Below are 288,358 nucleotides of genomic sequence, written 5' to 3' on the forward strand. Positions count from 1 at the left end.
TCTGAAACATCTCCATTGGAAAGGCTCGTGGCCTGGTAAAGGTTCCAAACTCCCAAGGAATATTCACAGCTGACAGCTCTTGACAAAGAAAGTCCTCTCCTCTCCGGTCAGCATTAGGTTCAGGCAAGTGCCTCCTCCTCGCCTGCCCCGCTGGGTTGCCGGGATGTTTCCTGCTCGGTTCCCATAAAGGGAGCATTTCCTCGAAGCGCCGGCGCCGCGGAGCGGGGGGCGCGGGCGGCCGCGCCATTGGCGGCCCGGGAGGTGTTTCCCGCGGCCGCCTCGCGGTTGGCTGCGGCGCAGGGCGGCGGCGCCGCCGGACCTCGGCCGGAGGAGGGACCGGGGTCGCACGGCCGTGCCTGACGCTGCCCCGCTGCCCGAGGTAGGTTCGCGCTGCCCGGCGCTCCGGGCGTCAGCGAGCGCTGCCCGCCGCCCGCTGCCCTCCCGCCGCGGCGCCGCCCGCTCATGCGCTTCTCCCCTTGCCCGCCGCCGCCCCTCTGCCCCTGCGTGCCGCTCTCCGGGGAGTTTTCCCCCTCGGCGCGTCGCCCCTGCCGGCGGCAGGCCCCTCGCTGTGCTGCTGGCGCTGTCCCAGCCGCAGGGATGCTCGCGGGGGTGTGACCTGCTCCCGGCAGGGACCGGCGCGGTGGCGGCCCCGCGGTCACTCGGCGTGCTGGGGGGGCCGGGGAGGGTTCCCAGCACCGCAGGCTTGGAATGCTCAAGTTAGTTTCACTTTTACAACGGGATATGGATATCTCTGTGGCTGAGCCTGAGCGCACTCAGGGAGACATGCAGACGAACTTCTGGCCTGCCAGAGGTCACCCGACTGTTTGCTCCCTGCCCGGACACTCGCGATCCCAGTGCACTCCCGCTGGAAGGCGTCGCTTCTCTCCTTGTGCAAGTCCTCTGTGTAAAGGAAATTTGCTTCACTGCAGGCTTGGGTATGAGGTGCAGTGTTTTAGTACATAACATCGTTATGTTTTAGTGTGCAGAGATAGTGACATGGTGTGACAAGGCTTCCTGGTTTTTGAGAGGGATCATTATGCGCTTTGAGAACCTTCTTAGCATGCTGAAGAAAAGTGTCAAAGTACCTCCAACCTGGTGGATAAACGTAGCTGTGGTAGGAAGACCACACTTGGAGTTGTTGCAGATGACTGTGTGCTTCCCTTCATGCAGTCAGTCCTTCGTGTGCTAGTCCCTCTGTTTCAGCAAGCCTGGAGTTAAACAGGACCTCTGAAGTCTTTAGGTATATAGAGATTTTACAAGTCTGAGGCATGAGGACAAACAGGATTTTCCAAATGATTCAGATACAGAGATTCACGTATATCAGTTAAAATTGTGTTGGAAACAAAGCTCACATTTTTGAAGCCTATCTCTGAGATTCACATCTTTTAATTGCGTAAGTATCTGACAGCCTTAGGCTCCTGGATACTTGAAGCTGGACCTGGCAGTGTCCCTGCAGAAATAAGCAGTGGCATGTAGGGAGTGAAAAGGAGATAGAAGATAAAGGGGTTTTCCTCTGCTGTGGGAATCTGTTCTAGTGAAGCTTTTCCATTTTGCAAAAAAATTCATATTAGGTTGAAAACCTGTTGATCCTGGCCACATATATGCTTACTGCTACTCAGTAGTTAAGGTCTTGACCTTATCTTCCATTCTTGGCCTGTGTAAGCATTAGTTATATACTTAGTGCTGGGCTTTCTCTTTTTATCAACTGCCTGCCATACAGCCTGTGTTCTGCTTTCTTTCTGTGTGTTTGTTAGTTCTGACTGTTCTTGATGCAAGTTTTGATGGTCTTTGCCTGGTTTATGGTGGCAAATGAATATAATTGGAAAATTTAGGTTTCCAGAATTCTTTTTAAGCCCTGTAGTTAAAAACTAGCTGCAAAGAACACATTAAAACCCTTCCTTTACAGTAATCAAAACAATTACTAAAATTGAAAATTTGTCTCTAAGGGCACCTCATCAGACCAAGATGCAACAAAATTCACTGAAATTGGACTCATGTCTCACAACAGTATGAAGAACTAGAGTGTGAAGTGTCTGGCTTGTGTTTTACAGCAGATGCTAAAGGAGACCAGAACTTTTGCACAAACAGTGACTCGTGTATGTACCTGTATTGTTTTATTACTTTGTCTTTGCTGCCATCAGGCTTTACCATGCTCCGAGCCTTTAGTCACACAGATGGTGGGTGTGTGTTCCACCACGCTAAGCGCTGGCATCATCGGAAGTCTGTGCTGGCCATCAGGAGGGAAGATGTCAATGCGTGGGAGAGAAGAGCACCTCTAGCACCAAAGCATGTTAAGGAGTTGACAAAGATGGGATACAAGGTCTTGGTGCAGCCGTCAAACCGGAGAGCCATCCATGAAAAGGTGAGGTCCCATTTTGAGACACAAGCAAAATCATAGTGCAGTTGTTAACCATAGTACAGGAAAAGTGATATTTAAAGGCTATTCATAAGGAAACATATAAAACCCCCAGACACATGTAAATTTTGTTCCTAAATGAGGAGTCGTGCTATTGGAAAAGAAAAGGAGTAGTTTGTTTAGCCTTTTAATGTAATACTGGCACCATGGTGGGCTTTTGGAGTTATTTTATTAATTTTGTGTCCTGTCATCACTCTCCCTAGAAGTTCTAGGTTCTCTTGAAGTAGAAGCTTGGGAATTTCTTTGTCTTCTGTTTGTGAGAAGGCAAGAACTCTAAAAAACCCTCTATTTTTTAAAAGAGCTGGAAAGATGAATCTGGTGAATTCCACTCTTGCTTCAATCCTATTCCTCATGTAAAATGAGGAGAGAGTTTTTTTCTTTAATGTTGTGAGCTTCAGAACAGAGAGCTTTTACCGTTTTTGTAGCAGCAGTAATACTCTGCTGTGAGATAACTGAGAAAACAGATGAAAAATTGAAACAAAAGTAGGGAATTAGTCGTTACTTGCACATACTACCTTTTAATTAAGACACAGTGCTTTTTTCATCAAAAAAGTGCAGATCATACTATCGCATTTCCTTAGAAATGGCTCATCAGCTTGGACTTGCACTTGTACACTTTTATAAAATCACATGTCATCAGTCTTCATATTTTTAACTTTTCATATTTCTCTAAACTTATTTCCAAGTATTTGAACATCTTACAAAGTGTTCATTGTTGCAGTTCTGTAGGATACTTCAAATATAGTAAAATATCCTTTTTGTAGTCTGTAAATGTAAGATGAAGTACTTTACTAACACATAATTATAATTTGGCCTTGTATAATAGGATAATAGCATGGTAATTCAATTTGATACTTGATACCTCTTTATCAAAGAATTTTGTGAATGTATCACATGCAGTAACTTGTTTCTGCTTGGTAGAATTATTTATTTTCCCTCTGTTCTAGCTGCTAATATGCTGAGATCTGAATAAGAAAAACACAGAAAAATTTTCTTTGATTTTTCTCTTTCATAGGAGTACGTCAAAGCTGGTGCCATTATTCAAGAAGATATTTCTGAGGCTTCACTGATAATAGGTGTGAAGAGACCTCCAGAGGACAAATTAATCCCTAAAAAGAACTATGCCTTCTTCTCTCACACTATCAAAGCCCAAGAGGCAAACATGCCCCTTTTGGATGAGATTTTAAGACAGGTAAATTATGTCATATTGAAGATCATTGGCAATTAACATGGGATGGAAAATGAACTTGATGCTTAAGTGCGATCAAGAGCTTGCTGCCTAGTGTGGTTATTTGTTGCACACATACTTGTAAACGAGGCTGACGAGGACAGTTTTCAGTATCCTTTCCTGAAACTGAGTATTTCTTGCTTAGAGGATCTTGTGTTTGCAGTATTACTCTCTTCATGTGCATGAGGCAGATAAGCTGTGAGCATGGTGTGCTCAAGGGAGGCTCTTTCTCTCTGAGTGCAAAGAGTTGTTGGAAAGTTACTAAGTTGGAGAGCATTCTGGCCATTTCAGAGGAAGGCAGCCAGTTCATGCAGAAATGAGCAGCCTCTTGGTAGAGGATGTGAATGGGCCTGCAGTAGCTGGAGTGGCACACTGGGGAGTTCTGTGCAAAGAGGGCAGGGGCAGTGCTGAGACTCCTTGAAACAAAAATTCAGTGCTACTGTTATGTTCTTATTTTTGTACTTTAATCTTGTTAGGGTATAGAAGCCCATCAGGCTCTATCAACGAAGAATGACAAAGGCATATGAAAAGGTAGTTCCTGGGAGAGCAACATGCCGCAGACAGCATTCACTGAAAATTTTAATGCTCAGTTTGCTGTGTATTTTCAGGAAATTCGACTGTTTGACTATGAAAAAATGGTTGATCAAAAAGGAATGCGAGTTGTGGCCTTTGGAAAGTGGGCTGGTGTAGCAGGTATAGTGTATAAAGTAAAGGCAGGCTTGCAATGAGTGACTTCCTGTAATACTTCTGGTTGTCTGTCCTTCCTGAAAGTAGAGGCTTGTGATGTGTTTTTAACTGCATTTTAAATTCTTGCTTTTAACAGCCTTTTTTCATTCTGGTTTGTGCCTCCTATTTTCATGAGACGACATGTCAGATAGTCATGTGGATTCCTGACAAATCTAATATTTATGCTGTTGTCTTGAAGTCCTGTTTGTCCATTGAACTATCTGGAGCAGACTAAATATCAAGAGATCAACTGATTTTTGATTAAAAAAAAGGCTGCTGTCAGTCCCGAGAGCTTGAACAACACCTGTTTGTCACTGTTATGCATTTAATCTGATTCTTGTGAGGCATGGTTCTCATTTCTTTCTACTGAACTTTAACACTCTTTCTTCAGGAGACTCTTTTGTTTCCTTCTTTGGAATCCAGTGATGTGGATACACCTCATAAAAGGATATCTTAATATTAAATGGTGCCTAAATGCACAATGGGCCAAGAGCAAGTTTATGGTCATGGACTGCTATTAATTTTTTCCTTCTCTGGTTTTATGTAGACTTTCTTTAGAAGTAAAGTATTAATAAAAAACATGGGAAAAATACCTGGGATGATTTGAGGCTTCAGTCAGACTCTGCAGTTTCTAACTGTGCATATTTGTAATTAAGACTGATGGTCCAATTTTCTATTTTTTTTTTTTAACAATAGGAATGATCAACATTCTGCATGGATTGGGTTTGCGATTTTTAGCTCTGGGTCATCACACTCCCTTCATGGTAAGAGTATGTGTGTATGCATTTTTCTTTAGCTAAATGACATTTTGGTATCTGCTAGGTATCTGTATTTGAATATGGAGAATATCTTGATTGGTCTGTGCCTTTGATTTCAGCACATTGGGATGGCACATAACTACAGGAATAGCAGTCAGGCCGTGCAGGCAGTACGGGATGCCGGGTATGAAATTTCACTGGGACTGATGCCAAAGTCATTGGGGCCCTTAACATTTGTGTTTACGGGCACTGGTAATGTTTCTAAGGTAAGAATTGTCTTCAAGAAGAAATGCTATGCAATTGTTAATAGAAATTCTTGGCATTTGAGCTCTATCAGGTTAAATGGGTGGATGGGTTCATTTTGTTTGCTCGAACTTCACATTTTCCTTTGCCAGTAACAATTTTTAACTACTGTAAACTGAGATGTTTAATATGAGGTCATGCCTAACCAGGTTGACATGCTAACTTCTTATCAATGAACATGGATTAAATCTTACTGCTTCCGTCTCCTTTCCAACCTGCATGATTTCTCTCCCCCTCTCTCTCTGCTGTTGACTTTGTGCTCACAAGGTAAATTAATCACTCCATTAAAGTATGGGGGAAAGAATTATTTTTTCCAACACCTGCTGAGTTTTTTGTCTGGATATCATTGACTTGGCTTACAAGTGCTTGACTTTAGGGCTATTTTTTTGACACAGGGAAAAGACTTACCCCTGGTTTTGGCAACAAAGATTAGTTAACAAGGCTCCAGCTATTAAGGGAAATCACTGCCTGCATAAATGTGTTCTTTCTAGCCAAAAGGATGGTGTGTCTGAAAATCTTCAGGTTGTGATCACAGCTCGTTGGGGAAATCATCTTGTAGTTCCTGGCCTTTAGAACAGCCTGGTTGATGAGGAGTGGCTTCAAGGATCTTTCATAAAGAGAAACTGCTTCTCAGAGTGGCAGCAAAACCCTCTTGTGGCTGAGTTGAGGCTTCCCAGCTCAACCATTAGAAATAAGAACCAGGCACTGGATTGTGGTTTAGGCATTTTTCAGTAGTGGGGAATGATGAAAATTCCTTGCACATAATGCCCAAGCTGCTTAGTTTTGTGTAAGCAGGAGTATGTGTGAAACAATGTGTACATCTCTGGAGCTGTTCTCTGGCAGTGCTGTCAAATTGTATGTGAAATTTTATATTTGTTTTCAAACACCAGGTGAGCAGTGTTACATTACATTTATGGTCTACTTATTCTAAATCCTAGTTTGTGATTTCAGGGTGCTCAAGAAATGTTCAGTGCTCTCCCATGCGAGTTTGTGGAACCACATGAGTTAAAGGAAGTTTCCAGATCTGGAGGTATGCAGTGACAATAGTGATTAAAAAACACCAAAACCCTTTTTGGCAAGTAAAAGAGCTAATTTTTTATTTTTACTTCAGATCTCAGGAAGGTCTATGGAACAGTGCTAAGTCGTCACCATCATCTTGTGAGGAAACGTGATGGACTATATGATCCAGTGGACTATGATAAACATCCAGAAAATTACATTTCTCGCTTTCACATTGATGTGAGCATCTTTTCTGTTCTTTTATGAAAGGTTTTCTACAGAGTGTTTGTACTTACTACACTTTTGCATATTCCTCATTTGAGAGAGCATTAACTTACAATGCTAGATCAGGTGCTTCTTCTTAAAGTACTAGGTGAAAACATCAGGCATCTGTAACTTCCTTTGCAGATTGCACCCTACACAACTTGTTTAATTAATGGCATATACTGGGAACAAAATAGTCCTCGCTTGCTGAGTCGACGGGACGCTCAGAAGCTGCTGGTGCCAGTTAAATCTGCTACTGGTGCAATGGATGGCTGTCCTGAATTACCACACAGGTAAGACACTCATTTCACTTGTAACAATTTTGCAGCATGATGATTAACTTGTAATGTTAGGCAGTTTCACCACAGTACATAGTAAATTATTCTGTTTATTTTACATTTTTCCTCTGGCATGTTTTACAGTGCCCCGTTGATTTCGCTCTTGTTCTTTTGTGCTTTGCAGTCCTATTTTCACAGTTTGGAGTTTTTGAAAACATCACAATAGAAATGATTAACAGGTATTAGCTGTCTTTCTGCAGAGGTAGTTCTGCCACTGATTTTCATACAGAATCCTAGACAAACAAAAGTGTGGTATTTGGGAATTTACTTGCTGCACCGGTATTGGTAGCAGAGTTTTAGAGAAAGTACTTGCTACCCTGTCACTTGGCATGTACAATTTCAATAACTGTTCCTTAGCACCTCTTATTCCTGCAGCAGGTAGTGGAAATGCTTCACAATCCTGAATAGTTTTAAGGATAGAATGTGGGGTGCAAATCAAGAGTTAGTCTCCTTTCAGTGGGGGTGGTAGCCAGCCTTTCTCCAATAGCCCTGTCATAGATTTGGGGAGGACTCAGCAATAGATCCTGGTGAGGAATCAGGTCTTTGTCTCTTCTCTGCCTTGTCCTGACACCTTTCTTTCTCTCCCAAGACAAATAAAGAGTTGAAGAGTTAACCTTCAGGGGAGCCAGAGGCTGTGCATTAGGCTGATGAATGCTCCACCTGCACCTGCTATCTGTGAACTGGTAGGAGGCAGCTGTTTGTTTAGGCTTCCCTTTAGCCTGGGAAGTTAGTTTAATGTAGGACTGCACAGGCATGACCTGAGGGAGTTGGTAGGTGGAAAATGAATGGGAGGTGTTGGCCGCACAAGGCATAGAGAGAAAATATCATCAGAATGGATTCTGCAGTCTTTCCATGAAATTGGATGCTGTTGATAGGAATGCAAACCTGATGACTACAATAGGGCCAAATTTCCATTAAATTTCTGGATACCATTTTTTGTGCTTTGTTGGCTTCTAAATTGGTTGAGATGAAGAAGGCTACAAGTTGCGTAGATCTTCTCACATTTCTTTTATCTCCTGTTCACTTGTGACCTTTAATACCTGTGTTTCTTAGTAATTTGTATAATGCTCTCTTTGTATAATGCTGCTTTTTTATTTTAATTGCTTTAGACTTCTGGCCATATGTGACATTTCAGCAGATACTGGAGGATCTATAGAATTTATGACTGAGTGTACAACAATTGACAACCCATTTTGTATGTATGATGCTGACCAGCATATTACTCACGACAGGTGGGAGAGCCCTTACTTTGTACTGTTTTCCATTGTAACTCGTAGAGTGAAGCATTATATTGAAAATATCATGTGTTTCTAACACTTCTGAAAGGTGGTGCCTTTCAGGTGCTAAGAAGTAGTTTAGAAGAGCTGTTTTCTCTCTTTCAGTGTTGAAGGCTCAGGGATTCTGATGTGCTCCATTGACAATCTGCCAGCTCAGCTTCCTATAGAAGCAACAGAGTACTTTGGGGATATGCTTTTCCCTTATATTGAAGAGATGGTAAGAGCTTGTATGTGTCCGACAAGAAGGTAAAAGGCTCAGAATTTGGTCTGCTTGTTTGTTGCTTTTCTGATCTCCTGTATACATTCAAAGGGAATCTGCTGTAGAACATAACTGACTTTGTACTTCAAAAAAAAAAGAAAAAAAGCTTTTGAAGTCTTGAGGCAAACCTTTGAAAAGGAAACATATGAATGAGACATGAGTGACCTGGATGTCTTAGGGATTTGTCAAGAACACTTTCTGTAGGAAGAAAACAGGCTCTGGCAGGTAGTTCATTGCTTCTGGACCCCACACCAGATGTAAACATCTGATTTACTTGGGCACTCAACAATCCCTCACAGTCAGACTGCTGTTTGAATTCCTGTATTTTCCTAAAAGTCAAGTGGTGCTGATTGCAGCCAGAAATATTTCAAATATACAAGATATTGGTATTGTTGCATGCATTTAAATGTTGCTCAAAATCTTAATGTTTTACTTTGAGAAATATTTTGTAATAAAATAACCTGATTTGAAATAACTTATCTTCACAGCTGGTATCAGAAAGCTCAGAACCTTTTGAAAAACAGAATTACTCACCTGTTGTTCGAGATGTAAGTTTTGCAATTTTGCACTCTTCTTGTCTTCCCCTGCTTTGAAATATATAGACATATAAAGCCCTCAAAATCTGTTTAATATGTTTCCAGGCAGTGATTGCATCCAATGGCTCACTGACACCTAAGTATCAATATATCCAGAAACTGAGAGAGAGCAGGTAATGTAGGCTCCTAAAGTTTATTTGATTCAGGATTTAAAAAGCCACCCTGTCTGCATTCTGTCTCCCCTTTTACATTCATTTATTCTTGTGTCTTGGTGGAATGCATCTATACTGCACTGTGTCTAAATGTCTTCTAGGTTGATGATCTCCTTATTTCTTCATGCACATTGCCTAAATCATTAACAGGTGTTGTTAGTAACTTATATTGAAGTTCAGAAAGTGGTAATTTTTCTCTGTCTTGCCTGATGAAAACAGAGGCAGAGAACAGCCACATGCTAGATTTCCTGTGTTACTCCTTGCCCTTTTGAAAAGGATGTAACATACAGTCATTTGAAAGGAATGGCTGAAAGCAAAAGGCTCTTGAATATTCCTTGAATCTAGTTCTTGTGTGGCTCAAGTGCTGTGCTGTGCAGCGTTGTTCTGTGACTGGATGTGTTGAGGAGACTCTCAGACTCTCTTACTTTTTGTTATATTAATGCACCTACAGCTTCTGCTACCACTTCATCCACACCCTGTCACAGCAGTTATGTGCCAGTGATAGCCTGGAGTGAATTAAGCTACCAAAAGTATAAATAACCTGTCCAACCCTTCCATTCCCCTTGCCCCCTTACTGTTAACAAATATTTATAGTTTACATATGAAAAATGTTAATTTCACAATAAGTGGGTTCATGTTCATGGTCAGTGACAGCTACACTGTACATCTTACAAAAATTTAAATTGGTCTGACCATAAGCACTGCATGCACTATGCACTAAAAACAGTGTGTTGACTTCTGTATCTCAAACCCCTCCAATTTTCTTTGGGACTTGTGGTTATGAACTTCTGCATGATGAACTATGGATGAATTTTTCACACTAAGTAATGAGCTATTTGCCTCTCAGAGGCTTCAGCTCATATTGATTTTTGTTCTGTGCTCTTTGATAGACCACTTCAAGAGGCTGTCTCAATAATAATTTTTTTTATTCCTCACACTGTGCAAGGATCTGATATTTTTTAGCTTCCTCTATAATCACTTGCATGGTCTTTTGTGACCTACCATGAGAATCTGGAGAAGCAGTGGGAATGTTGATGGATTTGATCATGTTTATGTTAGAGGAAAGGAACTAGAAGTTATGCAGCAGAAGAATGGAAGCAGCACTAGATAGTCCTGGATCAGGTAGCTAGGAACTTGACTCTTGGTCTGAGTAGAGCTCATGGTTTGTAGACTTACTAAAACATACTTCTTCTGTTAACCTTGGCAGCTTACAGTTTCATTCTGTGTGATTTTTAATTCTGCCTGTGCCACCCTCTAGGGAACAGGCTCAGTCACTGAAGATGAGTGATGAGAAGAGGGTTTTATTGCTCGGATCTGGCTATGTTTCTGGCCCTGTACTTGAATATCTCACTAGGGATTCTAACATTGGCATCACAGTTGGTATGTAAGAATTTGTTTTAATTACAGTATTATGTTTTACTGAAGCATGTGGCATAAATAATAAATGGATGTGGTTCTGAGAAGAGATAAAGGAAATCTTTGTTATTATGCACAGCAGAAAAGGATTTTGTAGCTTTGTGAGCATTTCGAATTTAAATAATTGATTTGAAAATGACATAGCCATGTTAAAAGGTAACTGTTTTCATGTGTAACCTGTAAAGAAATTGGACGTGTTTTTCCTTCTAACCTGCTCAGGATTGGTTTTGTAGATAGTCAGTCACTTTGTTGGTCTTTGGCTGTGTTTTCAGCCTCGCACAACAAGAATATAAAAAAGTTTTTGTAGACATCTGTATGAGTTAAGTAACTGCTTTTCTTATAATTAGTGTCTTGATGGTAAAACTTCAGACCCTGACTTTCCCATGAGCACAAAATGCCTACTTGTTTATTCCTCTGGTTTTGTTTTATCTGTAGCATATTTCAGGCTGGGCATCTCAATAATCCTTTTCTGTACCCTTAATGATGACTTTACCCTGATTCTGGGACTTCAGATTTAAAACTCAGGCTCTATTGCCTTATTGCCTGAAAGATACTTTGCTGGGAAGTGGTTTCCCTTAGAACTTACAGTTTTATTACTGTTGATTGTTGTTGTTATTGAATTGATTTTTTTTTTTTCATGCTACTTTCATACTTGGCTCTTGGCTGCTTTTTCTACGCTTCATGGTGATAACCACAGTACTTTTAACCCCTGGGAAAAGATTTACTAGGGGGAAGAGGGGAAATAGGGGAAAGCTGCACCCTTGTTATGAGCACTGCCTGAGGTGGTGAAGAGGGAAGGATTACAGCAATGTGGAGTGCCCAACCTCTCCCATGTCACTACAGAGGCTGCATCCACTCCCTGCAGTGCAGTAGCAGGAAGGGAAACCAGGTGAACTGGAAGATCTGTTTTGCCAGGCACTGAACAAACATAGCCTCTTATCTGGGTAGCTTAAAAACATGTGGTTTCTGCAGCACACATGCACACAAATAGCACAAGGAAAGGGACATGAAGATATTTCTTGTTTAATGTTTTGACAGCAGGTAAGTAGGTGCAGAAAACAAAATGCACATCCAAGTGCCATGTTTGGTTTTGTAGTGTTGGGCTACAGCACTTTAAATCCAGATGATGAAAACTTTAATTGTGAAAACTTCACGTAATCAACTTTTTTTAGTTTGAATTTGTTTATGATTTTACCTAGCTCTTTTCCCTCAGCACAATTTGATTTGTAGGGTATAGAGAAACACCTTCTGGTAATGTTTATTTCCCACTGAGTGTGGAAAGGCCATAAAGGAAAAAGGCCCTAACTCAGAGGCACAGATGCTTTTAATTCTCCATAAGCTTGTGCCCTGCCTGCTGCCTTCTTTGACTGTTCCTTCTTCCTGGCTGTGTTCTCTGGTTTGTGCTGGCAGCATGATGAGCTGGGAAAGGAAATTAGTCAGATGTAGCAAATACTGGTTTTGTTACCATTGTTCTCCTTTTCAGTTCTGCTTTCCTTATAATGGTAAGTGCTGATGCCTTTTGATTCCCCAGAAGCTTGTGCCCCATGTGCTGTCTTCTTTGGCCACTTGTTTTTTGTTCTCTCTGGCTTGTGCTGGCATCATGGCGAGCTGGATGGGAAACCAGTCAGAGGTGGCAAATACTGGTGGTGTTATTGTGGATCTCTTTCAGTTCTGCTTTCTTTAAAATGGTAGTTAAGTGAAGGTAGGCAGAGACTGGGTTTATCCCATTTAGCTATAATATGGTGTTTGGGTTTGGGAGGACTAAGCCATATGTAAATATTAAAAATAATCAGTTTGAACCTTTTGCTCACACTTCACCTAAGCTGAAGCTTATTGTTTCTATCTTTGTTATTTTTAAAATTGTGGTTGATGTGAATTAGTTTTTGCTTTAAGCTATTAAACTGTTCTTGACTGTAAATAGGAATTCTGTTAAAGTGTGTTGAAAGAGAGTTTCAAAATATTTCTTTTTAAACATGTGGAAGGGGGGATCGAGTAAGTTTTTCTGAACATGTTTGTTTACTCAATGCCTGATTTTTCTTCAGCTGTTAGTGAAGGAAGACATGCATGCAAATGTTTCTCTTTGGGAAATATGGCACAATTATACATGGGTGTGCTTTAGACTTAGCTTCATCTATCGGTAATAGTTTATTGTTTTACTTTTAAAACAGTATCTATCATGAAGGAGCAACTTGAGCAACTGACAAAGAAGTACAGAAATGTTACTCCAGTTCATATGGATGTCCTTAAGCATGAGGAAAAGCTGTCCTCTTTGGTGAAAAACCATGACCTTGTGATCAGGTTAGATTTCTGTGTAAAACATGATAGGCTCAACCCTAAGTCAAGCTGCTTCTTTCCCCTAGTTGCTTGACCTAAATCAACACATAAATGTTTTTTAAATGGCAAAGATTTGGGGTCGTATTTGTGCATGTAAGTAGCTGTAGCTGTTTGCTGCCTTCTCATGTAGTGGGGCATCAGAACTTCATAAGCGGTTTTGACTTCTTTAGAAGAGCTCTCCAGTTAGGTGGATTTCCTTGTTAATGTGTAGGACCATTGGCATCCACAAGCTTATGTGTCCCTGGGATCAAATTTTCATGTTCACAAGAGGAGGCAAAATTGTGGCATCTTGGTAATTTCTTCTGAATATCCCATTAAGAAAGAACTCATTCGAGATATTGATACAGGAAAGGACCTTCATAGTCCTTGCCATTTTGTTTGTTTTGCCATGGAGGTCATGAAGTCATGAATGTTGCTTCCATTCCATGTAGAACGTGCTTTTCACGGGTAGTTCACCAAGATCTTTGTAATGCAAGCTTTCTCAAGGACAGTTTTGCATCTTCTAAACCTCCAGCATGCTTGTTTACAAGATGTCTTTGGAAAGAGGTCAGTGGTTTGTAGTTCACAGAGAAGTGTGATGCTCTCTCAAGGATGACTTTCCTATTGTTGAATGCCCTGTTCTGAGTGCTTACAACAGTGCTGTCCTGGGGCAGCATTGTTGGCAGTGTTTCACTTTCAGAGGGCAGTGTTTCACTTTCATAGGTATGGAACTGCTCAGAGCAAGGCAGGTGTGACTGTTTATTGAGCTATTACTTGAGCTCTTTTGAAGGCATTCAAAAAACATTTGAGTGTCTTTCTAGTGACAGGATAAGTAACTGGTTGAATTTTGATGTTGCATGATTCTCCTTCCTTTGTAGTTTGCTGCCTTATTCAGCACATCCTTTTGTTGCTAAGAAATGTATTGACAACAAAGTGAACTTGGTAACAGCCAGCTACTTAACACCAGCCATGAAAGAACTTCAGGAGAGGTAGGTGTGGAAGTAGCATCTCCCTGGTGTTGCTTCCTTCTTAAGTGCATTATTTGGATATTTTGCAGTCTGTTACACCTGCAATTCACACTTATTGTGAATTACTGCTTTCTGATTCTTTCTGCATCTCTTCCTGTGATGGATGACCGAGTAACTTTCCCAAAGGTGCATGTTGCAGAGTGGAGCAATGAGTACATACCCCAGCCTGGTTAGACTAATGCTCTAAATAATGGAATGTATTTTTCTGCCTGCATCATAATATTTCATGTTAATGTGCCTTTTCCTCTTCCCTCAGACCTGTTAAGATGTTTGAGCTGGGCTGATAGTCAAGCTGAGTAGCTGTGCTGTCATATTCTACCAGCAAGCTTGTTTGTCATCCTTTGCCCCCCTGTAATAAAAACTCATTCTTGGCTTATTGTATCTACAGTAATTTCCTCCTTCACACTCTTCTTTTGGGTACACCCACTGTATAATATTCAAACTGGTGACAACTCCAACTAATGTTTCTGTTGTCCTACTTACTGTATGCTTGGAAGTCGTTTTGAGCATGGAGCTTCATCCAGGTGCTCCTCTGAGTCTCAATATTGGAAAATCTGAAGTGCATTCAAGTGAAGAATTGTACATGCTGTGTCTTTACAAAAGATAAAACAGAAAAAACTAGACTGGTAGAGAATCAGTGTTGCAGAAAGTGAGGGATGTTTAGGGGCCTCTCCTACCATTCTTATTGAGAATATAGCATGCTCTCAGGAAAAAAAAATAAAATGGGCACTTCTCATTTGTCAAAAGACAAACTGATTTTGAAAATAAAATAAATCCTCAGTTTGTGGTGATATGTGAACTGCTCGGGGACTGTAGGCAACTATTAGGAAAAAAAAATACTTGTAATTTTGAAAGCAGGCATTTTAGTCTCTCTTCCTTGTAGGAGCTCTTTAGGACAATTATGACTAACTCTGTGCTGCTCTCTGCATTACTACTTTCCTGCAGCATTGTCCAGAAGATTGTGGGATATGGAATAGCTGGTAGAAAATTCTTTTTCCACCAGCACCTAGGTGCAGAGATGTAAGAGAAACAAAGGTTGGAGTGCTCTTAGATGGTTGTCACTTTTCAGGGTTTAATATCTGCTTTTCTTTCTTCCCACGAGCTGCAGACAGAGCCCAGCATTTACTGTGTTGTGGAAGGTTCACTGGGCACATTGGACAGATTTATGGAATAAAAGGCCAGTAATAGTGAATATTCTGATGGCTCTGTGTTTCTGTCATTTTTAGTGTAGAAGCTGCTGGCATTACAGTTGTCAGTGAAATGGGCTTGGATCCTGGTCTTGATCACATGTTGGCGATGGAATGTATTGACAAGGCGAAAGAAGTTGGTGCTACGGTAAGGTTTGTGGTTAGTGTGCAGTTCTGCCAAGATTAGATTGGTAAAGTTGTTCTTTTAACACCATGCAGGTTTTGAGCATGTCACTGATGTGTAACAGACTCTGGACATTTTACTTTTTCTGATGCTTTGAATTTCATAGCTACTAATTCACTTGGTAAATTAGACTTGGTGAGATTAATTCACTTGGTGAGATTATCAACTCAGATGGCCCTGGCCCTGGGTATCATTTCCTCTCCCTTACAGGCAGCGGCTGCAGCCCCTCCCCACTGTAGATCCTTCTCATCTGGCCCATTTGGGGGAAAACAGAAACAGAGATTTTCAGAACTGATGGGCAGACTTCCATGCATCCTGATCTGTTTTCTCTTCACTGTTTTTTTTCCTGTGGATAAATCTGACAGGTTATATCGTACACTTCTTTCTGCGGTGGCCTACCAGCTCCAGAGCACTCTGACAATCCTCTGAGGTACAAGTTCAGCTGGAGTCCACAAGGAGTGTTGCTGAATACAGTTCAGTCTGCTACGTATTTAAAAGATGGAGAGGTGAAGTAGTGGGAAAATTTTCATTTAAAACCAAACAAAACCTGTGGTACTTGGCTAAGGAAGGAACTGGGACTTGTAAGATGCTGTGTTTACTTTCAAGCCAGTGGCAGTCAGTTGTCTAAGCCAGTTGCATAAATCACTTAGTCCTGTCTTTGGAGCAGGATGATACCTAGCTGCTGCCAGCTTAATACTTACTTACTATGTGGAAACTGATTGCCAGGAAGTAATTTATTCTAAAGACTAAAGCACTGGATTGGAGTTGATTTTTCTGGGTTCAACTTCCGTTCCTGTTGGGTGTTGTTTTTGATATTTAATTGCCCTGTCTTTGGTCCTGTGAAACAAAGCTGAGAATGCTTGTCTATCTAGTTGTGTTGATAAATCAAACAGCTTCATTTTGTGCTTGCACAATGCATAGTAGAACTCTTGATTCCGTTCTCTTTTGGTGCCATGTGTAATACCAATAACACACTGAGTGCGTTTTGTGAAATGCTTTTTGGTCAATTTTGTAGAAGCTCTGTTTTGCTGTTTGTGCAGGAGTCATTAGATTTAACCTTACAAATGTCACTGCTTCTGTTTTATGTAAACATTGTAATTGATTTGTGCAAAGCTATTGCAAGCCATTATCACATTTCTGCTTTCCAGCACTATCTATTTCCACTGTCACTTGCTCAGAGTAGTTACTGCAATTGTCAAGGAGACTGCCTTGTATAACCACTGTAAAGTTTAGCTAGTTACCTAAAAGTCTTTCATCTGCAAAACTTAGAAATCTTTTGAAATATAATCTTTTATGTTCTATGACATTTTGGTGTTCTACTGTTTTTTGGAAGTAAGAAAGGAGAAATGCAGGGATTGTATGTTGGATCATTATTTAAAAAGCAATGAAGTATAAGTTTCAGATGAAAAGGGTTCTTGGAAAATGTTGAAATATTTCTATTTCTGATCTGGTTCACCCATTGCTAGGAAAAATTAGAATGAGTCATTATGTTAGCACTAGATGAGCTTGTCAGTAAATTCTGCATTTTTTCCTCCTTGCCTCTAATTACTTATGTCTTTGACCATTGTGTAGGATTCTTTCACACACCTATCTGGCCTGGCAAACACAACAATATCTTTTGGCATTGCTGCAGGCTTCACTGCTTTAGTATTTCTTCTATAAGTAAACCTTGTCCTTTTGCTCAGAAGTCAGAAAATGAGTTTGTATTGATGCTGCATAGCAGGTCTGGGCTTTAGCTGCTTGAAGGAAACAGGACTCAGGGCTGTGGCTGGGAGTGGTAAGAGAACTAGTCACCCATTTGTTTTGGTTTTTTTTTGTTTTCCTTCCATGGTGCTTTGTAGCTTCAAGTAAAGATACACATGGGCAGTAATTTTATTTCCATGTGATATCACTTGCTTTATTTTAATATTTTTTTTAAAAAAAGAACAAACTTCCATAATTTTGTTTATATCTGCTTTCTCTCCCATATTAAAAAAAACACCAAACAAAACCTAAACAAGTTAATAAATTATTTGACCAAAAAGCAGAGAGCTCATGGGTAGAATCTCCCACCACACTGGTGCAGTTAGAGACGTGCTCCAAAATGACATTAATGTGAGTGAAATGGGAACCTGCCATTTTAACATAAGTGCAGCAGGAATTAACTGTGTGTGTGAGAAGAACGTGGCTTGTTTTAGCCCTTTGATGGCTGACACATTGCATGCTCTTCCTGCACCAGATATGATGAAATGGCTTGGGCAACTGCTTTATTTAGGTTGGGCCTTTGTTTTGACCTGAATGCCGAACGTGTTTTTCCTGTTTTTGAGCATACTTTATCTTTTCTGTTCTAAGATAAGTTGAATACAACAGCAAAAAAATAATATTTGCTGTTCTTTCACAAACTTTAGATTATCAATATTCCACCTGGAGGAGCATTACTGGATTCTGTTACTCCAATGGATTTTTTCCCAGGATTAAACCTTGAAGGATTTCCTAACAGAGACAGTACAAAATATGCTGAGCCATATGGTATTCAGACAGCTCGTACTTTACTGAGAGGCACCTTAAGATACAAAGTAAGTTGTTGGTGTTATTAGTAATTATTGTTTTCCTCAAGAGATCAATGTTGTAATTTCAATAAAAATGCATATTTAAGCCTTTTATAGGTTTGCTCTTGCTGTTTATGAGCTCCCCATTATCCCAGTTGAGAGACAACTGAAAGCAGTTATCTTTTTTTTTTTTTAAATGTAGATTTACCTGGTGTATTTAACAGGTAATTGCTGCAAAATGGAAAAATAATTTTATTTGTTTTAAACAGTTGGTCAGTTGTCTTACATAGTCTGTGTTTCCTCTTTTTATTCTGGCTCTGTATCTGGTGTCAGATCAATAGAAGATTTAAAAAAATTAAATAATTCTGTTTTCTTATATTCCCATGAAAAACATAATGTAAAAATCTTACAGAAAATTATGATTTTCCATCAATCTGAGAAGTTTTAATGAAGTAACTAGAAATCTTAAGTTTCAGAAGCTTTATAATTTTGGTCAGCTAAGTAAAATGTTAAGAGATAAATGTGTTTCCCTTCTAACTGATCAAGCCTTTTCCTTTCATTTGTTAGATGTCCAAAGCAGAATCAAAATGTTTTGATGTTTTTCGGTCAGATTTTCTTTTTCTTTATTTTTTTCAGTCAATATACATTAAGAAGGAAAAAACCTAGAACCATATTGAAGGCTTGAAAAAGCTTTTATGGATGTTGTATTATGTCTGTTAAGGTTTATGCTAGGGTTTAAGTTGTTATTTGTCCATAGCCTGAGGAAGTTGTATGTCCTTTTTTTAAATTCCCCTGTTGCAGTACAACAGGATTTTTTCTGTATTTCTGGGAGGGAAGCCTAGATAAAGGCATGGAAGAAGAAGGAAAGCCAATATGGGGGAAAAGGGTTATAAATTGTAATAGCTCTCTTTCTGTCAAGTCTAGATACAATCTCTTTTTCGGAAGAGATTGTAAAAATATGTGGGACATTTCTATCTCATAATGGAGCCCTAATATGACAGTATCTATTCCATTTGGTGCCTGGTTTGTTTGGGCTAGCACAAGGAACTGCAGCAGTGTCAGGGTGACATGCCAAGGGGATGTCAGTGTGCTGCAAGAATGCTGTTCCTGTGCTTGGTGCTGTTTCCTTCACCCCCCCAGCAGGGCCAGCACTTTGGGCTGGGGTGGTGTTGGTGGGGTTGTGGGTATGGTTCCCATACCTCTGCCTGCATGGTGCTGACATGGCAGCACAGAGTGCTGAGCAGGACAGAAGTTAGTGCTGGCCCTTTGCACGTGCTGCTGTGCAGCAGAGCAGAAGCCAGTCTGTTCACTGAGGAGGCAATCATCTCATTAAAGTGCCTTTTACAGATTAATTTAGATAGCTAATGGAGTCAGTTTAAAAAGAGGCGTCACACAGAAGGATCTCACTGCAAGGCCATCTAGCTGATAACCTAGTGCTTCTAATAAGTGACTCCTAATTTAATTAGTCTTCTTTCAGGGTGCTTTATTTCCTCCATTCTGCTTTTTTTGTGTTTCTAGTCACTTGCATGTAAGTGCTCTCAGGTATTCAGCAGCTGTGTGGGAATGTTGATGGGATACAAACAGAAGTAAGCAGAAATCAGTGAGACTTCTTTTATTGTGCACCCTAATGCAACCTTTGCAGTTCCTTTTAAACCATTCCACTGCTTTGTCTGTCTGATACTCCTGAAGATGAGAAATAAGCACACAGGATTCTTACCTCTAAGAGCAGCCCATGTGATGTCCACACAATCCCAGTGGTGTGAGACTGGGTGAGCAGGGTTCAGCATTGTGCTCTGTGTATTCAGGAGTTTGTTTATGGGCCAGCTGGCTGATACAGCCCCACAGTGATGGGCTGGGATTTCAGCTAGTGCTGGCCAGCTGAGCCCTTTGAGCTCAGCCACCAATGGTACTTGCTATAGAAGTATTGATGACAGAATAAGCCATTAAAATAAAGTATTGAAAAGTAGGGAAGGGTGGAGAGGGGCTGGGGAAGACACTGCTCTGTGGCAGTAATCTCACTGGCATCAGGTTATTGTGGCTGGCTTCCCAGGGAATAAGTATGGTTATGTCTATCACTGTATTCAAACCAAGGAGAAATACCTCAGTTTCAAGTGATTTATATATTTAATGATGTTATTCTTTTATTTCAGGGATACTCCAGAACCATGGGGGGCTTTGTAAAACTAGGATTAATTAACCCAGATCCTTATCCTTTGCTAAGCTCAAGTATGCCTCCTCTAACCTGGGTGAGTTACTCTGCTTATTCTGCCTTCTTTCCTCTGGTTTATTGATGGTTTTCTTATTGCTAGACTTGGGTACTTGGCAATGAGAATCTTCTATTGCATCCCAATCTTTGATTTTTTTTCCTGGAAATTAGGAAAACTTTCTTCAGCAGGAATGGAATAAGGTGCTGGATGGAACAGGTTCCCTGATAGATTCTGGAGTGTCTGACATTGGAGGCTTTCAGGCCTCAGCTGGACAAAGCCATGGCCGTATTTTTGTGAATTGTCTTATGTTTTTTGTTAGTCACAGTCTAGTCCTCAGTGCTCTGAGTTTGCAGTGTCCATATTGTTACTGGTTCATGATTGTCAGTGTAAAAGTATTTTTCAGGGCATCAAGAAGTAAGAGATTGTGCATAAAGGACTATATTAATTTTTTTTTTCTATTGAAATACTGTGTAAGCCTTTTTTAGGTCTTCTGTAATGCAGCTTTTCTGTCTTGATTTTGGGTGCCTTACTTCATCTTTATCTCAGCCAAGACATGACTCTGAAGTGCTGCTGTTACATTTGTCAATCAACATTTTTGTTGTCTCTGTGGAGACTGGGTGTTTCATATTTCAGTATGGGATGGAAAGAGTTGAAGAATGTCTTGAGTGTTCTCAGAACCAAGAAAGCAGAAGGTGAAGAGGCCACAGACTTGCTTGTCTCTGACTAACATATAGTATTGGGAAGATGAGTAAACTCCAGGAGTTTTTGGGTGGACATATGGGAATTACTTTTATTTTTTTCTTTCTAATTTTTTTTTAATTTTGAGATAATTTTTTGTCTACTTTCAATTTTATAATTGATATTTTCAAGTTTTCTTTGTAGAGATGGCTGGAATTTCCAGTTCTTCTAGCCTCGATGAATAAGTATACAGTGTTATGTAATTTATAAAAATAGCTATAAACTCATTGTTCTCATTGCAAACATTTAGCAGTGTTTTTACATTTTTGTCTACTCTGTCAGGGAAGTAGAAGAGAAAGGCTAACATGAGCTTGTAGACTCTGCAGTTCTTGCTTATTTCATATCTTGCTCATAGTTTTTTTTATCCACCTTGCTGTGAATGAAGCAAGCAATAATTAGCACCTAGGTGGCTCAAAATGGCCTTCAGATATGCACTGGTATCATGAGAAATCTCTTTGGTAACACTCACAGGATTGCCAGAGCCTTGTTCATCTTATTGGTCTGTTTCCTTCCTTTTGAAAGGGACATTCTCCATTCCTAGGCCAATTGAAAGATATCCTATCTCTAAATCTTCACTCTGTCAGTCTCCAGGTGGCTTCCCTTTCATCCTAATATTCTCCTATTTTCACCTGTTGTGATTAAAATTCTCAAAACTTTCTCACTTTGCCAGTACACATAAGCTGTCTTCTCAAAAGTCCTGAATTTTAACTGATGTTAGTAGAGTAGTTGGTTGTCAAAACCTTGATTGAGATGGAGTGGGAACAGATGTCAGACCTTCATGAACCTTTTTTGTTTTCAAACAGAAAGAGCTCATGTGCAAACTGGTTGGAATTAAGTCACCTGCTGAGCACCATGTTCTTAAAGAAGCTGTATTTAGCAAACTGGAAAAGGACAAAAGTCAGCTGGAAGCCGTGGAATGGTAAAATGTTCCAATGATTTTGAAAGTTTAAAAATTAAAAAAATAAATGTTTGCAATTCTAGCCATTTTGGTTCATGTTAAGACTGTTAAACTGGTATGCTGAACAACTGGAAAATAAAAAGAAGAGATGAAACTGCTGATAGGCAATGATGTAAGACTTCCTCATTTCTTCTGCCAGGTTAGGTTTATTGGGAGATGAACCAGTTCCAGCAGCAGATTCCATTGTAGGGGCTCTTGCAAAGCACATGGAGATGAAGCTGCCCTTTGGTATGTGATTAATTCTTTCTCAATGGTTTGAATGGAACAAGGCAATATCTTTTATAAGCCTTAATTGGATTAGTTTGCTCACCTTCATTAATAAACCTTCATGATAGGTTTTTTAATGTATTTTGATGTTCCCTAGCTCCCCAGTTTATCCTTTTCTTTTCCTGTTACACTTTTAGTTTGATCTTAGTGTTCTGTCCTCCTCTGTTGCCTTCAGTCCCTTCCCTGATATGCATGCTGTGTATGTGTAATGCCTGGCTATTCAGGGACCTCATCTTGATGTGACTGAAATACAAGTAATGAATAGTTTGTGTGCTTTTCTCTTAGGCACTGGAGAGAGAGATATGATTGTTATGAGAAGTGAAATAGGTCTCAGGCATCCTTCTGGCCATTTGGAAGACAAATTTATTGATCTGGTTGTCTATGGGGATAACAAAGGATATTCTGCAATGGCTAAAACAGTAGGATACCCTACAGCTATTGCTGCTAAAATGGTTCTAGATGGTAAGTGGCTATTCCAACTTCAGTAACAGTATTTCAATCCTCTTTATCTTCCTGCCTGTAGAAAGTAAATATATAGTGTCTCTTAAGTACCTTTATGTGTATTTTTTTTTAATTTGTCAGATACTTCCTGTCTTTTTTAAAGGAATTTTCAATCTGCATGTTTGGATGTTCAGACGTTCAGTGACAACTCTTAATTTACTGCTTAATCCACAAAGATTTTTAAGTCATTTAATATTAAATGTTGCACTAGTATAGACAAAACCTTTAGCATGATAAATTATAATTGATGATGTGACAGGGCTGGATGACTCAGCAGTTCCCTGCACCTCAATCTGGCTGTGTTGAGCACAGCAACCCCCACAAAAACCCCACTGTGAAGCTACCAAAGCTTTCTCAAATAACCCTGGTAGAGCACTAACAGTGTTTTTTTTAATGCCTTTATTTCAGGTGAAATAAGTGCCAAAGGCATGGTGATACCTTTGACAAAGAATGTTTATGGGCCAATACTTGAACGTGTTCGGGCAGAAGGCATTATGTACAGTACTCGCAGCATTATCAAGCAGTAACTGATAGCAGTTGATTTAAGCAGGTTTTGGCTTTTTTTTGGTTCCCCTACTTCCCCTTGTAGAATCTCAGTTTGGACCAGCTAAAGGCAGCACCTGCCATTTCACAGGCAAATCTTGCCTTCTGTAAAACCTGCCACCAGGCTTGATGTAGAAACTGTTGATACTCACAGATTGTGATATTTTCCTCTTCAAATTGGTAAGCTTTCATGTACGTGTTTCAGCATCAGTCAGATCTTTCCTTGTATCATTTCTAAAATATCTCAGAAGGTTTTTGTTTTCTGTTATTAAAATTTATCTTCTAAGTATATAGGGGGTTATTATTGTGACAAATTTAGGCTGAAAGAAAAATCTATTAGTGGATTATTTTGTGGTGGAAAAGTCTGGGTAATGAACTCCACTGATGAAGTTTAATTTTTCATGTGGTAAAAATTATTTTTCAGAAAAATGGAGATGGACATTATACTTAAATTTTAAGTCTGGTTGGCCCTTTCACTTTAGCAGTATTCATTAATGTTTTCACAACAACAATATGAAAAAATAGTTTAGAAATTCTGCACTACTAGCAAATAAGATTCTGTTAAATCTTGAAAATTTTCTATTCTTAAATATTTGAAACCTAGGTCTTACTATTTTTGATCACTTTATAATGAATGTAAATTTAAATTAATTGGAGGAGGAAGAAAATTTAAAGCAGGCTTCCCCTCATACCCTTTCTTGTTACAGAGTGGAAGCTGATTGCAATATACTGAAATACCTGCTGTTACGTGTTGCCTTGTGCTGTGGAGAGAGCACATTAATATTTAGCTCTGCAGCTACGAAGGGCAGTCTGAAATACAACACAGTTCCTGTGCTTAGAAGATGCTCCAAATGACATGTTTACTCTTCCCACTTACACTGCCTGCCTCATCCAAGTTAAGCACTGTTACAAAGGGAATACATTGTGTAGTACATGCAGCTTTGAAATGCACTATGTTTAGAGGTTCAAACAGCATGGTTTTGAAGCGTTCACTTGGGAACCTGTGCCTGCTACTCAGTCCCGTGTCACTTCAGCCTGATGGAGTTTGCCAGCTCATTTGCTGCTGAGTGCTCTGCTGTCAGATGGGTCAGCCCTGCTCTAGCTGCAGTTTAGCCACATCAGTCCACGAAAGAACTTTAGCCCAAGTGCAGCTTCTCTGTAACATAGTGCCAATGGCATCCTTTTGTTTCAGGGCTGCTTCTCTGGCTTTTGCTTAGGGATTTCTACACCACCTTGCAACTCTCAGCTCACCAGTCAGGTCTGTGAGGTGTAATGCTGTGGGCAGGTTGTATTTGCACTGGTACCTGTGCACCTAGAGCTTCCCTTTTCTAAAGCTGAATACTGATGCAGGAAGCTGTTTGCTTTCCGCTTTGCTCACAAACGCACTTTGCTGCTAAACGCCTTTTCCTTCCTGAGAGCCAGTGCTGTATTCACAGTTCTGAGAGGCTGGAATTCCAGGTGTTGTTTTGCATGGTAGCAAAAGCAGCCATAACAATAATTGAAGTTTTGGTCTTCAGGTTTTGCTACTCAGGATCTGGGTTTTCTCTGTGCAGATGCAATGAAGTGGCAGCTGCTAGGGAGTTAGGTGAAAGGAGCCAAAGGGAGAAGGGAGGATAAAGGGCAGGTGTTACTGTGAAAGAGAAGGACTTTTTCTACTGAACCAATGCTTTTGTAATGTAATGTCAAATTTGGATTCTGTTACAGTTCCATGCCTATATCACCCAAAATCCTGTCTCCACCAAGTTCTTTTGCTTCCCACTGACCTTAGAGGCTGTTGGTGTGTTTTCTGGCTGGGAGATGCAGCTGGGGTAAGGATGGAGCCTGCAGTGTTCTGGTCTCTGCTGCCTCCTCCTTCTCCAGGCAGAATAATGGCCTACAACTAAGGGTTAAGTTACACTTGTACCTGCTGGTCTCTTCCAGTCCAGTCCTTGGTGTGAGAATTGAGAATTCAAATACACAACCACAGAGTTGTTCTCTGTATATATGCATGCACCATACTTGCTTTTCTGCCTTGGAAATGCAGTATGGGATGAAAATCAGATTTGTTTACAAATATTTAATATTTTTGGAGCACTAAAGAATGAGAACTGCAGTGTTTCCATCAAGAAACCCTGCTACTATTTTTGAAACATTTTATATTGGAATATATTTCTAATTCCCAGTGCAATGCTGCATTTTGTTTTCTATGTTTAGACTCAAATGAATTTACTGCTCAGCTTTTTGTATGAAGATTATACTTCTCAGTTCTCTTTGCAAATTACTGGAAAGACAATTGTATCTTATACATGAGATTGCTTGAAAAATAAATCTGAACTTCTCTGTTTTGCTGTCATGTTGTCTTTACAGTCTAATAATAGGATGCACCTGAATGGGATTTTGTTTTTCACATAGATGGTTACATTGAAAGGATGCCTACACATGGACTTTTCTATGTGCATGAAATACCTCTGCATACTTCTTGCTGGACTCACAGGAGAAGACTCTTTAAGGATTGTTTAAACATGCCCATCTATATATTTATATACAGATATATAGGTGTATCTGTATCTAGATAATTTTCAGCTATAAGGCAAAGAGATCTTTTTTCCAGCACATTTTGATCTTGGGCACAAGGATGGCTACCAAAGTGGTAAGCTGCAGAACAGTAGATGTGTGATATCTCCCTGGGCCCCAGGAAAGCATGGAACCTTGGTGCCTCACAGCCTGTCTCAGCTTGAGAACCGTGCTCAGCTGAACACATTCTTGTGTTGCTTCTGCTATCACTGTCTGTGCTGAAAGGCTTTTAAACTATTTGTTCATATCAGGCTTCAAGGAACAGATTGTTTCACTGTGTGTCTCTCATTTTTTCATTTTGGAATTTATGCTAATGTCAGATCTTCATGACATGTAAATTCACAGTTTCTTTTTGAGATGGAGGTGCTTGAGCCCCATTACACTCAGACTGGCTTCTTTGCCTTTGTGTTTCACATTCTCTCAGCTCCAGATTTTCCAGATGAGAATTTTATCCCTTGGAGGGACTGGAGTAGAAAAGTGACACTACTGGAAAAGGGTGTAAACTCATAGCAAAATAGCTGTTTATGGGAGGGGAAAAAAATGGGCTCTAGTGGTTGTGATTAGGCTGGAGAACTAAGAAGACAGATAGAAAGAGAGAAAAATTTAGCTGTGAGTGTCTGGCAAAATTTATCAAGGCAAATCAGACCATCTCAGATATATTCCTACTAAACTACTGTGCCCAGGTTGTGACTTTCCAGAAACAAAGAAACTAATTCCATAAGTCATAAGAATTCCATTCCATAAGAGGGTTCCACCCCCCCCCCCCGACTTATTTTGGCTTCAGAAAGCAAGAATGCAATTTGAAATGGAGGGGGATCAGACATGATGTGGCCAAGTCTTGTGAGAGACACTTCTCTTCCTTCTTGTGCCTTTGAAATCTGATCCTCCAAAGCACAAACCTGTGAGAAGGGGATGGCCAGACATGGGCCTTGCTGCAGTGAAGTAGTGAAAACTAAGGCTGTAACCTATGATACCTCAGACCTAGGGCAGCAGTGGGGCCTTTGTTTCTGTTTTTAATCCCAACAAGACAATATTGCTGCTTTCCTCCCCAGCTGTGCTTTGTTTATGCTTCAGAATGAGAGAGAAAGGAGTTTAACTTTGCTAAACTCATCTTGAAGTAAGCATTTACCAATTTCAACCTGTCTGAAATTACTCACATTATCCTAGGACACAGCAAGGAATTGTAAAGCCAGAATTGTGATAAAACATTGCTAACAAGTTTTTAAGTCCAATTTGATTTTTGAAGTCCAATGATTTTTTGAAGTCTTTAGCTGATTTGTTGCTGTACTGACATTTCTGTTCACTACTAACTACTGATCCTTGTAAAGCTTTTCCATAGGTATTAAATCTCCATATCACAATCACTAAAAAGTTGGTGATAGTAAATTACTTGTTTTCTTTCTTTTTTTTTGAAATCTCAACTCTTCTATGATTCTTAGGAGAAAGATCACTAATCAAGTTCTCCCTGTCACACATGACTTACAGCTCTGTAGAGAAAAAAGCTGAACCTGCTGTTGTTTATTAATATCTTACTTTTTGCCAGAGATACATAACATCTTCTCCACACTTGACCCAGTTTGAATAGGCAGGCTGTATGTCTTTTGAGTCTGTGGCTTGGATTATAAGAAAAAAATTAATTAGAATATGGCCTTTGTCTGAGAGAGGAACTGACACACATTTATTAAAATCTATAATCCATCACAGTTGAAGATTATAGAAGATTTTTTTATGATTCTTATTTTTTTTTCTAGATCAGAACCAATATGTGTGAGTAAAGAGATTATCCTAAGCACTTATGTTTTAAATAACTTGTCAGCATGCTAAGATGATGAATGTGATTACAAACATCTCTGAAAGAAACTTTGAATGACAGCTGATTCCTTGGATTACAATTTTAAAATGTCTGCAAAAAAATTTAGGTTGAAAGGAACAGTTATGTCAAGATGGGATTTTAGAAAGGAGGATTCCTTTTTTGCTTTTGGTCCATAGATGCTTGAAAAAACATAACAGAATTAATTGGTCAAAAAATTACTTTGTATATACAACTATATGAAACTGTAAATACATTAGCAGAAGGTAACTTCATTCGTGTTATTTGAAATGTGAGGCAACAAGCCAGTTTTCCGGAAGAAAAGGCTGAATAAGTAGCACACGAGATGCTAACGTGGTGAAGTGCAGAAGTATAGTTAAGGTTTTGGAATATGGTTTGCAATTGGCCACAAAATCGCAATTAACCATTCTGGTATGTGCACCCCTAGAGATTGGGATATCAAAATTTTTTTCTATAATTTTTGAATAAGAAGGGGGAAGTACGATATTATTATTGCTGTCCTTATTAGCCTAGATGTGCAAATGGAGTCTGTCAGCAAATCTGAGGGCTTTAGAAGAAATAGTAAGGAACCCTCAGGACACCTGAGAAAGAAAATAATCCTTTTTGCAAAGCACAACCATTACACAACTTAGTATGCACCAAATTTGTGCCTGAACACTGTGAAAAATGTGTACGTGTAATTCTTTAAAAAAGTGCATCATTTGGGGCAATGCACCCATTAATAGACATTTTAAACTCCTGTCAACCCCCAAACTCAGCAATTTAGTTCTAGATCCTATTCCTTCACAGCACTCAACTCCACAAGAGATACATTGCATTTTTGCTTGCACTTAGGAGTCCTATCTCAGTCCTGTTCTTCCTGAACTTCAGAATTACCAATTATGCAACCATGGCAAGAAACACAGGATTAAAAAGAAGAAAAAAAAAAAAAAGAAAAGAAAAGAAGAAGTAAAACCTGAATAAAGATATTTCAGCCCAGAAAAGTAGGTTCCCTCTAAATTATTTAATGTACTAATTATATCTTTGAACTAAAGAAATGAATATTTGTGTCTGCAGGCACGCGGCTGGCACCCCTGGCCCAAGGCTGAGCTACCTGCACAGATCCTGAGAAACTTGCTGGAGTGAGCAAGAATGGGCAGCTGACAGGAGTTAGGGAGAGTGCCATAAAATCTTGTGGTGCTCCACAGGCAGTTCATGGGAAGTTCTGTGAGGGAAGGCCAAGGTCTGGTGGAGACCTTTTGGAAAGAAAAGCTTGTGAGGTAAGAATACCAGGGAACTTGACAACACCATTGTGGCTGAGAAGATCTAAGCAGCAGCATCTGAGGTTTCACATTTGGGAATGGGGTAGCAAAGCTAAGACCCATGGAAGTAATTAGGTAAGAACTTTTTTTACCTGCAAAGGGATAGACAAGGTTGGAGAAACAGAGGCACTAAGGAGAACAGGGAATAGGCACAGGAACATGGAGAGAAGAGGAGTAAAAGGTGCTTGCATGTGCATGTGCTGGCTGCTGGCCAGAGCCTTCACCCATTCATGCCCTGTGTCTGACCATGGCCCTCTGTCCTGCCCCTTCTTAAATGCTCGTCCTGTTCTCTGTGTCATGAATCCTATTTCTGCCATCCTGTGTGTGTATGCACGTGTGTCCCCCTGTGTGGAACACTGCACATTCCCTGGCTGGAGCTGCACAGGACCATTGGGCTGACAGGGGAATCATCCTGCATGCAGCTCTGCTGGATGGGGAAAGGGAATCCTCCAGGGTCCCGAGTCAACTGGATTGAACACTCCATAACCTCTGGGACTGCACTGCTGTGGCTATAAACAGAGGTGCTCAAAGGTAAAAGAGAATTCAAACACACTAATACTTTAAAACAGTTTTATAACCCCCCCTATGTTACGTGGTCTAGATGACCTTCAGTAGTCCCTTCCGACCTTACACCATCCCTGTGATTTGGTGATACATTGTTTTGTCTATATGAATATTTTTCTTGTAATAAAAGAGGGCAAGAGCATAGAAATATCTGCTTCACTGCTAGCTGTGCCAGTCTGTCTCCTCGTCTAGGACCTTCATGCTCATTTCACGTATCAACAGTATGAAGATTCTTTAGAGATTCTGCTGTTTAGATTCCTCTCAACCTAAATTTATTTTGGCTTTGTGGCAGCTCCACCTATCCTCAGTCCCACACTGCTGAGGGGGTCTAGATCTCTCTGCTGACACAATGAATTCCCTTACACATGCCTACTCTAGGAATCAGTCAAATAACATCTCCAAGCTCACATCAGGCCTCTCTTTTCCCATGCTTGGTTTTCATCTCAGAGAGTGTCCACTATTTTCTGTGCATTCTACTCCAGAACAGTAGTTCTGCTCTCAGTATTTCTACATAGCAACTGCATATACTGTATAAAGTGAGAAAATACTTGGTCTTGCTGCCCACGCTAGTTTTAAATGAACATTTTAATTTTAATTTCATTTAAATGAACATCCAGCCCCTTGGAGACTCAGCCTTCAGTACAATGAGTATCTTTTCTTGCCAGTTCTGAATGTTACAGAAAATTATCGAGGTCAATTTGAAACATTTTGGTCTTGCTCTTGCAGAGATTGCTTGCTTTATTGCTCCCAAAGTTTGACTGTTGCCTTGCCAAAGGAGGCAGCAAAGGGCTCAGCAGCTGAGTGAATGTCCTGAAGCCAAGCTGGCACAGAGGTGTCTTGGGAGGGGCCAGCAGAGGCGATTGGGACACCTGGGACAGCCCATTGGGCAACCAGGCTGGGAGACGTGGGAGGGAACGCTAAAAAGGAGCTAATGTGGACACTGCAGGCATGGGTAGGAGCAGAGATAGAAGAACATAAAAGTTTTCTATAAATGTCCCCTGGAGTCATGGATTCCACAGGAAGAGCAGCTGTCTGCAGATCAGCCTTAAGTCTCGTACATAAAAGCTCTCCTGCGTGGCAGTGCAGACTGTTTACGTGGAAGACTACTAAGCACAGACTGGAATATTTATATTTATTTTTGCAATACCAGGGTAAAAACAATTTAACAATGCCAAGTACAGTGTTAGTCTCATAAAAAGTTTTCATTTCAAAACATGATTTCTAGTTCCCACAAAAAGTTAAAATCACATGCAGCTATATGAAGGTAAATTGCTTAAGATGCACAATTATATATCAGAAGACTTTGTTAAAGTAAAAACATACTGACTACATCATTTTAACAAGGCAATTACACAGAACTAGAAAACTGACTCTGTAGTAAAATATAAAAATCTACAATTATAAATATAAATTTGGTCCATGGATCACTACAGAAGTAGCAGTATTTACAGTAAGTATCAGATTACTATTCTAAATGTCTAATTGAAGTCTCAAAATGTTGAATGTTATGTAGAATGGTATCTTATTTACATTCTACTATATTAAAAGTTGCATTTCTAGCAAATGTAAATTGTTATAAATACAGCAAAGAAACCAAATACTAAACCCATGACATGTTTGTAATTGAGGATTCCCTAACATCTATAAATATGGTAATTTTAAGTTAAAAGTAAAGCCAGATAAATCAAAAAACCTAATACTGAAAAAACATACCACAATTCAATTATTAGAAACACTGTAAAAGTCAATCAAGTTAGCCCAAATGTAACAATGTATTACAAGAAATCTTTCAAGAAAAGGCACACATTGTTAATGATAAAAGTTCCACAGTAAAGTTGTAGATAACAAAAATGACTTGGTTTGAGCAACGCTTGGGGTCTGATTACATATATAGTGACTGAGCAGATTTTCCCCACCCAAAGTATAAAACTGAGAATAATAATGATAAACTCCAGGTGTGATTGGTGTGGTGCAGTGATGTGCATGTTTGATTTGATGTGCTAATTAAACTAAGGATTCTAAACTTTCAGCTGCATTTCCATCAGGTAAAGCTGAGCCATTACTGTCCATAGATGCTGAAGGGTTTTCTTCTTGTCTTGTGCTGACAAGGCTGAGAATAGCTTTGTACAGAAACTGGTACTGTTCCTGGGGGAGAAAAGAGGATGATGGCAGAAATAGTTATTTTCTGGCACTGTTGCTCAAAATTAATTAACAGCTGATGTGTCAGCCTGTAAATTTACTGTGCTCCAGAAGTTTTTGTGTTACACAGCACCTTTATTATTTTCTGACTAATGGCTCCCCCTGTACACAATGTAAAGCACAACAACAGGGAGCACAGTAAAGGTAGGGGAGAAAACTGCATTTAAAAAGAAATATATGCTGACTCTGATCCTTGTTAAAGTCAATTGCAAATTTGGGGACAGGATTAGAGTTACTATTTGTCTGTTGGCTTTTTTTCTCAGTTTTTTGTCATCTGAATTCTTTCCAGGAAGATTTCTTTTTCTACAGCACCTCTGGAAGACAGTTTTTATTAATTCCTGCAGAAACTAAGATGACAAATAGTTCAGTAATGTTGCCCTAAGATCTAATGTCACACATAGGGAAAAAAAGTGCACATTTTGCTTATTACTTACAATGTCTGTAAAGATTCCAGGCCTCATCAGATTTATCATCTTTGCTACATGGTAAACATCCACTGAATTCTCATTTTCCAGTTGATGCATCAGAGTTGTTAATGCACAGAATGTGCCTGCTGTCACCCCTCCATGCCTTTGTAAAGTAAAACAAAACAAAACTCTAGAAACTCAGTCAGGTTTTACAGCTGGAAAGAATACAAATTCTGGGGCAAACTGGTAAGATGAATTGGGATATTTACAATATCACAAATGGGTAACATGAAACATGTCTGCCCAGCACTAGCTTAAAAAAGCTTTCACAGCAACTGGCTACAAACTTCTTAAGAGTTATTTCTCTTCAACTCTCTAATAACCAAATGCTTTGGGTCCTTCAGACATTTCAAAACAGTGTTTCAAGATTTTGTTATTTTTGCCATTACTGAACAGCTGGAGTACGGTATGGTGCCTCATCTAAACAGTTAACCCTTTCAGTAAAAGGCACTGAAATCTTAACTGAGTTCCCCTCTAGTGACCTACCTGATAATCACCTAGAGTATCAAAATGATAAAACTGAAATGAAGTATGATAAAATAAAAATGTTTCTCTTGTTGGTACAGCTGGAACAGAAGCATCACCACTACTGTTCAGTGCAGACTTTGTGCCTTGTTTCAGCTGCTTTCATGCAGTGAAAGGATGGTTCTACAGAAAAACATCAAAACAAACAGAAAAGTGCAGTTCTTACTCATCATGTACAATCATGGGCCCATCACGGCTGGAAGCTTCCTCTTTGATGATGCTGATCAGTTCAAAAGTTTTACTAATGGGACTATCAGGATTTGGCCATTTTGGACACTGAAAATGCCTCACTTCAAGTACATAGTCATCCTAAATGATTAAAAAAAAAAAAAAAACAAGCAAAAAACCCCATAAATCAATTTTGTAAAAGATTTGAGTTTCTTATTCTTTTCCTTCACTTTGTTCCAGCTTCAGCCTCCAGATGCAGAACCCCACCACTGTGGAGGTTGGATTCCCCTATTTTCCATGTCATCATATTATCTTCTAGACATTAGTCCTTCCATGATGTTTCTAGGGCAGGGTTTTCAGTGTTGAAATTGAGTTTCTTATTCTTTTCCTTCACTTTGTTCCAGCTTCAGCCTCCAGATGCAGAACCCCACCACTGTGGAGGTTGGATTCCCCTATTTTCCATGTCATCATATTATCTTCTAGACATTAGTCCTTCCATGGATGTTTCTAGGGCATGGATATTTTATCAGTAATTTAGCATTGAAAATGTAAAAAATGTGGGCATTACCTTTAAAAAATCAAGTCCTGAGTTATATGTTTATGACGGTGTTACCTGTGTAGCTTCTAAAATAAAGTCTTGGATTATGAGCTTCTCCTCGTTAGACAGACATTTGTGTTCTTCAGCAATCATAGTGACTTTGAAACTCTCACAGTTTATAGGCTCGTCTTTGTTTGGCCAGTACACAAATTCATCTTCAGCCTCCAGGAAAAAAAAAAAAAAACAATATTGGAGTCATAAAAGTAAATAATGTTAAGCTCTTAAAATACAAAATCACACATAATAAATAATGTGTCACATATATAATCAATCCAGCCATCTAGATTTAAATTGACAAATCAAATTTTGCGTGATATGATGATGGCAAAGTGATGGTTTTCAAACACTTTTGTAGTGATTAATGTACCCTGTGGACCTCCATAGTGATGAACCTGCAGTGCTGCACAGTGCCACACATCCAGCCTGGCCTTTGGGTTGTGCTGTGCTGTGCATGGCCCATGGTCATGTGATACATTTAGCTGGCGTGCTCTAATGTATGTGTGGTCTTGGGATTATCTGAAAGTGCAGAAAGAAGTTCATGGGAGCATCCTTTCTGTCTGACAGTGGAAATGAAGAGAGTTGGTTTTTTTTTTTTTTTTTAAGAAAATCCTGTAATAGTTTGAATAACCAAAATGGTCAGACAGATAGGGAATCCTCCTTGTCATGTGTCCTGCCTGCCTGTTGTGTGTGTTTCAGGGAAGGTGGGCTGGCTTGCAGCTGTGGAGGATGCAGAGCTCAGAGAGGCCATGGCTGTGTGCTGGCTGGGTACCACTGCTGCCTGGTCAAGCTGGCAGGGCTTCAGTGCCCTCCCTGCACACTCCTGCAGGAGCTGAGGCCCCATGCCCTGGGTGCCCACCCTGCTGGCAGTGCTCCTGGCCACTCCTGCTCCCCATGGGCTCCTTTCATACATGAGGGATGCTTGGCCACTGGTGCTCCTGGCCCTGCCCAGGTCCCACCAGCCGCTGCTGGGCAAGAAACAACGTCAGACTTCTGCTCTTACCTAATAATGACAAAGAAGCCATATTGCAACTAAGAAGTCGTGGAGCAAAAACTAACCTTGCATAATGGTTACTTCTGCTGTTTGCCTCCTTGTATAAATTGTAGAGGACTGATTCAATACATTTTCTTTTCAATCACAATCTGCCTGGACAAGGAATTCTAGATTTCTGCTAGATTACTTTGGGATTTTACACTCAGCTTGCTATTATTAATTTTAACTGGGGTTTTTTGCATAATCCAAGACATTTTCTCATATCCTGCATATATCAAAATGGTAATACTAATAACATTCATACATAAACTCATAAAAATCAGCCACAGAACTCACCATATTCTGGCTATCAGGAAGCATGACTATTAACTGGGCATTATGGTCCCATATCATTCTCCAGAAATCCTTGATAGTGTGTAGTAAGGGATGCTGAGTAATAATGAATTCATTACTTTGATAATAACCCTGAAAAAAAAAACCCAAGCAAAAAACAAAAGAAAAGACATATTTGAAATTGCTGCCCAAGTATTAATGCTTAAAGGACGCTTCTAGTGACAGAGCGAGAACCTACAAAATGCATTGCACACTCGTTCCTTTTTTGGCTTCCTGCAAATATTAGAAAAATATAAAACTTCCACTTAAATATTTTCCATGTGAAAAGAATAGATTCAATTACATTGAAAAAATACTAAGACTTAAAAAAAAAGTGATAAAAAAATGGCAAGAGATCAGAGGAGACTCAAACAGCCAGCTCAGAATGAAAATATATTATCCATAATTACAGAGGAGCTGACTACCTGACCAAATAAAAGAATACTTGAAAGATCTGCAAAAGTCCCAAGCAGTTTCTTAATTTGTACAGATATCTCAGATCAATCTCTTACCATGAAAAAGAGTTCCTATGCAGTAACACACCTGAAAGATCAGGTACACATACCACAGCACAGAGATTTTCCATCTCTTTCCTGAATGTCCAGGAGGCATTTACTCCTCCCTCTCATCTATTGAAGGGGGAGAGAGTTGAAGAAAACCCAGAGTGCAAAAAGAAAATGGAAAGCTGGTGAACTATGGCATCTTAGGCTATGCCAGTGGCAAAAGCACTGTAAGATGAGCAGGTAGGAAGACAAACCTCAATACAGCCATGAAATACTAACTTGTTAGTTAACACATTTAGACATTTAGTTCATCTCAAAAAATCTTTCCATATAGCATTTAGCTTTACGAGTTTTTAAAACTATGATGTGGTTTCTGATTCTACAGATTGTTAAAATGCAATGCACTTAACCAAACTTGAAACCAGTAATAATGGTAATAGCACTTCCTGGGGGAAGTAACTCCTTCAGGCAGAGTGAATAATGGGAAAAACCAGCCAAAATCAGGATTGTGCCACCCTAAATCAGCCAAATGGCAGCTCTGAAAACAGCTGTTCATTGTTTTTCACCAATATATTAACTGACTTACCATAATATAGGAAGCATTGATGTAGTCTGTGCCTTCGCCAGATAGTGATGAGATACCCACTCTAGATCTTTCCACTGTAAAAAAAGTTATGAATTCAAAAGCATGTTGCAATGACTCTTATAATATTATACCAATTATCTCACATCTCACAGTAATTATAACACTGGGCTCCATCAACTGGTACAAAGTGCTATCCAGCCATTAATTTTGTTTTTCTATGTGTAATTCATAATTCACTTCTTCACTGTAATGTTCCTTACAGAACTAATGCAGATGTCTACAGTTCTTGTTGAGTATTGAAGAAGCTTACCAGGAATGATAGAGGAGGTTCGGTTCTTTTCTCTGTTACACTGTTTGAGTGCAGTTGAATAATCACACTGCTGTGTGTTAGACTGGCTCAGTAACTGAAACAACAAAGTTAAAAAAAAGTCAGGTAACTGCAGAGAAGCCATTCCTTCATAAGTGTCATTAAACAGAAGGGTGCCTATATTGCAGGTTTGCTGTCTCTCTTAACTTTAGTTATCTAGTTATCTGTCTAAACTACTTAGAATAATTTTTCTTCACTGTTCTTAGCAGTTCAAATTATTCTTGAACCCTAGATCAATACCTGTATGTTTGAAGGTGATGTCTGGCATCTAGCCAGTGCTGTACACTGAGGGGAGTACACTGATTGGTCAATATAGCTCATGACAAATCTGCCAGAACAGTATCTTTCCAGACTGCTGTTTCTTTGAGAGCTTCCTGCAAAGGCATGTAGTTAAATTTTCCAAAATCTACTTACTGTCCTATTTCTCATGATCACTTTTTTGTGTATATTTTGGGTAGATTCCTTAAGAGTATGCAAATAATTCTGTCCCAATTGACTGCATTCATTTGATAAATTTCATCTTAATTTAGGCTCAGCAGTTAAATTTTAGGTAGCGAAAGCTGATGAAAGTTGTGTTGAGATACCTCCTTTTAAGTCATTCAGGTTTACAAACCCAAAGATTTTCCCACTACTATCTCAGAGAGCTCACCTTGAATTGTTTCTCCAGTCTGGTCTTTCCTGTTGGTCCAGGTATCAAGAGAGCATTAACGTAGGCATGAATGTGAGTCTCAGGGACTTCTGTTTCTTTACTGAGTATTGCTTCGACCAAGGCATCATGAATGAAGATGTACTGCTCCTAGGAAAACACAACCAAACACCTGAGCTCTCACGACTTTCAGATTCCCCTGGACTCCCTCTGATTAAGCTGCCACTTCTGATGTGGTCAGTATTTTTTCACAGGGGTTTTCTCAAATGTGATCCTCTATAGTGAAGGCTGTCCCTCTGCAGTGGCAGTACACACATTACAAGCACAACTGACAATTACACTTGCAATACATACATAAATACACATATATATGTATGATTTAATACCAAATCCTCACTACCTGTGATATCTCACGTTAACAGAATAGAGGTAAAAATGCAAGCACAGCCTTGGGTAAAATTTTCAAGCCAGTCCTACCCCTAGTTCCTACTGCTATTCTCTATTTTCTCTCTCACATCCTTTGGAATAAGTACCCTAGCTGTTGATTAACTTTTTTTTCTATTGAAAGGCACCGGGGAATCTAACCACCTGTTCTTGAAACCTGAAATAGACTTTCAAATGCCCTGCTGTTGCCCTTATTGTTTTCTCTTGGTCTTTCAATATTCTATATATAATCTTCAGTTTAAAGCACCTATAAATAATTTTCTGTCTGAAATAGCTTTTTTAGCATATTTTATTGCCTAATATAAACTGTTGGATGAGGTTCAGTGAAGATCTGAATGCCTGACAATGGTGCTTCCTCACAAAGCTCCGTGACAAAAATACAAGTCCTGCCAAGAAAGCACTGCTATAGGAAGCATGATTTATACAGGCTTCCTTCTGAGTCCTCCTTAATAAACAGATAAGAGCCCAAGGAAAGATAATTTCTAATGCATTGCTCTCAGTGTGCCTCAAAGGATGTCTATAAAACAAAGGGAAGCAAAAGGGAAAATCTAGTCTGATGACTGGTTTCTGTCTGTCTGGTGGTGCCAGCAAGAGGATTGCATTATCTCTCCTCTTGCAAACCCAAAGTTTGTAATAGTCTCATGCTATTTATATTGTATTCTTACCTCAGTCTGCACCAAGTAGTTCCTTTGGGTACGTATGTGTTTTAAGAATCCAAATATGTTGACTGTCCCTTCATGCTGAATTTGCTGCAGCATGCTGTCTAACACTATGTATGTGCCTGTCCTTCCAACACCAGCACTATAAAACAAAAAAATGGTCTTGAGCCTGAAATAAAACACTAATGTAAAGAAATTTTCCATACACATAGCTTTTTCAACAAACTGCTGCATACGGAAGATTTTCCTCTACAAAATGATTTTATTATATGATTTACTTTGTTAAAGGTTCAAGGCTGATAGTAATCTTTTTCTTTGTACAAGAGAGACCTAAACATCATTTTCTCAAATGGTTTTTAAATTATTGGCTGAAATAGAACTAAGGGATTTCCTGCAGCTCTGCAATTTTCAGCCTTCTGATATTCCTTAGGATACTTTGCCAAGTATATCTAGATAAGGTGGTGTATGTCAGCACTTGGGCACAGTTAATATATTCAAATTCTTCTATGTTGAAACCTCATTTTAAAGCAAAAGTTGCATTATAAAACCCACGACAGTACAGGAGATTTGAAAGATAAACCCAGGAAATGGCAGAACTGTTGAGATTATATCTGTAAAAGAAAAAAGCTTAGTGCTCTTCAGAAAAAGTTAAGATGGCAAGCAATTTTTGAAAACCTTTTTAAAAATGGGAAATAGAGAAGAAAGAGTTAATCAACTCATTCCTGTTATGAACTCCAATTAATTTAGTATAAAACCAGCTGTATCATAAAATTAGAGAAAAACTTTTTCACTTATAAAATATCTGGGTGGGAAGTACAAGGTCAAGAGGTCAGTTTTTGTTATCTGGTCATATATGGGAAATAGTCTGTTGTAATTCCCCTCCAAGATATGAAGGAACATTATAGTGTACATGTAACTTGAGAGCAGCACTGTGCTGGGTCTGCATGGTCCCCTGTGGGCAGATCCAGCTCAGTCCATACATGCTAATTCAGTCATCTCATTTCTGCCACAGAGGGGGCACAGAGCAGAGGTAGAGTGAGATCAGATTGCTGTAATAAACTGTCTAAATAAGTATGATATGAAACTCAAAGGTCCAGGTTGTTAATACCCTGTTAGACACAAAGAAGTACAAAGATTACCAGACACCATCTGTACTTGTTATGAGAGACAAAACATGAAAAGTACCAAATAAAAATAGCTAAAATAAATTGTATGAACCTCATCATTTGTGTCTTCCATATAGCCTGTAAATATAAATAAAATTCATATTTCAAACATGAGATGATTCCTTTGAAATTCCATAGTGCACGTGGTCATTTTAGCTAAAAACTGTACAACTGTGTTGTACAGCCTACAGACAGAGGTGAGTTATACCTGTGACCCAAGGGAGAGGTCTGACTGAAGCCACACAACTTACCACTGTTCACTTCTTAAAAACTCAGTTTAATTGATTCCAAATGTATTGCCAATATCTCAGCAATATCAGACTTGAAATTTTAAATTTCCCAAGAACAGCCAGGATGCAAATAGCAGCAGAACAACAAGATATGGAATTTTAATTTTCCAAGCTAAAAACAGATGTCAGTCAGATTAGATTGTCCCACAAATAAAATATCTTCATTTGCAGCATTTGTGAGGTGACTTTACCTGTTGGCTTTCTCAGTGTCAGCTCCAGAAGGACAGAATTGATGAGGAGGTTCTCTTTCCAAATGTTCCATCAAAGGTGAGGTACTACAGTGGAAAACCAGAACCTGCTTATATATTTTACAATAACCCAGTCCTTCATGGGCATTGTGAAGTCATTCCAGGTCCTACAAGCCCTTTTTAACCAATTTTCCCTGAGCTGCCAGTTTCAGAGAGCACTGACAGAACACCTGCCTGCACACTGCGGCACATGCAGACCTCAACCGTTCCCCAGAACGCTCCTCCATTGCAAATGACTCCTAGAGCCCAGAGAATGTTAAAAACAGCAGAGTTGTAGTTCAGCCAGGAATAGAGTGAGTCTTCTCTTGTGCACAGAGCTCCTCTTAGGATTACAGAGTATCCCTGCACCAAAGAAAGCACGAGCCAAAAGCATCCTAACAATACATTTGCAGAAATGAAGCAATTATCCCCACACGTGTATCTGGTAAGCTCATAGCATTCAAGATAGCAGTACAGAAATGTGAAAAAAAATAGAAGTAAAAGCAGTTTAGCCAGAAAAAAAAAAAAAAAAAAAAAAGAACAGTGCAGAGCAGCAGCATCATCTTGTTTATGGAGATTTACAGATTTACAGAAGTGGCACAATTGATTAGTTGGCCTTATGAAGGAGAGAAATATCAGATAAGAATATCAGCTAAGAAGTTAATCTTACTCCATCAGGAATCGTTAAATGCAAGAGTGAAATTTTGCTTAACCCACCACTGAAAAACTCTTTTCTTCTGCAAAACAAAAGTGGAGTGAACCTTACAGCACTAGAAAGCACACCTGCAATGAACCACAACAGGCCCGACAGCGTGGCGCTTCGCATGCGATGCCTTCCGCACGAAGGTGAGAACGGGCAGGGAATATTCTGGAACACCCATGTCAGGCCACTGGGTATAATGGTACTGAGTCACTATGCGGCCACTGGACCTCCCTTTCTGGGAGCCCTGCAACAAAAAAATAATTGCACGTGTAAGCAGCCCACATCTTCCTTCATTTTATTTCCATACCTGATAGCTGTTAAACTAGTACTATCCCTATCTAGTTCAAAGCATGCCTGGCTCTGAATATTCCAGCCTTCCAAGAGAAGGGGAAGGACCAGTGGTTCTGTCTTACCAGCTTGCCCACTGAGTGGAAAACTGACCTGACACTGTCTCAGAAAGCAATGGAGAAAGATTAGGAGCACTGGAGAGTAACAAGTTACAGCTGCTCTCAAGAGTCACCAGCTCTTCCTGCTGCTCTGCTCCTCTGTTGAGTGAACAGGAAGAGCAGGATTCATCTCACCCAGCTTCAGTGATCTACAAGGTACCTAGCCTGGTGTAGGCTGCTTTTCTAAGCTCCCTTCCTCCATGGCAACTCAGAGGCAGGGATGCCTTCAGAAAGCAGGTCAACTCATTCAGAGATTGGTTCCTAAAATAGGCAGAATGATTAATTGATAGTAAATGCCAAACATTATGTATTTATTATGCAGGGAGGGGGAGAGTCTAGATGTCCCAGACATCTCTGTGGCTGGAACAAATTGAGTTTTTAGAATTCTCCTGGAAGTAGCTAACATCACCCTGCTGAGCTGAGATCATGTTGGTTCTGGTTACAATAAAACAAAGTGCGTATTCATCTGTCTTTAGAAAGGAAAATGGAGAGATGAGGTGGATAATTTAAACCATACCACATTTTCTTCAAGTTGCTCTCTTTCTGAAAATCAATCATCCTGCTATCCAGGTAGCCAAAGTCCACTTCAGCTCTCCAATGTGGTCACTGCTTTTCCCCTGATGGTCCTACAATTTCCTGAGTTTGTTTATCTGGTCAAATTAACTAAAGTTCACAAGCATCTTGGCTGGCTGAGATCTATAGGATTCAGCTTCACATATACAGCAGAAAAGAGTTAACTGCTTTAAAAATATTCTGAGCATCTTTTAATGCTTCCTTTTGCCTACTTGCGTTTTTAGGATGTCACAAACCTTTTTGATCTTGGTGTTTCTAAGAGTAAAATTCCTCACAGTGTAATAGGCAAGTACATGAACACTCTTCTGAGTAACCAAGAAGTTCCCATATTCTTCACTACCTTCAGCAGGCCAGTACTGGTCACATTTTCTCTGTTAGAAATAAATTTTCTCTGTTAGAAAATTTCTCTATAAATAATAGAAAAAAACCTCATAAAATGTCAAACTAGCAAGCTGAATTTTTCAAATTTAAGAGCAGAGTAAAGCACGAAACTGTATTGGGACTCTCAATATACCTAGTTTATAACAGACATGATCTTCTGTGCAGGACAACAAATAAAAATTATTTTGTGCTGTAGAGGGATAGCTGTTCAAAGATGTTCTTCATTTGGAAAACTCAAAAAAAAGAGGTTTAAATCATACTAACAGAGTTAAAAGGGTCTAATGTTGTGAAATTTTCCATTCTATAGACACTCTAAAACCTAAAGAAAATAACATGATCTATAGGAAATGTAGGAATACATCCAAGTCAGTAGAATGGTATTAGTTTATAGTATGGGCAGGGTATATCTGGTAGAGAGGGCAAGAGTGAGCCTATGTATGGCTAGAATATGCAGGAGAGAGCTGTGATATGTCCAGCCTTTTGGTTGGCTAGTCATCATTTTGGTTGGCTAGTCATACAGCATCTTCTCTAAGAGTATTAGAAGAGTGCTTGTTTATAGCATGGTGTTACAAATGAATGGTACTCCCAGTCAGCCCTCACCTGAAATTACTGTGTCTGTACCATCTGAGAGATGCTTTACAGGTTGTATGATAAGATTTGCATTCATTTTAGGCATTGCTGCCAGTGTGGCAAGTGTGATGCAACGTCTCCTCATGTGGCCCCAGGGTACATCACATAATCAGAGAAACACCCACCCTGTGATGGGATTTGACCCCATTTGGTCTCTCTAGACAAATGTGTGTCCAGTCATGTAGCAGGGAAGGGACTGTGAGTACCTCGGGATGTTAACAGGGAGCAGACAATGAACATTCAGGAAAGTTCACCTGAACTACATTCTTCTCCTTTCCAGGGTCCAAGGCAACCCTGACCAAGTGCATGATGGCAAGGAGACATGCAGATTGTAGCAGAATGTGGGCACAAGGCCCACAGTCTCTCCACTCATATTATATACAAGCAGCCTTTTTTTCAGTTTGTTTTTTATTTTGTGGTTAGAACATGGTATTTTCAAGATTTGTTGAATATTTTCTTTAGTTTCATGCTACAAATCCCCATCTGTATACTTCTGTACCCAGGCCAGGTACAAGCAACTACTACAAACTATTGCTTTTTGCTCAATATTGACTAAACCAAATTTTAAAAAGAAAGATAGGAGCTTGCTACAGGTAGATCTACCAACATCAGAGAAGTAAAAAACGGACAGCAGTACTCATACCCTTCCTTTCTCAATGAGATTAGTTATCATCACAATAACTTCCACGTTATGTTCCCATATCATTCTCCAGAAATCTTCTGCTGTTGATTTTAGAGGCCCTTGAGCTGCAATGTAGGCTTTTGGCTTGTTGTAGCCCTAAGTTGAAATAAAAGAAATGACACTTGTCAAATCACTGTCCATGAGCAAAACGAGTTTGGGAGGTGTACATGACATTTCATGTATTTATTTTTAAAGACTCTGCAAAGGTTTTAGGTGCTTTTCAATTTTTAACTGTTGACATTGTGGAAACCCTGTGGTATCAAATGACATAGGAATACAACTGTTATGCCAATGTTTATCATTCCAACAAATAGGATATGTATGTTCAAATGCCCATTTTTAGGCAGTACATTGACATGATAGTGATTAGGAGACACACAGACATTCATTGCAAAAGTGGTTTAAAAAATGAATTATGATCATTCTCATGTAAATAATTATGGAGTGAAACTGGTAATGGTATCTTGGTGAGGCTCTGAGCCAAATGGCATCTTCCTGTCATGAGATTACCTCAGATGGGAGAATTACCCACTCAGATGAGATATACTTCTAAAATGACTCAGACTTGACAGGACATTTTTTCTTTAAAAATGCCCCTCATTAAGCTGCAGCCGCTACAATATCAAGATGAATTCAAGAAAGAATTGGCATTTTACCTTTGCTTTAACTTTGTAGGCTTACCTTAAATCGCAGAAGTTTTTTTAACAAAATCTGTAATATTGTGATGGTTTTTGGAATTAAATCTATTCATCTCCATACATCATTTTTTTACAGGAAAATTTGACAGATCAATAGGCCAATGGATAAAAAAAGGCACTTACATCAACGTAGTTTGCATTAATGTAATCAGTCAGTTTTCCATCCTTTTCAGCAAGCTGTGCTAATTTAACCCTAGTATGATCATCTGCAGTAAAACAAGGGAGAAAATAAGTAATTTTCAGTAAGAATTATATTCTTTCTCATAAAAATAGTGAAACGTATTTTTACATAGAATAAGGCCAATACAGTAACAATCACTTCTTCTTAGGTATGAAGCAGATAACAAATTCTAAATTGTGGAAAAATAAAGAAATGAACTCAAAGTTTGAAGAGATTCAGAATCTAGTGGCCTGAACAGAAGCACCTGGGGTCATTTTAGCCACTATGACATGCTCCCCCCATGGCCTCTAGCTGCTGCTTGTAAAGGTGTCTAGGTCTTCTGTAAGTCCCGTGTCATGACTGCCAAATCTGCACAGTGGCATGTCTCAAAATGACAGCAGGCACCAGTGTTGAGGAACTTTAATTCCAAGTTAAAAGAGTGGACTCTGGAGAGCAATGGACTTTGAAAATGCTGGTCATCTGAAGAGTCAGCAGTAACTACATCAGGAGGAGCTGAAGTGTTCTGCAGCCTGCACTGACGGTAAGAACTACACTTGAGTCACTTAGAGAGGACAATTCTTGCTACTTCAGCTGCCCTAAGCTGCCTCTGCACTGCTTTTTAATAAAGCAACCCCTGGGCTAGTGCCTTTTGTATGATCAGGTACAAAACACAGTGGCAGAGGAAAATCCCTGAGTTTTTGTCCTTTTAGAGACATCTTTAGCCAGAGAGATTGGCATTTCGTATTGCTGGTTTACATTTTCTTCTGCCTGACAGCTGACTGGGTTCTGACTTTTTTTGTTAAGCTTTAGTGACACTAAATGCTGAAGATATATTTAATTTAGATCTTTCTTGCAATAAGAACAAAGTTGAAATGCTATAGAGAGTTAAAAAGAAAAGTATTCATCCACCAAATGATCAAAACCCCAGAGGAAATAGCTTGAAAAAGAGATTACCAAAACTGAATAGATGTGTTTCAGAGAAGAAAAATCTGGGAGAGTGATGCAATGGGCAAACAAGTGTACTGGCTAATGAAGCTGTTGCATTGCGTTGTTGCCAGGCATAACACAACATAAAACCAGAACATTTATGTTTATATTTGACAGTGAATATATCCAGGGATTTTGAAGCTCATAGAGAAAATAAATCACCATTACTCTATATCAAAGATGGATTAATTTTGACAATCAAAGCTTCTTTGGCCTTCTAATGTCATTATAACGAAATCTCCCGACTCCCTTTGGGTCTTTGCAGAAGCCACAAATGCATCTTGCTGACACTTACTCACCAAAGCAGCAGAATGTCAGAGGACTTACTTGAAGAAATGTGAAATCTGGTAGCTCCTCTACAAGGAGCACTTTGCTGATCAACAGCTGGAGCTTTCAGCATAGAAGTATTTTTGGTCCTGCTAATAACATATAAATCTGTACTTGTTTATAATGATTTCTCACACAAAACAACAAGTGATGCCTTTACTTACAAGCAACAATGTTTATGTATCGATTCTTATTCTTGTTGTCAGGGTGATTAGAGCTGTCTGATGTAATACCTAGATCTACAGTACAGCTCTGGATTTCCTGAAAAAAAAGTATGTCACACTTTAGTAACTATTAAAACACATAAAATGTCTTTAAATACTGTAAGCAAGCATGAAAAGAACCACAACCTTATACCAAATTATCTATGATATTTTACAACTACTTCATTGCTAAAAAAATTGCAGTGAAATAATTCCTTACCTGATAAAACTCTTTCAGTGTCTAATGAGGGAATGAATGCAAAAAAAGTAAAAAAAATCAAATTCCACAGCACAGAACAAATGGATAAGTGTTTATATAAATTACAATTACTATATGGAAAACAGTTATGGTCATGCAATATATCCATAATAGCAACAAAACTGAGTTTTTTGACATAACTCCTAAAGGAAACAAGAGGTAATTTTCCCAGTTAAAATGCTAGCATCTCCTTTCTAATCTTTAATGTTAGACCTTAAGCAGTGAAAGCTTGTACATATGAGCAGCAGCACAGACTTTAGCCAGATTATCTATGTATGTAAGAGTTCACTGGAATTTTTATGTGTCCTTATAAATGCAATAGTTTCTCTGAGGAATGCTTTTGCTCTCTGCATTCAGCTGCAAAGCCTCCACTGAAGCAGGACTGTGAGCAGTTCAGCCTGCCTCACAGCACTCTGGGGAAAGACAGAGCTACAGCCCTCGCTCAGGCTGCCAGCGGTTTCACAGTGAGGCCAACAATTTTATAAAGAGAGAGACAGGCTTGACAAGGCAGGCACAAAGTCTGTAAGACTCACAAAATGAATTCATTTTATTGATTACTTTAGCTGACAGGAAACTCAAGCATTTATAAGGTCCACACTTTGAAACAGCAAATACATTGCCATTACTAAAAGTACAAATGCTGTCGCCCAACTCTTTCGACTTCATTTTAATGCCAATCGCCTTAATCTACTTAAATACCTATATGAAACATTGTTTTCAGTTTAAAAACTATATTTTAAATTATTTATTTTGTAGTAATAGGAAAAAAAATGCTACCCCCCCCCCAAAAATAAAATTCTGAACCAGCCTTGTTCAAATATATGCTAACTCTGCAAAGATAATTACTATATTTCAGTTTTTCCCTATCTTCTAAGTTCTCTATCAGTAGAGAAAAGAACTGAACACTACTTCTGGAGTAGTCCATAAAGCCAAAAAAGATATCCAACAAATGAAGAGGATACAGATTTTGTTTTTGGTAACAGTTAAAACTAGCATGAAATATTTCAGATGGTGCAGCTGTAGCTCAGAGACATACACTATGCACTATATTTGGTCTTTAGATCACTGCTGTAATTTAGGAAAAGTAAAATTGTAGGAAAAGATCAATTTAGAATGAACAATCTGATTTCTGCATTGCTGTAATCTCTAATGCTGAAAGAACTTTGTATCCATTGTATTTACATACAGTCCTTCAACATCTGCTCTTATTAATAGCTAGTCAAGCTGGAGCCCAGTTCCATCAGTGCATATGCACATGTGTAACATATGAATATGTACTGGACATTCTCCAGTATTTACAAATTTGGTCCTACAGTCAAATGGATAGTCTGAATGTTAAATGAATTCAAGAGGAAATGCTGATGAAGAAGGGTATGTGAAGGACATGGAATATTTGGTCCACTGGATCACAATACATCGGCTGGGGAAACAAAAGTAAAACCTGAAGATGCAAAACTCTGAATTTTTACTTTTATTATTGTTTTTGCAACAGGAATCTTACTATCGTATTTTACCTTAATATAGATCTGCTAAAATACTCCTTTCCATCCCAACTGACTGATTTCATTAGAAATCTCTTGTAAAAATTGCTAATGGCACAGCTTTAATTAGGTATTTGGGGCTTTAATGCTTATGTGAATTAAGTTAGAACATGTCCATATTTAAAGTGATTGCAATACACGTGTGAGAAAAACAATGAAGATCATTAATTACATATGGTGATAGTACAATTAGAGCATTTGTTTCAACATTTTGAAATACCTCTTATGAACAATATACTTTAGTAAAGGAACTGTAAAACTTTCACTACCACATATGAAGACTACAATAGCTCCCCTGTTAATCAGAAGTCTTGCCACTTGTACTCATTATTACTTCCATTTTATTTTCTCTGTAAATGGAACAAGCAAATATGAGTAGCTTCTGCAAAATTTCATTAAAATTTCATTAAAATTTCATTAGTATTGGAAAAGCTTTAGACCTATCACTATATCTGATAAACCATATACATTGCACTACCTTTGCACAGTTTACCCACACAGTTATTTGGTATTTTATCCCAATAATAAACATTCCCATTTATATTCCAGTCCTGATTTTAGTAATCTCCCTAGGCTTTATGCATCAACTCCGTACTGCGCTCAAAGCACTCACATTGACATGCATTCATGAAATTGGTGCCCAAATCAGAGTTTAATGCCCCAATTTTTGTTTGCAGGCATTTAAACTTAGCATTATTTGTATGTGCAAATAAAAAGATGACATCATAGAGCCATACCTCAAATTCTTCAGAAAAACCATTACTTGCATGTAAATCTGCAACATGTTTGGGAAAATGCTTTATTGGAATTGCTCCAACATCATCTTAGGAGTGGGAAAAGACAAAAAATATATTTATGTAGAATAAAAAGCCAGTTACATATAATGAAGTTTATATGTAGGCAATCCACAAAACATCCTGAAATAAAATTCTTGGCATGAACTTTGGATATACAACACCCAAAAAATACAACATCCTTTGATGCCATTAACATTTCTAAAATAGTTACCTAACAATTGTACATTTCTAAATTATTATTTGGAAAGAAGATAATGAAAATGCCTTGCTAGGTCTTGTTCTGTCTGTAAGCCCCCAAATCAAGGAGTTGATTCTGCAAGATGCTGAGCTTGTCTGTAAATAGAAGAACACACCAAATTCCCTGTGAATTCAAGGAGACATGGGAGGATTAGCTCATTGCTGCAAGATGTTCAAAAGGAGAGAGCACAGCTCTGAATAATACTGGTAAGTAGGAATGATTAGGCAGAGTTGTCTGGGTGCTCCAGGCTGATCAGTGTTGCACTGGAACTTGGAGCCACATGGTCCCAAGCCTACTGAATTAAAGCAGCATTATGCCAGTATTTTCACATTAACTGACACTTGCATGTTTGCATTGGCATCTGAGAGAAACAGGAATTAATTTTCAGCTTTTACTGCTTTAGTGACTACCTTCCATAGAGAATTTTCTCCTAGCTCTCCTTGTGATTCCATGATTACCTATTAATAATAATCTTATGTCTGACCATGGCAGTACTGACCACAGATTTTCACATCAGGCTTCATACATCAAGTTTTAAATGAAAGATTTATGTTTAAGACTTTTTGGCTACTCACAAAGAAAATATCTACACTCTGAAGGAATAAATATAATTAAAGTAACATCTCCATTTTACTTTAGACAAATACAAAAAACCACTTGTGTAGAATATGCACCAGGAATAACATCAAAAACCTTTGGGACTTTAAATCTTCTCTTTACTGCAAATATGCTGTGTAAACAAAGTCATCTGTTTGCTAATTATCTGCTAAAGGATGATATTATTTCACTGAGATTTTTTTCTGAAGAATGATTGTGTTGGATTTTTTTTTAAAGTATTTCATGGTTTAAAAATATGTTTATTTCACAATCTGTAATTTCATCACCATTTCATATGTGAACAAAACGTCAGAAACACTGAACAAGGACCTGTTATTCACATCAACAGATGTTTTGTATTTAGTCCACCTAATAATTTTAGCTTTCAGTTACCAAGAATTTGTTGATTTGTACTAAGATCCATCTGGTCTCCCACTTATATGACTGAATCTGAACACAAAAAGTGAATTTATCCAGTCAAGCCTAAGAGAAGCTGAACAAATGTGTAACACAATCTTCACACTTTGGAGATGAAACCTGGCATGAAGTGTTTATCCCAATGGTATACAAACACAAAACCAGAAGGGAAGGTAAATTACCCAAAGAGTGAGAACAATAATGGATAAATAAATCTTAGGTTTTGTTTCCTTCCAGGAATGAATTTTATATCTGGACAGCAAGTATCACTCCAAACTACTTAGAGTTTGATAGTGGATCTGAATCCTGCCCGGTAATTCATGACTATTTAAATGCATCTTTGAATTGTGCTGTGAAGGGCCATGGCATTTTCTCTGAATAACTGCAGATCTCCTATCTTTGCCAATGAAAGGAAGGAAAGTTTAATATATAATTCTATGGAAGAGAAACTTAATATATAATGAGATCTGTGGAGTGTGCTTTTGGTCACAACCATAAGAATTAAACTTAGCAGTAGCAAAACACTCTTCCTGCCTTACACTCTTTTCTAGTATTATACTGTAATTAGATGCAATTGTAAAATTACACTGTTAAAACATTTGTGCAATAGAAAACACAATAACTGTTCACTTGACATCTGTTGCATGTAAAATAAAACTATTTCCTTAGTGCTTGCAGCTTTTTCCATAAAATATTTTGTCTATCTTCAGTCACTGAGAAAAAAATTTTCTCTTTAATATTTATCACCATTTCAGAAGGAAAACCTTCAGTTTCAAAACATGCATTTTAGGGACTCAGAATAACTGTAAGTGCAATTATGAAATGGAAAACACTTTCCCCCCAAGGTGAGTTGGTCAGGAAAAACTCTAAGAAAATGATACAGTTGTAGTTCAATACAGTTAATGATGGAGAATTAAAGTAGAGATTTCCTATGATTGCTGCTTATTAATATATAATCATGTTTTCTGAAATCAAGCCACAGCTCTGCTTTTTAACCATTTAGTAATAGGTTATGCATCTCCTAATAGCATCAATCCATACAAGATGCATTTAAAGATGTCTACAATTCAGTTACAATGGAAGACCAATGTTTGGAATTTATTTGTGTTTACTAGTTATTCACACAAGGGCTGATTTTCTTCCTTGAGTCATTCCATGAAAATCCATCTCCTTATATAATAGCATAGCTTGCAAAAACATTACTTGTGGAACAAGATAACCTTGTCTCATAGGTGAAAATGTGGCTTAGGATCTGCTTAGAATGAATTGATTTTGGGTTTAGGTAGATGAATGAAATTAATCTATTTCATTCTAACAGACTGAAAAAACTGTAAGGCTGCATATGCTCCTGTGATACTCTTTGAGAAAAGAAAGGAAATAGTTTCCCCAAATAAATGTGGTGGACGTAGAATCAGAAGATGCTAATAATATTCTGAACTTCTGCATTATTTTAATGAGAGGTTCACACAGCCATACCATAGTAATTATGCTAGTAAAATATGTAAGTATAAGATCATGCTGTAATTGCAAGTGAAATGCAGACAGATGAGGCACATCCTCATCCTGCTGGTAAAAAGAATAGGACATGTTCTATACACAGGTGACAAATCCAATTAGAGGCAGAAATACAACAGGATCTGTTGCTGGTGTAATTCTCTAGAGCTATTTAGTGCAGCTCAGATGGCTACATGAGCAGCCACTCTAGGGAGGCTACACTTAAGATGGCTACAAAGCACAGAGTATCCTTGAGGCAACACTGTAAACTGAAGATATTTCTCTTCTGTGTTACTTATAGAAGAGACTATTAATAACACAAGTCTGCCAATATCAAGTGTACCTGTTTACACAGATTTGTACAAGAGGATACAAATCTCTGGTTTACAGATGTTATAGTATTTGAAGAATTCATATTGACACATATAAAGCAGCATCTTCCAACAGTTAACACCAATCCACAGAACAGTTGCCAGAAATACCTGAGACTGGGAAGATTGGAGCTGGGGGAGCAGAAATCACTCGAGGTGATGTATTATCTTCTAAATAAAAATGAGCAGTCTGGAAGCATTTCCTAGAGAGGAATAAATATACAAAAAAATGAAAAAAAAGAAACCATCAAAACATTATTTGAGATGATTTAGAATTCTGGCATTATTGAGTCAGAAAGAAAAATCATGCTTTTGAAAACCGATTTTCATGGAGTGTCAAATACTACTGCTACAATATAAATATTCCCCCAGCACATCACCAAATTATGTATACAACATGAAGACACTACATTACCTCAGCATAATACATAGTTCATGCATCTTTACCTATACCAGAGGCAGAAGATAGAGCACATATCAGACATAGTGACAGCTGAAAGGAAAACTCTGCATCAGGAGCTACAGTAGATGCTGCGTAACTCCAAGTACAAAAACCAGCACTGTCTTCCTTACTTATTCAAATTCCATTAAATAATTACTGTTCCCTTTCATGTGATGGTGCTAGCCGGAAGATGGAGCAATGTTTGAGATCAGTTCTGGTAATTCATTGATAGATGCTACTGCAGACATGGAAATGCAATAAAAGCAACATGCCCTGTAACTGCCAAACCAGTGGAGTTTTGAACTCTAGAACTGCTGTGACTGGGGCTAAACAACTTATCATAATGTAATTGCAACACCTTAGCCAAGGAGGACTTCCCAAAGTTGACAAACAGAAACAGGGGGATTTCTAACCCCAGGAGATGCTAGCTTTGTTGCAAAAACATTGAAGTATGAATGCAAATGGAACCAACCTTAACTATGACTCACAATGTTATTTGTATCTGTGCTATAATCCAGATGTGAAGATAATAGGAATAGCATCTGTTAAGAATTCAAGCTATTCAAAGGAATGAATAACCAACTGCTGCTGTAAACACTGCAAAGCCTCTTTAATTAAAAAATCTCCATATGATTAGATGTGCTAATAACAATCTTGACTTGGGTCATTTAATCTATCTGAAATATTATTCATAATCATTAAATTTAAAGAGAAATACATGCCTCATGAAAATACTAATCTCATTTTATATTTACAAGATTCTGCTTCTTCAGATCTGTTGGCTGCAGCTATTGTATGATTGTTACTTTGTGTAATCACTGTTATTTTAAATTCTGTATCACTGCAGTCATAAAAACTGCATAATTCTGTTCCTGCAATGCTGCAGTCATAAAACCCCTCATATGATTGTTATAAACAGAAATAAATTTTGAAGATACTTTGAGAAAATGATAGGGAATATGTGGCTGTTGTCATTCTTTCCAGAACCATTAATATAGACAATAAAGACTTTGGTAAGCTTATTTGAAATAGCCCTCTGGGAAACATGCCCATATTATCAGAATGTGTTGAGAATTTTCTATCAGTGTACAAGACAGATTCTCTTAAAACACAAGTAAAATCACACAGCTACCTGAAAGAGAAAACTGAGACATGCAAAGTAGTTTTGGTAACTCACATGACAATGAAATCTGAAGTCCAGCTATAATTCTCTAGAAGTTGTATTTGTGATGTTCACAGAGAAACTTTGACTTTGCATGATATATTTGGAGCAATAGTATCTGTTATGTACGTGGTTTTACTTAGAAATGGCAATTTTGGATGCAGGCCAAGAACCCACTCTAGAGGAACCTGGGAACCCCCTTCTAAATTTTAGTCTCTAGCATCAGAGTTAGTGGCTGCTGAGGTGAAAGAGGCTGTCTCCATGCTAGCATAAAACTCAAGAGTTAGTGTCAGAACTGTGCGTGAAATACCTGTGAGACACAGGCAAGTCTCCAAGTCTCAAATCATGAAACACTTTGGAAAGGCTGGCCCTGTCTGCTGGGCACAGCAAATGCTGTATTGTGTTTGTTAAAAACTGCACCAACCAAACATGCCAAGCAGTCTGATGTGAAAGCTCCAAACCCAAAAACTGTCTTTCCCCAACATGTCTACTGCTTGTGAACAACCATCACGTGTAAGGTTTATGGACTAACGTTGTCACCTATTTGCTTGGGAGAAGATTGAGCTATAAAGAATTTAATTAGCATAATGACTTTCACATCTAAAGCTGTACTTAAAATGTCCTCATATTATGCCATACACTCATTATCCCTCACTGAGCCAATGTATTTTTAATATTTAAAAATTAATTGTGGCTGAAAATAAATTACACCCTTAGCACATTCAGGAGACAAATTCATAGCAGTTGACTTAACCTGTAATAAGACTCATAAATAGGCACTCCATCTGCTTCTGCATCAGCACTGAAAGCCTTCATGACTAAACCTAATGTTAATACTCACATCTCGTTAATTATCACTTGTTGTTAATGAAAAAAGTGATGACTATTTCAAACTTCCAGACAAAGGTCCCATCACTCAATAACCTGATTATTTAATTTACACCTTTCATCACAGCACTTAGATCTCCAACCTAAAACTGTAATTTGTAATTTAGACACTGCGCTTGTTCAAACACACACTTTGTATACGGGGGCAGTGCTAAACCACTGAATTAATTACAGTGTCTGGATCTGTACAGCAGCAGCACTTCAGCCTGACAGCAGGGATGCCAGATCTGAATGAACACTTCAACGGCAACTACGTGAGACTACAAGGCTAAGACTTGGGGGGACACAGACTGTGGGGGACACAGATTTCCATTTGGGCCCCTGGACCCAGATGTGGGCTTGCTTCTGCCCTGGGCAGGGAGGGGGGGGAGCCGGGCTGGCCCTGGCGCTGAGGCTGGCGGGGAGCTCATGGGACTGTGGAGTGCAGAGGGATCCTGCCCGGGACTCGGGACTCGGGAGGGGAGCTGGGCTCTGAGAGTCAGAGGGGCCTGGGAGAGGATGGGCTTGTGCTTCTGCTGCTCATGAAGAATGGTCTTAGAGGCATGATGACTTCTTTCTCTGAAAACTTCAGTGTCTTTTGAGCTCACAGGATTATCTGCCAGTAGGTATTCTTAAAAACACTTACTAGATTTTTTAAAATGTACAGATAATTTAAAGACCTGGTAAAACCAAAGGATCTGTAAGTGGATCCTCCATGGATGCTAATTATTCAGTTTTTAATAGATGTAATTAATTTTTATGTGTTTCTCAAGTGGCATTTTAATTGTCAGATTTTATTAAGACTTTTATTTATGACATGGCACACTGTTGAAAAGTTTTTCCTTTATGGATGGATGAGTGTGGCCTCTGCATATTTAAATTTAGTTTAAGTGTTTCTGCATGTCCAAGCTTAATGATCCTCAGAGAGGGTTCTCAACTCTGTTCCCATAAACTTATCACAGGACTCAAGGCATTAGTTCAAGTCGTGGCTAAGGAAAAGGAACATTCTCTGACAGGTATGATATGATATAATCTGCATCATATAGGGTGGTAGAGGAAATTTAAAATTCAAATTACTACTCAGGGTGTTGTCTGTCATCGGGTTGGTAATTTCTGAAGTGTTGTTATCATGAAATGCTTAACAGGCTGCATGACAGGCAGCTGATACTCAGTATGTCTATAGATGCACATGGACCTGGAAGTGCATTAGCAGTGTGTGGTTCATGTCATCAGAGCTGGTCTTTTACTACAATTCACACATGTTTATTGAACAAGAATTTTGAATGGTGCAAGGTCCACTGATAACTGTTACCTTGTAACTATTCTCCGAGCTCTTCATACAATAAACATTATAAAAGCTGATCTGCACAAATATGAAAAATTAAGCAGAATAGTAATAATGAAGCCATCAAGAAGAGAGCAAGTACATTCAGGAATTCCTGCCACATCTCTGCTGCAATAACTCAGAAAGTAGACAGATACTGAAAGAAATGGATAGACTAGGTTTGGATAGAAAATTCTCTCTAAAAAGTCTAGCTGGACAGCAAGGCCACTAAACAGGGCAAAGAATCTCCTTGTTTATTCCACTGTAATCATAATCATGCTGAAGAAATGAAAGGAAAATTACATTCCTTGAAAATTGCTTGAATTAAAAAAGATACACAAAACCAGAGTAGTTAAAAATTGTGTATTTTCCTACTGGTAATTATTCAATCTTTAGACAATACTGCTATTAGAAGTTTTAATCCCTGTCAGAGAAATAAATATCTATCAAAAAAAGATTTAAATTGTGCCTAATGAGATAGTGAAGAGATTGAGAAATTTCCTCAAGTGCTGATTAACAATTTCATTTTAAAAAAACCCCAAAACCAAAACCCAAACAACAGATGGTACAGAATTATTTTTCTGATTCAAGTCATTAAAGTGAAGAAATAAACAATTTTGCCTTTTTTTAACCTTGAGAGACTGGAACTTGTTGCTCTTGGTAGTTATTTGGTTTTAAACCAAATAACACACCTTTTGAATATTCTAATAAGGAGCTAATAGTGGGAACAACCCAAAGCATTATTCATTCATGTGACCAGCTGAGATAGACCAATGGCTTTTCTGGACTACCATTGCAAAAGAAATATAGAATAACTTCTTGTAAACCCAAATGTTTTTATGAACTGTAATAAGTGAAAATAACTGGCCCAAATTAAGGAAAAAAAAGTGCAAGATAAACATTTACATCTAAGAGCAATTATTTCAAAACAAAATAAATCTATTAGAAAAATCTTACAGAGTTTCTACTAATATTTTCCAGGCTTAATGAAATCTGCATAGAAATGAAGTTAATATTATGATTTTTTTCCAGTCTTGAATAAGAGGTGGGTGTTTGGGCAACTTTGAAAGAGGGCCATAAAGTCCTATCTATGATGCATAGTCTTTATATTCCATTCCCCTGAAATAAGAAATAGTTACTGGTGTTATGATAATGCCAAGAGAATTTTGAGGATTAACAATAAAAGAGCTCCATATTTTATTTTGTAGTACACAAGAAATACAGAAAAGATTAGATTCAAGGCAAGAAGATATTCTTGCTAACGGGATTGCTGTTTCATTTTGAAAGACCTGTTTTACAGAATCGTTCAATCCCAGAGAAAGAACACAAAATGAACACAATGTTATTCCACAAAAACAAGCTTGTAACGTGTAGGATTACTAGAACTGCCTTGTACAATCTGGGTCTTTAAAGGCATGGCCTTCTTTGGCAAATAGAAGAGATTTCAAATACTGCTCAGCAGCAGGGATGAAACCCTTTGGAAGTTGAATATGAACAATCACGTTGCATAACATGAAAGCCAGGAAAAGATTCTTAGAATGTAGGTGGGTAGCTGGAAATCCTGGGATGGAGAACAGAGTTATCCAAATAAGCATAAGCTAAGAAATTACTCTTGAAATTATTATGGCAATTAACTGCTACTTTGAAAAGCAGAAGAAATCTTTCTCAAGGTTCATCAGTTGAGTGTTTTTAATCATGGCAAAGGCTGCCTGACTCACTAGCAAACTTGCCTGGAACAAAGGATGCTTGAACTCAATTTCTCCAGCCTAGTCTGTTCAGGGATGGAATGAGTTCTGTCCCCATGTGGGACACTCCCTGATAGGCCAACAGAAAACACAGTCCCATTGAGGACAATAGATTCTCATTCTAAATTGTTAACTACCTTTTTTAATGGGTAGAGGATTGGAAAGATAGTAAATAGCCCCATGCCATGATGTCTATTTTTCTTCTCCCTCTTGTTTTTCTCAGTGCTCCGTTTAGTCACTTGGTTTCTAGGTATCAATCACGAGTTATTGTTTACTAAGGTCTATTGACATAGGAATAAACTACTTGTAGTGGTTAAACTCTCTGGGAAAAAAAAAAAATTCCATCTGAGTATTTTGTACAGAAACCACTTTATTTTGTCATCTTTATGACACTGAGCAATATGAAGGCAAGGAAAAGAGACAAGATCCAATCTCCCTCCTGTAAACCAGCTCAATAATGCCCATCTCATTTTTCAAATCATACCTCTTTAGAACTGAAAAAAAGATCAACCAAAATACAACTTACCTCCAGTAAATGAGAATACCCACAAGAATCACTAGACAGATAAAAGTCAGGGCTGATACGACCACAAGTGGTATAACTGTCTTCTTCTCTGATTCCAGACTCTCAGCTAGACCAATACGAGACTCATGGCTAATATTACTTGCCTCTGCAGTCAGAGAAAATTGAAACAGTCCAAGTTTAAATTCTGAGAAATGCACAGCACAGGTGAATGTGTCTTATAATGAGCTTACTTAATATCACTTACCTCTATTTTTTACTATGTACCGCAGAAAGTTTATACATTTGCAAACCAGCTTACAGAAGATAAGCAGATAGAAGGTAAAGCAAAGTGCTCAAGCACATGTGACTCAGCCCTCCAGCAGTGGAGACTTCTCTTTGTAAGAATAGCAGACTGTTGTTAAAATTCAGAAGAAAGTTTTTTTTATTTTAATCTGTTTTATTAGCTGAAAGCCAAATGAGTTAAGAGATCTGAATACATAATATTGGAATGTGCATTGGAATTGATATTAAGCTGTCAGTCATATAATGCAAATCACTTCTCTGGAAAATAGGTTAATATAAAAATTATCTTGCAAAAGTCTTTATGTGCTTGCTGTATTGCAGTTTAGCTTTCTATATTTTTATCCATTGCCCATTCTGCCCTTATAGATACATCCTGCTTCCTCTGAATCCAGTTGCCTCTCACAACTATACTGGAGCCACAATTAAATTTCCCACCTCCATCTTTACAGGTACTCAAATTATTATTTAGATATTGCTCTGGTTTCATATTTCTGTGAGCCATATACTGTTGGATGACAGAAATATTTGGACATGGGAATCTGTATGAAGATTAAACCAAAATATTTTATAATTTCATTAAAGAAGGAAACACAATGGTGGACAACACCAATACTTTATTTTTAGCTTTGGTCATACCTCAAGAAGTATTTCAAAGTTGTGACTTTGATGTAAAATAACTGACTTATTTCAATTTGTGCAGTTTACTGTAAGCATTATTTGAGTTAAAATGCAGAAATAGGCACTTTTGTGCTTTCTAGAATTAAACCCCTAGAATGTTTCCTGCTTTTGTGAACAGTCCTAATGCAATGAATTTTTTTGTATAAGTGTAGAATTTTGCTGTACAGAACACATCTGCACTCCATTGGGATTTCAAGAGACCAATTCTACATGAATGAAAAGCTTTTACACAAAGAGAGGAAGGAATAGAGTTGGATCTGGGGAAAAAAAAATAGACAGCAAATTACATGCTCTAAATAGGATGTGAAAAACAAATGGCTTCACACACTACAGATTTCCAAGCAGCTCTATTTTCTTCCATTTTCTTGAGTTTAGAGGCTTTCAGGACTTTATGTGCAAAAAGGTCTACACTCTAATTTTGCAGATGTCTTCTTGGTTTAAATTCAAAACACTCTTTAACACCCATATAAATCACTTCTCTTTAAATTCTGCAGCTCAATGGGCAAAGTAATTGAAGGCACAAAGTTGCTTCTGAAAAATCTCCAGGTTTCTGTTGAGTACATTAAAATTGGTGCTTCCTATTGATTCCAGAGAAAACTATGTGTATGCATGAGAAAGCACAACAGGATTCCTTTGAAACAGTTAGACTTGCCTATGCAACTCTGGACTAATTCACAGCATAACATCCAGTCCTATCTGTGTGATGACAGTGTTCCTTCAGACTTCATGACCATATTCTGACTCCTCCTATGGGGAATGAAGTGCAGGCTTCTCCTGTAACAGAGGGTTTCTTGCCTACTTCATTCACTCCAATGATGGCAGCTGAAAAGGCAGTCTCAGCTACAGCAGATTTCTTTGATTTCTAATAACTGATGTGTTTGGATCTTTTGCATAGTTCTTTCTATTAATTTGTCTTAGTTTTTCAACAGAAGTTGAAAAGTTTGGGTAGGCACAGAGGTCTTATGGAGAAAATCCTAGTTCAGAACAAGCATAATTATGCATCTACAGCTACAAGACTGGGAAATGTTTAAATGACAGTGTTTTTTTGTAATGGTCACAATGAAAAGACATTTCACGAATTTCTGCAAAATCCACTACAATGTATAACTAAGTTCTCAGGTGAGAGATTAATTTTTGTGTTTGCTGCAATTCTTTGTAATTTGATTAAGCAAATATGCCTTTGATTTACAGGAGACCATGTTACACATGCTGAAATTGAATGTTCAGCTTATTTAAAGTCAGTGTGTGTTGGAAAAAAGTAATGAACATGAAACGTATTGTAGAGTGTCTTTCATAATATCTAGAAGACAAACTAAGTCGTTTGTACTCCCCCTCTAGTACTGTATAATCCTTTTTAAGTTACTATTGGTAAAAACTCAAATGAGACCATTATGTAAACTCTAGTATCTCATGGCAACACTCATTCATACCAATAACGTAGGTTTTGAAATATTAATGCTATTTTTGCTTATTTTTGAAGGAGTGTTATGCATTTTACACAGAGTAGTAACTACTTACCAGCCAACTAATTCACTTATTAATTCAGTTTTGTAACACCTACCTTGTTAGGACTCTTAGTAATTTCAAGGTTTTTTATTCTCTTTTAATTTTCATTTTCTATTTTTCATCTTGTTCTATCCCCAACTATATCAAGTGTCAGTTAATCACTTTTTTCATATTGATATTCTGTTGCTCACGAGAAATTCATCCTTATGTAATTCAACTGTGTATTTATTTAGAGGACTGGGCTGAAAACTTCCCATGCTTTGTGAATGCCATTTCTTAATGAGTTTAGTTGAATGATACTGCCCTCTATAGATAATGCAAATACATAACAGAAGTTCAATTTATTTTCTAAAATACCAATTCGACCTTGTTTATTGTTTGGGTTTTTTTCAAAGAGCATAGATTATTTTTGACTTGCTTCTTTGATTTTCAATTCTCTAGCACAAGAAGGAATGAAAATTATGTGCCTGAATACTTCAGATTTTCCACAGTGCATTTTTAAATACAAAGGAATTGTGTTATGAGTTTTGACTTCTGACTTTATCCTTGAAATCATGGGTTACAAATACTGAATTTAAGAGGAATAAATAAGAAAATAGCATTCAATATAAACATCTAGAGGAGAATCTGACTCTACTTTGGGAATATGCAAATCTGGGACAAAAATTCTGCATCTCACTGAAATCTGAAAATAGCACACACAGAATAAAAATGCATGTTTTTATGAGTCAGAATAAAACCAGCATCTTCTTCCTTGTTCAGTCTCTCAGAAAACACAAAAAAAAATGTGCTGCTCTAAGTTTAAAAGAGAGTATCAGAGGCATGTTTCCTCTGGTAGAGGCATGGTTTCCTCTGGTGGTATTTCCGTAAGTGCAGCACTTGTCTTTGTACAAAGAATTCAACAGAGAACCTAATTCCCTCTCAAACCTTTAAAACTAAAATCAACAATTAGCACTGAAACAATTCTGGCTTCAGATTTTGCACAACCCAACTTCTGCTGACAGTTTGCATCTGTCCAAAAGCAGAGCATCAATCATCTTACTGAAGAATATTTCAGGAGCAGTTTTAAGTCGCCAGATAGCCAGCTCAGTATGAGCTCCTGTTCTCCAATGCTTCCTTAATCACACCCATTGGCATTGTTATGTTCTCCCTTTATTAACTGGAGATAAACCTCCTCATTCTCTATGGCACAAAATATCCCCTCTCAGCTTCCCATGGTATTCATTAGACTTATCCAAAACTAACCTGCCTCAGAGATGTTGAACACTGATGAGTTATCACTAGTAACGGATGAGGCTGATGATTGTGATGATCCAGGAGTTAATTCTGAGTTACCTGCTTCAACTGCCCCTTCAGTGTCTCTCTCATTATGGTCAGGAAAACTGAAATCTGTTGACGTTTCATTATCGTTAAGGCTATCTGAGGTACCTTGGCCAGAACCACTTTCTTCATCACTTGTCAAAACAGCCCAAGACTTAGACTTTGATGTGTTTTGCAACTGGACACTAGAAGTCTGAATGTGGTTCTCCAAAAGTTCCAGGTTGTTTTGTTTCTCAGGTATCACATTCTCTGTCAAAGTTGGTATGGATGTATAATTACGTCTGTCCATTGCACGGTTTATCTGACTGTCAGATGCAGCAGTAGAAAACTTCTCTTCTTCAGGTTTCTCAGAATGTGAACTTAAAATTAGGTTACTCTGATCCTTGTTATTATTTACATTTGTATTTTCATCCTCTACTACCATATCCTGATCTTCTCTATGGGAAGTGCATGAGATGCAGTTACTTACAGGGAAGGCATCATCATATTCATCGTAGTCATCCTCAACTACAGAAGACCACAAATCAGTGCTGGACATGATACTGGGAGACAACCCAGAGGATTCTCTAGAAGGAACCAGCAACCTATCCAAAGTTACAGGGATCTCACTTTTGGAAGGAACAGCCGTAACTGAAATAAGTATATTTGGTAAAGGAAGAGTGTGATGAATGGACACATCAGAACCAGAAACAACTGCAGGCATATGAACAGGATCAAAACCAAGTGTGGAACTTGAAGAGACACTGTCAGCCTCAATTCTTTCAAAAACACTTGAAGAGATACGGCTGTCTGTAGGAGTAGCTACATGTGATGATGTGTCACCTGTTAGGAAGGGAGTTGTTGCAGCATTCGCTGCCTGGGACGGAAAGGCAATTGTATTTTCTAAACTGGTCAGCTGGAATGAAGCATCACTACTGTACAATGAAGGCATAACCTTCTGAACATCTTCACTGTTAAATAAACTGGATGAAACGTATCTCTCACTTGCATAAGAAAAAGATAAACCTTGAAGTGACGCTGTGGGCTTACTAAAAGTGTTTGACATCGTATCAGCCACAGAAGGTGCAGATGTAGAATGCAGCTTGCTTTCAGTTGTAGCAGAACCTGGTGCCATTTGATGCAATATTTGGTCAAATGTAGAACTATCTTTTTGAACCCTTGAGCTTTCAGCCAATACAGGATCACTAGGCACAACTGCAGGCGTGTTAAGCAGAGTGCCATCGCCAGAAGATTGGAAGGAGGACTGCAGTAATGCTTCGTTATTTAATGTAGCTGAGGTCTCATAAAAGTACAGCTGAGTCGAGGATAACATTTTGCTATAAGCAGGGACAGAGAGAGCTTGATCTGAGCTTGCACTAAGCATAGGTTTAAGCAAAGTGTCATCAAAGGCTGGAGTTGTAACATGCAAAGGCTGAACAGAAAGGTGCTTTTCTGTAAGTTTACTAATATCATGATCAAATATCTTAGTAGTGGGAAAAGCAAGAGAGACTGGAAGGATTCCCTTTGTGCTAGAAACAGGAAGTGGGCTTTCTTGCAGAGACATATTCTGCTCAATTACAACATTATTAGAAACAGATGTAGAAAGTTCACGTATCACTTTACTTTCAGCACTGGAAGCCATTTCACTTAAAGAAGAGGAAATTTTCAGTTCTCTCTCATCTCCATATATAACATCACCTTTTTGAAGCATCTTATTAACATCACTAAACCCGGATGATTCATATGGAATCTCATCAACAAAATCAGAGGAAGAAGCGTTAAGTACTGTCAGAGCATCTGTATCAGGCAAAAGGGACTCACTACCAGAGTATGCTTCAGACCAATCCGTGTCACTAGATAGAGAGTGCGTAGGCTGCAGCAAAGTATCAGCTTGTGATATTACAGAAGAAGGTTTATGCACCAGTACATTGTTATAGCTGCTAAATAAAGGATCTTGATGAAATACGTCAACAGAATCATGCACAAATTCTGCAGAGTCATAGGAAACAGTAAAGCTTTGGAGGGAGCCCGCATTACCAGACAAAGCATAAGGAAGTTCAGACATTGTAGATAGTACATGCATATTTAAATCACTGCTGGATGGTTCAACTTGAGAAAATATGTGAGTTCTATTATGACCAAACATCAGTGTCTCTGAAGCAGCATGAGTGGTCTGATGTGACACCACATCAGCAAATTGAGCAAGGCTTGGCTGTATTAATGGATCACCCACTGCCAACGTCAAAGAAGCATGCAGGGACACCTTATCGCTTGCAACAGCTGGAGTAGCACTTTGTGGAAACATTTGAGAAACTGTATACAAACGGTGAAACATTTTACTACTGGAGGAAGCAGAGGAAAATGTAAGCAAAGGTACATCATCATAGGAAGACAGGGTGGGTTCAAATGACACATCAACACTGGGAAATACAGGTGTAGCATGCAAGGTCACATCACTATCTGATGTAGCAGGGGTAGTGTCGAGCATCTGAGAGTCAAACAATAAAGGGGTGACTAGAGGAAACACTTCACTACTGTAGGAAGGTTGAAGAGGTATCTCACCATTATAGACTGGCTGAGTTGTCTGAGAGAGTACCTCACTGGCAGCAGAAGCAGAACCATATTCTCCAGAGCTTGAAGAGATAGAGTGAGGTGATAATTCAGCAGAGGAGAAAGCAAAGGTAGAATAATGTGGCAATTCTAAATCCGCATCTGAGGCGTCTTGTAAAACCACTGGGCTGCTTGTATAGGGCGCTGTAGTCGGCTTTAATCCCTCTACATAAGCATCAGTGTAACTGGTCTGAGACAGCTGCCCGCTAGGTGATGTAACAACAGACTGGCTTGTTGCATCTGTAGCATTACGAAACCATACATTTCCATCAGTGGAAGAAGCATGCTTTGGAGGCTCATCGGAGCTTGAGGGTGCTACGACTTCTGAAACATATTTAAGGGAGCCTTGGGAAAGAACATCATGCACACTTGTATCTGGACTTCCTGAAGGAAGGGCATCTTCTTGGGAGGTCTCCTCTGTAACCAGCTGTGATGAAGAAGTGGTAGGAACTGAACTCCAAAAGTCATCAGATTCCTGATGAGGTTTAAAAGGAGACAGTAAGAAATCTTCGTCACTATGGCCAGAGGTGGTTATTCTTGTTGGCTCGGTGCCCGAAGAAAGATATATGAACTCGTCTTCCCTGCCTTTGTTGGAGTCAATGATTTGAGGAGGAATTCCAGTAATTGTTTGAGATTTCAAAAAAGGATCTTCCTCTTCAGAATTTTCACCAATAGGTGGAGAAGTAGCATAATAAACTGCTTTGAAAACATTATCCTTACCATGCAATTCTTCTCTTGTTAGGTATCTATTTGTTTTGGCTTCAATGGGTTTTGTTCCCAATTTTTCTTGACTGTAGCTGGATGTAATCACCTGAAAATCTCTCCTCAATTGGTTCACTGTACTGTCAGTGCTAGGAACCACTGCAGTTTCTTCATCCACCTCTGTTTCCTTTTCATCAACTTCATCCTTTGAAAAAAATATCACAGCCGAAGACAATTAAAAATGTTTATAGACTCTGAACATGAATGAAAACTAAACTGTAATAATACATTTTCCTGGATCAATAAATCAAGAGGGGTAAGGCAAAACAACCTTCGAGAAGACTGCTGGTCTTAAATGAAAGTATTAACTGCAAAAACAGGTATCCTCTCTTATCTTGAAAAATATTACTAATTTGCAATGAAAACAGAAAAATGCTGTGTCCCAACACCTTCTTCAATATTGTGTTACTTAAATTGTGTTTTAGAGGCAAAAATTGCTCACAGTATTTATTTACTTTATTAAGATGGCTCTCTTTCCTAATACAATGCAATTGTATATGCAATATATAGCATAGGTTGTATACACCTCAATGAAAAAATGGTTTTGCTATCAGAATGCCTTAGAGGTTTGCACTAATATTCTCATGGAAATTGAATATTAATAATAACAACAGACTTTGTAAAATATATTTATAACCTCAATTCTGCTGAATTGTCAGAGTATTCTGGAAGAGTTCATGATCCTCATCAAGACTGTCAGAGTTTCACAAGTGTTGTGAGCCATATCCCCTAGTCCTGTTATGACCCTTTGTTTTCTGAATATGAATGAATAACAATACTTTGTGCAAAATCCGTGTTAGAGTTTTGCCTTTTAAGGACATATCCAAAAGAAAAAAAAAAATTATGTGCCTGCATGCAATCAGGATTTAGGCAGTGCTTGAAGATCTAAGGTCAAATTTTTTCATCCCCTCTACAGCCTTCCCTACACCAAATAAAAACCATATCATTGAAGCACCTAACTCGCTCAGCGAGCATTTTTATTTTGACTTAGACACAGCAGTCCTTGCAGTTCTGTGCTGTGGTCCCATCTAGTGCTGCACCAGAATCAAACCTGTCCCAGCCCAACTCTGCCATCCAGACTGAGGTACACTTTCAGTTTCTGAAGGGACCTGATTTGACAGGCACACAAAGCCCTAAGAGACAGAGCAGCACAGGGCCTCTTGCAAAATAGTTTTGGGGTTTTTTTTTTAAAGATCTGGCTTGGTGATGTGGTGGAAATGCCACTGCTGTTATTCAAAAGCAAAATGCTGAGAGAAAACACCCAGTAGACAGGAGATAGGCACAGCCATCAATCTAACAACTCCTCAGTTTCCACTATAGTTTAGGTTGAGTAGATCTCCCACTCCTGCATTGAACAGGGCACAGCAGGGAGAGTAATGTAAAAAACCAACAGCCTTTGAAAGAATGTGCCCAAAACAAAGAGCTGCCAAGTATGTATTTGACTGAGGCACTCAGCAAACAGGAGTTGTGAGCTTTCTCCCAGTCTCACCAGAGCAAGGGCTTTACCCACTAGGCTAGAGCTGGGCTTCACACTGCAGTCCCTCTTTGAACCAGGAACCCCTCATGCACAACATAAGGCACCTCAGATGTCACTCTCAGGTGTGGATTTCATTCTAAGAACTAAATATCCAAAATGTAGGGACAGCAGGACCAAGACTAATTGCCTTTAAACCTAGGCTAGACTAGACAGGCCCATGTTTCTATTTCTGCAAGGCAATGTATGAGCTTCTAAACTTTCTTGGTTCAAGTAAAAAATCAGTTGATGTTCACTGGCACCTAACAGAAGCAATATAATAATCTAGATACATTAGAACAGAGAAATTACTGTACTACTGGTTACTCAGTGTCCACAAATGCAAGGGAAGGTAAATAGAAAGGTAAGCACAGGCTGTGCTATTTAAGTAAAAGGACTTGTCATGCAGTGAGAATGTTGTGGTCATAGACTGAAACTATAAATTAAAAACTCAGAGGGATTATTTGATATTACTTGATAATTGTTCTACTGAAGTAACTGTCTATGTTACACAATTGCTATTATAGAATGTTAAAAACTTAATAATGGCATTTTTACATCTCTCCTTGCTGTGACACCAGAGACCTAGTTACTGAATTTGAAGCCTCCAAAGGTTATCATAAGATCATCAAAAATTTTGTAAAACAGAGCTATACTTTCAAGTCTCACTTGAGTTCAAGAAGCAAATGAACCTCCAAGACTTTGAGTGACAGTTAAACCAACAGCACACTGATAGCAGACACACTTGAATCTCTCTCTTCAGCACAACTATCACCCTCCCTTACTTTAATTTACTACATGATAAAACCATCAAGGACAAATAAAACTTCTCTTTAAATAAAAAGCCTAACACTGGATGGCAGCTTTGATTCTTTGATGAACAATTCTGTCAGACTTTACAGGGGGGTGACTGTAAACAGAGAGCTCAATTTTAAAAATATTTAGGAATATTCTGTGATATCCTTTACTTCACCATGTACCTCAAACCCCAGAGAAATACTGAGGTATCTCCAGAGTTATCTAGGGAGAAATATAGCTCAAAGGCTACATATGCACATACATGCATATATATGTATACATAAATGCAAATAATACACTCATTTGGTGACATAGTTTTGTCAATTTTCACGGAATATAATTTCAATCTAGTTGAAATGTACTTATTTTAAATACACCCTTAAAAAACAAATGAATGCTATACCTCATATTCTTCAGTTTCACTCAGTTCAGGAATGAGGTCAGCCTCTATAAAACAAAAATACACACCGTATTATCCACAATTTTAAATAGACAGAATTCTGAATTCTGCAAGGACTCAACTGCCTAATTAACATGGTTATTGAGATAATGTCAAAGATTATTTGTAGGATTGTCTTTGAAGAAGTGGCCAACCCCCTGGATTAAGGCCTAAGGGTAGCAATGCTCACTTATCTAGACAGGACACATTCATTCAGCCACAACAGTTTTGTCTGGCTCTATTTTGATAGCCAAAATAGAGCTGAAGTGCTCTATTTAGCACTTTTGGAGCAACCACATGTTGTCTAGGGAAAGCCAAGTTTACAAAAAAGTTTTCAATGAGAAATACAGCTTAATGCAGAAATACAGAAGTGAGGAAAACAGTAAGTCTGGGGATCAACTATTTCTCTACATTAAATCTGAAAGCTCTGGAGATATTCTAGTAAAATAATCTGTTCTATCATTTTCATATAAAAAACTCCCTATTTGTGCACCCAGGCTTGGACTTAGGAACTAGAGCAGCAGCAATGCCATCACAGTCAGTATTCAGCAGGCTGCATGCTTCTCCAGCAAGGCAGACCAAAGAGACCCACCCTTCCCAGTGCTTACAGAGTTTTTCAAACTCCCACTTGATTTATTGTACAGACATAAAGCTAGTTCTATCACTTCCAGAAAAAGTCCCTATTAAACAGATACTGTACTCTCTGTCAAGAACTACTCTGGAGGCTTTTGAGGCATTCCCAATTTTCAAAAATAGAAAACCATTTGAAACAGGTTGAAGAAACTAATTTCCTACAACCCAGCTGAAAATCCATCTCTCCAAATTTAGAGGTGGTCTCTAGCCTTCTTTCTCTCTTTTCCGCCAAATCCAGTATTACACTTCTGGTGGTGGTCAGCAAGAGAGGCTCCAAAGCAGGTTGAAAGAAACCTCCACCTCTCTGCTAGGAACTGGCACAGGTCTTCAGGAAGGAAATCTAACACTCCTTCCAGAGCACTAATGCACCTTTTGGCGCCTTTGGTCCACAAAAAGGCCCATATCCATTCGAGTCTTTCCAAGGCTTTCTCCTAAGCCATGTTCTAACATTCTTTCTGCACACAAGTGCTAGCACATATTCTGAGGGCTCATTTACACTAGGTGAAAATGCCACTCTTTTAGCCTGGAGAGCAATTCTAACAATACCATCACACGCAGCTCCACATCTGCATTTCCTCCATAATCCCCAAATATAGCTTGTTCAATACACTAGGATAAAGATTCCATTTCTATATTTCTCTTTTTTGCAAAGTCAGATGGAGATCTATGACTTAATTTGTATTCTCCTTGGTCTATCCATATCTACCTTTCAAAACAAATTAAGATGTGCTATATGCAACATACACGAGATGAAGTTTATCAAACTAATAAGATCAAACAGTATTATTTGTAGGTTATAGCATGCAAACAAATTTTGACTAAGCAATGCTGCACAAAATCTTCACAAACTGTCCTTTAGTAACAAACATCCATAAATTACCAAATCTGGAATTGACCTTTCTTTAGCTAGATAGATAAAAAAATTATCTTACCTCTGACTCCTGAGGCCAAGGAGGCTCTGGGACAGGGTGGGAGGGGGAGTGGAGGGGAGGAAGGGGTGGATGAGATAATGATATTCCCTGGCTTCTCAATGATACAAATCAAATATTGACATTAGTCTGAATGCCTTCCCATAATACACCCACACCATGTACTAGGTATTCAACAGCCTTCTCTGAAACATTTTTAGTACTGAGGAATTCTATCTGTACTTTTCTGTGGTACTATTCTTGAGTTGAGCTACAATCAGACTCAGTCACAGTTTCTTGCTGTTTTCTCAAAGGAGAGGCTTTAACATACATATATACATATACATATATATGCATACATAAATACATACATATATATATATATAAAGAACCTTATTACAAAACCAGTAAATCTCCAGGAACTTTATAAAGAATATTTAAATTTAGATGGTCATAAAAAATTTATTTCTCAAAAGTATTAGAGACACACACTTACAGAAGTTCTGTTAATCCTGCTGCTGAGCTTTTGATTTGACAGGAGATTACAGAAATATAATAACATCCCCCATCCAAGGTAAACAGCCACACCCTCCAAAAGGTTGATGAACAAGCTTGTTTATTTTTTCTGAAACTACATATTGATTATTCTATAGTATACATTTTAAAATAAAATAATTAAATAATTAGTTAGAATTCTGTAGAGGTTTTTTCCTAGTCCATTTCAGTGACAGGTGAAGTAACAGCAGAAAAAATACAGAGAAGTAACTATTTCCCTAGATTTTTTTTCAATGGAAATATAAAAAATATCCCTTTAAACAATGTGATTTATAATCATAGAATAACGTGCACAACAAAAACTCTTTTCATTTCTGTATTGACATGCAATAAATGGCATGGCAAGAACAAATGTAAAGCCTGTTTCTTTTGATTAAATTAGTTTTCAGATTTCTACTTTTATCAGTACAAAATTAGAAAAAAGCCTCCCCTCAATCAGACATTTAACATATGCTTAGTGCTTTTTAGGACAAAATTCACAGAGACGAGTCACAAAGAAGTGGCATAGTTAGACCCCCACAAAGCATTGCTGCAAGCACGAGGTGCCAGGCAGGAGACAGCTTTTGAGAGCTGTGTCCCAGCATGCTGGGGGGTTTTTCTGACAAACACCAACTGAAGTCTACACAAAGGAATAGGAATGGGGAGTTATATTCTTATCTTTCCTTTCCTGTGTCAGCAAAAGCATGTAAGTACCACCAGTATTAGCTACATACACAACAAACTACTGCACAACCTTCAGATGTTCTACACAGATGTTATCCAGAGAGTCGAGGCACATATTTACATGGTTATTCAAAATCCAATTCTAAGAACAAATGAAAAATTTGTAAATAAAGGCTGGATATTTTTCAAAGCTGATTAAAATACATTATACATTATTCCCTAAATTTTCAGTGGAAATTTTTTAGCTACATCAAGTAGTGCATTTGTTGGCTTTTACTACGTAGAAACAAACTGGAAAAATTATAACCTGCACACACACTGTATTACAAGATGAAGGGCTGCAATTCTGAAGAGCTGATGAAAAACCCAGAGAGCAGAGGTCTGCACTGTGGTGGCTTGCCCAGTGTCATTAAATTACAGCTCCTGAGGCTTCCACAAACTGAAGCAGAGACCCAAAGTGGCCCCAAAGAGGTCTCTCATCTTATAAAACATTGCTGAGAACAAGAGCCTTGGATCTGTGGATCACCAGAGCCTGCAGAGCCCTCACTGACCATAGGGGATGCACCAGACTGGGTGGGGAGAAGGCATGAGAAACACTCTCTTGCAAATATCTCAAGAAGGAAAGTCTAAACCAACAGTCTTGAACTTTTTGAATACCAGAGCTCATTAGAGGTGGCCACTCCAAGGACAGAATTTTTCCTGGAAAAGGGCCCATCTAATGGCTCTGCCTGACTCACGCCTTGCTTTAGCTCTTAACAGGAAGACTAATTGATCTGGATGTGACTGTAGTGAATTTCATCTTAATTAAACTGGATTACTCAGAGTAATTCTTGAAAATGAAAGATTTAATTTATGCTTTATGTGTGTCAACTTTATTTCATGTCTTCACGGTGAAGATAACTTTTCTTTCATAAATTCCCAAGCAGGAGCTCCAAGAAATCCCCTTTTGCCTCAAGATCTATAAAGCAGATCACAAAATCAATTTGATGTTATAGTTGTAATCAGCAAGCTGCTCTGAAGAAATCTTTTTTATTAGATATCTACATTTCCATATATCTGTTTTCTAATATTAGATATATTATAATTAAATATGAAAATATTTTAAATATTTGCAACACAGTTAATTCAGGTGTAAATAATTAGTAAAATTAATTATGCAAATAAACATTAATGTTAGAAATTAATGGAAGATTTTTTCCTATTTTAAAATTGTATCCAGAGTTGACACAGCATCTAAGAAACTTACTTATAGAGCAATGTACACTGTTAGAAATCATACTAATTACGTGAGAGGAATTTTTCCCTGAATTTTCTTTATTCAATGCTTTCAGAAGTATCACTGTGGAAGTGCCAAAAGAAAAGAACCAAATTAGTTTTAATAACTTTGTGTCCATTTCAGATAAGAAGCATGTCAGTGAAACTTCTGGATTTTTTTTAAACAGGCAAATATTATTTTCAGTATTTCATTTTTATTTAAAAACTTTGCTCTCTTTTCATTTAAATTTTTTAAAAATTTAAAACATCAAAGTCAAAATTAATTATTATCTGTGTAAAAAGACTTGAGAATATCAAACCTTCAGTCTGATACGTAACATTTATTATAATGAATATAACACAGTCTGAAATATAACCTTTATTGTATCAAATTCTCTGGTCTGTGCATACAGACATCTCAGAGAAATTTCTGCTGATGCTGGAAGGTGAAGTATGTAATTTTCCAGTATGCATTTCCCTCCCTCTTCCTTCTAGTGGAATGACTGCAAAGCCCCTGCTCTGCACGACTTCAGCACAGGTACAGCAGGGGTGCCGCGCTGGCCGGTGGCACCTGCACTGCTGGCCAGCCCCAGGCTGCCCAGTGCCTCGTCCTCCCCTTGCTGGGGCTGCTCCCCAGCAGCACCTGCTCCTGCCACAGGTGCACTGGCAGTGCCTGCCCAGCCCCAGTACCCCTGGCTCTCTCCCTGCCTCTGCACCCACGTCTCCTTCCAAAGGGATTCACGGAGCACAGCGGGGTTGGATGCAGCCCATCCTTACAGCAGGGGTACAGCAGTCGCAAGAGGAGGGTGGTTTATCCTCTGGATATCTCCTCCACTGGACTTTGTGGTGCAGTATGTATTTGCAGAGGTTCTACAGCTGTGATGGCAGCACAGTACTGACTTGGTTTGTTGTTAAATGATGATAACACTGTGCTGCTTATTTGTTTTTCCAAGTAGAAATGGATGTGGGGGATGTAGATGAACTCTCATCTGAGAAAACTCTTCAAACACAAACCCAGCAAATTCTGGAAAGTAAGTGGAAGAATATACTATCTAAGAGATGGATAAAGGTTAGACAATGTCTACCTTTTATGTGAAATGTCAGGCAGAACGTCAGAACCTTGTTGTGGGCTTTTTAGAAAACTAAAGAGAAATAGGAAAATTCTGGTAGGTACTAACTTAAGACCCCAAAATTCATTATTATACACTGTGTTTGAAAGACAAGTGAAATCTTTATTAAAAATGTGTATGTACTATACCTGATGCTGTGTCCTCCTCCTACAAACACCAAATGATTATAAGCCTATTACCCTTATTAGTCCAGAATTCATGTGGTAGAGATTGTTGAGAATCACATTTTCTCTCACTGTAATGGAATGTGGCTCCTTTGAAATGAAAAACTGTCCTGTTTTCCCAAGTTCACCACCACATCACTAATGACTTTGCTGCAGCTAAACAGACATACATAAGTATAAAACTGAATTTACAGAATAAACAAACAACAAAATCCAGGCCCTTAGATTAAAAAAAAAAAAAAAAAGCTCCTAACATGATCAAAAACCATTTGATTTTTTTCTATTATTAATTAAAGTGTTCTTAATTAAAAACACAGCTCTCACTCACTTTCATAGGTACTGAATCTGATGCTAAAAATTACACCAAATTTAAGGAATTATTAAGGATAAGATAAAGCTTCATGCTACAGTTTTAAGTTATTTCATATTTACCAGCAGGCAGAAGAAGCAAATCTGGCTGTGAAATCATTAAGATTTGTTTGTTAGGCCTTTTGATTTTTTTGCGAGGCAGCATTAAGAAGCAAGGGAATTCCATCATCACAAGTCTTTTGAAATCAAACTCCAAGTATTCATAAGAAATCAAATTTCAAAATCATTAATATAGACTTATAAATCATATTGTGGGGTTTTATTGCTTGATGCCTTAATACTTTGGCGCTGTGGATTAATTTTGAGAGGATGCATGAGCCATAGAGAAATAATACCAAACATGGTTTTATTTCCCTATACGTCTAAAAGGTACACTTGTGAGATTTGTGTGAGATTTGAAATCAAGTAGGTGCTTTTCAGAATAATCTTAGAATTAAAAAAATTAACATGCAGTTTTTTTATAGGTAATGTTTACAAGGAATTATGTCATGTAAAATATCATTAGCAAGGGACATGCCGAAGGTTAACTGCAGTGATTTTGAAATTTCATTTTGGCATAATTTGGAAGTCATGCATTTTAACTGGTTTGCAAACAAACTACTTCAGGTTTTTCAGCTAAAAGGGGTCACTAAACTCAAAAGACCACTTACCTGCATCCTCTAAAGGCATATCGACAATGACTTGGTCACTGTATTTTCCATACAGACCATTAGAGCAAACAGCAACTATCTGAAGAACATAACTTGTATTGGGAAGCAGATTGTTTAGAATAGCCCCCTAAAAGAAAAAAAACATATTTAATCATTTACTTGCAAATAAGTATCAAGAATTTGAATTTTTTCTTTTTTTTTGTAACACATTTTTCTTAAGAACCACAAAGCTCCTTTCTTCTAGTATTATAATGTGTGCTCTTTTATTTTATTGTCACAAACGGCTTTCAGTCAAATTAAAAAAAAAAATTGTGACTTTTTACATGGAGGATAACCAACCAAATAAGTATTTAGCATTGAACACAAGTTTAGGTAACATTATGTCTGACAAGTCTTTAAAGAGTGTTAGAGGAACAGACCTCATTAGTAAAATACCATGAAGCTGTAATCAGTAACTTAGTATTTATAGCAATATAATTGAATTGAAGCTCAGTAGTTGTTTGTGTAGGTCATTCTTTCACACCCATGAGCAATGAATTACAGGTTATTATTGACTGACAATTGGGTTTTATGGCTAGGGAGCTCTATGACTGACATGCTCACAGCAAGTACAGGCAAATGAAAGCAGCAGTCTTTAGAGCTTTTCCCTGTTCCAGAAAAGAGAAGTTTTTTCTTTTGTTTTAAATGGTCTTTGTGGCTTTATAGCCAAAAGATGAGATCATTTCTCTTCAATCAGCTCCCAGCTGATTGAAGAGAAATATCCGTCACAATAATTAACAGTGAGTTGTTACACCACCATCCCTTTTTATGAAACTTGAAGAGTTTACAGTTACCAAGTCCTGATACCCATCTGTCAGAAACTCATGCTTAGTCTGGTCTTCTCCATCCAGCTGTTGATAAAAGACAGCAAATCTCTCAATTGTGGTGTCGTATACAACACGAGGTCTTTCCCATGTAACAAGAAGACTAGTGTAATTCTTTGGATCAGATTGAACATTTTCAGGTTCTGAGCTGCAAACTGGAAGAAAGAAAAGAGGAAAAAATATGATATTTATCAAATGGTACAAGTAACTCTACTAAAATCTTGAGATACTTCCTGAGAATACTAATGAAAGTCTTTTTGTGTGCCTAAATTTTAGCTTTCTACTAAAACATCTGAAATACCATGCCATTGTAAACAGCACCAGTATTTAAACACTAGATTTCCAAAAGCAAGTAAAGTTGAGAACTGAGTTTCCTCTCCCTGGCTCTAATAACATATTTTGTGAAATATTAGTATCCAGTTCCTAAGAAATAAAATATAAATGATAAAATATAAAGATTCTTATATCTGTCCTGGGAATCAAAAACTCTCAACAATTCTATTTTTATGGCTCTATGAAAGTAGCACTAGAAGAGCTGCATACTCTCACACTAGCTATAATAGATCAATCTACAGTAGATTGGTTTTAATGGTTAAAGGTAAACCTATCACCTGGATTTCCCCTCAAGGCTGCTTGAATCTTTTCATAGTACTTAAAGAAGAGTGAAAAGGTAAATTAGAAGAAGGTAAGCATTGCATTAGCAGCACTCATTAAATGTTATTATATTTTAAGGCTTGTTATTTTATTTTTATCTTGAATTGGAATAAATGAGGAAAAATTTTTTATATCTCATAATGTACTTAGAGCAATATATGAGTATCTAGAAAAAGAAAGCAAAAAACCCTGTTTAGCTTACTAAGAAAACAGGTGCAGATCCTTTGAAGTTTTCTGCAGAGAAGGGAACACCAAGATGCCCCAAGGCTTTGGGGGACGATGCTGCATTTCGAAAGGGAAGTCCTTCAGCTTTGCATTTCGCCACTTGAACACAAGGGGACACTCGAACCCCGCCAAAAATATTTGTCAAAAGCCTTTCTCCCGTTCCCCAGGGAAGGTGGGAAGTTCTGAGCAGCTTCCGTCTGAGACAGTCAATGGAATACAAGCAGCAAGGCTTTCCTAATTTCTGTGTTTGTGTGCGTAAGCTAATAGCAGAGGCAGCTACAGTCTGTGTAATTTAGGTGAATTCCCTTTCTGCATGTTGAATCTATTTGCGATATAACTGATACATCATTTTATTAATTACACTTAATTATTTTAATTGATGCAAAGAAAGAGCAAGTATTAAAAAAAAAATCTCATGTTGTGTACATTCCATTCCATGCCATTCCATTCCTATAGTTTGTCATTCCTCCCCATTTCCACCAGATGGCAAGGAGAAATCATTAGACTAGCCCTTCTCAGTTTTGAGTATGAACGCATATGATGTAAACTGATTCCATTTTTTTTTTCAATGAATCTAAAGACTCCTCAGCTATTTCTTTTCAAAGGGGTTTAAAATTCTTGTCAAAATGCTTTTTTATAATATAAACACCAAGCTTCTCTGCATTCCAAATTTTTCTCTACAGTCTTTTTTCCTCTCTTCATCTTTTTTGCTTATGAGTGAATTTGGTTCTGAAATCTCTGCATTCAGACACATAGAGCAGTATTATAAAACTTTTAAAGGTATAAGTTTGGTGCTTCTGGTGTTATTTCTTTGTTTTCTTTTTTCCCTTTCCAGATGGTTCTTCTATTTTTTCCCAAGAAAAAAGTCTTCCTTTTTGTTCTCCTCCTTTTGATGCTCATCTCAGCAATGACTGACAATATTACTACACGACAATCATTTATGCATTATTTCACCTCCATTTCTTCCCAAACTGTTTACTCTTGCCCTTCCTCTGATGTCACTTTGTAAATCATCCTGCTGATCCCTTTTCTTTCCTACCAGTCAGTAACACAGAAGTACTTTACTCTGTCTTTTCTCATTTTCCTTCTCCAGAGATTAGAAAGGAGACCACATGACAATTTACCTAATTATGTATTTCTGCTGTCATACCGACTTTTAGAAAAGTTGAGCAAAGAGACTGCAAGAAAGGGAGTTCTTGAGTCTCTTACTAGCCTGAAGGACAAATTCACAGAAAAATTTGCAGAAAATTCACAAAAGTCAGAGGCCTACTCAAACCCCTACTTGGCTAAACTTGAAGCCAAGTCTCTGCTTGCTCCAGGTGAATACTTAGATTCTGGTTTTGCGTATCACATCACGTTGTGGTAATGCATCTATCTTTGCTTATTCTCCTGTGGAATAAAATGCTACCCATGTAACTTAGGAAATTTTCATCTAAACTTAATTGCATCATAGGGAACCACTGGGGTACATCAGCCAAATCACTGCCAAAAGCTGCCTGGGATATGCTTTTGACCAGAAGACCTTTATAACCTGCCCAAATTTGGCTTTTTTGCCTCCACCTTTCTTGGGCTCTTCTACTTTAGTTAAATCTATGTTTGAGGTTATCTTTTCAATCCAACTTTTCAATTGTTGAAGCCATGAAATCACTTCATTTACATTCAGATATTCAGGGGCCCTGCAGTGTGTGGCAAAAAGCAATTTTTTACATTCTAGGTCTGCAATCTCTCTGTAATGGAGGTGGAGCAGCCCAGCAGATGTCTGCTGGGTTGACCTTGGCTGGTCACCAGGTGCCCACCCAGACACTTGCCCACTTGCCCTCCTCAGCAGGGCAGGGCAAGAAAGTAAGAGGATAAAGCTGATGGATCAAGATAAAGACAGAGATTGCTTGCCAGCCACCATCATGGGCAAAACAGATTAGGTTATCACCAAAACAAATTAGATTTATCACCAATAAAAATAGAGTAGGACAGTGAGAAACAAAAACAAAACTATGAAACCTCCCCACCCTTTGCTTCTTCCCAGGCTCAACTTCACTCCTGATTCTTCCACCTCCCCACTCCCAGTAGCACAGGGGAATATGGAATGGGAATTGTGGTCAACTTATAACACTTTGCCGCTCCTTCCTCATGCTGTTCCTCTGCTCCAGTGTGGAGTCCCATCCACAGAATACAGTCCTTCATTAATTTTTCCATCCTCTGGCCAGTCTTTTGGGAACAGACTGCTACACTATGGGTCCTCCCTAGGGTCAGAGACCTGACAGGTAATCTGCTCCGCATGGGCTCCTCCCCACAAGCCACAGCCAGCAGCCTGCTCCCGCATGGAGTCTCCACAGTCTGCCACAGGACAGGCTGCCTCAGCATCATCTTCACCGTGGGCTGCAGGGGAATCTCTGCTCTGCTGCTGGAACACTCCTCCCCTTCTTCCTTCTCTCAACCTGGGTGTGACAGAGCAGTTTCTCACGTCTCCCTCACTCCTCACTGCTGTGCAGCTTGGTTTTTTCCTGGAGGTGCTGCCATGGCTCCCAGTGCCCTGAGATGGGTAGGTTGGAGCCAGCTGGAATTGTCTGGGTTCTGGAATTGTCTGACTCGGGGCAGCCCAGGGCTCTCCCCACAGAGACCCCCCCTGTACCCACCACTGCCAATGCCTGTGTGGGGCACCTGCACCCACAGCACTGTGCCATGGAAGTGTCCCACACACACCTGGGAATCTGGGAATTCATAATAAAGTCATGTGGACTGAGGAACGTGAAAGGGTGAACGCACGAGCCCTGACCCCATGTCTCACAAGAGAATTTAATTGAGACAGCTGCTGAAATTTTGTGGTTGTATTTCTCATGGGAAAACAGGCTGGCTAGTACCTTTTATCAATAGATAGTCAGTCTCGAATTTTGAGAACCCATTGTTTTTTATACCTTACTAAATCCAGGAAAATAAGTAAGAGTTAGGTTTCAGCCCTCATTTCCAAGGCCTTACCAGAAGGGTGGAGTGGATGGAAAGTCACCCAATGTGCCCAGTAGCCATCACAAAGGTTCTCAGGTTTACAGGAATAAACAATGATTTTTATTATAAATGGATTTGCATGCCAGCTGAGGTTGGTGGAGATTAAGCATTACAATTTCAAAACACTTTTTTTTAGGTGAATCCTCAAGCATGGCTTATTAAAATAGCTAAGGATTAGCTATTTTAATCTTCTTAAATTGCTACATACATATTGCATAGGGAAATTTTGTATATCACTAGGCAGGTTTGGGGAATGAAGCATCTCCCATGTCCTTAGTAGGACTGTGCTTGTACACCAAAAATGTTGGGGATATCACTGTGAGAAAATTCCTGAAAACATTTTGAAAATTCCTGAAATTACTTTATAATGGACTAGAAAGTTCCTTCTAGCTTTTCTAAGAAAACTTAGTTCAACTTATGAACTGTCATGTATTAATTACAGCAATAAATCAAGTATTTATTCCTACTGCCTAATGAGAATCTACACTGAATGCAACAGGATAAAATTGGGATTCTAGGTTTCACAACACAAAACAACTTTTCAGTTATCTACCTGAGTAATAATCAGTCTTGGCATTTCTCATACATCCTCTAAAGGGATTAAAAAGATTATTTTTTTCTATTGACTATTATGCAATATTAAACATGAGTAAGCCTATTGACTCTTAGAGACTTTGGCATTTGTGTTACAGCTCTTACATCTGAACATTTAATGATTCCTAGGGTTTTTAAATTTTGTCTAAAAACAGAGGCAAAAATACAAACACTTCTCTAATGTTCTACATGAAATAAATCCCATAGTTGCATTTGTGTGCTTCTATATACATGATTACATAAATATGTAAAAGTACATGTATGAAACCACATTTCTAATCTGGAGAACAGCTATAGCCTGTGCTAAGTCATCTGTTTAAGTCTAATTAAACACAGTTCAGTGAAATTGAGTTAAAGAATCTGCAGGTATTCTCATCCAACTAGTAAAACAGTGCTTCCAGTTTAGAAGTTTCCAGTACATTCTTTTGTGCCTGTATAGGAATCATTGACTTCCATATTTAGGGCCAAATCTTGTTCCCCACTACATAATGTACTATTTTGGTCACACAACCTTCTCAAATCTCCCTGAAGTTTTAGGTAAGACTGAGAACAGAATCTGGTTTCTGGAATTCTCTCCATCTATCACTTTTTAAGTAAACTATGTGAAATTAATTTGGTGACAACCCTTCAGTCTCTATTGAAAAAGCATCCACAGTACACGATAAAGAAGCACATAAGTTTGTAAAACAAAATATTCTTGCAGTTTCTGAAAAGTCAACTTTGTTGAAGTCTGAAACGCATTAAAAGGGCACTGTAAGGAAGCTTGAACTGACATGATTTTCACTGAATTCTTGGTCAAGACAACCATTTAATTTTCCACTCCATTTAATCTGACATGTTTTATGATTGCTGTTTTTTTTCTCTAAGTGATAGATTTATGACTAATAACACAGTGTGCTACTTTCTATACAATTTAAAATGAGTAACTGCATACTTGGATGAATCTTTTACTGAAAATTGTCTTTTAACTTGCAAAGAGAGGAATGACAATTCAGTTAAGTACCTGCTTCATGAATTTCTTCTTGTCCAGTGTAAGAGGAAAACACTTGCCCAAAGAACTTATATTGCTGTTCTCTGAAGTTGTTTTGCAGATAGTCCATCAGCATAACATAGCCAGACTGCTGCATTGTGAGCACTTCACAGAATACAGCTAACTAGAAGACGAGAGGAAAAAAATAAGTTAGAAACCATAAAACTTGACCAGATTCTTCTAATAGGCAAGAAGCTCTGGAAAAACATGTTGGATAAAGTCTCACAGTTGAGTTATCCTGCATGGCACTGAGCTTTTCTTCTGCTCTATCAGCAGATCTAATGTTTTACTCCACAAATATTTTCCAGCCACTCAGCTGTTGGAGCTATGCTCTGCTCAGCATCACAATGTGGCTGGGGGAATATCCAAAAAGTGTTCTGAACTCCCTTTTATCTGAGCTCCAAGTCCAGACAGCCTGGGATATGTTCTTACCCTATTTTAAAACAAGAAATTGCTCAGATTCTAGTACTAAACCATAAAAAATGTCAAAGATAATACAATTAATATAGATGCTTTCTAATTTAACAGCTGATTAAAAACTTCTGACTAGATAAAACAAAAGCTTTGTTGTTGGGCTGGCAACAAATGCCACGAGCTTCTACCATATACATGGCAATTTCTCTTTGGTATTATGTATAATTTTTTGGTTTTACTACATTAAACAAATTACCTGGTTTTCAGAAATACTTATGGTATCTTTAAACACAATCCATTCAACTGTTTCAGAGCACGGAGGAGCTGACAGAGACCCATTGTAAGTGTAATATTTGTCTGTTGCATTCGGCAAGAGATTCAGCAAAATAAATGGTTCTAAGGCAGCCTGTTTTCCTGAAAAAATAAAAAAGAAAAATAGAGTCAGATAGTTAAAATGCTACAGAAGCAATTAATAAATACAAATCATACTCTCCAAAAGAACTACCATTATAGGAACATGCTAATTTAGAGGCTTTTCAAAATTTAATTTCCAGATAGACTTGCATACAAATAAATCATGAAGTCTTCTATTTTGTTTGAAAAAGTATAGCTCAAACCCAACTTTGTTTACTTGGGAATGTGTAGTAAGTTATTCCAGTAACAAAAGGACTAGTTTTAGTATATTAGTCCACAGGAATTTTCTCACTGTAAGCTTACATGCAAGGTGCCAAACCTTTGTCTCACTCCTGAATTTCAAAGAAAAAAAGTTTATTAAATCTTTGTTCTAGGTCTCATGGCATGGCTTCAAACTCTCCCCCAGATTTAATCAAGTTTTTGAGTTTTTTGCAGAAAATGACTGCCTAGGGAACAGTTGCCATGCCAGGCCTGAGGGTTAATATTACCCATGACTGCAGAAGCAGAACTTCTGTGGCTCAGGATTCTTTTTTAAATGGTGATAATATAGTGAAAAACTGTGACAGCTTTACACAAATCAGCAAACAATGCAAAGACCTCCTCCAGGAGAACACATTCTGTGAAAATAATATCACATCTTTCAGGTCAGCATTTACTGGATACCTTGTCAGCTGGGAGTAAGCATGGGGGATTGCTGGAAGTCCACCCACAGAAAGCTGTGTCTGCTGGTATGGCAGCAGGGTCCAGCAACAGCAATTGGCAGAAATGGTAACAACTTCAGCAAGGCAGACTCTTCAGTCTGTGACAATTATCTGCTTTACTGTCTGGTGCATCCAAAATAATGCTGTTTTTCACACCTTGTAATAGTGTAGATCCTTATACAACTTACTTCAATCTAAAGTTACTCATTTCAAGCTTCTCCCTAATTGGTAAGTACTTACTTCTGAATATCTAATGAATTTTCATACTGTGCATTAACTCAGGCTTTTACAGGGATGTTACTTATTCAGCTCATACAGATTTCTGACCTGTCTTTGTCTTCATAATTCCTTATGAATTTGGTGAGAGCAGCAAATTGCATTAACAGTTGACCACAAGGGATTGATGCTCTTCTCCTCTGCAGTGACTTCTCTACTGAGTTAAGGTTTAAGAGCTGACCCGTCCCCTCTCTCTCATTCATGTATGATGAAGAGGGAACATTTAGCAGCGTAGAGCAAAGCACATCCTTCCATTTCTCCTGTCAAAATGCTAATCAGCCTTCAGACAGAAGCTCTCATTGCCACCTGGTATGTGTCTAGTTAACACATTTGTCCCTCAGCAAAAATGAAGTCTATTTTCTGTAGATGGCTGGGGATATGAAACTTCTCATTCATAACAAGAATCTTGCCATCCATTTTGCAACTTTGGATTTTAGAATACCCTTTAATGAGACTCACAGCCTAGATTCTCAAAATCAAATACCTACAAAGAATGATGAAAACCAGAAAGTTTGTCTAGAAGGAAAAGGAGTGCTCCTCTGCAGAGCTTGAGAACTCAGTAACTGTGATTCAAATAAGGACAATAGAGATATGAGTGACAAGGACACAGACAAGGAGAGATTACATGCTTTTCTTCAGAAGAAACAACTTGATTTGGTTATGACCTGAATTTCCTGAGCTCATCTGCATTTTATTCAGGAAAATTGTATTCTAAGCATCGTTGAAGTGCCATGTAGTGGCTGTATCTTGGATCTTGCTCTGATAGTTTTACAGCTCCTTCCAAGGCTGTAGGACAGCATCTATCTTGATGTATTACTAGCTCTCCTGTTTGTTTCACAGAAGATGACACACAAAAGTAATGACTTAACTACTTTATATTTCCACTCCCTATGTCTTTCTAACTTATGAAAGGTGTTCCCTTTTAAATTTGTTGAATTGTGTTAGTTTTCCAGAGGGAAAAAAGAAATCTTGATTTCAATGTCACACTTTTGAAGGCTTTTAAAACAGCTTTTTACATTCAAGCACCAGAACATAAAGGAAAACTGAGACAAGGTTTCCTTAAAGCCATGGACATGATGTAAGAATACATCCCTGTCCAAGACAGTGCTCATTCATATTTATTCATCTGCAAAGACACCTGAAACTGAGTTAGAAACATAGCCCAGATCCCTTTGTGCACACTGAAGTTGGGTCTTGATTAGTAACCATTACCAATACAATATATTTGGACTATTTGGATTTAAAAAGGAGCTACTGAAAAATATTTCTGTCTTCTGAGTCTACTGAACAGTGACAGTCTCACTCTTGTAAGACCCTTCTTAGATAGTCACAACAGTCTCACCTGGCTTCCAACCAAATAGAAAAACCCTGACATGCATGATATGTTACAAATATGTCTTAAAGGTTTCATAATCAGACTGAAGTGGAATTTATTTAATCAGTAATCAATAAAAAATGGAGGCAAACTTACCAAAACGACTAACACTATCTACTCCATTAATGATTGGATTATAATCTGGATTATCTTCTAGTCCAATCTGGTAAAAAGAAATTGCATATTTTAACGGTACAGGCTTCATAAAAAAAGATTGCAAGCTACAATTTACCACCAAAATTATAGACAATTTAAAGCCAAACAAACTTATTTTGCCCATTTTCTTTTCTGCAAGAATAAATTAGAAAGAGAGATGAATTTTTTTAACTCAGTGATCACACACTGGAACCAGTTAAATTCAGTTTGAACATCTGCTGTGTTTCAAGGCATATTAAATGACACAAAGATATATTTTGTTTACCTCAAACAAAATTGATAAAGCTCTTAACTTTCCACTTCCTTTAACTGCCTCTTCAAAATCTGTAAACTGATCTGCATCATAGCAGTAGATTTGCATCTGCAATTAAAAATATATTCAAATGTTATACATTAAAAATTGTAAACATTCAAACAATTGGAAACATTCAGCAATTATTTATATTCTCATTTTGAGGAAAAACACATCCAAACAAAAAATTTTAAATATACGTAGGGATTTTTTACCTCTCTCATTTGTGTTATCTGAGGATGCAGAATGGAATTCATCAATAATTAGCTATGTAAAAACAACCTCTCCTGGAAAACTATTCAGGTTGCAGGAATTACCCTTTCAAGGAGCACAATGCTTTTCATGGATAATACAGAAAGCTGAGATAACTGACCTAGAGTACTTGGTGAAATCAATCTGCACATCAGTGATAAAATATGAATAATATGCCAAGATGTCCCTACTGCACCTGCCTTGCAGTAAGTGTAGAAAAGCACTGGTAATATAAGATTACCTAAGATTACCAGGCACTTTGAACCCACATCTGACTGCTGCCATGGGCATTGGTTTTGTTGCACCCCTTTCTCTCTTTCTCCAGATGCAGCTGGGAAATCTCCTCCAGTGCTGGGTGACCATTGTCTATGGGGGACTGACTGCTCCTCCTGGCTTTCTGCGAGACCATGATGGAAGAGAGTATTCTCTGTGATGCCTTGTCAGGACAGAAGGAGTGTGATTGGGAATTTTTTAGTGGCTAGTGAGGTAAAAGAAATGATACTGTCCAGGGACTGCTCCTGGCTTACCACTCTTCCCCATGTATGGGCCAGCCCTGGCACTATTGCTTTGCTTTCACATAGAAGTTCAAAATGCTTGGAATGAGGAACAGCACAGTTGCCTGCCACAACTGTCTCTTTTCAACTGGAAGATGACACAATGCCATGTTGAGGGAAGAGAGTTTGGCCTTTGTGCATCCCAGGAAAAGCTGCTCCTCTCCTGCACCCCACTACCGTGCTGCTGCAACCCATTCTGCCAAAGCAGCCAGGGGGACTCTGGCCTGGCTGCCTGTGAATGTGGCTGCCCCAGGACCTGCTCACGTGGCTCTTGGCACCACTGCCAGCTCTTTCCAGCCCATGCTTTGTATCTGCAAGGCCCAGCAGTTCCCATGGGCTCTCAGCAAAGCCTTGACTTTGGAAAGGCCATTTACACTTTAAACAATGAACTGATGTGGAATATGATGGGCCAGATTTGTCGGAGCTTAACGTTTAGTGGGAGCTTTGTCAGATTAGCAGATCTGACATCTAATACCATCTTAGAAGACAGGAAATAATGCAGTTTAGACATTCTCAACATGTCACCAACACATTACACTGCCCTTCTAAAATGCATCATTTATTCTTAATTTGGATTTAACTGAATGATTACATTTGCAAATAGATTTAAGAGACAAACAAAAGAATTTTGTAGAGTAGTAATGTCACAGAATGTCAAAATGTTGAAATCATCAAAATCAATTCTATACTTTACCTCAAGAGGATATTTTTGTCCTTCTAGACTATGTTCTGATCCATCTGATGATGCGTTGCATTTCCCCCAGTGAAAAGTGATCTTGCTTGCTTTGAATATGGTGTCTAACCCACCTCCACTCACATAATAATCACTTGTCAGGTTAATTTCCACTGAAAAAATTGAGAAAGAGGGGAAAAAAAGAGTGTGAATATAAAATCCAGCCAAGGCATCTATAACTCTCATATTTCAGTTTTAGGTGCTAGAAGTTAAATATGATATGCTTATTTCTCTGCATTTCATAGGCAATTTGACAGGAAATTGGTTACCTAAACTAAGTAACAAGTGTGGTAATTCACTATTAGCATGGAGAATATGTTTCATTTCATGGTTTAGTTCATAAAATAGTAATTTAATGAAGTGCACTTTGTTTCCTGTTATCTGAAATTAGACACAGAACTACACTAAAAAGCTCAGAAAGCTGGTCTAGCCACCAGCTGGCTGTCTATGAAAATAAATTCTTGAAGTACATACCTTCCTGAAAGGGTCTGGGTTTCTAGCAAAAAGGAAAATACACATCTGCTCCCACTTTTACCACAATTCTATATACAAGTCATGAGGCAACATGACAAAAGAATATTTTAGCCAGCTCCTAGGAGGACATAAGGCTCCTTAGCTGTGGAGCTATCTCCCATGGGAAAAAGCAATGACAGGTCTTCAGCTGGACATAGCTGTATACAAACTGTAGATGGGACAGAGCATTTGTCTTCTGTAGAGAATGAGCAGGATGGGATAGACTGAAGCCCCACATTTTGCCTTTCCCATCTCCAGCAACTCTGAACTGCTTGACCTCTTGACAAAACAGCACTAATGGAGTTCATTTTCCCTACATTCCTTTCCCCAAAACTTGGAAGACCATTTAAACAAGCTTAGCAGTTCCTCATATAATATCCGGATTGCTGCAGAAAAGATCTCAGTCCACTTTTAAGGACTTTAAAGACCATTTTTCAGGGGCATTTTGAAAAGACAAAGCAACATTTATCTGAGCAAGTAGGGCAGGAGGGAAGTAAGTGATTTGTGTAGTGGTATGTAGGAAGTACATGACAGAAAGAACAGAAATTAGAAACAATGATGCTACACTGAACTGAACTGAACTGAACTAAATCAAACAAAACTAAACTAAACTAAACCAAAAAGGCTGACCTAGTGGTCCCACTGCAGCTTGCAGAAGGTCAAAGACAGTTGTTAAGAGATGCCTTCCTCCAACCCATGCCCAAAACAAGGAACAGTACTTCTAAAAAGCAGCTTTTAGTTACTGCATTCCTGGATTTATAAGTGGTAGTAAAAAGATTTCTCTGACAATTTATATGACACCATAAGCTTTTTTCATGGCTGGGAAAAACAGGCACTTGTAGGTATAAATCACTTCTTTCTAAAATGTATTTCTAAGATTGGTAAAACAAATCAGAACACAAAAGCACACATTTCTCTTCTTTGACTGTTAGGAGGTGTCTATGTGAGTAATTCAGATGAAAGTTTCTATATTATATGTGTCTGTGTGTAGGTGAGATAAATCCCAACCTGAGCTTTTTGTAACTTCAACTCATCCATGAAGTGCTTTCAGATGAGTAGGTAATTTATTTGTACTTTTAAAAAATCACTTTTGCCTACCCATTACAGACTCTAGATACATAGTAATAATTACCATAATTTCATAGCAAATGCCAACTTACTGTTTAGATTTAATGACATGCTCATGATGGGATGATAGTCACGACGTGATTGCTTTGGCTATATCTGTCCATGCACATAAAAATTTTTGTTTGTGTGATTTCTGTTTCATTTAGCTACTGTGATCACTGCTGTTCTGTTTATTTATTTGATAGATTAATTCAGAATGCACCAGCTAAGAGAAATGAAAATGATTCAGTAAAAGTCCTTGGTTGGTTGTTTGTCCCATATCACCTTTCAGAGCTCTTAAATCCAAACATGAAATCTGACTTTTTTTACCTGTTTTGCCAGTGTTGCGAATGAAAGTATCTTCCAAAGTTTCCTTTTCCCATCCATGGAATTTGAGTTTCTTCAGATTCACATTAACTTGGGTAAGGTCTTCATCTATATTAATAGGTGATTGTTTGGCACCATTACAGGCAGAGTATTTCTTGCCCCAGTTCTTTTGGTTCAAAGTTCCTAGAAATCAAAACATGTGGGGTAAATACATTTAAATGCAAACAGGCATCCATACATTTTTTATTGTGGTAGTGTTAAAACACAGATTGCAATCTGAGATCAGAGTACTGGCCCTTCTTTTAGACTTTGTCTGTAGGAATATCTAGCACACCTACCACTGATTCCTACCTTCAGCAGTTAAGTCACACTCTGAGCACTCTACACATCCACACATACATTCTTATGAATCTCTAAGGAAAGCTAAAACAACAACAAAATCCTCATGAAAAATGTACATTAAACAAAAAAAAATTATTTCAGATGAATGGAATCAGCATGCAAAAAAACGTGGGAACTGCTGGAAAACTAGCCTATCCAACTATCCTTTCTCATCATTACAATGCTAATGTTCCTTTTGGCCAATAAAGTCATCTATCTGGTAAGGTTTTTAAATCAAAGAAGCAGTAAGATGTTTTAAGAGCTTCTTACACAGAGAGGGAAAGGTAAACTGATTTTTCCCTGGAGAAGGAGAAACCATGAGTGACTCTCTGTCTGAGAGGCTGGCTGTACAGCCCAGCTGTGCCGGCGCAGGACTGTGCACTCCCACTCCATCCATCTGTCCCCTCTGCAGCTGCCTGGCAGAGAGGAGCTCCTGGGCTGCAGCAGGGGCCCTCTCCAGGGCACAGGGGCTGCGTGGCATTTCACTGGGGACAGTCCAGACACAAATCAGGGACACAGACAGCATGTCCTTCACCAAAGACTTGATTATTTTCAAGAAACGCTCAAGTACTCAAAAAATCGGTATGATGCAGTAGCATCAGCACTGACAATCTTTTGTTTATATAACATACTAATATAAATGGAACATTTTGGAATGGAATATTTTGTGTATGTTAATGTGTTTGAAAACATATAGATATTTTTCCTGACAGGGATTTCTGGCAATACTTCAAAAAACTAATTAAAACTAAGAGTTAACGATACAGATTCAAGAAAATGGAATGACTTCAGGTAACTTCCCACTTACTAGCACTTAAGAACTAATATTAGTGTATGCAGTGCATATATTTGAATATATGAATTCTACTAGATATGTGGAAATAAACCAGTGCTCATTTACAGGCCAGTGTGCCACATCCAAGTCTGTCAGTGAAGATTTGCTATCTTGTACTCCAGGCAAGGACAGCTCTCCTATTGCACCCAGAAAACTCACAGGAGAAGAAGATATGCAGCCAGTCCTGTAACCATAACAATAGGCAGTAAGACAAGATGCTCACCTGGACAGCCAGCTAGAAAGAAACCTGAACTAAATTATTGAACAACTGCAAGTCAAGCCAGTTACCAGTATCACCTTGCTGCGTCAGAATTACTGCAGATGGTATGCAAACACATTTACTGCCTGCAAACAGCAACAGAAGGAACTGGCAGGCACAACAGTGAAACAACCCAAAGGGAAATCAAGCCACAGGCTTAGGAATGTCAGCATCCTACAGGTGAGGACTTGAGCCCTGTACCAAGTAAGCAATGGTCCCTTTGGAAATGGCACACTGGGTAAACCTTCAGCTCCCCCTCAAGTCAGACTTGTCCTTTAGTTGTCAGTTTTAATTTATCACCTGGAAAAATAATGCAATATCCTGATTTGTAATGCACTTTTACAAGAAAAGAGTGGCTAATATTTCATCTCTTTCAAAAGTGTCCCTGAAGAAGTTCTCAGCTCAAGTCAACCAATACTTGGATATTAATCTGCTCAAGTCTTCTATAGTGCATTTTCTAACAAATATTGAAGGCTTTTAACATCAAGAAAGAAATTTAAAAAAAATTAGAATAGTTAACTTTTAAACAGAAAAGCCTCCAAACAGGGTCAGAAAGGACACAAATAACTCTCAGCTTGCCCTGTGCAGGGCTGCAAACAAGCTTCTGTTTCCAGGTCTGATTTCAGACAGCTCAGTGATTTTCCAAGCTGAAGGAAACTCTTTAAAGCTCTGTCTCACATGTTTCTGCCAGTTTGGGTTGAGACAGCTGCCCACGGCCATCCCTTGGAGTTAAGCTGCACTCCCTACTCCATGCTCTATTTCTTTTGCTCCTTTTGCCAAAGCCAAACACTTCCCCTGACTCCTGCAGCTGCCCCAAGGCAGCAGAAATCTCCCTTCTCTTTCCAGTGACATACCAAATCCCATAGCTCACCTGCAGTCTCTCCTTCAGAACTCCATCTTATTTTCCAACATGCATTTCTGTTATTCTGCTCTTCCCATCACTAACATCAGAACTGACTAAAAACACTACTCTTTTCTTTTTCCCACTAAGGTGCTTTTGGAAAATTTCTTCCATGCTTGTTTTGATGAAAGACATTATTGCATTTTTCATCTTATCTTTAAATTCTCTACTGTCTACGAATATGTTCAGTAAAAACAAGTAAATTAAAACTAGAGAAACTATAATCTCCTTACAACTTCCATAGTTTTGTATTTTGTGGTTTTGTATGTAGAATTTATGTTCTACAACTTGTTAGTCATTACTTGTGACTCAGTGTGTAATAAAGTCCTAACACGCATCTCATGATAAAATTTGCAATCTTTGCTCATCCCAGAAGACAGCGTGTAGCTGTATCATTGATAAAAAAACATGGAATAAAATGTACAGGAAATCAATGGCAGGGTCTGATCTGGGGCAGGAACAAGGGGAATCCCCTAAGGAATGGAGTCTGAGAAAGAATGGAGAACTGGAGTCTGGTCATGATGACCCAAATTACATCTGAGCAGCAAAATACACCTTTTATGCATGAGTTCTGCAAATGCTGGAGCAGATATTGGGCGTGTATATTAGCACATAGTGCTGAACAATACAAGTAGCTTTATAGAGGGAACCAGTTGAGGTTGAAGGCCAGATGTCCATACCATATGTTTTTCAGAAGGTTTTACCTCAGTCTTGCTCTGCCTGGGCTGAATGCCCCTTGGCTGCTGAAGTGTATAAGGTACTCTCCTGCAACACAATTCTGTGAGACAACTCTATCTTGCAAACCAAAGCTTAGTAAGTGGGGTGCAGACAGGAGATTTGCTTCAAAAGTCCACTCCTGATCTGAACAAAAATGTTAACATAAATTCATCTGGTGTAGTCAGCAGGTGGTGGAACTGCTGCAGTTTATATAACTTGCTGAAAACCAAAGTAAAAATGAAAGAACTGAATGTTTTTAAACAAGAGCAGATTGCTTTACTATAGGTGTTATGATGGAAATCATAAATCAAAGCTGTGCCAGCCATTTTGAAAAATATTGCTGAAATTGAGCTTTGAAAATGAGTTCTCCCAAACTGTGCTTTGGAACTCTGAGGAGAACAAAAATACACATAATATATCTTCAAGAGTGCACAGAGGAAGAATGTTTGTCAAAGGTGTCAGATCTGAAAAAGTAACTGGCAATCCACAAAGAATGGAAATAAAACTGAACAAAGTCGATTAAATGGAGGCCTGCTATACCATAACCTTTACACTCTTGTCCAGGGCAGAATGTCTGAAGAAAATTTTCTTAGCCTTTCCTTCTAGGAAATGTTCATATCTAACTCTGCTCCTCAACCTTAGTCCCTATGATTGCACTCCTACAATGAACATCCAGTTCTCCTTTTGGCTTCCACTTCAGCTCTCACGGAAAGAAACAGAGGTGCTGGAGTGTGTCCAGAGAAGGGCAACAGGGCAGGTGAAGGGTCTGGAGTCCAAATCTTATGAGGAGGAACTGAGGGAGCTGGGGCGGTTTAGCATGGAGGAAAGGAGGCTCAGGGAATATCTTTAATGAAATGGATGTGAATCCTAGGGTTTATTTTATAGATGAAAGACAACAGAAAAGAGAGATGGATTCTTTACTTAATTTCTTCCTCTCCATTTTTCATCAGCATTTGCTTTCAGGATGTTAAAATTACTTCTATAAATATATATTGGACACACATAGGAGATTAAAGATAACCCCTTGGTGTGGACTGTTAATAATAGATTTGCCTTATCAAAAAATGTTATGGACTTATCACTTTAAAGTGTTAAGTGATTTCAATTATTTATTTTTAGCAAACACATTTTATCTGAGATATGAAAAAACAGAAATGAGCCACACAAAGATATGCATACTTACACTAGGACAAAGCTTAAATTTAGATGCCAAGTCAATATTGCACTGAACTCTAAAATACAGAATCATTATACCAAAAGTTGCACAATGCACTCTGTAATCCTCCAAGGCAGAAGAATGATTTCAGTTCTCAATCTGGATTGAAGCGGTCCAGCACAACACAACACTGGATGAGTGCACTACTGGCCCAAAGAGAGACACTCTGCCAACATGGGTCTTGGGAATCTTACCACAGCCTGTATTCCATAACACTTTCATTCTAGGGAAACATTATGGTCATCAAAAAATAGATGACTTAAGTTTCACATGTTACTAAGTACAAGGCAATGCTTCTGTGTTATCTTGATCTTCACTGGAATGGTTTTAGGGTTTTGGTTTTTTCCCCTCCAAAAGCCCCAACTACTCCCACAACCTGATCATGATCAGTCTCAAAGGTTTATAAAAATTCTTACGATTGGAAAATTCATGAATTTAATGGATGAAATTACTTGCCCAGACAGAGTTGCAACTACAAAGAAGGAGTTTGGGCTTCCAGGTTTGGGCTTAGCTTTTTATTATGCCTGTCTCAATGATGCAGTTGCTTGGAGGTTTTCCAACACTGGATTTCTTGCCAACATCTCAGTCAAGTTGTCAAAAATGAAATTGTGCTGGTTTGCTTAAGGAGAGTCAGCCTACAGACTAGGTCCAGAAAAATTTAATAGCACTTAAACCCTCAAAGTTCAACACTGATAGAGTAACTTGCTTTTAAATGAGCAGAAGTCAAATAATATCTATACCATGGATTTTTTCCATTACTCATACAGTGACAGAGAAACACATTTTCTTACTGTGGGTGTAATATTTCAAATAAAGCAAACAGAATCAACAGAAAATTCTAGTTGCTTTGCAACCAGATGCATTCATACAAGCCACATCATCTAATCTCATTCCATTTAGCACCTTATTCATCACTTTTGTATCTAAATATCAGCTTACCTAGACTGTATCTTGTGCATTGTGTCTATGTGCACATAAACATGGATTATCTGTGAGAATACCCTGAAAGATAGCACAGCACTAACCTGTAGTCAGCTGAACCCTATCATCTTAATCTTTCTTGCTCCTCATTTAAAATGTCCTAGACCACTTACCTCTTGTTAAAAAGTGTCATAGAAAATGTGCCAGGAAAATACTGATGAAACATTTTGCTATCTTCAGACTGTTGCTATTTCTCCCATTTTTACTTGCTTGTTTTCTGAACATAAACTAATTGCTTTCTTCATATCCACAGTCACAGAGACATAGCTCAATAAAGTAGTGAAAAACCAAACAAGTAAGAAAAAAATGTTTTGTTTTTTCCACTTTATCCCCAGGCAGAATAAACTACAGTTGTTGAGATACAGTGGAAAACTAATCAGTCCTATTAATACAGTGACTATCTGTTATTTCTTCTTCCTGGGACTCAGTCTGATGATTCATAGTCAGACTAAGTGAATTACTGAGCAAAATGCATAGGAAAAGGCATGCCAGTGGACAGCTTTCTTTCATAATGGCAACTGTTTGCTGCTCCTTTTCCTTCATTGCCTAAAAGATCTGGCCATTGCAGGCTAGTTAGAAAATATACCATTGAATATTTCTGTGCTAGAGAAATATAGATTATCACAGATGCTCCATCTGCAGGGCACTCAATGGGACAGCTGGTCAGACTAGGAGAAGGATTATGGGAGAAATTCAGTCAACCTTTTGAGGTACCTCTTTTTTATTATTCTCATCTCATTGCTGCTAAATCTGCATATAGCTGCAGCTAGAGAATCATGTAGTTATATACAATGAAAACTTGCCACATAATTTTTTTATAATTACTGTAGTGTTACAATCTAAGCAATATTTTCAACTAAGTATTAAGGAAGGAAGTTTGGTACAGTGCCAAATAAGAAAATGCCCAGTAAAAAGTAACACATTCTTCTTTCTGCTTTATTTAATTATTGACAATAAATGAAGCCCTAATTAGGCTTCATAACTTCTAACCTTGTTCCAAGGAATTCAGATGGTAGCAGTTATTTCCTTTACTTTCATTAATACTTTAAAGCATGAAACTGAATATAGCACTGTTGAGTGACAAGGATAATTTCAAGATCACAAATAAACAGAACTGAAAACAGAACTGGAATACATGGAACTGACTCACTTTTAGACTAAGAAATAAGCATCAATATGGCTTATTTTCCTACACCATACACACATTTTAATTAGCTGTCAATGTGTCATGGCAACATTTGGTCTCCCACATGAGAGTGTTTGGTCTTCCACAAGAAGAGGACTCCCCACCTGTCTTTCAGCTGTTTCACATGCTGCTAGCAGGGAAGGAAGAATAAAATGGAACAATCACAGGCTTAGACCTCTCAAGCCATCCCTGATTTGGAACATAAAAGCAACATTTTTTAAACTTGGTGAGGCCCCATGAGCAATTCATCTGTACTTACCAGAAGTAGAGCTTACTCCCAAACATAAGACTACTGTACATAGAACAAGTGGATGTTTATTGTCTTTATATTCCTGAACATGGGCATAAATTAAGCTTATGGTGCTATCTTCCTCTTCCCTATATCATGCAAGTACAATTTTATGAGAAATGGAATGGCTGTATATGAAAGAAATTGTAGACACAAAGGTGTGCCAGTTTTAAACAGACCTAAAAAATGCACTTTAAATGACTCTCAGCTGGAGCAAAGGAAGCGGAAGCTATAACCTACTTCAAGCACAGCATTTAGCACCTGTCTGACAAGTGATAGCTCATGCAGTCCCAGGAGATGAGCACAATGAAACTCATCTTCAGCAACAAGAAACCTCAATTTTGCTGGAGTACAGATCACCATCTAAGTCTAATGACTCGCATTATGGCACTGTGTTAGTCTTCACTTTTCTCTCCTCATTATTACAAAGCAGACTCTGCTGTATTTTAGAAATTATCTTGAGTGACAGAACCAGGCACTCCAGGCACACTGCTGTAAAGAAACAAAATGCAATGATGAATTTTAGAATAGAGTATATAATCTCCTTTTCAGCTCAGCAGATCTAACAATACTGGCTTTCACTGAGAAAATCAATATAGTCTCCTTTTCCCTTCTATTCTAGTATGACCTCCCTCCTGTCCTCTTTCTTTCTTGTTTCTTTTCCCTGCTCTCTTCCCTCTATTCTCCCTCCTTCTCGGACCATTAAAAGTGAGCAGGCAGTCTGTTTAGTTTCATGAAAAGTCCTGTTGTGGTATGGCATGGGGGCACTTCTTTCTGTTATCAAACACATACATTACTATGTTGCTAACACCAAGGAAAATAACTTGGGTCAGGACAAGCCTATCTAGAAGAATAATACATTTCATAAAGGCCACGGTCATGAGATCTGATCCAAAGCCTGCTGAATTATAAAAATAATCCATAAGTAGGTTCTCTGGGCTTTGAATCAGATTGGCTGTGAGCATATAAAACACCACTATTGAACAACAGTAGTGGAACTGTGAATGCGTAAGTCCCACAAATAGCCATCAAAAAGGTCAGCATTTAACTCTGAATAGCAAAAGGCATTTATTTCAGCTGTAAAGAATAACACAAAGATCATAAAAAGCAAGGACCTACATAGATATAAACCAAAGCAAGATAAATATAAAAGACTATTGGATCACATCACAGACCAGGGAGTCCCAGAAGCTGTCTGCAGAAAAATTCCCCTAATGTCCAAAAGGACATAGCAGTAATTCTTACGTTCTTTGCTCCCCAGGTTCTCGTTTTTACACAGTTTCAATTTTTATAAAATGAAACTCCTAAATATCTCCAGAAGAACATAATACCATAGGAAATTTGGATTACTCTTAGCATGTTTTAGCAGGATTTTGTATCACACTTCTATGGGAATTTCAATACACATTGTTTGCATAATGGTAAGGATAAAATGAGGTGATGGGCAGAAATGTTTTATACAGAACTACATTGAGCTATATGGATTTCTTACATAGAGCCATAGCTTATGCACATTTATCTACACAATTGCTTCTCATATTTTATTTTCTGCTTTAGAAAGACAATTCTAGTTCATAAAATGGCCTTTTTGGCAAGGATTTTTGACTACAATAACTAAAAACCTTAATTCTTTGCCCCTTACCTCCCCAAAATAAAAGAAAATTCTTCGAAAAATGTTAAAAATAATTTCCCTCCTAACATTACACAAACCTTCCTTCACTAATGGCATTATTTTATTTGGACTAAATATAATTTCAGTATTACTATTATGTTTACATTTTGTTGAAAAACTTTGTACAGATAGTTTCATAACTGCCATAGCAATGTCAGTGGATATACAGAACTGTTCCTCTGATAATCCATGTTAAGTTTAAATAATTCTATTACCTGATCAGACTTTTTTGAGATTATCATATCCTCAAAAACACTCTTTCTAAACTCTTCTATTCCACTCCTTCTATTCCACTGAGAGATACCTTACCCAGTCTTGATGCAATAACAGCATTATGTAAATTACACAGCAGATACTTCTTTCAAGTACTTTTTGTATAAACAAGTTGTGCAGATCTCTCTTTTTCCTTTGGAAATGTATAAAAAATCCTAACCCTCTTTTAAAACCTTTCAGTACTAAGAACTCTCAAAGTCACCTTCAACACTGAGTTGTCATTCTCAAGAGTGCAGAGCTAAAAGCTATTCAGCAGTAGGTGCAATCCACCTCAGATTTGGAGCTTGCTGCCATTGACAGGATTTTCCCTACAGCTTTTCCATTCTCTCCTGCAATGGAGAAGGTTTGAAATGAGGATGGAAGGAGCGTCAACTGGACAGAGGTACACAACTCATGCATCTTTGGGCAGTTCTGATCTCACATCTATCTCAATCAGCCAGTAAGTTCTTGGACTTTCTTTAGCCTCACTGTGATAAAACTTACCTAAAAAGTCTTGCTGCTTTTAGGTGCACAGCTTTTTACTTCATATTTTCTGAAATTAAGAATTCATCGCATTCCTTGTGTTCAGAAACAAATAAAAACTGTCACCTACCTCTCCACCTAAGTCAAAAGTTCAGAGTGGGGAAGTTTTCATATCAATATTAAATTTAAATTCACTAAACTCTTAAACAGTTTAGTACTTGTTTGTTTTGGGTTTTTTCCAAATCCATGGCTAATACACAGAACTACACAATCTAATGTAAAATCTTCTTCCATGAAGATCGGTATACTCATTTTTCTTTGTCATTTCTCCATGGAGAGAGTATTTTTTCATATACATATAGGAAAGTAGAATAGGACCTGAAGATCATGTTTCTTATTCTTGTCACATTATTACCTAGGGATCAAGTATATAAGGTACACTTTTTACACCTGCAAATATTGCATTTTTACTTTCTACTAAACAAACCGTTTAAGCAGGAAGAGATCTAGCTTACTTTATCACAGCGGAATAAATTTAAGGAATGACTCTTGGTCTGTTTATCTGTTTTAATCAAGAAGTTATTATGGCAGGATCAAGAGTAACACATGGTATTCCTGACCCACTAACATCACCTCACCATCAAGTGTCTCCCCAGTGCAAAGCAGTAATTTTCTTCTGCCCAGAATTATGCTATCACTCACATAAAGGATATTAGTGAGTCCCCAGAGGGGACTGAACGCACACAAGTAACTTCAGTACCAAGGCATCCTCAGTATTGAAGAATCCAAACACTTCTTGTTTTGTAGGGGGAGATTAAATTTAAATAAAATTTTATTTATTCCTGCTTCTCCTTTCATGCTCTTGTTGAAAAGTATCACTTTTACACTCAGGAAGAAAATTATACTACCTGAAATATCTTACCATGAATTTAAATATTTTGAAAACACACATTTACTGAATTACCCCAGAATAAAACTTTTCAGACAAGAATCTTGTCCTTTCAGTCTGCAAAGAGTTGGACAGCCACAACTGAAACAGGTCTGCAAGCTGTAGGGACAACATCTCCCCAGCAGATGTCTATTGTGCACCTCACTGAATTGCAGTTAATCAGGGTAAAGAGACAACCTACATTACAGTTCATAGATACCCAGATTTTCATCAAAAGCTCCCCTAAATATTCTGTCACTGTTTGTACCCTAAAGACACTGCAAATTTGACTAAACTGAGGATGCAAAATCAAAGCCCATTTTGGATCATCATCCCTTGCCACAATCTCCCAAGGCACAGATCCAGCTGGTATGGGCCTAGTGACCCTCAGAGCACACAGCCAACAGCACAAAAGGGAAAGCAAAGCCCTGAACCTGCACCTCCTGCCTTTCAGGGACATTCAAGGCAATGCCCATTTTGCTACAATACCCCAGCAGTTACAACCAGGCAGTGTATTTGGCACAATGTGGTTATACTCCTCAGCCAAAAGAAAATTATTCATATCCATATTTTGCATTTTCCATGATAAGGCCTGAGAATAGTTAAAAGGGAAGGAGAACAAGTCATCTTCACTCATCTTGCCAGTGCTGTGACATGGGGAGGCTAAAAATTCAAGCATCATTGGGCCTCAAGAAGATAAGGAGAATCGGGGATGGCTGATTTTGCAGCCCAGCAGCTGGACCATTCAGCAGGGAAAGAGCAGGGATGACACAAATGGGCTGAAGCAGGCACCTTTCAGCTAACTGGTGTATTCTGAAGAAATTAACTCCCCCTTGTGCTATTTGTGTGCCTAATGTAGGTGCCTAACTTTGAATTGTGAAGTTTAAGAACATACACCTTCTCTACCATCAGCACTATTACAATGGGACACACTAAACCTTTGTGCTCTTGAGAAGTCTACACAGAACTTACTGCAAAATTCCTTTTGTCACTTCCACTGGCACACATAAACCCTAAATCAGTGTCTATTTCTTCTGTAGTATTTCTCTGGTGTTTTGGTTCTCATTTCATTAGGTCTCAGTCTCATAACCAGATTGATGTGCACAGTCAGCTGTTCTGGTCACAGAATATACTGATGGCCACAGAACACCTCGTGTATCATTAGTCTGTTCATACAAATAGATCATATTTCTGTAGCAAATCAAACTCCAATTAGAGCAAGCAATTGTTAAAAATTATTAAATATAATCAATTTCTATTTGTTTTATAGTTGCTATTCCAGCTCAATGGCCAGTGCATGCAAATGTACAGTGCTATGGCAACCAATAGCACTGTACACATTTAAAGTTTTCTGACACAGTTCCACAGCTATTTAATCACAGAACCACAGAATGCCAGGTTTGAAGGGACCTCAGCGATCATCTCATTCAACCTTTCCTAACAAAAGCACAGTGTAGAAAAGGTGGCCCAGCACCCTGTCCAGCTGAATATTACAAGTGTCCAGGATGGGAAGTCCATCACTTCTCTGGGGACACTATTTCAATGTCTGACTGCTCTCATTCTGAAAAACTTTCCTCTTGCGGCCAAAGTCACAAAACCTCTACTGACCCAAATTTGCATCAAATTATGATGCCTAATTACTATATTCTCAAACAAGAAACTCAGATTGCATTTTGTCATAGGTTAATCCCAATCAACACCTAAATACCATGCAGATGTTTGGCCACTCCCCACACCCCAGTGGGATGGGAAGGATAATCAGAAAAAGAGTAAAACTCATGAGTTGAGATATGAACAGTTTAATTGGAAATGACAGTACATTACAATAGCAATATTAATAATAGTAATGATAACAGTAATGAAAAATGAGAGAAAAAGAGAGAGGAGTAAAACCCAAGAGAAACAAGTGTTGCACAATAAACTTGTCATTACCTGCTGCCCCTGTTCCCCAGCAACAACTGGCTCCCAGACAAGTCCCCTGAGTGTATAGACAGAGTCTGAAGGTCTGTAGGGAACACCACTTTGGCCAGTTTGGGTCACCTGTTCTAGCTGTGCTCCCTCACAGGTTCTTTGCATCCCTCACTGGCAGAGCATGGGAAACTGAAAAGCCCTTTACTTAAGGCAAGCACTACTTTGCAACAACTAAAACATCAAAGTGTTATTAACATTATTCTCATACTAAATTCAAAACACAGCACTGTAGCAGCTAAGAAACTTAACTGTATCCAAGCCAAAATCAGGACACATGAAAGATAATCGAGAAAATTAGAGAAGAAACCTTACCTTGTTTATGCAAAGTATAAACCAACCACTTACTGGTTTGAAGTGTTATTTTTCTGTAAGAATTTCTCTTTTGTTTACCATGTGTACTCTACACCACAAGGTATCAGCCTCTCCTCTCTCTCTAATTCTTTGAGGATCTGTGTATGACTTCTCCCTAATTAGGGGAGCTGTAGATGACTAATGTAGGCATCGATTACAGTTGGGGTGGAAAAAGTGGCAAAAGGTTATGATCATTAAAGAGAAGACACAAGACCTGATTTTCTAGCTAAGGCATTTCACACAGGCAAGACACAGAGAAGCCCAAGTACTGAATCTTCATCTCTTGGTATAGTTTTGAAAATATGAAAAGGTTAATCTCATTCTTGAAGAACTTGCACAACATTTACACAGAAATTTCAATCTAAGGGACTGATCAAAAAAACCCTATAGGTAAATTATATGGTTCTTCTGCATCAATTCTAAAATAGTGAATAACATATTACATTAGAAGAAGGTGGGAGCTTGGGGCTGGGAAAGCAAGGCAAGAGAACTATGTAAATGAAAGTTTCTGAGAAAAGGCAGAGACAGATTCTTGCATATGTAATTGTGAAGTCTTTGAAAATAATTTCTCTCTGCTGTAGGCAACAGCAACTTTTCTCTTCATGAGAACAAGCTCTCTCTTGGAATAAAACCCAGAATCTTTTGTTTCCAGTACAGCCTACCTCCCTGCGGGGTAACATCAAATCTAGAAGATTCAGTGAGTGGAGTTTCCATGGCATTGTTTCTGCAAAGAACAGATGTTTTTCACTTCACAGCAAATACTGCCAGTTTGTGACTGTGAGTCACAGGAGATCTGGTGAAAACCATTTTTTTTCTATATTGCCTGTACTTTTGCTAATATCCTGTCACACTGGAGTTCTGATAAATAGTTCCTTGACTCATTGTTGTCTTTGAAACTTTTGTTCTGTGGAGATTTACCATTGCAAACTTTTATTTGAGACTCACTCACCCTTATCATCTCTTGGCTTGCCATGTTCATTTCCTTCCTTCTCTGTTTTCGTAATCATCTGCCTTTTGTGTGAGATTCTTACTTGGAATCACAGAACCACTGAACAACTGAGGGTAGCATTGATCTCTGAGGTTCATTGTACAACCCCTCTGCTCAAATTAGGTCATCTAAAGCCAGTTGCCCTGGACCAGGCTTTTGAATATCTCCAGGCATGCAGATTCCACAATTCTGGACAACCTGAGTCAGTGCACAGTCCCTGTCACAGGGAAAAAAGTGCTTCCCAAAGTTTAAAGAGAACCTCCTGTTTTTCAGATTTTTCCTGTTGTTTTCACTGGACTTTCTCTAATAACAGAATAATAGAATCACAGATTGGGTTGGGTTAGAGGGGACTTCAGAATCATCTAGTTCCAACCCCTCTACCATGGACTGGGGCACCTTTCAGCAGACCACATTGCTCAGAGCACCATCAATACATCCATGACTCCTGTACTGAGGAGTGCAGAACAGTACTCCAGGTGTGGCTTCACCAGGGATGAGAACAGGGGAAGGATCACCTCCCCCTTCCTGCTGGCATCCCTCCACCTGGTGCAGCCCAAGTCAACATTCACCTTTTTTATTTTTTGGGCTGCAAGGACACACTGTTGACTCAGGACCACCAGGACTCCCAGGTCCTTTTCTACAAAGCTGCTTTACAGCCAGCTGTCTCCCAGCATGTGCTATTGCCTAAGAATCTTCCTTCCCAAGTGCAGGACTTTGCACTTTCCTATGTTCAACTGCATGAGGCTCCTGTCAGCCCACTTCTCCAGTCTGATGAGGTCCCTCAGGACTCCTCAGTGTTGTATTTCATCAGCAATCTTGCTGAGGGTCCACTCTGCCCCATCACCCAAATCACTGACCAAGAGAGACAGAGTCATAACTCTTTTCCAGTATTGCTCTCTTCCCAGTACACTGAACCTTGTAAAGAAAAAAAAATAATATGAACTTGTTAAATCGAGTCAAAAAGAAAACGTCTTCACCAGAACTACACAAACTCTATCAGAGCTAAGAGCTCCTGAGGTATTACAAGTGCTCTGCACGGCCATCCTGGGCCCCTCTCATTTGTGAGATGAGTTGATTACACCACTCCACAGCTTGGAAAATCATATTCCATGGGCACATTGGCAACAGCAACAGGCATAGCCTGAAGAGCACTGTTCTTGCTTCTGTACTGTTAACCTGCAACATTACTGCTTTTCCACCAAACTGAAATGCTGAGGGACACTCTGAGGGTCTCATGATGCTGGCATTCAGTCTCATCAAGGAAGGATTTTTATTGACAATTGAGTCCTTGTCCAACTTCTTAGCTGAGCAGAATTTAATTAAAACACGTCTCCTGAAAACACTTGATCACTGTTCAAATAATCCTCAGCTTGCTCTGCAGACACAGAGCACTAAGGGAGCTTTACTCCCTGCCCTTGCCCACTCTGCATTCCCATGTCCTTTGACTTGGCTGCAGCTGTATATCTGCATAAACTCCCCCCTTCAGATCAGGTCTGACAACTCCCTCTTTGATAATAACTAGAGCCCACTGAAAGACTATAAAGTTTGATCTAGCCTTTAATTCGGTACATAATTTAATTTCATATTAGGGCAAACTCTCAGTTGCATAAGATAAATATTACCATTACACATACCATAATGGTTGCCTTGTTAAAGATGCTGCTGATGACTGCTAAAAATTTGGCAGATGTCTTTCTCCAGATGTGCTACTTAAATAGCCATTTAGGAGTGAGAATTTCCAATCCTCTGCATTATAATTTTTACAGTTCTCACCCTATACACAGTGGGCATTTTATGGAGCACAAATATGCAAGAACTTACTGCATTTGAACTGGTTTTGAAAACAAAAGGTTTCTCTACAAATACTGCAGGAAACAAAGTGTCATTGGCAGTATACTGTTGTCTCTTTTGTATCTGGCCAGGACTGAAATGGTGGTAGCTGACACTGAAAACAAATTTGCCATCAGCTGCTGTGGCTAATGAGTGCTTGAGGGATAACTTATGAGAGAGCTAAAGAAAAGGAGAACTTGCATTCAAGAAGGGTGATTAGTGTTGTGGGTTCAAGTCAACAATATTTTTTTTCTCTCCTCCCTACTGAGAGTATTGTATCAAAAGGGTCATCAGTTTGCAAATCTGGCATCTACTTACATTGTTTAAAAATGTTACAAGACTCCCATTAGCATAATGGGTCCTGACATATATTTCCTAATTTGCTGTATGATATAACTACTGTGGACAACTATAATCATACTCCAATTGCTGCTTTCAAAAGAGGTTTTTAAAAACTGCTCTATTGATCTGAGATGTAAAATGCACCTGTGATGGTATAAACAATATGTCCTGTGGGACGACAACATTAATATTTTATTACTAACTTCTTGCATAGCCTCCTACATGAGCTGTGAAATGTAAGCATTTTCCTTCTCATTGAGGCAGAGGAGGAAAAACAAAAGGTGAGAATATAAATAAATTCCGAGAAATATTAAGTAATTTCAAGATTGCATAAGCTGCATTTCTGCTTAAGATGTTGACATTTAAACTGCAGTTTTGCTGCCCTGCAGAGCATATAAAGGATGCTCACTGCAAAATCAAAACCCGGTCAATCATTTCCAAAAAAATCAGATTCCTTAGTTTGAAGTAGCACATTTGTCATTTGACATCACACTGTCTATTTTTAGAGGATGCCTTCTCATGAGCATCCATATGCCATTGTTTTAAAAACAGAAAGAAGAAACTGAGGGGTAACACAGGCAGAAGTTTGGCCATCTCTCTGCAGCAGTGCACAGGCTCAGTGCAATGCATCCAATCCATCTGGTAAAATCCACTACACAGTCCAAGGCAAAAGGACCTGAGGGGGAGAGCCAGTGCTCATAAATTAATTGCCTTTTTCTCTTCACTGGCTGTATTGAAGGCAGGCACCTTTCAAAGGTCAGTCCAAACATCCAATCAATTTTCTCTTAATGGCAGTGGGAATGATGGCCATAGATGATATTCCACTGCGAGTACACTAGTGATTGGAGCATTGGATGAGGAAGCAGTGACTTGAATTTTTGGGTTTATTCTTCCTGAAAGAGTTATGCCAAGGTATTGAGAAAAAGCCTAACCAATAAAAGAGAGAAGTGTCCAACCTTTCCAGGAAGGCTGGGCTGCTGTGGGCTCTGGGGACAAAAGACCTCTGCTCTCAAGCTGAAAAGAAGCCTGATTTCACCTTGTGGTGCAGCTTTTAGGGTAAGGGAAGGAGGACAACAGAACAGTCTGAAGTTTTGTCTTTCCTTTTAGGTCTTGTTTTTGCCTTTTATTCGAAGACAAAATAATCTGGGGAAGATGGGGAAGCTTCATCTGGAAGCTCAGGTCTACTGAGCTGTGCTAATTTACAGGAAAATTGCACCATACTGTGGGAAGTAGAAAGGATCTGTAAAAGGTTAGATGAGACTAGTTTCAGTAAGAGCCTGCCACTTTGTAGACTCTAGGCTGCAAATTTATGTGGAATGTGCAACATAGAGAGCACAAATATGTAAAAAGAAAACCAAATGCATCCCTGAGGGGCATTTCTAATGGAAAAGTATTGCTTGATTGTGTATTTCATTTCACTTTAACTAATTAATAGCAGTGGATGCTTCATTTGAAAATAAAGAAGGGGACAAGTGATACTTGAGCCTGATGAACATGATGCCCTTATGCAGAGATAGACAGCCCTGCTCCTCATACACACCAGCACTTCTGTGCTCTGCTGACAGAAAGTACCCCAGTGATTCCTGACAACTAGAATAGTCCCTCCATGGGTTATAAAAATACACCAGAGGGAAGAAGAAAGATGCTTTGGAAGACACATTTTTTTTTTTCTGACTGCACCTCTTCCTTCAAATCAGCAAAGTGCATAGGCCTGTAAATTACAGTGTCTTAAATTCCCAATAACCTCAAGGGACTGCATAGCTGGAATCAGGTCCTAAATTCAAAAATAAATGTATCTTAGGCTAAAGGAGCATATACTTATATGTACTCCTATAATGTACCAGTTTACAATAAAAACATGCAAAAAATTTACAGGGTCATGTCAGTGCTCTGGGCTGCTCAGAAAACAGAAAGTAGTTTGTGTTTTTTAAAGAACATATACAAAAAGTCTGCAAGGATTTGTGAATACAAGCCTGGCGTTTTAAAAGGTGACTACTATTGTTTTTTCTAGATCTGCTATTGTTGGGTTGGGTTTGCTTGTAACTATTCCATCTCTAGGCAAAAGTTCTGGCTCCATTGTGCAGTATCATTATGACACAAAAAAGAAACCTAACATTATCCTCACAGGGACATGGATTCATCATACACCCCAGAGCAGTTACCTCTGGGAATATTATAAGGAATGTTTCAGCTAAGCAGACAGCAAAAGAGTGTGACATAAAAGAAAGTGATTCACCAATCAAATGAGTGAGCACCAGTGATGCACAGTGATACTGCTGAAGGAAGCTGTTGGAGGTGTTCTGAGACAGCAGGCTGGAAAAGCTGATTTCTCATATTATCTCATTAAAATGAAATGTGAATTCAGGAGCAAATACAAAGCAGCCACTAGAAACTACAAGCTGAATGAACAGGTGACTCAACCATTTGTGGGCTCTGTGAAATAGGGCTCTGCTAGTCCACAGGGCACACAAATGCAGAACAGGATAAAAGCAGTACAAATGCAGACTACTCAACCCTCAGGCTCCTCTAAAAGTGAAGTCAATACATTCCAGCTGCTGACAGTCCAGATGATCTGAGCTGCTCAGTGGCACAAGAAAGATACCACTCCCTGCCTTCAGTGTTCTGACTGCAGGCTTACAGAAGTCCAAGAGATAGAAAATGAAATCAAATTAAATTAAATCAATTTAATCTCAAATTGTCTACAACAAATGTCCAGAGAAAAGCAAATTATTTTGGATTTCAAAAAGGCACCCAAAGGTTTTGGAAGAGCGAGTGATTGATAAAACCCACAAAAAGTTATGAACTTAGAGTTACGAGAAATCTTCAATGTTACATTTGAATTGTAGGTGAAAATCAGGCAAGCCCCAGAAACGAATCTGAGTGACTTAAGAATTTACTTTTCTCAGACAGAGGTTTCCATCCTACTGGATTCTACTGCAATTCCATTAAAAAGAATTACAGTAGTCTAAATCACCCAGGTAACATCAAATTATTTCAACAAATATTTTATGTCGGGGCACGGTGTCAAGAGCTTGCCCAAGAAAAACTTGCCTTATACAGAAACTGAGTTGATAAAATAAAAACTACCTCATCCTTCCAGAATCGAGATCCAAAATAAGGACATATCAGGATTTCAGAGAAATGTTGTGCCTTTTTATTTTCCCAGAAGAGAGAACTTGCAAATTTTTCTGTGTCTCTTTATAAAAAACACGATAACTTTGTCTGGAATACTCCCTGCAGCCCCTCCTGCCTCAGCCTCAAAATGTCAAAATTGAGGAAAGCACCCACATAGAAAGCAATTCTCTTAGACAAATGTTTAATGATTAACAAAGTTGTGAAGGTTTGAAAATCTGGGTAATTTCAGGAAGGGTTGGTGGTATTCTCTTTGTCTAAGCAATGACGTAGACACGAGGTGCTGCTTGAAAGATGATTAAACTGGGTCTTACATTGCCCCAGAGCATCACAGATGTGCAAGACTGAAAGGTCATCTGAGTCCTTTCCTTCATGACAGGATCAAGTTTAATCAGGTTCAATAATCTCTCACTAATGCTTGTTTTCCCCATTTTTTGGAAAGAACTTCAATAAGAGGGATCCCACAGCCTTCCTAAGCCATTCTCGTAATTATATTTTCCTATTATTGCACCTCGGCCTTATCATCTGCAGATTAAACTGATTCAACCTTGTCACTTCAGTGGAATTGAGAAAAACTGACAGCTTTTAAATATTTGAAAAATATTATCCTAACCCCCTTTTCTACGGTAACTTATTTCCTGCAGTTATCTTCCCAGGATTTTGGGCTTCCTCAGACACCAACCATTCTTTTTGGTTCTTCTCTGCACCTTCTCTCAATTTGTCTTTTCTACAAGTGTGCAGCCCAAGGATAAATACAGAAGTACAGCCGAGATATTCCTAGCGACAAGTAGAGCAGAATAATTGCCTCCCATGCCTTATACATCATTCCTGTTAATTCACCTCAAAATGGGACTGCCTTTTCTGCAATGACTACATATTGTTAATTCAGATGCAATTATGGCTAACTGCCATACAGCCACCTAACCAGCCAGTACCCATTTTACATCTACATGTTTGATTTTCTTTTCTGGTGGGAGTAATTTGTGCTTGCTGTTATCACTTTATTGAAAAATTCTACTTGATTTATTTCAGAATATTTTTCAAGTACATTTTGAATTTTTACTGTGTCACCCAAAATTCTTGCACCTTCCAGCATGGTGTCTCCCATGAATTTGCAAATGCCCTCCCTTCTGTTACCTGAGATATTAGTGAAAATAGTGGAGAAGATGACATCTAGGGGGATTTCTTGCATATGTCTTGAAAGGATTTATGAAACTATTTTCTATGCTTCCCATAAACTTTGTGAAAATCTACATCATTCTTGATTGTGTAGAAAAAGCTGTATTTGCTTGCATTATTTTGAATCTTGTACTACATAGACTAAAACAACAGCTCTGGAAAGTACAAACTTATCTGTTCATCTTAGAGAGGTGTCAAATATGAAGCTTCATGACAATTTAACATCAACATCAATTTTCACTGATGATTGATTTTGCAGAATAAAGCTAATAGCTTGTAATTTTTCTTGGAATGTAAAGTAATGAGGGGCCTGCATGGCACTAGCTAATTGACATTGGGTTTTATGAAGTGATTCCTCACCTAATTGCCAAACACTCCTAGTTTTGCTATGATAATTTTTAAATTAATTTGATAATTTTTACACACTGAAAGCAGAACAAATATTTGCACTCAATTTCTCAGTATTTTTCCTACCTGCTCCATCATTGCTAAGATCCATACATAAAAATGTTGTTTAGAAACATACTCCACTGTTAATGTGATATAAATTAGTCGTAACCATAATGTAGGACTGAACAGTAGATTAATTTTATGTTAAAGGATATATTTTACACTGATTTCAGTTGGCTTTAGTTCAGGCAGTAACACTGAAGTTTGAAATCTGAGTATAAGTAATTAGTAGCAGTTGTAGAATTTTGTACCTACTTAGCAATAATTTAAATTTTCTTTACACAGGAATTTACCAAAGAGATTTATCTGTGGGTGATAGCATAATAAAGGTACTAACTGTATATTAAGTATTCATATGCCATTTATTTTTAGACTACAAATCATTGCAATGTAGCGATGTTTGAACAGGAAATAAACTTACAACAAAAGTGTTATTTCACCTCAGATATAGAACATTTTATAAGCCAACTTCCTCATATTGACTCATGACCATGAAGGCAGTGGAGTTAGAGTGAGGCTGAATGTGCCTGTAGAATTTGAACGAGAACACAGATGACTGTTTAGGTGAGTTCAAAACTGAGATATCATGGAAGAAAGAAAGGAAATTAAGAAAGGGAAGGGAGAAAGGGAGGAAGGGAGGAAGGAAAAGTAAACTGTCTAGAAAAGCAGAAAATCTGTAAATTTTTAATTGTGCTGAATAGATGAGTAAATAAACCAAAATGTTACCATATTGTCCTGTTGCTGTTATCACCCAGCACTAACAACTCAGTACTTTTGTGATGAGAAAAGAAGAAAAATAGTAAGCAGCAGTGAATAGGAAGCACTAGGTGTTGTGTGTGTAGAAAGCTCTGGAGATCCTCAGCTTTGCTAATTTCCCCTACTGATGACATGACATGTGAAAACACACCAGCACAAGGAGGTCCAGTGTAGCATATGGGATGAACAGCTGACCTTGAGAAAAACAGTATTAAATATGGCATGAAATTCAACAATGCAGTTTGTAAAGTGATGCATCTAGACTGTAGTGGGAGTTTTTGTTATTAATAAGAATCTCAACACAGGAAAAGCATGGGGGAGGAGGAGAATCAGAACATGTCTGACAGTCTCAGAGGGCTGTAAACTGATAGAAAGGCAAGTGCGTACTCAAGTTCTAACCATGCAACTCTTGGTAAAGAAAATGAAGTATTAATGTCTCCTCAAAAAGTCCTGGGAACAGTTCATGTAGGATAATTGCATGAGATTCTGGTTGAAGACAAAATAATTTTAGATGAAATATAATTGAGCAGAAAAAGCTAGTGCAACAGTCAAAGGGGGACAAGAGACCAGATTATTGTGGTTTAACTTAAAAAACTAACAGGAAATGGATATCAATGCAGGTAAATTTTGTCAATAGAATGAAACTCCCCAAAGAACAAACAAAACAATCAATTCTCCCAGAAGAACCAGATTATCCCAACTGTCCACTAATACAGCTAGCTTGGAAATCCAAATCAGTTTGGCTGCATGGCCAAGTACAAAGAGTGGTGCTGAAAGAAGTAAAACCCAGTTGGCAGCCAGTGACAGCTGGAATTCCCTAGGGCTCACTGCTGGGGCCACTTCCATTTAACATCCTAACCAACCACCTGAATGAAGGGCTCAAGTGCACCCTCAGTTAGTCTGCAGATGACACCAAGCTGGGCCAGATTACTGATCTGCTGAGGGCCAGGAAGGCTCTCAGAGGGATTTGGACAGGCTGGATCAAAGGTCTGAGGGCAATTGGATGAGGTTCAAGGAGGCAAAGTGCCAAGTCCTGCCCTTGGGTCACAACAACCCCATGCAATGTTCCAGGCTGTGGCCCAGTGGAAAAGGACCTGGGGGTGCTGGATGACAGCCATGTGAACATGATCCAGCATGTGCCCAGGTGGCCAGGAAGGGCAATGGCATCCTGGCCTGCATCAAAAATAGTGCAGTCAGGACCAGGTGAGGGAGTGCCCCCTATACTGGGCACTGGAGAGGCCACAGCTGGAATCCTGTGTCCAGTTTTGGGCCCCTCACTACAAGAAGGAAGCGCTGGAGTGTATCCAGAGCAGGGCAACAAAGCTGCTGAATGGTCTGGACCACAAGTCTGATGAGAAGCACTTGAAGGAGCTGAGTGTGTTTATTTATTCTAATTTTGGTTATTAGAAAAGGAGGTGAAGGTAGAACTTCTCACTCTTCAAGTCCCTGAGAGCAGTCTGTAGCCAGGCAGGGGTCAGTATCTTCTCCAAGGTAACAAGTGACAGGACAAATGAAATAGCCTCAAGTTGCATCAGGGGATGTTCAAATTGGCTATTAGAAAAATATTCCTCATCATAAGGGTTATCCAGTACTGAAAAAGGCTACTCAGGGAGATGGCTGTGTTACCATCCCTGGGTGTATTTAAAAGATGTGTTGCTTAAGGGACATGGTTTAGTGGGGGACTAGGCAGTGTTGGGGTAACAGCTGGTCTCAATGATCTTAAGGGTCTTTTCCAATACAAATGATTCTATGACTTTATGAAAAGTCAAGAATGGGTTTCTGAGACAGTCTTTCAGTGAAACTATGAAGCAAAATTTTACACCCAATTTTAAAACAGATTTCAGTTAATTTTGTGTAAGAGTTAGATGGCACAATTGCCTGTAGCAGCAGTCTTGGAGTTGGAGGGTTCAAAACCCTGAACATTCAATTAAAGGACTGGAAAATACCACTTCATTCACAAAAACTAAAGCTGAGCAACTGGGAGAAGAATATTTTGTTTCTATAAAACATTTATCAAGGAGACAGATCAAAGTGCACTGTAGTTCAGAGCTCTTATTTTATGATCCCGTGAAATGTGCTTGCAGTCTACCTAACCATTTTTTAAGAGAATATGAGCAACTGAACCTGAAACAATTGACTGACTGGAACAAAACTTACTAGTAGCTTATTATTTGGAACAAAAGTAAATTTCAGAAACAACAATATGACTCAGTTGCAAGAAATTTCAAAGTAAACTTTAAAATCTGTTGTCAGTTTAAAAAGGATTTTGTTATTTCAGCTACTAGTCTATCAACAGATAGCTAGTTAAGAACCTGAGGTTTAAAAAATCATGTTTTCCAATGGTAGGATGCAGAATATACTTTATTTGTATTGACTTTCACGTCAGGAAACCATATGGATGAAAAGTTTCTTTTGCTAATAATAGTATTGGAAATTGAATAATAAAATATAAAGAAAAAGAAAACATCTTAAAATCTTTTTATAGAAGATAGTTAATGAATATAGCACAGTATAAATCTCACTGTTCTCCAGCAGCACTTACATTTATGACCTGTTGAGCTGACAACTCACCAGCAGGATTATGTACGTACCTTGTAACACATCTACAGATCTACCACTACCCTCACAAACAGAGGGACAAAGACAATATCCTCAATTGACTGAATGGGTTTTATGCTACTAAACTGGAGCCAATCTTACACAGAACATGCACCAAGAAGTACTTTTTGCTAGGTTCTGTTTAACTGTGACACAGCAGGTAAGAGCCTTCCCTCCAAATCCACGTGCAGTGGGTGCGCTGGCTCTGGGAACCCTCGCAGGCATGCCAGCTGAAGGCTCCATGGAAACCAGGCTGGAGAGTGGCTCTGGCATTTAGGAAAAGGCAGCTGGGACAGACTGTGAGATAGTCATGGAAACACTCAGCCAGCTCTTTCTCCATTAGTTGCTTGGGAGGAAAGTTTTTCCTGGAAACACAGGAGATGAAGTGGCAAACTGACAGTTACTTCATGGAGCTATTGAGAATGTCAGGGAGAAGTAGGCAACAAAACCCTACATGATTATTTGATAGTTGGGAAAAGAAGAAATTTGTAATGCAAAAGTCGTGGCTGCACTCTAAGAGAAGAACTAAAGCAATATGACAAAAAGTGTAAAGTGGAAAGGATGGGAAAATTTCTTTTGAGAATGAGATGAAGTGAGGAGACACAGGAAGTCATCCGGAAAAGCTCTTTTTAGCACATGCTCCACAGCTTCTCTAAGGAAAAAACAAACTGTTTCAAAAGGAACTTCAGATGTGTGATCAAGCCACTGCAACAGATTATCATCAGTTGCCTTCACACAGAGGAGAACAAGCACTGCTCTCATTCTGGTCAGATACACATCACATTAGGACTGGCAGGTGTACAGATCTCATCTTGGTGACTAAATGTGTTGGTAAAGATTAGCCATGATTATGTTCTGAATTTGTGTGAAGGCGGTCCTTACAGCTGAAAAAATTAATGCTTGCCTTTTTTAAAGTATGTTCCTGCTCCTTAAGAATGTATATTACATATTGTCTCTATTCCCTGCTTGTGCTGGCCACTTTGCATCTCTTTTGGATACTTGGAAAGCAAGCGAGATGCAGATTAAACAGGTAATGTGCTAGTGTTCCTCTGTTCACACACACCACAGCCCTCCTTTGAAGCTATCTTTCAAGAAACTACATTTGAATAATAATAATAAAAAACCTTTCATCTTGTAATTTTTCACTGACTACAACTCCAACCATAAATATTTGCTTTCCTGAAAAACAACAGGAAAAAATATAACAGAGATTGATCATATTGTGTATATGCAAAGTGGTCACTACATGTACAAGCAGGCAGAAAATCCAGTCTGTTCTGAAACAGGAGAATTTATTAATCACTGTCCCAGTATTTGTAAATACTCCAGCAACAATATTTTTTCAATTTTTCCCTTTCAGTTACTCAGGCAGGGTAGTAAAAAAATTGGATATTCTTTGTTCTGGGCTTGTTTATACCACTAATGGAGTAAAAATAATTGCAATCAGTTTATAGACATGCACTCAAGCCCTGAACTGGCTCCTTACACATCTAAGGAAATATCAGATGTTGGGAAAAAAAATTCCAAGTCCTTACATGTGTATGATTCCGTTTTCTAGCATTCAACACACTATCCCTCTCTTTGCTTTTACATTTTTAATACTTTAATTTTCGTAACTACCCTTTGGAAATGTCTCTTGTTAACACAGTTTTCATCAGCCAAAGTGCCCTGACAGAGGAGCCACTGACAGAGGGAAAACAGCATTAGGTTTCCAATGCAGCATCTATGATAAAGGCTGAAAGAAGACAAGTCAATTGTTTCTGTGGCTCCTAAAACAGGATCAATGCCGGGCAATATCAGATCAAGCCACAGTTTACTGTCTTATAAAGAAAACTCTTGGAAGAGAGCAGAATGAGGCCATCACAGCTTGTCTGTAGGGTTTGTTGGAAGCACAACTCTTCAAGCATAGCAGGAACCAGCTAAATATGTATGCAGAGAGACCCAGCTTCTCAAAAGAAAAAAGGGCTCGTGCAGTTTTTACAAGTGGAAGAGATGCTCAGAACTGAAATTCTGTGATTCTGGCATTGGAATGATTGAGGGAACAGTTCATGGACTGATAAATCTAGTGGCAAATGCTGGTTACTCCAAGACAGAAATGCTGATGGGTTTCCCTAGTTTCTCAAGTTGAAAAGTTCTGAATTTTTTTTTTATTATTTTTTTGGGGAAAAGAAGTTATAACATTCCACGGTCCCCTCCTGCTCAGGATTCTCCATTGTACCCTTTATCTTCCTTCTCTCACAGACTTGTCTAACCCTGCCCTTTGGGGGACTGCTTTAATTCTTATGGGTTAAAGAACATTACACAGAAAATCTGCCTAGAAGGGTTTGATATCTATGGAATTAATGAGATACAGAAAGATCCGAAATAGCTTCAAATTTGTGAGTAAAATCCACAGAATTATTTCTTGGGTATTATCAAGCTGTGCATACTGAAATGAGTGGGGTTTGAATTCATCAGGAAAAAACAAAACCTGTTATAAACCAGCAGAATAGCCTTTGAGTAAAAATGTTAATAAGGAAGTCCAAAGCTAATTGGATGGAGCAGATAATTAAATGCAGCCTTCTGTAAATGTGAGCCATGTGAGAATTATTTTCTGGGCTCTAAACCTCACAAACTCACAGGTTATTTTGATATGGAGGTGATGATCTCAAAGTAATCATCTGTGCAATTGGTAAGCAAGTGGTTCCCCAAGAATATAACCTTCCTTCTGCAGCTGGGATTGAATGCACTTGTAAATGGGAAAGCATTCAGTAGTATGGGCATAAGGATGCTTATATGATCATTTTGAAGGGCAAAGAGGCTTAACCAGAGGCTGCAGTCTGCAGTGAGATATTCAAAATTTGGTTTTTCCCATTTGACCTTGGTATATTCCCAAAGCCAGCACTCCTAAAAAAGCTTTTAATTTCCAAATGGATTTACTGAATGAGAAGTGTCTACATCTTTCTGACCCCTGAACAGACCTTGGCATGACAGCAGTGCCACACTATGCAAATATCTCACACTTAGACTTCTGTACTTCAGAAGCCAACCTTTCATTTGAAAAATATGACAATGCTTAGAAGTTGCTGTGCACTTTATGAAAATGGTTTTCTTTGTTTATAGCATTAGAGGACTGAAATATAAGAAGGAACAGTCTTATCTGAGTTTCTTCAAAGGAAACCTTTGCAAATTGGTCACTTTAATATTATTTGAAATAAAAATGTTATAATTTAGCAGTGATGAGACAAATATGAATACCAACATGCTGTTCTTCAGACCTGTCCTACAAGAATCCAACTTTAAAAATTCCATGAATTTGGGGTCCAATTCTCTTACTTCCTCCCCCAAAATCCCTTGTACTCAGTTTATTATAGAAATATTACTGAATAAAAGCTAAATAAATTCCACTTTGCTGCTAATAGCTTTCTACTCCTCAAAGATCAGCTTTCTTCATTGAAAAGAAAGCTTATTGCAAACAGACTTCTGAACCATATAATTTTATATGAATTTAAAATCTGAAAATATACTGAACAAATATCTTCTTTCTGTTGAATGATGTGCTTTGATTCAGTACACTGAGATATCTTAAAAGGAATTTCTTGATGGCCAGAAATGCCAGCATGTGGCGTTTCACTTGAGGACACCTTGTCCCTTTGATGCAAACAGATGCATAACTATGTAATTTCTGCTGGGGAATCATAAGCTTTCCAAAACCATTAACAGTGTAATAGGCTTTTAATTAGTGATCCTGTGAATTTAGTGATGAAAGACTGGAAGCACGAGCGGCTGTGTGATCTTGGGGTTATAAATACATGTAATGAGCTGTCATGCAAGAAAAGGTATGACAGCCTCTGAAGCATAAGGTCTACTAAAAAAGAAAAGACCCTTGCAGAACTGTTTTATGAGTTAATGAAAGAAAGTTATTTTCATTTCTTAAGCTGCACCCTTTCTTGAAGGATTCCACATAGCCCAAGAGCAGAGGCTTTTCTTTATTACCCACAACTGACTATACCTGGTGAACACAAAGCACAAAATGATGTATTTGGCAGGAGGTCATAAAAAGACAAGATCTTCTCATGAAGTTATGCTGATACTGCCATGGTAGTTACTTCACAAGGAAAAAAACTTGAACTTGATTTGGTATGCATCATCTCCCCAGAACACAGCTCTATCAAGCCACTGAAAGCTGAAGGTTTCATCAACTCCTGGCCAGGGCTCTCTTGGAGATGTTTCAGCCTGGTCTGGCAGAACTGTCCATTAAAGCAGGCAGCTCAGGAGGCAGCTCCTGGATCCCACTTCCAGCAGGCTCCTGCTGGTGCATCCCACTCTCACACAGCCTGACTGTCAGGATTTGGCTCACAAAATGGCTCATCTATCATGCTGCACCCTGGGAGGTGACGGCCCAGACCCAGACCCAGACCCAGACCCAGTCCCCTGCCCTTCCCTCCCAACTCCCTTTGCCCTGCTCCTGCTGCTGTCTCACAGGGAGCGTGCACCATGCCCACGCTCACATAAACCCAGCAGCACAGCCTCTCCTTCACCTCAGCTGCAGGGCAGGGAGCAGCACCTGCATGCCTGACCTTGTCCAGGCTCCAGCAGACGGCTGCTGAACAGAGACAGGGTGAGGATGAGGGGAAAGACTCAAATTTTCCACTTTACCTGGGCTGAACTGATGGGTAACAGAAGCAGCAGACATTTTACAGAATAAGCAGTTAGCTACCAGTGTTAAAATCATTCTGTTGGGCCACAGCTGAGGTAGTGCAGATCCCTGCTCACTTTTTAGGCTGAGTGAAAAGCAAAATACACCCATGCATTGTTATGGACATTAGCAACAACAGCTTTTCCACAAACTTCATGAGAAGTGACTTGGAAATGAATCTACTCACTACTAAAATATGATGGAACATTTGAAATTAAAATATTAGCTCTTGTTTGGGCAAGAAAGAAAATTGCATTTTCTCAGTACCACTGAAAACAAAGGCCAATTTAATTTCTGAGCCAAACTACTGGCACAAACATTTGAAGCAATCAGAGCACATTTATAAGATTTGGGATGGCAAACCTTTCAAATAACAACTGAAGTTTTGTCTGTGTAGCAACAGTAACGGGAATGATAAACTAGGGGAATATCTCCAGGAGGCTGTTGAATCAGACACAAAAAGGTAACAATTCCAGGTTTAAGAAGATTAGTTCAATTAGTTCAAAAGGGGAGCAAAACAAAGAAATCATTACATTTAGGCATTGCTACTGAAAGAAGTATTGGTGCAAGTGCCAGAAGAGCACCATCACTATACATTACTACTGAAAAACATCAGAAATTAAAAATTATCTGAATATCTTAATTAATAATCCTGATGAAATGTGTGCATCAGCAGTGTACCTTTGCAGTCAGGAAGACAAACACTGTCCTGGGCTACCTTAGCAAGAGTGGAGCCAGCAGGATGAGGGAAGTGACTTTTTCCCTCTACTGCATACCAGTGAGGTGACATGGAGAATGATTTCCTCCTGAACCCAGGATGAGAGGGATATTTACAAACTAAGGGCTGCTGAGGTGGTCTGAGGGCTGGAGTGAATCACGTGTGAGGAGAGGCTGAGGGACCTGAGTTTGCTGAAGCTTAAGCTGAGAGGGAACTTAGCTGAAGTCTACTGCTCTGTAAAGGCAATCTGCAGAGCAGTGCACAAGGAAAGGGTGAGGAGCAATGGCCACAAGTTGCAATAAGACATACTGAAGCTGAGTAAGAGAAAATAAATGTTTTCAAAATGACAACAAAACACGTTGACCAAACTGCAGCACCTCCTTTTTGGAGATTTTCCATATTTTCCTGTTTCAGCTTTGAAGATCACTCTGCTTTGGGCTGAGGCTGGAATCACATCATCTCCAATGTGATATCATGATCTATGATTCATGATGCTTTTCCCCAGAGAAAAAGGAAATATTATTCAGATTCTGCTTGCAAATAATAAAAATGTTCTTTGAATACCTGGAGACCAATCAGTTTATGCCAAAATTACCCTTTCCTCAAGATCAGAGATGCCAATATTTGTAAAGCAAATGTGTAACAGCATATCACATAATAAATGGCAGCACAGGCTGAACATAACACTCCTACATGGCGAGACAAAGAACATTGATCTGATTATGTATTTATTTACATAGAACATTCAATTTTCAAAAACGCTTGAAACCCTTGGCTTTGCTAATTCCTTGAAGACTGTTTAGAATCTCTTGTTTTTAACAAATTTCAGCTGTGTTTTTTTCCCCCTAAAGCACATAACTAGTTTGTTGTGAACAAGAACCAAAATCCCAGGAGTGAAACCCAACAGAAAGATATTTCACTGGGGAAAAAAACCAATTTTTTGTGATATCACTTGCCAGTTTTACATGTGAACTTTTAGACTTGGACTTTGATGGACTACTATCAACCAGCCATGTTAAAAAAAAAAAAACCAACCAAACATCAGAACCAGAAAGCAACATTATATCATTCCTTCTGTCAAAAACAATTCAGATAAGCAAAGCATCAAAAAAAAATTATTCTTTCACTTCTATGAAAGAAAGCAACTGAAGCTCATATTTCTTGCTTTATGCTTTGAAGTAATACATGAATTACTAAACTTAATGGTACAGTTAAATATTGTCTAAATGACCTTTGCTTATCAATTAGTATGTAACTGATTTAAGGAAATTGAATCTTCACAGTACACCAGAGTTTTTCTGCAACAAAAAATGGTTGGATTCACTTTTTGCCATGTGATACCATATGAAAATATTAATGACATTTTAAAAAATTTCTATGATTGCTTTAATGAAAAATATAATCAAAGGTTGTTAAAATAAAGTAATTTTTACAAATGGGCTAGCTTCAGCATCCCCTTATGCCAGAAAATATTGGATGCATCTGTAACAAGAACTTGTACCTTCCAGTTCTTTAACATGGTATTTGTTTATGCAAATACATACTAAGTCATGGCACAAAAGATTAAATTAATGCAGGCAAATGCAGATTTTGTTAATGGCTTAAAACAGGGCTCTTAGAAGTATTACAAAATCTTTCCAGTAGCATTTATGACTTCATTATACACTTATCCAAGAGTCAAAACCTGATGGTGACTCTTTGATTTCCAGCGTGTGAAATTGCTTTATTATGAAACTTTACCTTCAGAAATTGGATGATTTTAGCAGAGGTAAAACTCTCTAGCTCCATTTTACTTTCACCTCACAGCACCAGTAAAGGAGTATATTGACCCACTATGGCTAATATATCTGAAATTTCTTATTTGACATAGAGAATTACATTGCTCAGACTCAGGTTAATTTACCAAGCCAGCTGGATTTCTCTTACCCATGGTGGATTAGACTCTATGGTTTCAGGATCCCCAGGCCCATTCAAAACACTCCATTGGCATATTGAGCCTAATTTTTCACTTTCAATGACGTTTCACTTTCAGTCTTTCAGTGAGAAGGTTATAAGACAGTAGAATATAGCTGGTGTCTGAAGAAAAAAATGTACTGGCAAAGCATTCATCCATTCAGAAGTGTGCATGTTGGTCTATGGCTCACTACCATAAGTCTGTGCTAGGTACAGCACTTACACATGCAGTACCTGATATCGCTTGCCTCAGGAGTAAAATAATTTAAATTATTATAAATGAAGGAGGTCAAAACCCATGTGCTTCAGTCTCTAGACCTCTGTGCCTCCAAAAAAGGCCAGGATGCAGCGGGGCCAGGTGGCTGCAGGAGCAGCAGGATGCTAGCCAGGGCTCCTGCACAGGTCTGAATAGGGAGAAAGGCTTTGCCAGCTGGGGAGTCACTGAAGCAAAGCATATGAATTGAGATGACTACACACAGGTATCTCACAGGTTAAGGGAGAGAAACAACAGGTGTGGATCAGCTGACATGCCAATTCTGCGCTATTTTTCCATACAAAATGGATGGAATGGATGCTGCAGCAGGTGCACGGTGCATGGGTGCTCTGTGCAGCCTAGGGAAGAGCTATATCCTCTGCTATCCTAAACAAACCCTCTTTGCTATCCTTTAAAGATTGCCCTCTGGTCACCAGGAATCCAGGAGGTTTATCCCTGCAGACATCTAACTACAATAGTAAAAAATGGATCGACTTTGAACATGAATACTGTACTGATTGATCTTATGCTTGAATTTTGCACTACAATCTGTGTAAGTGGGAGTGTTCATTATAAATCTCATTTTGAAGGGTTTATGACTAGGCTGTTTCAATTCTCTCTAGGCTTAAAACTTGTTAGATAGGTTTTACACTAGAAGATAAAAATTGCCTTGAAAATGAGAAAGAGAGTGAGAGAAATAAAAAGAATGGTGTCATTTTCCTTAACTACAGGAACATATTTTGAATCAAATGTATGAAAAACTGAAATCTGACAGTCCTTATTTTTCATAGTTTGAAACAGTAACTTAAGGAATTTGAAATGTAAGAGCCTACACACATCCATAAGAACTCACTTCCTACATGTTGGGCAAAAGACACCTAGGACAAAATTACCTTTTTAGTACAACTGAAATCACTTGACTTATACACAAGAACATAAGAAGCTAATTCTGAATTTTCTATTGTTCTTCTTTAATGAGGCAATGTTCATGAAGATTTTCATGGTATATCTTTCTTATGCAAATGAGAGAGACAAAGTGACTGAGTTTTTAGGAGAGTCAGGGTGGGACTGGGCGAGGACGCTCAAGTGCTCACAAGCACAGGGTAGAAGTTTGTGTGCAGTGTATGGATAGGTTCTTTCCCACATAATGTGCTGTGCCTTGTTTCAGCCTTTCTGACTGCTTTTCAGATTTGCTAGAACAATAATGTTGAGATGATTAACAAGGACCCAACAATTTACTGGCCCAGCCTTCAACAAATAAGTCAGGTCTCAGGCTGAGGTTTTAAGATTGAAGACTTCCTCTTTCCAAAAGTAATAGATGTAATCTATTACTAAATAGATTAAAATACAAATCTAAATAGATGAAAACACTCTCCTATAGTAAAGTTCCTGTATTTTTCAGATTCCATTTCCTACACTTTAGCAATTGTTTAGGCAGATGGTAAGTGGTATACAGACATATGAGGCTCTTAAAACTGCAACAATGAACACAAAAATACCAAAGTGAAATAAGTCATTCAATAGACAGTTTTGCTTACCTGTATATGACCAATCAATCTCTTCAACCAATTTCCTCTGTTGTCTATAGTATCCGTACACCAAATCTGCAAAATAGTAATAATTTACAATATTTAAACCAGAAGATTGCCAGGACCTTGAAGTGTTGATGACCCCCCACTCCCCCAACAAGATAATCACTGTTTTAATTCATGATGAATAATTTACTTTGGCCTTATCTTGGACCTCAAATGATAAGTACTGGTTAAACAGAATCTAAATATCATTAACATTGTAGCATATTAAGAATACAAGCAAAGCAAACAGAAGATTTCCCTTCCTTCCTTCCTTCCTTCCTTCCTTCCTTCCTTCCTTCCTTCCTTCCTGTCCTTCCTTCCTTCCTTCCTTCCTTCCTTCCTTCCTTCCTTCCTTCCTTCCTTCCTTCCTTCCTTCCTTCCTTCCTTCCTTCCTTCCTCCCTTCCTCCCTTCCTTCCTTCCCACAACCATTCCTCCTCTTTTAAAATTAATGCAACTCTCCCATGAAGAAATCCTGTTTTGTCATGTCCTTTGAAAGAACCATTCCAGATAACCAGAATGTCAAACACAGTTAAACTTTTTCTTCAGTGTGGTCATGACTTCAGGTTTTCTGTAACTTTGTACTGCTGATACAAGATAAATGTTAAAGATAATTAACAAAATATTATAAAATGATTCAATATTTGAATATAAATATTCTAAAATATTAATATTATTTTCATTGTGTTCTATCATTGGCATAATTTTAGATAAACTATTACTTGTATGTTCATAAATTTGATGGAGAGAGAAGGTTAGATACTAGTTACTTTTAAATGATGTTATTTTTTTCTAGAGAGAAATATCTAAGTGTATAAATGCTCACTGACTTACTCGGACTATTGAATAACCTTCACTGTTATTCTTTTTATGCCAGTCCTAGGGCAACTCTAGCAACAGAGTGATATGGGCAAGAGATGACTATGCCCTCTTAATAATTACTAAAGCATGTAAATTGCAGATACATGGGTTTTGAGATCACCATTTCAAGAGCCATAATATTAACCAACCCCATTACTGTTCTAGAGAAGTGCAACAGAACTTATCTAAAAAATATTTGCCCTTGAGCCTGTTGAACACATATATGGATTGCTTCCTTGAGAAAATGCCACAGAATTCTGCTTATACTCTACACTAAATAATGAAACAGTTTTGTAACATTCATTTTTTTAATCTTTCATGCAGAAATGCAGTACTGTTTACAGGATGTTAAATCATAATTGCTATTTACAAGTTCACATGTTTATGTGTCTTCCAGTGACTTTCTGCTACCTAACTGAAGCCCACTTTTTATTAACTTCAGCTCCTCCATGTGATATGATTGTCTTTTAATATTTTTCTCTTCTCCTTCTCCCTCCCTGCCAAATATACCAAACTATCCCCTGGAACAATTCGCAGCTTTCACTCCTGACTAAGATCAAATCTCCTAAGTAAGTAAGGGCAGTGGAAAAGGATTTACATGCACCAAAGGTGTCTTTGGACCACATTTCCAAGTCAATGTGCATTGTGCCTGCTCATTCAATTAATTATGGAAAAGAAAGCTGTGTAAGTTGTGATTCACAGCTGTTAGCTAATGTCTCCACTTCCCTCCTTTATCCATTGTCTTCCTAATTGTTACTTCCTGAAGTCACATGCAAACTAAGCAGGGCCTGGGCATGAGAGCTTCCCACTACTTTTGAAATTTCACAGGGAGTTCTGATGAACAGGGAGTGATAGTTTAAACAAATAAGAAAAAAAAAAACCAAGGATCACTTTGTTTGGTGCATTACACACTTACAGACGCAGTAAATCTTAGAGAAAGTTTTTAAAGATTTCAGGAGGTGTCAAGAGTTGATACACCTTCTTTCCTCTGTTATTCACCAGCTGTGTGTCCACAGCCCCTCCACAGCACACTCACAGCCATGAACCTTCTTGCATCTGCAGGGACTCTCAGTGGTTTTGGTCTTGTCTCTTTGCACTTCAAATATGTGGCAAAACTAGGGAAGAAAAGCAAATTTCATCTGGGAAGTGACTGAAGATTCATAGCTAGCATGAGTGGTGGAGGGAAGTGCTGTGTGAGTGTGAGGTGGAGCCACACAGGAGTTGTTCCTTTGAGCTGCTGGTGTAAATTGCCCTGGGGAACACAACCCATGCATTCTATTGCTGGGTAAACTGTCAGGTTAAACAGCTAACAGTGTAGAGACCAGCTGGAAAGGAATTATTCTATTTTTTAGTTTTATTGTATTTAAAGCTAACATTTGCTGATGATATACAACAGCAGGTACTTCTGTTTAAATACTCTATTTAAATTCCTTGTATTTAATTTAAATGAAGATGGGAAGAACATCTTCACAAAAGAAACCAAAAAAGGCAAAACTGATGTCAAGTTTGTGGTTTTATGCGTAAATCCATGATACTGATTGAGCTTGATCAGCCTGTCAGTCTGCATGACTCCTGTGACACTGACTGACATCTACAGCCAGTGCCTAAAATAGTTAGAATTTTATTGGATGAGGTGCTGCTTTATGAAGTAAAAAATAGTAAATATTCTTTTTTGTTTCCAGGAAGTGATTGAACATGTTTCCATAATTTGTAGATTTATTCACAGAACAGGGAAGCTTGGCTTTGGGATCATAAACATAACAGTTTTATGGTTATCCTTCTATGCCTATTAAGGAGACATGTAAGATATCATTAAATGTTTTTTCCCTCCCTTTTTCTTCCCTCCTTCAAAGTCAAATGTTTCTGTCTGAGGCTGTAAGACTTGTTTCTTTTTATATTCTCTCGAAACAGTATGTGCCCAGTGCCCAAGGCCCATGAAATCAGAAATAATGGTGGCAAATGCTCCCCTGCTATTCATGGGTAGCAGGACAGACTGATTTGTGACTGACCCTGTCTCATGTGCAGTCACAAGGGCAAAGACAGAACATGATCTCTGGTTAAAGCATAGTGCTAGGAGTAATACAATCTTGTAGACTCTTCTACCTGTCTAAAAAGTATAAATAACCAGATTTTCTTCTTTCCGACATGAGTCTGACATTCCTTTTGTACTTACTGGCCTCAGTTGAGTTTCTCTTTATTCAGTACTGTGAATGAAACATTCTAATCCTCAATATGCATCTCTAAAGGCGAAAAACTATTAGCTTTAATGATTAACAGAAAGAATTTTCTGTGAGGGATATTCTGTTGATTTGACACTCTGTGCCAGAAAAAAAGAGCCAACGTAGAGGAAATGGGACCTTAAACCTCTGAATTCTATTGGAGAAATTTCTCTCAGAGATGCAATGAGCTCCAAGTACCCACCAGAGACCCCTCTCCTAAGCCTTGGTATAAAAGGGCTTTCTAAGGACAGTGCTCCAGAGTCTGGGGATGCTGCACTCCACGTGCTGCTTTGCTACAAAGGATACAAGCTCAGGCAGAATCTGGGACTGACATTTACACCCAGGATCCTGCAGTTTTACCATTTATGTCCTTTGTGCCACAGCCGTGTCAAGACATGCGAGCTGCCAGACTCAAGAGGAAAAAAGGACAACCTCCTTGTGCCTTTGCCTCCATTCAGCCTGAACTTGTGAGTTGCACCTGCAGTGGAGCTGCCACTTATGAGATTCTGACACCAGAATGACTTATTAATGGGAAATGGGACACATTAAGTAATGTCAGCATTAGTGAGATCTACAAATAGGACACTGGTGTTCTGCCTGTGCAGCATGGGTAGACATTATGAACTATGAATTTAGATTACAAACATGCTTTGGTCCTGGAATACATGGTCCATTCAATATTTTCCTTGTAAAATCTAATTTGAGAGCAAAGAGGATAGATTCTAAAGTTGTACGTGTTCATCTGGTCTAAGTGGATAATGGCAATGCAATATAGTCATGAGATAAAGGCTTTGTGGGTATTAAAATTCCAATTTACATGGGGAAGATTCAGTGCATGGTTCTTAGGCCAAGGAAGTGCACAGGAACTCTCAGAATAGCAGCAAGGATGAGCAATCACTGAAAACTGTGATAATCTTCTCTCTGAGGAAGATAGAGGCTCTCAAGCCAGTTGTGTCTCATGAGAGCTCAGCTATGCACACTGGTATTACTGACTGCAGAAGTGGAAAGCTATGAATATCAGAGGATTACACAGATTTGGAAATGATATTAGAATCTGTGAAGGAGAAATACACAAACACTTCTTAAACACAGTAGCACCACTTTTGGCTCACTGAGTCTATTGATGAAATTGGGAGGATTATACTAGGAGATTCTCATTGCACATTTGCCTTCTTTTAATCCACTTGCCTTGTCAGTTGGCATTGGTTATTAACAAAGACAGGTTATCAGGCAAGCAGCTTATTTGTAGATTAAGATGCACATGTCTTCACTGGAGAAGAATCAGGAATTGTAGAACAAACTTAAATGGCATGGTAACAGCAATGCTTATACAAGGTAGCTGAAAGAGAATCTGTGCATGGCTAGTGGCTAAGAAGTGAGCCACCAGAATAAATTGCTGCAACGAAGTTACAGAGAGGAAGACAAACTGCAAAAATGGCATAATAATAATTTTTTTAAAAAGAAGCTACATGTAATTAAAAAAAGAGATGCTCGGTGCTTCTCAAATATGAAAAGAATACAATTAAATAGATTATTGGATGGAATTTCATTATACAGGTTCTGCTTCTGAGAATGTTAAACAGAGGTAAAACTGTACAATATCACATCTGATGATAAATGGATTGCTTCTTCCACAATTTCAATTTACTTATTTTTGCCTGTTTCATTGACAGGACTGTCACAGAATCCACTTCTATATCTTTCATCAGTCTTATTGTGGTGTAGCTTCATTGCCTCAACTGAAATAACTCTAATTTAGACTGACAGAGAAATGAGAAGATTCAGAACACAACCTAGTAAGAGTCTCGAAGTTTTAAAAGACAGTAGCTAACTATAAATCCTGTTAGCAGAATGAGCTACATTTGTCTGAGTAAGGCCTCCCTCTTCTTATGAATGTATTTCATTCTGTAATGCCATCTGTAAAACTCTTAACAACTCTTATTAAAATAATAACCCTCCTCAACAATTTCATATATTCTTTTTGCCTGAATGTCAATGTGTCAAAGTCTTCTGTCAAGACCTGTCTAAGAACTCTCCCACCCTTAGTGAAATTTAAAAATACTTTTTTACCCACAGTTTCTTGTGTGTTGGCTTATTTCAGGCTTTGGGACATGATCAGGTATATATAGTCAGTCTCCTCCATCACATTTGAGTGCAGGCTTCTCATCCCAACACACATTGACAAGTGAGACTTCTCCTGCACTAAATGTAAAGCCAAAATAAAACTCTTCTTACAAGTTGGCTATTGTTTTGTTTATTTACTAACACAATTGTGTTTAAGTTAAAAAAATTATAAGAAAAAGTGGAAGAAAAGGATTGACTGTTTTAATTTAAGAGTAGCTATTATTAAGCACCAGAGTATTAATAGGTCTACTGCTTAGTTCACCTGTCACAACTTTACAGCGAATAAAAATGAATTAAAAGAATAATACCCATGGCATCAGCAAAGGTTTATAAATCTCATTTAATCAGGATTTTCCACATTTGTACATGCAAAGGTAACATGGACACCAGTTTGACCAGTTTAGGTTCTACTCCTCTGAAATTTTACATGCTGAGGTTTAGAATGGCCCTGATATTCCTAAGCAGCCAGTGGCCTTTGGGAGGGATACTCTGGGGTATGACTCAACATGGTTAAATTACAGGCTGCTACCTTCACTCTGACTACAGGCAAAGCAGTAGGAAATGGGAGATGTGTCCTTCCACTTGGGATCTTGTACACACAAATGGTCTGACAGAGCTCAGCCTCCCACAAGCCATTTCCCAACAGATGAAGCATTATATACAGCAAACTTTAGGGCTTCTCTGGTCACCAACACAGTAGTGAAGTGTCTGCTCACTGAAACCAAGGTAACCAGACAGATTTTAGATGGGAGAGTGGTGCTTACCAGTGCTCATCTTTGAACAGGCACAGGTAAATGAAATTAAGTGCCTGTGAAGCCCTTGGGCTAGACACAAAGATTTATCAATAATTTAAAGACCTAGGGAATGAGAGAGCCTTGCAAAACTACAGGACTAGATTGCTGCTGAAGCACCTAAAAACATGTCCAAAGCCAAAATCAGGAGGGATTTAGGAAGACTGTAATTGCCCAAAAATGTTACACCATTGTCTCATGTGTGAACTGAGGCAAGATGGTGGTTATGACAAACTGGAATTGATATTGGAAAAAAAGCAGGTACCAAGGAGTGATTCCTAGCACATATTCTTTTACAACTCTGTTGCTACCCAGATTCTTTTACCCATACCCAGAGAGTCTCTTGACACAACACATACACATGTAAATTCATGGAATCATACAAATAAAAGGTAAATCCAGACCAGACATGAACAAACAAGAAATTAATCAAGTCAGGGAAACTATAGATATTTGATTTCAAAATTAATTTATTTCTTTTACAGCAGTACCAGAGAATTAAGGAGATAGAAATGACCAAAATTTGTTTAAACATAAATAGTAAAGGTAATATTATTTTATTTGCATAATCCTCTTCAACATTCTAGGTGTTCTAATAACTCAAATGACCCAAATTTCTAGTAAAATCATGAGTCAAGTACTGTAATAAACATAATTAAGAGTGAAGAATACGAGCATTGCTTCTTATATTTCCCACCTATGTGTAAAAATATTCACGATTTCCTTTCCAGCAAACAAGAAATATTGTGATAAAAATGCAATGAAAAATAAAACAAACTTAACTCCTATTTCTAAAATCCCAGCATCCACATTTAACTGGCTTGGAAAGCTGTGGTTTTTTGGGTTTTTTAAATTACTGTGTTTCTTCAATGCCTCTCTGTCTGTTATTATTAGCAGCTACCAACCAGAAAAGCTCTAAATCTTTGGCAATATTTATCTGAAACTCTTGAGAGTAAACCTTATGCAAGTTGCCTCAAAGGATCATTTACTGAAATAAATGCTTTTTTAGCACAGTAGGGATTGTGAAGTCAAGCTGTTAGAAACTTTGTCTTTTGCAAAATATTTCAATGGCTAAAATCATCTTGGGGACCTGAATGAACAGCCTCAGACTGGATCCTTTGAAGATGCTGGTGGAGGGAGTATGGACAGAAAGACATTCCTTACAGGAGGAAGTCTTTAATATTATTATATATTTTCCTTTATCATTTATTTGATGCAGGAATTGCAAATTCTACTCAACCATTATCCCTCCAGTCATATTACAGTCTCAATGAAATTATTTTTCAATAACCATGGGGAAGAGAGAGGTTGCTCTGGATGATTTTCCTATAAGTATTCAAATAAATCTAGGGATTATGCTACATACCTTTTATAAAACAATACCAGCATCATTCTACTCCCTTGAGGAAACTACACATCACAACATCAAGACTGAAAAATTCCAAACATCATCATGAAAACCCAATTGCAACTGCATATCTCTAAAAATATGTCTCTATTTCAGAACAATTATAAAAACATAATATAAACAAAACAAATAAAAACATGTAAACCAATATACAACCTACCATTTTTTGACAAATCCTAGCAATTGTATTATATATGTGCATCAGTATGTCTGCATAAATGTTCATCTATAAGGATTTGTCAAAAAGGGGTATATAAATACATACACACTCATACTGCTCTCCTTTATGATAGCATCATGTTTTAAATCTCATGTTTACTCATTTCCTTATTGCAACTCATCACTGAAACACATCATTTGTAAAAGAAAACAGTGCCTCATGATTGATAGAGACAACAGAGAAAAATGTGACAAACACTGGCACACTAGAAACACAAACCAAAGTCAAAACAAAGACATGTAATTATGGGTTTGTGTTATGATTTTTAAATAATTTTCTATTCTTACTAGACTTCAGCAGAATTATTAATACAGTGGCAAAAGGGAGATCACAAAGAAAATAACCAGAATAATGCAATTACTTAAAAACTCATTCATGACAGGGTATTTAACAATACACTGAGTTGATATATGGTCTATGCTGCCTTTTACCCTTCAGGTCCTCAGCTCCCCTCACCAGGAGCACAGGGCAGCTCCTTCCCTCTGCCCCTGCAGATGCCTTGTCCTTGCCTTTTGTGAGCTTTAATAAGCAATTGCCCCATAGATTCACCTCTCCCCAGACAGAGGAAGAAGAACCTGTCTCCTGATACTCATGGGGTTTTCAAGCCAGCAGGATGCAGTGAAAAGGAGAACTAGAACCAGCAATAGCTTACATGGAGCTTAACACAACAAATGTGTATTTTAACCTATTCTGATAATGTTTAATTTTTAAAGGATGCCTGAAAGATTATTCATTTTTAAAATTAGATATGTGTTAGGTATGAAAAAGATTCCAGGCAGATCCTTGCCATCCAGACTAAAAAAATTTTAGCAAACTCTAAAGCACAATTTTAAGCATTCAGGAGACTTTCAGGGAAAGAAGTGAAGTATCTGTAAAGTCAGGCATTTATTTCTCAGCATTTTCAGGACTTGGGTAACTTTGGACTTGGGTGTCTGTCTTTTGCCAATGTGTCACTTCTCAGTCTGACTCCTGCTGTATAAAATTACAAAATCCTTTGGAAACTCACTGTTGAATAAGCCAAACCATACCTGTTGACTCTAAGTACAGTCCCAGCACTATCTCTAAATGAGAAATTATAGAATTTCCAGGAAATTACTGGAAAAACAGAAGCACATGTCACATAGATCAGAAAAAAAATTAATACTGCACTCAGCCAGAATTTTCCCCAGATCTTGGAGCTTTGCTCATAGATAGCAGCAGTTGGAAGGGGCTGACTGATGAGGGGGGTCTGGTGCTGTTGGGTGCAGCTGAGGTCCCCAGAATCCTCATCCAGATTTTACAGCTACCAAGGACACACAGTCCCAAGTTTACTTAGTATGGCCTTTGCTTTTGGTGGGATATCATTTTATCATTTCACTTCAGCCATTCAGAAGTTCATTTCAATAATTTTTAAGTCAATACGGACAGATTAATTGACATTGTTTTAGCTTCTTATTATTACTTTGGGAAGTCACACTAAATAAAAGTGTACCAAAAAAAGAGGGATGGCTTGACGTTCCAGAGGATGGTCAGGGCTTTCCTGAGTTGTGCTTTGTCAACTCCTGCACCGTGCAGGTAGGGAGCTGCACCACTGCTGTGTTTTCATACAACCCAGGCACTGAGAGCTCACACTAGACTTTTGCTGACCAGCATGCTTTACTCGTGTTTTAGAAAGCAAATGCTCAGTATCTGGTCCCCTACTTCATCAAACATACACAAATATGGTGTATTGTTCTACAGAACAATTTTTTTACTTTCACAGACTGCTGAAAACAATGTGGTGGGATGTGATTGCTTATTCTAGCCAACTACAGCAATATTGACACTTGATTTTTTTTTTCCTCATAAAGATTTAACTAAAAAAGGAGGGGAGAGGATATCAAATAAAATAAGGTCAGGCAGGCCAATTAAAAACCTAATTTCTTCACATTTGCTTTTTTTACTTAATTTTTAGTTCTCTTCAGTTACTTGTTATCTGCTCTGTAGTGACCATTTGATATAGTTTTAGGGTCAAAGACTGTCTCATGGTTTATGTGTGCCCAAGACAGTACCATGAAGTAAACAGGAATCTCATCCTAATCCTGTACCAATCACCTACAAAACTGGAACTTCAAAGACAAATTTGGAATTCAGATACAAATAATATTGGGAAGTAGAAAGATATTTTGATCATATATTTTGCATGATCCATATTGTCAATATATCTTGCTCATTTGTATTTAATCAATATGCTCTTCATCTTGGAGTGGGATGGTAAATCATACTGGGAAGCAATATAAGACCCATGTGAATGCAGACAGAGCACAAAACCACTACACAGTGGCCTACAAAAATCACCCACCCATCCTTCTAATGCCTATTTTATGCACATTTTACATAACAGTAATATCAGACAATGCAGATTTGTGATTTCAGAAAAACAAACCCACAGCATAATTTTGTTATTTCATATTCTTTCTCTAATGCCAGCTCTGTCATGAGCCATAAACTGAGTTAAGCAAGATTTGACCCAAAATGTGGAAATAATAGCCCCATAATGTGATAGAAACATGGTTTGGAAAATTACTGTAAACATGAGATTTCACCTTTCTGCAATAACCATTACCCCATATAATCCAGTCTTTTGCTAAGGCAGTAAAAAGCATTTTCACAGGTCTCAGGTGGTGGTAGCACTCCATGAAAAGCCTTAATTTGTGCACTGAACCACAAAATGGAGGTTCTGACCTCTTGTTACTTGCAATCCTACACCGAGTGTGTAACACAGTTCGAACTGAGAATCCTATTGCAGAACTCCTCCTAGGCTCCCATTAGTTCAAGGCAACTGAGAGCTCATACTTGTGGCAGTCAGCTGTCAACACTCAATAACCAACTGCAAATTGACTGTGACTTCTAATAGTGAGAAATTAAATCGTTGAAATGAAAATCAGGAAGCCTGGGAATGTCACTGTGATTCACAGGCAAATTTGTATTACAAATGAAACACTGAAACGTTAAGGAGTTAAATACAATGTACCTAACTCAATTACTTACATACCAAGATTGAATTATTTTTATAGCCAATAAATTAATTAATTAATTGCTCCATTAATTAACAGCAACCAGAATCAGGAAAACATTATCTAAAATGTATGGTAAGTTAATAGCATGAGCATGCTTGAATCTTGTATTTAGGTTTCAATGCAGTTAAGAGGCTTGTGAATTTTCACCAGAACAGAAAAGAGTCATTCCTTCATTGGGAATTCACCTGCCTAAACTCTTTGCCAGTTCAGATCTCAACTTCCAACAGAACTAGGAGGTTTTGGCTCTTCAGTGATAAAGAATTAGTACCAGAGGAGGATTTTAGCATTGAACTCCCACTGCAGGCTCCCCAGATGCTCAAAGCCCTTGATGAACACTCCCTGTCCTTGGTTTAGGTGTAGAGCAATAAAACCACGGGTAAAGGCATTAATTAGCAGCTTGTGAGGCATGTCTGCCTGTCCCCCTCTCTCTTATGAATATTTATATCAAGGTTTTATGGTACAGAAAAACTTCAATAGGCTGGATTCAGAGTGTCTGCTGTGAGCACTCCTTGGGCACATAATTAGGGCTCTTTGTCCCAGGGCCATTTAGACACTTCTGCCATTGTGCTAGGGAGGAAGCCTGACTTACATATCCCGCCTAGCAATGCAGAGCTATGAATAGGGAACTGCCTGGAAGTTCACCTATAGCCTCAGAAGAAGCTCTCTCTCTCTGCCTGTTTTCTTATAAATGCTTCAATTTCAGGGTGCAGGCCCAAACAGACAAAATGAACAGAGTGCTAAAACTCACTTCTCTGAGTGAGCAAGGAAGGTTTAAACTTCTAGGGAATGGGGACTGCCCTGTGGAAAATAAAACTGCTGAGAGGAGAGGAACATGCAGCTGACTCTAAAAGAACAAGTCTGAGCCTTAATAACAGATATAGTGTGAATATATATATATATATATATATATGTATTTTATATATAAATATGTATATATGTGGCTATGTCACAAAGGCTAGCAAAGAAAAGCAAATTGAATTCCTAAGGGGGAGCAGGATGAAATAATCAGCACAATGTAACAAACCAGTATGACATCAATGGCCACATTTAAAATGGATAAATGGCCCAGCAGGACAAAGCTGAGAGTAACACTGCTGGAGCAAATCTGAAAAGTACCACAAACAAGCCAAAGCCTTTCTTCTAGCATGCACAGCAGACAGGTTACCCAGTGAACAGCAGATGAGTCATTAAAGAGAGATGATGGCACCGTAATTCAAATTGACATTCAAGGGACAGCATGGGTGGCAAAACAGTACAATGACACCTACATTGGTAATTAAATGCACAAGCTTTTTAAAGAGTTCCCCACAATGAAAATATTTCCAGTTTAAATAGCAATGCAACATTTCTTCAAAATGCCTACTAATATTTCAGAAAGCAAAATGGTTTTAAGATCCAAGAGGACATGGCAAAATGTTGTGATGCACTGAGGCTTCATTAAATCAGATTAGGTAAGACTATGGTTTCAAGAAATTCAAGAGCTGTAACAGGCAAGGAAAATGTGTAACAATGCCAAATGATCATTAGCTTTGACAGAAGTAGCAGCAAAGAGTAATTGAAAAAAAGCACAGGAAAAAAAACTCCTGCTTTTACTTTGTTGGGTTTCTAATTAATTTTATCAGCTGATAGCATAGACCAGGGGATCCCTGGACAACTAAATCAAGTTCTTCATCCAATATATAGCTGGAGTCCAAGCCAAATTTGGAAATATTTGAGAAATGGTGAAGAAAAAATATTAGTACCCCTAAAACAAATCATCAGTGTGGCTTCATCTGGAAAACTGCATTCTGTACTGAACTTGCCTTCTTGAAAACAACTAAGCACAATAACATGGGTGAGAGGAACACTGATGAAAATTACCACAGAAAAGTTCCAGATAAGGAAATGGAAAAAGTTAAGAATGCTTGTTTTGGAAAGGAAACAAATACATTGAGTAATGAATGTTGCTAAGGTGAAGACTGGGAACTTCTGTTCCTCTCTCTTTGGAAGAACAAGAACACCTGGGGGCATTAATGAGGAGGCTGAAAGTAAGAAAAGCAGTGAAAGGATTCACTTTATTCACATCTGTCTAGGCAATTATCACTGCAAGAAACTGCTGAGGGTAACAGCCAAATGAAGACTGAAATAACTGTAAGGATATCAGGAATACTTGGTCTTATCACAACACACTTTGGAAGGTACCTGGCATAGATGAGAAATAGGAGAAAAGATTGGGAAGTATTTAAATTCCACCTACTGTATGATCTCATGCCCATTCTTCTGAAACATCTGCACTGGCCTCTGCCACACAATACTGAATTCAGGGATGACCCAACATGGCCATTCCTACTACTTGCATACCACACAGGAATGATCCATGGTGTTTGAAACAGTGGCAGCATTTTGCCTAGATAAAATACAAGTACTATTTAAACTTAAAATAAATACTTCTTACTGTTCTGTGATAGGCAATTTACTTCTATGTCCAGGTAAACAATGGAATTAACTTTGAAAGGATTGCTGGAGAAAGTGATATGACTGACTCTTCCCTTGCTCCAATTCTCAGGAGTATGTCCCTAGATGCTCTATAGCAATGTGCCCCTTAGATCTCTGAAATTGCATCAGGGAAGGAAAACATGACTGTGAAGTGATATACCTAATAAAAGGAAAAATGTCAGATCCATCAGCTGCAGCTACCTTACATGATGCTTACTTCTGTGTTGCAATCTTTGTTCAAAGAGCAAATGCTGGTTTTAGACAATACTGTCTTTCACTACCCTAGTGAAAAAACAGGGTAGAGCAGATTTTGGCCTAACCAGCACTGCAGAGTACACCCTTTATGTTGTGGATAAGAGCATTTTCAAATGCTCCAATTCTGTCATTCCTCACTGTACAGTTCAACCCAATTACTCTACAAAGTTTTCTTTAAGTGACTATTATTGTTAATATTGCTTTTTCCCCAAAAAAGTTTCCAAAAATTCTGCTTTATCCAATTGTGTTTGATGTGGAGAACCAGGAGAACAGCCTGATCTGGCCATTGATCTCTATTTCCTCTGTAAAAACACCTGAGATACTCCCTAACAGTATACCTCTGCCTACACTCTTACCTTTTGTGCAACTTCTAAGGAAATCCTTGCCGCTATTGTCTGCTCCCATGGATAAAGAAAACTTAAGTTTCCAGTAAAAATGCCAGCCATAACAGTATTAAAGTGTTTCTCCTCTGCTGGATGAGATTATGTTGTTGTTTACACTGTGGTTGTCCATCAATGGTCTTCTCTCTTACACCTTGAGCAGCTACCATGTTTTCCATTACAGTTTAATGTCCAAACATCTCCACTGGCAGACACAGGGGCACAGTAGTTCTTATGGAAATAATTTTGTGAATTTACAGCCCTTAAATTGGATTAGAGGTAAGTACCTGGTGTCCTTGCTGCCTTAATTCAGAGCTCTGCATTGTAAGATCTGCCTCTTCCCACTGTAAAGCTATTGGGTAATGCCATTTTCAAGGAAGGCCAAGAAATGTAGTTACAGTGCTCTCTAAATGCAGCTTCATGCAACAATAAGGGAAATTTATTTAGCTAACAGTGGTAATATGGAAAATATTCAAGTAACACTTGATAGGCATTACAAAAAAACCTCACATGAATAAAAGACACTGAACTGTTTATTTTCTTACATTATTGTATTTACTGTTTTTAACCTTGCCATCCTTCTCATCATCAAAAGCAAGCCACCCCTTACACAAATCTACCATTAATCTCTGGAAATATTCTGCTGCAGATTAATTAAGATATGAAGCAGAAGGATCTTTCACTAGCTGAAACAGATGAAGCTGAGACAAGTATTAGTCAATCTTTCAAATTAAATCTTTGCTGAATAGCCAAATAAATATAGGTTGCCTAATGATACTTCTCCTAATATTTGTACTGTAATTTCATTTAAATGCTGGGAAACACCACCAAATGTTACATGAGTTCTTCTAGTAAACACAGATGAGAAATACAAGTTTCAATCATTTTATTCTTACCAGGTCTGTAAGCTGTACCACACAAAACCATTTTGTCTGAGGTGGAGAACTAGAATTCTCATTATGTCCTCTGATGGCTGATACAACTCTGAATTCCCACACTTGTTCAAACCCCTCTCTCCTGCCTATCAGGTGTGCTGGCCAGTCCTGCCCAGGCAGGGCTCTCACCACAGCCAGGAAGTCAGTGAGGACAAGCACTGCTGAATTCCCATTCCTAAAGGAGCACAGAAGAATTAACTCAGCTGCCCATGGCTGAAGGCAGGTGAAGAGCCCCAATAGCTGTGCCATTTCCATGCTTCTACATGCCCATGTAGAGATTCTAAATTACTGCAGGACTTTTTCCCCTTTGTTTCAGGGATGTATCCATTCTTCAGCTAACTGTTAAATTTTTATGCCCCTTTACAGATGAATGATGTATTTTGATTGTAGCAGGTGACCAGCATTCAGCTCCTTCAAAGAGAAACTCTTATGAAACAAAGTCCAGCTCTGATTAAGTTGACTATCTGAATTCAAAGCATGTCTTGACTGCTTTCCATGAAAACAACTGATCCTTTTCATGGGCTGAGGCCATTGTAACTTCCTCTACACATTGAACAGATTACCATGGACACAAATTCAGACTCCTTCCATTCACACAAGGTCCCTGAAAATTTACATAAGTCTGCAGAGAAAACAGGCAGCCAAGCTTTCAGTGACATGAATATCGTGATGAGAGTTTCAAACAATACATACTTTTATCTCCTAAAATACAGTTTACAGTTAAAAACCTGCAAATTAGTTAAACAGCAAGGAAAACTAATATTTTGGGTAACTGTTTAAAATGATCTTTTAAAATAAACACTCATTATCCAACTACCTTAGACTAAGTAGACACAAAATTTGAACAGTTTGGAATATCCTATGTATAATAAAATGCTACTCTGTTATGCCATAATAGTGAACGTTTTATGGCAAAAAATTATTCTGCAAGTCACAACAGTACATCTGTCAGACACAAACAAAAATGAAAAGGAAATCCCTTCATTTGACCAATAAGGTGTCCTCAATGCAGTCTGGCTTGGCTGACCTTGCCATAACTCGACTTAAATTCTGTTCTTCTCAGACTCAGGTTTTTTTGGTTTTTTTGTTTTTGTTTAAAACACGCCACTGAAATCAGTTTTGGTCTATAAGACATCACTGCAATTTTACATTCAATAATGCTGAAAGAGAAGAGGCCAGGAAAGGTCTCCCAGATACTGGATTTACTGTAACTATGTTAATATATCAGTATTAGGAATTAATTTTTTAAAAAAGATGCTGGGAGATTCAAGACTTCCAAATTAAAATGCTCCTACTGTAGGACACTGTGCACTTAAATGACATGAATCCTTTCCAAAATGTTTCCCTGCAAAGCAGCAATACACCTGCTGGTTTCACAGACCTCTTGAGGAGAAAATCAGATCTTTGGGAGGAATCTGGATTGGTCCTGTTGGGCTAACCTTCTTGTCAAAGGTATGTTACAGCATGAAGGTCAGTCCCTTACCTGAACCATCTCTTACTCCAAAGGCATTGAGGAATGCACAGTATGTCCAAAATGCTTCAGTTTATATTTCTGATCTTATTGTCATCTAATCTTCAGTCTTCCACACCTCTGAATCCATCTAGAGCTAACTGACATCATGTCTTCCCTCCCCAAAACCCTCCCTCTGATGGTTTCCAAACCTTTTTCATCAGCTTCTGCTCCTAAAAAACCTTTCCTATGACTCTGCTATACACAAGTGGAGGAATTTTCAATAATGAATTATGTATTTGCGAGTTTTTTCCTAATAGAATCACACTGAGGATTTAAACTGAACAATATTTTCATAGTAATGACCTTTCCATCTAACTGTACTCATGGGATTTAATGAGAGGAAATGCTTTTCTTTATCTGGAGCCTATTTTTCTAGAGCCCATAAAGATAATTACAAATGGAAGAGATCTCTCTTTTGTATTTAAGGACTGAAATTTTACAGAGTTCAGAGTTAATTGCTAGTTTCTTTGACAAGTCCCAAATACATTTAAGTCAGACTACCATGTAACAGTTTTAATTGTACAGCTCCTTCTTGTCTCCTTTACACACCCAAGCCTCTCTACAAGAAAGTGCAGCTCCATTAAAGAAACAGAAAGTGTTGCCACAGATTTTGATGGGATCAAAAATGCCTTCAAATACATTGGACACAATTTCCACAAATGAACTGAAAGAAATTTTTCTCTTACCCTATTCTCCTTTAAAGCAAAGCACCTGCTATGCTCTAAATTATCTGCTTATCCTGATAAAGGGTGTAAGGATGATTTTGAAACAATAAAATAAATTTCTTAGTAAAGAAAAATAGGGAATTTAGTAAGAGGCATTGGTGATCAGCCACTTATTCTCTGTGTGAGAGAATTCTAGAATTCTTGAACTAAAATCAATAATCATGCATGCGTATATATGTAGTCACACCTGTCAGGGGCTTCAGTGGTAATCTTGAAGTTGTACCTGAAGTTCTACTCTGAAAATGAATCTGGAAAGAAATTGAGTATCTTGACACTCATCTGAAAAAGATGACTTTTCTTCAGTCCATAAATACCATATCACTAATAACAAATACATTTCATATATCCACACAGCTTTCTGCAAATCAGCATTCAATACCTCACACAATATTCTCTGGTACTAGGTATCATTTACTTGCAACTTCAATTTTACCATCAGCTTCAAGGGACTTACATCAGAGTCAGTCTTTCCATAAAAAGAAAAGAGCTTTTATGTGATAAAGCATTATATAAGTTATATATGATTTCAGTTATAGGAAATGCAAATTTTCCAAGCAAATGTTGATTAGTTGAAGTTATATATAATTTGTGATGAAGAGTATTGTCCCTTTCCAGAGCACAGGCTCCTGCATAAGTATACCAAAGCAAAATAAGAAAAGAAAATGAGAAATTAAACTTCCCCCACCCACCACCCACTCTAAGAGACTGGAATATGAAAGAAGCAGGAAGTAAACACGCTCTTTAGAAAAGTAAGGAACATCTCCTGGGGGTGTGCTGGCTACATTCAACCTGTGCAAGCAGTGCCTTTTTAAAATTCTCAGGAGGCACATATTATAGGTAACTGAATTCAACAAGAAACAGATAACTGTATCAAAGTCTGCCTTAAAAAGAAGTTCTCATCTTCATCCCAAAGGAGCATCTTTGGTTCTTGAATGGTTAGAATACATGGATCAGCATTAACTCTCCCTTTTCTTGCACTCTGAGGCACAACAGGGGAAAGGGCCCATCACAGCATCAATCAAAAACATCTTAAAGCTGAGATTAGAAAGAAAAACACTACTTCTACTGTAGATTCCAAATTTTACATTAATGTATCTTGGCTTTCTCAGGTGACTGTAGCAATATGAAAGGATTGTGGCTTTTTATAAACAGCTGAAGCAATTCACTTTTGAGGCCAACATGCAGAAGACCAGAGAGTGTATATCTGCACATTTTTATTTCTTCCTTGGTAAAACTTACTTCTGGGCTGAAGATCAAAACAAAATCATCATGCCTTTCCAAGATGGGACACAAGTGTTTCATCTCTCTTTCCAGAAAAAATGGAATTAGAACTATAGCATAGTGAAGCCTAAAGTACAAAAAAACCCCAGAGCTTTTGTAAAAAAACCCAGAAGTTTCCTGAAAGTTCTTTGTCAAATGAGAATAGGACCCAAAGTTCATTCTTCTATCTTCTAGCTTATTTTCTTCTTTCCTTCCTTTCATTGCTAATTTTTCCTGTTAATTTTTGCAGCTTAAAAATTTAAGCTGTGCATTTAACCGTTAACCTTTAACCTGCATTTAATCCTGCCATCTTTTACTTCCTATGCACCTATTTGCAGATTCCTAACGTTTAATTGCTCTTTATAAGCTGCTCCCATGCACCTTCCACAGAGAGGCCAGCGTGGTGCAGGGGCCCATACCTGCAGGTGCTGCTAGGGCAGGCTCCTGTGCCACTGATGAGCCAGTGCTGGCAGGGGCTGAGGGATGGCTCAGCTGTCAAAGCATTCCAATGCCCTTCCTGGGCCCATCTTGGGAGAGCTTCCTTAATGGCCACCTTGATTCCTCTGGTCCACTCTTGGTGCCCTCTCTGTCCCAGAGTGCCAGTCACCTACCTGCGTGCATGCTGGGTGTCAGGTGAGTGCCAAAAGCCTGACTGGGGTAAGAATAAGCTTCTCAGCTCCTATAAAAATAACAGCTGAGGGCAGGCGGTTGCCATCAAATTAACTCCCCAGGGAAAGCAAACTGTCAGCAGTTAACTGAATGATGGATGAATTGTTCTCTGAGGTCACATGTAACTTACAGATCATTTCTCAGAAATTTCCTTTTTATTGTATCAAATCGAAGCTTTTCTTTTCACCTATACATTTGTGCCTTAGCCCACATCTCAATTAGATTTACATCATTATCTTCCTAGTCCCCAGGGTTTCATTTAGATTTTGTAATTTACCTTTATGGCTGTCTTTTCTCAGCATACTCCTCTTACACTGGTGATTTATAGGCTGAGCCCTGCCATCATGAACAAAGAAAAGTCCCTTGTATCTAACCCACTTTTTTATTAACTGCCACATAATTATTTTCTCAAGGCTTGTCATTATTAATTTTGTCACAATTATATTAAGGGTGAAGGAATATCTTATTTATGCTGAATGCAACTGCAAAATTACACTTAAACATGACTAGGGATTTTTTTTTTTTTTTTTTTTTTTGTAAATAGAGGAAATCCTATCAGTATTAATCCTGCCAAATATACAGATATGCAATAAAAGAATTTATTTATTTAAGAGTATTAATATGGAGAAAGCACATTCTGTACTCTGCCTAGTGCATATTTCCTAGTTTGATGTCAACTAATTGCTAAATCAAGCAGTGATGAAAGGGTTTGCATTTTAATTTATCCAGCAGTGCCTGGCTTATTGCCAAAACAACAGCCTTACTGCTCTTATACAGGCAATATACTATACATTTATATTAGGATCAAATTTTATTAGTTGACTAAAATGGGTATGGCTTCTTATGAACTCAGTATTTGCACTCAAAGGAAAGGTAATAACAGAATATAACTGTAGGGAAAAAGGTTTTTTGATTTTATTGGTATCTTTTTTATCTACTTCTGTGTTTATGGTTCTTGAGAGGCTACATTGGTGTATGCTCAATAGGTCATTCTCATGCAAACACTGACTATGTCACATTTTTGGCCATGTTTTGGCTATTTTTCTACATCAAAGAAAGCAGATGATCATCTGTAATTGGAATCAATCCTCTTCAAATTTAGCTGCTGTATGGTAACTCGCAGCACTTCACTTTGATCTAATTTCTTTCTGAGCAAGCAAGTCACCTGCATACATAGGAGTAGCTCTTGGAAATCTACTAGTTCTTATCCTATGTCGAGGTTTTGGCTGGGGTAGAGCTGATTTTTTCCACAGTGGCTGGTATGGGGCTGTGTTTTGGATTTGTGCTGAACACAGGGTTGATAATACAGAGGTGTTTGTGTTGCTGCTGGACAGGGCTTGCACAGAGCCAAGGCTGTTTCTGCTATTTGTACTGCCAGGCTTGTAGGGAAGTTGGGGGTGCATGGAAGGTTGGGAGGAAACGCAGCAGGTGATCCCAGCTGACCAAAGGGATGTTCCAGACCCTGTGACAGCATGCTCATACCAAGTGGAGGGAAGAAGAAGGAAGGGAGGAATGTTTGGAGTGATGGCATTTGTTTTCCCAACTTAGCATTATGTGTGACAGAGCCCTGCTCTCCTGGGGATGGCTGAACATCTGCCTGCCCATGGGAAAGGTGGGAAAAATCCCTTGTTTAGCTTTGCTTGTGAGTGGAGCTTTTGCTTTCCTTATTAGTCTATCTCAACTCATGACTTTCCTCACTTGTATCGTGATACTCTCCATGATCCTGCTGATGGGAAGTGAGCAAGTGGCTGCCTGGGGCTTAGTGCTGGCTGGGGTTAAACCACAACACCCCAATATTGCCCTGCTCTTAGAAACCTTTTTGTTGTACAATGTATGCCAGAAAATAGTAACACCTAGTAGATGTACTCTGGACACACTTTAGAAATGAGAAAAAGATTATTTTTTTTTAATCAATATTTGCACTAGTATGCCTTTTCTCCTGACAGTTTCTTTCTTTACTTAATTTTGTTTTTCCATAGGTAACTACAGGTTGTTTCTCTTTTGATTTTTTTCCCATGGAAAACTAGGATACTCATCACAGCCATCTTGGAATTCTGGCATGGAGGAAAACGAATGGAGATTTTCTCTTTAGAGCTGCAAGTAGAACATCAGTTTTATTTTACAGAGTGAATGCAACCCAGTCAAGCACATGTTCTTTCATGACTAGAGCCTAGGGTGGCTTCTTAAAATAGTACTCATTACAGTTATTGCATCAAAAAGAATTTAGAGCTGTTTTCTCCAATTAAAATAATTGTGAAATTTAGCTGAAACTTATTTCTAAATATTGTTTCCCTAAAAAAAAAACTTGAAAAACTTACTGCCATGCCAGCCTGTCTGTTCCCTGTACAATGCTAAAACTCTTCCCAACATGGTCCTTACAAGTCCAAGGCTTTTAACTCTCCTTCAAATGCTTCTTCACAAAGAGTTACTAGCAAAAGTCTGTACATTTTGGTGAAAACCAGTAGTCCCTGTTTAATCTGTAACAGACACCAACGTCCTGCCCATAGAGGCAGCAATGTGCCATCCTTAGGAAGTGAGTTTTACCCTCATAATGTTCAAGGAGGCAGCATTAGTTTAGGATGTATTCATTATAAAAGAAATGTATAACTCCAACCAAATTACCTTTCAGCCTAAGAACACACATTTCTCTTTGAAACCAATAAAGCTCTTTGGAAGCTTTCAGGTTACAGAGGTCATTACAGCCTGAATAGCACTGTCAACACTCACTCCATAACAACTATTTCAATAATTTCCTTGTAATATTGCCAACAAATCCACAGAAGTTGAGCTGCAATGAGCCAGTATGTAGTACAAGCAGAATTTAGATGATAATCTCAGATATGGATGCTTGCCACAGGCAGTGAGTGACAATTACCCAGAATCTGCTTTGCAGTATTCCCTCCTACCCTCAGACAAGAACTGTTCTAGAAGAGTAGGATTTTTTGGAGGGAATCTTGTTCACATCCACGTGTGGGGCTGAGGAAGAGAACAGGGGGAATGGGAGTGCATACAGTTCCTGTGAGGAGGGAGAAGAGAGGAGGGGCTGAAGGCCAACCTCAAAGGCCAAGGCAGTGTGGAAGTGTGGGTAAGTGGGCAGGGGGTAGTGTCTCTTCCTTCCCCAAACCCACCACTGCTCCTCCTTCTTTTCTCCCTCACTTCTTCACTCCCTCCTTCCTGTTTCTCCCTTTCCCTTTTCTTTTTTTTTTTTTCTTTTTTTTTTCCTTTGCTGGTTTTTTCTTTCATTTACTCTCTCAATCTCTCTGGGATTTCTACAAACTGGGAAAGACCAAAGACTCTGGAAACTACAATTAAGTCTCTTCTTGTTAATAGGACCCACCACTTTTCTTTCTGTTTTTCCCCTCAGATATCATTTGCCAGAAGACATCAGAAATCTGGAATTGTTCTTCAATTAAATATTTAACACATGCTATTTTTTAAAAGAGTGAATACAAAGAAATGTAGCTTTTTATCCACTGCACCTGTGCCATTTAAAAACTTTTATCCATGTCAGTAGTTGGCCTTATGGTACCAACTAAGAAGACAACATTTATTTCTGAAGTACAAGTAACAAATGGACACAGAGCATCACCTGCCTGAAGTCAGGAATGTGTCAGACAGGAATGTGTCAGGACACTGCAGCGTGGTAACTGGCAGCTAACACAGAAGCATGCAGGGTGACCCATGAAGAAGCAGTATGGAGGGCATAAGAGTGAAAAGCTGTACCCATTCACTCAGCACCAGGGACCACCTGGAAAATGTGGGTTGCAAGACCTTGTGGAACTGAAATGGCAGCTAATGGAAAATAGCTGCCAACAGCCAACACCCCTATACCTGTGCTCACATGCTACCTTTGTAGCATGAAAAAGGATACATGAAGAAAAATTACACAGGATAAAGAGTATAATTATTTTTATTATCATCAAACATGACACATGGACCCAGGCTTTACTGACTGCTACACATGAGAAAAACCCAACTTTCTGTGCATTTCAGTGTACTACCACGCTTCATATGAACACTAAATTACAGCAATTAGATAAGATACCATCCATGGCATGCCCATTCAGTGTAACTGCTCCTTTTGGGAGATGTTAAAGCTTTGTTTTACACAGCAAATGCCTACCTGCTATTCCCACATTTCTCCATGCTGACATTCAGAGACCATGAGGTATGAGATCTCGGTGCAGCCCATTGTTTCTGGGTAGCAGCAGGTCTCACAGGGTGGGAGCCCCCATTAGGATTATGATCAGAGACAATCCACCACAAGATGAATGTTCGGATCAGCTGTTTTGACTCATGTTTTCAGGTGTAAATGTTCATGCAGACTAAGTGAAGTCACACACCATTAGGAAGGCTGTGCACAGGCTGGGAGGGCTCCCTTTCCCACCCAAAGCAGCACACCTTGGCTGCTCACACGCCCTGTGCACACTGTACTATGTCTGCACCTCGTGCCTGTGCAGTACTTTTGGTCCTGAACCAATGTCCGAAAGCATGGGCATATCATCTCAGCTTTGCAGACAGCAAACGAGCAAAGAAGGTAAAATGAGGTGCTCAGGCTGATACTGCCAGGTTCAGTTCCAATGTCTGATGATTTCCAGCTCCCCACTGAACCATCAGGATACAGCAGGTCTCCAGGTGAATGCTTCTCCTCACCTCGAAGTGTTGCCTGGGGCTGACCCAGCACGGGAGGGGCTGCGCCAGGGACACCAGGGAACTGCAAACAGAGCTGCCCTCACATGTGCCTTGGGTCTTCAGAGGCTGCAGAGGCTCCCTGCACAACCTCCCCACGGTGGGACACTGCCCTGTCACCTGTGACTTCGAGCCAACCCTGTCACTCTTCAAAGAGCTTCAGAAATGGGAACACACTCATGTTCACACAGAACACCTTCGAGTAAAGTATTACTACCTCTACCTTACAGATGTAGAACTGAGACAGACCCCTTCAACACCTCTTTGAAAACTGGTACTCATAGGAACAGCTAGAAAAGATGACAAATTACTGCTTCACCAACTCAACTGCTTTTTATACTAACACATGACTTTTTCTTAGCAGTAACACCCATTTTCTCTGACCTCTCAGCTTCTCTTTCTGCATGATATTTTATTTCTAAATTCCTTAGAGCAGGTGTCATACTACTGCTCTGTGCTCATATGGCACCTTCTGCAATGAAACCCTGGTCATTGACAGGTGCACATAAATGTCATCAATACATAAATAATAAATGGCAGCAATTCCCTGATTATACAGCATCTCCACATGTCAGTTCAACTTGAGATCTCATTTTTTTATAAATATCCAACACAAATAAAAGCCCAGTTAAAGGATTCATCTGTGCATGCAATGAAATAAATACATTGTGTATTTTAAAGGGCTGTATTTCCAGTAACCACTTATAAATTTCCCTAATGTTTGTAAAATTTCTGAAGTGTACTAGTACTGCATCAATAGGCACAGTGCTAACATTTAATACCTCAGTGAAAAGCTTATGAACAATTAGAGAGAGAGACCTTTTCCCCCTCGTTTTACTTGGACGTAAATTTATTTTATTGTGATATAAAACCATTACAATAATATTTCCTCTTTCAAGAAGCAACTTGCAGTATTTTTCACTTAATCAAACAGTCACTAGGGAGGATTTATTATGCAATTAATAATAGTAAGTAAAATGTTTCTTAAGATGCCTCTAACAGGTGCCTATTATATGCAGGGGACAGCAGTACAATAGCTTAAAAAGACCCATACATCCTTAAAAGCAGAGTCTTTTTAGAATGCATTTTTATTTTCTTAAAATGCTCTTATTTTCTCTTTTCTACCCATTAATAACTGAATTATTTGAGGAAGAGTGAAAAGTTTATAAGCAAATACCAGACTGCTTTATACCCAAGAACCTGCTTCATTTTAATGATCTCATTAAAAATTGAGTAAGTTAGGAAAACAGTTTGGTGGATGGCATTGCTAAAGCCACAACAAGCATTAGTCAAGTACAGAAGATAGCCTCACATGTTTTGCTCTCAGAAAACACCACAGCAAAAATGAAGCTTCTAGACTAGAGTAGTTAGTTTAGTTAGTCTGCAAAGTATTCCTACTGTTGGACAGAAAACAACAAGCCTTCAGATATGTTTAACACCTTTTTTTTTTTTTTAATCACATTTAAGTACCTGTGACAGAACAAGCCAGATTTTCATTAGGTTCACTTCTAGAGCTGTGTCAGAATGCAGCCTTGTAATTGTATAGGAATTTAAAAAAAAAGAACAAGACGTGAAAGCAAAAATTTTTCAATTAAGTTTTATCTTCAGACTGTAAGCACATGCAACTGAAGACCTCCTAGGACTTTCACAGTCATTTCTTCAACACAGAAATACTGAAATGACTTCAAATTGAGTTTTGGAAGGAGCAACAGCAAATCTTCTTCTGGTTCTCTGCCATGGCACTGTATTTCACAGTTTGCTGCTGTTCTGTCACTGAATCTCTCCAGTTTAAGTCATGCATTTATTTCCTGCTCTGGAGTGATCAAAGCTTTCCCATGTAAGACAGAACATTATAATTGCCAATTTCAAAGGGTTTTAGGAAGTTGCTTCATACATTTAAAATCATTAGCAATAGACTTAGTGCTCATCTAGTGGGATATCTTCTAAGTCTAACACAAACATTAATTAATTATAGGTTTGACTAAGCCTTTAAGGTTTTGACAGTACTGGGAGCAGCATAACATGCTTCACCTCAGCTGAGAGCCTTGGAGATGCAGGGCTTTAGGGAAACTCAGTGACTCACTGGGGAAATGCATCTGTTGTCTCTATGCCATCTAAAGCATCTGATTTGCTACAAAAAGGAGCACACACTGTATTTTCTTCCAGGGCACTGCACAGTTGCTCATTCAGCTGCCATACCTGCCTGTGGCAGAAAAACCTCCTGTTATTCCAACAGGGGTGGTGCAAATGCATATGCTTCTTACAGAGACTAATGAAACAACTACACACTTTTCTGGGAGAGTTACAATGCACTTTTGTGTCTAACTGGCTCACCTTCTGCAACACAACCAAATCAGCAACTGGTCCAAGACTGAAAGATGCAGAGACTTCATGGGTGCAGGGTAAGCAGGTGACTTGCAGACATACCCAGCAGACCTAGATAAGTACCAGACTGAGCACCTGACCAGGAGATAACAGCAGCATTCTTTATCAGGTTTCAAAACTACAGGAGACAATATAAATCCTGCTGGTTTTACACTGGATAGCTGCTAGATAAAAGATAGGGTCTGGAATTCCATGTATCACTACTTTTATGGACAGACGTAACCCAGCATGGGCCAACTGCTGACCCAAGGCTGTGAACCAACCCACAGAATGTACTTTTCTGCCCACTGCCCATGGCAGAGCAGCCCTGCCAGCAGTACAGGCTGCCAAATGCACATTTGTGTCCATCCCAGCAGAGATCCCTACTGCAGCCACAGAGTGACAGTGGTGTGGGGGTGAACTGGGGGAGATGGCAGGGAGCCACAGCAGAAGGAAGAGACCAGGGATTTGCTGCTCACACAGTGGCAGCTGCTGCTCTGGAGGGGTGCTTCATGAGGGGTGCAGTGAAGAAGAGAGGGCAAAGATCTAGTCTAGCCCCTGGAAATGCTACACTGAACCACCTCATCCCACCCACTGGACTGGATAGAAAGTCTTTCAAACTTTTCTACAATTCCCATCTTCAGCCTGGTACAGATCAGTAGTGTTGCCCATTCCCAGCTGCTGTGCTCTCTCATACTGTGGATCTTATCGCCCTCCACAGCTGTGGTTCAAATCCCAGTATGAGGGAAGTGTTTAGGATTGCCATCTCCTATTTCATTGGCAAATATTGTATTATTAGATGATGATGGAAAGTGTCCAGTATCAGCATCATATAGCTGGTTCAGGGGTAGGAAGATCAACAATTGTGAATTCCACATATCTGGCCATCTAAACAAGATGTGTCAGCCCAGTTTTTCCCAATATGTGTCCCTGAGAGGCACATCCCAGTTAGTTACTCTTTTCACACTTTGCTATCTACACTGATCTTTATTTTACCAGCCAAGCCTGCATGTCCTAGTAAAGGGATGCTAGCTGTGGTGAGTCCCAGTCTATGCACACCCAGCATCTTGAGTTCCACTGCAAGATGATGAAACCTCTTGGATTTTATCATACTCAGAGTAGGTTGAATTTCCTGTTGCTTTCAAGTGAACAGCAGATTTCAGGGTTACATGTGCTTTGAAAAGCTCTTGCACATCCAAGGAATTATTTACCTAATGAAGCAAACCATGAAAACCTGTATTACAGTTTTGTTCAAATGCACTCTTTACAATTGTGATAGAATATGTAGATCATATTAGAAAAAGCTGATTAACTCATATTTCCTTATTCACCAAAACCAAGACTTGATTTTCTGGTTGCTCCACACACATTCTCCTGTATTTCACTTGACTGCACGTAACCTGAAACTATTTCTTTTTCATCTTATTTTCATTCATCTTATTTTCATTCACTGTCTCATCATCTTCAGCAGATTTAGCTAAACCTGTCTTCTTCCATTCAGCAGGGCAAGAAGGATATTTTTAATCTGCTCTAAAGTGCACTTGCAATATGTTTTACTATGATGAATCCCTTTTTCTACAGTAAACATATAGTTGCAAAAGCTAATTGTGTCATGTAAGATTCACACACATTCCTAACAGGGCCTATCTGTTCTTGCTGTCATTTTTCACAGAATCCTTAAGGCAGGAAAAGACCTCTAAACTGATCGAGTCCAACCATGAAGTCCATCACTTTATCCTATCCCCTAGTGCCACCTGCACATGTTTTTTTTTCAACATTTCCAGGAGCAGTGACTCCACCACCACCCTGGGCAGCCTGTTTCCATGCCCAACCACCCTTCCAGTGAAGACATTTTTTCTAATATCTAATCTAAACTCCTGTTTTCATGAGGACAGCCACTGCTCAGATAAACCATTAGAGGATTTTGTGTCACAGTCTTACCACTCACACAAAAAGTTTGGAACTGCCCATACAGACAGAGATGAATACTCTGGCACATGGAAACATACTTTGTCTGCTGATTCATGCATTACAAATCCCACTGTGGAAAGCAAAAAACCAGAAAATACTGAAAAAATACTCAGATTAAAGGATATCTTTGCATAATCCTCAGGAATTTTTCATGGAGGTATTTTTTACTAATAGATTAAAAGAGTAATTTCCAGTCTAAGTATTCCTGAATGAATTCTGTTGAATGTAATACTGTCTTGACTCTGGTCAAATACATACATAAATTCTAAACACAGAAATCTTTTCTGTCTCTCATAAAGACATACCAAAACATAAACCTTTGAAGCTGATTAGGCAACAGTGCAGAAAATAAAACTCACAGAGAAACAAAATAAGGAATTTACAATTTTTACCCAGTGTTTGGTTTGTTCTAATACATATTGATTTATGTTTGCTTGATTTTTTACCACACAGAAAAAGCAGTAAGCAAAACAGAAATCCCTTTCTTCATCCCAAATAAGGGAGGAGGAACAAACAGGGAAAAAGAATTACATCAGGTATGTAAGAATTACACTGTAAAAGGGGTGCAGAAACCAGTCAAGGAGAACCCTGACAGAGCTGCTGGAGTAATTTTACATGAGTAAACTACCATGTAACTGCCTGTTTCCTTGGCAAAATGTGCATGTAGTGAGAAATGGGGCTGACAGAGAGGCCAAACCATTTATATGGGAATATAAGTGGAAGTGGAGAGGATTAATGAGTAATGGGCAGATGAGCCAGAGAATACTCTTATAATTCAGCCAATGCAAAATTTAACACTGAAAATGAACTGAAATCTCCTATGGTTGTATCAGGTGTGGGAGTGAGAACACTGCCAGTTCGCTAAGATTTTCAGCTGTCTAGTATTTTAACTCTAACTCTAGCCTGACATCATACAACCACACAAGCCATTTCAAATACTTTCCTTTAAAGGAGCTTTCTTACCTTATACTTCTACAAGTAATATTATTTCAAATAGCAAACGGTCAACAGCCTCAAAACACAATAATCAAACTCGAAATGTAAACTTTTAAGTCTCATGATTTTGTATTGTATTTAAGATAAAGAGCCTCCTATTTATATTTTCTTTTTTTTACTGGAAAAATATGGAAATGCTGAGAGATACTTGAGATGCTAAGGGAGCACTCAGTACCTCAGCTTACAAATGCAGCAGTCCCTCATGAGGAATGACTGACAGGAACTCTTAGATCATTGACAGGGCTCTCTCCTGCTTCAGGTGCCACAGGCTCTTATAAAGTACATAGTACTCTACAATTACAAAAAAAAAAAATTAAAAACACCAGAAAAAAAGGTTGGCCTTTTGCTCCCAGATTGGAAACACTTTTCAGAATTCCACTATTGTAATCACAGAATCACTAGACTGGAAGAGAACTTCAAGCTCATCAAGTCCAACCCATGCCCTCAACTAAACCACGGCACCAAGTGCCACATCCAGTCTTTTTTTAAACACATCCAGGGAGGGTGACTCCACCACCTCCCCATTCCAGTACTTTATCATTCTTTCTGTATAAAACTTTTTCCTAATATCCAAACCATATTTCCCCTTCCACAGCTTAAGACTGTGCCCTCTGGTTCTGTCAGTTGCTGCCTGGAGAAAGAGACCAACCCCACCTGACTACAGCCACCTTTCAGGGAGTTGTAGAGAGTGATGAGGTCACCCCTGAGTCTCCTTTTCTCCAGGCTGAGCACCCCCAGCTCCCTCAGTGGTTCCTCACAGGGTTTGTGTTCCCAGCCCCTCTCCAGCCTCGTTGCCTCCTCTGGATGCACTCAAGTGTCTCCATGTCCTTCCCAAATGAGGGGCCAGAACTGGACACAGCACTCAGGGTGTGCCCTCACCAGTGCTGAGTACAGGGGCAGGATGACCTCCCTGCTCCTGCTGGCCACACACTGCTGACACAGGCCAGGATGCCCCTGACCTTCTCGGCCACCAGGGCACTCTGCTGGCTCCTGTTCAGTCGGCTGTCACCAGCACCCCCAGGTCCCTTTGTGCCTGGGCACTGTCCAGCCACACCATCCCCAGCCTATAACATAACAGGGGGTTATTGTGGCCAAAATGCAGGACTCAGCACTTGGACTTATTAAACTTTATCTGATTGGGCTCTGCCCATCCATGCAATCGTTCCAGCTCTCCCTGCAGAGCCCTTCTTCCTTCCAATAGATCAACACACACTCCCAGCTTAGTGTCGTCTGCAAATTTACTAATGGAAGACTCAATCCCCTCATCCATGTCATCAATAAAAATATTGAACAGAACTGTCCCCAGCACAGACCCCTGAGGGACAGCACTGCTGACTGGCCCCAGCTGGCTGCAGCACTGTTCACCACCACCCTCTGGGCCAGCCATCCAGCCAGTTCTGAACCCAGCAAAGAGTGCTCCTGCCCAAGCCCTGTTTATCACCCATGCTGCATGCACTAGTACACATGCACCTCAGCTGGGCTACTGATGTCACCCCTAAATCAGGCTCACCACCTTTGAGCCTGCCTCCAGAGAGCCCAGCTGTATCCCCTTCTCCCTTCAAATGTAGTTTAAAGCCTTCTCAATGAGTTCTGCCAGTTCATCAGCTAAAATCCTTCTGCCCTTAACAGAGAGATGGAGCCCATCCAGTTCCAGCAGGCCAGGTGCAAAAAAATTTACCCCATGATCAAAGAACCCAAAAATCTACTGAAGACAACAACCCTTGAGCCACTTGTTGATTATGTAGGCTCTCCTATTCCTTTCATAGTTTTTCTCTGCCACCAGAGGGACTGAGCAGAACACTACCTGTGCTCCTGCCCTATCAACCACTTGACCCAGTGCCCTAAAGTCCCTTTTAATTGCCCTGATGCTCTTCTTTTCAACCTCACTGCTGCCAGCCTGGACTTTCAGCACTGGTAATAGAAGGCTGAGTCAGCCCAGGGAGTCTCTTGGTAATATCCCATACTCAGACCCCAGGGAGGCAACAGACCCTCGACATATGGGGCCCCCTGCTCCTCCCAGAAGGGAGTCACCCACTACAACTACCCTTCTTTTCTTTTAATTTCTTTTTTTTTTTTAAGAGGTGGTGATCCCTCTGACAGATGAAGCGTGACTGGGGGGCTCACTGGGCAGATCATCTCCTTCTACATCAGCTTGCTGACCCTCTGGATTCAGGGGCTCGTACCTATTCTGAAGTGGCACCTGGCTGAAGAGGCTTGGGAGGAATTTTTATTACCTCCCCAAGTAGGGACCCATTTCCAATCCCCTTCATCCACCAGGTGTTCTCCTACTGGGTGACAGTGGGAGGCATGGAAGTCCTCTGAGTCCTGGTGGGCCTCCCTCAAGGCTGGAAGGGCTGAACTCCACCCATCTCTTTCTAGCTAAATTTCCCTATTACACCTTAGTCTTTCAACTTCCTCCCTAAGCTCAGCCCCCAGTGAAAGGAGATCATTCATCTGTTTCACACCTCAGGCAGGCTTCTCCTGCAATGCCCCCTGGTACCACAGACAGGCTCACACACTGCCCCAGGAAGGAGCCCCGACAGACACATTCGTTTTGGAGGGTTCTATTTTGCTATGTACACTTTTACTAACTGCAGTTTTTCATCATGTAAAAACCACTACTAACAAAAACCCCCAAACCAACCAACTAACAAAACACAACAAACACCAAACTAAAAACCCCACTAGCAGGAGGAGACCTGCAGCCCTGCCTGTGTGAACTGCTGTGCCATGTCCTCAGAGATGTGCCATGCTTCTGTTTGCCCACTCCCATGATTAGGAGCATTTGAATTTTCAGTATAAATTTTCACATTGCCAGCTTGTAGTCATTTGGGTTTGTGTTAGTGCTACCCTGAAACTTGTACAGGTACTCTGGAACTTTTTCTCCTTGGTTTTTTTTTTTGTTTTTTTTTTAACACAAAGTCTGTTAGAAAAAACCCCCAAAAACAACAGAAAGTCAATTTTTCTGCAAGATATGTGAAATGCAAAGGTAGTGACCAAAACTCAAAGATATGAAGAAAGAGGTAGGCACAGATCACACAAGACTCTTCCCAAACCCTGTGCAGATGACAGGTGGATGGGTTGTGTGGCCAGTGCACCATTTGGAATGGCATATCACAGACAACTGGAGTGCCCCAGAAGCTGGAAGAAAGCTCCTGGGACACCCAGGAAGTCCCAGCCTGACAAACTTTTAGTAATCATACTTAGACATGCCTATCAGAACAAGACTTAGTACTGAAGGTACTGAAAGAAATAACTGGCATACACTTGAAGCTAAATTACTTTTTTAAATGACTAGAAATAGATCAAACACAGTTGGTCAGTTTGGGGATGGAGCTAGAAGAAAAATTGCCCAGAGCAACATTAGGTCCCTTTTATAAAGCCAGCTGTTACTCTGATCATTAGCTATTTAGTCTCAGCAAGCAGATGTTTTTCTTTTTGGGAACTTCTGCTGAAATCATGGAGTTCAGCATATAAAGCAAGTGAAGAATCAAGTCTTTTTTAAAATGCTGATTTTAAAGGCTTATTTTTTCCTCAAAATATTTGCTGTAGCTTTCAAAAAGCTTTCTGTTTCTTCGGTATGCTGCCCCTGCAGAACATTACAAATTTATCTTTTTAAAGGATTTTTTTTTTAAGCTTTGAAAAATGGCATTATTTTTGGAAAAGTGTATTCTGAAGCATTATGATACAAACCAGTCTAAATCTCAATGAATTCAATAAATCCTTCAATTTTCTTTAGGAAAACATTTCATGTGGTCTGGATAGCTTATTATTAAAAAATATCTGTTCTAACTAAAGAACTTGCCATGACAAGAAAATTTTAAATGAGTCAGGGATTCTTTGTCACATTCCATTACAGAATTTACAAAACCCTGTCTTTCACTAAGATACATTTGATGCGATTTATTTTTATGCAACATTCCTAATTTAAAGGATTTTGAAGACCAATTTTTTGTAACATGATTTTAACACAGGAAAAGTATTCTGGACATCTCTTATTTTGCCCTTTCGATGTTACTGTTTAACCACCTCTTCCCTGCTTTACTCTCATCCTATCTCAGCAAACAGATAAATGAGGCAGTGAAGATGGATATCTTTTCAAACATTTATATTTTTCTACTACTTTATATTTCAGCCTTCAGGTAATCCAATATTTAGCAGAAGTTTTTTGGCAATGAGGATGACAATTCCCAGCCGGATTACCAATGGATATAGGGCTCCCAAAAACTTCTAATGAAATCTCTCACTAGTCAGGTGAGAAGTCCTAGTAGCTTCATATAGAAATATAAGTTGCTGAATGCTACCTGCACATTAGGATCTTTAATATTTCAATATCACAGAAAAAATTTCAAAGTAACTACATTCATTATATTTAGTGAAACATAAAGGATAGTAAAAAACCCCAAACACATCACCTTGTATGTCTAACTGGATGCTGTAAAAATCTAGATAAGGAAATAGTGCTTTTCATAAGGCAAGTAGCCAAACCACATCTAGCCTATTTTTTAGCTGCTGAATCTGAAACTGTGGTGCAAAAGATGTATCCAATAGCCTTGACTTAGAAAAAAATTCAAGTGTAAGACAGTTTTAAGAGAATTACCCACATGCCAGGCAATAGCAGCAGGCTCCAGGGCCCTGAAGTTCAGGCTGCTCCACCGTCTTTAGGTGATCTAAGCAGCTGAGTGCAGTAACCAGCAACTGGCTTGCCCAAGTGGTACTCAGCTGACCTGGACAGCTGATGTAAAATGGTGAGTTAGTGAAAAAACATTTGAGCTTTGCCCACCTTTGAAAGGTTAGTCTTTCAAAACTGTAGCCTAGAGTTCCCTTCTTTAAATAGGTATCTGGAACTATTAAAGAAACAACCAAAATCTGATCGTTTTCAGAGCACAACCAGAGAAAAGGCAGGGGTAGTGATTTATGCATTGTATCCAGCAAGTAGATAATGAAATACTGAGTAGGAGGAGGCATGAGAACTCGCATTTCCTCTCTTGCTGTAGCATTGTACTAATTCAGAATCCTTACTTCAGAAGCCTGAAGTGGATGCTTAAGGAAGAGTGAGAAAAAGGAAAACTTATATGCTGGAAAATTTTCTGCAAACTTTCCCAGGTTCCATTTCCAGCTCCAAAATCTCCTGAAATAGATGTGGTTTCCAACTGCTTAGCAACCCTCTTTCAAGATTTTGCCCAGAATCCTCTCAATTTTTTTTTTTTAATTTAGAAAAATAAGATTAATTGCTTCATATTACACAAGAAGTATGAAAAGTCTTCTGATTTGACAAAACCTAATGTTTGGAGACAGAAGACATGGTTCAAATCCCTCTATCTCAGATCAAGCCTTCTCTCTAGACTGGGTAAAAGGCTTCAGTGACTGGGCTACAACATGAGAAGGTGGCACGGCCACCACCTTGTCCTTTGTCCTGAAAAGAAGAAGCAGCAGCCAGACCAGGACACCTGATTCTGTCAGCAGATATTTAGGGAAGCCTTACTGACTTAAGGTTCAGAAAGTCACCTGAAAGGACATTTGCATGTGGATCCAATGAAACTTTGGAGTGAAAGAGGCACTGAGATGCACACAATAAGGTCAGGTAAGGCTCATGCAGGAGAGGGACTATAGCTGCCTGAAAACTTCCTGGAAGCCATCGAAGTATGAGCTGAGTCAGGGAACCTTTTGATTGAAATTTTGGGTTTAGACACCTAAGTTCCACGGGCATCCTAGTTCCATTGCTGAGCGTTCCTCAGCAGATGTAGGATAGTACTTTCACCATCCTTGTGACTTTCACCACAATAATGATTTCTGAAATTAACTAACTCAAACAATAGCTCCTGGGGTCTTCAAACAGTAATGAAAAATACTGATTTGTAGGGTGAAATACTGATTTGTAGGGTGAAATATTGCTACTTCCAGTCGATGAAAGAAAAAACCAAAGCCAAGTATGGGCAAGATGTAGAAGGCAACAGGAGCTTCTGAGTGACATGCCTCAACTGAAATAATCTGACACTCTCACATACTGTCTGCTTTACTTAAAAATTCTATTATTTCACCTCTGTCAGGTAGCACCATAATTACCAGCCAGTGATGCAAATAAACCCTCACCTTGTTTCTAAAATTTCCAGTTATTTCCAGTTTAGCTTCAAGACTGAATGGACCAACATCAGCAATTTGTATTCAACAAGGAACCTGCACCATACCTTCCTACAAAAGTATTCTGCCGCCAACAGCTCCTCAACAACCTGCAGGAGCCAAGTTTCATTTATAGTCCCAGCTTCTTTGAAATATTTGCTATCTTTCATTTAGTGGATCTTGTTTACTTAATAGTGTAAGTCCTTTTCTTCCTGTAGATTCATCTTTCTAATACAGAAGGCTTGACATGTATTCAAAAAGGTAACTTTTGTCTTTATGGGAAAAGGAGCTTATTGAATAGCCAAAGGATGTCTTGTACAGGAAAGCCACATAAATGGTGCAAGAAGCTGTGAGAACTGAGCTGTTAAATGAGAGCTGGGGGCTCCGGAACTGCCACAGACTTCCAGGCCCTACGGGGAATACTGAGAAGCACAGCACATTTGAAGAGGAATTGAAATTGTCAGGGAAAGAACAGAATCTGTTCACCCTTAAATTCCTAATTAGAGATCTCATAGTGGGAAGTGGCCACTTAAATGATGAGCACTGAATATCGAGGGAATAGCCTGCCTTAAGAAATGGACAAGTGCCTATTTTCATAAATTAACATCCTAATTTACAATACAGATTATAATGACAATATTTTCAAATTACCATCTTAGTTTTATACATATTATTTAGTTTCTCTCCAGGAATCCAAATAGAAGGGTAAATTCAGAGATGAAGTAAGGCCAAATGCAATTGAGAAAACTCTCCTTATAAATTGTATTGATTCCATGTTGTAAACTACATAACTATTTTAGATATGTCCTACAGATGACTAGTGTGCTAAGTAAATATTTGGCCAAACTGACATTCATTTCAAAATGCCATTAATTTTGTCACTTTTCATACCTGCCAGTATTTGAACTTAAATAAATCCATACTCTATATTTAGATTTTGATACACATAAATAGATCTCTATGGTACAAAAATGCATAACATATACATGGCCACAATAAAGGTGGTTAAAGTAGAAAATACATCAGTTCTAAAATTCTCATTTTTGTTTTAGCTCTTATGCTTTAGATATGGCAGGATTAAATGTCTCCATAGGAGCTATGTATCATCATCCATAGGAACATATAATCTTAAGCAAAAAATGTGCTAAAGCATTAGAAGTAGTGTACATTAATATTACTGTGATGTAATTCAGTTTTAAGTGGGCCAAATAACTGGCCTACAAAAATATTTCCAAAATAAGAGATCAGTACAAAAAAGAAAGATCTGATCCCACAGTCCTTTAATAGTCTAAGGGCTTACTGAGTCCAAACACGTGGTCATGAGAATGAACACAAAGTGTGATTGGATTTGGGAAGCCACAGGGGTGCTCCGCTTTAGATTCTCATAATTTTTAGTAGTGATCCTCCAGTAAAGAGCACAGAGAAGTTGTTTTCATGTTGATAGTGAAGTACCTGCTGCCTGACAGCTTGGAAATACTGTCCTGATGTCAGCTGTGTAAGAAAAATAAGAATATTTAGAGAATTATTACCATCTTTGTGCAAATAAAGGGATGCCAGAAAAAACTAAAAACAAGAGATCTTTTCTAGATAGTGAGAAATTAAACTGAAACACAACTAATTAAGCAATTCATAGATTAATGAGCTGCATTTTAAAAGGCAAAACCCTGGCTGAGGCTGGACAGTGACAGCAGTAGGATGCAGATTAGCTAATTCTAGAGACAGTTTTTACTTTATTTAGGGAAACTACCCATACATTTTGCTAATGAAAGCATGCAATATTTTTAACTCTTGCCTAAATATTTACAGTTCTTTGACTCAAATTTAACCACAACTACAGTCTAATTTGTTAAAATATGTTCCTTTTTCTGTGAATATTTTCTTGCCTACACAGATTCATAAATAGTCTACTTATTGAAAAGGTTCCAGATATTATTTCCATAGGAACAATGCTACAAAAGGCACAAAAAAGGGCACACCTCACTGACTTTCAGGTTATATGGAACACATGAGCAAGCCAGGGCAGATTTTCAAAGAGTACCTTCAGTCTGAGATACATGCAGGGTGAAAATTACAGACTCAAAAATTTCTCATATAAAATAAAAATTTAAAAAAACAAGTGAATTGTCCATGTAGTGTTGGGGTTTATTTCCCCTTTAATCTCAGTAAAAGAAAGAACTTAATAGGAAATCTCTAACCACAGAGTAGTGTTCACAAACAATGGCCCAGGATTTCTTATGAGCTCTTGCTTGTGACTGAATAGCATCTCACTCCACAGGTTTCCCTGGACTTCACTGAACAGCACTCACTGAGAGTACTCAGATAATACCCTGCTCCATAAATAATTACAGCAGTGCTTGATGGAATCAAGTTCCTTGGCCTCAGTAACACTGTGAAGGAAGGTGCTGTTCATAACTCAGCAGGGATATCAGAATTAAGCTCCTAAGCATGTCTTCAGTAAGGCAAAGAATGAACTGTCACTGTCTTGTCATTCCTAGAAGAACTTTCTGCCTCCATCTGCTCTAACAGTTTATTCCTCAGTGAGGCTGACTTGGCTGCCTTGTCTTTTTTGGACACACATGAGACAGATTTCCCTGATGAATCTCCCAATGTCAACAGCAAATCTCCCGATCAGATTCTCTTGGAAGGACCACTGAAAAGGACCACTGCACCAGACCAGCTAAGGACTGAACAACATTTTTTGAAAGTACAAGCAAATGAGGCTGGGATCTACATGCTGCCTCACACTAATAAGCATAGGCTCCACAACGCAAAGGCAGATTGCCATGCTCTCCAGCACCAATCCATTCACAGAGCCCTGGGTCTGGTTTCTTCTGCACCAAAAATATTTAATGGTAAGAGCCAGACAGTCCCATCCAGTTCTTCTCTCTCACCAAACCCTTGGAACCATACATTGGTGGTATGCAATCATTTATTTTATATTTTATGAAAAAAAACCAACCAAACAAAAAACACAGAAGAAAATTATATCAGGATTCTAAGTATTTGTTTCTATGAGCTAATGTTATCATATCATAGCATATTTGTTACAGAGAGGTAATCAAACAGGAACATATTCAAATGAAATCTGATTAAACCAATCTAATAGCCTGTACAGGGTATTCATTCTTGGAAACAATCATAGTGTTGAACACACTGACAAGTCTAGCTCATGGGTCTTCAGAAGTATGCACCACTGAGACCAAATCAAATCATCACGTCTGGAATGGGGGTCCTCTCCAGGTCAGGTTTGAAAACAATAGTGTATCCGTGTAGAGAAACAAAAAGTTGCTGCACTTAAATCTTATGTATGAGTAGAAAACCTTTTCCCATCCTGTCAGACCTTGTAAATTCATGAATGAATATTACATACATATGCACAAGTACCCAAATCTTATATTACATAAAATCAGCTTATTTCTAATAAGATGCTAGATTAAATTATTTTAAAAAAACCCAAACAAAAAAATTTACAAAATTATGTTTATGTCTTGCATTGCTTCCAGTGTGATAGGATCACCTGAATAGGAAAGTTCTTTCCAAAATTTAATTGAGTTGTATTACATTATGATGATATTATCATATACTTGATCTGTTCTCAGACACTTTCATATACCTCTACACACATGTAAAAGCACCTGCTAATTTTTTTTTGTTTAAACAGACAGGAGTACCTCTGATTTTAGGAAACAGGTTGTCAATGTAAGAAAGACTTTATTAAAACTTATCAAAAGTTTTATAACAGACCAATCTTTGCCATAGTATAAAAGAGTTATTTGAAGTAAGAGAATTGGGGTAAGCACCCTATTTTTAGGGATAGGTTAGTTTAAAGTGACATTAAAATGTTATTAATGCCTTTATGAATATGATACATTTTAACTGAAGATCAGTTACATTCATTATGTTTATAGTTGAATAATTCTACGGTATTTTCTGAAAAGAGGCAAAAACATTCTTCCCATAAAATAAAAAAGTAGTTTTCCCTAACTAGCCGAACTTGGTACTAAATCAGAAGTGAAACCTAACCCCGATCTTTGTTTATAGAGCTGCATGGTTTCAGAAGCAGCTCCACCTATTGGGTGACAAATGTAGGTTAGTGACTACTTTGTCACCGAAGACCTATTGTAAGACTGGTTTTGTATACAAGGAGGTAAAGCTCCCAAGTTCCTCATACTTTAATATAAGCAGCCAACTGGTATTTTCTAGTGATCTATTTAATTAGAACTTATAAATTCAAAACGACCATCCAACAGGATACAAACCCGACCACAAAAGCTGCTAGTGTTTATTTGATGAAGCATTTCTAACAGCATTAAGTGACTCACGCGGGTTATAAAAACCATCTTATCATGTAACAGGGAACGGCATGATTTTTAGGATGCACCCTAGTTGCACAGGTCTGCATGAGCTGAAAATGAATTTGGTTATGTAAGCAGTCCTACTAACATCTATATATGAATCCATATTCTGTATGCGGGGTCCCACGTGAATGACCGACTCGTATTTTGCATGGTTTAGGGCAACCACTGACGTTACCCGTTCAGGGAGAACGAGTCCTTTTTAGAGCGAAATTTTGCACCATCCCCTTCTCTTCGGAGCAGTTCATGCGAGACCTTAAAGTAACATCTCACATCCATCCCACGTCCCCAGAGACGATCGATATCAGCATTGCTGTGCATGGATTTTCTCTCTCCCCCTGTCACCGGCGCACACCCGGTCCCTCCCCCGCGGGTGCCGGCAAGGCAGCGGAGCCGAACCCCTGGGAGGGCTCGGCGGGGCACGCTGGGGGAGCAGAGGCAACGTGGGCTGGCGAGCCCCGCTCGGAAGCAGGGCCGGCGGCGCCGTGGGGTACCGCGCATCCTCGGAGCCCGACGGCTGAGGTAAAAGGGGTAGGAGAAACGCTCCCACCAGTGGTGTTGACAGCGTTTTCGCGGTGTGGAACAGGCACAGACTGCGCCTGCATATCTATGTAAAAGGGATCAGAGAGACCAAAACCCACCGGAGCCCGGGGAGAAAAGTTGTTCCGAAGCCCGAAGATGAATTCATGCAGAGATCACTCACCCACTCTGAGGATACAGATGAGCTGGATGCAGGCAACCAAGCGCCCGAGAATGAGCATGTCCAAATCGTCCCCCGTCTCCTTCCAACTGCCTGCCTGCCTGCCTGTCCGGCTGTCTCAGCCTCCTGCCCGCCCGCCGGCCTCCGCGGGCTGCTGCACCTCTCCCTCGCGGGGATCCGGCTCCGCGCCGCGACCGCGCCCGGCGGCCGCCCCCACGCCGCGGGCGGGCGGGCGGGATCAGCGGCGCTGGGAGCTGGCGGGGCCGCGGCTCCGCTCAGCGCATGGCGGGGGCCGCGAGTGGCTGCGGGGAGCGCGGGATGTGCGGTGTGCCCGGGCGGGTGCGTGTGCGCGGGTGTCCGCTTGATGTGTCTGTCGCGACTGTTTGTGTGTCGTGTGTGTCGTGTGTATGCGCGCCGTGTATGTGTGTGCGCACGGGGGGCGGAGACCGCGCTCCGCTGGGCGGGCGCGCACGTGTGCGCGCGTGTGAGTGTGTGTGTGTGAGTATGTGTGAGAGAGAGACTGTGTGTGTGTGTGTGCGCGTATGTATATGTGAGCGTGTGTGGATATGTGAGAGGGTGTGTTTGTGTGTGTGTGTGCGTGCATGTATGTGTGTGTGCGCGCCTGTGGGTGTGGATGGGGGGGTGCGTGTGCGGGGGTGTCGTGCGCGGCCAGTGCGGTGGCGCACACCCTCGGGCGGGAGGAACAGAACCTCCCCGTGCTCCTAAAACGCAGGAGGGAGGGAACGGGGGCCTGGGGACCGAGAGGGGTTCACACCGCCGCGGGCAGAGCGTGGCCCCGCGGTCGAAGACTGGGACGCAGCTCCGGCGCTGGCGGAGAGAGAGCCGCCCCGGGCCGGAGCAGTCCCCCAGACACCGCCTGCCTCCCCTTGCCGTGGGAAGAAAAGTTTATTTCTTTAACGAGATCTTTCTTTATAAGAGGCGGAGACCGTGGGGTAGCTCTGGGTTTCTTAAGGTCAAGGTGCGCGGCCGGTCAGTGCAGCCTGGAGCACGCCGAGGGAAGGACCCTGTTGGAGGCGATGCCCCGGGCCGTGGGTCGGGGCCCGGCTGCGGGCGCGCAGCGCGATGGGCAGCCGTGGGAACGGGCGCGGGGCACTGGCGGCGCTGGGAGCGGAGCCCTCTCTAAGGAGGTGCTGTTTGCCGACCGCTCCCTGCCCCGGGAACCGGAGGGTTTGCGTGTTCCCTGGGAACTGGAGTGGCAGCGGGGGAAGGGGCTGGAGCCGCGGAATATCATTATCCAACGGAGAAGTGGGTCAGGGCGCAGGCACTGGCACCGTTTTTCCGGGAAGTCAAAACAAGACCAGAAAAAAAGAAAGCAAACCCCACCCAAACTAGAAGTGAAACATGAAGGCAAACAAAATCCAGGTCCCGCGTTTTGGGAAGTGCGGGCCGGCGGGCCGTACAGCGCGCCGGAGGGATGCAGAGCAGCACGCGTGGGTCTGGTGCGGGGCCCCAGCTGAGCCCCCCTTGCCCTGCACGCTCCCCCGACCCGGGCACCCTGCCCTCTGAGTTGCCCCTGCCTTCCCACGGCCTTCCCTCGCCGAGCTGAGCTCTCATGGGAAAAGATAAATGGGGGCTGGAAACACCCCTGACCAACACAAGGGATTTTGGGAGCGTTAGATGGTACACACGGTCCTCGGCTTCATCCCAGGCTCGCCGAAGTGCAGCCCAGGAGCCGTGTGAATGGTCCCTGTGTTTGTGATACTGTTTGCATCCGAGTGAAACGGCCTATTCTGCACGGATGTGATGCGACTTTTAATGGTGGGCAACTTAAGTGTAAAAACACTCGGTGCTTTATCGGTACCCTACTCCACCGAGCCTCTCAGTCCTCAGGCGCTGCATCTGCCAGCTTGTCTTTCAAAGAAGACAAAAAAAAATTCTGTGTGTTTCTCATTTCAATTTCCACCTGTTCTACCTGGCTTTTTGGGATGTAATGAGCTATCTTGACATTAAACAAAGTAGAAAATTCAGAGTGAACAGAAGTCAGAGGCGAATGTGCCAAGATGCTCAAGCAGTCAATTGCATTTAGAAAGCAGACTGCAGATGTGTCTTCTGATGCAAGGTCAGCATCTTTCAGGGTACTGCACTGTAAATACAATAGGGGTTGCTTCATTAGGAGAAAATTTGAGTGACAGTTCATGTTAAATGGACTTTCAGCATCATGGGAAGAAACAAGCTTCATGTGCTGAGCTCCACCAATATAAAACTATTTTAGGGTTGTCCTAAGGGAAAATGTTAAGAATTTTAATGTTAAGCTGTTTTTAATTTTATTGAATGAACCTAAATCCCAGGAAAAAGCTATAGTGATTTCCAAACCCATGCATAGACAAGCATGCACAAACATACTGATAGACATATGGAAGACGATATACTAACACAAATAATTAATATATTTGAGATAAACTCCAGCTCCAACACCATTTTGCAACTGGCTTAGTTTTGCAGTAGGAGTAAGAATAATACAATATTGCATAGCAGTATGCATAGGTGTTATTGAAATATACAATATATTGTAATATACAATATATCAGTGTAATGCACAGTATAAAGCCAGAGCCTGCAGTAATGCCTGACTCTCAGACTATTCCTCTGTTTGGCGTTTTTCTCAAGATGATAGGTAGATAAAACTCAGTTGTGTTGCTTCTAAGTATGCATGAGCTTGCAGCAACTTCAAGGTTCCTCCTCTGTCCATGTTGGAACCAACTTTTGAGCAGTTTGATGATTTTTTAATTGCCAGGTACTCAGCTGTGGCCAGCTGCTCCCTGGTTTGTGACTGTCTGGCAAGACTAAAGGACGTCCTCTTAACAGCTGCTAACATGATTAGTTGCCCAGGTACATGCTGGAATAGGTCAGTGTATTCCTTTCTTACAGGGTTTCTTGAAGAATTCCATTTTATTTATGCTGTAAGTTACCCATCATGCACACACCCATAATGAAGGGGAAGTACAGCATTCACAGAGGGCACTACTATTTCCTGGTCTTCCCCAGAAAATTACTACACAGGGAGAGTCTGGACTGACATGGTGATAGTTAACTTTCAGTAGGTAATGCACTATAATATTTTATGAGGTGAATGATAACATTTTAGACAGATCACCAGTGAATGTGTTGGACTCTCCGTAATTTCAAACCTTTACATCAAAATATAATCTCCTTAAAACATGGCCACAGGTGCCTACACTAAGCAACTCATCTGCAGTTTTATAGCCCATAATACAGAGATAATTCAGATGGATTAGAAGGTTCATCTCTGGCCTTTCACTGTGTGTGCATAGCTGGTCAGAATAAGAATTAAATTATAATATTCTGTTGTGATGATACTTTACAGCTGCTTTAAATAGGTGTCAGTGGTTTAGAAAATCCACAGGACAGAGGCCAAGTACTACAATTCCCTTCTGGTTCTTGAGCTGAGGAATGGCCAGGGAGAGAGCTCTCTATGGTACAGGAAGCATTTGGCTGTGGAAGGGTGACACTTCATCTTTGCCTTCAGCTGTCAGTTCATGGTGTTTTAGCTTGTACTGTGACAAGCCAAATTCACAGAAATTAGTTTGGAAATAAACAAATGTGTAAAAAAATAATTAGCTAGCTCAAAACATGATTTGTATTACTGCTTCCTCTCTCTCCTCTATGAAGTATAAATAACACAGAACATGTCACAGGAGCAAGGAGATATGAAATGGACCTGTAGCTAACATTACAGATATCTGTTTCTTTTAAACTCACTATTTTTCTTGATGACTTAGCAATGAAAATATGACTTATTTCCTCACTCTATTTTATAGTAGATATGTTGGGGGTTTTCATAAAGCTTTCTTTGAGTACACAAAATTTCTACTTGTACTTTTATGAAACATTAGCAAATCTTGATGAGAAACTGTTTCCTGTTTAGCTACTGTTTAAAACTTTTCTCCTTTTGAAAGGTCTTTCCTTTTGTTTTCAAATTTCTTTAATATTTAACTTTCTTTTTCCACCTGATGTTAAATATTTCCTTCAAATCTGCTCTTTTATCAATTTCAGCATTTTTTTGTCAGGCTAAATGAACTTTTTCTCAGTGTTGATACTGTAGTTTCCTTTGTGTTGTGACAACCTCGTTAATTTCCAGAATGAGTCATTCCATGGTTCCTTCAGCTTTTAATTTTTTTCTAGCTCCAAGTGCTTTATGGGTGTTTTTTCACAATAATGTCAGTGTCTTGTAGATGTTATCTTCTTCTGGTTTTCATTTCAATAATGTATTGGATAGTGTCGAGATCCAGTTGTGGGTGTAGAAAGCAGATGAAGACGGCGAGGAGAGGAGAGGAGGTAGGAGGGCGAGGAGGCGGAGTGAGAGGACGGAGGAGGAGGGAGAGGCGAGGAGAGGAGAGGAGAGGAGGGAGAGGGAGGGAGGAGGAGGAAGGAGAGGAGAGTGAGTCGGAGCTGAGGAGAGTAGAGGAGGGGAGCGGAGGGAAGGAAGTGGGGGGGCGGAGAAGAGGCAGGAGAGGCAGGCAGGCGGAACGGAAAAGGGAAGGAAGAAGGGGAAGCAAGGGAAAGGAAGGGCAAGGCAACAGGAAAGGGGGACCGAGGAAAGGCACGGCACAGGGAAGGACAAGGAAAGGCACGGAAAGGGCACGGGCATCAGTGGAAAGGAAAGGAAGGAGGAAAGGAAAGGCAAGGAAAGTAAAGGAAAGGAAAGGCAAGGAAAGTGAGGAAAATGGGGGAAGGGAAAGGCCGGAAGGAAAGGGAAAGGGAAAGGAAAGGAAAGGAAAAGGAAAGGAAGTAAGGAAAGGAAAAGGACCAGGAAAGGGAGAAGAAGGAAAGGAAAGGAACAGAAGTAGGTAAGGAAAGGACGTCACAGGCGACATGAACAGGCAAGGACGGTAACGAACGGAAAGAAACTGCCCGGCACGTCACTGAAAGGAAGGAACGGAAACGAAACGAAAAGAAAAGAAAAAAAGAGAAACGCACCATACCTACAGCAGAAAGAAAAGAACAGCCAAGAAAAGCAACCCCCCCACACGCAACAGCCCACAAATCCTTCCCCAACACCCGCCCCTCGCTCTCTATTGCTTCCCCAAATGTACATTCAAATTATCAAAAAGGTGTGTTAAAACATGTTGTCCTGACAGTGTCTGTCACTACCACCATTAGGAATGTCATACAGATACGTGATACAAAACCAAAACCCAAATTCATAAGGAGTCATGCTGAAATCAAATGTGTCACATCTGTCAAGTTAAAATACTGGTTTTCTTCAGAGCACTTGCTTATTACCAAGGGTGTTTACCCCTTTACATGGAGAAGTGTTAGCACAGGATCTCAAACTTTTGTTTTGGTATTATTAAGATACAAAATGAAAGTAAACCTACTGTCTTTGTCTACCTCAGTTTTTTTCAGCATATTGGAGCTTCAAGATTATTCAAAACCTAGTAACAGGTAAATAATTTTTTTCTCATATTTTGAATTAATTCTATTTTTATGCTCAGTCTAGTGTTACTTTCATTTTTTAAATTGGTTTGAGGCATTACTTCCCCAATTCATCTGCCTCCAAGAACACAAAAAGACAAGTAAAATTATTACTTTAAAGCCTTTTTTATCCCTTTCCTAAAAGAGAAGATGTAACCCAATTTGGTTTCCAAAGCTAAGTAAAATGGCAGTACATGTATATATTTTCCTCTCAGAAAAAGATCAAAACTTGACAGTTTGACAGGAGCCAGGTGCCATCAGACTCTTGGAAGGGTTGTGTGAGAGACAAAGTCTATTCACATAATCTGGTTTTATTATTTTATATCCCTGTAAGAACCAGTTGAAAAAAGCTGAACTGTTAGATGGGCTAAAATAAGCAGGGTTTAAATCTGTTTTTTTAGACAGCTGTCTGGCCTAGCCATGGAAAAAGCTTCAACACCATGTCTTCTGGCAAAGCAAAGCAAAGGTTTATGGGCTAGAAATCTTATATATTGCTTTCTCCCAGCTTTACCAGGTGATTGTGAAATAAACTCCACATTCCCCTACCAACTCTGTCTTTTTGGCAAAACCAGTCTCTTCCTAGCTGATTCTTTAAGTGCCAAAAAACTCTTTCTTGTTAAGGACCTTCTAACCCACTGTGTATCGGAGCAGAGTAATTATTGAGTGTGGGAAGTAAGCAATGATGGACTGAAAGGCTAATTTTGAACATTTTTAATATATTTGTGTACACACACATACACACACACACACATACATACATGCATGAACACTGAGTCAAATTTGCCTACATTTCCTTCATACTTGTTTTGGCTGTTTGATCACAATTTACCTCTCTGTTATGTGGCACTCCACACTACTACTTGACACCCACTGCTACCACTCAACACCTCTTATGAACAAGTGTTTCCAACATATTCATTGAAGGTTGATTCTGTCTTTTCTACACAGAACCTCTCTGTAAAGAAAGATCCAGCACTGGCTGAGTTTCTGACTAAATTTTCATCTCTGTGGGAGCCATGGCCATGTTGTAAAAATGTTCTTACTCCAGTTAAAAATCTCTTCCTATGTTCTAGACTAATGGATATGCCTCTAGGGACATTTGGTTATCTTCCATCATGCTATGGAGCAAAGAAATGGAAGGAGGAAATGAAAATAATATTTCCTACTCCTGTTTAACATTCCTATTAATTTCTGCTTGGGTTATTAAATGTAAAACTGGAAACAGAAAGTACAGCTTTGACCACACTGTCATATCATCCCACTGCCTGGTTACCTGTTAGCAACACAGTAGTTTCCCGCAGAGACAGATAAGGCTAAATCCTGAAATGATAAATGAAGAGTGGGCACGAGTGAATTATTTAACATCCAGTTCCCTCCCAGGCTCCAAACACAAGGTAATGTGACCTCCTGGGATGTTTAACTTTTGCTCAGCTTTCTGTAGAAGGCCAGGTAGAAGCAGGTCTGCCTTGCTGCTGGGGACAGTGGCGATGTGCAGATCCCCTCCCTGCTCCTCTGCAGCCTACCCAGGCACTGAATTTGGCCTTTGAGACACATAAGGCACCCACTGTCCTTCATGCCAGCCAAGCAGTGGGCTGTGCCTGCAATTTCACGTGTCCCCTTCTCCCCCTGCTCTTACTGCTGGTGTAGCTGTCAATACAGAGTGTAAAGAGGCATTTTCTGTGCCAGTGAAGAAAATTCTCTCAGTCAGTAACTGCAGAATAAGGCACTGTTTTCAGCGGGGTCGATGATTAAAAGGCTCTTTTTCTCCTGCCTTCTTTTAAAGATAATGTACATCCTGGCAGGAAATTTGGACAAACAAACCCAAAATGTATACTTTCAAAAACATCAATCCAAAATGCAAAACTCCAGTTCATGCTTAAGCTATGTATTAAAGGCATACATAGACTTAAACAGTTGGTCATGCTGAGTAAACCCCATTCCTACATATGCACCAGGCTTTAATAATACCCCATTTAATGGTAAATAATAAATAAATAAATAAAGATATCTTCCTGGAACAAGCCATTAAGCTGAGATCTACTAGGTCAATTCCAGCCAAAAACAAGCTGGCATATTCACAGATCTTATCAAACAGTTTTCCCTATGCTGATGTCACATTCATCATTTTTTTTTTCTCTTTTATTTGTGAATTTGGTGGCATTCTTCTTACAGCAAGTGCTGACCTACAACCACAATAGCCCTGGAACAATTTATCATAATCATCATGCTCTGGTAAATGTTGATGATGCTGCACAGAGGAGATTCAAACAATGCATATTGAATGATAGGAATAGTTCACTGCTGGAAAATGAAGCATGGGAAGTTTTTTTTCTTAAATGCATGTTTATAATTTTATTCCTATTCTTTTTTCTTATAGCAAATTATAGCACATTTACAATATATGTTTCAACTTTAGCTGGAGTAAGAAGCTAGTTAGATTATGGAAATGAATTTGCATACTATGACTGTTATTATTTTCATAGCTTTAAAATATAAGTATGTTTGAAATCTATTATTTAACTGGGGATAAAAGTACACAAAATGGCAACAAAAGTATGCTGATATACCATAGCCCATATAAAAAATAGCAGCTATTTGTCAGTATTCAAGGCATCCACCAAATAAATTCACAACTCCTCCTTCTTTTGACAGTACCACATGTTGCTACTTCATTGATAGGAAAAATAAACAGAGGCAGGCATGTTGGATTCTAGTACATAGAAACAAAATGCCAAAGTTTCCCAAGTAAGGAAAGGAATAATTAAACAATGTTCCTTCTCAATTCTAAAAGCATTTCTGGCAGTCATTCCACTATAAAGACTTCTACGATCTCAGAACTTTTGTTGTTAAAAAAAGAAACTTCTGATATTTGAGCAAAATATTATCAGAAAACATAGACTTTTTTTTTTTTTTTTTTTTTTTTTTTTGCTACTAAAACTTCAAAGCTGCCTATCTGAACTGTGGTAACTGAAGTATAAAAAATTTTAATATACACAAAGACTTATGTGACACTTATGGAAAAGAATTCTTTATCTTAAAGGAAAATGATGAGATCTGAGATTGCTCTTGCCACTCACTATTGGTATTTGGAGTTATGATAGACAGTTGTGTGAAGTCTTGCTCAGTACTTGGTAGATGTCAAAAAAATGTCAAAAATATTCTTAATAGAGAACAAATCAGACAACATCATTACTTAGGTCACTTTATAAATCCTCTCCTTGCTTGATGCTTCTAATTATGACTGAAAAAATTCCTCATTAAAAGTCCTTAGGTTCTGTTTGAGGTTTTTTTTCCTCACTACACACCTTCAAATACCAGAATTTTCTTCTCTTAAGATCAGCAACCTTCTCCGAAGAGAACCTCAAAGATGAGGTGAAATGGCTTCTGTGTTTAGGGAACAAGAAGGAAGACATCTGAGGAGCAAAAAAAAGAGTCTGATATTCCTCATTCTGGAAGAGAGACATCCCATGACCAAGGTCTGTAGAACCAGATCAGACCATGGAGAGCAAAGATGGGAACTGCTCACTTGGCCAACAGGAAGAACTGCTGGCAGCAAATGAATCCAGCATGAGCCAAGTTCAAAAAGACTCCACCCCAAAGTTCTTTCAGTGATTACATTCAGGCCTGTGAAAATCTTTGGCAGTGGTGTTCTGGTTTCAAATGTATTGATGTGAGTTCAAGGACTGGCCAACAAGGATTTAGAAGGTTACTAAATGCACATGTACCATCAGTCTTAGTGAATCTGAACTCAGGATTAGTCAGTGGTTGCAGGTTACCCGGGGAAGTATTGTGTGCCAGTCCTCTTTTTCTCTTTTGTGGGGACCTACTGACCACTGGAGAAAGAATGGTTACTTTCTCTGAGTCAAGTGACACTTTTGGGTGACACTGTTATAGGTTCACTCTTTGCAGACAGCTGAAACATTTTAGAGGTCTTGTTGATGACAGGCGTGGCCCTGGTTGATGACAGAAATTATGGTGGGTTTCAGTATGCTGGGATAAAAAAGATAATGGTGTTTACCATCAGATCATCAAAATATTCTGACTGCAATAAAAGGGTGTGCCATTAGGTTATGCTTTTATCAAATGTCATTTGCTTATTTTAAAATGCATCTGAAAAAATGGAAACATGTCCATGGAACTAAATTGCAGGAAAACTTAAATCCTTAACTAAGTTTTATCATTAAGGTAAGGGTTAGGGACCAATTAAGTGAAAGCTAAGCAGCCTAGGGTAAGGTATGCAGGGAGATGACAGAGCCCTAGCTTGAGGTTCAACTAATTGAACGTGGCACAAGACATTTTCTTGTGGGACATAATGAACAGCAGAGTGAGAAGCTGTCAGATGCTAGAAGTAGTACTGTGAAGGTTGGCTTGGTTAAGGGTAAGTTACATGAGTTGAGGGCTGACCAAAATTCACAGTAATTGGAGGGTAGTAGTGGTAACTTTTGGGGAGAGGAAATCTTAATGTCAGCAGTGCCTAGGTAAAAGTATCAGTAAACCTTTGCAAGGTCAAGACTACCTAGGTAACCATCAAAACCACCAAATTTGAATATACATATATATATATATATATATATATAGTAAAACTGGGACAAATGGGGAAAAATAACTGAGGGTTGGTTTATTGTCTAGAGGAAGACCAGAGAAGAAAGGGAAGGATTAAGGAGGACGGGGTAATGTGCTTGTGCTTGGGAAAATATTGCTGAGGAGCATAAACATGCTTGCATATGTGAGCAGGTAGTTGGTCAATAAGTATTTTTTTCTTTGATCAAGCTAACTGAAACATTCCCAGTTCACAGTATGAATCAGCACAAGTGTGTGAAGACCCATGTGATTTCCTGGATGATGATTTCTATTGTGATCTTTCACTGTTTTGAAATATTGAATAAAATTATTTGGGCAAATAATTGGAGTCAATCCTTAGTGCCAGATTACATTATTTCATCCTACATCAGAAATCTTCCTTGTTTTGTGGTCATCCTTGTAAAGCCCATGCTGAATTCTTGGTTCTGTTTTTCCCTGTTATACTGTCTTGATGGGGAGGTTATAGTTTGCAAGCAAAGACATGTAAATGTGTGGCCTCCAATATAATTGTGCTATCTTTATAGGACAAGGAGACCTGGCCAGTGTGTTCTGACCAAATATCAGTGAATGCTTTGCAGGACATGTTGAAATCTCTCTGACTGCCATTGCATGGCTCAATTGGGATTTGACTGTGAGAACTTAGAAAACTCACACACATGGAGACCTCAGAGGGCTTAATTCAAGTTCCTAAATAGAGGCATTTGGTGCTATTTGAGAATCTGAGATCCTCAATGACCTGCACACTGTACTGTTAGACTGGCCTCAGGACTTGGATGAGACTTACAGCTGTAGGCATGAAACTCATTCATAAAGCATCTTGAGTGTGATCAGATGCATGGGTCCACGTGCTCAGTTATCCTCTTCAAGCTGAGTATTCTCCCTGGTTTGTCACCTTCCAGGAACTGCTAGGAGCTAAATCCCCAAAGGAGTGTTAGTGCATGGGTGTGGAGTTTCATTCCATATTGCCTTCAGATGTCTGGCTGTTGGAGAAAGATTCATGGGCTGAGGTAAGTTCTAACCTCTCAGAGGTTAGGGGTGGGCAGACATTCCTTCTTTCTCCAGATAATTACCTATCCTTCCTGCAGGACTGACTGACATGTTGTCCATGCACAGTCAAGGATGCAGTCCTTCCATGAGCTTAGGAACAGGTGTGCTTCTCCTCCTTCTTCCCTGGTAAAGAGGACAGCTATCTTTCATCCTCTGTGGTGCTTGGCAGAGCAGAATTTGGGCACTTGTAAGACAGCTGGGAGAGAAAGCAGGTAGTCTGATTTAGCCAGGAATAGGAGGATAGAGGAAAGGCAGACTTCCTGCACTGTGCAGTTTGGGGACTGACAGTGTAAATGCTGGGTGTGGGGAAGGGGGTTACCCTGTATGAGAGGGGGAACTGAGATGTCATCAATGAGATGACAGAAATGTGCTGGGGGAAAAGGAAAGATGTGATACTTTAATGGAAAAGGAGGAAGAAATGGGTTATTCTTGGACTTGGAGCGGAGAAGCATAAAGTTGTCTGCTTACATGAGGGAAGAAACTGGCTTCTATAGAAGCCTGCTACAGCTTTGTTCACCTATAGCAGAGGTGAACAAAGCTGTAGCAGGTCCTACAACCAGATCTGGCAACCATGGCTGCCAAGGCTTAGCTGTCTTGTCTAAGTCATCTCTCAAGGCACAGACAATTATCTCCCTTCTGGAAACAGCTGAAGGAGGAAGTGGCTGCTTTTTGTGTACTAGCTGAAGCTGTCACGTAGGCAATAATAGGACACTCAGGTCCTCCATTGCTTCTGCAACATCTGCTGCCTCTTTTCATTGCCTCAGCTTGCCTGAAGGTCCTGAGACCCATTAAGCTGCATGAGTGGTTTTGTGGGTTCTACTCCAGAGTTTTTCTGCTGTACAGGTTTCTGTCTGCTCAGGAGAGATACCACTGCTAATCTGCTCACAGGGGGATTTTTGGAGGTGAGCACTGTACAGACAGCTCAGTAACAGCATTTCAGGCAAACACAGCCTGTGCAGCACTTAGTGTTGTTTGTGGCAACTCCAAGCTCTATTTAGATTAAAGTCTTTGTGAAAAGGAAGATTATTATCAAGATACTATACCCATATCTAGTATAATTATATATGAAAGTAGGAATACTCTTGTTGAAACATCTTCCATTTAGCTAAATTATTATTAATAGGAGACAGGGAGGCTTAATAAGTGGGATTAGCACACATGAGTGGCTACACTAATGAACTGTTAGCATAAATGAAATACTTTGAACTTTCATCATTTGGAACAAATAAGCTTGTTCATCTCCTGAGTGATTTTTGAATATACCAAAAATACCCTTCACCCTTTGATGTGCAAGATAGCTACTTTAACAGGGGAGGGTGGAGAGAAAAGTGGAGGTTTGTATGTGTACATGTGTGTGTTTATCTGTGTGTAACAGTGTGAAAAACTCTCTAACTAGAATAGGTATGACTGTGAAGAACAGGTCTCTTTCAGAGTACGTATTGAAAGCTTCCAATGAAACCAAACACTGGAATAACATCCGTGGTTTACCCTGTCAACTGCTCAAATCAACTGAAAATGCACAATTTACATTGTGCAGCTATCAGAACTCAGAATAGCAGAAAACAGGGTCACAAGTCCAGTAGTTTTTATTAAGATGTAGGTAAGTCTCACCACCAATTTTTGATACCAATGAGCATATTTGTCATGAAATTAATGCTTTTTGTAACTCAGATCTGGAGGGTCTGGATGAAGTCCAATTGACACAGGCAACAAATGTGCTGTTGCTATAAAACATCTTGGCTTTTTACTGAAATAACAGTTTCAGATTTTCTTGGTATACATTGTAAGTAAATGACTGATTTTGAAATATTTTGCATTCAGTTTCTTTGTACTCAGAGCATGAAATAACTGAGGGTTTTCATCTCACAGGTGTTTTGTCCTCTCCAATTTTCTAGGGCATACATGACTGTTGTACTAGTCAGATGTCTGTGAAGTCAGATGTCTGTGACATAAACTGTGAGGCCTTAAAATGCAGCACCACTACACCTTTGTAATATAGGTGAGTTCAAATTTAAAACATAATTTTGCAGCATTGGACTGTGCCTGCCCTACCTTAGGACCTGCTGCAAATGATTCTGGGAGGCACAAAAATTATTCTTCCTCAGTACAGATGGATTTTTCTGAACTGAACTGTACTGTGCAAAACTAAAAGGCCTGGGCTCAAATGCCATTGCCCCTATACATCTTTTCCACAGATGCTAGATGGCTGTTGTAAAATCCAGCAATCTTCTGGCACAGGCTTTGTAGTGCTTCCTCTAAGTCAAGCCTGGAACAAGAAGGCCTCTGAATATACATATGACCTTTCTCTTCCTAGTATTTCCCACATTATCTACATAACATATAGCCACTTCCTTGTGAGGAATGTTCTCACAGCAATCAGGTAGGACAATGACAAGGGCAGGAGCTATGTGGATAAGACAGTCCTTGTCCAGTCCCAGGGTATATCTGTAAAAATGCACCGCAAGTTTTAATGTTGGGATTGACAGTGCTGTTGCACTAGATCTGCCCCCTCCAAAACTGTCTTCATTTCCATTCAAATAAGAGTTTTGAGTCTTTAGAGAGGGAAAATTCAGGCTCAGATTGTATTTATAGATCTTTCATGGGATACAATGAGGATGAAAGCCTGGCCTCTAGCAGAGTCAGTGGTAAAATTGTTTCTGAGAGTTCATGGTTTAATTGAATCCCCTGTACTTTATAAAATACATTTGTGTGCTACAGGTTAAATTTCTTTAGTACTTGGAGACTCCTGTTGAGCTTTGAAATTGTTAGTAGAATTGGTGCTACCCTTATGCTTTTAAATGCTGTCACTTCCTTCTGCCTTTGGAGTCCATGTGGAAAACAAATGTTTTTGAAAGGCAAATAGTAGATGCAGAAAAATAATACATAATGAGATATGTTGCTCTTTTTTAACAGTGATAAGCAAGAAAGATTAGAAAAAAACAGTGGTGGAATGATTAAAACATGTATCATCAACCATTACCTAGCCTGTGCCCCCCCTGAAATGTGCCTGTTTTTCTCTCCTCTGTCTCTTAAATACCATAGCCAAACAATTCTATCAAGTTTGTTTTGGTTTTTGTTTGTGTTTTTGTTTGTCTGTGGGGTTTGGTTGTGTTTTTGTTTGGTTTGTTTTTGGGTTTTTTTGTTTGGTTGTTTGGGTTTGTTTTTTTAATCAAGAACCATGCCTTTAATATTGTGCCTTTAGCTATGATTGGACTCTAGCTACAAATGCCTGGAACTGTATACTGACCTTCCAAAACAATTCTGGAAATCCTCAAAGGAAAAAAATAGTCTAGAATTGGGTTGATGTATTAAACCATGGGGTTACTGAAAGAGATGAGGTCCCTGAAAATGTCTGACTAGCCCAGTACACATTCAGGCTTTGGTGTGTAATTTGTCTGGCCTACATAACAGCTTCAAGGATATTAAGAAGAAGAAGAAGGATATTCCCTCAAAGGAGGAGCTCTTGAATCAGCATGTTCCCTCTACTGCCTGAGTAGCTTCAAAAAACATATCTGCATCATGGAATTCTAAAATCTTTAGAAGTTTAAGAAAGAACCAATTCTTAACGAAAGAACTAATTCTTAGTGAGCAAAGGAAAGCCTTCTGTAATTTATTTTTATGTCAAGAAACAGTTTTTTTCTCCTAGTGCAAACTTATTAAAGGCAGTTTTCATCCAAGAATATTCAGTTGTTGGTAATACTTGTGCTCTTTCTCTATACATGAAAGAAATATTTCAGGATACCTGTGAAATCTGTGCACATTTTAGCAACTGATTCCAAATTTAATGAGTTTTAGAAAGATTGGAGCTGCTTTTGAGGAATAAAATACAGCAGACTGTGATCTTTTTTCGAAAATCTTAGAGGAAAAGTTGTGTTCTATAAATTGAACAGAATTTCACTCCTGTGTGCACAAATGCATAGAAAAAACCTCCCATGAAGGTACTTAATTCGATTTTCTTTCAGCTGGGTAGTCTGAATAGATTTAGTATTAGTGAGATGCTTCAGCTGAAAGTTGACAAATGTGTATTTTTAAGCCTGGTGTCTCACTAAAGGCCAAACTCATGCAACTCTTTCTCATGCTAATGAGAAGTTGAAGTCAATGAGATTTGACATGTAAGTGCTCAACAACTTCATAACCTTGCCCTAAATGCATTTTCTTTGATAGATCTCTGTCTTGTTGTCTTGCTGTCTCTCTGTCTATTGAAAACAGGTTATCTATAAAACTTTTTCTGGTGATACATTGTGAAAAGAGAGCTCAGTAGCCTTCCTGCCACTTTTTGAAAGCCTGTTAACTGTACATATTAATTGCTGTTTGTTCCCAACTTCATTGTAAATATAATTCTATGCTGATATTTCAGCTCCCTCTGACAATGCTAAACACCATAATATCAAGATATCTACAGCGTCCATCAGCATGACTGACACAGATTAGACAATTGTGCTTTTTATCAAAGAGGTTTCTGTCTCTGAAGACACTCTCAGTGCACTGTAAAGCCAAATAAAGTGGAAACAATACAGTGGAGTCTATAAACCCCTGAAAAAAAACAGTGCTTCAGCATCTCTTTTGTGTGTTTTTTTCTAAAGAGAGACTAGCTCTTGGATCTCCTTAAGGAGGATAAAGATTTTAGTGGCCAAGGAGAGTCCTTAAATAAGACAGGATCATTCTGGCCCTGGACCTAATGTTCCTCCTGCAGTGATATCTCATCTGTGGGTACCTGAGATAATAACAACTTAAAAAATGAAACTGAGTAAAATTCACAGAATTAGATAGCATGACACTTATTTACTAGATGAGACTCTTTCCTCTGGGCACAGGGAGCCAAGCCTGACTCTGTTTCCTGAAGGGCAGCTCAGCCTAGCACACAGGACGACGACAGTGAAAAATGAAAGTAATTTCACTGATACAGCCTGGTGCTAATACACACACATCCCTCCTTACCACGCTGCCTGTGGGCTCCTGTTCAGTTAGCAGTGCTGCACCTGTGCTCCAGGAGCCTACAATGGATGTGCTTTATGAACCAAATTATCAGTGAAAAGGCAATCTTTAATTTTACAGGCAACAAATGAAGTGTGTCTCTATTGTATCCTCTGCACAGAATGCTTAATACAGGGACTGAATGGTATTTTTGATATCAGGAAAAGGTTTTTCACCTCAATGAGATTCAATCTAACCTGCAAATGAACTCTGATTCTTGGCCTCTCTGTTTCTTGCCTTTCTTTGTGCACATAAGAACCAGAAAACCAGCCATGACTGATGTTGGACCAGGGTCATTGTGGTGCTTTCACTGTCAGTCCTCTACCACTCTCTTCACAGTATGGAGCAGCAGAAGGGACCCCCACAGCAGAACAGAGCATCTCCAGATAGGGCAATTTGTATTTGCTTCAGCAGTAGTCTGTTCTTCACTGAAAAGCAAGGGTTAACACCCTATCTCCAGCTCAGGTACTCTCTCTGTCCTGCTGAAGGATGTATGGTCAAGCCCTGGGGACACAGAGCCCATACAGCAAATATTTGAGCATATTGCATCTGCCAGAGGATGAAGTGAGAGGTGAGCAGGGCTGCAGCTGCTGCTCAGCAGAATTTCCAGGCTGATGCCATTCCCATGCTACACTGCAGTCTGCTGCAGGCTGTAGCTGCTGGGGATGGAGGCACCACAAAGAAATGAGATTTAAGTATTGGTGAAATAACAGTCTGGGCTCTGTCTCACCAGTGCCTAAACTGTACTTCTTCCAAACCAATTCAATTTCCAGCCTTCTCCCTGTCATTCGTGTGTTGTGCTGCATTTGTACAGACATTGATATATCAGCTACAAAAGAAACATGCATTTAATAGACTGAGATGAAGATATGGGTGAAAAGCCTTTACAGAAAGGAGAAAAAGTACTGTAAGCCATGATGATTTCTTTTTTTGAAACAGACATATCTTTCTACCAGTTCACACACAAAAGACTAAATCATGCAATTTTTTTTTTCTCAAAATAAACAAGAACTTACCTCTGTTAACTCTGCAGCAGGTGCTTTTTTTATGCATTTGTTGCTGCAGTTTTAAAGCTCCCTCACTTCACTAAATGTATTGAAGTTTAGCCTTACTGGCTCAGGGAGGGCAAAACATCATCATGTGAAACCCACCTGCATAGCAGAGCGTTCTGTGTTCCATTCCATAATCTGAGAAGTTTTCCTTATCCTTTTCCCTTGGCAGATATGAGAAGACTTCTGCTGGTCTTCAAGGCAATGTATCTGTATTCTATACTTGTATTTCAAATGGGAAGACGATTAATTAATTTAATAACATATTAATTTTCACTGAAGTAGCTTCAGGATGCTACTACTGAAATAAGTAGATTTATTCCACATAAACACTATCTGAGCTGGCTGCATAGTTTTATTCAAAGAGGGTCATGTGTGGAAAAGCCAGGGTAATTTCCAAACACTTCCAATGCCATTCTCAGATACTGTCTGTGCAAACAGTTGTATGAAAACAATGAGTTTAAGGAAAAAAAGAGAGCTATTTTTGTTTAGAAACATCATAAATCTAAGAGGCTTTAGAAATATGTCAGCAGTTAGAGAAGAAAATAAATATCTAGATCCTATTGGTCCTTTCAGGATGCAGTGAATGCAAGATAGCTCTCTCTAAAACATTTTATTGAAGCCATGGGGCACAGTCAGCAGCAAGACACTGGCTTTAGCTGTGGGCTACCAAATCCACACAGTCTGCTCTGCATCCTAGATCTATATCTTCTGCCTCTGTTAGACAGAGCCTCCCACCAGGCCACTCTCCTGGACAGAGGTGACATAGAACCTCTCAGCTGCAGAGGCAAAACTGAACACTTCTTTTCCAAGGATGAAGTGCTGGACTGCTCCTCAGGAAACAGCACAGTACATTGCCCTGCTGCTCCTGCAGGGAAGGACCAGTGAGGATAGGAGATGCCAGCTGCTACCTCTTCTTCCCCCAGCTGTTGCCTGGGCCAGTGTAACCTGGCTGCTTCCTGAGAAGCAGAAGCAAACTTGGCTTCTTAGAGACAGAAAAGGAAGGAGCAGAGTTCTGTTCATGCGCTGCCCTGGCAATCACCTGTTGCAGAAAGCTGTTTGCATGTCCTTTTCCTGAGTTCATGTCAAGGTGAAATATTCTCTGTTTTGACCAGAAACTCTGTTTTAAACTTGGAAATCTTTCCAAAGTGTACCTATAACAAGACAAGGTATTGTTAGACTGACAACCTTTAGTTTTTCTTTGGAAAAGAAATGTCAGAAGAAATTCCTATACAGCACTGAGACTCATCTTTATAAGAAAACAAAACCAAACAAAAGTAACATTCTTCTATTCTCTGGGCTTTTCTGAAATTTTGATTATGTCAAGAGATCTGAAGATCTGAAATAAGACAACCTGAATGTCCCAAGCATTGAATAATATCTCTAATTATTGAATATTGGACTCCTCCTGAATTTAGGATCAATGGCAACATTCGTGACAGCTCAACAGAAAATATCAGAGTTAAAAGCAGAGCCAAATCAGGAGTATTTTTATTAGATTACAAAAATAAAACTTGCCTTATCATTTCACCAGCTAGAGATCATCAGTTTTATTTCACGGGCCATATTATTTTTGAACTGCTTCTAACAAAACACTACAGACTTTTGACTTGTGTTTGTAGAAATGAGAATAACTGAAAAAAAAAGTATGTGAGTCATTAGAGAAATCGTGCCAGTCCCAGGGATTGCCCCCAGAAAGTGAACTTTGGTGGTATACCATATTTATTTATTAACTTAGCAACTCAACATTTGCGTATAGCTCAGTTAGAGCTATTCCAATGAATTATGTTGCACAATACCTTCAGACATCTCTACTAATCCTACAGAACATCAAAAGCAATGCTGGCTGCTATTCAACACTGGGTTCAGTGCCATGACAACAGATGGAATTCATGGCTGAGGAGTAAAAAAACACACTTCCATCCCCCTGTCACTTTTTGTAAGAATCTCTAAAGAGAAAATTATGCAAACTACTTGAAACTGAATGTAGAACAGGAATGCCTGTGACCATGTGCTATCTGCATTTACACAAAACCACTTATTTGTGAAACAGAATGTAAATGGTAAAAGTAGATATGGAAATCTTATTTAAATTCTTGCAAAGGAGAAAGAGGAGGAGGAGAGAGAATGGGCTGGATTTCTCTTCCTCTGACTTCACAGAGAACAGACTGAAATTCATAATATTATGGTCACAGGCAGATGATATGAGAATGATTTTTTTATGTTGGTAAATGAATGTTTTGTAAAGAGATCATTCTGAGACATTTTATCTAAATCTGCACGTTTTGCAGTATAATTTAATTTGGCAATATTGTGATAACTGTAGATTGAACATTTTGGACATTACTATCCTGTAGTTAAGAAATAACTAATAAATAACAATAAATGAAAACCTGAAAGTTAAAAGTTCTTGTTTATATTATCCATTAACAAGAAGGCTGTTGATGTATGGGAATTGCAAATGTAAAGGAAAGAGGTCTTTCACTAATTTTTGTTGACTATTTTTTTTTTAAATCTAGTCAACATCCCACAGATATGGTGATGAGTCAGATGTGTCTAGTAGGCAACTACTAAAGACCACTATTACTTCAAAAGACCAGGCAGTCAAGCTTACCAAGTTTAGAAGAAAAAATAACCATACTGATGCTCAAAAAGGTCAAGTAACAATAGGCTCAGTGTTGCAGGTAGAAATGAGAATTCTGGGAAGTGAGATGAAAGTAATAGAAGAAAATGTACTCTTAAGACTGGATGCAGCAATGCATTTTTCAAAGATTTTCTAAGGCATTTGCATGATCAGATAATACATGTGCAGCAGAATATAAAATAGAAATGGCAGCTCTTTAAAGGTGCTCTCTGGCTACCTATCCCTATGTCTAATAGAAGGACAATGCTCCATAAATAGATTTTCAGAATTGCCTTCACATTTTTCTAGGCAGTAAAAATGTGCTGTCCATCAGAACCATCTTTAGTACAGAACAGAAGCACAAGCGATTTTTTTCCTGCAAAACTCACCATATGGTTCTGCATTCATTTTATTTTGGAATGCTTGTTCAGTACCCTGGTGATTGGGTGCTGCAGGAAAAAAAGGAATTTTTTAACATTTCCTCACCTAGTTACAAGGTCTGTAGCAAACTTGCAGTGGTTTGCCATTGAAAAAATACATAAGGAGCAAAAATAAATGACTTGCTTGACTAAATATATTATGCCTATATGGTTGACCTTTGAAGAAGTTTGACTCAAGGTGTTCTTGTTTTGTGGCCTTTTCTATGTTACTGAGGATTTTCTTTAATTTCTCTTTTTTTACATATGGTGAAAGTGAAAGGCTGAAGCCTTTGATAATAGCTGCAAAATTGTTTATTTTAGTTTTTGACTTGTTCTTTAATTCATTGCAGTATGACTCTGAAGTACCACAGTAATTTTTCTCCTGGAATACCTGATTTTCGTGTCTGGCTCTTTGGTCTGACCCATGTTAAAGAACAAGCACAGTTAGGAAAGACTTCTCTCCTCAAGCAGTGTGATCAGATGCTCAGCTGTGCATAGTTGCATTCAAAGGCATTCAGTTGCAGATTTTAGATTTGAGGGGCATTTTAAAAATATGGTCAAGAGTATGTGTCAGCCTTGTTTTGGGGTCCCAGTTCTTATACTACAAAAGCATTTATTTGGCTTTTAATAAGACTCCTTCACCTGATGTTTTGCATAAAATTTAATGAAGGACTAAATCAGCCTTGTTAAAGCTCACCCTCAGCTGATTGGAGACAGAAATTAATAATGATAGACTAGTAGACAGAGTTAAGGAATTAAGGAGGATTTTAATGTGCTCATTAAAAAAGAAATTCACTAACAAAGTTAACATTGTCATACAATAGGAAAATTCCTAATTTTGTGATGCACAATGGGGCATCCAATTTAGGAAGGGTCAGTGAGTTTCAGAGGTCCCTTTCCTCCTTTCTGGAATGAATACTTTCTTTGGAAACTTACCTTTTGAGGAGAGGGTGGAAGGCAGCAAGACCTTTTGAGATGACAATGAGATCAAAAAAGAAGGAGTGATTATTCAAATCCCTCAGGGAAATAAAAGCCTGAAGTAAGAAGAACTGAACCCAAAAGGACCAGGCAGGGCGGGTAGCGGGCAAAGGGGAATGAGAAGCAGAAACTGAATGCAGAGGGCAAGGCCTGAATGGGAAGCAGTGAAAGAATTAGGAGTTGAAAAGGGAAGGAGGAGGGGAAATTAGGGCTGAAGAAGAGAAGAAAGCAGCGAGAGGCACATCATGGTGAATGAAGCAGAGATGGAAAGTTTATTCTTCTCAGCCTGGTTCTTTTGAATACTTTATATGATGGGTCTATTTTGCTAAAGCACAGCTTAATTGTGTTGATTGTCCTGAAGTCAGATTTATTAAATTTTTCATTTTTGCATCTGTTGTCAGAGTGGGCCATGCTGGTGAGTGGCAGGTACTGTAAAGTTTCAGAAGGCCATGAGACAGCACATCCAGCCCTCCACTTGGTTGCTTAGATACACCAATGCATTGTATAAGGAATTTTTCACCTCACATTTGCACTCCCCTATGCTTCAACTATTGCATTTCAGACAGTATGAGCAGACTCCAGGCATGCAAAAAATAAATTCTTCTTTTTATGAAGAAAGCTGCTTATAGCACGGCTGCCGTAACAGCAAGCATTAGATCAAGTAGTTTTTCTCATAATTTTTCTAAAATTATTCTTTTGCAACCTCTGTACTTAACATCCCAATTAATTTAGCTTTAAATGAACTTCCAACTCTTAAAAAAAATCATTGCACTTATTAGCCAAAGAAAAACTTACATTTATCCCCTTGTAATCTTCTTCTGGTGTTGAGAATAATTGTCCAGCTGTAAGTGCAGTTTCTCTTTCAGTACTGGGATGTAATAAGACAGAAATCAGTGTCATCTCCAGGCATGGCCTGCACCTTTGAAAGAGTCAGCACACAGAAGCCTTGTGGAGAGTTATCTCCTTTTGTGTCATTTAGCCTATTTTGTAATTTGGCTCACATTGAGTCTCTTTTGGACTGCTTAAAGATCTGGGTGAACTTCATTGGTCCTAGACATAAAGGGAGTCTAACTGCTTGGAGAAAGAAAATAAGGCAAAGCAGATGTCAAAGAGGGAGAGGGAGAGGAAGAGAATGATAAGGAAAAGACAAAGGAAGATGATAAGGATAAAGATGCAAACAAGGAAGAGGAAAAGAAAGAGAGTGAAAGAGAAAGAGATGAAGAGAGAAGGAGCTGGTTATTAAACACTGAAGTTTAGCAGTGAAAAGTTACAGGAAAATTTTCCTTAGCAGTGAAAAAACCTGTTTTACAAATATTTAAATGTATTTTAAAAGTTTAAATATTCTATTTCATTCCATGAATTTAAGAAAAATAATTTCAGAAATAAAGAAAATGCAAAAATCTGTCTGCATTCTTAATTTTTTAATTTTTGAAGAACCACCAATGCATGACACTACACTTTAACAAATTAGACACAGATGCTAAATAAATCGAGTATATAACTGTGGAAATAATGAGATATAGTGAGGTGTCTGATTAAGTGCAGTCTCTGGAAGAATAAAGTAATTTGAGCGTCCTGTTATAATGGTAAGAAAGAAAAAACCAAATAATGGCTATTAAAAAAGAAGAACTGATTTACTGTAAGAAGAGCTAGAGAAATAAAATATCCCACTAAGAAAGAAAGTCTTAAACTAACTCTTAGTTTAAATCAGAATAAAAAATATTTTGCCATAGACAAGAGTACAGTCTCATGTGTCCTGTAAGTTTTGGTTTGGTTTGCTTTTTTCTCCAAATTTAGTTAAACTGATAGAAGTTTTGTTGCACATTCAAATTCTACACAGAAATATTGAGAAACTTGTGCAAGGACTCTCTCTGTCTCTTAGAGTCCTAAAAGAATAGAAGATGGCTGCATCTGCAATGTTTTTGATTTCAGTGATAGCAAAGTGCAGCTATCAGGGTTTCACAAGGGAAAGTGGGATTCAAAACACACCAAGGATTAGCATCTGCAGACTTTCTCCCCCCTTTTAAAGGAGGTGACCTATTTATTAATAGCATTTCCAAAGAAATAAATGAGTTTCTATTAATTGCCCTTCTCTGCCCATATGAATGCTGTACTCAGTGCTCCTATGTTTCTGTGTGTTCATGAACCCTGAAATGGAGAAATCTGACAGGGAGTCTAAATTGAGTGTTAACCACTTTTTTTTAACAGCTTACTTTGACATATGCTTAGATGAAGCCATTACTCTCAGCAGAAAGTAAAAAGAACTTTGTCCAGGCATTTCAGTAAGTCTTTTTCCCCCCCTTTTTTTTTCAGCAGGGTGTCTTTATTGCTTGTTGCCATTAATAAAGGAGACATTAATTGGTAGTAGACATTAATAAATGATTAACTAATATTTTCCTCCAAAGAAAACTTCTCCTAAGTAGAACTCCTCATGACAAAATCATTGCATTCCAAAATAATTCTGTGTCTGCCAGGTATAAGACTGCTGAGCAGTCTCTCTGCAGTGGCATCAACCACCCTTGAGATGTATTAATCAGATTTCACCAATCTCTGAAGGTTTGATAGGTCCTGCACAATGAGGTCCCTTCTGTTTCTTCTGGCTAAAAGATATATGCAAAACACTTTGATACTCTACTCAGCTGACTTGACATTTGGGGTCTTTCCTGAGCTAGGGAACAGTTTAAATGGTCCAGCTTAGAGAATTCAGCAAAGCTATTATGACTCAGAGATTCCACACCCCATCATGTCATTATATTTAACGTTTGACCAAGCCCTGGCTGAGTGTCAGTAGTTGCCTACACACATCCTGAAACAACAGGGAAAAGAAACTTGAGTTTGATTATGCCACAAAGAAAAGGATGCAATCTAAATTGAAACACTTAATGTTTACCCCAGGATCAGAGCACACATCCTCACTAATACCACTGCTTGACTGACAAGTGAAGACCTGAGTAGCTGACACAACCTCTATGTAAATCCAAACTCTCAGAGTGATTATTGTCCTCCAGGCCCTTCTTGGTTCTTGGAGGAGTCCTCTGTAACTTCAAGGGATGCAAGGCTGATATCCTACTTTGGCCACTGACAGGTAGATGAAGGACATTAAAAATATGTCCCTGATCAGCCTGCTCGTCCTTCCTGCTTCCCTAACAAAGAAGAAGAACATTGTGGTCTACAGTGGACCTGGACTTAAAGCAATATACATAAAATAGGATTCTGATTCTCCAGTTGAGCTAGAAGTTGCCTTTAATTTGCAGAAACTTTCTCATATTGTGCAACAATTCCTATAATTTGATTGCACAAACCTGCTTACTAAGGCTTGATTGTAAAGTCTTTGGAAAATCCAGTTTTACTACTTGAGAGGGAACACATAAGTGTCAGCATTTGGAAAGACGTGCTTAAGCTCTCTGTGGAGTTGTTAAAGAGACTTGACTCAAAACATATGGTCAAGAACTGAAGAGTAGGTTTATTTAGGTAGGTATATTTATCTAAACAGTGGAAATTTGCAAACTCAAAGTAATACATATGAGGACAAGAAAGGTTTGGGAGAGAAAAAATTGAAGCAAAAATTTAAACAGTCATTCAAACAGAAGGGGTGTATGAGAAAGAAAAGTTGCAGAGAAATGAAAAGCTATTTTCATCCCCATTATATAGGATAGACAACTACATGTTACAAAATATAAGTGAGTTTTTTTTAAATAATGTACTCCTGATAGGGTTACCATGTGAATAAGGTATGTAGCAAGTAATACAGTCTGTCTCTCCTGAGTGACTTTCATAAAATCCATATTCAGCAATTCTTGCTTTCTAGCAAACAATGGGACATTCAGCTTATCCGTGAGGGGAAAGGGCATTCCAGTGAAAAAGGAGGGAAAAGAATGGGAAAGAGGAGCAATATTGGCACAAAAGAGTCCAAGAATGCCAATTCAGAAGGCGAGTGTGAAAGTAAAATCTGCTTCCATGCCTGCTACAGCATATATTACACAACTGGCACTTACTTGGCAAATCATCCACTCAGGCACTGAACTTGGCAGCACCACAGGGATAACCTCTATGTGAGGAAGGACTGTTCCTCAACAATATCTCTAAAATGTTTGGCACCAAAGTACTTTTTTTTTTTTTTTTTTTTTTTTTTTTTTTTTTTTTTAAGAAAGCAAGTATTTCTTTTACTTCGCATTTCACTTGAAAACAGGCATTTTCTTTTGGCTGCAAGGAGACATCCTGTCAGTGACTTTTGGTATATTCTTCAGATGGTGCTTCAGATTACTTAATATTGTGCACAAATGCCATTGCACAACCATCCCATTTTGTAGAAGTTCCCATGTTAGAGAGCAATGGGTGTATTCAGAGACTTGCTCAGTTTAAATGATCTCCTTGTTAATTATTTGAGGAATTATGACAGAGTGCTTGGGGCTGCAGTGCCCTGGTAGAAAGTCTACAGATGGAAAAATGAAAAGCATTCAAAATAATGGCGAAACTGAAATGTATTTTTTTCCACTGACGTACTATTTTCTGCACAGTAGCAAAATAGCAAAATAAAGATTTGGGGCATTAATGAGAGGAATAGCCTTTTTTATCTTTAGCAGAGTAATTCTATTCACTTTAATGGCTGGCTGCAGGTTATATACTTAAATTACATAGTCATGTAGAAAATCAGTGGCCAATTCTGCAAATGTGGAGTGAATGCTATTAATTTGTGCAAGAAAAGTTAGGAACATGTTCAAAACATCACAGGATTTAGCTTTTGGATAGTTCTTTAAAGAGGGATGTGGTCACATGACTCCTAGAATGAGATAGTGTGTTCTAAGCACATTCCAAATATGAAAATTCAGTCTTTTGGGTAAGAACCTAAGACTCTCAAAGAAAGCAGGGGTTAATTTTTAATGTGGTTGGAATTATGATTGCTAAAAAGAAAGAAATATGTTAGTCTTCCAATTTGCAAAGAAACTTGAAAGCGAACAGAGGCAAAGATGTTTATTATGATGCAGATGAAATTAATTCCTACAGACTTGATTTTGATTTACATTTAGTCTCTAAGGAATAACTGAAGTATTTCAGTGAAGTTAAATAGTAGGATGTCTTCTTGCTGTGAGCAACAAATTCAAAGTCTTTGAATCAGGAGAATGAAAGTCATGTACAAATACACGTAGGCATTGTAAGCTATTTACACTCTATTCAGCACCTCCCACAGAAAGCCTGTTCAGGTGGAACAGGGACATTACTTTTAAATAATGTAGGTGTAAATGCTATCATGAGCTTTAGAGGATATAATCATTCTGAGAATTATTCTTGCTAGGAAAGATTGCAGCAGTGAAGTAGTAGATCTTTGTAGGTAAACATTTTAAGGAGACTTCTAAATAGTGTTTTCCCATATGCATCCCCATACTTAGTAGCAGATGGCATAAAATGGCATCACATGTTGATCTCTCTCTTTTTCTCTTTCAATTCCACTGTCACTCATTTTGACGAATAGAGGGTCACATCCAAAATTACACACACATGACTAATGCTTGAGGCCCAGATGAGGAAACAAGACTCATTTGGTCTGAAGTTGATATTTTAATGATGGTGGGAAGAGACAGGAACTACACCTAGTCAGGCGGGATAAGCAGCTGACTTTTACTTCTTCCTGAACTGTAATGGACAAGTATTTGGTCTTGACAGGACCTTTGCCTTGTCTCTTCCAGTGTCTCCATGCATTGAGGCTGCAATATGTTCTGTATTGGGTGCTGGCACTCCCAGAGTGCATATGCTAGCTTTGAATGTTCATCATGACTAACTGGGTACAGATTTCCTGAAGCACTTCGCACAATAATAATTTGATTCCATTATCTTCAAAAAGAACATCTTTCTTCATAAGACCATGAATCATGTAGGTGAAAGTATCTTTTAGAGGATGAGCAACACCTTAGAGAAAATGGGCCAAAACACCAAAATGAATGAAATCTTAAACTCCTGAGATTTTTAGGTGAAGATTTGCTTTGTAGTTGTTGGAAAGATTTTTAGCAACTCTTCCTCAATTTGTCTGCCTTGGAACTGAGATCACAGGGAGATACAGGGTCTTCTCATTTAAACGATCTTTTCTTTCACTGCCATATAATCCCATGGATTCAACAGCAGGAAATTGCAAATTCTCCTTTCCTGTCCAGCATATTGTAAGCCCTGCTTGTATCTGAGATCGATGGGTGTCTGCTCCCGTGTGCTAGCACAAACACTACTTGCTGAGTAAATCAGAGAGCTTTCTCTCTCATAGCTATATTGCTGTGGCTTATATCTTGCACAAAGGTCTTAAAGTAGAAGATTTCTCTCCTTTACTCAAAATAATCACATTCAGCTTTTGGATTACAACTTTTGGATTCACAGCCTAGCAGTCACAGCAAACAAAATAGGATGACAGGAAATTCAGCAAAGATTTTTGATTAAGAGACATCAGCAGCAACTGTAGAGCTGTGAACACCAGAGTTATTTAAAGTTCTTGGAATCCTTCATTTTTAGTCATTTCTGTGTCTTGCCACTGAGCTGAGTGGCTCAGAAAACTCCCATGAGCAAAGCAAAGAATGATCCCAGTTGTGGGAAGAAGAATAAGAGAAGGCTGAGAGAAGTGGCAGTCACGCAGAGCATTTGCAGAACAGCCAAGATCACAATCCACGCTTCCTCCCCTTTATGAGTTTCCCATCCTTCCTTCCTTTTACTAGACTGTTGGCCAAATAAATATGTGCCTTATATCCAAAGGTCTTTCTCCTGGTTTTATCATCGTGATCAAGCTAATTGGGAGCAGGAGGGTAAATGAGGCATAGCTGATGCACATGGCATGATGCCCAGCTGACGCTACTATTAAGCTGATGCCGGAAAAGTTAGGAAACCATAGCCTGGCATTGAATAATAGGCCTATTGCAACTCAAGTGTGGGGCAGAGAGAGATTTTCCTCTCTCTGGCAGCTGGCACCATGTCTACAAGTGGTGTACAAGAGAAAGTAATGAATGACTTGGCTCTTTATGTTTCCTAGGTTCAAATCATCACAGTTCATCAGGCAGCCATGAGTCTGACTGATGACTCCATGTAGAAAGCAACAATCATTTCCCTTAAGAGTGACAGATGAAGAATAAGTTGCAATTATAATCTCCCATTTAATGGGTTATGTTGGCAATTTAATGGACTGTACTTAATAACTGATTTAAGTTCCAGTTCTCTGTTTTTTATATCTGATATGAATACCTATAAATTAAACATTGCTTGTGATGAAGGATAACAGTTAACAGCTCACATCATAAACAAAGTACATTGGAAAGAAACAAAACTTTCATTTGAGAATGATTTTGCTCCATCAGAACAAGATACTGGCATCTTGCTCAGCACATTTTCCATTAAAAGCCCATTTGCCCAAAGGGGAGCATCTGTTAAGATCCCTGCTGCCACATGGAAGCCTTTTCCCATATGTACTACATGCAAAATGAAATGGGAACATAAATTTTTTCAACACAAATTAAATGTGTTTTTTAAGCAAAAGAGAGAAACAGCTACATAAAATTCAAACTCTGCTGGTAAAATTGGGTGAAACCTGCCTTTATCCCCATCTCTAGTCTAGCTATCCAAATATGATAGGCTGCTTTGAGTATCTGGCTTTGGAAGGACAAGGTTGAGTTTCTTCAATTAGATACTCAAATCACCCAAGATTTTTATGAAACTTTAGAGCTATTATTGAGTATGTTACTGCTTGGTTGGTGATGCTGATGACTTACAGGAAGGTTGTGGGTAATTAAAGGCTTTATAGAGTGGTAACTATTAAAACCCAATTATTTACTATTGATTAGCATATTATGATGGGGCTAATTAAGCAGAGGAAAAGCTTATTCAGTGTTTCAACGGATTTGCCTTTGATGGGAATTTTCTTGAAGATAAGCTGCTTTTCTAAAAGTTTTGGGAACATTCAGACTGAAAATCATAGCTAAAAATCTCCCTTTGAAAGGGGTTGTGCTTTAATTACCATAGTGTTTCCTTCGTTGGTTTTTTTTTTTTTTCTCTTCTATGGTGCTTGAAATATAATAGTTTTTTATGTACTTATAAAAGAAGCGATTGCAATGCTTATTCGAGTCGAGCAACAGTCTGGTAAAATGCAGTTCTTTAGTATTTGGTCTGCATATATCTCCCTTTCCCCCTCACCACAAGAAGGTGCAGCCAGGAGGGACTGAAGAGTAGAGGCTGACAGCTGACTCCAGGCTCCTTTTCTCTGCTGCTTGTTGTGAGCCACACCTAAAACACCTCCTAATCACAGAGCTATATATAGGGAACTTTCAGATTAAGTACAGAACTGGTTTTACAAGGTTATTTTCTTGTCATAAGAGCACAGTAGACATCTTAAGAAGGATGGAGGGAGAGAGGACAGACATATGGCCAAGTCAAGAGGTTCCTGTAGGTCAAAAGAGTCATGACCAGGAAAATACTCCTATGACCCTGCAGTACCCCACTGCAGTGTCTAGCAGGAATGATTAACCCATGTTCAGAACTCTAAGAATGATAGCTGCGTGGGCCTTCCCAACATCATAAAATTTTTTCTATCCCGGGGCTTTTATAAGGGTTTGCTATTCCTCAGTTCCTTCCAGCAGCTGCTGCTGCTGCTGTTGTGGATTTGCAGCTACTGTTTCTGTGTGGGCTTTGCTGCCATATGGCACCATAATTCCCACTTACCACAGCTCTGCCCACTCTTCTAACATCCACAGTGTTAGAGACCAGTACATCACTTTGTTCTGCGAAGGGAATGTTATGTGTTCTGGCTTTTAATCATGAATCCAATGGTTATATTCTACAGACCTGAAGGCTTAATTAAAGTGGTGCAAGTTTGTTTGAATCAATCATCCCTCATATTTTACAGTAGATGGGAAATATTCCTCTTTACACCCATCATTACCTGGACCGCAAAACTCTTATCAGTGGGCAAAAAGATGTCCCCAAACATGTGATCTTTGAAAAGTGCAGTTTTCAATAAAGCATATCCTAGAGAAATATCAGAGATCGTTTGTTTAACTGTGCTGGGAAGGTTCATTCAATATGACATGCCATGAAATCAAACAGGCTGGAGGTCACCTGGGCTCATCTTTAAGTCTATCTTTTTTTCTGTTTAAAACCTGTGATGTCAGGGTGTTGTGGGCAAGGTGGATGGGTTGATTTGACTCTGGGCTTTCAAGCTTTTCTGTAGCACCACAGCACCTGAAGTAGAAGTCACCCAGAGATGAGAATAAAAGAAAGGGGAATTTGATTTTTTTCCTCTCATTCTTCTACCTTTTTGTTATTGTTCCTTGCTATGTTTGCTGCATGTACAAAAATAGCAATGAGCTGTAATGATGTCTCATTTCTCCTGCCAGTACTCTCCATTAACAGCACAACTGGATCAGACACATGGGTACATGCTTTTGGCTGTCAGTGGAAAGTAACACTTTTCTCATCCTCATGTAGCTATGTTCTTTTCTAGAATAAAAGAGAATTTACTGTGTAGATAAAAAGATATCCATTAGAAAAATGTAGCCTATTGTTAGACTAGAGAATTTCTTGTGCTCATTTAATCCTGTACTGTAAACTATTCACCAGGCAGCAAAAACACAACTAAGTGGGAGCAAGCTGTCTGAAGGGCATGGGATTGAACAGTTAAACTTTTAGATCCAGAGTTGCAAGCTGTCAGCTGATAGCATCTTTGCTTTCTGCTTTGTTGCAATGTGAAGAGCCCCACAGAGAAAATGGGGATGGCATATGAATAATAAATATTGCAGAGAAACAGCTGGAGTTTCTCAGGGTGCCAGTGTTCTTCTCTGTAAAATGCTTCCCTGTATAATTTACTAGGTGTCTCTGATTAAAGTGGAGACAGTGTATACAATTACACCTAACAAAGCAATACCCCCAAACAAAAAGGGTCATTGTGTTGCCTGGAAACTGGTAGTCTGTCTAAAAGTGAGCGCCTGCACTTGCAGACCAGTGTTAATTTGTCCTGCTTTTGGGCAGGAGCAGACATTGAATTCAACCCAAGAGCAAGACATATGTTTGTCGTCAGGAGGAACCCTGCCACAGCAGTGAGGGTGTCCTCACTCCACAGGGAACATGGACAGAGTTCCATGTTCTGTGAGTACTGGACAGAGTAAATGTCATTTTACTGCTCACCATGAGGCTGCAGTGCAGGGGTAAATCACCAAAATCTCTATAGGTAGGAGCCAAGGAACAGCCAGACATGCTCCTGATCCATTCTGGATAAAACATGGTAGTTGTGATGCGACTCTGCATTCTGTACCTTTCAACGTGGGCATAGCAGCAAATTCAGGAGCTGAGCATGAGGAGAGGGTTTAGCTTGAGGATAAATGTTGTGTATAAATTAATATGTCTGTTTCTTTGATTCACTGCTGGAGGAGCATGATGGGCTTTTTCCTGTGATATAATGTCACAATTAGTTGTGAGGGCCATTGAGACTGTTATAAAGGACAGTTCATGCCGTTGTATTTGCTGAAAAATTTTCATGCTTCCAAGAACAAGAATATACACCTAATTATTCTTACAGTGGAGATTATCTCCATGTGGATTTAATTAGAAAATCACTGAAGAGAAAGTAGGGCGCTTTCTTTTTACAAATGCAAGTTTCAGGAAAAAAATTGTGTAAACCTTGCTGTCTTGGTCGCCTTTAAAATGATAATAATAATAACAACAATAAAATCTTGTTCTCAAAAGGCCGAGAAGGCATTTGATGTAAATAGATTCAGCTCCATGGAAGCACATGGATTTTTGCCAATTGATACCAATTTAGAATCTCTCTTGACCTTTCATGCAGGGATATAAAGTAGCCTTAGGGCAACTGCAAATTTTGAAAATGACAGAGTTCTTTTAAGACACATTTTACAGAATAACTGACCCCTAAAAAGAAGATTTGATTATAGAAAGTCTACGATACGTGGGGGTCTTTTTTTTGGTTTTGTTTTTATTTTATTTGGGACGGGGGTAACACAGTGAATCATATTTTCTTGAAGACCATGACTGTTACTCTGGGTTATATTGAATTCAACCTCAGTATGTGAGAAAATTCAATTGATTTTGATGGGCCTATGGGCCTATTCACAACTCAAGGGGATCATACAGTGACACTTATTAGAATTGGATCTTGTCATAAATAGAAAAAAAACTTTATTTGTGGAAGACAAATGAAACAGGGTAACATCTTTTAACTTAGATAGCTACCTGGCCTCTTAAACACTAATCTTCCTAGACATGTCATTGAAGGAAAGCTTGTAAAAACCTTCTTGACTCTCACCTAGCCTCATGCTGAGATGACAGGTAACTGTTTCCCACTCAACCAGCAGTCATGTCGTCTGCATCATACACTGCCATTTATTCTTGGAAACAGGAAACCCTGAATCCAAGTCTTCTTTGTCTGAGGAAGATTTGATTTCATTCAGACTGTATTGCAGGCTGACCAGCCCTCCAGTGCTCTGGTGTCCTGGATACCAGAGTCCTCAGCTCCCTTGAAGCTGCATGGTGCAAAAGGCTGTGCAGTGTGCAGAAAGCAAGCAAAAATGATGTTTTCTGGATAGAATGACAGAACTCTTCCCCTTTCAGGTCTTCCTCTTCTGCTTCTTCTACTGTTGGCAGGTGCCCCAAGTGGAAATGCATCTATGCCGGAATTAGATGCTTCACTTGGGCTTGTTGTCCATTAAAAAGGGCAATGGGATACACTTGGTATCCAAAGAGTATATTAGCCCTCCTATGGCAGGATTCGAGAGGAGCTCTGCATGGCAAAGAGCTTCACATTGTTCCTCTGTGTCTTGTCATCACACAGCAACACAAGTGGATTTCTGATCTTTCTCTTACCTGCTTTGTTTGTCTTTCTTGTGGTGTAACACTTTCACTCTCTCACTCACTATTTTTGCCTCAGCCTTTACCTGGGAATTTCTGACCACATCTTCTCTCCTTCTTGTTTGTCCCACTCTACCTAAGCAACTGAGAAAAGCACCCTTCAAGAGCTGCTTTTGTAGCCCTGCCTTGGATACCTTGCTGTTCACGAGGTAACACTTGACTGTGCTTTGCAAAATGATTTGAGAGTCACAACCAGAGCCACTGTGAAGTTTTTTCCATGGATGCACATTTCCATGTCTGTTTGATGTCTCTTCACTTACTGGTGGCCGTGCTGAGACTCTGCAGCTGGAGAGGGGTAGTCTTAGTTTGCTCATCGTTCTCATGTCACACAGAGTAAGGAGGCAGCAACACCTCTGGCACAGGTCTAATGGTTAACTTTTTTCTGATTCCTGGCAAGACACACAAATTATCAAGGATAGTGTCTGAATCAAATAATGTAACACACAAATTATCTACCTCTTAGTTTTCAGGTTATAAACACAAAACCTGCAAAACTGCGTTTGATGGGAGGAGCAAAAGAAAACCAACAGGATATATTACAGAAAAAGTCTATTTTAGCAGCTATGGCATGAATTGCAGAACAAGTAATTTCAGAATCAATTAGAATATTCTGTCTTTTAGATAAATGATGGGACTATAGAAATCTCTGGAATTTGTTTCTTAGAGATGTGCTGGCAATAGGACTGAGATGAGGCTGAATATAAAGAAACTAAATAGGGCAAGTTTTTGAGTGATGTTTAAATGACAAGAAATCTTGTTTAGTACTTAGACTGCAACAAGTGAGCAACATTATTTGGAGAAACACACATGGGAAACACACATAAAGGGGCTGCATTACTCTGTTACTAGAAAATGTGTTAACTTATCACTAGAAAGATAATTCATTACCTTATCTTACCTTTTGTAAGTATAGCAAAAATGCTGTACATTAAAAAAAAAACCATGATAGTGAAGCTAAGGTATTGGAGTAGAGCAGTGGGTTTATTACAAACCAAGGAAGATATAATTAATAAAGTAAGTAATACAAGGAATGAAGAATTAGTGTAGTGCTTCATAGGTAAGCATTGATTTAACTGGCTACATCTTAACTCTGCTCCAGAATTTAAAAAAAAAAAAAGGAAAGAATCAGATCTTTGCATATGTAGGCATGAATGTAATTTAATAAAACAGGCTGGATCATGAATTTAATTACACAGCAAGTGCAAGTAAAGTTTTGTTGTGCTGTTATAGAAATGTGCCTGTGATAAAGTCATTCACATTACATTCTGTTTCTAAATCAATTTCCATGCACAAGCTCAAATTGCTGGGTTTTGTTCTATCACTAGGAATATAATGAAACTAGTATAAAGGAGGACATGCTTTTTTGGTGTTTCAGTAGATGGATATTATAAAGCTATATCTTGCTTCCTAATAAATGCCATACTTACAGCTAAACAAAAAAACCCACAATTTTATAGCCAATCTATTTTATGTCCATGAATAATATATACTGCATTAAAATAAAATTAGAAGCATCCACCATAAAATTGTACATGAAAATGTAAAGTGTAAAATTGTACATGAAAATGAATTGTACTGAAAATGAAAGAGGAATAAACTAAAACAGGATCTTTGACATACAGCAAATTCTATGGAAAAAGAAAATTCAGTCCCTGCCTGAAATTTCTGCTTCTCATCGTTATCACACTTTTAGTGCACCATCACTTCACAGCTATAATTTTGTTACAATTATGTTATTAAGGTCTTAAAATGAGTCTACGTATTTGTTCTTTGCCCCTGTGCACTATATGAACTGCAATCCCTACCTCTGCCTATCTTGAATTTTTGTTTTAGTTTTAGAATGAATAGTTTAGGAATCAGTTGTCCAGAGGACATAAAATTTTCATAGAATATTCATAATTTTTTTTGCCAAAAGGTAGTACTTTCAAGCTCCTGCCTTTCCCCCACCCCACCCCCTGCATTACAAAGCTGGATGTAAGGGTCAGCATTGAGTATAGAATCAAGCCATTTCCTGCTGGGAGGGGAAGAGCAGTGCATCCTTGGTAAATAGCCATGTCCTTATTTTTACCCACTGTTTTTATGTAAAACAAGTGTTGAAAAAAAGGACTGCAGATTAACTAGGCACAGATGGGAAACAGCTGATATTGGTGAGCCCTTCCCTTGAGATGAGTTGTCTAATGCTAGGCTGGTCATACCCTCAACAGGATCCCATCCAGAGTCTCAGTGTTGGAGAGTTTGTAAAAGAACTTCATAGTTTCATTTTGATTTGTGTTCTACAAGATTCACAGTTGGCTAAATAAAAGTCCAGATTCCTTGGCAATGATGTGTGCACTGTTGAGGTGTAGGTCTCTGGTGCTGTACATACTTTTGATGCCAATATAAAGCTTCTGACACTACAGTAGCAGCAGGAGTGTTATGCCAAGTATAATCTACACTTTGATTTGCAAGAAGAAAAAGCACATTTAAAATGTTTCCTTAGGACTTGAACTTGTCAGGATCATAGCCTAAACAACGTAGTAACTTACCCAGTGGGAGAGCAGTGCATGGCCAAGCTCTGCACCAGAAGAAGCCTTTTTTAACAAAAGCAAACATTTGAGCTTTGATTTTTGTTTGACATTTGGCAGTAGAAACTGTTCTGGGCAAGTAAACATGATGGAAATGGTGCATTGAAAGTAATTTTTATCACTTACCCAAGCAATAAGTAGCAAGATCATGACTTGGGACACATCCTCATGAAAGATTGCATCAAGGTTAGCCTTGGACTAAGGCAGGAATAGATGTAGGCCAGAGTTATTATCCCTTGGAAAGGAAGGAAAATGTAAACTGAAGCCCTCTGTGCCTGTTCCATTCCAGGAATGATCCAAAAAGACAAGAAATAAGCACTGTAACCTTAAAAATGTACCATTGCCCCACTTTTCTGTGAACACATTTGCTTTAGTAAATGTGTTGTTTATAGGTGGAATATAATATATGAAAAAAAATTAAGGTTTTTTTGGTTCTTTTTTTTTTTTGATTCCTGCAGCCATTTAGCTTCTCTTTGGATAAATTAGGCTTCTGTACATTCACCACCTTAGCATGCTCACCACTAAGCCAATTATGTATTTCCAAAGCAATCTGTTTAGATATTATTCTTCTCAATATAGAAGAAATTTAAAATGAACCTAAGCAAGCAACAGAAAAAAAGACTTTTTATTACACACCTTATCTCACAGCTGGCGCAAAAGAAGTTAAATAAATAGAAACGAAGTGGAGATCTGTTTTTCTTCAAACTAGAGTTTTTAAAACATCATTTAAAATATGTAAAAACCAAATACCTAAGGAATTTGTTTCTCAGACCTAATTTTTGTGTATAAAATTCATCAGTTGCATTCGCACTCCATGATTCCACCTTGCTCAAAGTTGAACTTAAGCTAAAGATTTCAGAAGTAAATTAATTGGTGGACTTTTAATAAAAATTAAAAACAAATTTAAGATTCTTTCTTTAAGTTACTTCAGCCTTTTAAAAATGATGAACATTCATCATGACTGCTTCAGGATTCACTTTAATACATATTTGATGAGACTTGAAAGAACTCAGACTTAGAAATTCTCTTTTATTTAGGCTTATTCTAAATACTGAACTGGAATCAACCTTGGATTTAAAGGAATATTAGCTCTCTCCTCACATATTCTGTCTAGTCTTGTGAGAGCTGCCCATTGTGCCCAAATACAACAGTTTCTTTAACAGTGCTGAATTTTAGACACTAAAGACAGCCTCTCCTCAATGGGGGTTACTACAAGCAGAAAAAGAAATTTTCAGTGCGTCAGGGAAGGGACAATCTAATCCTCTTTGCTGGTACATCTGCTCTGGCAGTTTTGCTCTACAAATCAAAAGGCATCCCATTAATTAAAGTTCCTTTTGCTTTCATTTTTATTCAGCTCAAAAAATGTGACCACTATTCAAAAAAAAAAAAAAAAAAAAAAAAGCGGTTTCAGCCCACTTTACTCTCAAATATTCACCACAGAAGTGCACACACTTTGTCTGTTTTTCTTTCTTTTTCTTTCTTCTTTCTTTCTTTCTTTCTTTCTTTCTTTCTTTCTTGCTTCTTTCCTTCTTTCCTTCTTTTTCTTTTTCTTTCTCTCTCTCTCTCCCTCTCTTTTTTCCTCTCCCTTTTCCCTTCTCCTTTTTAATAGAGAACCTTTCCCTTTGGCAAAGTGCAATACATTCAAAGAGTCTTATAAAACAAAGCTTTCAGTTCTTGGTCACCAACAAACTCATCTTTGTTCATGCAGCTCTATTAAGGAAAGAAGGCCAATTTTATGCAGGTTTCTATGGTCTGCAGCACAAAGGCATCTATCTGCATGCAAGCTATCTGGCAGCCACACAGCAGACTATGAGATCATCTATTTTAGCAATAGCCAGCTGCAATGAGGAACTGTAAAAATTATAAACTGGTTTATATAGTGCTTTGTTTTTTCCCAAACAGGAGGCATTACAGATTTATGTATTGTTTTGTGGACAGATAACAAGTGCAGCTCATGGGGTGCCTTCACATCCAGATCTCAGGATCTGGTCTGCATTTTCCCTGTGTGTCTAGGTCTGTTTTCATTGGACATTAATGTCATCTATCTTAAGCAGGAAGTGATGCTCGACTGCTTTATCCCTGGGGTTTTAACTGTTGTCTAAGGAATTCTGGCCCTTTATTTGATGGACTTTTACTGTGCTTTTCCTACCGTCCACTATTATTCCACAGTGGGTGGCCAGCCATTTAACACTTGCCAGTTGCATCATACACTGCCCATAAAGACCACATACTGTAATTTCACAGCATGAAGAAAACGAGAATATTTCAGAATATCTTCTCATAGAAGAGAAAGATGTTTTTAGAAGGAAACTTGAAAGGAATTGGAAGGGCTTTTATACAGACAGATGAGTTGTCCAAGGCAGGCTGCATACCCTGATCTAAAACAAAGTGAAAAGTCTTCCCTTTCAATCCAGCTAGATTTGAACTGGATCTGCACTGTAGATGGACTTATAAAAATGAAGGGTCTGGGCTGCATTTAGATGCATAGTTCAGTGTGTTTCCTTGTTTATTAGCATAGGTAGAGGGGAACTGAGTGTCCGAGTAAAGAAAGAGTCAACCAGAAAGTGATTTCCTGAAAGACAGTTTTGCTGCTCTGCACAGTGCCCACCTTATGAACAGATGAGCAAGATACCATAATAAGGTATAGTGGGGAATTGTATTATGTCAACCCTTGTGCAAAAAACACTTTGAGCTTGTTTTTGTCATGCAGTGACTGCCAGGAAGACAGACTCTTATTGAAGGAGAATGCCTCAGGGTTTCTTCTCCATGTAGTTAAATTAGCACTTCCCTAAATTGGAAAGCTAAGCATAGTGTGACAGAAATATTCTCCTGAATTTATCAATGCAATTCTAAAATGGTAACGCCATGAGGTTTAGAATTTGTTTTCGCCATATCTTTTTTTAATAGCATGGCTTTTGTTTTAAAACTTAAAACACCTAAAAACCATAAAAAAGGGTGGAAAAACCAGGATGATACCCATGCTTCCTATTGTGTGTGATATATATTTACCTGAAAAGCAAAAGTTGCTCCCTTTGTTACACAGGAAATTTGTGACACAGGAATAGAAAAAATTTACAAGCTTTTGTTATCTAGGAGCAGCATTTTGGAAGCAATAATATTCTGTAAATAGAGAACAGTGGGTACTTTTTATTAAAGCAGGGTATTCCATTGCAGCTTGTTTGACAGAAAAGTTCACCATGTTAATGAAAACAAAGTCTTTGCATCCAGCATATTCTGACTTAAATAGAGTGGTTCTCAATCAGCCTTATAATTCTTCATTCATGTGGTTTGGATCACAACATCCATTTTGTGGTACACAGCAATAGAAGTAGAACAAATGAATACATCATATTTACAGAATGACATTGCAGCAGAGAAGGAGAAATTCTGCAAAGTATGACATTTACTGCTGTAAAAAGGTGACTGTCTTCTTTCTCCTCCTCCAGATGAAAAGCAGGCTTTGCCTTAAGTTATACACTTGTGATACCCTAAGCAATAAAAACACATTATTACTTTGTATTATTAGCAAAACTGTATCTTTAGTTCATCTTAACATTTCTGTTTACTAGCCTAAGCCCGCAGCAGCAGATGTTGTGTAAATGCTTGTGGGAACTCTGTGTGTATTTGAGAAGATGGGTTCTCACATTGGTTTTAGCATTTCTTACAAAAGCCAAAAAATAAGCCTTGTTTTATTCCCAAGTATGAAAGAGAATTCATGTCTTCAGTATTACCTTTGTGAGTGGGTGAGAAGTGAGCTATATTTCAAATGAATTATTTAGCCACCCACACACAGATTTAGATGGACGATTAACCCATTAGTGTGTCTTTTCTTAGTGCATTCTTCACAATCTCTAGTTGTAACACACACACGTGTGTGTGTGCATGCACACCAAGAAGAGACACAGCTCCTTGGAAACTTGGGTGACCCGACACAGGTAAAAGAAATGAAGGAATACAAAGAATCACAGGCTCTCAGTAAACATTTTCTTTGGAACCATATTGAATTACACACCTGTGTGAAAGAACATTTGGAATAATATTTCAGAAAACTGAAAAATCTATAGGTATTTCTTAGGATAAAGAAGCAAGATTTCAAGAAAATGCCTTCACACATCTATTCAGTGAGCTGCTGTGGGATTGTTGGAGGAACTTCTGGGTGAAGTTCTGTTTAGGCTGTGAGTCAAAAACCTCTCATGAGCTGAATTTACATATTTGTAAGCTCTGAGGTCTCATAATTTCGTTTGCTAATCATGAATTACTATGTCAAGTAGGCCTTCATAACAGGCTGCCTGCCTGCTACATGGGAAGTAAGAAAAATTTGACTGTATTTAACCTATAAAGGAAGAGCCATCTAAACCTCATATACAGATCTTAGTAGGCTAAGTATAGCAATTATTACTGCTCACCTGCAATGAAATAACTATTAGGCTACAATAATCATTAGGCTTCTATTGGATTTGTTTCTAAGTGAGTATGTCATTTTTGAAAATGGGACTTCAACACCCTAAGTAATTGAAGCACTTCTGAGGATTTTACCTTAAGCAATGATAATTCCTTCCGGCTTTACAGGAATCAGTCTATCCTGGGCTTTTAAATTGTGCTCAAGGGCTCATTTTGCTATTGGATCTGTACACAGTGAAGACCTCATGATAATAACCCCTAATTCTTATTTGCTATGTAGTATCTGAAAAGAAGAAAAAATTCTTCATAGGGAAGGAAGTCTCCATTTCTCTAGGAGTTTTAAGTGATAAGTTAAATTCCATGGGAATAGCTAGTAAAGAAAACAGGTATGTAAATCAAGATGTTGGATATTTCTAATCCAGTGTCTGGAGCCCAGAGATCAGTTGAGTTTGCCCTTTTGTCCTCATCTCAGATGCCTTTCAATTTGCAACGAAAGGGTTATAGACCCTGTAGCCAGTGGTTCTCTTACTCTGCTAGAGAGAAAGATAATATTTGGATACCTAGATAGTGGTGTGCACCTCATAATTAAGTGCACCTCATAATTAACCTCATATGTTCAAATAAATGCAAACTTTGGTTAGGACCAGTAGTTTCAAAGTTCTTTACAGTTACTCTAAGAGTATAGAAATCCATGATCCAATTTACCCATAAAGGGAAAAGCATCTCCAGGCTGATTGTGCAGTGTGTGATTAGGTTTCTGCTGAGCTCGGAAACAATGTTATGTTAGTCTTTAACAATCTGTTTTCCCTTAGGTGATAGGAATTGTTATATCATGGTGAAGCTTGGAAAGAAAAAGGAATGAAGGCAATGTGTCCAAACGAAGTCTTAATTTATGCAAACAATTAGTTGTCCTTTGTTTCAACAGATGAAGCCATCTGTTCATATATGTGTGTGGCGTAGTAGAACATAATTTTCCATTGCTTATTTAACACCAGATATTCTGTGTTATTTGGAAAACTTATGACAAGCACAGAATTACTTACTGCCCTTCATGCACAGGAAGTTCAAACTGCCTGAGCTGGGCAATGTGTACTCCTATTTGGTGTTCTTTTAGAGAATAACAACGTCTACCTTTTACCTCACTCAAGTTTTGCATAAATCATATGGATTTAAGGAAGTCAGTATGTCTCAAATTCTGAAGAGCCCACAGGTAAAGATCAAACAGCATGGAATTAGTACTTCCTTTTGCATAGAAGAACCAGCAAAAATTCTTCCTCTCAGGGGATGTAGGTAGGTTCAAAAAGAGGCTCTCACAGGATATCCATAAGAGATCTAAAAGAGAAGTGTTCGTTGTTGTTTGACACATATGACTGTTTCCAACAGTTAAGGGCAGAAATATGATCCAAATCTACTTTTAGGTGAAGTTGTGAGAGGCTTTTTTGGGCTGTGGGATAAGTTTTCATGCTCATATTCCATGAGTCAAAAGATGCATTTGGACCCCTGGCTTCTTAAAACCAGGATGGTGATTCTTCAGCTGATTTGCCTCAGCTGAGTTTCATGATGCCTTCACAGTAAAGCTTCCCTCTACCCACAGTAGTGTGTTCTGCAATGCTCACATTGCAGCTCAACTGCTGTTTGGCCAACAATTCCTTGTTCCTTACTGTCAGACAGAGCACATATAGAGCAGTTTAACAGCACTACCCAGGGAGTTGGAAACTTTGATGTGCATTTGAAGGAATAAAATGAAAAAGACCTTTTGATCCTATTAAGGGCTGTTTTGTAGAGTTTTAATTGCTACCAGTTGAGTTAGATGTAAACGTTAAAACTTCCATTGCAACAAATAGGTATGATACTTCTATTTTTATTTTCTCACAGTGAAGACATTACATTAAAACAGATTACACTTGCCACCTCTTATCAAAAAGGTAAGAGTTTATGAAGTGTTCATATGTTACAGTAAGGTGATTGTTCATAATTTATTCCTATGATCAAAAGAAAATCAAGATACAACTTAGATATTATAAAAATATAAACATACATATGTATATTAAAAAAAGACAAAGATCAGTAGATGCAATCAGTTTTTAATCTAGCAGGAAAAGGCAGTATCTAGAGGTTAAACCAGATAATTAGATAGAGGGTATATATTTTTAGCTTTTTTTATGTGTTAGCTGGAACAAAACTTCTAGGGAAACGACAACTGACTCAAACTTCAACCCTTGCTGGTATGCTTGAGACAGATTTATTCACTATAGTGGTGTTAGTGATATGTTGTCTCTTTTGGTTCTAGAGCAAGGGATTCTATATTATCCATGATATTCTATATTACTTTGCCTATCCCTAACTCTCTCACCTTATTCAACAGGTGGAATACCAGTTATTTATCAGTTCTCTATCTGTTAGGGAAAGGATCACTGGATAATGTTCTGTAGTCTGTGCTGGGCAATGGATCATGCTGCCTTACACGTCTCAGGTCTCATGCTGCTGGAATGACAAAAGTTGTAATCCATCCTAACTTCAAACATCTGTGCTGTTGTGTCTGTGCTAAAACTAAATGTCCATGGCTCCACTTCCGTGAAGCAGCTATTTTCAGGATGCAAGTCATCATTCTATAAAGAGAGTGAAAGATGATCTTCATTTATGAATAAAAATCCATAAATGAAGATCATAATGCGGTGAATTTTGGGGAAGTAAATGTGGTCACTGGAAAATTCTGACATTTGATGGTTTTAAATTTTAATTTATGGCAAAATTACTAATAGAATGTCAGAATTTCTTTGATCTTGAGGAATTTTGTGTCCAGAAATGTACAGTTTTAAAACTAATTGCCATAGGACTTGGCAGCTGTTCCACTGGAAAGAGGAGCATCTCATTGTCTTCAGTAGATTTAGGAATGCATCATGGCATCTGAGTTTTGAAACACACTTTGCACAAGTTGATGCAGTTGCCATCAACTTCAGTCAAATCTGACATGCACCACTGAAATATGGTTTATATGTTGGGATGCAGTTATCTCACTGACACAGGGTCTCATAAATGAATGAGTAGAATGTATTGTTCCTTCATTTACACCTCACACCACTTACTAAGCCATACCTACTACACATTTAGATCATCACCAAAAAAGCAAGCATTTTCTGATTCAATCTTTCTATCCTAATGAGACTTCAAAAATTAGTTGTGGTGTTATTCACCATTTATAGATAGAAAAGACTTCTGTGTTTTACATCAAATAGCCTATAATCCAGATTTGAAAAGGTGAAGTGATGACAACCTTTTGATATTTTCGTGTACGAGCACATACTGACTATCTTTAAAATGGAGATGAGTCATAAATTCAACACACTGTAACATCCATAGAAACACAGTCCCATGGGAACATCAGTTTGATTGTAAGGTAAGACTCAGTTTGATTGCAGGGTAAGACTCAAGGCAGACTTGAATAAAATACTGAAGAAGTGTTAGTTTACTTAAGTAATTCATAGAATTCAGCACCTAGCTGGTTGCAAATCCTGTGGAAATATAACTTCTGAATTTGGTTAAAGAATATGTAGTTCCTTAAGCTGAAGAGCTATTAGATTTTTTAAAGCAGAGTATTTGCATTCCAGTGGAAAGGTAAAAACCAAGACAAAAAGCAGAGCACCTGGATGTGGAGGTGTACATCTTGTAAAAGTTTAATGGGAATACTGGGAGCCTTGAGAGAAGCCAGCTGAATCCTGGGCTGCATCAAAAGAAGTGTAGACAGCAAGTCAAGGGAGGGGACTTTGCCCCTCTGAAAAGAGAGGGCTTAGGGGTGACCTAATTGTGATCTTCCAGCAGGAAGACAACAAGAGAGATGCAAAGGGACTTCTTACAAGAGCATATAGTGACAGGACTGTATGTCAGAGGGGGAATGTCTTCAAACTGAAAGAGAGTATGTTTAGATTACATATTATGAAAAAATGCTTTTATTGTGAGAATGCTGAGACGCTGAAATGGATTACCCAGAGAAGTTATGGATGCCCTATCCCTGGAAATGTTCAAGGCCAGGGTGGATGGAGCTCTTGCTGCCAGATGAAGAATTGTTTGCACCTGGTGGATTAATACAACACTTATTCTTCATAAACTACTAGCCTATGGATCTGCACAATGCCTATTCTGTAGGATGATGTTAAGCATTGAGAAAGGAGAACTGGAGAGTATCCAGCCCAGTTATGCCTAATTTTTATCAGTTGACCCAGCAGTCAAGTATGACTTTGGTATCACTGACCACCCAGGACTACCAAAGAGATCTCTGGGACAGAATTCATGAGCATAGGGGAGGGAACATATATTAATGGTCTTTGAGAAAATGATTATCATATTGATGTTTATTCCAGGAAAATCAATTAACATGTATGTAAAACACAGTATATAAACACAAACTCTTTCTGTACTCAGGATGAATGATATTTCAGAGGAGATATCGCCTTGTGCATCTGGTAGAATAAAGACTGCCTGCTTCTTAATGCTACATTGGTATTAAGGAATTTTATTTTTACCTATTTTTGATAACACTCTGAGGGACTGTATCTTGTGAAACGTGTCCTTCTACAAGGCAGGGGAGTTGGAACCAGATCATCTTTGAGGTCCCTTTCACTCAGGTCATTCTGTGATGCCAAGATGCAGGAGTCGAGTACAGGGAGGAAGAAATACTTTCTGAAGATCACTGCCAAATAGTGGTGATCATGAAGCTATGTCTCATTTTATTCATTGGTTGTGTGGCCTGAAATCCAAATTTATGTGGATTTTTGCTCTGAAAAGGAAATGAGAATTATTTGTTCCAGGGAACTGAAGTGAGGAAACAGACTGAGCCATGCATACTGAGAGCAAGGGCTACAATGCCTGTCAGAAGAATGATGAGGAGCTAGTGAAAGCTGGATGGTTGAGAGCCATGCTGATGATTGGGAAAGAGAGAGGTTTATTTCTGTGTCTCATAGAGCATGCCTTTTTTATGAGCTCTGTAAACTTTAACCACATCACTTTCAGCTTCCATTTACTGTAACTGGAAGTTATTGTCCAGGACATGAAGCCACCTACCTTGCATGCTTCCTTCAAAGGCTAAAACAGTACATCTGAATAGACTGCCCAAAGCCCAAACTGTCAGGTCTGGTGCTAAGCAGTATCCACAAACCCACAAATGCCTTGAGTTGAAGGGTATTTAAGATGTCAGGTTTCACCTCACAAATTACTACTACTCTCTACTGTGTTATCATAAATATGGTATTTCTTTCCTTCCATCCCAGGTGGTTAGAAGTTCCTGAGAAGAAACTGCCTGCTGCTCCATCTACAGCTGGCAAAGGGACAGAAGTGGAGCTCAGTAAAAAGGTGCATTCCACATGCATCCATGCAGCCGCAGTTTGGAACTTTAAGATCTTAGAAACAAAGTACAAATGTACTCTTGAAAATTTTAAATAAACGATCTAGAAGACAGGAAAGCATGAAATGTGATTTAGTCACGTTTTGAAACTAAAAGAGTATTGAGGTCAATTTTCCATTCAGCATTTTGGGGTAAATGCCTCCTCTGGTTTTCTGAAGTCTTGTAAGGTACCATGAATTCAGTAAGATAACCATCCTTATTTTGCTGCTTTTGGACAAAAAATATGTTCTTAAATTTTTAAACTGCACCGATTGATTTTGATTTCCAAGATACATAAGACAATGTCTTGTATCTTTTTGATGAAGAGTAATAGATTAGCAAAGATAAATTGAACAGCAATTCAAGAAGTAACAAAGGGATAAAGTGATTTCACTCCATATTCCAGCCATGGATTGCTCAGCAGTGTCAATGATAAACTGATCTTTGCTCCTCTGTATATTTTCTTGGAAAGATTTTTGTACATTATTTTGTAGTTTATCTTTTCCTATATTTTCCTTAATTCTTAACTACTGTGAAGACTTTTGCATGCATTTTATAGTCTATTCCAAGAATGGTCTGGTTTTTTCACTGCATTTCTTTCTCTTTCTCTTTCCCTGGTTCACAGCTGGAGAACTCTCTTTCCTCTGCACTCCTTGGCACCACAGGTCGAATTGTCTAAGAGGAGAGTGACTATAAAATTGCTCATGTAGAAGCAGTTAAAGGCAATTAAATAAGGCTGCTGAATCCAAACCAGATATTTGACAGCCCACAGTATCAGTCTGTCTTTAAGTGCAGGGACACAAGTGCAGGTTCTAAATCTTGAACCTCCGGTGTTTACAGCTCAAGGTTCACACCTGTCAGACATGAGTTTCTGCACCTGACGTGAGGTGAAGGTTTCCTCTTGTCTCAATATCTGGACCCAAGCAGGAGAAATCAAACATGTATGGCTGTGACTGTAACCTTTTGTAGGAGGTGGAATCTAGGGGTTTGGCCAGAAAACATGGCAGAAGGTGTTTTGCCACTTTTTCTTATTGGTTAATCCAGCTAGGAAAGTGTTTTCTCAGTGAAATCCTAGCTGTTGCCTATTTCCATTAGCTGCAACTTGTATTTGAGATCACATTGACCAAGCTCTTTCAGCAGCAACAGAGATGTTCAAATTAAAAGAGTGAGAGCTGTAAAGAGCTTTTAAAGTCAAAAAGGATCAGTTCTGGGTTCCTTGCATATAGCTTGCTTGTTAGAAAGGTGAAAGCTCAGGTAACTCCTCGAGAATTAAAGCTGTTACATTTTCAAATAAATAAGGCCATTCTTTTGGGCATGTAAAGCTATTTTTCCTCATAAAGCCTTTGCTTCTTCAAAATTCTCTAACTGTAAGCTGATTGGGATCACTTCAATCTTAAAAGCAATTATTTATTTTGCTACTTTCAGTGGAAAAATGGCAAAGTCCTAAGTTATCATTGGAAAAAAAAATCAATATTTTTTCCCCCAGTAAAAGTGAGTTCTGCTTATTTAAATACATCAGACTTTCATGAGAACTACATGGCTTCAATGTAGTTTATAATCTTGCTAATTTTTTTCTCCATACTGAGTACTTTACCTGCTATGTCTTTCCCATGGCTGTGGGAATGCAAGAGGGAAAACAAAATGCATAACGAGTTCTGGCTTGATTTAGAAGTAACCTTGTATCTGTCTGGCCTTCTTTTCCCTGAGAACAGATGTGTTGCTCTGCAGGGAGAGGTCCTGACTGATATTGATACTAGAAAAAGACTAAAAATCCATTGGGAAAATCAAATGAGACTCTGAGGAGCTTCAGACTAGTAATAGAGTAGTTATGAAGGAAATACATTCTATAAATTTCTTTTAATCTTCCTTTTAATTGCTCCATTTGCACACCAGTGCCTCAACATTTATGCTTCAGGGAAATTTTAGACAGAAGAGATGTTTTTCATGAGAAGGGATTTAGGTGCAGATCTGTGTTTTAAATGAGCTTAGTAAAAAGATCTCCTGTGGTGCTAATGATACCTGGAAGGTTTTGCTCTTTGGTCTTCATAATTGGAGTCTGAGATAACATCTAAGTACTTTGTTCTGAGTGCTTCTATTTAACTCCCATTTTCCACTCCCATTTTCTAAAATTACTGAGAATACAATAATGGGTTGATCTTTCTGAGACTTAAATTTATTATCTTTCCAAGTCACATAGAGATATTCAGAGAGAAGACCTGAATGAAGCATCATCTCTTCCCTTATTTCTGTGCAAATAACATAGGATTTTTACGCCGTCTCAGTAAAAATAATTGTTAAAAGAGTTTTTTTTATTTTGTATCATATGGATTTTTTAGTGGGATCCCACAGACACACAACCTAAAACATCCATCCAATTTTTAGAGAGAATAATTCTCCATGATTCATCCAACTGATTGTAGTTGAATTTCAGAAGATTTCAGAGAACCTGAAGGTTACTTTCCCTTATAAAACTTTACCAGGCTTGATCTAAATTTCCACTTCTCAAGGAATTCTGAGAGATAAAACGGGATAAGGAGCCAAACATTTCAGAATTCTTGAAAAATGAAAAATTTGAATCTATCTCTTTGTGATGTTTCATATTCATACATAGAAAATGGTCTATGTGGATAAGATGAAACTGCTAATTCCTATGCTATGCCTACTAATAACTTTTAACTTTTTGATAGAATACACATTAATATTTAGTATAGGATAATGATTGAAATAATGACACAAAAACGCTTTTTTTTGCCCTTGATCAAGATGAAATATATTTCATCTAAATATATTTCAAATATAGATCTGTTGAAGTGAGTATTAGATAATTTTGGAATTGCATTGAAAGTAGAGGAAAAGAATTAAACATTTCAACTACACTGTGATTAGCTTTGATCAGAGCTACACTCTTGTTCCTATTGAGGTTGCTTGGATGTATCTTTCACTTGCAAGAAGAAAAGAGAGTGATTATTCCAGAAAGACATTCATCTTTGTGTGAAGCATTTTACATAAGCCAAAATCAGCATTTTTTGGAAATATTGCTCCCTATACACTCACCTTTGAGCCCTCAGAAGCCACATCAAAACCACTGCTAACTGAAGTGGGGTGATAATTATGATCATTATGTCAATAAATAAAAGCATGAGGCAAAATTTCAAAACTGCTCCCTGAACAGGTGTGGTTCAAGTGAACTGAACAGATGTCCAAACTTTAAAACAACAAAGTTAAACCGGATTAATTGCAACCACAATTAGCCTATAAAATTACACATGGCTTGCATCTGATGAGTCAGGCTGATCCCTGGATCTGGCAATGGAAAGATGTCTTGCCTCCAGGTAAAATTACCTGGGGATGGCTACCTCAAACATAGGCATTTACATTACAGACATTTGAAGTGAGGTGCAGAGGATCCCATCTGTGGGAGATTTTGTGTTTCTTGCTGTTCTTCCTGTCTCTTGTAGAGGAGCTGGAAAAGCCTTGGTGCCATTCCCAATCATCAAGGTGTTTGCCCGGAACCCAGCTGGTTGACACTGCCATCATTTTACTGCCTCTTGAGGTTTTTTATACCTCTCCTTAGGTGACTTTAGTAAACATGAAAAGAATAACTTTGAATGTATGTGATACCTTTATATCATGAGTCAGTTTCTCTCAAAATTTCTAACACAGTTTCAGCGGCTGTTATAGCAACTAATTTCTATGCAGATTTTCAGCATCAACTAAAATGATTTATTAATTTGAGAGTTTGAACAGAACCACACTTCTCAGGTTCCAGATGCTTACCAACTCATTTTCACGGTGTTGTGAGAATTGAAAGTAACAAATAGTAGGGATAATACTGGTAAGGAAGAATTAGTCCTACAGCAGCAAGATCCCTTAATTTTTCTTTTCTCTGCTGTTTTATTCAAAAGTAAGTAGCTGTATAAATGCATACATGCATGTATACATGGCATATGTTATTTGCACACACACACATATACATGTATACTTATATATAAAAATTGTGTCCCATGTCTTGTAGAAGAGGGAAACCTGAAGAACTGTACTGGGGGTACAGCTCCGGGGGCCCCAGCACAGAAAGGATGGAGACCTGATGGAGCAAGTCCAGAGGAGGCAATGAAGATGATTAGAGTGATAGAGCACCTCTCCTATGAGAAATAGAGGAGAGAATTGGGATTGTTCATCAGGAGAAGGGAAGGTTTGGAATTACCCTATTGCAGCCTTCCACTACCTGAAGGGAGCTTACAAGAAAGACATGTTGTGATAGGACAGGTTGGAATGGTTTCAAATTGAAAGAGAGTAGGTTTAAGCAAGATATGAGGAAGACATTCTTCCTGTGAGGCTGGTGAGGCAGTGGAACAGTTGCCCAGAGAAGTAGTTGCTGCATCATCCCTGGAAGTGTTCAAGGTCAGGTTGGGTGGGGCTCTGAGTGACATGGTGGAAGGAGTCCCTGTCCATGATAGGGAGGATGGAACTGGATTTTCCTGAATGTCTCTCTCAACCCAAACCCATACCACCTATAAACTTTAGTGTGGGAGTGAATGTTCTGTAAAACCTTCCTAGTGAAGGATTAGTGCCTGGTGTCACACGATAGTGGTAATGGGATCAGATGGTGCAGCAATCCCTTCAGGTGCTGCATGTTTGCATGTTTCACTCATGCTGCACCACTCCTAATTCATGAGCAAGGGAAGCTCTTGAACCACTGCAAAAAATGAATCAAAAGACACAAAATGGCAATGGCTGATACCAAATTATGGAATCACTTAAATTAGAAAAGATCATGAAGATCATTGAGTCCAAAAGAAGCATCAAGAAAGCAGCTAAAGTCTGATGTTTCTTTAGCTTCGTGTGACCTCTATTTTGACATTGAAGGTGCTGGGCAGAGAGTGCACATTACCACCTCCATACATCACCTTCAACAAGACACTCATGTGAATTTAAACTGAGTTACAAGCTTCTGTCCTACTGATAGGAGGAAGTTTTGTCACACACTTGAGTTCAGGTGTGTGTTTAAGCAGTCTGTTGCTTAGCAATGAACCTGGGCTTCTGCTTATATATTTTGGCGATCAAAGGATGCTGTGAGACAGCAGAGAGCACAGCAGCTGCTGTTTTGTACATTTAACAACTTTTTCCTACTGTTCTGCTGTGAAAAGGACTTAGGGGCAAGAACAAGGTGTCGAAGCAAGAATGATTCTTCTTTCCTGTCACAGGCAGCACTGACCCATGACTTGCAGGAATGTTCTTGTCCTCAAAATGTCTTTTTCCTCTAAAGTTTGTCTTTAAGTATTATGCAGTTAAGTTGTCTCTTCTTTATAACTCATCATCCAGTTCTTTTACCAGCTCCTTTCTCCTTTGCAATTTGCCTGGATCATAGATGTCTTTTCACTAAAATTTTAACATTCTTTTGTCACCCTTACCTGATTTGCCTGGAGCTCATAACTTCTTCAGTGACTGGTTCAGTGCAGAGGATCTCTGCTGGACCAGGGGGATCCTTTCTGGCAGACCCAGCCTTGGGATGGGGGTTTCTGGCAGCAATTAGCCTGGGCTATCACCACCTGGAATCCTGGAGTCCAAGCGTATGTGTGGGTGCTGCTCCTGCTCTCTGCAGGCCTTGAACATCACCAGTAACCTCCCCAGTCTGGGGGACAGCATGAGGCTAAGCCTGCCCTGTGGGGAGAGCTCTAGACAGCAGAGAAAACCTAAGATAAAACCAGCCTGTGGCTGTACAAATCCTGTATCGATGTCTGGGTAAACTTAGGATTTCATTGATGATTTGCATGGTTTCATTTACCCTTATAATCTTGCCAGCCTTTTCCCTACCACAGTTTTTGTGTGTTGGTTTCAGTTCTATATTCTTCAAATTTAAACTCTTTGAGGGGGTAGTGGGAGTTGAATTTACTGATCGTGGAACTCAAAGGTAACATGATGAACCACTTGGTTTATGTAATTTTCACTTGTAGAATAAGGTCTTTCTGTTTTGGAAAAGAACCTTGCAAATTAATTATAATTTTCTCCTACAAAAATGTCAGTCTGTTTGCAGCAAGCCACAGATTTTCATGCTAAAGGTCTTTACCTTTCTCACTTGTATCTTTACCTGCAAAAACTTGTATCTTTACCTTCTTCCATATTGAAGGAATTCAAGATGAAGCTGATTAGCTTTGTAATGCTGATTTTTTGCTAAGATTATTATGTGTTAGGGAAAATTTTTTCAGTAGAGTTGTAGTCAGAACAGATAGAAAAGACCTAATTTTTCCTGCCCCTCTGATGTCTTTTCAAATGTCATTTCAGAACTCACATATGTTTTGTCAGATATAATCTACTATTTCTTTCAAAGTCTTTTCACTCTTCTTTTAATGCTTCTGCATTTGTGTATGTATTCATTTTGTGTGCATTGATTTTCCAGTGAAGACTATCAGACTGATAATCTAGAAGCTGGAGAAATGTATTGAACACCTTGGGAAGATACAATTTTGTTGTCATTACACAATCTCTAGTGAATGCGACTCAGACTTTACTTGCATCAGTGACAGTTGTCTCTTGCACCTCCTCTCAAAAGCTATCTGTGAGAAAGCTGAATGCACCCTTTGCCTTTGACAGAACCTCACTGTGCAGCAGCTAGACTGGGATCATTGCACATGGACACTACAGAGACTCATGTGATCCTACTTACTATAACTCTAATAGACAATTTTAGATTTTGTAACACTCAGAAATAATGATTCTGTCAGCCTAGCTTACCTAAACTAGCTGGTCTTCAGATCTAAGGCTATATGGCTCTAAATTCAAGGTTCAAACTATTTTCAATCACAGGGTCTAAATGCTTAGGCTGTCCTGCCTGTCAGAGTAAAGCTGTTGTGAAATAAAAGGCCATAGATTCATAAGGTCAAGCTAGAACTTTCAAATTAAGACACTTAATGTGTTCACAGATGAAACTTTGCTAGGTGTTGAATCTCCCAAAAGAGTCAGTGTAGTTTCAGTCAACAGCTTTGGAGAATAGAGTGGTTTTAAACTGACCTGTATTTAGGCAGGGACCATTTCTGCTTAGGAGAAAGGTCTTCTATACCTGAACTTGAATAGACAGAGAGGAGAAATAGGAACTACCCACAGAGCTGGCAGAGTAGATAGCAAGAACTGCCTCATCCCTTTCCCAGGAACAGAGATTTCCCAGACTGAATATGATGATTATCCCTCTGAAGGGGAGAGGAGGCCCAGTTTGCCAAGAGCAGCAGCACAGAAAAGAGGCAACAGCAAATAAAAGAGTCAGCAGCAGGGGACAGGATTCTCCAAAAACAGGTTTTAACAAAGGACTCTGGATCTGGCTGTGATTTCAGTGTTCTCAACTGAGGTTCCTCCAGCACACCCTAAATAAAGGGAAATGTTTTTACTCTTGTCTTTAGCTGCAATTCCTGAGTAACTGAATCAAGGAAAAGTGTAAAGAAACTGAAAGGACATAGTCATTTGGACAACTTGTTGAAGCAGTATGGCAATCAAGATCCCTCTTAAAAAGTCCTGGAAACTGTTGATACCAGAGGCAGACAAGATTGGTAAAGAATTGTTCATTTTATGTATTTTTTCCTTCCTGTTCTTCAGCTTATTCATTTTGCCTGAGTGACTCAGTCAATTTTCCTCAATTGCTGATAGAGTCAATTACTGTCTTACTACATTTGTCCTGTCATTTCTTTCTGGTAAGGAGTTAACTGCTGTGGTGATGGTGGGATGTGAATGGTCCACAACTCCTCAAACTGCAGGTTTGCACTCAGGGAATGCTCAGAAATCCTGGTTCACCCAGATACAGGAGCTGCAAGCTTCACCTGAGTCTTCCTTGGTTCTCATCTAGCCCATATGGCTGGATCTCATCCACACAATAATTAGTGCAGGAGAGCTCTAGACAGGCAGAGATGAGCCCAAGATAAAAACAGCTTGTGGCAGAAGCATTGATCTAGACCTTGGAGATCAGAAGCACCCTGAGGAATTCTCCATTTAGGACTCAGCCCTGCAGACTGGGAGCTTGCAGACTGCCCCCAGTCACTTCTCCTTCAGAGTGTGGTAACAGGAACCTCAACAGGACAGAGAGGATTTTGGAAATATAGGGAAGTTACTGCACAGTTATAAGAGGGAAAGAAATGCAGGAGTAAGCTGCTGAAATGATGTTTAGCTAATTCTTTTCTTTTTTTTTTTTTTTAGTCGACCTAATTTTCAAACAGAAATACAAATGTCTTTGCAGGTTCCTTATCATTAAGGACACACATAGGTTTTTTGCTGATTCAGGACCCTGTGGCGGTGAGAGCTACATTGCTCCACTTGTATGAGGGCAGAATTAATTCTAGTAACGTGAAGTTTTTGGGGAAAAAAGTAAAGGCTTTCAATAATGAAGATTGTGCCTGCATTCAATTTGAATTTCATATGAAAGGAAAGGTTTTAGGTCCTAAAGAAATTTGTGAACTTTGAGATCAAATTTCAATTTTTTAAAATAAAAATTTATTAGTCATTCCTTGCAGAATTCAAATTCTTCTTCATTTACTAAGAGAAAAAACAACCAAATACCAACAAAAAAGGCATCTACAAAATAATTTTTATATGTCTAGAAGTGCTGGAGCACCAAATATTGTTAATGCTGCTTTTTGTGTTAGCAAAAGAAGTTAGAAAAAGAAATCAGTTCAGGTTGATCTGAAACACATTAGAAAGTATTTTTTAGGTTCAGCTACCAAACTGAAAAATCAATTATTTGCTCATGTCTAATTAGGATTGTAAGAAAAAGCCTTAAAGAGGAAGGGTATGAACTATTTTCCACACCTCAGTGTTCTCTCTCTTTTTTTTTTCTGCAGTATTCCTCACAGGCATTGCTATACCCTTTCTGCTACAGTTAGTTATGCAGGCTCCAGTGCACCTTTTTCAGTTATTAGCAGTACACAGTATCCAAGCTGTCTCTCCTTTGGGCCCCATTACTGGACACAGAAGGGATCTAAGGAGCTCCTTTGGGCTCACAGGCAGGAGGTAATTTTGCACGCACGGCTGCCTACATTCAGTAGGTGTGTGCCTGCTCCGTGGATGATAACCTCTCTGTGAGTGTATAATTCATGGGTAAAATTTAGCTTCTGATGTTTCACTAACACATGCTTAACTCACAAGTTCATGACTTAACCTGGGCTGCTGTTGGATTAAAAATATCGCTTTAATATTTTATCAATTACATGCCAGGGTACTCAGGTTGCTGGAGCTATTTCCTAATGATAATACTCTTGGGCAATCTCTTTTGCTTAATTAGGACCTTTTACAGGAAGACCTGTACCTGGAGCGCTATTATTTTCAGCTGGGCCTTTTCACTTGTGATACTTACCATTTCAAGATGGAATTACCATCACTTTGGCCCTATGTTCTTGAATCTCTTCTATGAAGCATGGGTTTTCTTTCCACACAGTTGCTTTCTGTTTCTTCTAAATGAAGTTGGGTTGCTTGTTTTGGCAGTTCTTAGGATCTCTGAAAGGCTTTACTTAAAAGTGCTTTCAATGCACTCTGCAGTTTTCTGTAGCCTGGTTTCCACTTTTTTCCCCCTGATTTTGAATGGCAATGGTGTTTATTTTACTGCACAATGTACACTTTCTCACAGTACCACACAAAATACCAGATAAGCTCTTTAAGAGAATCTCCTTTTGATAGTATTGGTGATAGCTGGTTTGTGACAATCCCAATGATTTCACATCATTGCATTTGGACAATATAGAGTTCAAGTTTCTGTTTTAATGCTGACTTAACATGGGACTGCATACCCTGACAGTAACTTGAGTTACCTGTAATAACCTCCTTCTTGAGTTATCTGTAATAACCTCCTTCTTTACATCTAGTTTCTCATTAGAGTGGAGTGCAAACATTTTTAAGGACATGGGAACCTGAGGAGATATGGACTCCTATATGTGTCTCTTCCAATATGTTCATATTTTTTGCACCTGCTATTTTGTTTTCAACCTAAGAAAGAATCCAACTATAGCTATAAAATAACATCAGGGCAATTGTTACCTATTTTGGAGGATAAAATAGAAACTCTCCCCACATCCTGTTTAGCTTTTAACTCTGAGAAGAATATTGGGTTTTAGGCTGCAGACTCCATGAAAACTCCATGAAAACATTTTCCCCTGGTAGGCAGCTTCTAAGCATTAATGACCTCCTCCAAAGCCTGGGTCTGGGCTTTAAGCAGACTTTCAAGTAGCTTTTGCCAGTGACTTTCTTGAGGTATGAGCCTGACAGCACAGAGAGAAGCCTTATGGACTGAAGTGATAAAAACAACAGCAGAGTTGCAATGTCTATTGGAATGAGAAAATTACTAGATAACTTCCAGTACTTTTCAAAATAGGTAGAATAAACCTGTATTTTACAGCATCTCAGGTCAGAGGATTGAGTAAAGAATAGATTTCCTGGGATTTGTTAGATTAAAAGAGTTGTTTCTTTTCATAATTCTCATGAAAACACCATCTATTGCATATTTTACAATAGTAGCAACTTTGCAGAAAATGATTGTAAATATTTTTTTTCAAACACAGTCTCACAAATCAGTACTGTCCAGCATTTTCTCTTGGCTAATTTAGTTTCAGCCCTCTCTCCTGTGCTGGAAGTTGCTACATTTCCCCTTGAAGCCATGGGCTGATTTGAAAGGTTCCCCAGGAGTCTGCTGTGAGGGGTCTGTCTTTGTTACCTGATCCTGGAAGAAGGGGTGTGCTCTGTGTCTGCCAGGAACAACTTTTTCAATAGAGTGCTCGGCACTCCCAGGCCCTGGCTGACCCTTCCAGCCTGGCTGAGAGCATTTAGCACCATGTTAGAGTGCACCTCATGGGGGGAATATTACACTGATGCCTGCATACTTTACCTCCAGAGACAGAACGGGAGCCAAATTTGTCAGCTTCCCTTGGCCTCTACTGTAGCACTGCAAAAGATGATGGGGAAAATGAATGAAAGCTTATTTGAGCAAAAGAAAAATCTTAAATTCTTAATATCAGGGCTGGAAACAAAATGTCAAAGGTAAAAAACAAAACAGCAAGATGTGATTCTAACTCACCTCCAACCAAGCTCACATGTCTCACATCTCTGCTGACTGACTTCTGGAGAAGAACGTCAAGGTTTGGAAGTTATGCATAGAAACAGGGTCTTCCACTCTCCTTAGCTCTGTCCCCTTTTATGCAAATTAGGAAATCATTGTTTCCTTGAGGACATCCCTGACATTCTTCAATTTATTTTCAATGTTGCTACAACATGTCAAGCCTACAATACGTTATATCATAAAGAGAATTAAATGCATTTACCTTCCTATATACCAAGCTCATCCTTATCTTTCAATGCCATGTTTTGTATTGGAGCCCTGTCATAAGTACTTTACATTTGCTGTAAATTTGGGTCTGGAGGACCCTTGTTCACAAGCTCCAGGTAAGTGAGGTTCTTAAGTGTGTACTAAATTTTAAGCCCAAGTAGAGTAGTGCTCTCTTGCAGTATTTTATTTTCATAGGGTTAGTGTGAAGGAGATTTCAAACTAGTCTGTTACACTTATGTAGCTGAAACCTGCACAGAAACAGAGGTCCTAGCTTGAAAAATCTTACATAAAGTGTCACAGACCATGGTAAGACAGGAGAGAGGACAAGGTAAGACATGGTAAGAGGAGAGAGGACAAGGACGTGCACTTGGACCTCACATATTGAAAATCAGTACCTTCACAGCTTCTGGTGCCTGCCTGCACCTTGTCACCTATGAAAATATATCATTATAAAAATAGCTGTAACAGTGCTTTGAAAGAGAATTGGTTTCCTGGGATCAGTTATTAACAGTAATTGTGCTGCAGTCAACATAATATTTCAATATAAATACATGCTCCTGTATCACATAGAATTAGACCCAATCCATAAAAACAGATAAGTGGAATAATACTCATCATGGATGGATGCCAGAGTACAAAAATGCCCAATCTCAAAAGAGGCAGCCTCTGTTCTCCTGGGGGCAGCATGCCATGAGGGTCACAGCTTTCTGGGGTTGCTATTTCTTTCACTACTCAAACGACACTGTTGGAATATTGAAGAAAGATGGTAACCCCACTGAGGACATTCGGTGTTTTTTAACCTAACCAAGAGGCATGGGCTCAGAAGGTTACTTAGCATAAACAAGCCTAAAGTTCTTAGTCTCTCTAGAGAGCACAATATCTTGTAAAGAAACAACTTCTATTCCCCTGTTTCTTACCTCCCATATAATCAGTCTCACAACTTTGTCAAAATGCATACATTTAAAATTTTGAGTCCTTAAAATGACAGAATAAAGTCAAGGCACTGTTTTACAGTCAGTCATATCCCAGAGTGCTGGCTGGCCATCTGTGCCATGTACTGCAGGAAGCACAAGTCTGGAAAATGGCATTTCCAGCAATCCTTGGGGGAGGCCTCGCTATATTGGGGTCAAACAGTTTTTTTCTGGCTTCATGCAGATTATGTGTACTGAGGCATACCATGGTTCTAGTAATCACCAATTAGTTTTTGTTTAAATGGCAAACATCTATGTGTATGCATGTATTGTATTGTCGATGTGAGAATCCAGAAGCAGATGGCTTCTACCTCAATTTCTACCTTTAGGGAGTTACGTTCCTCCATCTACATGTAAAGAAGGTATTTTTTTCAGGAAAGTGAATTCACTTTGCACTCTGAGGCCTTGTGCTGGTATTGTACTGCTAAAATACACCACGCATTTACATAATGCCATCTTCTGAAAAGTACTCAGTGTCTTCTCTTAGCTGGAGGAATATCACTAACATATTGGTCTTGGTAGCAAAATCCCCTCATTTTATCATGGCTCCTCATCTGCCAGGATTTTTCTTTTTTCTCTTTTACTAGGCTTGAGATAGACCTCCTCCAGCAGTGGTTTGGAGTGGCTTCCTATGAAAGCCCTACTCAGGAAGGGGGGGAACTGGATTACCCCAGAAATCTAAGCAGTCCTTCTCCTCAAAGATCTCAGTGTAACCAGTGAACAAAAACACAAAACCAAAGCAGAATGCTTGATTTTTCTTTCTCTCCACACATTTGTACTCTGCAGAACTTAAAGAAAACACCTCCTAAATCCCTTCTGAATAATTTAGCTTGAATTGTTCACCCTTTGACAAAAAGGCACAAAATAACTAGGAAATACAAAGTCCTGAAACCATTCCCAGAGGCCACCATTGCATACACTGTCTACTTATTTCAGTTCCTTTATGCCAGGCTAGACCTTATGCTTTCTGTTCAGGGCACAGGAGAATACAAAAGACACTCAGCTTTCCTTCCTCATGGGAATGGGAATCTCAACAGAAGAGAGAGAGGACCAGCTCACTGTGCAGGAAGTTACTTTATCTTACAATGAAAGTAATTCTCCAGTGTGTGCCAATAGATCTTCAACACAGCTTCTCTTTTCATACAAGGAGAAAGTTGCAAAACAGTACACATTTTTTATTTTAATTTTTAGTATACTTATGATTTTTATGGTGATTAATCACCATAATCTATGACACCACCTGCTTATGACACAAGAATCTCCTGTTCTCCTGAGCTCCTTCATGTGAGTATCTGAGCAACAGACTAAATAGTAAAGTCATAAAACACATAGTATAGAACAACATGATAGATCAGAAATAAATAGGTTTAACATGTTAGCTTCCAACCCACCAAAAGCCAATTTGCTGAAAGTCCCTGGGGATGGATAAAAGTAGAAGTAATCTGTAATGATGCCATTGAGCCAGAAGGCTGAGCTAGTTGAGACACATTACTACTGTTCAAAATTGTTATTAAAAATCCAACTGATTCAGAGCATACAATGGAATGTGAAAGTTTAGGTGACTAACGAGAAAACAGACAAGAAGAAATCTTCTAATTATATGTTAGAAGTAAATGAAAGCAAAATGAAAGATTGAGCTAAATGCTTACCAGGAAAGGGAAGGAAGTAATGAGCAGAGAAATTCAAACTCTTTTTTATTTCAAGTACAGCAAAAAATTAGTTTTTCTCTATGGTCAAAATAATTAAAATGAAAAACAGATGCAAAAACCTGGGCTTAAAACCCTTTGAGAATATTTTAGTTATTCTCAAGTTTGGGAGTTCCTGATTAAGTGTATCATAGCAACTCCCAGACATGTAGTGATTTTCTTCCAGAAATCAGAGCATCCAAGGAAACCTGATGGCAAAGATATTTCCAGTTTTGAAAAGACTAGAATGAAACTGTAAAAACATGCTATTTTGATAGCCTGGAAGAATCAGAATCAAATCATTATTTGTAGGTATTTAAAGGATAACAATTAAATGAGAAAAAAGACTGATTTTCCAATAATTAAACATTAATCCACTGCAGTTTCTTTATTCTCCAGAGAAAATCATGTCACATACAGAAAAATAGGCAACAGCAGGATATGTCTTGACTTTTGGCTTTTGAGATCTTTCCATATGGCACTTTCTCTCAAGGAAGTCATGTATACATGATGGTTTTGGCAGGTTCACAGCTAAAAGCACACATCTTCTCTAGAGCTATTTGTCAACCATTTCCTATTATGTCACACTCCCTAGGGCTCTGTCCTGGGCTCAGGATTCTTTAATATTTTTTAATAGCTTGAATGGTTTTTAGATAGTTTTAATGAAAAACTGAATGAGTGAAGATGGTAAGGTTCACTGAGTAAGATCTTGACCAGCTGAAGAATCATCTGGTATGAAAAGAGAATTTCAATCAAGGTGAAATTCAATATATTGCTTGTGGTGTTTTCATGCAGAAAAGAGTGTTAACTGATTGGCAGCAATAACAGAAAGGACCTAGAAGTTAGAAGGCTTATGAGGCTAGTTCTGAATCAACTATATCATGCTGTTGCAAAAAAAAAAAAGTCATTTTATGTTGTTAGGAAGATCACTGTTCTGCTGTACCTGCCACTGGTGAGGACTTACCTGGGATACTATATTTAGGTGGGCCATTGTATTTTAAGAAAGATGGAGTTGGTTCTCTAGTTTTCCTAGAGAAAGCCAGGAAAAAAAGAGTTTTATAAACATGACCCATAAAAGTTTGGAAAGATTTGGTCATGTTTAACATACATATGAGCAAACTAAAAAAAGGAGGAAGGACATGAAAAGTCTTCCAATCCTTTAACAGTTCCTTGTCTTGATTTGTTTATCAGCAGGTTAATTCTGCTTTGCATTCCAAGTCCACAGAGGGTAGGACAAAAAATAAATAGATTACCTTACACTCTCTTTTTATTATTTTTATGGTCATTGTGCAATTTTAATACCTAGAGGATTACAGGTGTGTTTAAACAAACACTTCTGAAGAATTCTCTGTGTTCACTTGATCATGCTGTAAGGAAGGTACCCTTCCCCAAGCTTTGTTTCTGAGGAAAATTCTTTTCATGTTCTGTGTACACAAATGGTTAGCAACCAATGTAAGATCATCCTGCTTCATTCAGCCCTAAAAACATCCCAATGCCTGCTGGGTATAGATGTGGAATTTGTCCAGGCAACTCCCTGTAGGTCATTGCCTTGCTGCAAGCATACACAGGCTGGCAAATTTAACAGCCAGGAACTGTCTTCTGCCAGCCTTCTTCAGACCCAGCTGGAACCCCCCTTTTTAGTGGGCCACCCACAAGGCTCTTTCATGCCTCTTATAGACTCCTCTGCCAGAAACATATAGTTTCTCGTGCCAGCTCTGAGCCTTTCATCCCAATATCCAAGAACCAATCTCTCTTTCTACAGCCAGCTCCCAGTCTATTTAACTTCTCCCTGCTACTCCAAAAGCCACATAGCCTCTGGGTTTTTGCAAATGTTGGTGGTATTTCTGTGCTGGAAAAGCTATTAAATTGTCTCATGGATATGCACCAAAATTGAATTAAGTGAGCCTGGTGGCTCGCTGGTCATTTTGGTGAGTGATTTCAGGGAAAACTGCTACACCCACCACAGACTAGAAATTGGCTGGGTTGAGAAGCTGTCTTGGTGGGCTAAAACTCTTCTTTGCCAAATTTGGCACCCTAATTCTGTTTATAGATAGCAAATCTGATTTCTTAAAGAAAACATTGTAGCAGGTAACTTTGAGGTTAAAAATAGATGCTTTTTTGGTGCCAAAAGCAGACTCTTTGGAAATAAAGCTTTAGAAAATAATTTAGATGTCCTTTTTCAGATGCTCTGCACAGGTAAAACTTTCTTGAAAGCACTAGAATTTCCCATATTTCATGGCTTGAAGTTAAATGGAGGCTTCAGGTAAGAGGTCAGTAAGCAGAAGTGATAAGCAATGACATGAAAATCTGTCTTTTGTTTGAAAATTGAGGTCCTTGCCACTCTAAAAAGCTTTGAGTATAAAGATGCTGATAAGATGAATGCTTGTATTAAGTTTGGCAAATTTTAGTGCTAGTAACCCAGCTATAAAATGCAGCTATAGAAAAGATAACTAACATACATCCTAGAGATGCCTTCTTACAAAAGCAATATTTTACTGTTATTTTATATTAAAATAAACAACAGAGCAGAGAGACTGAGGGGAAGAAAAAGGAACTTTAGTTAGAAGAATACCAGGGAATCAAGAAAATCCTTTATCAATATGGGCAAGAAAATTATGTTAATGTGTAATTCTAAACCTAGTAAATTATGATGAAGCACCAAAATAAAAGCATTTTGGTTTTAATCTCTATGCTGAGGACTGTAACTCAAATTCATAGGATGAAATAGCTGGCCCAGGTTTATCAGAGCTCTATTTCTACCCATCCCAGAGCTTTCCAGCCTTGCCACAGGTGTATCTGAACAAGACGTTCATCAGCTTTGCTGTCAGTGCAATCAGTGGGAAGGCAAAAGTACTAGACAGCTATCAGCTGTTAATGCATTGCCCTCTTCTCTCATGTATGGATTTTTGATCAAATATCCTGCATACAAAAGCTTGATTTCTATCCACTGGCCTGAAACAAGGATGACTCCACCAAAATCTCTAGCATGAGACTCATTCAGCTGAGATGGGAGGTGAGCTGAGTATATTAGTGTCTACATATATTGCATGTTTTACATGCTGGGCAAGGTAAAGAATAATTTAGAAGCCAGCAATGGTTGTTGAAAAGCTTTGAAAATGAACTGGAAAAAACTGTGGGTTGAACTCCTATAACCAGAGAATTCCTCTAATCTACTTGCTGTAGCATGCATGTTTTATAGTTCTTAAATCTTTACTCCTATCCAAAGTGGAAAGGGAAGAGGGAAAGTAATTCCACCAAAACACATGAGGTGTAACCTATGTGAAATCTAACAAAGCACTTTCCAAATGTAAAGTCTCCAGCATTGTTACTTCTTCTTGCTCTTCACTGCATATGAGAATAATTACACATGCACTGACATCGAGGGGATGATTTTTTTCTTTATTCAACTTGATGATAAGTTCTGGTTCTGCTAACATGGTTACAGATTTTTATTTGTTCTTTTCCAGAGGTAAAAGTGGAGGCTGTGAGATGAGAAGGTGTGTGGGACAGAGAAGGGAGAAGATAATGACAATTAACAGGAGTGGTAATTAGGAGGACCTGTGACCATTGATTTTATTCAGAGGTTGTGTAAACCGTTCAAGGTTTATTCCTGAAAAAGCAAGAGGATCAATGCAATGCTCAGCTAATTTTTTTTTCCTGAGGCAGTGCAGCAGCTCTTCTCTTGTGTGTTGCATTCAAAATGAAGATTCACATGTATACTCACAGATGTGCCTTCCAGTCTTCTTCATATATGTCAATACATGTACTTTATGATTGCAACAAAAGCTGGCTTCAAGCTGGCCCAATAAGTCCACATCAATTTCTATTTCTCTGCTCCTCCTTAAGCTCCAGTTTGAGACATCTGAAAACTGAAAAGGGAATCAATCTTGCTTAATTAAAAAACAAAAATGAAAACAAAACCAAACAAATCAGCATGCCCGTACACACACTCACAAACACACACGCAGCCCCGCCCCCAAAAACAAGGGAGAATAAAAACAGTCAAAATTTTTCTCTTTGTGGAAGTAGTCTTAAGATATAGGTGCTATACACTAAAGGTATCCAACAGAAGTTTTAGTGGTTTTAGTGGTAAACAACACCAGGAGTTTTTTTCTGAGGGGGTGCAATTAGCTTACAGCATTAGACCATGATGATGTCCAGGTGCCACAGGTTTCACCAAGGTCCTGTAATCCCACAGCCAGTCAATTTAGTGTGCTAAGTCAATAGTTTTACCCTGTGCAAGTGTTAGATGACACAAAATTATGTCAAACTAAGTGATGGACTCAAATCAGCAATCACAGATAGGATGAGTTCTTATCACATATTTATAGATATGTAAAAGTTGAGATCTTGGTTTTGCTGTCTCCACATGGGGATGCTGTGCCCTCTGAGCTGCCCAAAGGTGCCCTGCCTGGCTCCCAGCTGCAGCTGCAGGAAGTTTCCCATAGATCCTGTGCCACATCTGCCAAGCTCTGTGCACAGACTCTCATACACACCAAAGAGTCTCAAATAGCCCAAGGTGTGGAAGTTTGAGCAAATTATTTGACCTCTAAGATTCTGACAATCAGAGCTAACAGAAGTTTGTTTAGACTGTGCTTCTAAATAATGAAGACAAATCTTCATTTTTAGAAGCCATTTATCACATTTTAAAGAGTAATGGAGCGAAAAAGGCACCATTAAGACAGATATTGTATTTCTGTATTGACAACAAACTGTCCTAAGATATCAGTTGCACAAATATTCAACAGCTGGAGTTCTGTTTAGACTCATTCAGTGGTCTCTACAGAGAAATTTGGATTACATGTCTTTATATGTTTATAGCACATATTTAAAATATTAAAGTATTTATTTTTGTGATTTTTGGGATATTTAATATTTAAATATTACAGATGGGATTAATTCAATCATTCACAACATGTCTACATGTGTGCTATACATGTGCTATAGACACTGCAGATGTAATATTTAAATATCTGAAATTAAGAGAGTTAACTCTCAATTTCTTCTTGGAAGTTTTCAAATAATCAAGACAAATGAATACATGAATGCTGGGAGACACTGTGAAAAAATAACAAGGTCTCAGCTAAGAGAACATATTGAATGCTTGGGCCAGAGAAATTACCTTGGTGTCACTTCTCCCCCAACTGTGGAAGTGTTCTGAAGTGTACATGCATAAAGTACATTATTGGGTTTTTTTCTGAATACTGAAAATGAATGAACATTTCTGTGTGAGTGCTCATTTGAGTTAATGAATTTTTTGTCATTCTCTGAAAAAATTTAAAAGAAAACTAGCACTACTTAAATGCTTTCTTGGTATTGCCTGTATTCAGTGTCAGATAGGTCTGTAATTTTACAGGAAGACCACATTAGTGGGTGAAAGGAGGGCATTACACAAGACAGGAACTGTGCTGAAATAGGATCAGATTCTGAAAAGATTTAAGAAACATTTCTACAAAGGAAGAGATAAATTGTCACTGGTTGGAAAGATTATCCAGAAATTCCAGAGAAGCAAGAAAGATGAGTGTTTTATCATGGTTTAACCCCAGCTGGTGAGTGAATACCACTTTGTTCACCATCATTTCCTCCCCCAGTGGGAAGGAGGATAAATATAAAAGGAAAAATTGTGGGTCCTCGGCCACTCTCCCCCAATTTATATACTGGACATGATGTTTTATGGTATAGAATGTGTCTTTGGCCATTTTAGGTCTGCTGTCCTGGCCATGCTCCGTCCCAGCTTCTTGTGCAGCTCCTCACCAGCAGAGCACAGGAAACTGTACTTAGGGTAAACACTTAGCAACAACCAAAACATCAGTGTGTTATTAAAATTGTTTTCAATATGAACCCAAAACACATCACTGCAGGAGCTACTAAGAAGAAATTAACTGCATCCCAGGTGAAAATGGTAGAGTTTTCAAAGAAGAAATTTATTTTCTTTCACAGTGGCTAGTAAAGTGTTTCAAACAATTTGGAGAAATACACATCTGTAACATGTCATGCTATACAAGTTGTGACATGGAACATTAATTTTGATCAGCTGGTTTATCGTGTGGTATTGCGAGATTTGCCTGTTGGAGAAAAAGAATCAATCAAGCACATTAGGTAAGACTTAGACAAGACACGCTGAGACACAGCCAGCCCAACCCAGGAAAACTTGCTGATCATCTTACAGAAGCAAAACAAGAAAATTGCTTGGGCAAGTTATGGATGTGCTGTTTATCAGTAGAGCCTGCTTGGGTTTACAGAAGCAAAGCAATGGTCTTGTAGGAAAAGGATCTTGGGTGTCTCAACACATGGAGGTAACCGAGGGCAACCATCAAACCACAGCCAAAGTACAAAGAGTTGGTTTATTTCATTACCTTGCTAAAACAGAAGGCATTTCATTACCTTTTTCAGGTGGCTGAACCACACAGGGGGGACACAGGCTCCATTCCCCTCAGTTCCTCCTAGTGGGCAGCACGGGGGGCTCGCTGCTGCCTCGCCATAGCAAAAGGCTTCACACAAGTCCTGGGAGAGTGTGTTACCTCTCCACAGGAACTTTTCTCCTCCAAACAGGAGGCATAAGAAATCCAGTTTTCCCACACCAATGTGTTTAGCATTGTCAGCTGCAATGTCACTTTGAGCAAAACTATTTCTTCCTCCTCACCAAACCGACCAATTTTTACCCTGTCCTCCCACCAGACCTTTTAAGTAATTTTTCACCTTTTAATACAAACATTGACTTCTTTAAAAAAGATCATCCTCACAGCAAAGTCATAAGTAACTAAAACAGCTCAAAAAGACTTTAGTTTTATTTACACACTTGTACTTTGCTAGGAAACCAATCAATGCCATCATTTACTATCTGAAACTATCTGAGTTTTTCCAGTGTCTGATATCTACAAAACATTAACTGAATTCCTATTGAGAATTATAAAAATATCTTAGATAAATCTAAGTAGGTACTACTCCATTAATAATTTGGTTATTTTAGCTTTTTCTCATAGTCAAATCACCCAAAAATAATTTATGACCCTTTTTTCTATTTTAAATTTAAAAATGAAAGCTTTTTGCAATTCAAATTTATTCATCAGATACTTTTTTGTAAATATTTTTTTTATGTAGACTGCTGGCAGGAATATGCTAAATCTGAACAGTGCTAGAACACGCTTGTCATGTGATATTCTTTTCTTGCCCAAGCTGAATGAGTAAAACATAGAAATAACTTTATTCACAAGGAGAAAAACATACATGTATTTGTTAACACTTCATTAGAAATCCTTAGTTTAACTGATCATTCTTGTTTGAAACTGCATCCAATGGGAAATAAATAAAAGAAAAATTAGGCAAAGCATCTTGAACCTGACATTTTAATGAATATGCATAATAGTGCATGTACATCTTTGCTCCATTCTTGCACCTGGGTTCAGCCAAAACCATGAAAGACAACAGTGAAGGAAGCTGCCATTACATTACATTTGTGTAGACTTTAGTCACTCAGATTAATTGCTGCTGTTTCTGAGGTATGTTTACTATAAAATGTTGAATTGAGAAAATCTGTGTATCCAGTTTGGCTCGTAAAATCACTCTCATGCTGCCTTCTGGGACCCATAAAGACTGACATTTGCAAACCCTGCTCTCCACAGCATCACAGTAATCCACTGCTGACCTATTTTTCTATTGTGTTTCTAATAGCTGGACTGCCTTTCATCATACAGAATAGGAATGTTTACTAAAAAAAAAATAGATGTTAAATACAGTTTTCCACCTGCCTCTAATTACCTTTTAGTATAAAACTACCACATATAATGCTCTAAGTCCTTCCTGTCAATGAAATTGTATTTCCTTAGTACAGGCATATCTTCTGTTCTTAAGCAGTTTTGAAGTAGAATATCACAATGAGGAAGATTAAGTAAGGACATCAAGAAAACCTCTTAAAAATCTCCCACTACATTTTTTTTTAGAAAATAGAGGCCTCAATAGAGGCCAATAAGAAGTCAACATATATTTTCTGAAAGAGAGACTGTTGCTTTTTGACATATAAATGGAAATACATGAAACCCTGTTATTTTTATGATTTCTCCCATTGCTAACAGCTGACTCCCTGAACAATTCAACTATAATGCTATAATACCTGTGAAGAATTTGCTGTCTAAAATGTGAAGTAATTATAATTCAGCAAACAATTTGATACAATATGGTGGCAAAGGTGACAATTGCAATTCTTATTTCCTGTTAGCAGAAAATTTTTGAACCATGGTAAACTGAAATGAAGAAATAGAAAAAGATTTCATGCTTGGAAAATGAATCTATAATGAAATAGAAACACACATCCATCTCTATGTAATGCCTTTGACCTAATCTGGACACGTGGTCAGTGGAGTCTCAGTTCCCCCAGAATGAGCTCAGGCACCAGCATATGCTGAAGGTCCTGGCTGGAAAGCAACTTGGCAAAAAAAGGAGCTGTGCATCCAGTGCTCCATGACTGAGCCCTGGGCACAGGTTGCCAAGGGAGGTTGTAGAGTCTTCCTCCTTGAAGATATTCAAAAGTCATCTGGACAATGTCCTGGGCAACCTGCTCTAGGTGACCCTGCTTGAGCAGGGAGGTTGGACCAAATATCCTCCAGACACACCCCTTCCAACCTTAACTGATCTCTTACTATGTGAAAATAATAAAGAAAAAGGCAAAAAAAAAAAAAATTGACTTAAATAGGAGAAAGGGTACACATGTACACATTTTGGGAATGCGAAATATATACAAGTATTCATCAGTCCAATGTAAAAGAAATAAATGACTGCTATCATCTGCAAAAGCAGATTATTTTTAACAGATATTCCAAAACCAGCCCAGAATTTCACATAAATAATTTCTTAACAGAAAGGGTTGTCTTTCACAGAAACAGACAGAAAAGATTTATGTATATGAAAGAGCATATAGTGGTGGCTGATAGCAAAGGTTTTAGTATGAATTTTGGTGGACTGTGAAAACTTGTGGAAAAGCATGTAACAGGGCTACACTTCTTACTGTTTCTAAAAGCAATAAATGGAGCCTGGTTCTCAAGAGGTCATGTGGTAAACAGTGCAATAAAAAGGAAAACAATCACTGTCTGTGTTTATTGTAATGAAAACACATATTATCAAATTATTCAGAAGAAACTACTGGGTTAAGGTATGTGGAAACTGTAATCATATGCTAATTAACACATAAGAACCTGTTGAATATGCCTAAATGCAGGTTTTATAAAACTGATGTGAATTTGGGATTACCCATTTGTGCCATGTCCAGACTGAACCTTGGCTTGAATATGGGATTTTTTCTGCTTATGTACCAGAATGGCATGCAAAGGGTTGGTGACATAGGTAAAAGAAAACTGTTTGGCCTGAGATAGATGAATTAAAGAGAAAAATATTTTTCTCCAACTGTTCCGGGGCAAACCAGCATCTGAGACTGCTGGATTTCTCCAAGGGCAGAATGGCTGCCACTGATAACTACCATAAGTGAAAAGTGGTGAACAGGAGGAAAATTAACACTGACAGAGGAATGCTGGATGGCAGGGAAGGGATGGGAATTCTTACAACACAAATTTATGTCTACTGTTATATTCAAAATCATGCAGCATGAACTACATGGATTTAATTTCTTTCTCTGTTTCAGGTTTTGCAGCTCCCACTGAAGTGATTCATAGGATGCTTTTATAAAACCCCTGATAGTGCAGCCAGAGTTTGCCCAACTCTCTTCAGGTGAGTTTGGCATTAGCAAATTTTCCATACCCAAAGTTTATATCACACTACTAGACTGTACTCATGTAGTTATTCTCAGCAGCTGAGAAAATCCAGGGAAGAAATACAATTCCTTGTTTGAGAGTAAGAAAGAGGCCATGAGTGTGGTGGGAGGTTGCACTTTAATCAGGAAAGATCCCGGATTTCTCAAAGGACACTGAAGTATATTGAATGAGTGTTGAAAATAAAGCAGCCCAGGTGAGGGAAATCTGATAGATGTGTTATTATTTTTTCTAGATCTGTGTATACTTGCAATACATGGAATATATTTATTTTATTGGAACACTGTAAAGCCTTGTATCTACTTACATTCAGTTGTGGTGTGGTCCAGAATAAACCCAGAGCCTTGGATAAGGAATAGAAAAAAGCTTTATTCTCCATACCAGGAAAGCTTAAGAGCACTCATGACTTATGTTAAAGACTGATATGTTCCCAAGCTGCAATTTTGTGTGATGGAAACACTGAGCCACGAAAATCTGCTGGTAGACTTTGATACTTAACACTTCAAAGTTATCTAGGCAGAAAAGTATAAATTCTTGTTTAGGAGTCCAGCACCAAACCAATCTCACTTATCCAGAACTGCAATCAGGAAAGAAAAAAACCAGAAAATATGTTGTGTAGGGTGATTGATGTTGATGTAAAAATTTCAGAATCAGACCTCCATTAGAGACTTTAGGGAAGGAGGTTTTGTTTTCCTCCTCCCTCTCGAGGTAATGAGTAGATGTGGACATTAGTTCTAGTGGCAGCAATTGTTATACCTTATAGAAAATGCTTTTTATTTCCCATTATAAAAATCACATTACATGGGAACATAACTATAGCATGGTAACAGTCAAAAGTCATTTGCCTCATGGCCCTTCATCATCACATTTAAATGTCACTGCATTACTTACTGCACTCTGATGATTAGTTATTTTTAACATCATTGATAATTAAGAGTTGGCAAAAACTGGGAAAGAGAAACATAATGATTGAAATGTTCTTCAGTGCTATACTTTTGGTATAACAGAAGATTTACTCGGGTCTGAGAGTGGGGGGTAAAAGATGATTCAGGGTCTTAATCCTTGCTCCAGACAACATGCAGGCTAAGTCAAACAGGAAGTTGGTGCTGGTGTGAACTATTACACAAACCTTTTATCTTGTATGCAAGATGTGGAGAGAAGTGTCACATCCATCCTGAAAGTCTAAACTCTTTTTCAAAGCACTAGTTAACCCTGAACACAGACACATCTAGACAAATCTGCTTTCTGGAAAGATATATTAGAAGATAAAGACACAGAGGTGAGTAATTGAAATATAATTTAACAGCACAGATATGATCTGTATGGTGCAATTTGCCCTCAAGGCCTGAGAATGTGACCAAGAAGATGCAGCTTCAGTCAGCAGAATGGGAGGTAGAGAAATAACCCTGAAAAATAGAAAGTAGTCCCTTCTGCATATATAAAAGCATTATTTTTCAGTTTAAGAATTGTAACAATATTTGGACTTAGATGTCTTGCCTTTGCAGAGGAGTACACCCATCACTGCACACATTTATCCATAAAAGCTGCTCTTTATTTGTGGCTTACAGAACATTGCAGGTGTGTTTAAAATTCATTGTGTATGATCTTTAAAGGTCAGTGCATATATTTACAGTTTTGCTGCAGAAAGATTTTTTGTTGGATGTAATTTTAGGTCATAGTACTAACACTCACTTCAGCTCAGGTCAGAAAAGAGAAAGAATGAACTTGGAGATTTAAGTATTATAATAAAAACAAATTATAAAGAAGGCAAACTTTATATTATTTATTTAATGCAAAACACAGAGGTATTGAATCTAAAAATAGAATCTTTCAGAATATTATAAACAGTTAGCAATGAGGTTAACATAGAAATCACTTTTGAAACTTAAGTGTAGCTAAAGTAATAGTGTAAGTAATTTTAAAGAATGTTTATAGGTGGAATATTCATTGTAAAAATTCTTTTTTCTTTGTAGGTCTTTTTCTATGATAAAGACAATGGGGTTTTATTTTATTCCATGTTGCATCATAGAATGCTATTCAATATAAAGTAACAATGTCTATTTAACATTGCATGCCAAGCAAGGCTCTTAAGAGAGCCACATGATTTTAATAGCATCTTAACTTGAATTGGATAAGTATTTTCCTTTATGTAAGCTGAAGAATCTAAATGTCCATCTTGAATACATTTATTTTAATTAATGTTTAAGATTCTTGCCAGTGTATCATTAATATTCTCAATGTGTGGTTGGATTTTCCTCATTGTGTTCCACATAAGCACAAGGCAGTCCTGTATTTTAAATTTTTGTTGCTTGGGTTAAAGTTGACTGGAAATAAGAAAATGGATGCACTTCATAGATGTAGCATGAAAATTACAGGAACACAATGACCTTTTCCACTGAAGAAACAAGAGTTCATTTTTAAACTACAGGCAAACCCAAAAATATCCAAAAGACAAAGAACAGAAGGAGAACATTATTTTAGGTAGTAGCTGACCCACAACATTAAATTTGTCTCTCTCTCTTAGGAATATCTATATTGACTCTAACTCTTATTTGTTTTCACGTTCAAGCTATAGGAAAAAAAAAAAAACAACAACAACAACAACAAAAAAAAAACATAAAGGAAAACAGAGATAAAAAAATCAGTTCAAATTAATAACACAGGAATGTGTTGTGTTCATGTCAGAGAAAATGTTTATCATTAGTTTGTGGGTCAGATTCTTCAATACTGTTATTCACACTGGCATAAATGAGAATGGAATTATATTCAACAATTTTCAAAAACTGAATATCAACTCCTGGTCACTATTTAGGAAAAGATATGTTAAACCCACATGATTTATCTGAGGATGAATAAAACTATGTGGCCGTCTCAGTTCCAGGTCAATGAGTTTTGCAGTAGCTCTGCTCAGTAGGAAAAATCATATCTTTACCACAACAGCTTTTTGGTTATCTGGGCAAAATTAATTGGTGGTCTCTGTCTCTGGAAAAACACCTACAGAAGAGTTGTTTGACTCTGACACTGCAATTGTGCTCCATTAAAGCTGGCATAGACAACTCCCAGCTCACGAGGGTAGCACTGAGGATAACACTTTTTGCAAAGGAGATGGTGTGTCAACATGAATGGGCCAAGGGAAGTGACACAGCCACGAAGTCTTCCCTCCCTTTCTGTGTGTAGTTACACACTGCCAGTGTAGAGGATTTCAGCTGACTGTGGGTTCCCATGTCAGAAATCAGCTGGTTCAGCTCTTTAGAATGGCTTCACTTGTCAGTCGAGTCCAGGCACGTTTGAATTGATCCTCCAGAATCTATCTCTTGAGAGAGGGATGGGAATCTCCTCTGTGCATCTGCAGCCACAGTTAGACCTGCATCAACATTCAGCACACATCCATGGGTTACAGAAACCTCAGGGTGAATGTAAAGGCCCCTCGATGGGTTTAGTCCCTGGATGACTTCTCCAATTATTTAAAAAGTTTCTGGTAAAGCAGACAAACCTAAGTGACAAGCTGAATCTGCATTCAAAGTTCATAATTTTGCTCCACTTCACGAGGATCATATTTCATTTAAAAAACACATATTCTCAAAAACCTTCTCTTTTTTAAAACTTTGGTGGCTCAGCACTTTTTACATGCAGTTTGTGAGTATCTCTGTTCACCTTCATGTTAATTTCATAGCAAATTACCATTTCAGAGGGCATTAAAACAGACAATATTTTCTTTTCCCACCCTTTCAAGTTTTTCTGCACTTATTGTGAAATATGTTCAAGCCAAGAGAAGAGACAGGTTCTGCTGCTTAAATATGCTTAAATAAGCATACTTTACTTCTTGGGCACTGTTATGTTCTTTGTGCCTGCTCAGAGATACCCCAGGGTTCTCTCAGTGACAACAAAGTCTGTGGTCTGGCAGGCTTCTGTTTGAAAAGGGTTAGGTTACTGCAAGTAAGAAAAGGTTGGGAAAGAAAAGAATTTGACAAGAAAAAGCTTGTTTCATATAACCAAGTGCTAATTGCTAAGGCTTTGCATTTTTTTTTCATCTTAAATTTACCCTGGTTCGAGATAGGGTGCACATACACATCTATACCTCTGTATCTATCTCTTTGTACAAAAAAAAAAAAAAAGAATAAAAAATATGTATTTTCAGGACAGCTGAATTCAGTTGAAGTCTAAGCACAGATCTTATTCTGATGAGAGCGCATTTTCATGGCATTAACTGCTTCCAAAACACTTCCCTCTTGGAATAAGTGTATTAATTTGGATTTTTTTTTTAAGGTAAGCAATCACAAAATAATTCTACAAAGACAGAAATTATAGACACCTGTTTGTGAAAATAACTTTTTCTTGATTAGAAGCAATGGAATATTATGCACTACAGCTCAAGAAGCACCAGAGTGAACAGTACATATAAAAGGTGGAGAAAATGTATTTTAAGGAAGATGCTCTGGGATAAGTTCAAGGATCAAAACCCACCAAAAATTTTATTCATCTTTAATTGCAAGATAAATCTAAAGATGTTAATCCTGATGCTGAAATGTATCCAGGATTTAAAACCCACTTATTGACAATCACTGGTGCTGGGATTTAGTCACCTAGATACAAGCATCTGATGCATCTATAGGTAACTATATCTATTTGCCTATGTAATATTAATTGTACATGGAGCTGTAGGAGTCCTATCTGGAGCAGCAGCTGGCAGCCAGTGCATCTCAAATGACAGCAGCTACCTCTGTTTAAGTGATGGAATCTTTTTCTACATAAAGGAAGCAATGTTGTCATGTTCTAAATAAGAAATTAAAATATGTGATCAATGTAGTCTAGCTTCTTTGGAAATACAATACAAGTGACAGTGATCCAACTTGGCATGGTCTATGATTTCAGCAGAATGACTGATTCCATCAGTGTCTGAGTGGCCTTTGACTGGTAGCTAAAAGCTCTGCTTTTCAGGTTCTGGTCTCTTGCAGCTTCTCACACCACATGTCTGCTTTCATTGACTCTAGTATAAAGTTGATATGCTCTGGGGACTACAGTCTGGCCAAGTGTCCACAAATTACTTTGTGTATCTACTTTTAAAGCCAGTCTTTACTATCTCTTTGAATTCAAATGTCAAAGCTGATTTATATTCAGACTTCAGTTATTTCTTATATATGTGCAGATATAAAAATAAAATAAAAGTGCATATACTTTTATTGATATTTGATAAATTAATAATTTATATATTAAAAAAAAGATGTTCAAGAGGTATAATGAAAATTAGTTATGTTGCGGTATTTGAACAGTTGGAAGCTACACTGCTGTCAGTGTAACTTAAAAATTTGATATTTTGTTGTAAATGAAAATTATAAAATAGACTAAAATCCATCCAGTTGTGACAGCTGCTACCCTGAACAAAATGGATAGAGTTATTCTCTATAACTAGAATTTTCAGTGCTGTTAAATTAACCTCAAGAAGGAGGCACATATCTAAGCAGGTCAGAGCATCCAATGGAAGATGTGCTAGGACATGAGAAAAACTGTATGGATGGGTGAGGGCAGAGTGGGCAGGGTCATCAGCAGTCCCACACTGCAGAGAAAATAGTATGGACAGAGAGAAGGAGGAACAAGCAGAAGTGATAAATGCAGACACAAAGTTGTGTCAGGGCCTTAACACACTACCAGACCACAGAGCCCAGCAACTGGGAAGAAAACATGGAAATGGAAGAGGCTTAATGAGACTGTGATGACTGGTTGTTTACTCAACTATAGCACAAAACTCATTAGTATCAGCTGGCTGCCCCTGTGGTGTACTGTGACAGACCTCACCTAATTGCCTGAGCTCCTGGAGATGAAAGATCTCTTCTCTTGAATAAGAAATGATCTCATTAGTGCATCTCTGTGCAGTATTTCTGGTTCTATATCTTTCTCATATTTTGGCAACAATGTTATGTGGTGACCGAAGGCAACAGCATTGAACTCTTTGGACACGTATTGTATTAGACTTTTAAAAAGTGTTTTTTCAGAGCTGGTCTACCATGGGAAATTTTAATTAATCGAGGTACAGATTTTGTATTCTGCTTAACCACAAAGGTGTTCAGGAAGCTGCAAATGAAACAGATTCCTAACACAGCATTTCTTTGAAAACAGCTTGACTGGTAGACTATTTAGGGAGAATCCCACACAGAATATATGAAAGAACCAGAAACCTAGATAAAACTGGTTCTCTCAGTGTACTTGGCTTCCTTGCAATAGAAGAGTAGAAAAATTTATGAGATGCCCTCTGTAAGACAATGTACAATGAGATTCAGCTATGAATTCATCTAGGATTGCTCGGGGGCAGAATATTATGTGCAACAGAACTGGCAAATGTCTGGACTTAACAATTAGAACAGAGAAAATTCAGAATGAATGCCAACAATAAAAAAAAGCTAAAGGAGAAACATTCTTTCAGTGGAAGTGACTGGCAAGATATACCTTATATGTATATTATATGCATCTTTTTTGGGCTTGCTTTTTAACTCATCTCCCTTACTTTAGGGATGCTTTACACACCTAGGTACACTGGCGAGTCATTGCTTCAGCTTCTTCATCTATCACAGTAAAGAAAAATACTTCCCTGTCTTGCTAGAATGTTATCACTCAGAATTTCTAAAACACTGTGAACTCCAAGGTGGTATAAGGCACATGGGAATGCAGAGGATGGTCATTACTTAATTCTCTGTTCTGTGGGTGTTTTGCCCAGAGACCTATCTACCACAGGTATTTCTTTGATAAGCTTGTTTGAAGTGGTGTGCCAGAACGCCTTCCAGTTTGCAAGAGAGACTCTTTGTGTTTTGGAGCATGACAGAACATATCTGAAAAAAAAATGCATTTTCCAGGTCATTTCAGATCACAGAGCATCTACAAAACACATAGCTGCAGTGCCTTCACTACCTTTGCACTTTCAGCCCAACAGAACCCTTTATTATCTGTTAGTGGGGGGACACAATGAATCCTGTCTGGTTTCTGGGAGCAATGGACACATTGACAGGTGAGGTCCAATGGATAGGGTGTGTGGCTGACTGCAGCTGAAGCCTCTCTACAGTCCCTATGCAATTTTCCCATCAGTTGGTAACACTCCATAGCTGGTGAGAGGGAAGGAATCTGCAGGAGCTGATGGCAATGGATACCCATTTCAAATTTTTGTATTTTCACAAGTGGTCTGCTCCTGCCCGTAGAATTGCTATATGCAGATGCAAATCATTAAACCCCTCCCTCATCTGGATCAGAAAATCCCTTATCTTACCTCAAATCTCTTTACTTCCCAATTTATACTCACTCTACCAAGCCCTGCTCTCTCTGAGTTTTTCACAGGAAGATCTTTACCCACTACATCATCTTTAACAGATCTTTACACCTGCATGAGACTGAGGAGAAGTTCCCATGTCCTGACTAAACACTGGACCTCACATACCTTTAAGCACCTTCTTTTGTCCCTGACTTAGGTGAGTAGGAGATGGTTTACCCTTGTAAATGTGGTCCCTTCTGACCTTTATCATTCTGTGATTCCGTGTGAATGTTATTCTCAGTTGCAGATAAAAAAACATATACAAAAGAGAGTAAGCAGCAGAGTGAGTCTTGTCAGACAAGTTGTAGGCTTGAGCAGAAGAGCTTGGACAGCTTTTTTGCACTAAAAAGCACTAAGTACACTCCCTGTAGTAAGCAATAAATTCTGCTGATTCCTTAAGAGGTGCAACCACATACCACTTGTCTTGTGAACTGTCTTTGGGTTCTGAGGAGAAAGAAAAAAATGTATAAAAGTGCCAGAGACACTTAAACATTGCTGGAGTAAGATTACTCAGACTTGAAAGCCTCAAAAAAATTGAAAAGATTCTCATGCTTGGGGCAGAAATTGTGTAAACCCTATTCAGCCAAATATGGAGACATGATATCTTAGTAATACAGTAATTCACTATGCTATTAAAAGTTATCAAAAGGGAGAAATTTTCTTGTGAAAAGGGGGGAGATTTCCTCAACCCTTAATAATTGATTTGTCAGTGCCTCAGAAATGACGAGACCCTTGTTCCTGACCAGGTTGTTAGCATCCCATTATGGGCACCCTTCAGTGAGCAGTCCTGCTGTATCAGAGGGTGGCTCGACTGACCTCTTCAGGAAATGCACCAACAGCATAAGGAAGACCCTGCAGTGGGTCTTCCCACTTTATGACCCCTCAGCAGGTCTTCCTCTGTAATTATGTTCTCTGCTGCCAGTGCAGCAGACTCAATTGCCAGTGCCTGTGAGGGATTCACACCAATGGTTTATGAAATAACACTCTTTATTAATATAATTGGTGGTGATATTATCTGACTGCAAAAAATTATACAAAACAATATACAGAGAAATTCTAATTCCCAGTAAGAGTATTCAGCATGCACAGAATATTGTTATTATCCAATAGGTGTCTCTATGGGGGAAAACAGGTTCAGCCCATCAACTGATCCCAGCAGTTACAATGGAGTCTTCCCTAAATTTGTCCCCATCCTTGATTTATTTTCAGACTATATCTTTAAGTTTAGGAGGAGCTTGAGTGACTCTAGTCATGCATACTTTTGTTACTGATTGGAGTAAAATTGTCTCCCTTCACTTTTAGAGGTGCAATCAAAAATAATATAGAGCCCATGCCCAGTGAGGGGTGGTCACACCTTGGAGTGGGGTAATGTGGGATGGAGGTGTGTGTTAATGTTACCACTAGGCTTTAGTGAATCATGTTCATCTGAGGAGAGTGATTCCACCACATTGCTGGCTTAGCAGCAGGACATCTTCCCCTCTCTCCCCTGGCTGACAGGTGCTGCACAGTTTATCAGCTGCAAAGAACTATCAAGATCCCCTCCGTACAAGGATTTCAATAGAGCCTGGCCATGGTGTCTCAACTCCATCCCATCTCCATTAGCAGGGGCTCACAGTTGTGTGGGGAATCATTGTGGTGCATGCCAATCACATTCCATTGAGGGAGCAGCAACTGTATTTTATCCTATAATTTCCATACCCTCAGCACTTCAGTTTGATTTCGTGAATATAACATCTCAGTTTCCTCTACTTTTACTCCCAGCCATCTTTCCATGAGCTCCCCAGCCGTCTTTTCACACCTTAGTTTTATTTACTCTTTATGTATTAAATCCAAGCCATCGGTTCCATGGCATATACATAAAATTCTTATAACTAGAGGAGAACTGAATCCTTCTAACCTTGTTGCATGTGCTTCTTTCTAATGAGATATAAACTAACAGTGGCTGCTTAGTAGTGACTTGAGTTCATATCTCTCTTGTTCATAGGTGTAACAGCTAAGAGGGACCCTCAAACACAGGCTGCTCTTTTTTTTTTTTGACATGTTTGTCCAATCACACTACACAGTTTTATCCTTCCATCTAGCACTTGTGATATGAGGCTTATGTGATGATGCTGCCAAATGCCACGGTTCTCTATCAAACAGGTATTTGCAGAAAGTTGTTTACAGCATGGTTTCTCAAGCACTGGAAACAATTGAAAAATGCTTAGGTCTCTTAAATTAGAAGTACCCATTTAACCAGTATTTTTCAGCCATAGAAAGCCTTGGATACAAGTGGATCATTCATTGAGTATTCTCAAATCATAAAGCTGTGCCAGGATGAACAATGGCTAAAGCACAGTGAATTTTTCACAATGAATGGTGGATGTTGGTAAACCACACAGGACTGTGAGCAGCAACTGGAAAGCCCTGACTGAGTGATGAGAATTAAAGGACAAGCAGAACTTCAGTCACTATGGTATTTATTGCAGCAAACTACATCTTTAAAATTGCTTGTTATCCTGGGAATGGCTGTGGATTAGTCAGGCTGTCAGTTTTATTAAGGTAGGGGCACTGAATTCATGCTTGTTTTCAGTGATGTGAGAAAAACAGAAGGCAGTCATCAAAAGTGTCTCCAAAAGGAAATGAGCTGGTTATCACAATGAAAATGGCTGTTTCATCTCTCTGAATTCTGGTCCTAGAAGCAAGCTTTCATACTGATTTCAGGTTTCAAGGCACAGATGATTTGTGCCTGTCAAGATTAGCCTAATTGCCTGATGTGTTCATATGTCTCAGTGAACAGATTGCCACTTTGCAGCAATTGAAAACTGTATCTTTGAACCTTTACAATAAAACTGAGGCAATGAAAAAACAAATATGACTTACAGGAGGATAAATTACTGCTCAATCCTAACCCTGAAATTTTTCCTTAGTGAAAATTAATTGAAAAAGTATTTTGACCACACCAGTGACATTGAAGAACAATTGCCTACATTTGGTTGGAAGTTTAATGAATTTCATTTTGACAGTATAACTAATGGGGTTTTGATTGTGTAGCATTTAGCACAGATGACATCCTCAAAAATGACTTTTCGGGAAAGGAAAAGGAAGCATGATTAAATTATGATGTGACAGTACATTCAGTGTCCCCAGAGTCTTTTGGCTGAGAAAAAGAAAGTTACTGAGCTTGATATTAGACTTCAATCATACTTGATACTTTGCATGTATTACAGAAACGTGGGGTGTTTTCTTTCTCATTTGGATGGCTACCTGGAATCGTTGCTGGCTTGAATTTCGTGACAGCAGTTTTATCCTTTACCTTCTCGTGTGCTTGCCTGAAAAGGAAGAAATCTTACTCTGACTTCTGAGCTGAAGAGTTTGAACTCATACATCCATTTTTCAGGAGGCAGAGAATGTGCACCTGGAGGCCAGTGATCACAGAGCCAAAAGAAGAAGCCAAATGAAGAAATGCAATGGCAGCCTCGTGCTCCGAGTACTCCTATGGGAGCAGAGCACTTGTGTGCTCATCCCTCAAGAGCAATCCTTATTCTGAAACCAGACTCTCTTTAGCTCTGTTAGGTGTCTTGGTAGCTGGAGTGGACAATGTATCTACCTTCCACTCATTTCAAAATTACAGTCTGTTTCTGATGGGACCCTTGCTCTGTGCTTATCCCCGACAGACACAGCAGGTTACAAAGTGGTACTGGTTCTGGTTTTGGTTTTTCTGCTTATAATGCACCATCACCCAGTGTCGCATGTGCCAAACTTCTGTGCCAAAGTCCAGTCCTTGTGCCTGGCTTTTGTTTGGCTGTTTTTTTTTTTTTAATTTGCCAACAAGTGAAGGCTCCTTTGTCTCTATTTAAGAAAGCCAAAACAGTGATGAACACAACAATACAGCTTGAAATCTCCTTGAATATCTGTGGTGGAGCTTGAAGCCAAAGTGAGTTTTCAATTTAGCAACAGCTAGGAATTGTTCATGACTGAAGAGAAAATAGCAGAGGAAAGGAGCTACAGTACCCTCACTTCACCACTTAACTAGCTATTTAACTTCACTGAAGCAGAATGCTCCTGGTCTGCCGCTGTTCAACTCTGCAAGGGCCAACAAATCTCAGTGAGCTCATCCAGAAATGCCACTTCTGACAAGTGATGTCCTCAGCTAGGCTTACCTCCCCAAGAGGCCAGAAGTTCAGACCTGCTACACTCCCAGGACATGGCTCTTGTCTTTAACAGTCTTCAGACAGGCACAGCAGCAAAACGTTTGCACAAAGGACAGTTTCACTCTGTGCTTTTCACCTTGTGGATGGGAAAACACTATTTTGGTTTTCATCATATTTGGCCTTTATGTATATTTTTTAAAGCTTGCCGCTCAAGCATTCTCAGTGCCTGGCAAATTATAACAGAATAAATTAAAGCACAAAAAAGCTTTATCTCTAATAACTTAATGGGAAGCAAAAAGGGTAAGCCTGATGTAACTGTATGAATGGGATCAAGGATTAACTGACCAGAGGATCATGTGGTGTCATACTGATTTTATAATGGGAATATTCTCTCAGCTTTCTACAGTATTTATACAAAGGAATTTAGGGATCTATCTCAAAAAAGTGTATATTTTCTACCAAACATAAGTAGTGCAAATGCCAGTGTTTGAGTGAATGACACCACATTTCAGCTTGCACCCAATTATAAACTTCAAAGACCCTTCAAAGATCCTGAAATCTGTGTTAAGACAAAACCCCTATTTGAAGTTGGTACCTATAGGGAATTGGAGGATATTTATATTCCAAAAACCACACTTAAATTATAAAAGGAATGGCCTATTTTATGCTTGAACGCTGCTCATTAGAGAAATCTCTTAATGAATATTTTTCAATCATCTAACAGAGAAAATCAAAGCACATAGGGCAGACTATAAGATCTGCATGGATTGCTAAATACTCCAGTGGACATGTACACTGCAAATGATGTGCCATTAATAGTTTTGTGCTCATTCATCAGTATATGATTTAATAATAATTTCTGTAGTGAATTTCTGTAGTATGTACAATATGAAAGATAAAAACCACATGAAAGTAATCAGCATCTCTCCTGCTCTAAAAGGGCATCTAAGACTGTTACATAATTAATGGTAGTATGATTTTTACATAAACTAATGAATTTTCAATATCAAAATTCTTTAAACAATCTTGTGTGTTTCTCTGATTTATTGAATTTCTTGATATGAAGCAAAATGTACAGAATTTTATTCCCTATCTTCTCTCATTCTGAAATGTACATATTTTTTCTTTAATAATCTAACTTCAAATAAAAAGGGATGAAAGTGGATAGTAGTCTCATGGCCCTTTTCTTGGAACTGTGCTCTGTAGGTTTGAAAGTTCTCAAAGCAGGGGAAATATAAAACTTCTATGGATGAGTCCCTGACAAATGAGGGCAGCCCAAGGCATATCAAATTATACTAATTATGCTTTTGTTTGAATAATATCTACTTGAGGTTTGGGGATTCTGAAGGACACCTATGTGAGAGGACATTTATCAAAACATTCTGAAAGCAGAGAAAATAAAGACCAAGAAAATTTTGAAAGCTCCTTAGAGGTTTAGGCTTATGTCAGTTTTAGGTTTAATTTCAACGTACAGAAAAAGCTGAGCTCCTGAGGTTTCAGCTTAGATACTCTGAGTCATTGGAGAGTCTAGGAACTGAGACAGAGCTTCTCTATGGCATAATAGCTTGTCCTGAGTAAAAAGTTGGCATGCCCTCACAGGGACTGTAACATGGGATTTTGTTGTTTGTATTGACTGTGACTTCCTATAAAAAACCTAAAATTTCATGAGGATATGGAAAGATATGTATCAGCACATATACATATGTGTAGTGTGAACCATTACTGTTGATCCAGTTTCCCTTACACTGCTCCTGAAAGAACAGTGAGGTTTTTGAGTTTCATAAACTTCTGTAAAACAAGGTCTAGATAGCTGCTGAACAGCTTTTCCTGTGCAATATGTAGCATGGGATGTATAGCTGTATGAGGGGGACTAGTTCAATATGACAAAAGTATGAACCTTCCCCTGCACTCTGTTGCTGCAGGGAAGAATCAGCCTGTTTCCCATGCAGCCAACACACAGCAGTTAAAACACAAGTAACAGTGTAACTTCAAATCTTCCCTTCAAATTGATTAACTGGTTAATTGATGCCTTCTCCTTCTTGGTTGGGAGAGGAGGCTGATGGCTTGCTCCAGAAAATGGAGGAGAAGAGGTACTGAGGACACACATGCAGCTGCTGCAGTTCCCTATTTTATGACTGGGAATGTGATCTGTGCCAGCAAGGATGGGACGAGTGTGGAGGAACCCTGTTTTCCCTCTTAGTCCTCTATTTTTCCAATTGAAAGAATGGAAACTAACATACTGAATATGCAGTACAGGACTATTCTCTCTCCATGATTTTTTTTGGCCAAAAACGTAATAAAAATTACTTAACATTCTATCTTTTTAGGGAAAAGTAATATACATGAAATTATTTTGACTTCTTTTCTTCTGTCTACCTCCCCAGCAAACAAATCCAGGGAGTGTGTGACCAAATAATCTCTGGTAGAGTGGACAAGTCATAGCAGCATTCTCATCAGGGGCAGATCTCCTCTCTCCTTCTCTGAAAGATCTAAATTCCTACACTAACTAATTTGAGCCTTTCTGCTCACATTCAAACCTGTTCTGAATACTCAGCAGACTCCTCATTCTCTGTGCAAATCCTTTATCACTGCCTACTCTTCCACTGTTTGATGCCAATTCCAAGTGACACATGATCTCCCAGTCTGTCCTCCCATTTTGTCTAAGGTTACCTATAGCTGCTGCCCTATGACCCCCCACAAGCATTACATCTCCCCTTATATTCACTTTTATAAATGCCTTCCTGGAGTAGCCTGTTGCAAGAGTGGTGCTCACTACACAATTTTTAATCATAAAATGACATCTAAACCATTTTGAGTTGGGCACAATGTCTGCTTAGTCAGTATATTCGTTGTCTGGACTGCCTGGGGTGGGTCATTACTCGGGTACAGAGGCTGTGAGGGCAGGGAGATCATAAAGGAGAATTCCACATCAGGCAGTGCAGCATATCCAAACTGCCAGCAAATGAGCTGACTCAAAAACTGCCAGGGTTACAGCCATGTCAGAATGATGCATCATCCCAACTTGCCCCAGTGGAAAACTATTAATTTATGCTTCTGGGAGCCAAGGTAATATTGCTGCAAGACAGTGCACTGTCCTATTTAAATATATTTGTTTATCTAGCCCTGGTGTAGAGCTGTCTACACAGCACTGCATAAATTTACAATTTACAGCATATAGAGTACTCTCCATTTCTGGGCCATCTTAGGAAAATGTGATTTTTATTGTTCAGAAGGTGACAGGCCACCACTGCTGCTGGAAAGAATGATTTGAAAAAAGGTATTGCACTGGAGTTGTTGCACATTGCAGCAACTCTTACTTCACCCATCTTGACCCCTTTCTAGGCAATAGTACCAGCAGCATCAAAGCCAGATTGCCCTGCACACAGTAGACAAAATCTTGACCATGTTGCAAGATTAGCAGTCTTCTGCTCTCAACAGCTGGCTGCAAAACCTGTGCCTCATGTGGCTTCGCTTCTCCCTCAAAGATCTGCTGCACCCCACATTTTTACAGCTTCCCTGGGCATGGTACTGCATCAAAGGAAAGAGCAAAGCTGGCTTGGCATAGCAGATGTGCAAACTTTCTCTTTGCAAGAAGAGTAGCAGCTGGTGTGCTCTCACTCCAGGACACAGTGCAGTTCTTCACTCCTCTGGACTCAGGCTGGCCTTAAATTGCACAGCACAACCCACAGGTTGTAGACTCCATAGGAAAGAGGGATTCCTGGCTTTTTCTGTTTTGTGCTGTGCCAAGAATATCAAAGGCTTCCATAAATAAAAATGACAAATAAAAATCTCCCAGAGTTTTGCTATGGCTGCCAGGTTCCGAGCTTGAATGTGATTTTACAGGATAACTAGTTGTGAATTGGCTTATTTTCTGATGGAATGAAACAGATCTTGCAATAAAATAAAAGATAGTGTATGCCTAATGCTACTTCCACTCTGTCTGCAAGAAGAAAATTGAATTTGCCATTAAAAAATCAGCCTGAAAGGAACTATCATGATGTGCACAATTTCAAATAACCATGAAATTTTTTTCACTTTGTTTCCTCTCATCACACTATTTACTAGTTCCATTTCTTGTGATTCATGTGAAACACCAGCTGTAATAGGGTCAACAGAAATTTTTCATTCTTTTGCATAGTCACAAATATTTTCAGAAAACTAAAATCAAAACTTTCAGTCTGGAAGCACCTTGCCACTTGTGCTTTTACCCAGTAATAAAAGAGAGCTGAAAAGAGTCTTCCACTTGGTAACCCACTGGCAGACTTTGTGGGAAGAAGGGAAACTTCCATGCCCTCCTTACCTCTCCTGTGTCTGTTTCCTGAGGGTATGGGAGGGAGTTTGAATATCATGGCTCCAAAAGGAGCCAGCAGCATGACTTCTGTTGGTGAAGGAAAATAAGGGAAAGTCAGTTTTCTTGGCTTTTTAATTCCACCTTGTATGTAGACAATGAAACGTAGTTTTAAGTGCTGTGTGGTTGTGGTTTTTTTTTTTTTTTTTTTTTTTTAATAATGAAAAATATTGGGGAGGGAGATTTGCATTTTCTTCAAACTGGATTTAAAGAAAAATTCTTTTTTTTTTTTAAATCTCCCTGCAAATCAGTATTGTCTTTGCATTTTCCTGTTAAATATAACAGGCTCTGCTCTGCAAAGAAGAGATCTTATCTTTTACTGTCTATCTTACAGACAATAAGCATACTATATATGTATATTTAACATTTATATATAACTTTTCTTTATTATGTTGGTGTTCTTGACTGTCTAAATAAATTGCTTGTAGTGATAGAGATAGACAAGTCTGTCCAGCTTGTATGGCCTAAAATCAGGTAACCTGAAAACCACATCCTCTTTCCATTTCAACATATCACATTTTCCATCACTTTTCATCTCTGATTTCAAGTGCAGTTGAAACTCCAATGTTTTGGGTTGTGACTAGCTTTGAAATCTCACTGCATCTCAATCTGGAGTTAAACCCAGGCTTTGGTTTTGCATTGGTTAAACAGGTAATCTTTCCCTCACATCTTCTATATTTTGGAAAGTTTCTTTTCAGGAAAAAGTCCCCAAGAATTCTCTAAGTTAAGCTTTAATTTCAGACCAAATTGCTTCAAGTTTCTGTTTGTCTTATTCCTACATTAATCCACCACACTATCAGGAATGCAAAATCGGGTGTAGATGAAATTGTGCATCCCACCATATCAAGCCATGGTAGCATTTTCATTAACAACATTTCAATATTATGTACTATGAAAGACATTAATAGTAGTTCCTAATTATGGCAGATTAATGACAAAAACTTGCAGTGTCTCCTGGTCTTAAAGAATTTAATGGTTTCACCACTTCATTTTGTTTTCTGTTGAATGCATCATTTCATCAGAGCATAAATGGAGCTCATGTGGAAAATAATATGAGCTGTGATTCACAGTCTCTGATGGATTTAACTACAATGGCAAAAGAGGTTACTGCCTCCAGCTGTCCAGCCTTTTCCTGCAGGGAAGATTAACAACCCACTGCAGAGTGGGTACAGCATGCAGCATGTCTGCTGCTGGCAGAGCTGTACCCATGAAAATCATCATCATCAGGGTTAACCCTCATTTCTGAAGAGGTGCTGAGTTTGAGAAGGATTGTGAACCACAGGTCTCAGACAGGATTTTCAAATAGCACTAACTGACAGCTGCCCTTAATGCTTACTAATATTTTCTGGGCATCAGTATTGAATGTTGTAGTTCAGCTCTTGATTCACCTGAGACTGTGAGAAGTGGGTCCATGGGAACTCCAGGAGCTTTAACCAGGCAAAGTGCAAGGTCCTGCACCTTGCCTGGGGCAACCCAGGTGATACAGGATGGGAGATGAAAGGGTTGAGAGCAACCCTGCTGAGAGGGAAGAAGAGAGGGGTCCAGGAAGACCTTGGCACAGCCTAACGGGACTTAATAGGAGCCTATGAAAAAGGTGGTGACACCAGAGTGCATTTTGCTGTTACCTGCATGGTTCCTAGAGGGTTCTGTTTTATTTTAGACAGTGTTTTCTGTGCTCTTGTACTCCTGCAGCAGCTGGATAATGGAGAACTGAGAAAGAGGAGTTGTAGTGAAGAATTTTACTGTTTAACATACCAAACAAGCCAAAACATTTGAGGTTTGCTGGTTTGTTTTTCTTCCAAGAAGAGAATAGGCTTCAGCACTGGAAAGGCTGAGATTTCTGTGTGTCCAAAAAGCACACATCCAAGGCCACAAAGGCAGTGCCTATGCTATGGTTTTCCCTTCTGCTCAACTAAAGGTCAGCAGAGTACAGGCTTGTTACATAAAATGAGCTGTTGACAAAGACTGTTAAGCCCAAATGTTGACATTAAATGTCTTCACTTGGAGAATGCTTAAATCTGTAAGACAGGGTGCAGGAACATTTACATGTTGATGGTGATAGCAAATCCTTTCTCCTCTTCAGAGTAAATAGAAGAGAGCTGTCTCTATCTGCCAGGAAAAACCATCTGGCTGATTTCAAGAGACATCCATGTTAGCTGCTGCCCTGCATCTCCCTCAGCACTGCTCTAAACCATTTTGGTTGCAGGGGTTTGCCAGTACTTAGTGCATGTGGCAGAACATCCCAAGGCCTCAGCATGTTGGGAGACCTGAAATGCTCACTTGACCTCCCCATTATGGTTTCAAGAGGATTTGTTAGGGCATTTCAGTTATGCAGAAACCACATCAAAAGGAAGAGCACAGTGAGACATCTCTTAGACCACATGCCAGTTTATACCATCCACAGGCAGTCTATGAATAAATCACATAAAACTGCAGTCCTATGGCTTGTTTTGACTGTTACTAAGCCAAGCAAATAGATTGCCTCCCTTCCTTTTCACTCAGCTGGTAGAAGGCACGTATAATCACTCCCTGACCCAGTTCAGTCAAAATGATCCAGGTTAGCTCACACACTTTAAATAGTAGGGTTTTTTTTCCTAACCTGTTTCATTTTGATTGAATTGGGTTAGAGAACAATTATGTACACATATCAGAGGGGGAGCATGGGAAGGAAACAGGGGGGTTAACCTTTAGAGAATTCAGTGAGAAGCAGCTGGGACTAGGAACCTTTTTGATCCAGATCAGCTGAACCCAGACATGCAACAGCAACCAAACTCTGGCACGAGAGGAAATTCCAACGGGATTGGTTTTTCATCTGGTGTAAAAAAATCTTAGCCCCTTTGAAGTTGAGAGTGATACATTCATTTACAATACTAGAGATACTGTCTCCTGCATATATCTGAATGGTTGAAAAGTGTTTTTCAGCCATTCAGACTGGCTCTCAGTACTGAATTCCTTTAACTGTTGTAAATATCTGCAAACAAAAAAAGATTAATCTCAGAAAAGAATCCCACCAGCTGATCTCTGTGGGCTCACTTCTTTCAATCATCAAGAAATTCTACTGACAAGGTTTCTTCATTGAAACTAAAGATAAGCTCAGCTTTCCAGTCTGCACTATTCTTCATTAACTAAAAAAGAAAAAAGTTGTACAGTAAAGGAAGAACAAACAAAACCAAAGAGTGTTTCTGGAGACTAGAGAATTCAACCCTTTAAGCTTGCTTCTTCCTTGTAATTTTTTTCCATAAACTCCCCAGTAAAAATTAGTGAAAATGGGATTGCTAAGGGTTAAAGAAGTTGACTGTAAATTTGTGCTGTGTTGTTCTGACTACAAATACAGAAAAACAGAATAAATAGAACCTGAAATCTTTTGGTTTTATGTGAATAAGTTAGCTGGCACATCTTGGTAATCCTTGCATTTTGTGCCTGTGGAAAAGAGATGCCTAAGCTTTTTATATTTGTCCACAAGGCAAGGAGATCCTTCCTTCACTCAGTTCACTGACGTCCTAGACTCTCCCACCTTTGAATGGTAAATTAAAAGGAGCAGAATTATAGAAAATGGTGCAACTCTGATTTGTGTGGTAAATCACTACGCTAGAAAAATGAGGAAGGCAAAAAACTCCTCTCTATAGCATCAACAGTCCAGCTTATGTTGTTTGATATATGTAAAACCAAGGATTTAAATCAACAAGGAGTTGACCATATGTGAGTGATCATATGTGAGGATGGGCTGAGGTTCAGGTAACACAGAGTAGGGTGAGGTTTTTTCAAAACCCCAAGTTCTCACCTGGTTTCAGTCATCTGAGCTGCTCAATTATGGTAATATCCTTGGGCTGTATCTAGCATTCAGTGAGCAGGGAAATAGTACTGGGATGGAAATTTTGTTGGCATGCAGGGGGTTAGGGTGTGATGAATGAGACTGAAAGGAGAAGACTTAACTGTTCTGTAGAAAAGGGGCTATAGAAAGGAGAGGGGCAATGTGAATGCACAGATGTGATTGGAGATAGAAGACATAGAAAAGTTTAAAAAATTGGTTAGGGAAGTTTGAGAGAGATGAGGTAGAGCTGTGTTGTTGTACAGAAGGAGTGTAAAGAATGTACCACTCCTACAAAAATTTCGTGTGGTGAAGCAAACAGGGGCTAGAGATAAGAGATGAGAATGGTGTTAAGAGGAGATGAATCCCCTCATCATGAGGAACAGTCAGTAGGCAACAGTCAAAACCACATTTCATAAGGTCATGGGCAAAGGGGTTTTTTTCACCCATGGGGGAGACAGGGAAGAACTTCCAAGAAAGACTTCAATTTTGAGAGAGATTCCACATAATGAAAATGGCAGCATAATGTAAAAGGAGCAGGGATGGGAAAATGGAGTGTTAAAGTTGAATTATGAGCACTAGAGGTGGCATCCACACCCACATTATGCTTTCAGGGTAGGAAATTACCAGGTACAGCCCAGCATGCTCTGCATTATTAACTGACCATACTGCTGACAGTAGAAGTTTTTATTTTGTCAACACATCCCACTCACTGATAGGGCAAAGTTGCTGGGATATCTCAGAATAATTCTGTGCCTGTTCTTTATACTGCAAGGAATGGTAGAAACATTTCTGGAGTGATTCATGGAGGTGTTTGGATCAGGCATGCTGCACTAAGGGATAATATTATCCAGAAGTTCTTTCTCTGGCTTTTTCCAGAGGTCACCACAAGCTCATGTTTGAAATGCTGACAAAAGCATCTTGACTTGCATGGCCTCAGGCTCCTCCTCTAAATGTATTCTAGATATAATTAGGAGTGCTTGGTCTATAATTATGTCTCTGATAGTGACTTTCTGTTATTGATTGCCTTTGGGTGAGTCACTTAGCTTCCCTACCCTTCCTGTCTTTTGGTCTTTCATGTTTAGAAACAGATATGGTAATATTTACCTGCTTTGCTTGAGGCATCTTTGGGATATGAATGCATGGCTGCTCATGAAACTCTCTGAGGATGAAAATATTATGTACATGCTAAATAACAGCTCCCTGGGTGTGATGTAACAGCCCAGCCTCACTGCTGACTATTCATATTCATTTGCAAAGCATTGCAATTTGGACTACTAACACACTATAGAAAAGGTTGCATCCAAAATGAATGTAGTAGTTTTAGTGATTAATGCTCACATTACTCTACCTTTTTGTTTGCTTAATTGTTTCACATGGTGAGTACATAACTGAGCTTCTGAAATCTCGGTGATGAAAACAAAAGGAATACATGAAACTTTCTAGGGGAAAACGCTTTAGGAGGGATTGCACTTACAGACATGCAGGCATTTATTACAATGGTCAGAGATGAGGAAGACTTCCTTAGTAAGTTTTCAGAGTCAAAATTTGTTCAACAGACATTCCTATGTAAATTAATTTCAAGTATTTCTTAGAAATACACACATTTTTTTAAATCTCCTGCCTACTTATGAGGCAGAAATATTTTCTTTAAAATCATGATGTGCTTGCTCTCAGCTAGTATTCTGTGTCCAGTGGGAGCTGTGAGCAGCTAGTGGACAATCACTTGCTGTACCCTCTTCCTGGCATCCTTGGCCTCTTACCATCTTCAATCCAGGAGGCTCCCTGAGTAGATTTGTAGTCTGTAACAGACCTCTCTTCAAGCTCTTGTCTCTCCCCTAGAGCCCAAGCAAATCTTTTTCATCTGTAAAGCACATGTTTCTTTCTCACTGAATTAACATTGTCCCAGCAGCAGTCTAGCCACAGATGCACCAATTTTCCCCATTACCTCTGCATGAGGAAAGAGTATTAAAGAGAGGAAAAAAAATACCCCAAAAAGCAAAACAAATAAACAAAACAAACAAACAAACAAAAAACCTCACCTGTGAGAAGGATCCTTCAGGAAGTAAATTTCTCTTGGATTTTTTCCATAATTGTTCTGTTGAAAGGGCCACTCAGAGAGGGAGCATGCAACAGTAAGCCTCCTGTGGCTGTCTGAAAAATCCTTCTTGTAAAATAATTTCTTTCCTCCTTTCTTTCCTGCTACCTACCTTTTAAAAGAAAAGGAAATTATTTTATTTGTCATGACAGTCATCACTTATCACATCTTATGGCATTCTAGCTTCCATGTAAAAATGTAATTTTGCAAATAGCATGAATCATGTTCCTTTTTGTTCACTGATCCTGCACTGAGTGAGGGGAAGATGCATAGCTTTGCAGAATTCAAAAACAGATTAATATACTTTCATAATGAATTAGAAAAAAGGAAGGCTTGAATTTATTTGCTTTTTTACTCTTGCACATCAGCTTCAGTAACCAAGGCATCAACTCTTGTGCTCTGTCACACCAGAGTGAAATCATCCAAGTACCCTGATGACAGCTTCCATCCCATTTCCTACATGATTTTCTTTCTGCTGATGCACTGAGTTATCAGTGTAGTGCTAATGAAATCCAGTTATAGGCTGTGCTGTCCAAATAGTTGCCTGAGCTTCTGACATTCTATTCAGTTCCATTTCTACAAGATTAGTGGCATGTTAACCAGTGATACCCACGATTTGCAGGGCAAACAGCAGAGAACTTCTAAATTACAACTAGCTATGGAGTTAGGCCAAAACACAACAGCTGAGATGCTTTCTTCTTCTCTGTCTTAATTGGAAGGAAGATATGATGTAGAAAATCAAGATAAAATGATGCCCAAAGAAAAACAGGTATCCAAAAAGCATTGTTCAATGTCTTTTTTTTTTAGATGCATCTTAGACATAATATAGTGTAGAAAAGTATAACCTCAGAAAAATGTAACTATCTTTTGATTAGGATAAGTCACTTCTCACAATTGCAGAGCAGTTTGATCATTGTTTGTACTGCAAAATAGGCATTTCAGTTCTTTCTTAGTCAATTCTGCTAGTCCATGGCCAAATGGGAACTTGCCTCCTCCAGGTTGTCAAACCATGCCATTTAAAAAGCTACATTAGTTCTGTGCTGGTTGAATGCTGTGTGCTTAACTAGAGTGATTCCCTCTCAATCTGTAGGCAACTTTGAGGGATGATTCAGATTGCTGATGTTATCTGTCACTCATGTTGCAGTCTACCCCTGCTCTTTTGAGGCTGGTAACTTTAATAGAGCTTTGTGATAGCACTGATAATTATCTTTGGTGTAACAGCCTAGCAATTAACAAAACTGCTCAGAAGACAGGATGAGTTAGGTGATGGGTCTGTGCTCCCTCAATTTAAAATGTATGGATTCTCTAAGAGTACCTGAATTCACAACATTCCATGATCTGAAAATTAGGGCATCCCTTCTCCTTTGGTGGAACTGAACTGTGCTTCTGGGAGCAAAAGAAAAGGAAAGTCTGGATCTGACCTCATGATTATGGCATGTGCCTACAGGAACAAGCCTAACCTTATTTTCAGCCTTGGTTTTGTATCCACCTATCAACTGTCCTCTTAAAGTTGAGACAAATGGCCTTAAATTGAACTAGGGTGTTTTCAGGTTACATATTAGAAAATAGCTTTTCACTGAAAGAGTAGTTAGACATTGGAATAAATTTCCCAGAGAGGTGGTGCAGCCACCATCTTGGTAGGTGTTCAAGAGGTGTCTGGATGTGGCACTTGGGTGGTTTAGGGGTGATTATGATACTGCCAGCTTGATGGTTAGACTAGATGATCTTGAAGGTGTTTTCTGGCCTTGATGATTCTGGGATTCTGGGATCTTGATAAAGACAGGCAGTGAAAGGAAAAAGAGCAGCAGTAGGTCAGGAGAAGACAGCTCTTACCTTTGAGCACAACTAACTTTCCAGGCTGCTGTCAGGATTTAAATGCTGCCCATTTGAATGAACAAACTACCAGGGAGTAAAGCCTCAGGTAGGAAATAAACATTCTCCTTCCAGGGGCAGGTACTATTCATGTTAAAATAATGAGGCAGACAATGAAGTTAAGTTCCTCCAAATGCAGCTAAGTGATGGTGTAAAGAAGCTGGATATTGTCAGACAGAACCCTTTCTCTTGGGAATTTTGTTAGATTCCCTAACATGCATGGTTTTTATTTCTGGCTGGGAATAGAAGCATTTTATCACAGAATCTTTGCAAACTACTGAATATTTAATCATTAGAAATGCAGAATGTTTTGATTCATTTTTCTCTTTGTGATACTTCAGTGTATTAGTTTTCAAAAAGTGTCCCTAGAGGAAGACATGCAATTTCTGCAGGTATTAATTATCCATAAGAAATAGAATTAATATAATAAAGAAATACTATAGAATTGCTTGTTGTCAGATATATTTTCTTGCCAAAATCTATAGCCTTACTATCAAATCAGATATTCATGAAGATCATCAAAAATATTTTAATGGATTGCTATGGCAGATCACTCTAAAGAAGCTGGAAATCCATTGCAATTTACAAAGCAGATACTGCAGGAGGGAATGCTGCACATCAGATAATCGTGGGAAGTACATTTTAAAAGCTGCAGATTAAAGAAAATTGCTGTTTTCCATTTGGCAGAGACAACCACCCAAAGCAATTGAATTAGCAGAGAACTGAGCTACCTGAAAAGAGAAAAAAACTTTGAAGATGTCAAGGATTTAAAGAAGAATTTGAGACTTTCAGCCTATTTAGCCAGGGATATATATAGAGTAGCTCCTGCCAATTTAGTAGCATGTCTTTCAGACACTGATGCACAAAAAAAGTCCTGTTATTTTAAGCATGACTAATCAAACTAAGCAAAGAAAATATTTCAAGAATATGGGCCTTTTAAGAGTTTGCTGACTGATTGGCAGCATTCAAGTGTTCATTATGATTTCCTTAAATCCTATTCTGTCTTCACATATGCACTAAGTATTTGATTTATTTTAAATGTGGCCCTTTTAATGCCAAGTTTAACATAATCACTCGGTGCTGTCAAACTAACATTAGAAATCATGAACTAAGTCCACTTCTAGACATGAAAATAAAAGGCTTCAAGGAAATAAACTGAGCATTGACTTAAAAGCATGTTTTAATTCTATAATCTCTTGTTGGAGTATTAATGCTTAGGCTTGCAAGCTCTTCCATAGCATTAAGGCTCATCCTTTAAGTTTTCTTTTCCTATTTTAAAATAAACCTACAATCTTTCCTTCATGTAAGACTTTTCATGTTCAACAAATTTCTGTAGATACAGAAAAATACAGGGGAGAACATGACTGGAACTTTCCTAAAGAAGACCAAAGGGACTTTCAAATATAAAAGGCAGTATTTATTATACAAGTAAATCTAATTTTTGATGCAGAGAGAAACAAAATGAGTGAGTCAAAAATATAATAAAATAAAGGGTATTACATGCAATTTTTGTTCTAGCCTGGAAGTGTCCCTGCAGGCAAGTTCTTGCTTCTAAGTTTAATTTTAGCTGAATCATTGAGTTTCTGAGCTGGAACAACTTTTCCCAAGAAGTTCTTCCCATGCCAGCTGACATGGGCTGGCTGTTCCCAACTCCTGAATCAATATCTCTAAGTAATGATCTCTCATTATGATGTTTCTCTTCTGTCACGTGCTGCTATATATATTTATTCATATATGCAAAAATTGAGCAATGAGGTTTACTGGTAAATTTAATATTGAAGGAGGGTTCTGTGTTCCTGAAGTGTCCTTTGGTTCCTTTTTTTTGTTTTTTTGGTTTCTTTTTTTTTTCCAGTTTGCCTTTTTTAATGTATATTCAGAAGAATGAGGGAAAGGCAGTAACCTCTGAGTAAGAAAGGCCCAGATGGCAACAGAGAATGAACAGATTTTTTTTCCCTTTTCCCACAGCAGAGAGATGCTCACAGAAATCCCACTTAAGCAGGAACATGTATGAACACTTGTTTTCATTAGAAATGAAATATCCGTGTCAAAGGTATTGTCCACATGTTTTATGGATGATTAGGGGAGGAAATCAGATGAAATCAGCAGAAAAATGCATTGAGGTTAAACTCATGAATTTCAGAGGAATTAGACTTCTAATTCTTGCCCAGTTCATGTTGTCCACTTATTTGGTTGCAGCAACTGTTTTTATTCTTGAAATACAGTTTTCTCCTTTTTGATCACACATATTTGAACTTATGCTATTTTAGTACTTTTAATTGGAGGGGACTTCACCTCAACTTTCTTACTTTCCTGTTCATCCAGGACAGTAAGAAAGTTCATCCCCAACAGTTAACTCCACTACCAGACAGCATGGTTCCAGTGGGTCCTTCAGGGCTGTCCTCACCCCAGGCTGAGTCCAGAAGCACTGTGAGTCAGAGTCTCTAACCTGTGGACAAAGGAATGCAAATTAATTATAGAAAATATTCCAGGATAATTTAATATGCTTTCTTTCAAGTTAAGAGAAGATGCATCTTCAGCTGGACCTCTTTCCTGAAAGGTCTTTTTAGAACTAAAGAGAAAATAATGGCCTCTTTTGTTCCAAGAGTAAAAGATGATTGCTGTAGCTTCAACTAATAACATGGTACTTATAAAAACCATGTTATGTACAGAAAGAGATTTCCACTCAAAAGTATTTTTACTCTAAGAAAGGTGGTTTTCACTCCAGTTGTGTTTTGAGCAATACCTACATCCTGCACTGCCCTTCTCCCTGGTGTTGGCATGTTTGTGAGTTGTGTTCTGCTTTAGGTTAAGTGAGTTTAGGGTCAGGATTCAAGTTGAGAGTAACACAGGTGGATTTTTTAAATGTCTACATTCATATTCAATTGGCTAATCATAAATATCTGGTCTTGTGCATGTCCCTACACAAACTCATCTGCTGCCCATCTACCCATCTGGAAGGGCAGAGGTCTCTCTTAATCCTGCAAGAGACATGACAGCTCTGTGGAAGTACCTTGGATAACCTAGGGTGTCTGGGATATTCGGTGATACCCCCTGAATTCTTGCCTACATCTCTCTTAATTGTAGTGGAGAGTCAGACACTCTGTGAGGGGTTCACCTTTGAATGTTAACACTGGAGACAAGTGCACTTGGGAGCCTAAACTGAAACCTCTCCTATGTTGCTGCCTGATCAGGGGGCTGAACTGGATTAAAACTAACCAGGATTTTGTGTACACTCTTTGCTTGGGGTGGAAGGGGTTTTATGGTGGGGGGAAGGGGTGAGTGAGACACATAACATAAAAAGATGGGGGTTTCTTTTATTATTTGAATTGATTTTTTTTCCACTTTGGCTCTAATCAGGTGGATTCTCTGACCGTGTGTATTCAGTCCACTGCAACACAGTGAGAGAGGTGCTCTAAGACAGGTATTTGATATGATGGCTGACCTGTGCTGTCCTGAAGTGCTCTTGGAGCACCAACGTCATTGAAGGGTTTCATGTCCTAATTTTGGATCCTAAGCCCTCAAATCTGAGGAGAGGATGATTATTTTTCCAAGCTTTGCTGTGTTGTCTAGCACCAGAAAAAACGACAGAGCTGTAAGTTCATTCACATGTTTCTATTCTATTAAAAAAATGATAAAAAGGGGTTTAACCACATTCCCTTCAGTGCTTGCTTAAACTTGATCCTGTCTGTAAAGTGAAATGTAAGACTAGCATAAAACAAAATGATAACCTGAACATCTATGCTCATCACAACAGAGGAACCAAAAGCAAACACATTGCCAGGAGCAAGAGTGCAATACTGGAGCTTTTTTCAGTATTTCACTTTTAATAAGGTAGTATTATTCATAATGCTGTAAAGGTTTTGCATTAAAGCTAATTTTGCACTGAGCATCCTTAAAACGTACACATTGAAAGTATGAAACAAAATTAAAGATAGGATTTGTTTCTTTCAACACCTCAATGGTTTTAATTAAAAAATAATTGAAATAAGCCATTAGTAGCCAACAACTAATCAAAGACATCCCTCTGCATCTTCTTATGCACTGTCTAATTGTTCCAGTTACAGAGTTACAGGTCTGCTTCAATGATTTGGCCATGTTAACACTTAGGTACCTGGTTCCTTTGGCAATGTTTAGTCCTGGCTGAATTTATAGTCCTGGGCAATGAACGGAGGACTAGTGGTATAGAAATCAAGATTTAGCTGGTGTAAAGTAGGTGGATAACATATGAAAACCCAGAGGAAAATTCATGTTTTAAGTTCTGCCTCTTTTGTATACACTAGAAACTACAGTTTTATGAGCTCTGTTTTTCCTCTCAGCACCATTCAGTGTCTCCTTCATGCCTCTGTAACACTGTTCATGCCTTGAAAATACTCCAGTGGTCACAGCACTCTGGCAAGCATAGCAAAAACTTGTCTTTCAGGTCTGCCACAGGCTCAGACCCACATAACAAATATCCTGGACAAGTTTGCTACCCACTGAGTTGTGGACAACGCTATTGTCTCCCATGCTGAGCAAGTGATGTGGTAATAGGCAGTAGAAGCCCTGTGGATGTCAGGGGATTGTCTGGGAAGGGATCTGGTGACTGGGACACTGCTGTAACTTATCACTGGGCATGCATAGCAGCAAAATCTTATCTTAAAACAGGAAAATTCAAAGCACTGAACCATGTTATAGCTGTAATTTGAGCAGTATTTTCACCTTACAATCCTTTGTTCTTCTTCCTCTCTAAATTAAGTGTATAGTCATGAGTGTAGGAGTGTTGTTTTCCTAGAGAGAAGTTGTAGAGTCACAGTTAAAGGTGCCTTGATTTTTTTTCCATGTAAACAAGATAAAAATGGACCAAGTGCAGTCCCACAACTGATGTAAGTTGACTAATTCCTTATGTTGCTGTTGCTGTTCTTACTTCAGAGCCAATTGCCTAAGGAAAGAAAGATAAGTCTGAATGCTAAATATCTGTATCGCTGAGTTCTTAAGGTAAATATTTTAGCCTCATATTGCAGCTTTTCTATAGCATCCAGAGGTGTGTTAGGTACTAATAAAAGATATAGTTCCTACTACAAAGTATTTATATAGCCTGATTATTCATGAGAGATCAAGTCAAAAATCAAAAGAATGGGAAGAGCAAAAGGAAGCAAGACCAAAATATAATGTGTTATTGTGTTTCTTTTTCTTTTGCTTCAGAAGTCTTACTAGTTTGAGCATTGTTCATACCTCTGTGTGTGTGTGTTCTGTTTTAAAAAAAAAATTGAGACAAAAATAGAAGAAACCCAATGCAGGATGGGAGGGCATGTGTCTACACAGAGTACACACAGTAGGGAAAAAAGGGATGGCAAAGCAAAATGACAATAAAGTGAGAGCAATGAAGAAAGCAAGAAAAGGTTGAGGAACCAATGCCAGGATGTAAGTCAGACTGTAAAAAAGATGAGGCCAAAAGGAGGATGATGGGGAAAGGTCAGTTGCAAGACAGTCTTGCATGTAAGCACTTCCAATACCAGAGCTCAGAGAGACTCCAAAGGTGATTGCTCATTGCTTAGCTCCCTACAATCTGTGCTTTAATGATGTGACCTAGGAACATCCGTGGAAAGTCAAAGTTATACCATAAAAAACAATGTAAAGTTACAGCCTGGAAGGGACCAAGTTAACAAATCACAGCATCAATTGGGTAGTAAAAGACTTCTGAGATCACCAAGTCCATGGCACTGAGTGTCACATCCAGTCTTTACTTAAGCACCTCCAGGGACAGTGACTCCATCACCTCCCTGGGCAGACCATAAGAATGCTTGAACATTCTTTCTGTGAAGAAATTCTTACAAAACCTCCCCTGGCACAGCTTGAGGCTGTGTTCTGTCATTGTAGTTGGTTGCTGGAGAGAAGAGGCCAAATGTCTACTGGCTAAAATTTCCTTTCAGGGAGTTGTAGAGAGTGATAAGATCACCCCTGAGCCTCCTCTTTTCCAGATTAAACACTCCTAACTCCCTTAGCCAAAGTTCTGAAATCTCTTTTCTTGCTGAAGATGTTTTGCTCCTAAATTAGGGAAGTAAACAGAAGCTGACAGTTTGCATTGTTAGACTGTTTGGGACCTGTAGGGTATGAAGTTTCTTTTGAACACTGGCTAATCAGAGCAGAAAGTTTAGCAGGTTATCCTAACCCTGTCATTACCATGAAGAATTGGAGGCAGCAGGTATTAGTGCTAGGGCATGGATTCTCAGTGATGGATCATGCATTTTCTCCCACCTGTTGCTGTGCTGGCTCAGTGCATGTTACCTTCATAAGACTTCACCATTATACAGAAGCATTTACATTTTCCAAGAGTTACTTCTAAATTACTGATTTTCAGTCAGTTTATTTCAGCTAAACATTTATTATTACTTGTCATATCATTACTAACATCACCACTTTTGGAGCAGTTAGTCAGCATATCCTAGATCTTAGAAATATGCTCTTAACCTCTCCACACTAACTATTACATATTTACAACTTGCCTATACTTATTTTGATGATACAGACCCCATGTACACATTAAATGATTGTCTCTTCGATGCTGCACTTTTCCAACACAAACAGCTTTTGCAATCAAGACAGACAGCATGAAAATACCTGTTCTGTCAGAACAGTTCATCACAAGAAGTTGAAATAACCAATTAATCACTGCAGCTGCTTCAAACACTCCTTAGAGGCTTGCATTGACTGAGCCAATTGCCCTTTAAGAGTTTTTCTTTATCCCCAGGCACTTATGACTTCATTTGATCTGAATCTAATTAGGTGCAGAAGAATGTGAAAAGCAAGTCATTAAGACAATAGAACACAATCATCAACACTGAATTTTATAGCACCACCCATAGCAGAATTATCCTAGGAATTTCAGAGAGCAGGCAAATCCCCACATGATAGTAAAGCAAAGGACACTGCTCTAGTAAATCTGGTTATAGAAAGATGTTTCAAATTTGAAATACTGAAAAAATTGACTACAGATTGCGTTTTGAAACAAAAAGAGAATAGGTATATATTGTGCTTTTGGGACAACTGTAGCAGTTTCTGTCTGGTATTTCAAGGAAAGAAGTAAGGGGCAGGTAAGTCCCAGTTTGGTGTTTGCCACAGGCCATCCGTGTAGCAGCAAGGAGCTTCCATTTGAGTCAGCATTGGTTCTGCCCCTGGATACAAAGAACACTTACTCAGAAGAGAGTGTAGTGCTCTTGACTGCCATGGACACTGACATTTCCTCTTTCTTCTGCTTATCTCTTTTATTTTTAAAATAATTATATGGATACCAAGAGAGGGTTTACTCAATACCATATATTCCTCTTTCACCAGAGGTTATCAATACATACACCTAGACTGAGAGATAACTTGTCTAGACTCACTTCTAGCTGGAAATGTGCTGGATTGATGTGAAAAATACTTCACAATTTCAGACTAACTACCCATATTTTCATCCATTCTAGGTTTTCTAAAAAACCTTTATGCATTACCTTTCCAAAATCATGTGTGGTCTTTGAATTCTAATGACTGTTCTCCTATCAGTTGCCAAGAGGAGAGAGGTAAGGTTTGATAGAACTGTGGGTGATTTGAGAGGTGATTTGATAGGACTGTAACAGAATGGATGTGATGAAAATGCCGTGCAACCTTTGAAAACATCACAGACTCAAGAATGACTAAGTGCTCCAATCTCCAAACAGTCATGATGAAAATCAACAATTTTATTTTCCAGTTAATTTAATTATGTCTCAGCATTTGGGACAAAACAGATATTAAAAGTCAATCAAACCCAGAATGAAACACCATAAAATTCAAAAAGCTAAACATCAGATTTTAACATCTTTTTGTCAAAAATGTTATTTTTCTTCATCAACCTTTTTAATCAGAAGCCAAATGAACTGGAAAGTGTTTCTACATGGTCTGGAAATTAAGAGCTGCAGGCCACTTACCAGGGGTTAATGCAAGTGTTAGTCAAATCCCTTCCTTGAGAGCACTATGCCACCAAGGTTCAGGCATTTCAGCTTAAAGAGTTCAGGGCTCAATTAGGGCTCTGAGCTGAACTCAGTAGTTGAGATGCCAAAATGGCATATGCAAGTGGGAAGGGGAGGGGGGTGGGGTTTAAAGGACTTGTAGACTTTTGATCCAATTTTATATTTGTTCGAGACTTTTGTACCAGTATTTGAGTTCAAGTAATAGTTATTCTCTCAGAACTAACATTCTACCACTTATACCAAAATGAACTTCATCATAACCCCCAGAGCAAGTAGCAAAATATTCTAAGCCTGCCGAAGACAAAAGCATGTGCCACTCCATGTGCTACAGCTGGCCACTGGTTACAGATGACCAGGAGCCAGGGTGCTCTGCACAGGGCACTAGACTGCACATTGTTGGAGGAGTGCTGAGGAGGCAGCAGGCAGCTCCCTTCTGCATTTTGAACCAGCTAGAATCAGTGCTTGTGTCTTCAAATTCAGAGCAGAGCACAATACTGTCATGGCACCAGGTCAGACACACACACAGCTTTGCTCCCCTCTGTACTTGAAACACAAGAGACACTGGGTGGTCACTTCCATTCTGACTCTGTCTGCTTGGGCTAGGGTTTGAGATGGATGCACCCGTTCTGCCAGCCAAGGCAAAACCAGTGTGTGAGGCAGACCTAGCCTGGGCATGAGGCTTCTTGCCTTGTCTCATTCCAGATGTGAGTCAGGGTGTGAGCAGGTGTGTGGGCTCTGGGCTCACATGACAGCTCAGGCTATGAACTGAAATGCCTGTATTTAGCTCAACCAGGCTTGAGTCATTTACAGTCATTACTGCTTCTGATCCCTGTAGGAATGTTACAGTTTTCTTCACCAGAGTGATGTCTCTGAGATTTAAATGAAATTCTAGAGGTCTCACATTCATAAGACACATTGAAAAAAAGGTAATGTTAGGTTTACAGTTATGTCAGGCTGCTGAAGCTGTTGAAAGCTCAGTCTGCAGAGTACAGAATATTTCATACATATATACAAAAATAGAAAAAAGCCTCACAGATAGTCAGCCTTAGGCATGCAAAACCTCTGTAATTATTAGAGATAAATGTAGGAATTGGTTATATTTTTAAAAAACTAATAATATTCTACAGCTTTCCAATATATAAAGCCAACCCCTTGCTATGGTGAAAAATACAATACATTTCTAGACACGAGAGTGACCTAGTTCTGCTTTCCTGATGCTGTGCACATCAAAGTCGACTTCTGTTTCAGAAATGTCATTATTCAGTGCAGAAAGATGTTATGCTGAGTACACTGATGAAAGCCCTTGCCTCAGTCTTCCTTTCACCTATGCTCAGTTACACGGACTGAACTTTTCACTTAGGAGGGAGTATGAAGCCCATTGTGCAGGGGCAAGCAAGAAACCAAGTGATCTCACTGTTTAGCTCCTCCTGTGAACAGAGTCAACACCACATCACCTAGAGGAGACAGAGGGACATTGTTCTCCTAGATTTACACTGCTGCAGGAAACAAGCAGCCATGGAGTGAAGATCAACCTTAATGATGCTCTCAGGCATATGAGAAACCAAAGTCTTATGAGAATAAAGTTTGTGACATATTGTTAGGGTTTTGTTTTTGTTTTTTTGCTATGGCAGGGTTCAACTTCTAACTTCAAACTTTGTCCCTTATTTTGTAAAGATGCCCTGTGGCACACTTCCTTATTGGGTCAAGACCAATATTTTTGGCTGAAAATGGTGGATATTTGATTTTGTCGTCCTTCCTTCCTTCCTTCCTTCCTGTCCTTCCTTCCTTCCTTCCGTCCTTCCTTCCTTCCTTCCTTCCTTCCGTCCTTCCTGTCCTTCCTTCCTTCCGTCCTTCCTTCCTTCCTTCCTTCCTTCCGTCCTTCCGTCCTTCCTTCCTTCCTTCCTTCCTTCCTTCCTTCCTTCCTTCCGTTCCTTCCTTCCTTCCTGTCCTTCCTTCCGTCCTTCCTTCCGGATTCCTGTCCTTCCTTCCTTCCTTGCCTTCCTTCCTGCATCCTTCCTTCCGTTCCTGGTCCTTCCTTCCTTCCTGCCTTCCTTCCGGTCCTTCCGTCCGTCCTGTCCTTCCTGCCTGCCTGTCCTTCACTCCGTCCTTCCTTCCTGTCCTTCCTTCCTGCCTTCCTTCCTTCCTTCCGTCCTTCCTTCCTTCCTTCCTTCCTTCCTTCCTTCCTTCCTTCCTTCCTTCCTTCCTTCCTTCCTTCCTTCCTTCCTTCCTTCTCTTTTTCTCTCTTTTTTTTTCTCCCTCTTTTTCCTTCTTTTTCTTTTCCTTTTTCTTCCCAGACTTGACTTTTGTGTATTTAATTCCTTTCAGTGACTCTTTACTCGGCCAGTCCCGGGGCTGTCCATCCCTCAGCCCAGGTAGGCATGCCAGCAGAGCCCTCTCGTGGAGATGCCATGAGGAGCAGCAGCACGTGGAAGTTTTCCTAACCAGACAGCTCACAGAGTTTTCCTAAAAGAGCTAAACAAAGTTCAGAAAATGCCCACTCTTCGTTTGACAGGTCTACAATTGGCACTTGGTGGTGTAACCAAGTTGCCTAGGGGGGATGCTGGCTCAGCCAACACTTGCTATCCTGGCTAGAACTTGAATGCTTTTGGCCTAAGGTGCTCAATTTAAGCTGAAGTAAGTAGTGCCCCTGGTGCTGCCATAGGCGTGTGAACAAATCACGTCCTCTCTTTCACATCCAAAATTGCTTATGTGTGTGGAAACAGGCTGATGGGGAGTGCTCTCATTGGCAAAGATGACTTCACCAAGCCATGGTGGTGTGTCTGTCTCAACAAGGGAAAACATCTTGAGGCTGTGCCTGTGCTTCCCTCAGGGGTATCAGCTAGGAAGAGCCCTGATGAATGCATACTGACTGAGCAACAAAGGAAAGCCAAGGTACTCAACGGCTCAGACTGTGTCTGTGAAGTCTTAAATTAAATCTGTAACACTGGAGTTAAGTCAGGAAGGTCCTTGCCAGTCTGTTTGTCCAGCAGCCTCAGTACTTTGTAAGCTCTCAATGGCTGGAGTAAAACCACATCTCCCATGAAGAAATAGCCATGGTGATGGAAGGACAGGTAGGAATGTGTAACTGGTTTTGCAATAGAGTTTCTACTATACAGCAGGAAATCCTGAAGTGTAGTCTTAATCTTAGACTGTAATCCTCTGTGGTTTATTATTTGCTGCCTCTCAAGGAAAAATAGCACTAATTAGATTATTGACATTTGCATTTATCACTGATTATTTTTTAATACCACTTACTTTGTTCTTCATCTCACTTGGTTTAATTATGAGTTCAAGGATTTGATGAAAAGTCAATAGCTACTTTCATCAGGACACCCCTGGTCCTTGTTAGGATTATTTTCCCCAGTGTTCCTGTGGAAGTTGCCAAAGCTTGCTCTCTAAAAACTGCTGGATCATTTCTGTTATATTAAAGGATTTGTTCTTAGCAGTTTTGAAAACACTGAAGAAACACAGGTAAATAACCTTCTACATCAGAAGGGGAATGTGCTATGGGACAGTGACCTTCGTGTTTTCTGTCCCTTAATTTGCTGCCATTCTTTCTGCAGGACTTACTCTTCACTATAAATGACACCTATGCTAACCTATAAAACTGCCTGACACCCTGTACTTTCATATCCTTTCTCTTAATATTACTTTTACAGCTTGTGGAAGGCAATTCACTTTTGTGGAGCTACTGGCAAAGCAGCCCAAAGAGGCCATATGGCAGCTAAGCCTTCTCAGTCACCAGGGAATGCAATCCCATTAAAACTATATTTAGTTGGCCTTAGTCCAGCCTGGTGAGCTGTCACAGCCATGGTTCTGTGACTGTCAAGGCAGCAGAATCAGCTGTGGGGCTTACAGAGGGTCTGTAGCCTGTACTGCACTGCATGTTGGTTTCCAGAGATCCAGAAATCCATGGGAGAAAAGAAAAAAAAGGCAGAAACTGAGGCAGCAAATCTATTAACTGGGTGTATAACCTCAAGAGGTTGTAGCAGGGAAACAAAAGGAAAGTTAAGCAAGGAAACAGAAAATGTGAGCAACTTCCAAATGGGCTCAGTGGTAGCTGATGTTTGTGTCATGATACAGTCTTGTATCAAGGTGCTGAAGTGGATCTTTGGACCTCCCACTGTCATCAGTCATAAATTTTTCTTGGCTCCTACACAGCCAGAATTCCAGGTCATCATTGATTCTATAGGATCAGGGATCCTAAGAGAGAGAAGACAAAGGGTCTGAAGACTGCAGGTAAAAATAGTCATAATCCTGAGCATGCCTACTTGTGGCAAGCCTTGAGAGCAGAGAACAAATTCATGTTTAACTTTATTGTTCCCCAGAGGTTTTGGCTCATGCTGTGCATGCTGAATCACCCATGCTTGTGTTGTTTATCACTTCTCTAACATTCCTGATCCTAAAAGCACCTAATGTGCATGCTGCTATCGCTTTCTTAGTCCACAAAGTTTGTGGATACCAGGGGTATCTGCCAAAGGGTTGACAGCTCTGTCTGTCTTACTACTGTTTTGCCTCTATGACTATGCTTTCTTGGGTTTGTTTTTTTTTTTCATTTGTTTGTTTGGTTTGTTTGTTTCTTTGTGGTTTTTTGGGGGTATTTTTTTGTGTCTGGGGGAAACATAGTAGAAGACAGGTGCATATGGTAAATTCAGCTCTGAGTAAACTGGTGAGGAAACCTAGAGGACATCCCCTTGAGTGACCTGCCTTTGTGGATCTGAAGTCTTTCTGGAACAACTGCTTAAATTCCAGACCAGAAAAAGCATAGAAAGGAAAGAAGGTGCTAAAAAGGTGATTAATTTGTAAGACATCTAGGATTGCTAACTGTATGAGCATCCTGTCTCTTTGTTATTGCATCACTCCAAAGATATCCCTCATCCTCCAATTTTCTCCCTGATCCCACTGGATGGCTGCATGGTGTTTCATCTCCAACTGGGCTTAAAATCAGGACACTGTCTAATTCCCCAAGTAAAACAGGGAGATGTGGGAGGAATCTTCAGTTCCCCTTGGCAGAGGTTTTTTCACCTAGATTCCAAGTTTTTCAGGAGTCATTTGAGTATGAATCCCTTCATTTGGGTCTTTAGACCATGCAGATTTACATAGCCTTTTTTCAGGGTAGGGAGGCAGATTTATATTTCTGAAGATTCCCAATCCTGCAAACACTAACCCTGTCCCCACCTCACTCTGTAGGAAAAAGACTGCATTTTGGAGCAGACTCATTCAGATGCTCTGAGAAGCATGGCAGCAGGTCCTAGCCTGAGAGAGTTCTTAGGGAAATTCCAGTCTCTTCACAGAAGCACAGCATTTCTCTGCCATCAGAGAAACAAATCAGTGCATGAAGAAAAAGCTAGCACAGATTTTTACCTGAAATTACCTTGTTTCTGGAACAGATGAGAGGTGCTTAATAGACTGAGTAAAACACAGCTGCTGAAAACCTCAGAAAGGTCCATGCATTTCTGGATCACTGGCCAGTGGCAATGTGAGATATCATAGAGCATCTCAAATAGATTTTAATTCTTATTGGAGTGGGCATCTGATAGCAAACTAATGGAGTTTGTCTTCTTCCTACTCCCAGGGCAGCGAGCATAAGGGAGTGGAGTCCCTCATGTAAATTGGTTTTATTAATTTCTTTTATTTGCTTGCAGACTTACAGAGCTCTCTGACAAAAATCAGGATCCTTTTAGCTCTTGCATCTGCATTCGGGGCTGAGATCAAAGACTTTTTTCAATGTGATTTGTAGGGTGACGTAACAAAGAGTAAAAGAAAGTAGAAGCAGACAAACAGAAAAAGGAAAGTTCCCTAGATAAAGGTACCTGTAACTGTAGCACAGCCATTTTAGCCATGTGGATGCCCCAGCATTAGCTCTGCCTGCATAGGAAGCTAGAGATGAAGAGAAATAAGGAGCTGGAAGTAACATATGGGAATGTCACAGGTGGTGAGTGTGGAACACTGAGGTGACACTTTTGCAGCAGTCATGGACCATCAGAAGGAGGAGAAATGAAAGGAAACATCTCAGTTACCTTTGATAGGCAGATAAGTGTGGTGTTAATCTGGCAATTGCTTTGCAAGTCCTGGTAAGGCTGTTTCAGGCTCCTGCAGCCTGTTCAAGCCTTGTGAGTACAGGCAGCCTGACCCTGTACAACCTGTATAATGCAGGAGTGCTATGTCACTCCCAAGTACTCATTAGTATCAGATGTTTCCTGAAACCTCCGTGTTTTATTCACTCGGTTTTACTGCTGACTTAAAACGTTAAACACCACAGGTTCATATGCCAATCAATAAAGGATGATGTATACAGGAGTGTCCACTAACAAAGTTAACACTCTTCTTAACAACAGTATTAACAAAATGTCTAAATTCTTGAAAAGTTAAGCAAAAACAAAAAGAGGAACAATTGTCTTGCTTAATACAGAAAGTCTTAAAATCAATTAATTTTTAGGCCTACAGGTAAAATTTCTTCACAGAAATCCAAGGAGGTCATGGAGGCACACAGGGAAGGTCGCTGTTATGCTACACTTTATTACTTAGGAACCAGGTACTATCTAGTCCTTCATATCATGTCCATCTAAATGTTTTTCCTAAAGGTCAATTAACCTTTTAAAGCCCAAAGCGCACATCTTGCCTTAAGCATGACATTAAGCTCAGGTGTAATCACAGATGACTCGTTTAATTATCATGGTAATTGCTATAATTTTTATAATACACCATGTTTAAAGGTCTAACTAGCTAAGAACTGAAGTTTAATGAACTGTCCAGTTTCACTGTAGGCAACACTCTAATGATGCCTGTAATTCACACTACTGTTTCTGCTTTCTTCAATTGCCAAATCTAAAGTAGTTAAGTGTATGTCCAGTTCTGATGGTAACATAAAGCAATTTATTGTAATTTCACATCCAGTCATTTCCAAAAAGAAAATAAAATTATAATGTGTTTTGAATTATAACTTTTACCTGAAAATCTCCTGCATCCCATTTCTTTGGGACAAGTAATCCAAATTGGTGGTTCACTTATTCTTGTGAACATGCCCATGAAATTCTAGTGAAAATCTTCCTAGAGGTACACATAACTTTGAGAGCTGACTAGCAGGGTTGACTTTCCCAACATATTCATAATTACCATGGTTTTTCAGATTTCTAAAATTTGTCTTTCACTTAGTCCTAATCAAGAGAGTGGGCTGAGCTTTAGCCCCAGACCCACAAATGTGTTAGAAAGTGTAAACTTGGGAGAGGCATATGTGAGCCTTACTTATGTGCTTCTTATATTATTGAATCTGATGTGTTTATGGGTTTTGTTCCATTTAAAGTTATGTATTTATGTGTCTGCACAGTTCTGATTTTTCTCTGTACTGTTCTTATCTGCCAAATTTATGTTGTCAGCAAATTGCATTAACAAAGGGTTATTTTTGCTGCACAGATTATTAATGAAAACATTAAGAACTCACTGCCAATGATTATATTTAGAACCCTAAAGAAAAAGAACTCAACAATTCATTCTTCAGCATGACTCACAGTATTCCAAACAATTAGATCAGTTTCTACTCACCTTAATTAAATAATCTGAATCTTAAAATCATTAACCCCTTTGTTTCCTTCCTAATTATGGTTGTTTCCATGTTCATATCCTCATCTCCAATGACTACATTATCTTTGTCCCTAGGAAGAGAGGAAAACAAGTTGGAACATGGCACACTGTGATTCATTGTGACATAGCAATACAGTGTTATTAGTTTTTAAACATAAAGTTGGTCCAAAACAGGTTGGCCAGAGTTGCTGTGGACTCTTCATCCTTGGAGATGCTCAAGAATCAACAAGACCTGGCCCTGAGCAATTTGTTCTGATTAGATTTGCTTTGAGTTGATGGAGCAGGGCATGAATAGTGGACAATGACCTCTGGAAGTGCTTTTCAAATGCAAATATTTAATGGTTTTCTTTTTAACCACATGATCCTTAGTGAAATCAGAGACTAATGCATCTTGATGGTTTTTTATTTCTATTCTGTTCTTCCATCACAGTTGTACCTCTCCTTCTCCTTCATGTAAAAGATTTAAGTGCTTGTACTGTATTTGAAGCGTGCTTTAGCATGCATGAAGTATTTGCTTTCTTATTTTTAAATAGTGTGGAAACACAAGTACAGTTACATGGGCATTGTGTGTTGATAAGACAGTACTGTCTTACTAAATAAGTAACAGCAAAATTCTGCTTCATGAGGTCAGAACTTGAACCATCAAACTGAGAAAGACAGCAGTTATTGAAATAATTCACAGAAAGGTAAGTTTTAAAATAAAAGACTACAGAAATTAATAATCCTTCCATGTCATAGAAATCAAACTTCTTTGGGAAATCGGATTTATATCTATATGTGAGTCGCACTTTTTGCACAAAGATATGCAGAAATTCCTAAAAGATAATAAAGTGCTTCTGTGAAAGAAAAGGTCAAGAGATACTAAGGAAACCAGTCATGCAAGATATTACACTTATTAAATCCTGAAGCTTTTTCCCAGAAGCTTTGACTGTGTGTGATTCTGCAGACTGCAGGAGGAGCAGAAACAAAGTTTGTGAAAATATGACTAAGCAAATGCCCTCGTAATTTTTCTTGTTATCAGAAGCACAGAATGAATTTAGGAGTTTTTGAGGCAGTCTGATAACAAAAAATGGCAATTACTTCTGTTAACATCCTGGTAAAAAAATCCCAGCAGGCTGTTGGGCTCTCAGAATTGGTACTGAATACCTGAACTTGGCTCTGTCTTGTCAGTCACTTACTTTAATTTGTTCTCCATCAAAGTCTTCCTTTGACTGTTCCCCTTTGTAGCAAAATTGTGCCTTGGGAGATTTTACCATAATCTCAGTGTGTTACATGGTTTTCTGGGGTCCCAGGATGAGGGAAGAGACGAGACAGTTGACTCCATGCATCAGAAGGCTTGATTTATTATTATATGATATATATGATATAAAAACTATACTAAAAGAATAAAGAGAAGGATTTCACTACAAAGCTAAGCTAAGAATAGAAAAGAATGTGTAAACTGAAGTATTCTCAGCCCGAGACGGGCCGAACAGGTGAATTGTGATTGGCTCTTAATTGGAAACAGTCTGACGGGGTCAATCAGAGATTTCTCCCCGTTGCATTCCACAGCAGCAGATAAGAATTGTTTACAATTTGTTCCGAGGCCTCTCAGCTCTCAGGAGAGGAAAAATCCTAAGTAAAGGATTTTTCATAAACTATGTCGGTGACATCAGTGTGCCAAATAGACTTGTTTACACAGATTTCTACTCTGCTGCTATTTAGAAAATTGACAGTTCAACATCTTTGCAACCAGCACAAATCATCTAAGACTGTGACTGAATACTGAGGATACGATACAGATATTCATCTAATTTTAAATTACCTGCAAGCATTTAAAGAATTGGGCCAAAACATTTTTCTTTCACAAAATGTGCTTCCAACTAATCATGCTTATTTAAAACATGGGCATATGTTTACAGAGAAATCTAGTTTTTCTTGTCACATCTTACTTAGTCTGAACTCTAACTATGAACATTTTCACAGCTCCAGGGAGAATTCTTTTCAAGCTCCATGACAAATTTAAAATACTTACTAGCAGCTTCATCCTGCTGTAGCCTCTTATTTATAGGAATTCTCTTTTAACTTTATTCTTCAGCTTGATGTATGTCCCAGAAAGTTCTTTCACAACCATCTTCCATTCAAAATCTCACCATTCTTTCAAATTCTCCTAAAAAATCTGTGATGGCACAGAAATATATTAGATTACCTTAGAAAGGACCTCAAACTATTGTGGTCAGATACAGACATGTTTGAGTCTCTTATGGAACTAAAAAAATGCCATCTCTCTTATCATCTTTTGTTTCTGAATATATTTTGTCCCATTAGTCAGAGTTATTAGTTCATGATCAGGCACTTGCAAGATTAATTGTGACAGAGGGACAAATGTCAAGAGCTGGATTTCTTTTGCTAAAGTTCTGCTTGTTTACAAGGAATGTACATGAAGGTGTTTTCTTGCATATAATAAGCAGTCAATTTCTTTGCTTTCAAATGTCACATCTGAACATTTTGTCAGTCTGGGACAGAGAAACTTCTTGAAATCTGTTTATTTTCTGAAGGATTGTACCATTGTCTTCAGCCTCAAATGCACATGGCTATCCAGCAGTGTAGTGTCCTGGCTTCTGACTGGGGTCCCATGGCTTTGAGTGGTGTTGTGTGTTACTCTCTGTGGACAGACTTTATTGCTAGTTCCATTGACCTAACACATCCACCCTCTGTGAATGAGCCTGTTATTCTGTATTTAGCCAATGACCCACTGCATGGCAGCTGGTATTGCCTTTCCACCGTATTTTAGACAACACATTACTCAAACATAGCTTTTACAATTAACTCATTCAAAACATCTCTTTACCTGACCTGAGGCCTGGAATTTTTCTCATGGAAAATTTTTCCACCCTCAGTAGGTTACTGAAACCTCTCTAAACAGCAGGATAGATTGAATGAGTCACTCCAGTTTAATCCCTCCTGTGAAATTTTACACTTCTACGCTAATTGTTATGAATAATTTATTTCATCTTTTTTGTGCCAACATCCAGTCACCAATAATTGAACAGATACTGAATTTCACTGCAAATTAAAATGGAACTGCATCATAAAAATCTTTCTGAATCTGTAAAATTAATCTAGATTCTGTTTCAGAAAAAAACTAAAAAAGCTAAAAATTATTGCCCATAGTTTTCAAACATTTTATGCTTCTAGATGGACCCAAATTCAGCAGCTAACCCAAGTAGGTTTTGCCAGCTACTACCTTCCTTCACTTGCACTAGGTGATGTTTTCTTAGTTGTTCCTGACAGTGCAATACTGTCAATTTGCTAGTGCTTATTTAAACAACATGTTGGAGAAGGTTCACTTAACTTGACATGACTATGGAAGGTTTTATCCTGCCCAAAACCTGGTGTGTGATAGCTTGCTACTGCTCAATACTCCCCTGAATTTATTAAGAACCTGATAATGCATTTATACTTCAAATGTGTCTTTCAGAGCAAGGGAACATCTTCTCATGTTTTATCTAATTTATCCTGGAAAAACCACAACACATCTTCATTTGTTTTTTATAGGCTAGAGACATTTTATTTCCCCTGATTCAGCTATTTTTTACAATTCTATTATAGAAGTTCTAGTGTCCATGAGGATGTTTAGAAATAAGTGTACATAGCTACGTAAACAGTACCAGCCCCAAATTCAATGGATCAGAAAAGGTTCTTGTGTTATTATATAGTTTAATGGAGAAGTTAGAAATTTTTCTCTCCTTTTTTCCTAATAATAATAATAATAATAATAATAGCCTATTTTTCCTCTCAAAAAAAAAAGCTTTTTTTTTTCTCCTCATGATGCCCTCAGTATTATAAATCAGAGAATGTTACAATGTCACAGTGAGATTGTAGTAGGCACTGAGCTGCAGTGCTCAGTACAAACCCTTAAGTGCAGGAGCACAGTAAAGGAAGGGGGTGTAGAAGCTGCAGCAAGTCAGCAGTGATGGAAATGCTAGAAAAGTTTCACCAGGGGCACAAGCACAAGCTCCTAAGGGATGGACTGAGGGCACCTGTCCTGGAATATAGCATGGATGTGTCTAATTCTACCCCATATTTGTTGTCTCTGACAATTTGTGTGATTCTGGGATGTGCTAGACAATTCCTCTTACGGGTATGATAAGAACATTGCTCTGAGGAGCACTGGATGGCAATGCACATCTTGGCCATTTAGAGGCCACTGGTCTCTTTGGGACTTACTTCTCTAAATCCAGAGAAAAGCTACTGAAAAACCTCTGCAACACCACCTGTGTGAGAACAGGAATATGCTGGCCCTCTAAACCACACCTTGGGCTGCTCCTTGGAACTCTCAAAAATGTTGCACCGTTACTAGATGGAGCAAATGTATTAGAGGTCAGGTGCTGTGTGAAAAGAGAAACTATTAATCTCTGAACTGCTCTAACACAATGCTGTGGCTGGCATTCAAATATTGGCAGAAACTGAGGCCCACTTGCTGTGTTTAAATTGTGCAGTGGAGAACTGGTAATCGTTATTGTCAGTTAATGTAACTCTCTGGTCTGTCCCAATTTCCTGGATTGTAAGATTATGTTGCTACTTCTACTCAAGAATGACGATTTTATTGACTTTTTAGTGGTACAAAACTGTAGTCCTGGAGCCTTAAAGTCCCAATTAGCTCCTACATACTCTTTTGTTTGAAGGCTGAGTAAACTTTGAAATTCTTCAATAATGAGATACATAATCATTTCTCAGCCTAAAAAATTTTAAGAAGTCTATGGAGAGCTTTAGTGCAGCTGGTGTGAATGAAAATCTTTCTGCTGATGATGGTGTGATCTAGGCAGGATGCCAACATTGACTTTCTCCCCGTGAGAGCTTTACCAGCGTGTTATCAAAACTGGTCTCTACTTAAGCCAAAGCTTCAGAGCAACAATTCCATCTGTGATTTGAAACCTTGACTACTCATTTCGCCCACAGAGCTCAGCTGCAAAGTGATATGGAATAAAAAGATTAAAACCCTATTTTTCCTATTAGCCCCTCACCAGAGATTAAAAGGCAGCCAGGCAGCCTGTTGATTTGACATTCATCTGCACATCTTGGGGACACGAGAGTCACTGATCGGATTTCCCTGCCCTTGTTCTGCACTGCCTTTCAGAAATCTCTACCCTCTCAGCTGCTCTGAATCAAATAGCCTTTTTCTAGCTGATGGAGAGGAACAGGTTGCACAGGGAAGAGGATGAAAACCACTTTAAATAGAAGTAAAAATCTTTATTGTTTATCACCATGAAAACATTGATCAAATACTAGGTAGCACTTAACAGTCTTAAGATATAAATGACCATAAATGAAAAAGAGAAAAAAATCTATTATTTGATGTCTCTCTGAATTAAGGAGATATTTCCCCCAGTATTAAATATTAGCAGATATTTTTAATGTTTCTATTAAATCCTATCAAAGTAAGATTTCAATTAAAAATAGAGACAATCATTAGAAAAACAGCAGAACCTATTCTAGTACTGCATGTTTTGAAGTCACTAACGTTTAAGTGATGGAAAAAAGTAAGATTGACACTAAAATGGTTAGTATATTTGAAACAGAACTTATTTGCAGTACAGTGTGTTCTTCATTGATAGTTGATAGGGGACCTATATAATCAAAATAAGTATTGAAGAAAAATGAAGGGACATAAAAAGGTTTTAACACAGTTATTTTATGTGTTTGAACTGGCTTTGGCAACCCAGATTTCAACCTATCCAATAATTTGGTTTTCAATTGCATTTAACCCCTTTTTTGTTGGGTACTGGAGGGGGGAGGGGTGGAAGGAGAGGAGGAGAGGATGAGAGGAGGAGAGGAGGAGAGGAGGAGGATTTCTTTTTAAATTACTGATCTAGATATATTAGCTCCAAAGGAAAAAATAAGTGTGTCTCATTGTGTCCTGGGAAGGTTTTTGTGATGGCCATCATTCACCCAGCAGTAAGCAACCACTTACACTGCTCACATGCAGTAAAATCCTGGTCTTTTGTCTCTGCAAGGGAGCTAAATGAGAGCTTTAATCCTCTTCTGCCTTAGTGTAACACTGGTAGTTATTTATAGAACTGCTCTGGTGATGGGTGGGCATTACAGATGGCTCTGTCTCACCACAGAACTAAATTAAGTCATTTGTTTCTGAAGGGGAGGTTTATTTATTGACCTCAATAAAGTTAATCTTGCTTTCGCCTAGAGCTCAACACACAAGTCTAATCTAATGGGCTCATTTCACTTTCCCTATGATTTTTCTATCTTTAAATCCCTAGGTTTGTTTCTCTTTACATCCTTTATGTTTAAATGTAACTCTCATTTCAGACCCCACTGCCTCAGGCATATTTTTTGGTGTCTTTTTCTGTGAGTTTTGATTTCACTGCCTGCTAACCAGTCAGAGACCCTTAAATGTCATGGAAATACCCTCGTGGATGAGCTCCTCTCATGAAAAGGAGGATGGAAGCAGTGCTGGCACCCCTGGAGAGCTCCAGCAGTTTTCTCCTACCAGCTGCTGTGGTGGTGTGCATTCAGGCTCTGCTGCTGAGAGGTGCCATGGTCACTGCTGTGAGCAAACAGTGCTGAACCTGCTATGGCAAAGTGACACTGTGGCAGCCAGCTCGTCCCCTGCCCTGCTGAAGGAGGCAAATCTGATCTGTCCCACATCTTCATGATTCTGACTGGCATCATGGCATCCATTGTGCTGCTCTGCACACTCCTAGTGTGGCTCTCACCTTTATAACTTCAGGAACAGAAAAAATAGAAATGATTCCTGAGCCCCTATCCAGAGCAGCATGTTATCATACAACAGCATGACCCAAAATCCATACACAGAGGTAACTGAGGAAGGAAAAAAACACCACACTCTACTGAAATTCCCCACACTGTGTGTGTCTTAATACCATGCTACAGGTAAATCCCATGCTGACTAACTAAGCATTTTTGTACCAAGTCTCAGGAATTGGTTCCTACAACAGAAATTCAAGTGAAGTGAAGATGGCTTGAGGAAACAGTAGGGTCTCATTGCTGCAGGTGTTGGAAAGGTTCTTGATGTGACCATGACAAGTTCACAAACCAGGACAACATGGTTTGCAATCAGTTGCTCCTAGTATAAATATAAAATTGTATCTCATGACTCACCAGAACTATCAGAAGTGCTGCCTTCTTGCAGAAAACCAATTTCACTAAGAACTTTATTGCAGACTAATCTGAAGCTGTGAGACATACCTATGCCATGAGATACTCGAGCCCCTTATCTAGTCTGGTAACCAAACACTGCAGTTGTTGAGTGCCTGGAGATATTCATTTCCATAGGCAATCTGCCACTCCATGTCTAGATACATGAATTCAAGACATTTCTGCTTTTTTGCCTCTTTTTCCTTTTAGGGGAGTATTGGAACAAAATTCTGTAATCTTGCCTTACATATTGAACTCTTTCTTTTACTTCCACAGTAATTTTTCAGGTCTTCTGTTCACCGTAAGAATTAATTCCAGGATCTACTGAATGCTTAAAGGTATAGTAGGGAAAGTAGACATTTTCTTTTAGTAATATTATGATTCCTGAATCTAGGTCTTCTGTGGAAAATTAATCTAGTCCTCATAGCCCCCAGCAGCATTTACAGGAAATCGCATTTTTGATTATTTTAATATTTAGTTCATAAAATAGTTCCACCTTTTTTTATTTTTTATTTAGTGGTGCTGACACTCTAGGAAGAGCCAGGAATTCTCTATATTGCCAGTAGGACACTGATGTCTGTCCAGAACAAATATGATCCACAATCTATTATATTTTTCCACAACCCAGGAAGTTTCTAGAACATAGAATGAGATTCCCCTGCCCATTGCAAGATGAGTACGTTACCAATGTGCCTGTTTTACTCCAGGTGAAAGGAATGCTGTGAAAGTTATGTCTTACCACCTTGCTCAGCCTAAATTCTAGAAGGCTAAAGCAGAGCAGAAAAATCTATTCCTAAGAGTACAACAGCTCCGTTTTTCCAAGAGACAAGAGGAATTCCATGCATGTGCTTACAAAGAAACATGTCTTCTATAGTTTTCTACATTCTAGTTCTGTGTTTAATCTGTCACCTCCTGCACTTTACAACACAAAATGAAAAATAATTTTTACTTGTTGGAAATAAATATTCTTGGTCTTTGGGCTGTATTTCTGAGTAAAGAAATATAGTTGGAGTTTTTTTAAAAAGAAATAAAAGCTGGGGTTCTTTAAAAAAAATTTTAAGGGATCGCTGTGCTGCTGTGGAAAATGCCTTTTGTGGTTGAATGTGTTTGGGTGACACACAGCAAGCAATTTCCATTGCAGCTGTTGTTAATCACTCATATTTGAGCTAATTCCAGACAGTCCTCATACCTTCATTTAGTTTCTAAAGAAAGGATGTTATACATGGTTCAATTATAAAAACTAAAATGTAGTTTAGATATTACAGTGTTTGAATGTTTTGCTGTATTAGTGGCTTGTTACTGCCATACTAGAATGAGGAACGACTAGAATTTTATCCTACTTTCTTAAATTTATATTTGAGGTAGGTTTCTATTTTAAAATTATTTTTATTGGTGCTATAACAAACCCCACAATTTTTCCAGGTACACAGGAGCTGTTAATTTCTATTGAGGATTCAGGAGGGTCTTTATGTGCCAGAAACTTAATGTGGTCAATGAAAACAGATCATTTCTGAGTCCACATTTTTTTTTAATTGGATTAAACAGGAGGTTTTTTTCTGTTCTGGAGATCAATCTGCTCAAGACACAGACTACCATGACCTCTTATGCAATAGCATAAAGTCATTTTTGCCAGAGGAAAAATGAATCAATGTTGTGTTTTACAAATTAATTTTATTATTCATACTTGTTCTGCCATATAAATCACTGTGACAATCAAAGTCATTTATGTTCTGATTGCTTAAGTGGAATCCACTTAACCCTGCCAGTAATTTCCCTGAATACAAAAATGTTGTGTTGATCACATACAATGAGTATAATTTTTTCTTATAAATATTGGATAACCATAGAAGAATGTTTGAGAAGAGTATGTATACACTTGAAGATGTTTTAGGATTTTTTGGTTAATTAAGTGCAGAAATTTGTTGGAAAATGAAAGGTAAAAATTTCAAGTGAAAACTGAAATTTTTGGGATAATTATTTCAGCTGCTTTTCCTAACGATGTTAACTACTCAAAACTAACATTGGTATCAGCAGCATCAGTAGCAATAAACGAGAGCTTGAGTAGAGCAGTTTTGCTTGGAAGTGAAGTTTGATTCTTGAAGACTTGCCCTCAACTTTTGTCAGTAAATGAAGTCCCTGGATGGGCTATAAAGAGAAAGTGCATCTGTCCTGCAGGAATTACCCAAACCTTCTTCCAGTCTCTTCTCTGTGGATTTGGATGGTCCTGCACTATTCCAAAAAGGCCATATTTCTGCTGACTATGAAATTGTCAAGAACTTTGTTCTTGAACAAGTCCTGCAGCTTAGGTGGTGACAGCCTCAACTGGGACCTTGCCCAGGGCATCCTGACTCTCTGTCACTATCTGCTCAGTATTATTTGCTCCCACCCTTATGAGAAGGATTGCTCTGCTGAAAAACAAAAGAATGCAGCCAGGCTATATGGTAATGTAATTTCCACATTTCCTGAGTATCAAAATATAGGTAAGCAGATTGTGCCTGGGAGGCATTAATTAGATTCCTGAGATGGGTACCGTGCTTTTACTCAGTGCTTTGTTCTCTATTTATTTATTTATTTCTTCTGAAGTTCCTAGTTAAGCCTCAAACACTTTTCCTACAATCCTCTTGTGCATAATTACATAGTAAATAGATAATTCCAGAGCAAAACCCTGGTCCCATGGATGTCACTCACAAGAATTAGGTCAATTGCCTCAGTTGTCAGAAAGCCAAGCTAAAGCAGCCTGAGCCCTGAGCATTTGACCTGGCCCTAGATATGCTTTTAACATCTCAATATGTTTGCTACTTTCTATCTTCATCAGCATCAAATAATAACCAAAGGTGGGCCAAGTTCTGTTGTTCAGGTGTGAGATCCAAGGGACACCCAGCGATCTGGTTGGTGCTCAGGCTGCACATCAGGGCTGCCAGAGCTCCTCGTGAGCAGCTGCTCATGGAAGAAGACTTGAGAAAGCAAAGGCAAGAGATAAATTGCAAGATTCTCGATGGGATTTGCACCTTCTTTTCCTGGATTTGACATCTAATACTTTGTATCCCCATAATAAAGACTTGTTGACACAAGCTTTAGAGGATAAATGAGTTTTCAGAAGTGAAGGAGAGTAACAATACTGGTTATTTAAATGCACTTCTGCTTAAGTTTCCTTTAAAGACTGGGGAATACGAAACACCACCAGATTATTCACATATTAATCAAGTATTTTTCTTATCTGATGCTTGCAAGGCTTAAATCTAAAAGCAAGGAAAAAAAGCCTCAGAATGACCTTTATTCTCTTGAAAGACATTACAGAGTGAGTTCAAAATATGTTGTCCTGGTAGGAAGTCTACATCAATAATGAATTAGCTAAAGAGATAAAGGGTTTATTGTTTCCATGCCTGTTATTTACAGCTGTGATATTTAGACAGGTACCATGCCCTATATAGAGTATTGTGAAGGCTGGGGAACAACCTACTCAACAGTCAGCAAATTAAAATAATATTAGGCCATTACAGAAACTTACATACCCAATCCCTCGCCCCCTAAAGACTGAGACACATTTGCTCTATCTTTCCTCCAAAATCAATATTTACTGGGGGCATAAAAAGATTATGTCCCTATAATCCATGGCAAGCAATTTTCCTTCAAGCCCACTCTACTGTCAGATGCACTGTAATCCTTCTTTCAGTTTATCAAATATAATCCTACTCCTACATTAGATACCAAAATGCAGCTGTGCTGCTGCTGGTGCTGCTAGGACACCACTGTCCTCCCCCACCAGCTTCATCTTTAACACAAAGGAATCTCCTGGCAGCTGTGGCACAGGTTAACTCTGCAATCCACATTTCATTTTTATCAGCTGGAGCAACTCCAAGCAAAACAGATCAGGTGAAAACATGTTTATATTCATTTTAATGAACCAGAGCTAGGTTTCTCTGTTATTAACACTCCAAACTACCTGGTTTGTCCTAATGAATGCCTTCTGTAGTATTTGTGTTTTGGCTTTTCTTTTCTTGCTATAAATTGCAGTAGAGAGTGCAAGATTGAAAACATATGGTCTGCTGTAATTTATTATGAGGAGTTTGTTGTCATTCACAAACCATTAACATTGAATTCACTGTATTAGCAGAGCATCCAAACTCCCTGCACTGTATTACCATTCAATATTCAATTTTCTATCTGGAGTTATTCTAGATTAAAATATGAAGTGAATCACTGTACAGCAGGCAGTTTGCCAGGCAAGAAGTTATTAAATCAAATGCAGGAGGCATAGATTTAACTGTACCAGCCTCTTTTGTGCTCTGATTAGTGGCAAGATTTGTCAGAACACCTGCTTTAGTTTTTTATGTGACTTACAGCCCAAAATGCTCTCAGCCCCTCAGCAAGGTTTCATCAAGATAGCTGCTTTTCAAAGACATCTGAATTTTGTTTGTTTTCTTGAGACCTGCAAAATTACTCTGCTGCATAATTTTTACATACAGAAATGGCAGCCACCTTCAGTGCTGTCAAAAAGATATATTCCCTGTCTGACTCAGAGCATGGCTATAATAATGGGATTTCTTGTTTTTTAACTACTAGGATTTTTAGGTGAGGATCCTGTTATGTGCTCTGCCTGCTTGATTTCCTGCAAAATAAAAATGGCATGGAGTGTTTTCTTTCTCAGAAAATTTGATTGCATTATCCAGAACTTGACATCACTGAAACAATTTGCTCTAATCAGAACAATCATTTCTGTCCTTATGTTTTCTCTGTTCCCCTTGACTTTAGACACTGCAAGCTGAAAATTGTCTCATGCTTTACTAGAGGGCCCAGGGAATGCTGAAAAGCAGCCCTTCAGTATTGCTGTCACACATCCTGTGAAACAGATGCTAACTGCCAAGAGGGGGAGCGTGGCATGGGCAACAGTACACTGACAGAGAAATGTGACACTAGCAGGAGGATGTCTTTCTGTTCCTTCAAGTCAGAGGAGATCCATGAACTGGAGTCAAAGTGAGAAATCCATAAGGAAAGTAGCAAAAAAGCACCAGTGAGGTCTCTGAGACAGACATGCAACCAGGCTATGAAAGCACCTACATTAATGAGTCTGATGGGAAGAGCAGAAATGCAGATTACTTGGAAGCAATGGAAATAGAGAAAATGCCAGTTTTGATCATTGTTGGCCATGGTCAGTGATGAGTGGCATGAAAAGAGGACTCTCTTCCAGCATAGCAGCTAGATGGTAACAGGGAAATAAGATGGTAGGAGGTGAGCTTAAAACAAGTGATTTTTTTCCTCACACAAGAAGCTGTAAATCTCCATGCCTAAGGATGTGAATGTTAAAAATTTGTATTGATTGAAGGGAGGGCTTGATGGGTGTCTGAAGAGCAAATCACCTGTGTTAAAATAAATATAGAGGAAATAGCATAGAGAGAATCTAAACGTGGTTGGAGATTAGAGGGTCCTCAAGAAACACATTGCATTGCTCCTCCCACTCTTTTTAGTCTTTCATGAGCACCAACATGTCTTTTGTCAGCAACAGGATTCTGTATTTATAGGGAACTTTAATCTGGTCCAACAGAGAAACTTCATCTTCTGAATATGAACATCATAGATGTTTGCCATGGATTTCAGACAGCATGCAAGACTAATGAAATTTAATTAATTTCAAACAACAGACTCGCAAAAGGTTTGCTGAGCTGAGATGCTGGTCATTTCAGAAAGCAATCAAATCCAATGAGTTAACTTTAATGATTTTCCTTCTGAAATTACTTCTGAAGTGTTGACTTTTTCATGCACTTTTGAAAAAGGTCTACATCATGCAAGTGATACAAGGCTTATCTTGGCTGTGATTAGTTGTGACAGGCTGAAAGTTAATTAGAAAGTTTAACTGGATTTGATAAATGTCTGCATTTCACCAGCTGTTAATCCTGATGAAACACTGATGTGTAAACCAAGTCTACTTCCAAGTCATGCAGGTGACAGCACATAACTGTCACTGCCACTCACAGGCACATTCTAGAATCACCCATGTCTAACTCATTTCAGGCACTTGTCTCGGGTGCTCACGAGTGTTCAGGAGCACTGCACATTAGACAGGGTAGCCCTCAGTGCTTGTTCCCCTTCTTCTTAAAAACCATCACCTGTGACAAGAGGTCAGAGAGAATGAGCTGCCCCTGCATTCCTGGCTCATGTGACACACTTGTATAAAGCTGACACCCATGTCACACCAGCCAAGGCACTGAAGTCACAGAAAGGCAGCACAGAGATGCTGCTGTGCTACCCCATTGCTCAACCACCACCAGACAAGACCAGAGAATGCAGAAATGGAAGGCCTATGGTATCATGGTCCCCATAACCAGTCCCACACCATGTTTTGCATAGTCCATTCTGCTCTTTTCATTGGGTTTCTCTATTCAAAAGAGAAGTGCAGAGTTATCATAAACGAGAGCAGAGCACCTTGGGTGGAAATGAGGTGAGGAGGGAGGAGAACCTCCCTTACCACAGGAGGTCTCAACACCTTCCTCTGCATCAGGAGGTGAAGTTCCCTGCAGGGACCATGCATGATCAGGGAGGTTAGCAGGTGTGCCCATCCACAGCCCTCAGAAATCCCACTGGGTCTTCCCTCCACAAATGTTAACGCTTCTGTTATGCTTGCCTGATTCTCTTTGGAATTGTTTGCTGTGACAGAGTCTGATGATTCTGCCTTTCACAGCTGCAGGAACATTTCCTCACTGATCGTGTTTGGGGAAGAAGCTGAAATGGTCTCCTCCCCCATACCTTATCTCTCCTCTTGAATCAGGGATATTGAACTTGCTTCAGAGGTCAAAACAGAAGAGTCAACATTTCTGAAAGCCTGACCTAGATTTTTGCCAGCTTTAAAGGTCAAGAGATACCCTTTTTAACACTGATACTGGGCTGGATTCCTCTGATGTCAATACCATTGCTGGCCTGCACTGCCTCAAGGCTGTGAAATTGAGGCACTAAATTTGATTTTAATTTCCATTTGGTCTTGAAGATCAGCAGGGAATTGCAATAATTTAGTCCATGTTGGAAGGCAAAGGAACACATCCAAGAGGGAGGAATAAAATCCCTTCACATCAGAGATAAAAGAAGCTCTTTTCAGTCACGGTTGTTGTCTTGGAAGCTAGAAATAGAAAGTCATCAGTGTCTTTTTTGTCCTGTTGTCATAAGGCAGATTTTCTAAATGATGTGAAATTCTTCTTTTCTATACTTTGGGACTCAGAGCCCCAATTTATCTAATTCTCAGCTTGTCTCAGCATGTGATGTTGTAGATGAAATATAGATCTTCAGCATGAATTATTATTCTAAATCACAAAAAGCATTCCTGTCAAAGGCAGTCTCCAAAAGCAAAGTGAGAATGATGATATTGTGCAATTTTTACAAAAAACCCATCAATTCAGCTTGCTTTGTTGAGCATTGACTCAGGCCCTGGTTCTGCTTCTCTCCTCAGTTCATCTGGCAGATATGAAAAAAGCTGGGAAATTCTTCCTGTTTTCAGTTTGCCTTCCTCAGTGCTGTGTCCCTGGCCCACCAGTGAGGTTCAGGTGTTCCAAGGGGAAAGTGATAATCTTTCCAGCAAGTTTTCTGTATTAAGCAGTCTCCTCTCCTGTCTGGTATTTATGAAATTAGTTTATTTTCACTGTCACATTTAAGTCAATTGAGCTAAAATACGATTTAAATATAATAGTGAAAGTAAGATCTTTGCTAGTATGTTAATTTTTTTCTTTACCAAGACCCAAAACTGCAGCATTTGCACAGATTTTACAGAGGGTATCTCTTCACAAAGGGGTTCAGACACCAGCATGCCCCTCTCCTGCCCTACAGAAGTCAGATATTCCAGCAGCCAGGGGATGGTGCTGAAGCAGGTTAGCCCAGCTCAGCCCCCAAGCATCAAGGCAAGAGCTCCACCACTTCCAAGCAGGGGCAGAGCAAATCTGCACTCACCATCCAGACAGATCCTCTTGGAGAAATTTTATCAGTCTGCCAAAACCCAGTTTTTCAATTTGCTTAGTAGCACTCTGGATTTGGATGTGTGCACTGTAGAGACAGGAATTCACATTTCACATATTCTTTTTTCTCAGTTGACAAAGAATTATTTACATTTAACTATGGTATGAAGATAAGACTGGAATACTATTAGTGTTTAATAAAACCCTGGTTTATATTCAGACATTATAACATTACAGACTGAACTGGCCAATAAGAGGCCTTCATATTCTAAAAGAAAAATTCTTTTTCAAACAGTAAAATTGAGGATTTTTTGCAGTTCACAAGAAAATCCAGTGAAATATATGTAAGTACACAGCAAATCCAGCTATTGCATGTTTCAAAGATAGACCTAGAACACACCATGTTAATGTCACCAGTAAAGACCTTAGGGTGATAGTCAGGTTCTGTGAAAAGGTAAATTCCTGATCTATGTTTGGATTAGAAAAGTTTCTCTAATGAATTTTTTGTTTGAGGTTTTTTGGGGGGGTTATTTTGGGGGGGGGGGGGGGATAAATTTTTTTGGGGGGGGGGTTTAGAAAAATTGTGTTTTCAAGGTGTCTGTGAAGACAAAGCAATGCAGAGATGTGACAGGGTAGAAAAGGAGGTGGGAGAAAAATCAGGGATCTGGGAAAGATGCAGGAACAGAACTGCAGGAGACAAAGTTAGCAGGTGTCTGCTGTCTCCTGCTTCATCATATGTGTGTGATTTCTGCTGTTATATAGGCTTAACAGAATTTAAAGAGTGATTTATATTTTAAGAACTATAGTATTGCTAATCCAAAAGATATTTTCTTATTTAATATACTCAAACACATATGCAATACTGTGAAAATAGTTATATTTCAGTTCCATCCAAACATCACTAGATGGCACTGAGAGCCCCAAAATTCTTGGTCACAAGATGCAGTCATTAAAACAAATGATTTAGACTTTATTTTATAAGATCTTTATTTTATAAATCTTCCCTAAGATTTATAAGATTTTTTTACCAAAAGCAAACCAGTTTTGAACACGCATGTACATAATGTATTTTGTCATATATTGGTTTCTAATTTTCTCAAATATCACAGTAGAAAATAAATAATTCATTTGTTGAAAGGATATGCATCATCCTTGCACTTATTGAAAGTGGATTTTAGCGTTTAAGTGCATCCCTAGGGTTCTTGGATTATAAACTTGTTTAATGACAGTGGTATGTAGTAACATGGTAGTTTGAGCAATAGAATTGCTTAACAGAGATGGAATCATACTTAAATAGAAATAAAGAAAATGCTGGGGACAGAACTAAATGGCATCTTTCAAATCTATTCCAGCTCTGAGAGTGCCAGCTGCCAAGGGCCTGGTGAGGAGAGTCTGATCCAAATCCAAGTCCAGTTTCACCAAAGGAAATGATGTGACCTTGGACACTTTTATCTGAATCTCTCCATAGCTGCAGAGTTCACATAAGCTGAAAGTAAGATACAGGCTTCTTTTTCACCATCTTTCAATTTTCCCAAGCCAGAAGTTCACATATTTTTGGCTCATTTCTAGCAAATTACTCTCCAGAGTTTTGTTGAATGGAGGTATATAATTCATGTTGACTTCTCTCTTTTAACTAGCAATAAACATGGGCTGTTTGGGGAAGCTATCACAAATCAGCTGGGGAGCAGTATAAATAAAGGATCATGACAGACATTTGTCAATGGCCAATTTTAAAGCTTTTGTGAAAAACCCACTGGTGTGCAGAGAAACTTGAGTAGCTAAGAGGTGTGTCTGAGGAATATTCTTGCAAATTAAACAGTCATAGGACTCCAGGAAGGAAAGAAAAATTTTTTCTTAAACCACATCATGAGGAAAACGTGAAGCCTGTAGTAAAATGCTAACAAATGCCCTGATGTTGTCACGGCTTTTCTCTCTCCTGCTCTGCTCCTGCATGTTTTTTATGCTTCTGGCTCATTAGATACAATATTTGAAATTTTTTTGTTACAGGAATTGTTGTGGATTTTCTGATATAGCACAGGTGTGCTGACCAGGTTTTCTGACCTTTCTGAATCTACTGTGACTCTTTGGGGTGCTTTATGATTGCTGTCATTGGATGATTACCTGCAATTTTAAGGTGCACTCTTTGAAGATCCCTTTAATTCAGCTCTTAGTTTCACTCACTACAGATAATAATGTAAAATTATTATACTGCAACACTAGGAGCCCCTTTTGGTAATAATAATTCCTCTCTCACACATGAAACAAGATTCCTTTTTGTTAAAAACTCATTATCCCCAGATCCACCAAACTGAGATGACCAAAATATGGTCCACAATCCTTGATTGTGAGGATTAAAACCAGATTATGTAGGATTTCTGACTTTCAAGAGAAGTGACTTTATTTAAAATGCTGTGTCTTTCCCATTAGTTTATAAATGTTTTTTTTTTATTTCCCATGGGTATAAATGTGAAAGGGCACATCATGCTGATGCTCCAGTGTCACAGAGCTCAGAATTCCCTTCCCCATTGCCACAACCAGACCCATCAGGTCACAGCTGCCAAGTAGCCTCAAAAATTTCTGTGGTGGGGTTCTGAGGGGTCAGGAAGGGATGAGAGCAGAAGAAGGAGGGTGATCTATGCTGATAAGGATTTAAACAGACATACTTCAGCAAAACTATTATCTGTGGAAATTATTCTGGTTCCAAAGTAGAATTTTGATGGAAAAATGAATGTATTCCAAAACTCTTACCAGGTATCCAGCACAAATTATATCAAATTATTTATGTTCATTATATGAAAGTAATTAGCATTCTAAAATAAGTAAGAGGCTTTGTGCTGGAAGGTGCTGCTGAATAGTACAGACCCACTGTGATTCACTCTAAGCTGTGAGTCTGACAGGAACTATGAACCTTTTAGTCCCTCTAAATAAAGAAGGGGATGTAATGAAGGGTATGTGTGGAGTGCAAGGAAGTAATTCAGCACTTTGGATAAATGACACTTACTTCCTCCATAAATTAATTGGCTCTTTTTCTGTTATATCTCTTCTGCAGAGGGAATTACAGAGATGCCCTTTAAGTTTAAATTAATTTCCAGATAAGTAGCACTACAACGCCTACCACTTTTACAGCCGTGTACATAACTGCCAGTATCACATTATTGGTGATTATTGGCACTCATAAAGTGAGAACAGCCTGTTTACACTTAGCCCTCATGTGGCTGTGACCTCTGCAAAAGGAAAAAGAAAATTCAGCATTCCCACGAGGCAAAGCAATTACAAGGAAAAGCCCTAAGATGTAATTTCACTATTTGTCCTGTCACACTCCAAACACCTGCTGGCTCCACAATGCTGGCTCCTGCAGGAGCTGAGTCAATTTGGCATTCTGAGGTGCTCAGCATGCTTCAGGACAGCACCTGGCTGAGCCTGATACTCCATGTGAATAGACAGAATCCTCAGTGATTGCAATCTTTAAAGGGAAATATTGCCTTTCCTTGTATATAGATCTTATCACCTAAAGTGGGTGTAATTAGAAAAAATGCAAGTGGATGTAATCAGCTTGGAATGTGCATTGGGCAGTTTTTGAACCAGACTTGCAGCACTGACCCTAAGTTAAAGCACATTATGGAAGCAATTTAAACTGCCTGAATTGAAGGAAAATTGGATGTGCAATCACATGAAAATCTTGAGTCTTGAGGTTTGTTTTGGGAAAGGTTTTCCCTGACAGACTTTCTCTCCCATAATTACACTTTCATTAAACATTCAAAGCAACACCTATTAGTGAATTTATATTAATAACCAAAAACCACCACAGACACAAACCAGACATGAAAAAGCATGTTCCCAGATGAGCTACTGTTTCTGCTTCTTTTTCTCTTGTGTAAGTCTTAAATTCCTCTCAGCTTTTGCTGGAAAGATTCCCCCCACTTGTACACCCACAGATGGAGTCTTCTGCTTTTTTCAGGAAAAGATTAACAAATCAGTATTCAAATCTTAAAACTTTTACAAGCCACAAATATTGCACACACAGGCAAAGTCTGACCACTCTATTTAGGAGGACTGTAACATTATAATCAGCAATCAGCTAATGAAATGCTCAGAAATCTTTCCTTCCCCATGGATTCCTACTCCCAGTCTCCACATATGATTCAGTTAATCCCTAGCTCTCATGCTATTTAGAGCTGTACTTCATTTAGTCACTGTATCATAACATTTCATTACTAGCAGCAACTCCCAACAGTATTTTATTTGTACTTTTTTGATAACTAAGGCTTGTTCTGCTCATTTAGAAATTTTTCTCTGGTACAGTTTGGTGGAATTTATCCCACTAGTTCAAGACCAAGTTACTGTAGAGATATTTTGTTTTCTTGCATATTTTAACAAAACTTCTGGTGAATTCATTTTTTCTCTAAAGTGATAAAATTCCATGTGACTTGTTTGGGGCACTAGCATATGTTTGTTTATTTTATATATAGTAGGATTTTACCCCAGGACTAGACCTTCATAGATGGCAGCAGCCAATAAGCACCAGCATCTGTTTCTTTTCTTTGTTGACACTGAGTTTTCTTTATCTATTTTAATCTGATCATATCCTTGTATCTGGACATTTGTATAGCTGGAATGCTCTTTTACAGCCCTTCTACTTTTATATATGTAAAACATAATATATGTTTTTTATATAAAACATGTTATATAATATATATTATATATGTGTATTTTTATATTTATTCTTTAATGTATATTTATGCTTTTGAGTTCTTTCACTGAGAAAATGAGCATGAGATGTGTCCCTCTCTTCCTCTCCTGTTTTTACATGACAAAACAAGTCTGGATTTTTCATAATTGAGGCATTTAGAAAGTGATGTCAGATAAAACATCCACCTAACAGCAGAGGTTCTGGGTTTAAATTCCATGATGTTCTCAGATCTTTACAGGTAAGTAGAGCAGTCTGTGTTCTTTTCAATGCTTTATGTGCAGGTTAGAGCACAAACTGGAGGCCAGGTCATCTAATCACTGACTCATCCTCACAATCCTCATCTGTCACCCCACTGCTTTGGTGAACCCACCATCTCCAACATACAACCACAGTCCGGATGCTTTCCCAAGAGTTTAGCTTGCAGCTTTAAACCCACTCCAGCAGAAGAAGATGCAGCACCATTTTTCCTCTTGAAAATTCATCCTTGAACATCTGCATATAAAGAAGGAAAATAGCACTGCCAGCACATGCTCCAGACACACATTTGGAAGAGATCTGTGTAGCCATTACCACATATAT

General features: G+C 38.8%; 2 protein-coding genes across 7 annotated transcripts; one reads left to right on the forward strand and one right to left on the reverse strand.

Moving 5' to 3' along the window:
• Positions 1 to 228: 228 nt before the first annotated feature.
• On the forward strand, positions 229 to 25,518 carry AASS (aminoadipate-semialdehyde synthase). Its single transcript, XM_030238292.2, has 24 exons — positions 229 to 379; positions 2,142 to 2,362; positions 3,432 to 3,608; positions 4,253 to 4,337; positions 5,067 to 5,134; positions 5,248 to 5,394; positions 6,383 to 6,461; positions 6,543 to 6,670; positions 6,839 to 6,987; positions 8,142 to 8,264; positions 8,415 to 8,526; positions 9,057 to 9,116; positions 9,210 to 9,277; positions 10,575 to 10,696; positions 12,901 to 13,030; positions 13,924 to 14,034; positions 15,300 to 15,408; positions 15,810 to 15,950; positions 17,832 to 17,999; positions 20,123 to 20,218; positions 21,721 to 21,836; positions 22,015 to 22,103; positions 22,428 to 22,604; positions 23,052 to 25,518. The coding sequence occupies exons 2-24, from the start codon at positions 2,150 to 2,152 to the stop codon at positions 23,168 to 23,170; spliced, it is 2,787 nt and encodes a 928-aa protein (XP_030094152.2). The 5' UTR covers positions 229 to 379; positions 2,142 to 2,149; the 3' UTR covers positions 23,171 to 25,518.
• Positions 25,519 to 30,550: 5,032 nt separating this feature from the next.
• On the reverse strand, positions 30,551 to 160,044 carry PTPRZ1 (protein tyrosine phosphatase receptor type Z1). Of its 6 annotated transcripts, XM_018910189.3 has the most exons (31): positions 159,849 to 160,044; positions 119,744 to 119,809; positions 86,910 to 87,089; positions 84,921 to 85,072; positions 83,394 to 83,489; positions 83,069 to 83,135; positions 80,463 to 80,620; positions 79,766 to 79,916; positions 74,260 to 74,444; positions 73,427 to 73,553; positions 67,065 to 67,108; positions 60,925 to 64,495; positions 57,214 to 57,358; positions 51,259 to 51,350; positions 47,971 to 48,056; positions 45,654 to 45,674; positions 45,395 to 45,491; positions 43,880 to 43,962; positions 43,020 to 43,154; positions 41,602 to 41,736; positions 40,427 to 40,590; positions 39,608 to 39,691; positions 37,967 to 38,102; positions 36,861 to 37,007; positions 36,155 to 36,248; positions 35,845 to 35,918; positions 34,720 to 34,848; positions 33,408 to 33,554; positions 32,793 to 32,935; positions 32,069 to 32,204; positions 30,551 to 31,580 (listed from the first exon to the last, which is right to left on the reverse strand). In XM_018910189.3, exons 1-31 carry the CDS (start codon positions 159,904 to 159,906, stop codon positions 31,440 to 31,442), a joined length of 7,044 nt encoding a protein of 2,347 aa, XP_018765734.3. In that variant the 5' UTR covers positions 159,907 to 160,044; the 3' UTR covers positions 30,551 to 31,439. The 6 variants fall into 6 exon arrangements, with proteins under 6 accessions (XP_018765734.3, XP_018765738.3, XP_018765735.3 ...); XM_018910193.3 differs by lacking the exon at positions 39,608 to 39,691 and having other exon boundaries at positions 63,541 to 64,495; XM_018910190.3 differs by lacking the exon at positions 45,654 to 45,674.
• Positions 160,045 to 288,358: the final 128,314 nt, after the last annotated feature.

This window comes from Serinus canaria, chromosome 1A (assembly GCF_022539315.1).
Source record: "Serinus canaria isolate serCan28SL12 chromosome 1A, serCan2020, whole genome shotgun sequence".
Classification (NCBI taxonomy): domain Eukaryota; kingdom Metazoa; phylum Chordata; class Aves; order Passeriformes; family Fringillidae; genus Serinus; species Serinus canaria.

Coding starts and splice junctions, on each gene's coding strand:
- AASS (XM_030238292.2), top strand. CDS start 2,150: ATGCTCCGAGCCTTTAGTCACACAGATGGTGGGTGTGTGTTCCACCAC. Junction 4,338..5,066: donor AAAGTGGGCTGGTGTAGCAG/GTATAGTGTATA, acceptor TTTTAACAATAG/GAATGATCAACATTCTGCAT. Junction 9,117..9,209: donor ACTCACCTGTTGTTCGAGAT/GTAAGTTTTGCA, acceptor ATATGTTTCCAG/GCAGTGATTGCATCCAATGG.
- PTPRZ1 (XM_018910189.3), bottom strand. CDS start 159,906: ATGCTCATTCTCGGGCGCTTGGTTGCCTGCATCCAGCTCATCTGTATC. Junction 43,963..45,394: donor ATACATAAACATTGTTGCTT/GTAAGTAAAGGC, acceptor GTTTTACTGCAG/ATGATCATACTAGGGTTAAA. Junction 37,008..37,966: donor ACTACTTGGTGCAGACTGAG/GTAAGAATACAA, acceptor GTGTTTTCCTAG/GAGCAGTACATCTTCATTCA.